The sequence below is a fragment of the Vulpes vulpes genome, chromosome 5, assembly GCF_048418805.1.
Source record: "Vulpes vulpes isolate BD-2025 chromosome 5, VulVul3, whole genome shotgun sequence".
Classification (NCBI taxonomy): domain Eukaryota; kingdom Metazoa; phylum Chordata; class Mammalia; order Carnivora; family Canidae; genus Vulpes; species Vulpes vulpes.
Window position 1 is genome coordinate 72,992,448 of NC_132784.1, and position 288,358 is coordinate 73,280,805.

Here is a 288,358-nt window from a genome sequence, read left to right on the forward strand (position 1 = left end):
CTTGGCCCTGGGATTCATTTCATTCTTAGATCTGCTTTGAAGCTCCTTCCCACCAAGACCTAGACCTGCCCGTCCCCCCTCCCTTCTCCTGGCTTCTCTCTAATGTGACTTTGGCTTGGCCTCAGGAGCTACAATAGCTTTGTTCTCCAGCAGAAAATTCTGGAGAATGAAGTTGTCTTACACACACACTCCTGACCTGAAGATGCTCCCAGTTGAGGCAAGCACACACTCTTAAGCAACAATTATTAACCTCTAGGCCAAGACCACTTTCCTGGAAGCAAAAGCCAGGCATCTGAGCAGAAGGTGGCTACTGTTTGGTCCTAGTGAAAGGAGGCTGAGCCAAGATAGCAAGAAAGGTAAAGTGGCCACTCCTCTGGGCCCACAGGCAGGGAGAAGAGCCTTTGGCAGTAGGTAATGGGATGTTCTTGGGGCTGGAGGTGGGGAGTTGTTTCCTGCAGGGCACGTGACTGCAGCTCCTTTCTGGGTGCTACATTGAAGGAAAAGGGAGTGGTGTGACCAGTAAGCAGTCCAGATTTGCAAATAGGATCCCACAAGCTGTGAAACAGTTTGCTTTGCCCCTTCTTCGGAAAGAAGTAAGGACAGGGCCTCCGCAGTTCTCAGGAGGCCAGAGAGGCCAGTGAGGTTTGGTCAGAGGCTCTTGACCCACCAAAGCTGGGGCCCTAGCCTTGCCAGCAGTTTGAGTGTCCAGCAGTCTGTGTTCTGTAAAAGAACTCACAAGCTTAGCCCTCTTAGGGGAGAGACCAGAAGGGAACCGTGGCCCCAAACTAGCAGGGGTAGAGGTGCTGAAAGGAACAGAAAAACCATAAGAAGAATCCCAAGAAGTCAACCGTGGCAGCAGGAGGAAAAGTGGCTCCTACTCTTAGAATGTGGGAAACCAGCTATGGGGTGTCTGTGGGTGCAAATGAGAAGTTCTCTGCAGGAAATGCAATTGAGGTGCTAAGTGAGAGATGAGAGAAATCTGGGAAAGTCCTGGTGTGGGGAGGAGAAACAGAGAAGCCTAGAGGAAAGGTTCAGTTCACCATTAATAACTGGGTCAATCTTTAGAGAGAAAATCTTCTAGGGAGAGTCCATGAGAGGGTCTCCTCAAGGGGACAGGACTGGGTGAGACCTGGGTTCTAGGCAGAGGTGGGGTATTCCCTACCGCCGGTGACAACATATCTATATTACTTTTCATCCTCACAACCACGAGAGGGACCATTACTGTCCTCATTTCACAGATGAGAAAACTTAGGATCCGTGAAGTCACTAATGCAAGGCCTCACCACCTATGCACTTGGGAAGCCAGGCTGTGACTTCACACCACCGGGCTCCAACCCCGGCTTGCCCTGGGAGCCCACGCCGACACCATGTCGCCTTCCTCCTCCTTCCTCCATGGCCCTCCGTCCCTGTCCGCCTTCTTTGTCTGCTGCTGGGGGCCACTAGGGCCCAGGGGACCGGGTCCCGCCATTAGCTCCCTCATGCCCGGGCGCCAGGCCCACCCGAGGGCGCAGAGCCCGCACCGCGCGAGGGCTTTGCGGGAGGGGGAGGAGGGCGGAGGGATCAGCACCTCGGAGAGCGCCGGGGCGGGGCGGGGCCGGGGCGGGGCCTGGGCGGGCAGGGGCGGGGCCGGGGCGGGCCGGGGCGGAGCGCACGAGACCCCGGCGAGGGCCCGGGGACGCGCGGCGGCGCTCGCGCCAGTCCCGGGAGCGGCGCGCGGTCCGGAGCCGCGCCCTGCCCTGCGCAGGTGCGCCCGCCGCGCCCGCCCCAGCCCGAGCCCCGCGGCGGCGGCCTCCCCGCGCGCCCGCTCTTCCCCTCCGCCGCCGCCTCTGCGCCGCGCTCCGCCCGGATGGCCAGGGCTGTGCCGGGGAATGGCGGAGCGAGAGAGCGGCGGCCTGGGCGGGGGGGCCGCGTCCCCGCCCGCCGCCTCCCCGTTCCTGGGGCTGCACATCGCGTCGCCGCCCAATTTCAGGTGAGCGTCCCCGGCCGCCGCGCCCCGCCCTTCGGCCCGGGTAACCTGCGCCGGCCCCCGCCGCCCCCAGCCCCCAACACGCACGCCCCGACCCCGCGGGACGCAGGGGCTGCGCGGGGAGGGGTCTCCTCCCTGGGCAGGGTCCCCAGAAACCCCCTCAGCCTCCCGTCCAGCCTGATAGCCGCTGCAGAGCCCACGGTGCGGCTCCCTCCGCCATTCCGCGCCCTAGGCTAGGAGGTTCTAGAGGGGATTGGAGGAGGGGGCGCAGAGGCCGCCTTCTCCCCCACTTGGGGACTGCGGCAGGGCCTGGGGTCCGGATTGAGACACCGGAGGAGGCAGGCAGGCAGGCTAATGCTTTGCTTCTGCCCAGTCCACAGGGTTCTGAATAGAGATGGGTGCGGGGATGGGGTGCCTCGTGGCTCCCAGTTTCTTGGGGCAACTGACAACCTTGGTGCTGGAAGGAGGAAGTCGTGGGCCCCTCCCCCAGCCCTGTCTGGTCAGAGGGCCTAACTCCCAGGACTGGCATGGTCAGGACCCTCTGTGGACTTGGGTGGGCAAGCACTGACCTGGTCAGGTGTGTGCAGGTGTGGAAGGCACCCATTCAGGAGACACTACGCCCAGCTTTGGTTGAGGGAGTCTGGTTTGGACAACCCAGGAGTAGCCAAGGACACTGGGTGGAAGGTTTCCCTGCTGGAGCAGGTACCCAGGACCGTGGTCTGAGCTCCCTTTCTCCCCCCTCTCTGCCGGTTATCTGCTATTAGGCAATTGGGAGGTGGATTTTAGGGAAGCGGCAGTGGGTGTTGCGGGCAAGGGATGGATATCCCTCCACCATAATCCTGGCCCCATTTGGAGAGGAGGAAGAAGACAGTGTAACTGCTCCAGAGCCTAGGAGGAGGCCTAGACATAACCCATTGTTTCTCCATCTAATGAGCCGGCGCCTTCCCCTCTCCTGGGCCCCCCACCCCAGCCGGGCCCCAGCTGGGCTCTGGCGCCAGCCCCTCTCTGACCAAGGGGTTGCTGGCTCCCTGGCCCTCAGGTGGGTAGGAACCCCTGAGGATCTCTAATGGCATCAGCAGCAGTAGAAACTTCCCTTGAGGCCCTGAGCTGAGAAGCTGGGAAGACCAGAGGGAGGGGACCAGATGGAGGAGGCCAAGTGTGAGGGCTCCGGGGCTGGGGCCTTTGTGATTGGTGCCTCTTGAATAATGAGGCTGAGGTCTGAGACCAGTTTCCCCTGGCATGACACGCTGCCAAGAGGGAAATAATTGCCTTCCTGCCGGGAGGCCCCTCTGCAGTGGAACAGCTGAGAGGGACCTGGGTTCAAATTCAAGCTCCACCACTTGCTAGCTGAGCGACCTGACAGTCCCATCTGACAGGTGAGCTAATATTGATTCCTTCGTGTGCATCAAGTCGGTGCTCAACAAGTGTCTGCCCTCCATGCTGGTGAGCATTTATATAGCTCATCACTGCTCAGAGCTTTCCCAGGGGCAGGCTCGTTTACCCTCATGGCCGTGGGGGTCGGTCTGCCCATTTTATAGATGACAAGATCGAGGTTCAGCAAGGCAGTGGTTTGCCTGAGGACCCCGTGGAAGTCAGAGCCTCGGGCTGTCTCTGGGTGTTCAGTCCACTCGGTCGCCAGGCCCTGTCTGTGGCCCGGAGGACAGCTTTGCCTCCCTCCACCTGCTCCCAGACCCCCAGGTGACAGTGCCCTCCCCTGGCAGGCAGGTTATCGTGGATGCTTTAGTGAGAGGGACTGATGAGGTGGACGCCAGCCAGTGAGTATGCACTCTGGGCCAGGTGGGCGAGAACAGCAGTGCGCCACGGCCAAGGCGTGGGCCAGCCCTCCAGGACACCATGGCCTGGCCATGGGGACAAGGGCAGCTTCTGGAAATAATAAGGGCAGTGTCTCTGGCCCCACGTGGCCTGCCCTGCCTGCTCCAGCAGCCCCCGCTGACCTTTCCCTTGTCCTGCCTCGCCTGGCCCCTCACCCAGCTCGGAATAACCCTGGGTGTTGCCGCTCTCTCACGGTCATGGATCCGACTGGCCTGGGTGTGCAGGCTGGCTCAGCCTCCTTAGCTGTGTGCCCCAAGACTGTTGGCTCCTGCTCAGGACAGTCCTGGGACTTGGATGGGACACGTGTTGAGTGTTTCAAGGGCTGCGGAGAGCTGCGTTCACGCAGGGCTGTGGTTGTTACTGTGTGTGTACCCCCAGCACTGCTGTCAGCTTCTAGAAGGCATAGGAGGCAGTCCCTAGACTTCGGCTTGCCCAGTGCCCGGCACAGAGTAGGTGCTCAGTAATGCCGTACTGGGTTATTATGAAGGATCAGTTGTGCGCTGTCCTCCTGGAGCTCAGAGCATAACAGTGCCTGTTGTCAGAGGATAAGGGGGTGGGGGGGACGCTGGCCCCGGGGAGGCGCTCACTTTGCCCAGCACCCTCCCAAGGGCTTTCTACGCAAGAGCATCCTCACCAGGGCTGTATAAACAGAGCGTTACTATTATCCCCACTTTGCAGATGAAGAAACGGAGGCAGGCAGAGGCTAGGGTGGCAGAGGTGGGGGCTGAATGCAGGCAGTCTGATTTCAGGGCCACCCTGAAAAGAGGGAGCTCTGGAATAGTGGGGGGTGTTGTGCAGGGAGTAAGCACAGGGTGGACGTGGAAGCCGGAGAGGGAGCATTTGTTTGCTGCTGGTTGGTTTAAATAGACAGGTGTTCCTTCTTAGCTCCCCCTTCTGATTGTAGAAATGCTCCATCCAGGTACCTGTAGTTACCTCCAGATGTGGTATCGGGGGAGGGATTTCACTTATTTTACGCACTTCTATGATCATTTGACATCTTATTTCTGCAAGGAGCATAGGTCACTTCTGTAACTTACAAAATTAGACAAGCGAATTTAAAACTCAAGTGATACCTGTTCATTTTAAGGAAAACTCCAGAAAAGAGACTTTAGAAACGTACCCAACGCATACACTGAGCTGGGTGGGTGGGATAAAGGGGAGGGACAGTGGGACGGTCCCTGTGGGGCGACGCCGGGTGCCCATGGGCAGTCCAGCGGGCAGCCCGCCCTGGACACGTGGGAGGAGAGCCGTGGATGAGGGGACCTCAGACACCTCCTCCTCCTCGCCACCCCTCCCCTTTAACTGAGGGGGGCGCAGGAGAGGGCGAGTGGGAGACCCTGGGCCTCCTGGCTGCCCGGATGGCGTAGCTTTTATGTCGCCCTGCTGCCTTGCGGATGAAGCTGTGGCCATCAAGAGGGGCGCAGAGAGCTCCTCATTATTCTCCCCCCAGGACGGTACACATGTGGCTGTTCCTTCGCTCACTCGACTTTGCACTTTGGTGGCCTCCCTGGTCAGCTGCTCCGCAGGCGCAGGCACGGCCTGACCATCATGCAGGTGGCCGTGTAGAGGGGACATGGACAGACAGACGAGGGCTGGCCAGAGCGGCCAGCGGGGGCGGTCAGAGGCCCAGCACCCCGCCCCGTCGGAGGCGGCAGGGCTTCAGCAGGAAGGGCAGCCCTGGATCGCTGTCTCAGGAGGGTCGCTGGGCCCTCCTGCCTGGGACCGGGGGGGGGGGGGGGGACAGGAGGGGACATGAGGAAGACTGGGGGGCTGGTTTCACCCACTTGTCCGGGTGTTGGTGTTGGGCCCCTTGGGGATGGGACACTCTGTGGGCCATGAGAGGCTTAGCGGGCATGGAGGCAAATTTAGGAGGAGACCTCCTGAGTTTGCAGAGGGTGACCCTCCCCTGGGGACCCACTGGAGCATTCAGGCAGGGCATTGGGGGGGGTGCCTGGGGCCCCTGGAGAGGGTGGGGCCAGACCACAGATGCGGGGTGGCCCAGCTTAGAGAGCCCCACCGGGGCCTCAGAACATTCCTACCCAGGGGCAGCAGAGAGCAGGGAGCCGGCCGCAGGTTCCAGCAGCCCCGTTTCTGCGGGGTGACCGCAAAGCTGTTGCTGCTGGAGCCGCCCTCCCCCACCCTAGGCCCTGGGCAGCCCCCCAACCCAGTGAACCCCCAGTGTGGGGACGCGGCGTTGACCTGCCTCACTTGCTGGGACAGGGCCACGGCAGGGTGCCCCACCACCACCACCACCACTTCTTTGATGTCCGAGCCTTGAAGTCGGTCTCAGGGTTCTTGGCTTGGGCTCCCCGCACCATGGATCCTACAAAATGGGGTCACCGCCACTAGCCCTGCTTAGGGGCTCTTACCCATTCTAGGTCATGATCTCTGTCCCCGGCCCCCCTCTTGTATTTTTATTGACAAAGTCTCCAGCAGCCCCGACTTGGGCCTGCCCACTGTGGCCCAGGGAGCTGCCAGCGTGGTACTTCACTCCTGCGCCTTCCGCCCTCCTTCCTGCCTCGGGTATCCCGGGGGGGGGGGGGGGTGGTGGTCCCCGGGCTCGGGCCCTGTGCATGATCGAACCAGGGTTGGGAGTCGTTGCCCAGGGGACAGCGAGGGCCCGGCCCTCAGGAGAGCCCACGCCAGGCCAGCAGCCCGGGCCCAGTGGCAGCCTGGCACCAGGCTGGTACGACCTGTCCTGCCAGGTTCTCGGGCAGCAGAGGAGACCGATCTCCCCAGAGCCCACGGCATCCTGCACGCTATTCCACCCGCAGGCCCACGATTGCTCCATCGGCAAGTTGCCCCCTTGCGTGTTCGCGCCCAGGCCGCATCCTGTCACCCGAGAGACCCTGTAACCTTCCGTCCCTGCACAGTCCGGCCGGCCAGCCCCACGCTGAGCTGTTTGGTTGTTCTGTGTTGTCAGTGGTTACATGGAAGACGTGTCCTTGTGCATAAAGGTTCCCCACGTGGGATTGTTTTCTCAGGGCAGCTTTTCAAAAACCAAAATCACTGGATCCCACAGCTCCGAGCACTTTCAACACACCAGACCCGTTATAACCCCAAGTAGGGATGGGCCCTCAGGACTTGTTTCCGGGCTTGGACTCCGTTTTTCACCGGCAAGGACTCCAGTGTGGACACGGCCAGGGAAGGAGAGGTAGAAACCGGAGGGATCGCCCTGGCCTGACCCAGCGTCCACTCAGAGCTGAGGGCGGGATGCAGAGAGAGGTCTGAGGGCTCCCCCGACCCTGGCGACCCCGGTCCCCAGCAGCACCAGCTTCCCAGTCACCTGTACGTTCTACCCCAGGTTCTGACACAGGTGGGGACAGAAAGTAGGGGTTGGAAGGGCAGCTGACCTAGAGAATTCCACGGGGAAAATCTAGAAAGACCAGTGGTTCATTCTGTCAGCATTTATGAAGTACCTACCAGGCACCACGTTGATCAAGACAGACATGGTCCCACGGCCTCTACTGGGAGCCCTCACTGGTCGCAGAACCCAGAGGTACAATCACAGTGATCCAGAAACACCAGCAGGTGGGCCGAAGAGAGCCCGTAGCAGGGCTGTCTGGCCTGGGCAGGGAAGTCATGGAAGGCTTTGGGAGAGCCGTGGGGCCGGAGCCGAGAGAGTTGGAGGGGGGTAGGCAGGGCAGGGGAGCGATGACACCCCAGGGTAGCAGAGGGCCTACTGAGCCTTCAGGCCACAGGGAATTTCCCTCAGGGCCAGGGGGAGCTACTAAGGGATTCTGAGCTGGGCAGGGGTGACCAGACCAGATTTGCGTGTTAGGTGTTGCTGTTGGCTGCCCAGGGGAGGATGTCCTGTAGGGGGGCCAGAGGGAAATGGGGAGCCTGCCTAGTGGAGAACCCACTGGGAGCCACCTCTTTGCTCAGCACTCACAGGGTGGCAGAGGGACAAGCTGGACACTTGAACCACAGATGCTCTCTGTCATGAGAGGGGCCCGTGGGGCACCACGGCCAGGACCCAAGGTCACTCAGCTGGCCTCCTTACCTCCCTTCCAGAGAGCCGGGAACGGGAAGGCCAGAGCGGCCTCTGGACAGCCAAATGCCTGGCTCAGGTTTGGCCTTGCTCAGCTAAAGCCTCAGCGCTTTGCCACTTAACCCTTACTTTGCACACACTCCTAACTCAGCCCGCTCTGGGGCTGAAACGGCAGATTGGAGAGGGCTGGGCTGCCGTCGGTGGCCCAGGGATAGCAGGGAGACGTGACAGCATGTGGAAGGGAAGAGGACACGTAATAAGCATGAGAGCATGAAGGCGTATTTATTTTGGAGAGCTTGTGGCAGGAAGAGGTGGGGAGCACGGGGCGGTGGGCGGGGGCAGCATGTTCAGAGCTCTGGGAGGAGCCAGCATGGCCAGAAGGAAGGACTGGGGCTCCTGAAGGTTCATGCAGGGAGAGGGGGTCTCAAATAGACCCCAAAGGTGAGGGAGGTCTCAGGAGAGTAGACTCACGACACAGAGCCACCAAATGTTAACACAGATGAGACCCGAGCGGGCAGGCAGGTCTGACGGACGGACGGGCTGCCTCTGAAAGCGAAGCCGCTGAGGCCTCCCGATCTGGAGGTCAGGGATGCCGACCTGCACAGGCGGTGTGACTCAGCTTGAGGTGGCCTCCCGGTGCTCAGGGCTCCAGTCTCGGGGCACAGGTGGGCCTGTGGGATCAGAAGAGGACCTCTCTCCCTCCTCCCCTCCAGCTTCTCCTTCCTCCTCCCTTCCTCCCTGCAGTTGCCTTCCTTGAGCCTAAGGGCCCCAGGGTCTATGAAACTTTCCCCCCAACAAGCCTCCCTCCCGCTCCCCCCCACCCCTCCTCCCACCAGACCCAGAACATCCAGTGCCTAGAGAAACAGGAGCTCAGGGCAGAGCCAGGGTGGGTTGGGGGGCGACTTGCAAAGGGGACCGCTTGACCAGTCCATCCCCTTGTTCTTTGGCTGTGACCCCCTCACAGCACTCTGCAGTTCACAACCAGCCCATCCTGTTAATCCCCGAGGCGCCCTCGAGGTGGGTGGGCAGGTGTAGGTCGCCTCATGTTATATATAGGGGAGCCACAGACCCATGGCAGCTGCCGTCTGAGCCTTAGGGTTCCTCATCTGGAAAATGGGCAAAACAAGACTGTCTCGCCAGGTTGTAGTGAGGATTGAAGGAGATGCAGAGCACGGAGAGGTTGGCGGCCGGGGCGAGGCAGCTGCTTAGGAGATGGAGAGGCTGCTCCTCCTCAGGGAAGGAGTCAGGATTTGAACCCGCAACTCGTGCCATCCTGCCTCACTTATGAGAAAAAAGTCAGTTAAAAGAAAGTGCGTTCACCCACCCCGCTGGATCTGGAAACCAGTGCAGGCTTTCCAGCCCAGCTCCGCGCTTTCCCCCCACTGCCCGGTTAACCTCGGTGCCCTTAGCTGTGAAGAGGCTACAGCTGTCCCCACCTGCCCCCCACCCCTGCCGTCCTGGGAGGTGGGATGCAGGGCACTGTGGAGTGCATAGAGATGAGCAGAGAAAGCTCCCCTGCATGCAGGCCTGCCCTGAACACCTCGGTTTGAGAGGAGCAGGTCGACACGCTAAGGATGTCCCCTGACAAACGTCTAGCAGGCGTGTACCGCGTGCCCCGTGTGTGCAAGACGACCTCACCAGCTCTAGCCTCCAGGAGCATACAGTCCACATGGAGCTGGGAGGGGGGGGACCTGCACGCATCACCCGCTGGGTACAAGGGCAGGTGACGGGAGCCCCATCCACCTTTGGAGTGGCTTGGTATCTTGGTGGGGTGTCTGATGGAGGCCCGGGCCTGTCTGTCCCACCACACTGCCTTGCATCCATGCAGATGGTGACACCCAAGGCCGGAATGATGGGGACCGGGCAGTGTTGCCAGGGCTATAAGGCACTGGCACAGGGAAGCAGGAGGGCTTTCTGGAGGAGTGGGCTTAACCAGGCCTTCTTCCAGCAAGCCTGGGTTGAGAAGCCTGCCAGGTGCCCCAACGGAACACTGGACAGCTGGGGAGGCGGGTGCAGGAGGGGCAGGCCGTCACACACAGAGCTGGAGGCCTTGAATGCCAAGCCAAGGAGTCTGCCACTAGCAGGGAACCTTAGGGAGTTTGGAGTGGGAGGCAAAAGGGTGGTGTTTCTGGCAGCTTTGCCTGATGGTGGATGGGTGGGGTGCTTCCGGCGTGGGGACACGGAGCTGAGCGGGCCATCGGGGAGGCCTGGGGCTGCAGAGGCAGGAGCTGGGCTGGACCGGCAGAGGAAGAGGAGGAAGAGGAGGTGCGCACGTGTGCAAGGACTAGTGGCAGAGCAGGGGGCACCAGAGGGCACCTCTGGGTGGGATGCCAGTGGCCCTGCGGCTCTCTGGTGCCGGCGGAGACCCTGTCCAGGCAGCCGGGGTGTAGTGACCACTTCCGTGGGGCCCGATTCTCCTCCCCGGGCCCGAGATGCTGTGCGGCACTGGTCAGGCAGCTGGGCCGCTCTGGCTTCTGGGCCGGCCCAGCGCCACCACCCGCCCCCCACCCCCCACCTGCCCCCGCTTCCACACTGCACCTTCCCCAGCCAGAGGCTGCCAGGCCCCGGCTCCAGGTCAGAAGCGGCCTCAAGGAGCACCTGGTCTGCGCAGCTCCCTGGTCCTGGTCGGATCCCGCTGGAGCTGAGCTTCTGTGGCTGGCACTTGGCAGGGACAAAAGCCTTGGCCTTCCAGCCCTGGCCCGAGGGGTCCGCACCTGGGCCACCCGCCCCTCGCCCTGGCTGTGCTGGCTCTGGGAGGGGAGGGTCCTGCATCCTGCTACCCCTGGCGGTGGTCACCCACCACTGCTCTTCGGCCGCTGCCTGGGCCCACAGAAGCCTCCCCAGGAGGTGTGAGGGCGAGCGCTCGGCTGTGTGGGTGGGGGCGTCCAGCCCTGGAGAATTTCCGAAGCCCCCCCCACCTTCCCACCAGGCACCCTGAATGTGGCGCTGGCCCTTTAAAGCAGATCAGGGCTGGCTTTTGGGGGGAGACATCCCAGATTTCTGCCATCTGCTTACAAGTCTGGGCCAGGGAGGGGGGCCACCGCAGCCCCCACAGGGGCATTGGAAGGGCAGGTGGAGCCAGTGGCATCGATTGCAGTAACCTGATCCCAAGGGGGAGGTGGCAACGACACGGTGGCTTCAGCGCCACAGCCACAGCCGCTGGGAGGGAAGCGGCCTGCAGCCGAGGGCTGGGCTGGGAAGTGCTGGGGCTGGGGCCCGGGTCGCGGCGGCCCTGCCTCTCCTCCCGGCCCATCTATTTTTAATGAGCTCCCCGGGCTTCTGCAGCGGGCAGGACGCGGAAAGGCAGGCCCAGGCGGTGGAGGCCCGAGGCCCCAGCCCTGCCCTGAGCCCTGGCCTCCCAACCCTTCTGGGCATGAGAGGGTGGCCCTGGGGCCCTGCAGCCCCCCAGCCGGGCAGGGCTCTCCATGAAGCTGTTGCTGAAGATGGATTCCAGCCCAGACAATGACAGCTGGTTGGAGGATCAGTGGGAGCGCTGGTAGGGGGCATAGGGGTCGGTGGGGGAGGGGGGTCATTTGGGGGGCAGCTCCATGGAGCTCTGGGGCTCTGTTTGGTCTGACTGAGGCAGGAGGCCATGAGTGTGGGCCTCCTAAGCTCCCCGGGGGTTGGGCCACCACCTATCCTGGGTGACCTTGGACTCCTGGGTCTCCGTTGCTCTGTGCCTCAGTCTCCTATTCCTATTTGGGAAAAGGCTCAGAATTTGCCCCAACTTCCCCAACAGAATTCTCCTAAATGTCCCACCCACACCAAACCAGGTGGAGTGCCCAGGGCTGGGGGTGAGCCAGGTATAGGGGACAAGCAGACAGTTGCTGCAGTAGGGTGGGGGCACAGGGCTGGCCCAGGGGATGGGGCAGAGAGGGTTCTAGCACAGCCAGTTAGAGTTGTATTGATGTGCTTTGGTCTGTCTCCTGAACTCATGACACCCCTAGCTCCAACCCCCGGTCTTCTTCAACCCCTTCGCAACCTTCTGTTCAGGGTCTGTGCGCTGGGCAAGTGATTTTGTGGTTGAAGAGATAAAACAGAGAACACAGAATGGAGGTGTAGTCTGGTGGAACAGGCTGAAACTCGCCACATTGACACCAGATTTCCCTTCACTTGCTCCCAGGGCTTATGAGGCATTGGCCTTCCTGGGCTGGGGGCATGGAGCACTCTCCTGAGGCTGGGGAGGGGCCTCTGCCAGCATCTCAGGGTTTTGTTGCTGCAGGGATTGCATGAGGGAACCCCCTGCTCCAGGCATCCCTTGGAGTCCCTTCTCAACTCTGCATTCTCCATGGGTGAACTGGCCTCGGCACCTGCCTTGACCCTGGGAGGCACTTCTCTGGCAAAGCTGAGGCTCTGACCAGCTGGGCCTTCTAGGCACTGCCTCCTGGTTGGCAACAGAATGGAGAGCTCCCAGCCGGGAGGAGCTGAAGTAACCTGGAACCTCCCCCTTTCCCTCCCTCTGGGGGCTGTGACCTGCCTTCAAGGGGCCCTCCCCTTGGAAGAAGTACTAGGAGACTTCAGTGGGCTAAGTAGTCCTCCTGGGTTGGTAACTTTGGCTTCTTGTCCTCACCAGGCTCACCCATGACATCAGCTTGGAGGAGTTTGAGGATGAAGACCTCTCAGAGATCACCGAGGAGTGTGGCATCAGTCTGCAGTGTAAAGATACTCTGTCCTTGCGGGTAAGAGCGGGCTCTCAGGAGCCCTGGGGGGTGCGGGGGGCAGGGTGGCTCAGGGCGCGAGCGAAGGCATCCCCAGATCTACAAAAGGGCTTTCAGGGTCTGTATGGCGTCCTCATTAAATGAAATGACATCCAGGAAACACATCCCAGTATAACGCTTGACACATCTTGGGTGCTCGACCAGGATGTTTTGGTAGTTTTTGCCAGGGGCTAAGGCAAGAGGCAGTTCCCTCAACTGCCCACAAGAAGGGAGAGGGCAGGAGGTCTTCAGATGTAGGGCGGTAGCCATTAGGGCCAGGGTTAAAGGATCCAGAACTACCCTCAACCCTTCCCAGAGCGGCCTTGGCAGAGGGCCTGAGGCAGAGCAGGGTGGAGGCAGGTGGAATCTGCAGTGCTTTGGGATGGCAATAAAGAGCCAAGGCACTCCCTCAGCTGCCATTGCACCAAACCACACCACGTCGCCCCGAAGACCGCCCCGCAGACCCTCCCTGGGCCGCTCTTCTAAAGGCTCCTCTGGAGGGTTAACGCGGCGTTGCCACTGCTTTTGGCCTCTGGCTTTGTCATAGGACAGATGGCTCTCTGTTCCCTAAGTTGTGAGTCCTGCCAGGAGGTCCTCAGCATCTAGGTAGCTTGGGTCGGATAGGGATCCCCCTGTGTCTTCTTGGAAGAAGGGGCCACTGACCAGGAAATGGGAGGCAAAGCACCAGGCCAGATTGCAGAGCCCGGAGCTCCTGGGAGCCCCCTGGAGGGTGTGTGGCCACCGTAGACATGGTATCAGACAGTCAGCAAAGGAGAGCTGCAGTGTGAGGTGGGGTGGGGTGCCTGTCTCTGGGTGACCCCCTGCTGCCTGTTACAGAGATCTTATAAGCCCTGCCTGGCAAGAGGAAACCAAGGGGTGGTGATAACGCTGCAATCCCCCCCACCCCCCCGCCCCCAATCCTCCCCGCTCAGGCCGGCCAGCAGGGGTGGGGAATGGTCCCAGGGCGCTGACTAGCTTCTGTAAGGCCGCACACCTGTTTGGGAATCCCACGCCACCCTTTCATCCCACCTGCACCAGCAGAGTTTTGGAAGGGCTGGTCCCTGCAGCCAGCGGGGTCTCGGCGGCAGTACTAGCCAGAGGGGTACCCTGTGGGCCTTAGACAAGCTCCGGGGGGCTTTCACACGCTCCTGCCGGTGAGCCCTCCCCGCCCCGGGAAGCTGGGAGGCAGGGAGCTGGGAGGGAATTGGAGGGCGGGGGATCTGTCCAGGGTGCCGGGGAGTCAGAGGCAGAGCGGAAGCTAGACGGGAATTACGGAGGTTTGGGACGGCCCGAGGGCGCGCCTCAGGTTGGAGGGCCCTCGGCCGGGGCGGGTGCCCCTCCCCCCAGCACCCCTCTCTGTTTCCCCAGTTTCCTTCGCTGCCCCCTTCACATACTAACCTCCCCCTCCATCCCTTGTGGGGCCCGAACTCCTAGGCGACCCTGCGTCCCCATGGCAACAGCGGTGACCTCACTCTGGGCTCGGCTTACAACCCCGGTGAGGTCACCGGCCGTTGCCAAGGGAACGGGAGGGTGCCGAGAGTCCGGAAGGGGGGCACCGCGGGGAGGGGGCGGTGTGGCCTACCGAAGGCGCCCGGCGGATTGGTCCCGCGCGTCCTCGCGCCCCCCCCCCGCCGGGCCCCCTGCTCCCTTCCGGCCCCCCCCGGCGGCGGCGGCGGAATGGACTCGCCCGCGCGGGGGGCGGTGCGCGACGGCCTCGGCCCCGCCCCCGCCCCCTCCCCGGCGCGGCCCCGCCCCCTGACGCCCCTCCGCCCGCGCCGCGCAGCCCCCGCGCGCCGGGCCCCCTGCGCCCTCCCGGCCCCCCCCCCTGGCGGCGGCGGCGGAATGGACTCGCCCGCGCGGGGGGCGGTGCGCGACGGCCTCGGCCCCGCCCCCGCCCCGGCGCGGCCCCGCCCCCTGACGCCCCTCCGCCCGCGCCGCGCAGCCCCCGCGCGCCGGGCTGCTGTCTGGGGGCGGCGGCGGCGCGGGGAGCCGGCTGCAGGCCGAGATGCTGCAGATGGACCTGATCGACGCGGCGGGCGACACTCCCGGCGCCGAGGACGACGACGACGAGGAGGAGCGCGCGGCGCGGCGGCCGGGAGCGGGGCCGCCCGAGGCCGAGCCCCGCCAGGAGCCGGCGCCCCGCGGCCAGGGCCAGGGCCAGGGCCAGGGCCAGGGCGGCGGGGACACGTACCGGCCCAAGCGGCCCACCACGCTCAACCTCTTCCCGCAGGTGCCGCGGTCTCAGGTGAGGCGAGCGGCGTGGGGCGGGGCTGGAGGGGCGGCGCCCCGGGGTGGCGCGGGGGGCGGGGAGCAAGTCGGGAGGCCCGGCCGCAGCCAGAGGGGCGCGAGGGGCCGTGGGAGGGGGCCTGCCGGCCGCGCGGGACCCCAGGCGGGCAGGTGGGATCTGCCCTGCGAGCGGCCGGGGCGGGCCGACGGGCTTTGGAGCCTCGGGGAGGCTGGAGGGGTGAAGGGACGGAGGCGGACAGTGGGAGGACCTGGGTCGTAGGCGAGCAGGGGGAGCTTGGGAGCACAGGACAGGCCTTGGAGGGCGAGTTGCAGGAGTTTGGAGCTCGGACCTCAGGCTGGGGCGCGGTTTCCCCTAGCGGTGTGGGGCCCCAAGAAGAGAGCACCTGAAGTGGTCATTGCGGGGCGGGGGCAGGTCATGGAGGGTTGGTAAGAGGAGGAGATGGGGACGTCGGAGGCCGCAGCCAGAGTGAGATGTGGGCAGCTGGGAATTCCCGGAGGCAGGGGAGAGACAAGGGAGGTGGAGCTGCCTGGCCGAGTTGGGGGCCCAGGGCCCCTGGGCTGGGTGGCTGGATGCCAAGGAGGGTTGAATAGGGTGGGGGAGAGCCGGCTGTGGCCCTTTGTCTTCCAGGCCCAGTCAAGAGAGGTACAGACGAGGGGCTCGGGACGTGGGGCTGTGGGTGAAGGGTGCAGGGGCTGCAGGGAGAGGATCGGCCCCTTTCCCACAAGTCTCTGGGCTGGATTCTGGCAGCCAAACTCCTGCATGCGAGAGCCTATGAGTGTTCCCAGGGGAGGGGGCCTAAATAGTGTGTGTGGGAGCCTTGCCTGGAGGCATGGTGGAGAGGGGACCCAGGACACCAACCGTGTGGGGTGGGCAGCCCGAGAGATCAGGAAGGCAGGCCGCTGACAACTACATCTGTCATTTCTCAGTCATGTGCTCCTGGAGGGGTGGGGGAACCATGTTATTGATTCATCATGTGGATGATTCATCCTGGTCCCCCAGGCCACCTGCTAGGAGACCCTTCCTTGCCCTTTTTTCAACTTTTCCTAGAATGTCCCTGCCCCTTCCCTAGATCATAGCTTCCTGAGTTCCAGGACTTGGCTGGAAGTGAGCATTTACCACGGAAAGCCTCCATGTCTGGGACTGGGGTCTGGCTTTGTCCCCAGATGGCTCTTGCTTCTCCCTCACTCCTCCCCCCTCCCCACCACACATATTGGCCATCAGCACCTTTGCTGAGGCTGATAAGAGCATCTCCCCAAGGGTTGGCCAGCTTCCCAGAGCCAGTAGGTCTGGCCAGGAGGGCCATGACTTGCCACCCCTCCTGCCTGTTTGAAGAGGGTTGGGGGTGAGGCCCTTGGCCAGTGTGTATGTGTGTGTTTGTGGCGGGGGGGTGCAGCAAACGCCCTAGGGATGGCCTGATGGGGGCAGGGCCAGGGCCTCCCTGTGCCGGGCACTGTTGACTGCTTCTGTCACAAGGGCCTTTTGTTTTCTGCACAGGACACACTGAATAATAATTCTCTGGGCAAGAAGCACAGTTGGCAGGATCGGGTGTCTCGGTCATCATCACCCCTGAAGACCGGTAAGTCTTCTTTCCCTTACCCGGACCTCCACCTGCCCTGACTCAGTTTCCCCTACAGAGAGCAAACCTGGGCAGTCTCTCCGTCTGGCCGAGTTGAGGTAAACTGCCCGTCCCATAGCCTGGAGCAGGCCCATCTGAAGTCAGCTGGGGTGGGAGTGAGAGCACTGGCCCCAGAGCCTTCCCCTGGTTTCTGTGTCCCACATGCTGAGTGGAGGGGACAGGTGGCCTGGGAGTCAGGGACGAGTCCACCTGCCTTTAGCACTGACCTGCCTGCCCTCCAGGGGAGCAGACACCTCCACATGAGCACATCTGCCTGAGTGATGAGCTGCCGCCCCCGAGCAGCCCCACCACCACCAAGGACCGAGGCACCTCCACCGACAGCCCTTGCCGCCGCAGCACCGCCACGCAGATGGCCCCTCCCAGCGGCCCCCCCACCGCCCCGCCGAGTAGCCGCGGCCACTCGCATCGAGATCGCATCCACTATCAGGCAGACGTGCGGCTAGAGGCCACTGAAGAGATCTACCTGACACCGGTGCAGAGGCCCCCGGACCCTGCAGAGCCCACCTCCGCCTTCCTGCCGCCGGCCGAGAGCCGGATGTCCGTCAGCTCCGATCCAGACCCTGCCACCTACCCCTCCACCGTGGGGCGGCCGCACCCCTCCATCAGCGAGGAGGACGAGGGCTTCGACTGCTTGTCGTCCCCGGAGCGGGCCGAGCCGCCAGGGGGAGGGTGGCGGGGAAGCCTGGGGGAGCCGCCGCCGCCTCCACGGGCCTCGCTGAGCTCGGACACCAGCGCCCTGTCCTACGACTCGGTCAAGTACACGCTGGTGGTGGATGAGCATGCACAGCTGGAGCTAGTGAGCCTGCGGCCATGCTTCGGGGACTACAGCGACGAGAGCGACTCGGCCACCGTCTATGACAACTGCGCCTCTGCCTCGTCACCCTATGAGTCGGCCATCGGGGAGGAATACGAGGAGGCCCCCCGGCCACGGCCCCCGGCCTGCCTCTCCGAGGACTCCACGCCCGATGAGCCCGACGTCCACTTCTCCAAGAAGTTCCTGAACGTCTTCATGAGTGGCCGCTCTCGCTCCTCCAGTGAGTCTGCAGCAGGCGTGGTAGGGGACCTGGGATAAGGGAGAGCCAGACCGAGGGTGTCCCTGGAAGGTGGCCTGGCCTGCCTGCCTCAGGGCATCGGGACTGAGCACTTGCTACTGCCCCCCACCGCAACCTCAGCCGGAAGTGGGACGGTTCTTCTCCAGCTCACCCCTCTCATACAGGTGCAGAGTCCTTCGGGCTCTTCTCCTGTGTCATCAACGGGGAGGAGCAGGAGCAGACACACCGGGCCATATTCAGGTAAGAGCAGCAGGGTTGGGGTGTCCAGGCAACACTGGGGCCACCTGCCCCCACCCCCGTGCCTCTGCCATCTCTGCGTGGCCTGGACGCAGCCCCCAGCACTGGCATTCCTCCCTCCACTTGGCTCCAGGGGGAGGGCATCCATCGTGGTGGAACTCAGAGCAGGGTGATGGGAGGGGATGGGTCAGTGCAGTGTGGCCTTTGCTGCGTTGCCAGGGTCCGGGATGGAGCACCTAGTATGGCTGGGGGCAGGAGCCCTAGAGGGCACCCAGCAGAGATGATGCCCGACCACACCAAGGCACACTCCTCACCTCCCTCCTGGGGAAGTGCTCCCTCCCAGTTACCTCTGTGTTCCCCTGAGTGGCTGTGAGCACTTCCTCCCTTAGCCCGCCAGCTCAGTGGCAGGTGCACGTCTGTGTGATCTTACTCTCGCCTAGGAACTAATGTTATCACAGGCTCAGGAGACTTCAAGGGGGTTTATTGAACTAGTGCTGTTGTTGTGGCCACCTGACCTCAGAGCAGCGTGGTGAGCAGATGGCTCGGGAGGCCCTGGTGCTGAATTCCTCACGTGCCCTTGGTGGGGGACAGGTTTGTGCCTCGACACGAAGACGAACTTGAGCTGGAGGTGGATGACCCCCTGCTGGTGGAGCTCCAGGCCGAGGACTACTGGTACGAAGCCTACAATATGCGCACGGGCGCCCGGGGCGTCTTTCCTGCCTACTATGCCATCGAGGTCACCAAGGAGCCTGAACATATGGCAGGTAGTGTCCTTCTCCTCCTCGCCATTGGGCCCCAGTCTGCCCTTCCCTGACTCGCTGCCAGGAGACTTCACACCGTCAGGAAGGGCCCTCGCAGAGATGACATTAGGCCCAGCCAAGTTGGGACATCTGGGGTTGGTGGCCCCTCCGCTGGCACTTCCTCTCCTCACTTCGCGCTTGCCTTCCAGCCCTGACCAAAAACAGTGACTGGGTGGACCAGTTCCGGGTGAAGTTCTTGGGCTCGGTCCAGGTCCCCTACCACAAGGGCAACGACGTGCTCTGTGCCGCTATGCAAAAGGTGCCTGTTCCCTGTCCCCCTTGGAGGGGCGCCCACCCCCAGCCCAGTCCCCCTCCTCTTCCAGGGAGAGGGTCGCCCAGCGCCTGATTCCTGTCCCTCACCCACAGATTGCCACCACCCGCCGGCTCACCGTGCACTTTAACCCGCCATCCAGCTGCGTCCTGGAGATCAGCGTGCGGGGCGTGAAGATCGGCGTCAAGGCTGATGATTCCCAGGAGGCCAAGGTGACCACCCTGGCCCCGGCCCCCAGCCCCGCCACCAGATCTCCCACCCGTGGCCCCTGCGGGCTGATGATGCCCTGCCTCTCTTCTCCCTCCCGTAGGGGAATAAATGTAGCCACTTTTTCCAGTTGAAAAACATCTCTTTCTGTGGATACCATCCAAAGAACAACAAGTAAGTGGGAGGGGACAGAGAGTGAGGCCTAGGGGGGCGGCCCGGAGCCATTACGGTAGGGTGAGGGTCTGCGGGTATGCCTGGGGGTGTCTGGGCCCTCGTCCCACCCTCACACAGACGGCTGCCCTCCCGCAGGTACTTTGGGTTCATCACCAAGCACCCCGCTGACCACCGGTTTGCCTGCCATGTCTTTGTGTCCGAGGAATCCACCAAAGCCCTCGCAGAATCCGTGGGGTATGTCCGTGTGTGTGTCCTGCCGAGCACCCAGCCCTGGAGTGCACCCTAGTCTTCCTCACAGCTCTCCACACCTCGTGGCCTGGTGTCAGGGCTGCGGGGTCTGGAGGAGCCCCCAAACATTTTGGTGGTTGGGCCCTTCCTTCAACTGAAGTCTTCCCCAGGAAGCACAGTGTGTAGAGAACAGAGCCAAGCAGCTCGGTTGGGGGAACCCTGAGCCCTACCCAGGGACTCCGAGGCTCCAGTTTAAAAGCCTTGGGTGGAGAGCCCGTTCTTCCCGTCACGTGTGTCTGCCTGCTTCCTAGGAGAGCTTTCCAGCAGTTCTACAAGCAGTTCGTGGAGTACACGTGCCCCACGGAAGACATCTACCTGGAGTAGCAGCGCTGCCCCGCCCTCTACATCCCCCGGGCCCTTGGGCCCGCGGCCAGGACAGCTGGCTGCTGACAGGACACAGCACCGCTTGAGGAGGGGCACCCGTCACCACCAGAGGATGGGGAAGTGGGAGCCTCTGGCCGAGGGTGGGGGAGGGCGGGGTTTATGGGGAGAGGCAAATGCAGTTTATTGTAATATATGGGACTAGATTCATCTATGGAAGACAGAGCAGGCTGCCTGGGGGTTGGGGGTTGCTGGGCTGAGGGGTGTCAGGCCTCTGGCCAGGAAGGATGTCCATTGCAGCAGCAGAGGGCCCTGTTGTCCCGTCCTGGGCCTCACTCCCCCTTCTGGGCCTCCGGCTTTCTGGCAAAGGCTCCTGCTTTGACGAAGCCCCTGCCACCCGCCAGTGCCCACCCCACCCCCAGCTCCCAACCCCAGCCGGAGGCCCTGAGCTCAGGCTGAGCCCAGCCACCTCCCCAGGACTTCGCAGCAGGTGGGGGTGCGGTCCCTGTTCCCAGCTCTGTCACTTGTGTGGCCTCCGGGTGGCCATCACGCTGGCCCCTGGCACGGGTGGGACCTCGCCAGGGAAGAAGAAAGCTGCGGCAGGGCCCCGTCCCGGCAGGAAAAGGAGGCTTCCCGACTGGCCCGGGCCAGCCAGGGCCTCTTGGCTGCTTTGGCCATAGCCCCAGCTTGGTCCTGCCACCCTGGCCACAACTATTAAAGTGCCATTTCCTGTCTGGACCGCAGTGGGTGTGTCTCCGTGCCCCCTGGCCCCCGCCCCCCGCTGGTGTCTGTGCCAGGAAAGCCCAAGCCTTTGCTGCACAGAATAGCTTTATAAGGGGCTCCCGTCACAGGTGTGCGTCGTAGTAATACTCAGCCATGTCCGGCCCGTCCCGCTTGCGCTGCTGGGCCCGGGAGAGGAGGGGGCGAGGGCCTCGTGGCCAGGGGTGCTTGGGTCGAACCCCATAGTCTAGGGAGAGAAGAGGGTGTGGGTGGCTGGGGGAATTGGCTGAGGTCACCCCAGAACGGTGCCGTTTGGGATGACAAGACCCCGGGGCTGGTCATGGGCGCCCTCTCCTAGGGCATGTGTCCCCCATCAGGGCCCCGGGCAGGGCTGAGATCCTACCATCCACCAGGCCGGAAAGTGGCTGTGAGAGTTCCAGAGGGGCTGAGAATTCTTCAGGAACAGATTGCTGAGGCCTGTGGGAGATGTTGGGGTGCTCAGCCGTGGCTCTGGAGGCCACTACCACCTCCCTGTGAAGGCTCAGGGTGGGGGACTGGTGAGCCTCGACACCCAGGATCGTGGCGCCAGCCAGCCCCCCTCCGCGGGGAGGGGAGCGGGAGGCAGCACAACAGAGCCCCCCACCCGCCAGGCCCCAGCCCCTGGGGGCCCCTGACCCTCAGCCCCCCTCCCTCCCGCCCTCCCGGGGTTACCTCAGTGGCTGGGGGCGGAGGAGTGCAGCTGCCAGGATGAGGTAGAGGAGGAAGAGGCTCAGCCCAGCCCTGGGGTACAGAGCCCCCAGCATGGCGAGGACCATCTTCTACCCGGGTCCCTGTCCCGGGCTTCTGCTGCCCCTCCCCCGCCAAGGATGGAACTGCTGCCAACCCCCAGGGCCACCTCACAAAGGCCGCTGGTTCCAGGGCTCGGTGGCAGCGCCAGCCCCACGGCTAAGCCCGAAACCTCCAGCCGGGGTTTGGTTTGGTTTGATTTTATTGACCCCGTCGGCCAACAGGTGCCAAACCACATCTGGCTCTAGTGTCCTTGCCCAAGGACTAAGGGCACAGACCTTTGGAGTCTGATCTCAGTTCTCATCCCAACCTTGCCTCTTGCGAGGTGGACGTGTCACAGTTGTGCGCCTCCGTTTTCTCGTCTATATGAGGTAAGGTACACACGTGCGGGCCCGAGGTGTGGCCCACAGGGGAGGTCACATGGAGAGCCCCAACCATTCCCACTCTGCCGCTCGCCCCTGCCCATCCTGCTGCCACCACCGTCTCTCCTGGGTGATGCCAGGGGCGTCCTGCCAGCCGAAGGGCCCAGAGCAGGCCATGGGCCCACTCAGAGATGCCGCTGTGGGGGGAGCCTGAGAGACTTCCCCACTGTTCCCCGACCTTCCAACAGCCTGGCCCCGGGGCTCCACAGGCCCTGCCACCACCCACGAGGCTGGACAGAGCAATCTGGAATTAGGTGGCAAAGCCTGCAACTTGCGGCCTGGAGTGGAAGCTTCCCGAGGTTGGGACTGGTTTTGTTCATCGCGGGAGCCCCAGCCGCTCCTGGTGGATGCTCAATATTTGTCGAATGAATAAACGCAACGTGATAGCATGGAGACAGTCTCGTCTCAGGCTGAGGCAAAGCTGTGGGGCCCTGCCTTTGATTCCTGCCCAGCCGGGTTAGGGCCACATGGGCCAGCTCACGTCAGGAGCCGGAGCCTTCAAACACCCCCGCCCCCCCAGGCCCCATCCACGCCTATGGAATCAGAGCCTGAGGGCTGAGCAGGGCTCTGCTTCGGAAACCCTGTGGCTTCGAAGACCGCAGACCTCCCAGGGGTCTGGCCCAGTCCTGTCACCGCCAAGGTGCCCGAGGCCCAGAGAAGGGCCTCCCTGGCTCCTGTCCTCAGGAACCCCGAGGCTCACGAGCGCTGGCATCTCCTTCACTGCAGACTGTGCCTTTGAGATGCCACCGTCTCTCTCTCTCCACGACCAGTCCCGAGGCCCGCCAGGGATCCACCTCCACCCTGTCACACTCCCCCTGCCATGGCCTTCAGCAGGCTCCATCCTCTGTTAGGGCTCCTGCTGCCCGTCACTGCTCAGCTTCTGGCAAGGTCCACCCCGGCACCAGGCCGCTGGGAGGAGGTTGAAAGGGTCCCGTCTCACTGCCCTCTGGAGGCAGGTCTCAGTTTCTCCCCAGGTCTGTGATGCCCCGTCGGATTTGGCCCAGATTTGGCCCATGGCCTCCCACCTCACCCCTCAGGAGGTGAGGCCCCCGCCGCGGCCCCCACTGCTGTGACATCACGTGCCCGCTGTGCTGCACACAACCTCCCCTCCCCGCCCAACGTGGATGCAGGGTGGACGCAGGGTTACCCGTTGGAAAGCCTGCTTGACCGGAGGCCTCCCTGCCGGCGGGCCCTCCGCGGGTGTCGGCTAGGCAGCCAGCACCCCCGCTGGCCCACCTCTGCCCTGACTCCCGCAGGTACACGCTTCAAGCTATTGCCCACACCCTGGTGTTTACGTGTCCCCTGATCTGGGCGAGAGCCCGACAGCAAGGAGGCCTGCTTCCTCCTCGCCGCATGCGCAGCACCAGGCCCAGCGCCCGCTACAGGGCAGGTGCCCAGCGAAGGTCACTGCACTCAATGGAAGGCTTGTCCCTTCACCTTCCGGCCCAGGAGCTGGGTGAGCCTTCCCCAGAGGTACCTGAGGGGAGCAGAGGGAGGTGGCACCCCCTCCCAGAGCTCCCCGCAGGGTGTCAGAGGACGTGAGGCAGGGCAGAGGCTGGTGCAGATGGAACCCTCAGAACTGAAGGGCCGTTCACCGGGCTAGAGACTCTAGCAGGAGAGTAGGGTCTGTCCAGAGGGTAAAGGGGACGGGGCGGAGGCTGAGGAAGGCAACAGTCCGGGCAGAAGGGCTAGGCTGCAGCTGCTCCATCTGGGCCCTTGCAACCCTCCCCAGCAGCATGTGTGGCTCCGGGAGACGTGGCCACCAGGAAGCTGGCCGAGACCCCAGCTCATAACCCCTGAACCTGCACCCGCTTCTCCCCAGAGCCTCTTGGGCTCCCGGGAGAAGCCCACCCCCAGCATTGGCCCCAGGGCTGGCTGGTGCCTGACCTCCTCTGCTCACGGGAGAAGACCTCTTGCTGTCAAGTGAGGGCTCAGGGCTTGCCGTGTCCCCGAGCCACACCGGGCCCACCTTTCACCAGGCTCCACCCAGAGAGGCTGGCCTGCAGCCACCACCTAGGGCGGCAGGATCCACAGGGCCCTGGAGGAAGGGGCAGAGGCTCTGGCCAGAGGACAACAGGCAGCTGTCGCCCACTGCCCATTCGGCCTTGTCTGTTGTCACCAGGGACCAGTGAGAGGAGCTGAGTTTACATCTGTAGCTTCCCACGTTCGATGAGGCTAAATCCCAGGTTTCTGTGGCCAGAGGAGCCCAGGTCCCAGTCTTGATGGAGGCTTCTCGGCCCAGGGACAAGTGCGAGCAGTAGCGGCTCCATCACCCAAGGGTGAAAAGTCGAGGTTGTCAGGGGGGTGCTCTGCTGGCCAGGCGGGGTGCTGGGAGCCCTGGGCGGCGGGCATGGAGAGGCCACATGCTCGGGCGCTGCCAGTCAGTTTTATTAGGGCAAAGAGGCCCCGGGGAACTGAACAGCCCACGCCGCCCCTGCCCACAGCAGCAGAACGTGCCACCCTGCCCCTCCCTGCACCCACTCCAGGGATGTGTCAGCCCCAACTGTAGAAATAAATCTTCTGCCAGGTGGGCAAGTAATCCATGAGTGGCCCTGCAATGAAAGAGAGTTCGGGGCTGAGGGCCAGACTCCAATCTGACTCTGCTCTACCTAAGGCCCTTCTGAGCCACAGCTGCCCAGTATAGCTGCTCACATCTGCCCAGCCAGAAGCCCAACTGACTGCCCCGCCTGGCCGCCCCTAGGGAGGCGCCATCGGTAGCAACCTCGGTCTCCCTTTGCAAAGATCTCCTCTGCTGAGATAAGAGCTCCAAACGCCTGGTGGGCTCCAGCTCCGCCAGAGAATCCCCAGAGAAGCCAGGGGTGTACAGCTCCAGGATCCCGGCGCAGGGCAAAGGCTAACAACCCGGGGTGGTCCAACACTCCTCCCAAGACAGGACACCCTCTTCCAGCCACCCCTGAGGCTCTATGGCTCAGGCCTGGGGCCTGCCCAGAAGCTGTCACCCACCCAACCTGACATCTGGGCTCCCTCTCCTGATAGTGTTAAGAATCAAGTTTCAAGGAGATAAAAGACCGGGGGCCACTCAAAAGATTCATGATATTCGGTAACCGTCACACCCTATCCCATACTCACTTGCGACCAGGCCAATGCCCGGGACGTGGTCTGTCAGCAGCTGGAGCAGGAAGAGGATCCTTGCCCTGCAGAGAGAAGATAAACAGGGAGCAGGCCTGGGTGCCTGCAGACCTCGGTACAAGAGGAGAGCTCTGGGCCACAGGCCCGGGTGCCTGCAGACCTTGGTACAAGAGGAGGAGAGCTCTGGGCCACAGGCCCGGGCCGCCCACAGCTCAGCTTTGGGCAGGTGGCTTACTCACGGCACCCCAGACCCTCCTCCCACTGCTCTCCCCCTCGTCTTGCCCTTCCAGCTCCTGAGTCAACATGCTCCACGTGCGGGACAATCCCAGCACAGGGTCGATGAGGGCCCCAAGGGAAGGAAGAAGAGCCGAGCCACCCTGAAAGCTCACAAGCCAATGTTGAGTGACCAGGTCACAGGGGAGCACGCAGTCTGAGGGGGGCACCCTCGGCAGAAGGGGCAGGCCCAAGGCCCTATTTGTTTCAGAGACAGGGCTTTCCCCCAGGAGAACGTGGGTGAGACAATGGCGTTCGGGATCGTAACGAGAGAAGCAATGGTTAGATTCAGCATTTGTTAAGTGTTTCTGCATTAAGTGCTACTGTAGGATGAGGTCAGTTAAGACCTCCAACAACCCAATGAGGTGGGCACTCTCATGTCCCCATTTTACAGATGAGGGACAGTATGGTTCAACCACTTGCCCAAGGTCACACGACAGGCAGGCAGCCTAGCTCCAGAGACATACTCGATTTCCGACAGTAAGGAAAGGGGGCTTCCTGTCCTCTGGGGGGACCAGGAATTTCTCTTGACAGGTTTCTAGAACTTTCTCAGTCTGGGTCACTGCTGTAAGGGTGCTAGGCTGCTCAGGTCGGCAGGTGCGCATGCCCCACTAGAGGCCTGCTGCCTGCAGAGCCACCTCTGTATGTACTGTCGCCTCAAAATGCCTCAGTTCCAAGATCCTGGGGCCACACTTCCTCTGCAAAGTGCAGGCTGTCTGTGGGGAGAGGTCATATGGTCCCTGTATGTCTCTGGAATATTCCTTTAGCGCTAGGAATAGGATTTGGCTTCAGTACCTTGTGAGCTTGCACTTATCTGAAAAATAAGAATTGCTGGGCCAGGCTTATTTTCACCAATGTGGTGCAAACTTATTTCCTACTGCCTCAAAAACAAAGCAAATCAAACCAAAGCAAAACAGAGGTCATGTGGTCTTAATATTAATTGTAATTCTAGGAACGCCTGGGTGGCTCAGTGGTTGAGGATCTGCCTTTGGCTCAGGTCGTGATCCTGCAGTCTCGGGATTGAGTCCCACATCGGGCTCCCCGCAGGGAGCCTGCTTCTCCCATTGCCTATGTCTCTGCCTCTCTCTCTGTGTCTCTCATGAATAAATCAATAAAATGTTTTTTTAAAAACCTTCAAAAATAAAGTATAAATAAATAAATAAATAACTGTATGTATGTAATTCCAGTTACTATTCTTCTAGCAGAGGACTAGTTAAGACAGAGATGGAGGGGGTTCCAGGAGTCCCCGGTCTATCTCATGGCCCCTGGCATTGTCCAGAGGGACCCCTCCTCAGATCTGTCTGCCCTCAGGCAGTCACCTGGCAGGCCTTGGGGAACTTGCCCTCAAGTCCCCCTTACTTGCCACCAGTAGGCCCTCTGTGTCTGGCTGAAGCTGGAAGCTCTGGACCCTCGAAAGTGACAGAGCAGGTGCGGGACATGGTAGGGACAGGCCAAGGGAGAGCACAGATGTGGTACCTGGCTCTGCCATTGGCTGGCTGGGTGGCTCTGTTTAAACTTCCCTGAACCTCGAGGGCCTCCTCTGCGAAGTGGGGATCTAGACTACCCCACAGGAAGAAAGTCCGCACCCGCCACCATCCTGGTAGCCCTGCCCTCCGTGAGCTGACGCTGCTTAACTCCTGCATGTATGTGCCCACGGCCTGCCAGCTCTGGGGCAGGGCTGGGCCGGGCCAGGGAAATGGCTACACCCAGGACAGCACACAGTGGGTGCTCAGTGCCCAAGGATTGAGGAAGTTGGGAGGAAGGGAAGGCATGCACAGGGGCTGGAGCCGAGAGTGGGCCTCGCCACTTGTAGGAGCCTGTCCTCACTCGGAGAATCGGTCGTAGAATGGGGAGCGCAGCAGGTAGTAGAGTAGCAGGATGGTCCGGCGCCGTAGCTCCAGCCGCTCCCTCCGGGTCAAGCCCTTCCTGTCGCTCAGAAGGCTCAGGCTGGAGGCAGGAAGGGGCACCAGTCAGGGCTAGCAATGGGGGCCCCAGTCTGCTCAGGTGAGGACAGGCCTGCAGCATGAAGCCCGGCAGAAGGAGTGCACTCCCCGGGCAGACCCAGGCTCACCTGGTCACGTCCACGACGCCAGACAGGAGCCAGGGTGTCCACGACCGCTGACCCCACAGGCCCAGGCTGAGCACTGACGGCCAAGGTGTCAAGGATGTCTCCAGCACGTGGTCCACCCGCCCGCCCCACTCCTGGCCCGCCCGTAGTGCCAGGCAGCCGCAGGCAGAGGATACGGTGCAGCAGGGGCCGGGCAATATACAAGGACTCGGCGATGGTCTCCTGCAGCCCCAGTGGGGTGGGGGGAACATTCAGCTCCTCGCGCTGTTGCTGCTGTCGTCCCTCCCGCTGCTGGGGGGCTCCCCAGTGCCTCGTGTGCAGGGAGGGAGCTAGAACACAAAGGCAGCTGATGAGCAATCAGGCCGCGGCTGACCTCAGCACTGAGGTGCCCAGGCCACTACATCCTACACTTACTATTCTGGAGGGTTCGTACCACTCGATTTGACCGCTTCCCCACGTATGACTGCTCCTGGCTGCCACTGCTCTGGTCGCCATCTAAGAGCAAGGACAGATTCTGTCAAAGGGACATGTTTCCAGCAGAACCTGCAGAGAACCTGCATGCAGAGAATGCTCACAGGCTAAGGGGAGAATGGATGGACATGGAAAAGCCTGCACTAAGGCGGCAGCTGAGGTGCTCTGGTCAGCACTCCCCCTGGCCTGGGCAAAGCCCAGCATCACCCAAGGCAGGGGAGCTGCCCCAAACCCAGGCTTCCCAGGGACTGGAGTGAGGCCAGGAAAGCCCAGCCCAACCATAACTGTGTGGACCACACCACCAGAAGGGCCAGGTCTTCTCGGTCCCTTGCTTGCAATATGACCAGGTAGAGAAACAAAGAACGGTCCCCAGTGAAGGCCAGAAGCGCCAGGCCTGGTGGCCAATTGGTGAGGAGTCCAAAGCCCTGAAGGGACAGATATGTCAAGTACCCTGCCTCATGCAACTCTTGAAATACAGAATGAGTCCCAAAGACATGGTTGGCAAGACCTCTGTGTCCTATTTATGCTTCGCCCCCTATTCCTGCCACCCACAAAAAGGAATGAGGACTCTGGTGCCAGTAGTTCTGAGTCCAAGTTCTGATTTTTCTTTTTCTCTGTACGTTACAGGGTGATGAGAGAAAACTGAGCTGATAGGGACAGATGTGCTCCATAAACAGACAACACGCTACTCCTGCTGGCCAGCTCTGAGCCCACAAATTAGTTCCATGTCCCAGGCCACTCCAGAGTATAGAAGCAGCTTACCTGGGGACTGTGCCTGGGTCTCCCTGTCCAGCGGAACGATGGGGGGTGAGGTCTGGAGGCCAGCCTTGAACCAGATCAGCAGGAACATCCGCAGGACAGCCCTGGGTGGGGAGTGCAGGGGAGGCAGCTAGCCCCAGGGGGTCAGGGGTGCTCTTGTGAACCCCATATGAACTGCTGGTCCCGAGACACCCCCACCCAGGGCCTGCCCTCCTCGGTCCCGACATACTTGGCCAGCTGGATGAGGGCGATGACGAGCCAGCGGCCCACTTCACCCCACACCTTGGCGGCCCCCATCTCCATGAACACCTCCACGCACTCCAGCACACTCAGCCATGTCAGCAGCTTCTGCTGGGACAGAGGCTGCAAGGACCCCAGGCCCAGAGGTCAGGATTTGGGGGTGGGGGGCTGCCCCAGGCCCTCCCCCCTAGGAAGCCTGACAGGAAGAGTGGATTTTCCCCTAGAACTATAAGTGCAGGCCTGAGTTCTCCAGGTGGGACCTGCTACTCCATGTCTCTGAAACTCAGTCTCTTCATCTGAGGGGCACTGACAACTCACTCCTTCACCTAACGAGATGGCTTGAAACTCAGACGGACGGAGGCACGTCTCACGCTCTGAGACCACAGCCCATGCTACATACGTGGGCTGCTGGTTACTCCTTCACTTTTAGTCCCTGTGCTTCCCGCCCGCAGCTCCCGATGGAATTCTCACCACAGGTAACTTTTTCCGAAGCTCTTTCCGCAGGATGCCATCGTTGAGCAGCACGAGCAGGTTAGAGGCAGAGTACACTGAGGGGGACGGTGTGGCCTTGAAGGGCTGGTTCTGCAGCCTCGACACCCTCCCCTTCTCCCCAGGGCCACAACGATCACCTGTCACTTGCTTTACTCCGCCCACCGCAGGCTGTGTGGAAACCAACCTGCCTCCCCACCCACCCCCTCCGAGCTCCACACTCCCCAGGAGGATCTCGTGTGGGTGGCTGGAACAAGAAAGGATGGTTTGATCTCGGTGACAAAGCAGCTGCCGCCCTGCTGTTGGGCACCGGTCACCTGGCGGCTCCATCTCTCCCTTCACTACCTCCAGTGCTCCCTGGGCAAACACTCCTGAGGAAGTTACAGTGTGGGGCTCCTTGAATGTGAGAAATCCGAGTTGGAATCCTGGCTCCGGGATCATCAGTAGCTGTCCCCTCACCTCACCGAACTTCTGTCCCCTCAACCGGACACTGAAGACAGTAACAGTACCTACCTCATAGGACTATAGGGAAGATTAACTGGGCAAAGGCAGGAGAGGTACTTGGCCAGCTGCCCGACCAGTCAAGGCCCCCAGATTGGTCTCCCGACTATGGGGACACGGAGGGCCCAAGACAGTGGCCGCTGGGCCTTGTCCGATTCAGTCACAGCACAGGACGATCGAACGGAACACCTAGGACTGCGAACCCGGCGGTCGCCCCCCGCCCAGCCCAGAGCCCCGCTCACCCAGCTCCGACAGCTCGTGCGAATCGGCGAAGCGACCTGGGGAGAAGGCACACGAGGGGGCGGTGAGTATTTGCCTCAGCCTGCGGCTTCGGGGCCCCGGACGGCCCCTCCCTATGCCCTACGGGAACCTGCAAGGTAGTTCTCAAGCACAGCCATCACTACCCCGACTCTGAAGGGAAGGGGCCGGCGGGGTCAGGGGTCAGAGCCCCGAAGGGGTGGGGCAAAGGTCAGGGTAGCACCTGCCAGCAGGTAACTGAGGCCCCGCACTGCCGTCTCCAGCTGGGCCGTGGCGGCCGGGTGACGAGTCACGTACTCCTGGTAGCGGAGGCTCAGAAGCCGCAGTTTCTCCATCCCGCCCTCGGGACCGACAGACTCACACGGACCGACTGTACGACGGGCTGCAGCACCCTGCTTCCTGCGCCCTCCTTCCTGCTTCCGGTCCTAGGCCCGCCTCACCGTTGCTCAACTTCCGAGGGCCAGAAGGGTGATGACGTGAGGGGCCATTGAACCACCCTTCACCCCATATCTTAGATCACCTCCCACTGGGGTAGCGCTTAGCAACTGCGGGCCTGATCCCGCCCTCCTTGCTCCTTCAGGTCATTGGCTGACACACTCTCCGCCCCCGACCCTCCCGGCGCTGCTGGAACCGGGTTTTTCCGCCTTCCGGGTGGGCTGCTCTTGCGCCTGCGCAGTTAGCAGTTCCAGGGCCGCTCCCGCAGTAGTCTGAGCAGTTCATGCCAGAGCAGGGACCAGGACCCTGGAGTCTCTCCAATGGAACGCCGAGAGGCTCGAACGGGAGGGCCGGATTTTAAAGGGCCGGGAGGTAGCCCGCTAAAGGAACCTCGATCAGACTTGGGGAGGCGCGAGGAGGGTCTTGGCAGGAGCCCGTTTGGCCAGTTGCCTCGTCTCCCGTCCCCCCACCAGAGGTAGTGCTGGGGAAACTGAGGCAAGGAAGAGTCCAGGCTTCCACGCAGTCTCGATCCCCTGGTCAGCACTGTTAGTGCAGGGCTTCGGCCACAGCTCCCGCATGGACTGTGCGGACGTGCACTCCCATCTTCCCGGAAAAAACTCCGTTTCGGGCTTCTGCTCTTAGCCGAGGGGTGACCTGGACGAGTGTTTCCCTTCTCTGGGTCTCGAGTTTTCCCATCTGTAAAATGGTTTGAGGGGAGGCTTGGTCCTCGAAGTCGGCCTCAATCTCAAAGCGCTTTTCGGCCCACGGGTGCACCTCCCGGTCCTCAGCTGCTCCCCAAGGGACGCGGGGAGACTCCTGGGAATCTTCCCAAAACCGGGCGGCTTCCCTAGAAGGGGCTGTGGCGGGAGACGAGCGGCGGGAGGTAGGGAGCTGACGCTCCGGTGAGGCCGCCACTGATTGGCTGTGGGCAAAGGGGCGGGGCCTGGGTGGGGTCGCGGGGCTGACCCGCGCGGACGTGGCCCTCGGGGTCTTGGTACCCTGAAAGTAGTAGTACATTATTTTGCCCAATTCCCTCTACGGGTTATCATCTGCAGGTGCAGGGGAAAGAGCGGCTTACGAACGAATCTCGGTCTAGTCTGACCACAGAATCTAGGCGGTTTTAAGCAACGCACCTTACTAGAAACCCACAGCCCCTCCTTGCACTCCCCCTCCCTCCCCCTCCTCTCCAGCTTAGTTTTCTTCTATATCGGGAGGGGAATCCTAGCTGCCCTCCTCACTCATGCCAAGCACTATGACCCAGGGGGTTGTGTCCCGGGGCCTCAGGAGAGGCTAAAGGTCTTGGAGAACAGAGGAGGTGGTGGCGGGCAACATCGTTTCTCACCACCTCGTGGGTGCCAGGCCCACTCCTACACCACTCCTGGCAACATTGCCAGCTAGGTATGCACTCTTTCTCACAGATGGGGAATAAGAGGCCCAAGTAGTTGAAAGGACATAGCATGGCACTGGCCAAGTGGACCACAATGTGTGTCTCCCACAGCAGTGCCCTCTCTCCTACTGCCCACAACCCTGCAAGGGCAGTGACACATTGAGGCTACTTGGTCCTGAGTCGAGTTAGCAGCTGGGGTTAAAGACCAGGACTCAGCACATTCCATGTGAGGCTTTCTCCTTTCCTCCTTATACCCCACCATCTTTTTTTTTTTTTTTTTAAAGATTTTATTTATTTATTCATGAGAAACACAAGGCGAGAGAGAGGCAGAGACACAGGCAGAGGGAGAAGCAGGCTCCATGCAGGGAGCCCGACGTGGGACTCAATTCCCGGTCTCCAGGATCAGGCCCTGGGCTGAAGGCGGCGCTAAACCCCGAGCCACCCGGGCTGCCCTGTACCCAATCTTAATGAATATGTTCCCGAACCTCACCAGGGGGCACTCCTCCAGTCCCTCCCTCTGCAGCCTCTGCAGCAATGGAGAGAGTGAGGACTGGGAGTATGAGGTTTCTTTGACATTCCCAGGGCTGATGGTCCCGTGGTTCTGGGGAGAAAAGGTGTGGAGGACAGAGCAGCAGCCCCCCGCCCCCCCACCACACACACACAGAATGAGGAGCACTAGCATCTGTTTCTCCTCTTCCCTTCAGGACTGGGAGGGGAGCACGAGCCCAGCCAGTTTGGCAGCAGCACAGCTGCCTGAATTTCCTCCCCAGATCTCAGGCCTGATTAGGTCCCAGAAACAAAGAGTGGCCGTGTGTGCAGGAGGCACCCAGGGCAGCCCCTCCCTGCCGGGTCCCTGCCTGGAATTGATCACCTGGCTGGGCTAGAACGGCCTCTGGGCAAGTTGGGCCAGAACTTCCCTCCTTCAGTCCGCCCTGAGCCACAGGAGAAGAGAGCTAGACCAGCCGGGATGAGGGAACTGAGACCCAGAGACCCAGAGAGGGGGCCTGACTGGGCTCAGGTCACACAGCAAAGTCCTGGACAAAGCTGGGTCAAACCACGTCTCCGTCCTAGAAGACCAGCACCCTTTCATGTGCCCACACCTGTCTCCCACTCCCCCAGCTCCAGAATAACCTCTGGAGGACCTATAGCAAGCATCTCAGCAGGGAACTGCCCCTGAGTGGTAAGGTTAAGCCAGGGGTGGGGCCGGCATTGTGAGTAGCTACAGCAAGTTCTGCAGCCCGAGCTCCTGTCTCTACCCTCTTCCTCACCTTTCTTACACCACCCCCGTCCCCGTCTCTGTTGAGAGTCTTGGGGAGGTAATCATTCCCACCCCTCACTCCAGCTCCAGGCTAGAGGTGAGGGTCAAGGGGGCTGGAAGCTCAAAGCTCCAGAGGCCAGGAGGGCCCCTGCATCCCCTCATCCCCTTTTAATTCCCAGATGTTCAGGGAGCCACCATTGGTCTCCATGGCAACCACTACCCCTGGCCTCCAAAACTGGACCTTCCTGGAAACCCCTGTCTCCCTGAGAAAGGCCTCCCAGCATCTTGGAGGAGGAGGCTTGAGGGGTCTCATGCTGGACTGCTTCCCACAGCTGCTTTGGGGGTTAGGATCTCTCAGACCCTCACTTTTTACAAAAAAAATTTGAAAGATTTTTTTTTATCTATTTGAGAGAGAGATTGAGAGCACAAGCAGGGGGAGCAGCAGAGGGAGAGGAAGAAGCAGAGTCCCTGCTGGGCAGGGAGCTGGACGAAGGGCTCCATCCCTCCATCCCGGGACCCTGAGATCCCCATCTGAGCTGCAAGCAGACACCAACCGAGCCACCCAGGCACCCCTGGCCCTCACTTTTTATAGGTGAAGTTGGGCTAAAGGGACCCGGGTCACCAAGAGACCTCTTGAGACTCGGCCACTTGCAGCACATACTTCCCGCTTGGTGCTGCTGGACCCTGGGGGGGCTCTGGGGCCCAGGGCAGCGCAAGATGGACAAGGCTCCAGTCCCATGAACAGCCTTCCCAAGAGGGAGACCTGCTACACACAAGTCCACAAGGTGGACTTCAGAGGACTGCTAGGAATAAAATAAACCAAGAGATATGGAAGGAGGAGCTGGCCTTGTGAGAATCTGGAAGAATCCAGGCAGAAGGAACATCCAGGGCAAGTCCAGGCCCAGGAAGGCCTTCCAGAAGAGCAACTGGACACTTTGCTTTCAGGGAAGGGGCCTGGGGGAAGGGGTGGGTGTTCTAACAGGTCCCTTCTCGGGAGGGGACTGAGACTTGAGGCTCCTCAAAGCTCAGCTCCGGGCCTGGCTCAGTGTGTGCTCGGTCAACCGTGACTGTGACTGTCGTTGTTCCGGGCCAGAGCGCCCACCTCTCCCTCCAGGGCCGAGGCCAGGCTGCGGCCTGCTGTGGGGTGCGAGGTGGGGCACAGTTAGAAATACAGCCCCGGCACCAGGCACGATGCGCAGGTCCAGGCAAGGGTGGGGGGTTCTGGTTCCCGCGTCGGTGAGGCCCCAGGCCAGCTCTGGGGCAGGAGACGACCTTCGCAAGGCGGCTTTGTCCCGGCCCCGCCGCCAGGCCCGCCGGCCAGAAACGCACGGGGCGGAGCGGCCGGGAGCTCCAGGTGCCCCGCCTCCAGGGCGCGGAGCAGGTGTCCCTGACCCGGAGGCCGCGCATTCCACTCCTTCCTCCCTAGCCCCGGCCGGCCCTTTGATCCCGGGCCGGGGTCACGGGCCCCTCCCCCGGTGGGAGGCTTAGGGGAGGAGATGGGGCCTCTGAGCTGGGAAGAGGGGGATGGGCTCGGGGCAGGTGGCGGGGACTGGGCCTTCCGGGGTGGCTGCCCCTGCTCCCTCCAGCCATCCGGGGGGGTTCTCCGGGTACCTCCCGGGATTGCGGGGAGTTCAGGGGGAGGACTGTCGGATGCCGGAGCAGGGGCTGGACCCCCGGGGGGGTCCCCGCCCCTTTGGGCTCAGCCGCGCGGAGATGAAACCTGAACCCAGGTTGGGGGCGGGGCTGGCTCCTGCTCGGACGGGGCCGGCCTGCGCCTCCACCCCGGGCCCTGCACCCCGGCCGGCTCTGGAAGCGGATCGTCGGCGTCCCCGAGCCGCCGGAGCAGGTGCGGTGGCGACTCAGGGCGAGAGGGAGGACGGGGCGGCCGTCGGGCCCGCCGCCCCAGGCTGAGCCTCCGCCCTCCGCCCGCGATCCACAGGGACAGCGATGGAGCCCCCGGCCCGGGGGCGCGCCCCGCCCTGAGCCCCCGCCCGCGGCCATGCTGCCCCGAGGGCGCGCCCGGGCGCTGGGGGCCGCCGCGCTGCTGCTGCTGCTGCTGCTGCTCCTGCTGCTCCTGGTCGGATTCTTCCAGTCTGGCAGAGGCGGGAAGTGCGAGTGCGGCGGCCCAGGCGGCGCGCGGAGGGACCCGGGCTCCGGCCGCTGCGCGCCGACGCCGTGTGTCTCCCCGGGCGGGCGGCCGCGGGGCGCCGCTGCCGTCGACGCGGACCCGCCTGCGCACCGCGGGGGGCACAGCCGCTCCGACTGCGTCCCGCCGCGGCCGCCGCTGCCCAAGTGCGAGGTGGGTGCGCGCGGCCCCTGGCGGCGGGAATCTCGGGGGCGCCTCCCCCGCCGGGCCCCCGGGCACCTGTGGGAATCCCTGCACCTGGCGACGCTCCGCCAGGTGGCTCCGGACTGGCCGGCTGGTGGGGGACGCCTCCCCCGCTCCCGGCCTCAGTTTCTCCATCTGTGAAATAGGGCTGGACCCCTGCTCCGCATGCCCCCGCCCCTTCCTTAGCTCTGTTGCGGGGCGGGGCTTCGCTGCCCGCGGCCCGGCCTGCCCAGTCCTAGGTCTTAGCGGCTGGCGGGGGGCGGGGGCGGGGCCGCTGCCCACCTGCACGTCCCCTCCCCAGCTCTTGCACGTGGCCGTCGTGTGTGCGGGACATAACTCCAGCCGAGACCTCGTCACCCTGGTGAAATCTGTGCTCTTCTACAGGTATAACCAGGTGTCAGGGCGAGGGCGGGGAGTCAGGAGTGGGGAAGGGAACAAAGCCTCGGGGAACATATGGGAGCTCCAGTTACCCCATCTGCCCCACAGGGACAGTGTCCCTTCCTCCCTTGAAGGTCCCGGTACAGAAAAGCTCTTTGCCGAAGTTGGTGCTTCGACTTGAGTCCCTCCAGAGGGTCTTGTCCCCTGTTTCTCCTTCTTGGGCCTAGTAGCTTTCCTCACCTGTCCTTCCCAAAGGAAAAATCCACTGCACTTCCATCTGGTGACTGATGCCACGGCCAGGAACATTCTGGAGATGCTCTTCCACACGTGGATGGTGCCCGCAGTCCGGGTCAGCTTCTATGACGCGGAGGAGCTCAAGGCAGGAGCCCTGGCCCTTTTGCACCTCTTTCTGGCGGTGCCCAGCTCTTTCCTTCCTCACAGGGCATGGGGGGGGGAGGGCGTGGCAGAGAGGCTAGAGCTGCCTGGGACCCCCAGTCTCATCACACCTACAGAAGCGCCAATCCCAGCCTCCTTGGGCCTATGCCTTCTTCCCCGTGTCACCCTGAGCAGGTTCTGGCACTCATGGGCCCTTCTCTGCCAGGTTCATGCCCTGTCCTCCCCACCCTACAGCCCCAGATCTCCTGGATTCCCAACAAGCACTACTCTGGCCTGTACGGGCTAATGAAGCTAGTGCTGCCTGGTGTCCTGCCCCCTGACCTGGCCCGTGTCATTGTCCTGGACACCGACGTCACCTTCGCCTCTGATATTGCAGAGCTCTGGGCACTCTTTGCTCACTTTTCTGGTGAGAGACCTGGGACCCAGCCCCAGCCAGTCCCCCTCCCTGGCCTGTCCAGGCCCCGCTGTGGCCTAGTGCTGAACCGAGGTCCAGTGGGGGGCTCAGGCAGCTCCCTCATGCCCTCCCTCCCCAGACGAGCAGGTGATCGGTCTTGTGGAGAACCAGAGCGACTGGTACCTGGGCAACCTCTGGAGGAACCACAGGCCCTGGCCTGCCTTGGGCCGGGGATTTAACACAGGTGGGCCAGTGGTTGGGGGAGGCAGGAGGGGTGGCCACTGGTCCTCAGGCCCCAGGGACTGGGCAGGGCACAGAATTCTAGGAGCCCACCCCCCACCCCCGGAAGAATAGTGCTGTCGAAAGAACACCAGGAGAATAGCCAGAAACAGTTCCAGCCTTGGCTGTTTGTGCTGAATGACTTTGGCCAAGCCACTTGGTCCCCCTGGGCCTCTGTTTTCTCATCCATTAAATGGGGATGACGTTGCCAGTCCCGGGGTCACTGAGTGTGAGAAGATGCCTGTGGAGGTGCTCTGTAAGCTGTGCAGTGTCCTCCTTCACCCCCAAGAGGAGTGATCATTGGCCAAACTGGTCCACGCTCCTGTCTGAACAGTCAGAAAATGCCACTAAGTCAAAGAGTAAACATTCAAAAGACGGCTTCATGGCCCCTGACCCCAGGAGCAGGGTTAGCCCAGGTGAGTATGACGCCCCTTCCCCTGGGCAGGTGTGATCCTCCTGTGGCTGGACCGGCTCCGGCAGGCTGGCTGGGAGCAGATGTGGAAGCTGACAGCCGGGCAGGAGCTCCTCACCCTGCCCTCCACCTCGCTGGCGGACCAGGTCAGGGGCAGCCTTTGCCCCGGGGTGGGGGGGTGGCGGGCAGGGAGCAGGCTCTGGGCCGAGGCACGACGGCTGTCTCTGCCCAGGATATCTTCAATGCCGTTATCAAGGAGCACCCGGGGTTGGTGCAGCCCCTGCCCTGCGTCTGGAACGTTCAGCTGTCAGACCACACGCTGGCTGAGCGCTGCTACTTGGAGGCAGCTGATCTCAAGGTGAGTGGGGTGGGGGCTGCTGAGTCAGGGGCTCCTGTTCCCTGCTCCCATCCCCTGAACAACACCCTCCTGGGGCCCAGGTGATCCACTGGAACTCACCAAAGAAGCTGCGCGTGAAGAACAAGCACGTGGCCTACTTCCGCAACCTCTACTTGACTTTCCTGGAGTATGATGGGAACCTGCTGCGGAGGGAGCTCTTCGGGTGCCCCAGCCCGCCGCCGTCTGGGGCCAAGCAGGTGGGAGGGAGCCGCCTACCCTTGGCTCCGGGGAGGCTCCCCCCCCTGCTTTGGTGGGCCCGGGCCTTGTCTGGGGACTCATGTCCCTGGGACACCCCCCTCCCCCCACCAGTTGCAGCAGGCCCTGGCACACCTGGACGAGGAAGATGCCTGCTTCGAGTTCCGGCAGCAGCAGCTCATGGTACACCGCGTGCACGTCACCTTCCTGCCCCACGTGCCGCCGCCCGCCCGGCCTCACGACGTCACCCTGGTGGCCCAGCTCTCTATGGACCGGTGAGAGGGCCGAGGACAGCGGCAGGGAGCGAGGCAGGGGCTGGGACCGGGAATCTCCAAGAGGACGGTTTCAGTGGGCGGAAGGAAGAGCTCTCGCGGCCTGATGCTTGAGGACTTCCAGAATGTGGAGACACTAGCTGCGGTTAAGGGTTTGGGTTTGGGGAATCTCGCAGGTGCCTGGAACTGCCCATCCATAGCCCTGGGACCACGGGCAAGTCTTGAAGTCTCTGGCCTTTGGTGTTCTTATTTGTTCCATGAGAAAGGGCCCACCTGGGGGGTACGTGGGAGGATTCAGTAAGACCCTATAAAAAGCCCGTGGCAGGTGCGCAGGAAGTCACCGGAAGGGTGTCTACGGCAGGACCCCGGGGAGGTATTCCAGCTGGCCGTGGGCTGACCACCCCCCTCGCCCCAGGCTGCAGATGCTAGAAGCCCTGTGCAGGCACTGGCCGGGCCCCATGAGCCTGGCCTTGTACCTCACAGACGCAGAGGCCCAGCAGTTCCTGCGGTTCGTCGAGGCCTCGGCAGTGCTCTCTGCCCGGCAGGACGTGGCCTACCACGTGGTGTACCGTGAGGGCCCCCTCTACCCCGTCAACCAGCTGCGAAACGTGGCCTTGGCCCAGGCCCTCACGCCTTACGTCTTCCTCAGCGACATCGACTTCCTGCCTGCCTTCTCCCTCTACGACTACCTCAGGTGGGCCTGAGGAGGGCGGGGGAGGGACGGCCTCTGGGTGCCTGAGGCCGGGGGGGTGGGCACCTGCAGGACCCTCGCAAGCGTGTGGCTGCGCCTTCCAGGGCCTCGGTTTCCTCTGTAAGATGGGTTTGCATTGGGGCGGGGGGCGCCCATGTCGGTTCTCTGGGCTGCCGCAGGGAGGCAGCCCTGCTCCCCGTAGACGCCCCATTGTGTCTGTGAGGGCCAGCTGGCCTGGGGAGTCGACTCCCCTCTTCTCCCCTGTTGATGGGTGCTCCCCACTCAGGGCCTCCATTGAGCAGCTGCAGCTGGGCAGCGAGCAGAAAGCGGCTCTGGTGGTGCCAGCGTTCGAGACCCTCCACTACCGCTTCAGCTTCCCCAGTTCCAAGGCCGAACTGCTGGCCCTGCTGGACTCCGGCGCTCTCTATACCTTCAGGTAGGGGAGGCCGCTGCTCCGCTCCCCACACGGCCCCCGCCCGCTCACTGAGCTCCCCGCCTTAGCTGGGCACCCTGCCCCATCCTGTACCACAGGTTCCACGAGTGGCCCCGGGGTCACGCGGCCACAGACTATGTCCGCTGGCGGGAGGCTCGGACCCCATACCGTGTGCAGTGGGCAGCTGACTACGAGCCCTACGTGGTGGTGCCTCGTGATTGTCCCCGCTATGACCCCCGATTCGTGGGCTTCGGCTGGAACAAGGTGGCCCACATCGTGGAGCTGGATGCACAGGTGAGGACATGCCTTGCTACCTCCAGTTTCCATTTGAATACCTCCAGGGCCAGAGAGCTCACTACACCTCAGCATGGCACACTGCACCGTCAGGCAGGACTGTTAGAAATTTCACCTCTGTGTAGAACTACAATCTGCCCTTGACCCTTACTTTGGCTATTAGGGGCTACCAAATAAACCTGCCCCCACCCCCCAGAGCTGCAATCCTCCCCCCAGCCCAGGCAATGAATGTCCCTCTGCCTCTACCCCTGCAGGAATACGAGCTCCTGGTGCTGCCAGACGCCTTCACCATCCACCTGCCACATGCCCCAAGCCTTGACATCTCTCGCTTCCGCTCCAGCCCCACCTACCGTGACTGCCTCCAGGCCCTCAAGGATGAGTTCCACCAGGACTTGTCCCGTCGCTACGGGGCTGCTGCCCTCAAATACCTCACTGCCCTGCAGCAGCCTCGAGGCGCCTGAACTCCGGAGGCTGGGCCTGCATGGCTCACCCCTGCCCTCCACCTTGGCTCTCACACACTCCTGAGGACACTGGAACAACCCTGCCACCCTAACCCCCCTCCCTGCTATCTAAATTATTTAAGGTCTCAGTGGAAAGGGCTTCAGCTGGAGGACCTGTGCGGTGGGGCCTGGGGGCCTCCCCTTGCTGCTATCTATGGCTGGGGTCTAGGCTCCCTCTGCTACCGTTTTGGAGCTGGTTCCCCCCATCTTCCTCTGTATATCTCTTTCATAATCAAAGTTCTTCAAGCTCCTTTTCGTGTTCCGTCTGGTTTGGGGCATGAGGGTGTGGGTCAGCGGAGAAGGTGCTCAGTCTCCCAGGAACTGCAGGAGGGCCCCGGACCCTCCCCTGGAGGCCCGAACTAGAGTGTATCTTGCCCACCTTCCCCTGCCCCAAACCCGACACCATGAGGCTGAGAGACTTTATTTGGCTTTATTTAGTAAAATGTTAAAATAAATAAATACAAATTGATCAGCTGCTCTGGATCCCCCCCCACCCCCTCAAAACAAAAATGAAACAAACAAAAACAAAAACTTTGAAGCACAAAACTCCAAATACAAGTTCTATCAAGACTGAAATCACAGAGGGCGTGGACAAGAGACAGGATTGGGGGCTGGCTGGCTCTTTTCTGCTCGGAGCGTGCTGACCTCTGGCTGCCCGTCTTGTCCTGCCTGACTGCGGCTCACCCTGGGCTGAGGACCCGACGACACAGAGGTGCAGAGGCCACAGGCCACTGTGGGGGACGGCGGAGTCCTCAGGGAGGAAGGGCCTTGTGGGAGGAGGGACAAAGTGGAATTGGGAGCCCTGCCCTTCCTCTCCCAGGACCATTTTTCAAGAGTTCCACCCTGGCTCTCTCTCTGGAGGGGCAACCCCTGTCTTCCTCCCCTTCACGATTGCCGATTGCCGCAGGGCCAGGGGACTCTTCCCAAGGGCCGCCCCCTCCCTTAGAGAGGAGCAGTCACTGAGGACGGCTATAAGTCAGGGTGAGAGTGGGTCTCCTGTTTCCTGTGGAGGGTGCCCAGCTGAGGGGTGGGGGTGAGGCCCACAGTCATCTACACAGAGCAAAGTTGCCCCTATCCAGCAGAAGCCATGGAATCTGGAGAACCCAGGGCTTGGAGAATACCTGAGCCACCATCCATCCTACTACCCAGAGGAGCCTTTTACCTCTGGGGTAAAAGTCTCCTAAATTAAGCCCTTTGGATAAGAAAGACCACACCCTAAAAGGGAGTGAAGGGAGAAAACCGCTTAGAGCGCATGATGTGTGACTTGGGAGTGAGAGCCCAGAGAGGCTCTGCTGGCCCCAAGAGGAAGTATCAGAGATGGCTGGAGGGGCAACTGTACATGCAGACTTCATGAGCTGGAAACAGTCCCCCTCACTCATGTGGAGAGACGTGAGGGCAGCACTTGTGCCCGTTCGCACTGCCTGTTGAGCCTGAGCCAGGAAGAAGGGACGGGCAGGCCCCGCAGGGAACCCGGGCACTCACATGATGCCAGCGGTGCAGCCCCACGCAAGAAAGGCCCCACCAGAGGCTGCCCAGAGCCCGGTTGCCCCAAGGGCCTGATAAGGAAGGGAGGAAGCAGAACTCTGGATGAGCTCAGCAGAGGGGAGACAAGACCCAGCAGGCTCCAGGGAAGAAAAAGGACCTGCAGGCGGCACTGGCAAGAACGTGAGGCAGGAAGATGACAGCAACGTGACCTCACCGGCTTCAGGGTGCAGTGCCTGCGCCGCTGGCGTCCTGTTCAAGGGCCCACTGGCAGCCACTCCCTGGCCTCTGAAGTGACTGCAAAGCCAGCTGGTCTGAGATGTGTCTGTGAGCAGCTAGGCCTGAGCATGGCGAAAGAGTAGCAGCGGGGGGAGGAGGAAGAGGTGAAGATGGCCCAGGTGAAGCAGTCACGGAAGTGTGTCTCAGGGGGTCACAAGCACCCACAGGTCTAGGGCACAGAGAGAGGGTCTTTTCTTGGCAGAACAGTAAAGGAAAAGGAGATGGGGTGACCAGGGCCTTTTCTTGGCAGTAAGTAGTTTTGGAATTTGAATCCAGAATGTGGGTTTGGGGCCAGAGTTACATTTTGTACCCCACACCAGCTGACTTACGAAATAGTTCATATCTGCACTTTAGGAAGATCATACCCCAACCCCAGGCAAGGCCAGAGCGTGCGTACTCACAGCAGCAGGCAAAATACTGGTGGATTCCTAGCTCTACCCGCCCCCCAAGCCTCCCCAGACACCCCAGGAATTCTCAGGCAGCTTTCTGAGCCTCTAGTGATGATCGTTTCCCTAACTTCTTTCAAGAAAAGATTTGTACTATGTGGCAACTCGCAGCCTCTGGGCCCAGACAAGTCAAATAGGAGAGCTCAAGACCGGGCATACAGCCTGATGCTGGGCTCTGAACCTTTGCCAACTATTCCTCCAACTAGTCTAGGCATCTCCACAGCTCCCTGACTAGACGTAGCACCTTGGTTTCTGCAGGAGAAAAGGGAGCTCCTCTGTCCCCCTGCCAGACAACCTCACACCGCCAGGGCCTGACTCTGAGGCCTGTTTAGCCACTCTTAATCCCCTAACATTCCTGGGAAGATGAAATGGCCAGTAGAGATGAGGCATATCTGACCTAAGAAGTTTTCCTTTCTCTTGCATTTGCTCTCAGGGTTTAATTGGGCAAGGGGGGAAACTAACGGGACCTTTTCTGCCACTCCTAGACTCTGGCCATTAGAGAGTATGGGGTGGGCTTGGGAGAGATGTCCCAGGAGTGCTGGGGCCCCCAGGGCCTGCCTCCCTTCTGGGGGCCAGGCACGCAATGGGCCATGGTCTCCAATGGGAGAACATGCCTGACAAAATTGACCTCCCACGAGGCAAGATGATAGAAATGGTCCGAGTCTTTCAGAACCCTGGTTTTCTCATGAAGGAGACAGGCCAGGCCAAGGCAAGCACAGCGATTCTAGCCAAAGGTCGCCCAGGAAGCCTGAGGATGGGCAAAGGGCAATAGACAGCCACGTCTGGTACCTGGAGCCAGCAGGCAGAGAAAGCAGCTGGAGAGTCAGACCTCTTCAAAGGCAAGACAGACACAAAGGACACCCTGGGGCTCTTTGTCTCAGAGACACCATGTACCCTCAAGACATCTCACTCCTGCATTCTTTCTCAGTGCCAAGGGCTGATGCAGCCAGCCTGCCCCCTGCACACCCCCCCCTCCCCCCGCCAAGGCCAGGGTGCACGGGCACCAATGAGTGTCACAGGCCATGTCCTTCAGAGTTGTCCCGCAGGCACTCACAATGCTGGTGGCTGAAAGACGGAGAGCAGCACCAAAGGAAGGGATCTTATTTAGGCACCAGCCTTTTGCTCTAGCAAAATCCGAGGAGACAAGGGTAGGGTAGGGTCCTGATACCATCCACACTCCACTCAGGCTTCAAGAACAGAAGCCCAGATCCCTGCGCCAAGAAGAGAGGACAGTCCTTTTTTCTGAGGAGGGGAGAGTGGTGGGAGGGCTTGGCTGCTGCCCGTCAGGGCTGCAGTCGTCCAGAGGACAGAAATCATGGAGACTAGCCCACCAGTCTTGAGACACAAACACAGCAAAATGTCATCATGATCAGCAGGTTCTGTGCTAAAAAATTATAACTACACAGCATTTTCTCCAGTTCTGACACCTTTTTAATAGAAATCACTGTTTTTAGGAAACAAATAGCACTTTTGTAATTTTTTTTACAATGTTTCTTACCTTGATCTTAATTTAAGTAACACTAGGAAGACCTCAATATCTTTTATTTTCCTTTTTAATTTAAAAAAAAGTTGTTGTTGTTGTTTTCCCCAGATACAAAGATTTTTGCCCTTGCATAAAAAACAGTGCCCCAAACGATGACACAAGGACTCACACAGACTCACTGGACCTCACTGACACTATGATTCCTAGTCTACCATGCACGGCCTCGACTACCCTTAATTGACTGTCAGCCTGAAAAACAGCTTTTCTATTCCTTATTTTAGTTTTTGTTACCAAAAAAGTAAAAGAAACAAGATAAAACTTTTTCTTAAAGAAAACAAAACAAAACAAAACAACAAAAATTAAAAAAAAAAAAGAGAAAAGAAACATCTCCATTCAATTCACACACACCTGGGTCGCGTGCTGCTTCGCTCAGAATCTTCTCTTCTTATAAATATAGAAAAGGGATGGAGCTTGTTTTCAAGTAAAAATCACTGATCCACCTTTTTTTCCTTCCTGGACACACACACACCCTTCTTCCCTGCTCTGGCAACGGCCAGCGGGGGTGGCCTCTGCCTGTTGCCTGAGAGGGAAGGTAACCGGATCATCCGCGGGGATGCGCGCCAATTTGCCAAAGCAGGGAAGGAACTTGGGGGAGTGGTGGGGGCGCCCGTGGCGGGAAGTGGAATGCGCAGAAGGACCTCGGGGCTGTCCTCCTCCGTGCACTGTGCCCCACCCCAGACAATAGGAAATACTGCTTATTTGATAGACTTTTCCCACCCCGGCTCCCTCCCCTTCCCTCCCATCCCTCCTCTGGGCACTGGGGTTGGTTAAATCTCGATTTCCTTTTTTTTGGTTTTATAGTAGTGAAAGTTTAGAAACAGGAAAGCCCACACACTCTTTGGACTTGTCTTCTCTACCTAAACAAACGGCTCGGCAAATAAGGATCTGAAACCTGCTCTCCTCCCTCCGCCCGTCCCTGCTCCCCACCCAACAAAACAAAAACAAACCCATGGTGGCTGTGGAGGCTGCTGCAGGCACACACTGGTGTATAATAGAGAGAGTAAATATATTATTTCACTTGGCATGGTGCTGGCAAAGAACCTCCAGCTGGCACTATTTCATGTAACATGGTCCAATCTTTGCATGTACACACAGAATAAGAAGGATCAATTGGCAAACTCTGGTGCCACCTGGCACAAGCATCTTCTCTCTCTCTGGAACCAAAGAACCAAAAGAATTCTGTACTTTCCAGAAGAAATCCGGCTTTGCTTTTCTAGAGTCTTCAGTGTTTTTGCTCTCCTTGCCGCCGGGATCCCGTGGCTTCTCCTCTCGGGGCTCTGTTATTTAGTCTCGTCCCCCTGGGTACAGTTCGCTGTGCAGCTCTGGGAGGAGGGGGAGTGGGCCGGCGTAGAGGTGGCGGCGTTGGCAGGGGGGGTGCAGTCCGGGCCGTTGGAGATGGCCCCCACAGTGGCCTCAGAGTCTACAGGTTTGGAGAGGTCGATGCCGTGGATGAGGCGGATCAGCTGTTTTACCTTCTCCAGGGAGCTGTGCATCTCCTTCTGCCGGGCCAAGATGGTATTCTTCATTTCCATGCATTTCTGCAGCAAATGAGAAGGGCAGTGGCACTGAGCCTCTGTGGCTTTTCTGACAGGCCTGGCAGCTCTCTCCAGGTAAAAGAACCCTGTTGGCTGGTGTGTGCCCCTAAACTTTGTTCAGCTCTGCACTGGAGGTGGCACCACTTCCCAACAGGAGGAGGTGGCCCAACAGGCAGGAGGGAGAGTGCAAGTGAGTGGTTTAAATGCCAACCCTGCTGGATACCAGGACTTAAAACCAAACGTGAATTACCATTCTAATGCTGCAAAATAAAGGTATCTTAAAAACATTCCCAGAGCTGCGCTGAAGCTGGTTTGGGCAGGTTTTGGCATGCTTCTGCCTTGCAAATGGGTGCTAATGTGCTCAGGACCGGACTGAGCTTTTGCGGGCAGAAAAGGAGCCACTGGTATCTGGATCCAATTTGAGGGCTACCGAGGATCAGTTGGTCGGCAAGAATTTAGAGGCAGGCTGGGGGTAGAAGCACTGTGATATGTGGGAGAATCAAACACTGCAGTTGACAGAAACCCTTCTGCTCGGTCATGCACTTGTCTTTTGCCCTTTTGCTCAAGGTCTCCCACAGCCGCTGACTTCTGGTCTAAGCAAAAAGAATGTGAAACCTGCATGCCATGGGTACTACGGTGATGAGGAGAAAGGTGCCGAGTGGGACAGCTCAACTGCCACCAAGTCCAGGGTACTGCCCGCTGCCCCTGAGGGCTGAGGCCACCTGGCTCCAAAAAGGGGAGGGGTGCCTACCCAGTGAGAAATAAAATTTGCTCTGGCAGGACCTCAGAATCTCTGCTGCAAATACAACCCTGGACAGGCCAGGCTGTTGGATTGTATACAACACCTGGACAGGCCAGGCTGGGCAGTATTTACTTCCAATACTTGTCTCCAGAAACCTCTCTTCCTTAAGCTGGTCAGGAAAACCTGGAGATGCAATCAGCAGGGTGTGGAAGAAAGGACGGCAGCAAAGTGCTGTGCAGACAGACCACTAACTGGGATGACTAGAAAGGCTTCTATACAGGGACCTGATCTGTGTCTACCGGGCATCGGGAGAGGCTCCAGTCTCCTCCTACACCCACTCAGGCACACACAGAGGTGGTGGCCATACTGCTGCAGCTGCTACTTCATCTCTTCAGCCTGGACACTGAAAATCCTCTCAGATGAAAGCCAACAGGAGGTTCCAGAGCTTGGGGAAGGTACCACGTACCGACTGGCCGCCTGTCCTGAGGGCCAAACTGTAACTTGGAGGCACACTGTGTCCGCCCAAATTAACTGTTAATAAGCTGAAGGACTGGCATGGGCCCTTGGGAGCCACATGTACTATTCTACGTGTGAGAGTGTCCCTATCCATATCTATCACTGAAGGCATAGGATTTACTTACACTTATAGAATTGCTGAGCTGTTTCACCTTCTGCTCTAGTTGTTCTCGTTCTTGTTTTAAATCTGAACTCCATTTAAGTAATTTCTGTTTCTCTTCTTCTTTTGCTGGGAAAAAAAAAGGAACTGTTTTTAACAATGAATTATTTGAAAATGCCACTGTGTTCAGAATGCAGGCCAAAGAAGATATTTTGCCCAAAGTTCCTCTGAGCTCCAGTGTGGGTGGAGAATGTGTCCACCCAGACCTTCCCTTATTACATGTATAGACACCTATGCTAAGAAAGCTGTCAGTGGTGTGGGCCTGACTCTAAGATACCACTTCTCATTTTTCCTCTCCAAGAAAATTCTACACAAACTTTTCATCTTGTTCAATAAAAGCTTTCATTTTTAACTTTAAATTTCCTTTTGAAAACAAAACAAGTGCTGCCATATAGCACTTTTCTTTTTAAGCAAGGGTAGGATCACACAAAAGGGGGTGTGGATGATTATTTACCTGCTTTGTAGGCGATATAGGAATGAACAATTGCTAAAGTTCCAGGCCATGGAATTGCTTCTTCCTTTTTCAGCATCTGAAATGAGGTTTAGAAGTTTTTCCTTGGTATAAACACACCTCCCCTGTGTAGTGACAAGCAACGTGTCTATAGCTATTGGCAGACAAAATCCAGGAAGATTTAAACCCTGGTCTACACTTTTCTAGACTATGAAGTTCCGAAACTTTTGACAGAATGAAGTTCGGTGACAAGGAAAGTCAAGCCACTCAAGCCCCAGCTTAGAAAGAGGCTAGGACTTGCCGGGGCATTCCTGGCTTCTCATACATGCCACATATGATGCCCAACTACTCTGACAGCCAGACCCACTGGCATACAAGCTACATGCCTGCACGATGGCAGCAGCTGCTGGCAGTTTCATCCCTGACCTGTCTATCTCAATTTTAGTTTTTCACATCCCTCAAAGATAGCCTAACCAAAGAAATTAAGTATCAGTTCCAAATATCAAAGTATAATTCAGAAAATTACCAGAGTTACAGAGCAGCATCAGGAGAGAACACAGAGAGAATGGTCTCCACTACTTTACGAAGATAGTAGGATAAAAACCAGGATTAAATTTTGGGGAAAACCAGAATTCTCTCAAACAGGATTCCAAAGAACTGAGCAGCATCCCAAAGCTTGCTGAGCTATTGGGCCTATTATTTATACTTTGCCTAGTTCCAAAAAAGACTGAAACGGCTTATCATGAAAACATAAAGGTACATAGGTAGTTGAGAAAAAGAGACCAGAAACTGCACAAGAAGGGAAGAGGCTAGGACAGTTAATGTTTGCTTTTCAAGTCCATGAAATAGTAAGACAGCTACTTTACAGTTAGTTCTCTGATCCCAGTGACAACACAGGTTAAAGGTGATACTGTTGTTATTTGAATTAAACAATCAATTGCACACTTTCCTTTAAGAGTTTTATTTCTAAAAGAAGAGTCTCAAAACCACATACTGGGTTTGGACCATTCTTAGAGAAAGAGGCAGAAAGTCTTATGGCTTTGAAAGGGCAAGGTCATGAGAAGATAAGTCATTTTAAATAAAGGGAAGCAGTTAGAGCCTTCCCACCTACACAGACTCCCCATATCAGTAAAAGGACAGAGAAGCTCGAGAGGATGGACGCTATGTGGGTCCATGAACAGATAGGAGAAGGAAGAGACTCCACCATTCCCCCAAGTCTAAGGGGAAAGGAGGTCCTCCTGACCACACTTTCTCCTCCTCAGCCCATCACTGTCTGACCCACTCCTTAGTACCTGGTCCTGACATCTGGGACAGATCCACATGCCCTTGGGAATAGTTTTCAGAGGAGGGTCTAAGCAGTCCAGATGATACACACGGGAACATGTGTCACACATAAGCAACTGGCCACTTTTCCTGCAAACGCTGCAAAAATCCTCATGGATATCACCCTAGGAAATTGAGAGGAAAGGTAAGAGAAAGGACAAAAAAGGTAAAATGTGAATGTTAACATGCACATTCTGGATATGTATGTTTCACGACAATCAGCTGTGCCCCCTCCAACATGTTACAGAAGTATTCAAGGAAAGTAGGAATTGCCAATGGCACAGCCCCCACTTGCTCCATACAGCTGAGGTTCCCTGGGCAGGGACAGTATCCTTAGAGTTTACAGAAAAGCCATGTAATCACCTAGGCCCAAATTAACTTTACAGGTGATAGCTCAGCACTTATGTTTTGGTAGAGTCCAACCCACAAATCATAAAGTTTGAAGATACTGAATTCCATTCATCAAAGTGTTCCACAATATGATACAAACAATTCTCATTACCCACTATTTTTTAGCAGAGTTTAGGATTGGGAAAAGAAGACAGACAAAATATGGAATTTTACTAAATTTTTTCTCAGGGAGAAAAAAATAGAGTGCACATTCAATGGGGAAAAGATTAAGTCAGGAACAAATGAAACTCCCATCAGCTTTCTAACATGAAGAATTTAAAAAGCCAAAGCAACAGCTGACAAGGTTCTCTTAAAACCACTATTTGGCATTTGCTGTTCAATGGACCATTCTATGCTGGGAGGTTTTATTCCTCCCCATAAAATATATCACCAGATGGAAAGAGATGAGCAACCCCAGTGTACTCTGTCCCCGCCCCCATCACTGAAAGTTCTGGTACTCAGGTAAGTCTGTGGGAGCCCTATGAACAGAAGGCAACAGCAGAAAAAAAAAAAAAAGCAGATCTACTTGATATGGAGAGGAGAACACTGAAGAGAAAAAAAAAAAAAAAAAAAAGGTATTTTTCAGCAGGTCAATCCCTGGCCTGTTCCAGAAATAGGATTGATAAAGACACATGGGAAAGAAGACCGAAGACACACCAGAGGTTAGCCAGCAAGGCAGCACTGCCACTTAGGCCCCCTCTTCACTTCCAGTGTGTTGTTTTAAATTTCCAGGCTATTTTGCCAGAAGGCCTAATACAGAAACTCTGCACAGGAAGCAATGACATAGACAGCAATGTTCAATTCTTTTCAGCCGCCACTGTGGAAGGAATGTATCTTCCCAGACCTGTAATTTCTCTCTAAAGAAAAGGAAAGTCTATAATTCACTAGGGTATCTAGAGCCTAGAAAACTGCTGCAAAAGGTTGTTAAGATAATCAGATAATTTCTTACATTTAGTAAGAAAATGTTATCTCTGGACAATAAAGAAGATACTCAGTATACGAGCAAAAATACTGCATAAGTGTGCCGCCTCAAAGTTCAGCTTCGAGGCACCTAAAGAGGTTAAGGTTTCATCCCTTGATTAATTATAACTTTCCTTTCATTCTTAAAATCAGGCTGAAGGGCACTCTTCTCTAGAGAAACAATCTTTCTTAAACCTGAGTCCTGTGTGAGTCTGCATCTTTAATAAGTTTATAAAAATTTAAAGGTTTCAGAGACTGGTTCACATGAATCCTAGATAAATTACTGGTGATGAAGTAAAAACAAAAAAAACTGGACATCTTATTCTGTTGGGTAAAGAGTTCTGCTCACTTTCCTTTGCTCCTGAGTAGGAGCACATCAAGAAGTGGGGGGCGGACAGTTCTTTCAAGTTTCTAAAGGAAAGATGATTTCCTATCCTATTTCCACGTTGGAGAGCAACAGTTCCCAGTCTGCTTGGTGTCAGGACCCCATATTACCAAGGACCTCAAAGAGTTTTCGTTTATGTAAATTACATTTATTGATATTTACTATATTAGAAATTTTAGAAGTTTTCAATTTTGAAATAATTACAGAATCATAGGAAGTTACTAAAACAGTGTACTGAAAACCTGTAAAATCCCAGCACACGTGCATATTCCATGTGTCATCAGAGTTATGACATCATTTTATGTCATGTAATATCTGGAAAAGTCACTGGTTACTCTTCAGAAGAAGAGAATGAAAATGGTAAAGAAGGGATGCCTGGGTGGCTCAGCAGTTGAGTGTTTGCCTTCGGCTCAGGGCATGATCCTGGAGTCCTGGGATGGAGTCTCACATCGGGTTCCCTGCATGGAGCCTGCTTCTCCCCCTGCCTGTCTCTGCCTGTCTCTCTCATGAATGAATAAATATCTTTTTAAAAAATGGCAAATAATATTCTAGTATTATCATGAAGATAGTTTTGATTTTATAGACCCCAAAAAGAGTCTCAAGGACCAAATTTGGAGAACAACTGCCCATAGAAATGAATAATAAAATGCCAAGGTATAGATTTTATCTACCCAGAATGGATTCTCTGATTAGCTTAAAGAGAGCAGAGAAAATCCCTTGGAGGTCCTGCTCCAGGTCAAAAGGCTCAGGCTTTGGTGACTGAATTGCTACCATAAGCCAAATGTTAAATTGAAAGATGGTGACCCATGATTCTTCGCTAGGAGCCGACCACATGTGTTTTTTGCAAACATCCTGGCTATATCAACTGCAACTTCATCATTTGCTAAAAGAATTTTATAAGTATGTCAACATATCTTCCCTTCTCATAAAATGATAGTGGCAACAAGGTATATCCTGAGGATTAGTGTCTGGCTGGGTTTTGTATTACCAAGTCCTTCTAGACGGTTACTGATCCCCAGGAAATGCTTGCCTTTCAGCTGTGATTGTTTAATTAATGTTGTTGGGGCTTGTCCTACCCAGCAGCAAACACAGAGAGTCCTGTGTGCTGATTTTAATCACTGCCACTGTTAGGATACTGTAAAAGTAGAAGTCAATTATCTTAAAAAAAAAAAATCTATTCCACTAGGTTTAAAACTTAAGAAGTTCTAACATATTTAGTGGTTTTAGAAGAGCCTTCTTTTACCTTTGGATTTCTGAGAAGAGCAGTGTTTACATTTTAAGATGAAACCTGGCAGGAGTTTTTACTTTGAGTAGATCCTTTGGGTTCAGTCTCTCAAAGAAACCCATAGACCCCTATTAGCCCAAAAGCACAAAAACCAAAAAAAATCTTTAGGAGAAAGAGACTCACACGCAGAAAAGTTGGGACCATCTCTGGTACCAGCAAACAAGGTTTCTGACAAGGACTCCTGGTACTCATTACTCAGAACAGGTTGAAAACCTTTATCAATTACTAATGCCGGAAGTCAGAAAGGCTGGATGAAATGCTGAATTCCAAGAGCAAGTCTGAGTCTTGCTGTAGTCACCAGTTATGTCCATGGAAGGAAAGGCTGCCAGAGAACAGAACTTCACTGTGACCTGTCCTCCAAAGAGAACACTTCCTTTGCTACTTCTAGAATTTTAACTTAGTGTGTGCATACGGTATTCTTTTGTTCTTTGGAAAAGGATAGACTATTAGTAAGCACTAAGAACCTTCCAGTTCAAGAGATATTTTACCTAAAGATGATCCTAAAGACAAGCTCTGTAATTGACACAAAAAAGGGACATGTACAAAATCAAACTCTTGGTTTCCCTCCTCAAACCTGTCCTTCTTGCCATCTTGAGTAAATGAATTTTATCCTGGTAACTGCTTAGGCTGAAAACTCTGGATTCATCCTTGACTATTATCTCTTTTTCTCATACTCCATATCTAATCCTGTTGGCTCTTAAAAATATATGCAGACTCGGTCACTTTCCTCCATCTCTATGTCTACCACCCTATCAGGCCAAGCTGTCCTCAGCTCTTGCCTCCTAACTGGTCTTCCTGCTCCCATCCTATCCTCTCCACAGTCTCTTATCCAGGTTTCCGATACAGTGATCCTTTTAAAATCCAAGTTGATTTTGGAAACACCTTAAAAATAGTAAACACAGGGAAGAACCATCAAAGGATGCTAAAACCACTGGGTAACAGTTTGTGGGGGAACTGGATATTTATACAGACTCAAAGCTCTCTTAAGAGATGAAAGCTAACATCACCAACAACAGGACAGACCAGCGGACGACATGTGATGCACAGAGAAGGACTCGCCATCACATATTTAGTGTTCCTACAAAAATGCATACCCTGAATCTCCTCCTGAGGAAACAATCAGGTTATCCAAATGGAGGGGTACTCTACGCAGCAACTGGCTTATGTTTTAAGAAATGTCCATGCCATGAAAGACAAAGGCTGAGAAACTGTTTCAGAGTAAGAAGGCAAAAGAGACAGTACCATGACAACGAATATCAAGAGTGATCTTAATCTGGATTCTGGAGCAGAAAAAACAAAGTGCTACTAAGGCAATTATTGAGACAACTGGAGAAACCTGAATATGGAATATACGCTACATAATAATATTTACTCAATATTACATATCCTCAATTTGATAACTACATTGTGTCTATATCAGAGTATCTGTTCTTAGAAAATAAATACTGAAAGGTTTTGGGTGAAGATTAATGATGTCTGCAACTTGTTAACTAGTTCAGCAAAATATGTTTATGTGTGTGTATGCGTGTGTGCACGCATGTGTATAGGGGGGAGCACATGTAGCAAAATGGTAACAATCAGTGAATCTAGGTGAAAGGTATATATTTGTTCTTTGTATTTTCTTGCAACTTCTCTGTTTGAAAATTATCTAAATAAAAAGTTGAAAAATTATGTCACTCCTCTCCTCAGAGCCCTCCAGTCGTCCCCTATCTCCTTCCAAGTAAAAGCCCCAAGGCCCTGCACCTTGGGCCCCGCTCTGGGGTGTCCTTTCCCACCATCTCACCACTCCCTATGCCCCCACTGTCCTGGCCTTCTTGCTTTTCCTCCACACCATGTATATGCCCATCTCAGGCCTTCTGCACTGCTCTGCCCTCTGCATGGAATGCTCTCCCCTGACACATTCTCACACATTCCACTTTCTACCACAGATGCTCTCTCTTCCCTCTCTTCACAAAATAAAAGATTTCTTATCCCTCTTATTCTGTCCCAATTTTCTTTACAGAACTTATTACTACCTTTTATATGTTCATTTGCTTATCACCTGCCTCTGGCCATGTAATAGGAGCTCCTTGAGGGCAAGGAGTTGCTTTTGTTCCCTGTTCTATCCCCAGCCTTAAGAATAGCACTTGTTCAGCAGAGTAGTGCTCAGTAAGTATTTGCTCATTTAAAAATCTTAGGGCACTAGAGAGAACACACTGATTGTGACCAGAGGGGAGGTGGGCTGGGAGAAACGGGTGACAAGCACGGAGTCACATATATGACTGCTGCATTACTGTAGTGTACACCTGAAACTCACATAGCACTGCATCCTAACTCTACTAGAATTAAAATGAAAAATGTAAAAATAAGTAAAGTAAAAACAAAAAATAAAAACCCATAATCTCAGGGTACTAGTTTATAATCCTGCAGTTTCTACATGCAGGGTTACTAAATATATGACACTTTTATAGGAACCTGTTTAATCAATTCTGCTAAATAAAGTTGCTTGAAAGAAACGTTTTCCACTTCCTGAATTCTACCTGAAGCAAGAAACAAGGACTGCCAGGGGAATGTGTGCCTTGTTCCTTTTTCCTAACCCCAAAACAAGGACAGAAACCTGAGCACCTTTCAATTACAGGAGCTGACTTCCTGTCTCTCCCTGTTCCTGAGAATGAACTCATTCACAGCAGATCAAATCCAGATTTTAAACACTCTGACTGAGCCTCCCGATGTGGTACATGATTCTCAAGGACATGGCAGGACCTGGGGCCCTGGCAGAAAGCTGCCTTACATGGTATACTGTGTCTTGTAGGGGTTACTGCTGTTCCAGGGTGAGTCAAGGAGATGCAGCTGGCAAGGAGACAACACATGATAACGGTTTCCCCAATGTAAGCTCTCAGAAAGAGAGCGCGCTTTTCCCAAGTTACTTACGTCTGTGGAGGTGGGGCTGGGCAGGGACACAGGCTGAACAGGTGCAGGGAAAGTGAATGTGGTCTCTGTCTTTTCATTTTCGGGGGAGTCAGGATGACTGGATGGGGGGGATGTTGGGGTAAGGGCTCCAAACCCCAGCACTGCATTGTATTTTGGAGGACGACCTATATACCAAGAGAAGGGAACAAAAAGGAAAAAAGGGGGAGGGAAAGAAAGGGGGAAAAATGATCTTACATACCTTTGGCCAGTGTTCCTCATTGGCTAGCATGGAAAAGGAAGTGAGGTAGCAGACAGAAGGTTAATACAACAGTCCCAAAGAGAGGAAGAAAAGCAAAGATTTAAATGTCATTAGAAACAACTACACGAGTCTCAAAAGAAAGGAGGATAAGACAGCCTTGGAGAATGACAGGAGGGCTACGTCATGTTAAAGGGCCTTGCCTTGGGTGGATTCTGGTGATGCTCCTGGACTATTACAATTTGAGACTTCTAGCATGAAATCAAGATGTCAAAGCTCAAGGGGGGCCACAGCTAGGAATAAGAGTTTAGTTTTCCACTTCTACATGTTGTTCTCTAAGGTTTCTCTGTAACCATCATCCTTACAATCAATAATTCCCAGTTCCCACAAATGGATTTATTTAGGATTTCTGTTTTTCCTTTTCTCTATCTATATATTGGTCATTTCACTGCTTGTGAGCATGGAGAAAGGCAAACCGAGGAGGCAAAATTCAAGTTAACTATTCTTATCCCTTGCTGATAGAGCTGGTGAGAAATATGTTCTGGGACTAGCTGGAACCTAAGAGCTAAAAAGATGTTCTGAGCTTAACAATGATTTTCAGTATGTCTAGTCAGAGACCCTCCCCGCTGATCAAGAACTGTCTCCCCAGGAAATGTGGGTGGCTCAGGGGTTGAGTGTCTGCCTTCGGCCCAGGGCGTGATCCCAGAGTCCCGAGATCAAGTCCCGCATTGGGCTCCCTGCATGGAGCCTGCTTCTCCCTCTGTCTGTGTCTCTGGCTCTTTCTCTCCGTGTCTCTCATGAATAAATAAAATCTTAAAAAAAAAAAAAAAAACTGTCTCCCCACTTCTGTCACACTCTGGTGAACTACATGTCTAAGGACTAGGGTCTGCTACAAAATCTCCAAAAAGGCCCTGCCATCAGCAACACTGCTGAAGGGCTGATTGGAGCAAGAGCCCTGGGAATCAAGCCTCATGGTACAGAGAATCTATAAATGGACCCTGATGGGCATGGCAAGATTGGTCAACCACTCCTGCCTTATGATACATCCAAGCCAGGGTCCTTGTTAGAAGAGCCAGGATTAAAGCTTCTAAGCTTTGAGTGATCAAAAGTATATATCCAGCACACCAAAGGGAAAAAAAAAAAAAAAGCCAGAGAGGCACACAACTGCCTACGAGCACTGGTAAATGGTACAGAGATCACAACTTTGCCAACAGTTATAATTTATATCAGGATTATGCACAGAGTCATGATTCTGTCAGACATTACACAAATATTACCTGTGTTAAACTGGCAATGTCTGCGGTACAAAGATCATACAGGTTTGTCTTTTCTGGGGAATTTAGTGCTGCCCAAAGGGGATGTGAAAGATGAATGCTCTTTGTTTACCTGCAGAAGGTACATCCTAGGCATTGTAGATACAGGCTTTCATCCTCTGACCTTGGCACTGATGCCAAGGTCTTTCTGGCTCATTCAACCCCTGTCCTCTTAGCAAATAATCCCCACCAGCAGACAAATTAACTGTGGCTTATGACTGGCGGCTCCTTTCTGAGAACTGGGTCAGAGGTTACTAAAAATTGCCAAAAATAAAACAAAAAATAACCCATGACACTGGTTACTGTGGCCCAGGAATCAATAGGAAGCAATGACTCAGGCTTTCCCAAGGAAATATTTTTGACTACTTAAAGGACAGGGCTAATGAAACATTAGATGGATCACTGAGGGTGGGTATGCTATCTCTTTCAGGTGAGGAGGTAGTAATGGTACAGGTGCAGCCCTGCCTAAAGTAGACAAAAGAAAAGGGTCAGGATGACCTCCTAGGCTTCCAATAGCTCTGAGACAGTGTGTGCTTATGCAAAAATTATTATGCTACTCCACTCACTCTGCAACGTTTCTAGCCTGGAACTATAATTCAGGGACACATTATCATGTGAAGAAAGGGACCCTGGGATGTATCACTGACATCAAAGAACAATTTCAGAACCTTGTTCATGAGCTCAAATTCAGAGCTATTAAGACCTACTCAGTCCTGTATGGAGGGCTGCTGCCTCTGCCCCGCCCACAAGTAAGGTGCACCACCCACCTGGGGAGGCCCAAAATACGGTGATGGTGCTCTTCAGAACTTCTATTTCAGGGAGCCTGTTTTGACAATGACCTTCTTCTCTTCCCTAGCTGGAGATACCTTCAACTCCATAGATTCTAAGTTCTCAGTGTGGCTACCTCTCTCATTCCTGGAAAGTCTGCAGCTCACAGAAACTCGAGTCGCGCTCTGGTTTCTCTGGCAGCAGGACGACTCAGACACTACTTAAGAACACCTTGGCAACAGCAGTGCTCTGTTCTGCTCAATGATGCTAAAATGCTTCCTTTCACACAATGTTCTGTTCACTGTGCTATTCACGGACAGCCTGGTGGGCCTGGGGCAGAACTGCTGTAGTAAGCCATTTTCTTGAGTCAGCTTTGCCAGAATCTGAGGCAAAGCAGCTTGTGATTCAGTATACAGGACTCTAATAAGAAATCTCACTCTCTTCTCCCTCTATTTTCACAAAACAGCAACAACGAAACTATTTTCAAGGGATTTAGGAGTTAGGCTCTAGGACAATGGGAGAAAGGAGGGGGAGAAACACGACATAGAAAAAGCAGAAGCAACAGCAAGGGAGAGCTACAAAAAAAAGTACTCACCTCTCTTCCGGGTCCCAGGATGCATGGTACTGTTCAGGTATGTGACTGCACTCTTCTTGCGCTTTGAGGATTGAAGAAGGAAAGGTAACTAGTTGAATAGCACGGTTACTACGAATATTGGCACAAGCTATAGACCAAGCACAGCATGCCTGTCAACATGCCAACGAGTGAGTGCCAGTCACCTCAAGGTCTCAGTGCTAATGGGATTTATTATATATACTTGGCTCTGAGAGAATATGATATTCCAGAGAGGTCTGCCTCTGCTTCAGATGACAGCTCTGTTGAAGCCAAGAGGACTTAAATTTTTAAGGTAGGTTTGTATTTGCTCAAACTTAGGGAAAAAACTAAGGGGAAAGCAGTGAATAATAAAAATGAAACAGTATGATTAGCCAGACAAAAAACCATGATTTCGCACAGCTGGCCAAAAATATAATTAAGGTACTGTTCCTCCATAGGTTTTCAAATGGAAAGAGATGAAAATCATAAATAAACCTAGAATAGTGAGGAATGGGCCAAGTTCTGACCAGGAATACCTCTGGCTCGAAGACTGCTCCACTGTATACTGGATTTGCTGTTGTTCTTCTTTTGCGCTCTTGCCTCTTGCTTTGGATTTCTTGGGAAAGTAAAAGGTTTGAATTAGAAGGAAGGAACAGAGAACCACAAAAATGGAACTTTATTGTTTATCTTTTGCTTTTCCCATGACAAAGTGGAAATGGGGGCATATCTCTTTTTTCCCCTGCAGCCTCAGCAGAGGCAAGCACACCGCTGGGAGCAAATACGACGGCCCATCTATTCTCACCTCTCAGAAAGCAAGATGATGCTTTTTTCACAGGGTGGCTCTCTGTGACCAAGAGCTAACAATACGTATAAAAGAGCTGTCCCCCTCTCTTTTCAGGTTACTAGAATATAGGTGTGGATGAACTTTATCCACAGACCTAGACTGAGTAACCATAGTTCACGATTCTGGAGTTAAATAACTAGGACAGGTATAGCTTTATAACTGTTCTTAAGATTCTGATAACCCAGAGTGATTGAGAAATACAGACACAGACTTGTCAGAGGGGCATTTGATACTTTGTGCTGTCAGGGGAAAAATAAAAAGAGTTCCTCTAAAGTGAATGGAAATCAGTTTAGTCCAGGCAACTGGGGAGTCTCCCCTGGACAGCAGTGTGGATGACAACAGGAAGGGGAGGAGATGAATGTTAAACAGAGGAAAGGCAAGTTTGAGTCCAAAGGAAAGAAAGTCCATACTAGCTGGCTTTCTGGTGTTCTATGGGCATTCCAGCGTTCTACAGTCTAGCAATAAGTTCAACACCATTTTCAAGAACAAAACTCTGGGCCAGAAGCAAGGTAGCACCATGAATATCTTCTCTTACCTTCTAGATGGTCATGTGTTACCAATCCTAGAGACACCATGAAGGCAAGTTTCTGTGCCAGAGAAACAAGAATGTACTTCAGTTTGTGTTCTCACAAAGCCAACGGGATGATCCTAGTTAGACTCCCTGGCAAAGCAAATCCAACAGGCTGGTCGCTTGAAGGTCAGCTTCAGCTGACCAAAGAAGAGACATCTTCCAGAGCCACTCTGGAGGCTTTCTGGACTTACAGAGATTAAAAGAGAAGGACTGGGGCCTGTATCTTCTACTTTCTCAGTGAAAGAAATCAGCATCTTTGAGTGGCCTAGGTTCCCCCCCCCCCCCCCAGAAAAATCCTCTTACAGGAAAAAGAATTTCACACTCAAAAAACATGCAGAGGGTTGCAAAGAGCCTCCCATACAACAAGCTTCAAATTCTAAGTTTTTCATTTGTCATAACGGGTCATGATTTCTTACATTTTTACTACCAATGACTGGACAATGCTAACTCAGAACTAAGTGAGTTTTAAGAATAACAGCAGGACCCTGGGATCATGACCTGGGCTGAAAATAGATGCCTTAACCATCTGAGCCATCCAGGCACCCCTTTTTAGAGGCAAGAACATAGAAGCAGAGAATGCATAAAATGTTTCAGAATACACTTAGTGGTCCTGAAATGCTATGATATATCTTTTATTATAAGTCTCACCTGAGTACCTGCAGTGTGCCAGACTATGTCTGGCACTGTGGTAGGGACTAGAAATAAAGTATCTTAATTTCAATGATTTCAGTAAGACATTGGACAGTCTCATGGTACCATGGACAAAATGTAGAAATGTGAATGGCATTCAAGAAGAATTTGACAAATTTGTAATAGATTAAATAATGATACCAAAAAAAAAAAAAAAAAAAAGAATAACAGCAGATAGTTCTGTTTAATTCTATGATTTTTAAATCAAACATGGGCCTAAAAATTATGGAGCAATCTCTCTTTGGAGACCACTCTCAGGGCTCCATCATAAGTTAAACTGATTAGAATATTGAACCCCAAAGTTCGAACATTAGATGCTTAAAGTTGGAGACAGGAACAAACTGATTCCTGTTTTGCTCTGTGGTTGCATGTGGTCTAGAAAGTATGTTCTCATTTGCATGTGGTTGCTAAATATGCCAAATAATGGATCATCAATTTCTCTGATAATAAGGAACGTCATCAATTATTAGCAGATGTATTCTTGCAGAATTGTTTATATCACCGTCTGGTCTTTAAAAATCCTGACAGGAAAAAAAAAAATCTTGACAGCTTACCCTCAACATTCAATACTATGATATATATATATATATTTTTTTTTTTACTATGATATATTTTTTTAAAGACTTATTTATTTCTCATGAGAGACACAGAGAGAGAGGGAGGCAGAGACACAGGCAGAGGGAGAAGCAGGCTCCATGCAGGAAGCCCGATGTGGGACTTGATCCCAGGACTCGGGGATCATGCCCTGAGCCAAAGGCAGATGCTCAACTGCTGACCCACCCAGGTGTCCCCAATACTATGATATTTTGGCCTGAAGTGATAGGGTCAAACTATTTAAGAAACTGAGTGTTTTGGAAAGAAACAGTCCCTGAACAAGCCACTTGAGAACACAGAAGTGTCCTTTTCTGGTATCCTCAAAGTTCTGAATAAATGTTTTTACTTTATTTCTTATTTCAAAAACTTAGGTAGGAGCCCATCCTCCTGACAGCCAGGGTACTTTAGTAAGAAAAGGCACTCTTACTCTTAGACTTGCTGCCATACTGCACATTGAAATGGCATATATTTTGTGACTGCCAATTAATTATATTCCTACTTTCACTATTCTTCACAACTTTTTTTTTAAAGATTTTATTTATTCATGATAGACAGAGAGAGAGAGAGAGAGAGAGAGAGGCAGAAACACAGGCAGAGGGAGAAACAGGCTCCATGCCAGGAGCCTGATGCAGGACTCGATCCCGGGACTCCAGGATCGTGCCCTGGGCCAAAGGCAGGCGCTAAACCGCTGAGCCACCCAGGGATCCCCTATTCTCCACAACTTAATCAAGATTAGAAGGCTGTCTACTAAATCTTTTCTGTTTATAAAGCAGTGTGTGGACTGACATTCAGATGCACTTTCTTTTAATCAAGTGACAGTACTCTTCTTGGCCAGTTACATCCAACACATCTTTGCCAGTCTAGACTGAGCTCACAAAACAATTATTAAATGAAAAAAAAAATTTCCTCTTCTCTGGAATAGACTTTTAGTGATAAGGAGAATAAAGAGTTGTCAAGAACTTTTGCCTCATCTATGCATCACATATGTACCAAAAACTAATTTATTTTCTTTATGGCAGTGATTTTGCCCAATTAGAAGGTGAAATATACACCACCATACAGGTAGCAGTACTTGCTTGTCCACACTGGGCCACCAATATAAGATATCCTTTGGTTTCCTCTGGTAATTTTGTGGATGACTTCATTAGTTCCTCAGCGATCTGCAATACTGGTACCTCTTTCTGGTTCAAGTTTTGGTCCCTTCTTTGAAGATAAATTAAAATGAATCCATTTCATATCAGAAAGAATTATAATTTGTATTTGTTTTGGAAAAACATGGGCTAGGGATACCTGGGTGGCTCAGTGGTTGAGCATCTGACTTTGGCTCAGGGAGTGATCCCAGAGTCCTGGGATCGAGTCCCACATCGGGCTCCCTACATGGACTACATGGAGCCTGCTTCTCCTTCTGCCTACTCTGCCTCTCTGTGTCTCTCATGAATAAATTTAAAAAAAAAGAAAAAAGAAAAAGAAAAACATGAGCTGGTTTAACTTAACAAGTCACTGCTTTAAAAAAAAAATGACATGAAGTTTTGATGGCTTCATGCCACTATTTGACATGGTTTCATTAAAAAGAATGCACTGAAGGCAGAAAGAAACAAATTGCTGGTCTAATAAAATCCAACTTTCAGATCTTCATCATCATATTACCTACCTGTCCACATTTTTCTTTTAGAGCTGCTTATGCGAAAGCCAAACTAAAAAATTCTCGTCTAAGGGGACACACAAATTCACATTCTGTATTTGTACCAGTCCTGTTTGCTTCATAAGTTTGTAATTCTATCCTAAGTTGTAGTATAGATGTTACTATTTTCATCCCTACTTTTATGCTTCAATGAACAACTTTTGGGCTAATGATTCATTTGGGAATCTGGTGCAATGCAATGGTAGTAACAAAAATGCACATATAATAACAATAATCTATAACATAAATAGCCCTTAGCTGAGTCAACAGGATGGACCTCTTAGAAATGTTGGCTGAAACAAACAAAACATAATTATCATGTGGAATGTAATGGGATATCTGGGAAAATGATCATTAATCTTACATTTCAAATTTGTAACATTTCATGAAATGCCTATATGCCAGCTCATGAATACTCCAAGTCACACTCTTAATCTGCCTTAGGCCAAACTGACTTGGCAATATATTATTGAATAGTGACGAAGCACAAGAAAAGGAAAATCAAGAAATTCAGAGTTAAGTATTCCCTCTCCCCCCGATTTATAAGAATAAGTCACATCTCGTAGGCTGAGCCATTCCTTTGGAGGTCTAAGCCTACCTGAGGGTTCTCCTCCCGTTTTGGTTTGGGTGCAGCAGGTGGAGTGATGGTACGGCTCTCTGTTTGTTTCTCATCTGTTTCTGTGTGGGATTTAATTGTCTAGGGAAGGAAAATTAAACGAAAATTCAGAATTCACTTTTTATTAAAAAAAATGAAAACACAGTTTAACTGTAGCCAACAAGGAAGAAAAAAAAACATACTCAAACTGGAAACATTAATAAAGGAGGTAATATGGATTACAATTTGGAAGGGGAAAAATAAAATGTAAGGCCCCAGTTGAAATAACTGTAAAACTAGAGTAGATGTGAATTTATAACTACAAGTCGAAATTATACAAAAAGAAAAGTCCACAGTTTAATTCCTATGTATAAAAATGACTATAGGTTGCTCTGATTTCACTGTATTTTAGGATATAGGGTCAGTTTTCCAGAAGCAAACTCACTCTTGTTACATTTGGGTTAAACTCCAGTCCACAGCAAGCATGCTTAAGATCTGAATAATGTAAACAAAAAACTGGACATACACTTTCTTCTATTTCTAATTCCATTCATAACCTAAGAGAAGATGCAGAACTACCCTCACCTGGGATATTTAACACCTGCCTGTATCATTCATTAGAGAGAGATGCATTTGTCCAGGAAAGGTCATCTTGCAAGAGGCTGACACTCTGATTACCCCCAACCTTGTCTTCCAGATGCATCCATTCAAACAAAAGAACACCCATAGCATTATCATCTCTAAGCACAAATGGCAGCTAGCAAATTGAGCTTGCATTACTATTCTTATTATGACCCAATGGGTAATTCATTTTATGAAGCCCTCTGTAAATACTGAAATGATATTAGAACAGTGGATATAAAATTGTGAACATGAACCTAATTTACTTTTTCAAATTAAAAAAAATGTGGATGCTAATTGTCTTTCTGTATGGCAGCAAGCAATTAAATAAAGGAGAATGAAACTGTCTGATTATTGATGAAGGAAGCTTCGGTTCTATAAGCAGGACATCACAAGTTCTCAAAAATTATCATGTTGTGAAATATGCTACCAGATCTGAAAAACAAATACAATCATAAAGATCTTTCACTTTCTTTCCTAGCCACTTCCATATTTTCCTCCTGCCTTATGTCAGCATCTGCCTTATCAGTACTATGGCAGCCACTGTTCTGGGACACAAATGCTGCCTGGTAATCTATTTTTCACCAATGCCTTGTCCTATTTCTTCCTCTATACGATAAGCTACTTGAGAGTACACATTGTTCTACACACATTTGCAGTCCTCTGTGCCTACTGCAATGCCTTCTAGAATAAGCATTCACTTCACCTCTCACACACATATGGTTTTTTAACCAAAAAGGACACACTTCTCCATAAAACAAACCACCAAACACACCTACAAGGGGACACAATGGGAAAGTAGTTTCTAGTGTCATCTTTAAGGCCCTGGATGTCCAGAAAGCTTATTTTCACGGCTTTCTGAGTGAGGAAGGGCAGGAGTCTGAGAGAGGGAGAGATAAGAGGTCAACTGGAAGGGTTGCTGCTCCACTCCTAGGCTATATGAAGTTCCTTGAGGTCTCTTGGTTCCATCTCTATGACTGAGTGACACATGTATGACGTCTCTGGGGAAAGGCAAACCAACTCCTCTCTACTAAGAAATTACTCGGTTCAAAATTTCTCTCTCACTCAAGAAGAGTACAATTGTCTCAGAGTTGGAAAAAGAGCACCAAAAGCAGCCCCCCCCCCCCAAATAAAACAATTAAAACACTGGAGAGAGGTCTTTCTCTCATGGAGCTGTTGCTCTGGGGAAACCAAGCCATTGTGTGATCAGTACTATGCAGAGGTCCATGTGGTGAGGAACTGAATCTCCTGTGCCAGCAGCCAGTGTGAAGTGAGGTCTTCCAACAACTATGTGACTTGAGTTTGGAAGTGAGTTAATCAGTCCCAGTTGAGCCTTGAGATGACTACAGCCCTGGCCAACTTGTTTGAATGCAAACTTGTGGGGGGACCCTGAGCCAGAAGCACCCAGTTAGGATGCAAGCTGATTCCTGACCCTAGCAAGCTATATAGGATAGTAATATTTGTTGTTTTAAGCTGCTTAAACTAAAAACATTAGGGTTGAGGAGTGAGAAATGGCAGAACAGGGAGCTCTAAGAATTAGTCCTTCCACTGAAGCAATCATTAAGCTGGCAAAAACAGAATCAATTTTTCAGAATTCTGGAATCTAATAAAAACCTTACAGCAACCAGGGGGATACTTACTGAAGAAAGAGGCTGCTAAATTTTCACTAAGAAAGCATTTTCCTTACCTACCTACAAACCTCTATTCCATAGCTTGGGCAGAGGCTTTGGGGATGGCAACTTGTGTTCCTAGTGTGGCTTGTTGGTGCCAAGGGAAGCAACGTGAACCTTGTTCTCAACAACTTGTGGTTGTGTATTTTGACCCATTTTGGTCAGAGGCTGACTTTTGTTTTGCCCACCTTAGAAAGTGGCTTTTGCGGTGGCCTCTGATAAAAGCATCTGAAGACATATGTTACCCATAGTCATCTAGTACATAGGATGGTAGATGGAGTATACAGGAGATAGATCCAAACCCCAGAAAGGAGGAGGTTGAGGAAGATTCTTTGGAGGGATGTCACATATACCAGGGAATCGAGAGCGTACTGCACGTTCCCAGGGCTAGATGTACGCTCAGGAGAGATGTGAGAGAACTCTAGGCTTACACTTCTGGCTGCTCTTTGAGATCTGTCCAAGAAACAGGTGAAGGCTAAGGCAGAGTTATAGATGGCCTGGCTTACCATTAAGAAGTACCCCTGCTCAGAGCCAATCTACAAAGATTGGGAAAGGTGTTTTTTCCTTTTCTTTCTTTCTTTTGTAATTTAGTTATTATTATTTGGTCTTTTTGGCTCTAGTTATTATTATTTGGTCTTTTTGGCTCCAGTTGTTTAAGGAAATCTGTTGGTTACTAGCTGATCTGAGACAACAGAACAGAGATTTCAGAGACTATACGTGACAAGAAATACACTTTTTGCAAAAACAGTTTGGAAAAGGCACTAAAGAGACCTCAACAATTAAAGAGACCTCAACAATCAATAACAGCAAACTCTGGGGTGGGAGGATAATTTAATTTCCAGAGTTATCACATTGTAATTTCAAAATGAACAGTTTAACAAAAAATTGGAAGGCATGCAAAGAAACTGGAAAGTATGGCCCATTTGTAGGAAAAAAGAAATCAAGAGAAACTGGCCTTCATGAAACCCAGATGTTGGACTCTCTAGAGAAAGACTAAATGTCTTAAATATGCTCAAAAAGCTAATGGACACCATGGACAAAGAAGTGAAGGAACCCAGGAGAACAATTTCTCACCAAAAAGAGACTATCAATACAGTAGTGAAAGGAACTAAATAGAAACTCTGGAGCTGATACATACAAAAGCTGAAATGAAAAATTCACTAGATGGGTTCAGACAAAAGAATTAGTGAACTTCAAGACATGACAATGGAAATTATCCAGTTTGAGGAACAGAAAGGAAAAACATGAAGAAAAATGAACAGAGCCTATGGGACCTGTGGGACGTTATCAACATATGTGTTATGGGCTCCCAGGGGGAGAGAAGAGACAGAGAAAGCAGCATAAATAATACTTGAAGGAATAACAGCTCAAAATGTCCCAATTTGATGAAAGATAAGAATCTACACATCCAAGAAACTCAGTGACATCCATACAGAATAACCTAAAAGAGATTTGCAGTCTGGGGAACGATGGTAGAGTAGAAGGACCCTGAGCTCTCTCTGTCCCTACATTTACAACTAGATACCAACCACATCCAAGTCAATAAACTGGAGAACAATCTGAAGACTGGAAGAACAGAGTCCACAACTAAATAAACAGAAGCAGCTGGATCTGAAAGGTTAGGAGGTTCAGAAGGGTGGAAGTAGGCTGCCTGCAGGAGGGAGGGAGATGGCATGTGGAGATGGCAGGGAAATGGGCCCTCGCATCAGGGAGCTCACATGTGGGAAGACTGATCCCCACAATGTTTGGATTCAAAAGCGGGACTGAATTCCCTAAGTTTTTTAAACCAGTGGGACTTGGGGTCTGGAGCTTTAGAAATTGGCTGGTTTAGCACTGAGAAAGCCAGAAGGGTGAGTGAAAGCTAAGTCAACACCCTTAAAGAGACAGAAGCCTGAGCCAAGAGGCAACATAAAAATAGCAATTTGCACAATACAGGGGACAAACGGGAGACAGATCTGTTCATACTGAATGTGGAAGATGTTAGCGGACTTCTCCAAAAACAAAGGAGTTGGCAGGTGTGCCCTTTCTACCTCTCCACCACCACCCCCCAAAGCTACAGGAGGCAGTGCTACACAGATGCTACCTGATCAGCTAGCAAGGCACAATACCCCAAAAGTTCTCCAGGTGACTGGCCCACTGCAAGCCTGCTAGCCTTGGCCCTAGGCTAGAGACAGATTTTGTTAGTGTACATGCCCCACCCAGCCACTGTGTGCAGCATGCTCTGCAGTCATGCACCAGGCCCACCCACACCCAGCCTCACTCCACTGGCCACCCCAGCATGCAGGCCCTGCAGCACTTTGGGAGATACATCACAGAACTAGTGGCCCAGTGAAAATTGCACTACCACCATCATCACCCTCACAAGTTCCCCAGTGGGCACAACCCCTCAGAACTAGCCTGCCTGGATCCCACTGACACCTTAGGGAGCAAGCACAGCCTAGAGAGACAGGGCAGATGACTGCACTGAAAAGAAAAGTGACTTCAGACTCAACAGCAGGGCATAAGCAACACATAGGATACTCTTCTGAAGTGCCAGGTTCTGGGAAACAGGTGATACTGCACTGCAGGGCATTCTAGAACCTCTTCTTCATAAAGTCATGACTTTCAAGAACAGAAGGCAGAACTGACTTTCTTAACACACAGGAACGGACAAAATGAGGAGACAGGCATTTACCCATCCCAAATGAAGGAATAAGACAAGGCCACAGCCAGAGATCTAAGCAAAACAGATGTAAGTAATATGCCTGAGAGAGAATTTAAAGCAACGATCACAAGGATACACACTGGACGGGAGAAAAGAATGGAAGATATGAATGAGACCCTTAACATAGAGATAAGGAACAACATAGCAGAGACAAACGGTTCACTAAATGAAATGAGAAACAGGTTTGATGTAATGAATAGCGGGATGGAAGAAGCAGGGGAACAAATCAGTGACCTATAACATAGAGTAATGGAAAGTAATCAAGCTCAACAAAAGAGAGAAAAAAGAATTATGCAAAATGAGAATACACCTAGGGAACTCAGTGACTCCATCAAATATAATACATTTGTATTATAGGGGTCCCAGAAAAAGAGAGAAAAGGAGGCAGAAAATTTATTTGAAGAAAAAATATTTGAAAACATCCCTAATCTGGGGATGGAATGTTTCCGAGGCACAGAGAACTCCCATCAAAATAACAAAAGCAGATTCACACTAAGACATATTTAAATTGGCAAGATACAGTGACAATGAAAAAAAATTAAAAGCAGCAAGACAAAAAGGAGTCAGTAACTTACACAGGAAAACCCATAAAGCTAGCCGGAGATTTTCAACAGAAACTTTGCAAGCCAGGGGAGAGTGGCATGATATATTCAAAGTGCTGAATGGGAAAAATCTGCAGCCAAGAATACTCTATCCTGCAAGATTACCATTCAGAGTAGAAGGAAGATAAAGAGTTTCCCAGACAAACAAAAACTAAAAGAAAGAGTTCACAATCACTAAACCAGCCCTGCAAGAAGTATTAAAGGGGACTCTGAGTGGAAAGGAGAGGTAAAAAGTGACAGTATAGAGGTAAGAAATGCAAAAACAGGAACAGTATTTCTGTAAAAGAAGTCAGTCAAGGAACTCATAAAAAAGGATATAAAATATAATAACATATAACTAAAACATGGGGAGAAAAGAAAAAAATGGGTTCAAACTTAAATGCCTGTCAACCTAATATATAGACTGCTATATGCAGAAGATGTCGTATGCAAACCTAATGGTAACCATGTATCAAAAACCACTAATATGCTAAGAATAAAGAGAAAGAAATCCAAATATATCACTAAAAGAAATCAGCAGAACATGAAAGAAAGACAAGAGGGCATCAGAGACAATTCTCAGAAACAACCACTAAACAAGGAATAAATGGACAATTAATGTAATCTATTAATAATTACTTTATAAATGGACAAAATCCTCCAATCAAAAGACACAGGGTGACAAAGTGGATAAAAAAAAAGGACCCATCTATATGCTGCCTACCAGAGACTCATTTCATTTTATTTTATTTTTTTTTAATTTTTTTTAGAGACTCATTTTATTTTATTTTTATTTTTTTTTTAATTTTTATTTATTTATGATAGTCACAGAGAGAGAGAGAGAGGCAGAGACATAGGCAGAGGGAGAAGCAGGCTCCATGCACCGGGAGCCTGATATGGGATTCGATCCCGGGTCTCCAGGATCGCGCCCTGGGCCAAAGGCAGGCGCCAAACCACTGCGCCACCCAGGGATCCCCTAGAGACTCATTTTAGAACTAAAGATACCACCAGATTGAAAATGAGGGGATGAGGAAACATCTATCATGCAAAAGAAATGGATGTCAAAGAAAGCCAGAGTAGCAATACTTACATCAGATGAAAGACTTTAAAGATTCTTTACTTATTTGAATGACAGAGAGAGAGACTGGGTGCATTGAGTGAGGGGAGGGGCAGAAGGAGTGGGAGAGCGAGAATCTTAAGCAGGCTCCACGCTCAGCACAGAACCCAATGTAGGGCTCAATCTCACAACCCTGAGATCATGACCTTACCCAAAACCAAGAATCAGATGTTTAACTGACCAAGCCACCCAGGAGTCAGATAAAAGACTTTAAAACAAAGCTGTAACAAGAGACAAAGAAGGACACTCTATAATAATGAAGGGGACAATCTAACAAGGACAGGACAACTGTAATTTTTTATGTACCCAACATAGGAGCACTCAAATACCACAGGTTTATAACAAACATAAAGGAACTAACTGATAAAATCCATACAATACAGTAGCAGTAGGGAACTTTAATACCCCACTTAACATTGATGGACAGATCATCCAAGCAGAAAATCAACAAGGAAACAGTGGATTTGAATAACACACTGGAACAGATGGATTTTAACAGACATATTCAGAACATTTCATCCTAAAACAGAAGAACACACATTTTTTTCAAGTGCACACAAAACATTCTCCAGAATAGATCATATATGAGCCCACAAAACAAGCCTCTACAAATTCAAGACTGTAGTTCTACCATGCATATTTTCTGACTACAACACTATGAAACTAGAAGTCAACCACAATCTGGAAAGACCACAGAATCCTGGGAGGTTAAATAACATGCAACTAAACAAAGAATGAGTCAACCAGGAAATAAAGGAAGAAATGAAAACGTACATAGAAACATATTAAAATGAAAATGTTAACAGTCCAAAACCTTTGGGATGCAGCAAAAGCAGTTCTAAGAGGGAAGTATATAGCAATACAGGTCTACCTCAAAGAGTAAGAAAAAACTCAAATAAAAAAACCTAAGCTTACACCTAAAGGAGCTAGAAAAAGAACAGTAAACAAAACCTAACACCAGCAGAAGGAAAGAAATAATAAAGATCATAGCAGATATAAATGATATAGAAACTAAAAAAAAACCAATTAGAATAGATCAATGATACCAGGAGCTGGTTCTTTGAAAAAAATCAGTAAAACTGATAAACCCTTAGCCAGACTTATCAAGAAAAAAACATAAAGGACCCAAGTAAATGAAATCACAAATGAAATAGGAGAAATAACCACCAAAACCACAGAAATACAAACAATTAAAGATAATATTATGAAAAACTATATGTGAAGTAAATAAATTCCTAGAAACTATATTAACTACCAAAATTGAAACAGGAAGAAACAGAAAGTTTGAACAGACCAATAATCAGCAAAGAAACCGAATCAGTAATGAAAAAACTCCCAATAAGCAAAAGTCTAGGACCAGATGACTTCACAGGCAAATTCTATCAAACATTTAAAGAAGATTTAATAACTCTTCTTCTCTATTCCAAAAAGTAGAAAAGGAAGGAAAACTTCCAGATTCATTCTATGACATCCACATTATCCCGATACCAAAACTGAATAAAGACATCACTTAAAAAGAACTACAGGCCACTATCCATGACGAACATGGATGTAAAAATCCTCCACAATATACTAGCAAACCAATTTCAACAATACATTAAAAAAATCATTCATGGGGTGCCTACGTGGCTCAGCTGGTTGAGCATCTGCCTTTGGCTGAATCTGTAATCCCAGCGTCCTGGGATCAAGACCCTCACTGGACTCTGCTCAGCACAGAGCCTGCTTCTCCCTCTCTCTCTGCCTTCCGCTCCACCTACTTGTGCTCCCTATCAAATAAAGAAATAAAATCTTTAAAAAAATAATTCCCCACCATGACCAAGTGGGACTTATTCCTGGGTTGCAAGGGTGGGTCAATATTCACAAATCAATCAACGTGATACATCGCATCAATAAAAGAAAGGATAAGAACCATATGATCATTTCAATATACGCAGAAAAAGCTTTTTTTTTTTTTTTAGAATATGCTCAGAAAAAGCATTTGACAAAGTACAACAACATCCATTCACGATAAAAACCCTCAACAAAGTAGGCTTAGAGGGAACATACCTCAACATAATAAAGGCTGTATATGAAAAACCCACAGCTAACATCACCCTCAATGGGGGAAAAAATGAGAGCTTTTTCAAGATAATCAGGAACAAGATAAAGATGTCTACTCTCACCACTTTTATTCAACATAGTATTGGAAGTCCTAGCCACAGCAATCAGACAAGAAAAAGAAATAAGTGTCATTCAAATTGGTAGGAAAAAGTAAAAATTTCACTATTTGCAAATGACATATCCGATAAAGGGTTAGTATCCAAAATATATAAAGAACTTATAAAACTCAACATCCAAAAAACAAATAATCCAATTTAAAAGTGGGCAGAAGGGATCCCTGGGTGGCGCAGCGGTTTGGCGCCTGCCTTTGGCCCAGGGCGCGATCCTGGAGACCCGGGATCGAATCCCACATCGGGCTCCTGGTGCATGGAGCCTGCTTCTCCCTCTGCCTGTGTCTCTGCCTCTCTCTCTCTCTCTCTCTCTCTGTGACTATCATAAATAAAAAAAAAATTAAAAAAAAATAAAAATAAAAAAATAAAAGTGGGCAGAAGATATGAACAGACATTTCACCAAAGAAGACATCTAGATGGCCAACAGACACATGAAAAGATGTTCATCATCACCTACAAATCAAAACTACAATAGGATACACCTTACACCTCTTAGAATGGCTAAAATAAAAAACACAAGAGACAACAACAGTTGACGAGGAAGTGGAGAAAAAGGAAACTTCTTGCGCTATTGGTGGGAATGCAAACTGGTATGGCCACTCTAGAAAATAGTATAGAAGTTTCTCAGAAAGTTAAAAACAGAACTACCCTATGATCCAGCAATCTCACTGCTGTGTGTTTATCTAAATAACACAAAGACATGAATTCAAAGGGTAACTAACATGCATCCCTATGTTGGATGAATGGATAAAGGAGTGTGGTATGTGTGTGTGTGTGTGTGTGTGTGTGTGTATACAATGGAATATTATTCAGCCATAAAAAGAATCTTGGCATTTTCAATGATATGGATGGAACTAGAGAATAAAATGCTACATGAAATAAGTCAGAGAAAGACAAATAACATAGGATTTCATTCATATGTGGAATTAAAAAAATAAAACAAATGAACAAAGGAGAGAGAGAGAGAAATGAAGAAATAAATTCTTAATTATAGAGAACAAATTTATGGTTACCAGAGGACAGAGGGTGGCAGATAAGTTAAATAAATGAAGGGGATTAAGGAGTGCACTTGTTGTGATGAGCACCAGATGATGTACGGAACTGTTGAATCATTATATTGTACTCCTAAAACTAATATAACGCTGTATGTTAACAAAATTAAAAATAATAAAATTTTAAAAATAAAATCTGTGTTGCCGTAAAAAAGAAATTAAAAACAAATAAATAAAAGATCCACAGTGAGACACTTTGTAGTCATACCGCTGAAAGCCAAAGGCAAAGAGAAAATCTTGAGAGCAGTAAGACATAAGTGATCATATATGAGCCCACATATATGTGGGCATCACATAGAAGAGGTCCTCAAAATCGTTAGCAGCGAACTTTTCCTCAAAATCAGAAACCAGAGACAGTGGGACTGCATATTTAAAGTGCTAAAAGAAAATCACTATCAACCAAGAATGCTATATCCTGCAAAAAGCTAAGAAAGTTAACTACTAGTAGATCTGACATAAAGGAAATCCTGAAGGGAGTTCTTTAGGCTGAAGTGAAAAGACACTAGACGGTAACTTAAAGCAAAGAAATAAGAATTACAGTAAAGGAAACTATACAGATAAAAATAGAACCCGGTATTATTTTATCTCTGATTTGGAACTTCTCTTTTTTTTCCTATGAGATTTAGAAGAGAAATGCATAGAATAATAATTATAAATCTATATTAGTGGGCATTACAATGTATAAAGATGTAATTTGTGACAATAACATAAAGGGGGGGCAGAGCTATATAGGAACAGAGTTTTTGTATACTATTAAAGTTGAGGTGGTATCAACTTAATTGTTAAAAATTTATGAATGTTAACTATAATCCCCATGGTAACCACTAAGAAAATAGCTAAAATATACACAGAAAAGGCAATGAGGGCATCAAAAGTGTGCACTAGAAAGAAAAACCAAACATAAGAGAAGGCAGAGGAACTGAAGAACAAAGAAGACATAAGACATAAGCCAGGTAGAAAACAAACAGCAAAATGGTGTCCTTTCTTATCAGCAATCACTTTATTTTATTCTTTTTAAAGACTTTATTTATTTATTCATGAGAAACACACAGAGAGAGGCAGAGACAGAGGCAGAAGAAGCAGGCTCCCTGTGGGAAGTCCGATGTGGGACTCAATCCTGGGACTCTGGGATCACGACCTGAGCCAAAGGCAGACACTCAACACTGAGCCCCCGAGGTGTCACATCAGCAATCACTTTAAATGTAACTGGGTTAAACCTACTAATTAATAGACAGAGAGTGGCAGAATGGATAAAAAAACAAAAACCAAATAACCATGATCCGATATACATGCCTTCTCGAATAGACTCATCTTAGAGCCAAATATACAAAAAGGCTGAAAGTCAAAGAATGAAAAAAGATATTCCATGCAAATAGTAACCAAAAGAGTACAGGGATGGCTATGCTAATATAAAACAAAATCCGCTTTAAGTCAAAAATTGTTACAGGAGACAAGGAAAGTCATTATACATTAATAAAAGGGTCAAGTCATGAAGCAGATATGACAATTTTAAATATATATGCACCAAAAAACAGTCTCAAATATATGAAGCAAATATTGACAGAACTGAATGAAGAAATAAAAGTTCTATAATAATAATTGGAGACTTTAATACTTTGCTTTTAAAGAATGGAAAGAACATGTATAAAAGATCAGTAAGGAGGGGTACATGGGTGTCTCAGTCGGTTATGCATCTGACTTCCACTCAGGTCATGATCTCAAAGTCCTGGGACTGAGCCCAGCATTGGGCTCTCCACTCAGTGGGGAGTCTGTTTCTCCCTCTTCCTTTGCCCCCTGCCCCCAACTGAGAGCTCCTACTTTTTTTCAATAAATTAAATAAAATCTTTTTAAAAATAAAGTCAGGGATCCCCGGGTGGCTTAGCAGTTTAGCGCCTGCCTTTGGCCCAGGGTGTGATCCTGGAGACCCGGGATCAAGTCCCATATCCGGCTCCCGGCATGGAGCCTGCTTCTCCCTCTGCGTGTGTCTCTGCCTCTCTGTGTCTTTCATGAATGAATAAATAAAATCTTTAAAAAAGAAAGTCAGTAAGGAAACAGAGGACTTAAAAAACACTATAAATCAACTAGATCTAACAGATGTACAAAGGCCAGTTAATTCAACAATGTAATGTGTAATACAGAGTACACATTCTCTTCAAGTACACATGAAACATTCTCCAGGACAGACAATGTTTTAGGCCACAAACAAATCTTAATAAAATTTAAAAGACAGAAAGTATCTTCTCGGGATCCCTGGGTGGCGCAGCGGTTTGGCGCCTGCCTTTGGCCCAGGGCGCGATCCTGGAGACCCGGGATCGAATCCCACGTCAGGCTCCCGGTGCATGGAGCCTGCTTCTCCCTCTGCCTGTGTCTCTGCCTCTCTCTCTCTCTCTCTGTATGACTATTATAAATAAATAATAAAATTAAAAAAAAAACAATTAAAAAAAAAAAAAAAAGAAAGTACCTTCTCTGACTACAACATCAACAAGCTAGAAATCAATGATAAAGGAAAATTATCAAACCTAAAAATATGTGGAAACTAAATAACACACTCCTAAAACAACCAATGGGTCAAAGAAGAAATAGCCAGAGAAATTGGAAAATACTTTGAGAAGAATGAAAATGAAAACTCAATATATCCAAACTGATGTGATGCAGTGAAAGTAGTGCTCAGGAGGAAACTTATAACTCTAACAGTTTATATTAAAAAATAAGAAAGCTCTCAGACCAATAACCTCATTTTAAACCTTAAACAATTAGAAAAACCTTAAGGAACTAGAAAAAGAACTAAGCCCAAAGCTAGAAGAAGAAAGAAAATAATAAAAGTTACAGTGTAAATGAAATGGAGAACACAAAAACAACAGAATTAATGAAACCAAAAGTTGATTCTTTGAAAAGATCAACAAAATTGAGAAACCTTTAGTTGGAAAGACTAAGAAAAAAAAAAAAAAGAGAAAGGAGACAAAAATCATAAAAATCATAAATAGAAGTGGGGACGTTACTACCAATCTTATAGAAATAAAAAGGATTAAAAGAGAGTACACTGAGGAATTACCAACAAATTAAATAATGTAGGTGTAATGGGCAAATTCCTATGAACACACAAATTACCAAAACTGATTCAAGAAGAAATGGAAAATCTCAACAGACCTGTAATATCTAAAGAAATTGAAACAGAAAAAAAAAAGAAAAAAAGAAAAAAAAAAAAAGAAATTGAAACAGTAATTAAAATCCCCCCAAAAAGTCCAGAACCAGACAGCTTCACTGGTGAATTCTACCAAACATTTAAAAGTAGTAACACTTCCTAACTTGTTCTATGAAGCCAGCATTACATTGATACCAAAACCAAACAAAGACATCACAAAAAAAGAAAATTACAGACCAATGTCTCTTATGAATATAGTGAAAAATTCTTTTTTTAAAAAAGATTTTATTTATTTATTCATGAGAGACTGAGAGAGAAGCAAAGACATAGGTAGAGGGAGAAGCAGGCTCCTTGCAGGGAGCCCAAAGTGGGATTCGATCCCAGGACCCTGGGATCACGCCCTGAGCTGAAAGCAGATGCTCAACTGCTGACCCACCCAGGCATCCCAGAGCCACCCAGGTGTCCCTATAGTGAAAAATTCTTAATAAAATACTAGCAAACTGAATCTAATAGCGTATTAAAAGGATGATACAAGGGCACCTGGGTGGCTCAGTCAGTTGAGTGTCCTACTCTTGGTTTGTCTTCAGTTGTGATCTCAGGATAGTGAGACAGGCTGTGTTCAGTGCGGATTCTACTTGGGATTTTTTCCCTCTTCCTCTCCCGCCCCCTTTGCCTCTCCCCCCACATCCCCGTGTGTGTATGCCCTCTCTACTAAGTAAATAAAATCTTAAGAAAATAAAAGGGTGATACACCATGATAAAGTAGAACTTATCCTAGGAATGAAAGGAATGGAACACACCACATTAATAAATGAGGGCAACCCCCAAACACACAATCATCTCAATTAATGAAGAAAAAGCAACTGAACACTCACTCATGATAAAATACTCAGAAATCTAGGAATAGAAGGAAACTTCCTCGACTTTATAAAGGGCATTAATGAGAAGCCACAGCTAATATCATACTCAGTGGCGAAAGACTGAAAGCTTGCCCTCTGAGATAGAGAACAAGAGAAGTATGCCCATTTTCATCAGTGCTACCTAACACTGTAGTGGAAGTTCTAGCCAGAGCAATGAAACAAGAAAAGACATAAGTGGCATCCAAATCAAAGGACAATCTTACATATATAGAAATCCCAAAGAATCCACAAACAACTACTAGAACTAGTAAGAAAACTTAGCAAAGTTGCAAGGTACAAGATGAACAAAAAATCAGCTGATTTCTATATAACAGTAATGAACAACTGTAATTGGAAATTAAGAAAACAATTATATTTATAATAGCATCCAAAAGAATAAAATACCTAGGAATAAATTTAAGGAGATAAAAGACTTGTGCACTGCAAACTCTAAAACAATGCTGAGGGTAGCCCGGGTGGCTCAGCGGTTTAGTGCTGCCTTCAGCCCAGGGCGTGATCCTGGAGACCTGGGATCGAGTCCCACGTCAGGTTCCCTGCATGGAGCCTGCTTCTCCCTCTGCCTGTGTCTCTGCCTCTCTCTCTCTCTCTCTCTCTCTCTCTCCTCTCTCTGTCTCTCATGAATAAATAAATAAAATCTTTAAAAAAAAATAAAACAATGCTGAAATAAATAAAGAAAAACTAAATAAATGGAAAGACATCCATGTTCAAGAACTGGAAGATTTAATACTGTGAAAGTAACAATACAATGCAAAGCAATCTACGGATTCAATATAATTCCTATTAAAATTCCAACAGCCTTTTCTTGGTAGAAGAATTGAGAAGGTCAATTCTCAAATTCATGTAAGAATTGCAAGGAACCCTGAATAGCCAAAGCAATAATGAATAATAAAAATGTTGGAGGACTCACCCTTCCCAATTTCAAAACTTACTACAAAATCACAGTAATGAAGAGAGTGTGGTTGGTACTGGCACAAAGATAGATCTACAGACCAACAGAACAGGATTGAGAGTCCAGAAATAAATCCGTACATCAATGGCCAACTGGTTTTCAACAATAGTGCCATGATCATTCAAATGGGCAAAGTCTCTTCAACAAATGGTGCCAGAAGAATCGGATATCCACATGCAAAAGAATGAAGTTGGGCCCTTACCCTTATCTCACACTCTAGACAAAAATTAAGTCAGAATGAACTACTAACCTAAATATAAGAGCCAAAACCATACGACTTCTTAGAAGAAAAATTAAGAGTAAATCTTCATTTTCTTAATGTGGCCATGGATTCCTAGATAGGATACAACAACAATACAACAAAGAAAAAAGAGATACTCTAGACTTCATCAAAATTAAAGAGTTTTGTTTATCAAAGGACACTACTCATAAAATTTGGAAAATACAGGCTTCCAGAAAATAAAAAGTGAAAAGACAACCTACAAAATGGGAGAAAATACTTACAAATCATATATCTGATAAGAGTCTAGTATTCAGATTATACAAAGAACTCTTACAACTCAACAACAAAAAGACAAACAATCCAATATAGGAAGTGGCAAAGAACTTGGATATTTCTCTAAAGAAAATATACAAATGGCCAAAGAAGCACAGGAAAGATGTCCAACAATTTTAATCATTAATGAAATGCAAATCAAAACCACAATACAAAACCACTTCATATTCACTGGGATGTCTGTAATTTTTAAATTTTTTTTTTTAAATTTTTATTTATTTATGATAGTCACAGAGAGAGAGAGAGGCAGAGACACAGGCAGAGGGAGAAGCAGGCTCCATGCACCGGGAGCCCGATGTGGGATTCGATCCCGGGTCTCCAGGATCGCGCCCTGGGCCAAAGGCAGGCGCCAAACCGCTGCGCCACCCAGGGATCCCCGTCTGTAATTTTTAAAAAGGGAAAATAATAATAAGTATGAAATAGTTATTATTATTAATAAATAATGATTATGGGAAAATAAGTAATAAGTATGGAATAAGAGTAAGATTCAGCTGCTTTGGAAACAGTTTGGCAGTTCCTCAAAAAGTTAAAAATGGAATTGCTACATGATCCAGCAAGTCCACTCTTAGGTATAAACTCCCAAAGAATGGAAAACAGACATTCGAACAAATATTTGTGCATGAATATTCATAGCAGCACAATTTCCAATAGTTAAAAGGTAGAAATAACCTAAATGTCCATCAGTGGATGAATGGATAAATAAGTTGTGATATATAAATACAGTGGACTATTATTATTAAAAGAAATGAAGTGCTGATACATGTTACAACGTGGATTAATCTGGAAAATATTATGTTAAGTAAAAGCAGCCAGACACAAAAGGTAACATATTATATGATTCCATCTATATGAAATACCCAGATTAGGTAAATCTATGGATACAGAAAGCAGATTGGTGGCTGCCAAAAGCAGGGAGAGGAGCAAATGGAATAATTATTTAAGAGATAATGGGTTTTATTTTGGGAGTAATGAAAATGTTTGGCAACTAGATAAGAAGGTGGCTGCAAAATATTGCGAATGTACTAAATGCCACCGAATTGTTCATTTCAACATGGTTAGTTTTATGTGGCATGAATTTCACCCAAGTGAAAAAAAATGGGAAACAAAAAAACCCACAGTAAGCTAAAAGTTTGGTCTTTGTTAGAGATTATAAACCATTATCTAGAGGTGAAACTGCCCTGCAGATGTTATTTTTTGCCTACATGGTGTGTTTAAACAGTTATCAGTATTTTTAAAACTAGGTGATTTCTGAAAATATCTGGGCTTCTGGCCTTTATCTTAAAGGAAAAGTTTCCATATGATAAAAAAATTGGCTACTGTCAAGAAGTAGTTGCTTCCTTGAGATGGCATATTTACTTTCTGGCTTATCATAGTCTCTTCTACCTTCTATGTTCTTCTTCTTTTTTTAAAAAAAAAAGATTTTATGTATTTAATCATGAGAGACAGAGAGAGAGAGAGAGAGGCAGAGGGAGAAGCAGGCTCCACGCAGGGAGCCTGACGTGGGACTCGATCCTGGGTCCACAGGATCACGCCCTGGGCTGAAGGTGGCGCTAAACAGCTGAGTCACCCGGGCTGCCCCTTCTATGTTCTTCTTGACACCAAAACCAAATTGTCAATTTTATGCTTGTGTATTTCAGAGAGAGATTAAGAATAAAAGTGGGATAGCTCTTGTACTCAAGCTTCCATTGAAAATTGAAAAATAAAAAGTGTTTACTTCCAGTCTGCTTTACTCATTTATATTTACTGCTTTGCACCCATGATTATTTGAATTTAGAAATCCTGTTCTTCTTGGTAGGATAAAGATAGAAATCAAACACTCTGAACAAGATTAGAAAAACTAAGTTAACCACGTATACCTTGAATTCCAAATTCACCTTCTGAAACTTGGCTGCATGAATAATCAAAGTTAGTCACCTGCAAATAAATACATGCCCAAATAGTTTCATCAATCAAGGTTAAATGAATTTGGATTGAAGGTAAAGCAAAATCTATCTCTGGTCACTTAGATCTATTTTCCCTGCTAGTGCACCAGTACTAAAATGAAAGGTGAAGAGTCACCAGCTCATGTTTACTAAGAGAGAAGACTGGGATTTGAAGATAATACTCTTATCTTGGAAGCACTCCTTTTTCAGGAGATGTAGTTTAAGTGCCTGTGCAAGATACATATATATATAGAAGTATGGGAATGGGTAGCAATCTGGCAGTTTTTCCCAAAGAACCCAGTATTTTTTTTTAGTAGCTTACCTTGGAGACATACATAGAAGTCTTTGTTGCAGGGGGAAGGTGGGGTGGGTAAGATATAAACATTAATTCCTGAGAACTAACTTCATCAGTCTGATAGACTTTAAATTTAAATACCTTAGCTCAGTGCATCATTAACAGGTGTTTGGCCCCATTTCATAGAGCTCTGGAAGACAGGGGCGTATAAGGCAATGGTATGGAGAATATAAGTTTGTCTGGTTCTACTTTTCTGCCCAAAACATGTTTCCAACCTCAAAGCTCTTTAAACTCTAGCACTCACTTTCTCAGAGCCACAAGCGAATGTGGCTTCTTATTAGGGTAAGAGAGGGGAGCTCTTATCTGGGATGGATAAGGAAGTTGGTAATGTCTGACAGGGGAAGAAGTGAGACACAGTTGTTAGAACTGACACTGCCTTCCGCCTTTTCTATGCCAAAGTGGGAGGCCTTTGAAAGCACACAACTTGTCATGCTTCCTCTTCTGGAGGCACAGCCTCCACACCTATTCTACACATTGAAGTCTGTGAGGGTTTAGGCTTTATCTACCCTTGTATTCAGGGATCACATTCGGCATAGCAGCTGGCACATAATCAACATATTTTTATTAAATAAATGTTATCACCCTAAAGGAAACAGAAGAAAACAGAAAGGAACACATCTAGCCTGGTCACACAGAGAATGTTGGACACAGGTTTTGATAACTATGAGCAGACTGTAAGTAGTACTTCTATGGTCACAATATTTATATTGCTTCACTCTTAGCCCAACTATGAGATCTCCTAATTGCTATTGGAAATAAAATACAGAAAATATGGATAGCAGAAAGATCTGAAGTCAGAGTATTCTGAGAATGGGGTCTGGTCTAAAGAGCACCCCTGCTGACTCAGCTTAGGAACCTGCAAAGCTGTTATGCCAGGTGGTCTGCTAAACTAAAATAGCAACAACTGGATTCCTCCATTAGATCAACAACAAGAAGCTTTGCACAGTGGCAGTATCGTAGCCAATGAGGTTTATCCGAGGCATGATTATTGCTAATTGATCAACGACAAGAGAGATTGTGGAGTTTACTGACAGAAAAGAATTTTTTTTAAAAAAAATTAAGAATTCCTGGGTACCTTTTTATGGTATTATAATTAAAATCAAAAGCTCCATGAACATGTAAGGCCAGAACATGAAAAGATATTCAAGATCTAATATGAAACAAAGCAAGTTACAAAATATATATTATTTGATTTTGGTTTTGGCTTAAAAATGTTAGTATGTGCATAGAAAGATACATGGAGGAATATAATCTAAACTGTTTATACTGTTTAAGTGTCAGGGGTTAGAATTATGGAGGAAGTTTATTCTTCCCATAGACTATGGGGTAGATGTACTTTTTACATTATAGATTTCTGTAATGTTTGAGTTTTCTTGCATAAGGAATATGTATTATCTTAGATGTAATCAGACAAAATAAGGAATATAAAAATAAAATGAAACTGAAAAAACTATGTCTCTTTATCCAAAAAAAAAGTCAGGGAAAAAAATATTTAGCAATCTAAGAGTGTTTTGAAATCACATTCTTTGGAACTCTTCACCAGTTCTCTGAGAGCCAGCACAGGGCATGAGGGCACCTGATCTCTAAACATGCCCCTACCCAAACTTCTCACTCAGCTTGAGCATTTTACTTTCATATTTTAATAATGAAGTTCTGCTAATACTAAGTTTGAAAACTTAGGACATAAAACATATGTAACTAATTTATTTCTGAATGTTCCTCAAAGCACTTTCTGGGGTTTGAGTGGGCTCCCCAGGAAAAGAGATCTGTTTTCCCTTGTGTTTTCTGAGCATGAGATATTAGTACTGAGCTTTTTAGTGCAAGGTCTGATGCATTTATGAGCTGTCTCGGTAGAAAGCCGGGTGCTCTATGCATAAGGATCCTCTGTTCAAGAAGGCCAAGGCAGCAGGAAGCCTCTCATTCCCTACCATCTGGCCAGCCTCTCTGAATCATGGTCAGCCATCCAGAAGCAGAAGATTCAGGATCACCAGAGAGAGACTATTTTCAGATGAATGAGAACTCAAGCCTGAGCAATTAGAAATAGGTCAATGACTTTTTAAAGCAACTTTCTTGAAAGAGGATGCTTTTCTTTGCAAAATTCTTTCTCATCACTGGTCTTTCTTTAAATAGAATATGGTAACTGCCTATAAATCCTTTTTCTTGTTTTTAAGTCTTCTATCACAGAACCCTGAAGTATTTTTTTCCTTTAAGTATTTTTGGAGGTACTTGTATTTCTCTAGCCTTGTATTTCTAAGAGAAAACCGGACTTTAGAAATATAAACGAGAGACTTCAGTATTTGAGCTAAAACTGCTCTATTCCCTAGAGTTTAAAAAAAAATGCTTTTTAGAAATTTTAATGTTTTAATTTGGTTCTTCATTCTTGACTTTCACAGCTATATCCTCATCTGGATTCTTATTGAGCCAAAACTAATATGCCATTTTCTGTGTATTTTATCTCCCTGCTTCCTGAGAGCAGCAGAACCCATCTGTGAATTTCTGCTCAGAACCAGCAGGGGGAGCTCACTTCCACAGGAATCTGAATCCATCCATAAGGGGATGGTGGGAAAAGCAACCCAACTTTTTTCAGTAGGAATTGCCCTTTTGCACTATGGATGAATGATCACATGATAAGCAACAGGTTACTGACAATGGTGCTGAGATAAAGCATTCCTGCGAGAATGTGGTTAGAGACAGCCAGCCTCAATGGCAAGGCTCCTACCCGAAGCAGATGTATACTCTCTGCCTGTACCTGTTTTTCAAGGCTTGGCTTGCTAAGCTGTACAGTCTGAGGTCCAGCGAGTCTGGTCCCTGGAGTAGCTATCACAATGCTGGTGAGCTGGGCCATGGGGAACGTTTTGGCTATGGTTGCGGTCTGTCCATTGACGACACGGACGGGGTGGATGGAATTCTGGGAGGTAGGGAGGGTTGTGGGGGTGAACTTGGTCAGCATGACGGGCCTCTGGATAAGTTGAGGAGCTGCAAGCATTGGAGGAGGTGCTGGGGCAATAGGAATGTTATTCTGGGCCACAGGCTTGGGTCGAACCTATGGGGAAAGAAAGGATAATTATCATATTACTTAAATGTCTCAAGTCTTATAAGTCTAAGACATTGCCAAATCTTTCATACTTTAGATGTGAAATGGTTTTTAGTACCAATACTTATTAATACTCACTTTGGAATCATTAACTCTACAGCTATGAGGATATATAACCTTATAAAAGATGCATCAGCTCTTGAGAGGGCCCAAATGTCACCTTACAATGTGGTTCTTCTGAATCCAAACCTTAGCCTCCCTCTTCCATACCAAGCAGCCTCTTCAGGGCTGAGGTCAAATGCCTAATCCAGAGACTGGTCCCACTCAGAATTTGTGCCCAGTATGGTAATAATGCTTCTGCTGGTCTTAACTCACATTCTAAATTTCTTGATGTCCAAGGCTTCAAATCAGCCCTGTTCCTTGTTCTCTAACTTCCTGTTCTTGGCCACCCCTTCTTTAAGTCACCTTTGTGGGCTTTCTTTTCCTCTGCTCAGTCCTAAACATAACTATTTCTTAGAGTTTTGTCCTGGAACCTCTTTTCTTCCCAACCTCCTCAATCTTCCTGGGAGTTCTCAGCCATCCCACGGCTTCAAATACCTGTGTACTAAAGATGTCCATACTTGTATCTCAGAACCACACATTTCCTGAACTTCAGAAGCATACACTCAACTGCCTGTCATGTATCTCTACTTGGATGGCTCACAAGAAATTAAAAATCAACATGTCTAGGAGCTCCTGGCTTAGTCAGTGAAGAGCGCGACTCCTGATCTCGGGGTTGTTAAGTTTGAGCCCCATGTTGGGTGTAAAGATTACTTAAAAATAAAATCTTAAAATAAATAAATAAATAAAATCTTTAAGAACAACGACAATAAAAAAATCAACATGTCTAAAATTCTTCTATTTCTTCCTCCAACCCTCCCCTTCTTCCTATTATCATCACCTCAGTAAATGGTCTTTTCTTACTACATAAACTTCAGAACCATTCTTGATGCTTCCTACCCCACCTCTGCTTCCCAAATCCTTCTCAAATATGGCTACTTTCTATCAGGGCCATCGTTCTACCTTACGTTTGGCTTACTGGAACAGTGACAAAAAATTATGATTAAAAACATGGGGTCAGCCCTGCCCGGGTTCAAATCCTGGTTCCTACCCCTTACTAGCCAGGTAACCTTAAGTAACATACCTGATTTAAGCCAGCATTTTTCGAACTTTCTGTACAGTGACCCTGTGGGCAAAATCTTTTCCCCTTATGCATGAAAGTTTGACCTGCAGGTAACTCCCCAGCTCTGTTCCCCTGGAAACCTGATTAAGGGTAAGAATGTCAACTATGTTACCAGGCAACATTGTTTATGGTAAAAAATGATCCCTTACTGCTAAACTGAATGGGGAGAATTATAAATACCTGATGGGACACCATGCTTTGGGCTTCCATGAAGTAAGGTGACTCTTTTAACTGAGCATGTCCACTGGGGGGACCTTGAAAGCCACAGCTATGGAATTGGTACAAGATACACTGGTTCCTGTGAGGCGTAAGACTGCCAGGATGGCTCTCCCATCGTCCTGATCAAGATCTCATTTCCCTACACCTAAGCTATCACTAGACAGTTGTAGAGACTGCTATACAGGCTGACGAAAAATGTCTGATGCTATCTTGCTGGTAAGCTCTGGTTTCTGTCTTGTGTTGTTCCAAGCGGACTGGTACCAAGTGTGGGCCCCGAGAGTCTTCCGAGTCTGAATATTGAACTGAATTTAAGATGACCCTGTGGTGGCTGCTACAGACACACAGTAGGGAATACATTTTTTACTGTAACCAGTACATGCATATAGACATAGATCACAAAAATTTCACAAAACATTACACATATGCTATGTATGCTAATGTTTCATATTCTGTTTTGTTCATTTTGTTTAAAAATTCTGGTTATCATCCATTAAATTGATTTCATACAGAGCACTGATATGTCATGACCCATTGTTTGGAAAACATGGACTAAGCCCTAGGTTCCCTATCTAAAAAAAAGTAATACCTACTTTCACAGGGCTGTTTTGAGGATTAAAATAGATACCCACAGAAAGTGCCTAGCGCTGTAAGTGGCACCTTGCAGGAGTCTTTAAACATTAGCTGCTATTGTTGATAATGTCCTAACTATTCTTCTTGCCTACAGTCTTGATCATATCCAATCTATTCTCTTTCCCTACACAATGACAAGAGGGAATGTTCTAAAACAAAAACCTCATCATTTCAAGTATTTGTTTAGAAATGTTTTCATGGATCCTGTCATTCCTAGGATAAGGGCTGAATTCCTACATAGTCTAGAAGGCTCCACAGGCTCTGGCACAATGGGCTTCTCCAGCCTCACCTCATTCCCTAGCTTGAGTCAGCCATATATGTCTTCTAAGGTCAGCTACACCAAATCGCCTTTGGTTCTTTAGGCTTACATGCATCTCTCCATACTGGATTGGCATATATGCTCTACCCTCTGCCTGGGACGTTTTTCTTCTTCCCCCTAAACTACCTAACTTTACTAGGATTTTAGGTCTCAGATAGAATGTCAACAATTCCAGGGAACTTTCCAGAATACTATTAAGAATGAGTGTGATCAGATGTGTGATCAGACTACCCTGTACTTCCCATAATGGACACTGTAATTGCCTGTACAAGGATCTGAAGCTCTCTGAGGGCAGAGAACTGTCTATCTTGAAAACTGGTCAATATACAATGCCTTTATTGATACCCAAGGTATTTATTAAGGATCTACTAGACAAATGACTGAAATCACCTTATCTCATGTTATCAGTGCCCAATCCTACTGCATAGGCAATTTGGAAATCACCTATGGCCAATGACCACAAAATTCCTTTCTCTTTTAACATAGGGCCTCAGATGGGAACTCCTAGCCTTTCTACTAGGCAAGTCAAGTCTCCTCTAAAGCCAGACTGAGGCAATCTTGACATCTTGCAGTAAGAATGGTGAGTTCACTGCAATTGCTAGAAGAATACTGCCAGGACAATACAGGCAAGCAGAGCTGATTGGGCCTAGGTAGAAAGTTTTATGTATAGACTGCTAGTCTAAGCTTTTACAGGCAAGGCTTTGCATTTAAGTATGATGCTTAATGCCATTACTTTCCAGAATAAAACTAAACTTCTCGGTTTCAACTGGTTAGTTTGGCTATTGTTTCCTTCTCTACTCTCTGGCACATAGAAAAAAGTAGTAATTGCATGCCTTCCCCACTGGCAAGCAGGTTTGGCTAAACTTCGAGTAAGTTAACATCCTAAGGTTTAAAATGGTGCTATCTTAAATTTTTTTTTCTTTTTTTTTTTTTTTTGTCACATCCCCTTGCTACGGCCTTTGGTCATTGCTAAGAAACCCTGGTGTTCAAATAAGCTTCTTCATGGTATAAGAATCAGCAACTACAACCTTTAGCTAACTAATAAGATCTGTAGAGAGCTGAGGTGATAAGCATACTTCAGGCTACTTAGAAAGGGCCCCTGAGCACTTCTGTCTCATCTGACCCATTATTGGGCTTGTCACTGGTTTACTCACCTGTGGAAGAAAGTTTGGACGTGGAGTGAGTCGAGGAGGGGGGATAAATTGTGGTACTTTGATGGGCTGAGGAGGTGTTGCTTGAACCTGCTAAAAAACAGGAAAAATAAATAAACCACAGAGGACAGTAACTGTTCGATACCAAACCTAGGCATTCTTAAAGTATTTTTAGCATCACTATTCTCTGGGTCAGACAATATTTTCTAAAAGTTTTCATGGTAGAATTAACCATCTGAATTAACACTTCCTGAAGAAAACTTTTTTACTCTCCCACCTGCATGTTTTGCCCTACAAAAGTGAACCAACTGCATTTCTGTGTCCTTACATGCCTAATGTAAAACACAGTAGGCTTGGCAATCTTAGACAATTTCCTTAGACATTTAAGAACTCTTGCATGTACATATTTTAAAAGTCAAGACTGGACCCAAAGTCAAATCAAACTTGCTGCCTGGCCAAATGGGCTTTTTCCTAATATAAGGGCTTTATCTAGCAGTGAATGGCTTTATTCTTGTAGAGAATTTTCTAACTCTCAGCATTTGGCTGAGATAGCTGGTTGCCTCTCTCAAGATTCCTAGTAAGTGCTGAAGCTTCACTTTACTGCTATCTAGTTTTATTTGTCACTGGTTGTCATTCAAAAGCCACCAAGAGCTCTTAGCTGAAATTTTAAGAACCGACTTTAAAACCACAATTTGGCTATATTTCCCCCAAGCTTCAGAGAGCATCAACATCTAACTGGTTTTGCCCTAGAATCTCACTAACAGTTTTTGTTCAAGTAATTCTTCAAGGGATCTATTTTTTTCTGATAGACCTTGGACACAGACACTGCTAATTTGTGAGTTTCTTAAATATTTTTTAAGTGCCTCAGCTTGTCCTAGTACTTTCTGGGTGCAGCCAATTTCAAGGGATAGTGAACTACAGGAGTTCAGTGGGAAGTTTTCCCTAAATAGGTAATACAGAACCAGAGAGTGTAAGCATTCAAGCTTCACAGGAAGGTCTGCAAATAGGATGGAGAGAGCTACATGAAACAGTGTGCATGCCACTATGAAGGACATTCCTCTCCAAGTCATACTTTGATTGCAGATAATGCACTGAATGGGTTTTGGTCCTTGGTGTCAAGGGACACCTCTATAATTATTTGAGCAGATAGCAGGAATGCCATATTCCCTTGTCAGCCCCGAAGGAAAACTTGGTACAGCTGAAGGATGGAGACTAAAAAATCCAGCAGGAGCATAAAATGGATATACTCTACAAATGCATATCCTGAACCCTCTCATGTGGGCACACATGAGTAGCAGCTGCTGGCTTACCAGAGTGACTGTGTTTTTTGCCACAATTTGGACAGCCTCTGCCCCAGGCCCAGTGACCTTACTAGACGTCTGCAGGTTGACTGGTGTGTTCTGCACATCAGTGCTGAGCACAGCCTTCTGACTGTTGATGGCGGTCACCATAGCAATGGTAGGTCTCTGGCCCACAACAGAGGCAGGCATGGTCGCAGTTGCTGCTTTCAAGACGAGAGGTAGTGTCTTTGTGGTAATCATAGAAGCTGTAGTTACAGTCTTCTAGGAGACATGGAGAACAGATATTAGGACACTGTAGTGTGATCCCACTAAACAATATGCTGCTAATCCCCAGAAGAAAACAAAGCAATGATTCTTATAATCAAGTTTCTCGATATAACAACATTTCTTTTGTGTACATACAGCACACTTCTTACTAAAGGGAAAGATTAGTTTGTGCCAGAGTTTTCAAATTTAGCTTCAAGTTTATAGTAATAACTGCAGACAAATATGGGCACAGGATTTTCAACAATAAATTGGGTGGATTTACAGATATAGAATATGAGTATACCTATTTATCTGTGTTTTTTCTTATTCTCTGCTTGCTCTCAATTAATTTAAACTCTGTAGAAGATGAAATCAATGGAGTATATACCATCTCTATCTTTAATTGCTACAACCTCATCAATATGAAGAAAGCCATCATATAATTCTGGTTATCTGCCTCCAGTGACACAAAAGCTATGATGAAAGGACAGTGTCTTTTCATTCTTTTGAGTGTCACCCTTGAGAGGAAGAAGGGAAACTCACATGAGGATTAGCACAATTGTTGCCTCAAGGCAGTAAATCCCAAACTCTAGATAATAAAACCCATTAACCAACTAGTATAGTAAATACTAGCTCTTGATATCAAAAGGCTGTGAGTCACTAACTAAAATCTTTTCTCTGGAGAATTGCCACAGAAACAATCAAAGATCCAGTGAAACATGACAAGGCGGAAACAAAAACCTGTGTTTCAAAAAGCTTTATAGATCAGAAGCACCTGGCAGCTCAGTTGGTTAAGTGTCCGACTCTTAGTTTTGGCTCAGGTCATGATCTAGGGGTTGTGACAGTCAGGCTCTGGGCTGGGTGTGGGGTCTGCTTGAGATTCTCTCTCTCCCTCCCTCTCCTCCTTACCACCCCCTTATAAAAGGCCTTATAGTTCAGAGGATGAACAGGGGTGATAGGATTTGACTGATCCTCCACAAGTGCTGCTGCTCTGTAGCTGCAGTTTCTAGATTTCTTACTAGAGTAGTTAAAGGGGCCAGTTACAAAACAAGAAAAATGCAAACAACCTTCTTACACGGCACACACACCTATCCTGTGCCACTACTCACTCAAGATCCAAACGTTTCAGGAACATAGAGATTTGCTCCAACATGCTGATTCTGATTTTCATACTATTCCATCTTTTTCTTCTTATTTTATACTGGCGCTGTCCAATTTGGTAGCTACCAGCCACACATGGCTATTTAAATTCAAATTAATTAAAACAAAAATATTAAAACATCAGTTCCTCAGTCACACAGTCTACATTTCAAGTGTTCAAAAGCCACCTGTGGCTAGTGGCTACCAAATTGGACAGCAAAGATTTCCAACGCAGAAAGTTCTGCTGGACAGCATTGCTCTAGACCAGTGACAAGGCCTCACTCTCCCTGAAACATATCTGGACAAATCCCCTTGTGTATTGCTATTTTAGTGACGGTGTCGGTACTTACGTACTAAGCTGTATTTTTGTAGGCAATTCTTTATTTCTATCTTCTGCCTTAAACACACACATACATCATCTAATCTTCTAACATCTTTATTTTCTTTCAATGAAAACAATTAGTGATCATAACCTAGGAGCAATCCTTATTAACACTTGTAATTAAAATCACCCAAATCTTCGTCTCCTCTTTTCTAATCAACAATGCAGGTGTGGTCTCATTCTCTTTGCCAGTGCCTTTTCAAATGTGAAATGGAAGTATAAAAGTGGAACACTGGTATTTATTCTGGGGGGTGGCAAGTCATCCACTATCTACCCATAATGAAAACTAAATAAAAGCTAAATGCTATTTATCATTAGAAATATTACAGTAGTGTAGCAGGAAGGACTGACTTTGCATTGCCAGCTATTTGTAATAAGTATTTTTAACCCAGTGTGATATTAGCCCTATCTTTCAGTTTAAGACATTAAAATACAAAGACCTTTTCAAGTGGTGAGCAAGTCACACCAGATGGCATTCAATCTTGGTGCCAACACAGGTCATGGAAATAAAAGTTCTAATCAGCAGAATTCACTGACACGGATTTTAAAAACTATAGTGCATGCTATTACTGCTTTGAAAGAGGTCATGTACTTTTGTTTGAAACATCCTTGGTTCAGGTAAATCACTATCAATATTTTGAATCACCCTAAAGTGATTATTCTAAAAAAGTCAGTGAAACCTCAAACTCACCTGAATATATACTTACCATTACCTGCAACACTTAAAAAAAAAACCTGAAACCTAACAAGTTTGTTGACATCTTAGGTTAGCATTTTATTCTACTTTATAAATATTTCTTTGTGGCTAATTTCACAAGATGTATTCTAGGATCTATATAATTCTCTGTATATACAGGCATAGACCTTAGAGTACTATATTCACTGATGAAAACTTTTTGAAAAATACATTGACTATTTGCAGCAGGTATCAATAGGCATTACTTAAATCTTTACCTCTGGTCTGGTGCTTATTCTATTCTAGGTACTTGAGAATATAAACCTAACTCTTGGGAGTGTTAGAGTTTAAATGACAAAGAGAATCTAGAATTTTGAAATCCAAACCTAATGAAAATCTCTGACCTGTTTGGCAGGAAGAAGAGAAGACATAGGAGAGGAAAGGTAACCAACAAAAAAGAAAATTATTTTTCTGGAAGCTATGATTAGTCCCTGGCTGGCTGATGCTGTTCAATTGTCCCTGGCTTCAAGATAAGAGAGCAGTTTCCCCACAATGTCATCAAGAGGTTTTTTAATTTTGACAAAACCTAAACTATACCAACTAGAAGTTAATGAAGAAATATATGGCATAGCAAAATTTTTACTTTTTTGCCAAATTATTATTGTTTACTTGCAGAGCATGAGGTGTTGATTTAAAACAGACTCCGACGAACAAATCAGAACTTAGAGAGATTATTACTTTGGGCTCTAGTGAACTTCCATTATCTATTTTAGGCTATTTTTGTTTAATTTTGAATGGCAGGAAACTGTTGCACATTCAGATGAATACAAATAGAAACACTCTACTCCTCTTTTTGTCCATAAGTTTTTTTTTTTTTAAGATTTTATTTATTTATTCATGAGAGACACAGAGAGAGAGAGAGAGTCAGAGATACAGGCAGAGGGAGAAGCAGGCTCCATGCAGGGAGCCCGATGTGGAACTCGATCCCAGGTCTCCAGGATCAGGCTCTGGGCTGAAGGTGGCGCTAAACCGCTGAGACACCCAGGCTGCCCCATAAGGATTTATTTTCTATTTGGTCTTATTAACTACATGCCTCTTTATATTTGTATTACATCATTAAAAAGGGCAAGATTGTGAATATAAGTTGAAAGGTATACTTGCATTTAACTCTTCTAGTCTTTCATTCTTTTCTGTAGATTGAAAAAATTTCCAAATCTACATATAAGGATGAGTTTTTGAGTTAACTAAGTAAAGGGGACTGGTCCCTCCATTCCCCGTGCCTTGGTCCCTACTAGCCATCCGACTTAGAATAAAAAATGTTCTCTTCCTACCACTTCCTCTTTGACCATGCTGATTGCTACTTAATAGTTATTCCTTTCTCAACTTTGATATTTAATAAATGCCATATACAACCTCCCATTTGTCCTTGACCTCATGAACCTTTAATGACTCCCCGTTGACTGTCCAAAACCCCAATGGTTCTGTCATGCATTGGGAGGGCTTCTACAAGCTAGCCTCTTTCTACCTCTCTGGCTTTCTCTCTCTCTCCATTATTTCCCAGAATCCACATTACAGCCACATCAGCCTCTTTGCTATCCTAGGGCACACATTTACTTCTGTGACTGCATACTTTTGTTCACATAGTTCTCTACATCTGTGATGCTCTCTCCTCCCTCGGCTCCATCACTGAAATTCCACTGATCTGTCCACATCCTGCTCAAGCATCACCTCATTCACAAAGCACTTCTGATCCCTCTAGTTAAAATTACTCTGTCCTCTGGTCTTTTCACAGCTCTTCACTGGTACTTTCCTTTTATTCTTTTTTGTTGGCTGTTTACATTTTCCTCTCCTCTTCTAAATTTTTAGAATTCTGTCTTATATGTGAATCTACCCCCCATGTTGTCTAGCACACAGAGTCTGCATATAATAGAGACCCAATACATATTTACAGAATGAATGAAAACAATGATAATATACCAGCTTCTAGGCAGGGATCACTACCTCTTTGTATACTAGAATCGAGCACACTGAGAACACCCAATCAATACGGACAGTTTATTGAAAGACAGAAACCAAAAACCTGGATGGTCTTTTAGCTTTTAACATTACACATCTGCATTTAACAAAACAAAATAGTATAAAACAAGCTTAGATACATCAATTAAATATATCAGGTGGGCCACAGGTGGAGAGATGCCATACAACACTGTTTTGGGGACAGCCCTTGGCCCCTTACTGTCATTCACCATCCCAAAGCAGCACAGAACTCAAGATTATTAGGGAAGGGAACAGCTATTATAAGAATTATATAAGCATTTCCTCTGATTTGTGGGACATGTAATGTTACTTCAACAGGAAGCTTCCATGGGTTAAGAGAAAGACTCCTAACAACCAGGAAAGAATGAATTCTTCCATGTAAATACTTTCTGATGAAAGTGTACTTTGCAATGAGAACAAACTAATCAACTCTAACAAAAGTAATCTGATAAGCAATCCTTCAGAAGAAAGCCCTAGTCAGGGGGTTTTAGAAGTCAGTTTGAATGCTTAATTTTCAAATAGCCTTGGAGATTATGGTAAAATTTATGCTCTAGCTATCTGATTTACAACAGGAATTCCTCTTTTTCCTACTTTGGCATTTGACATAATGTTGGCATTTTCTTTTTTGGTATTGTATGGCAGTACAAAAGAGCAGTGAATGGACAGACTTTTTCACCAGAACATCTGGGTTCAAATCTTGGCTCTACCACACATACTACCTATATGATTTTAGATAATTACTTAATCTCTCTGTACCTTAGTTTTCTTTTCTATAAAATAGAATAATAATAATAATACCTTCCTTATTAGGGTTGGGGTAAGGACTGTGTATGTTACATATGTAAAGCACTCAGGAGAGTGGCAGTATATAGTAACCTTTACTAAATGTCAACTACCTTTAGTAATCGTTAGCATTTTTTACAATTAATGTATTCTTAACTTGAACAGTTTTATATGTGAACCAGCCCATTGTCCATAAACAGTGAATAACAAGTAAACTATAATATTTCCTCTATGTTATAAAGATATACTGAAGACTTGATATTTGTGAGTGAAAGATGCCCATGCTTGAGTTTTAGAAGATCTCAACATCCTTGAAATCATACACAAAAATGAGTGTTACTAGGTGTGAATGTGTATTACTCTGGGGAGAGGATCCATAGCTCTTACCCAAGTCTTAAAAGGGTTGTGATCCCTAAGGATCAGGAAGCACTGCTCAGTCATCCCATTTAAAAAGGTATGCCCACATTACATGTAGGTGTCTGGAGACCAAGGCTGAACAGTATTCTTAACTGGATGTTATTCCCAAATATATCCTTATTGTACATCTTGATTGCCTTATGATCCTTAAATGCTAGTTTCAATGCCCCTTTGAGTAAAAACATCCACACAGCTACACCAAGTTAGGATGTTATTAAGTCTTCAGTTCTTAGTTCTAGTTTGGACCTGTAGGTTCCATTTCAGATTTCGTTCAGTATATTAGAACAAATTCAGCTCATGAATATGGACTTAGAAGCAAATATTCTGTTTCCCTGAGTAATGGAAATATATCGCCCTTCTTCTGAATGTCTTTCTACCTGGTTCCAAGGGTACTGCTCCTGGAATATCTCCATACCTAATTGCTAAGTTCCAGCAAAACAATTCCAGAGGAGGCAGAGTCACACAGACTTTTAGAACAAATGCAAATACTTCCAGAAATTCAAATTAAGACCTTAGTTCTGTTCTAACACAGAGTAGTGATTTTTCTTTGTCACTGACTACCTTTCCCCTCTTTGGACAGGTGGGAAATCATTTAACTTTTGCTCCTTAGTAATATCATTTCCTTTTGCCAATGAATTTCAAGTGATTTTTACCCCAGTGTATAGTATAAAAAAGTAACCAACATAACTTTTGTCTAGTGCTAGTTGAGCTCAGTATGGTCTGAAACAAGCCGTAGTTCTACATGACCAATAATAAGTCAACCTAGAGCAGGAAGCCTACAGGGCTCTCTCCATACTTTTACCTGTGAAGCAGTCAGGTTGGGAGAGGGTGCAGCCGACTGGGTGTGGTGGTGGTGGTACTGCTGTTGTTGCTGTAGCTGCTGCAGTGGTTGCTGCTGTGCTGTTTGTAGTTTGTTTTCAGATTGTGGTAATGGCTGTATTTGGAACTTGTCTGGTTGTTCTTGCTTTACTATCAGGTTCTTCCGGAGCTGTTCAACTACTCTTTTCTACCCCATGAAGACAAAAAGAAATGATATCTATTAGAACACTGTTTTATCCACTCTGTGAAATATGCAGCAGAGCTCTGTACCTCTGACATCTTTCTGTAAACAGCTTAATCTAAAACTTGTATCTAAAAGGTACAGACTACACCTCTAAGGAGAAAGCAATAGCGTTAGAAACATTTTATGTATCAAGGGAAACTGAGCCATACGGAGAAGAAAAGATCATGGAGCTCACACAGTCAAGCTCAGAGTTCTTGACTATTATTTATTAGCTTGGTGGTGGAAGGGCAAGAAGAGTATAGCCATGAGAATGACTCTGGAGACACAAATTTCAGTTTTGCTACTTACTAGCTCTCTGATATTTTTGTCAAGTTACTTAACCTATCTGTGTCTCTATTTCCTGTTCTGTAAAGTGAGGAGATTAACATATCCTTGGGGTTTTTATGAGTACAAAGCTGCTGGATGTTAAGTACTCACAACTGTTACTGGTACATTGTTGGTCATTTAACTTTTTGTATCTGATTACAGACACTGACCATACTAATTTTCATTATTTTTAAAATTTTTTTATTTATTTATGATAGTCACACAGAGAGAGAGAGAGAGAGAGAGGCAGAGACATAGGCAGAGGGAGAAGCAGGATCCATGCACCGGGAGCCCGATGTGGGACTCGATCCCGGGTCTCCAGGATCGCGCCTTGGGCCAAAGGCAGGCGCCAAACCGCTGTGCCACCCAGGGATCCCTAATTTTCATTATTTAAACAAACATCATATATCGGTTTCAAATGTTAAACAGACTTTTATATAGATCTGATCTCAGAAATATGCCAAACAATATTTATTCTAAACCACTCAAATATATAACTCAGGAGCAGGACCTCTTTGCTGGGATAGGGTCTGTGGGAATGCACACATTTGTTTAGGCAGAGTAGGGATTTAGTTACATAGGATAAAAATTTAAAAACCAAACTTTCTTGAATTTTCTAGATGTTATTCAAATCCAAGAAAAATGTGTATTTGGATACTTCCATTACTATAATATATTTCAACAGAATGTAAGCTCCATGAGGGCAAGGACCTATTTTATCCACAATTATACTCTGGGCTAGAAATATGCAGCTAAGTAAATGTCTCTTCACAGGACGTATAGAGAGACCGGGACCAGGGACCAGGAAATGACTCAGGGAATATGCTATATAAAATCATCTGAGGCTAGACTTGGGCTGCCTTTCTTGGCCTGATAGCTGGAAGCAAATATAAGCAACACTCATATACTTTCAAGTGAGTTCACCATCTGAGGTTTGTTATTTCTGATAAAATAGACGGCCATTTTCTAATATAGATCATGAATGAAGAAAAAGAAGTAAATGAAGATTATTAAAGAAAGAGTTAAGTGGAACCATATGGCCAGGTTGATTTTCAAATTCCCCCTTATGATTCTAACCAACTTCATTGCACATATCCTCTAAAGAATCCAAACATGTAAGGTTACTTGCTTAACATATCTGAATATTAAAACATTTATAAAATGGACTTGTCAGTACAAAATATATTATTAAGAGAATTTTTTATACCTTTATTGATTCTTTTTAGGCAATAAAAATTTCATATAAAGGCTAATTTGGGGCAGGGAGAGAAGTCTGCTAAACTTTATACTCTGCTAGCACTGCCTCTTTGAATAGTTAATATTGAATAGTTGAATAGTTAAATATTACAAAGAAAAGAAAAAAGGATGCAGAGTCCAAAGTCTTTGCAGAAACCATCTGCAGAATAATAAAAATGCAAATTAATAAAAATATCAAATTCTTATAAAAAATTAACTTTCAAGTCTTCAAAATCCTATTTCTCAAGGATAAAAGATAGAGTAATTGAACTGATACAGTTTAGGAGAAGGGCAAGTAGTGGCAGTGGTGCTACAGATAAAATTTTGAGTATCACAGGCAGGTTTTATTGCTTGGTGACTGCCAGAACATTATGACATTTAACAATTAAATCATTATTGAGAGTTGCTTTCAGTCCCCCTCCCTAACATGTAACTGCATTAAACAAACATAGTACCATCAGTAGCCCAAGAAAGGAACTCCTAGAGCCTCTACAAAAAACCCCAGCTCAAATCAGGGAGAGATAATTTGAAATCATGAGGAAATAATAGAATGCCAATGTGACACCTGCCAAAAAATAAACTTTGAACAAAAGCAGCATAGGAAACGAAATAATTACTCTACCAGGCACAAAAGGAAGAGATTTTTTTTTTTCCTTTACAGCTATCCCTGGGAAATACAGAGTGCTCTTCTACTTACTGTCTAACCAGGGTAAACTAGAAGCAAGAGACAAAGCCCGGAACCCACTCCCAGCGTTGCATACAACAGAAGGGAACAGTAGGGGAAAAAACGAGGAAGGGATGCAGGCTAGAGTACTCTGCAGCCATATGGCTAGAACAAGGTGACGACCAATCAGAACCAGAATCAGGAAAGTGGGAGTCAGTGAGTCACACTGCATTCACAACTGTTCCTCCCCCAGGGCCTGAAACAAAGCCTGTGGAACCTGTGGGGAGGCACAGGGATCAAAATACTTACAAACTTATATTAGCCATTGAGGGGGGGCGGGGGTAAGAGAAGAAAGCCGTGCATATAGGACACAGGTTAGATCATATGAGCTGGGTAAAATTTTCTTTGAAAGAAGGCTTTGGTGTATTTCTGAGCACCACCCAGAAATGCACTGCCCCTGCCCTCCTTGCTACATTCACATTAGAAGAATGCCAAGTGTGTAGCTGTGCATGTCTATGAAATTAAAAAAATCAAGGTCTGAGGGAAGCATTGATACCTTCTGTCACTTAAATATCTATCGCTGTGTTTTGAAAACCAACAATTTGAAGTTAGGTGAGCTCCACAGTGGAAGCCTGCCTTAGGTGTCCAGCAGCCCTCTTTTAAAAAGGGCTGGCTAATACAGGAGCTGCCGTGTGCTTTAGCTGGCTTTTCTAAGTCCCACCACCCAGTCTTGTTCTAGAGCTTTAGTCCTGCAGCTCTGGCAAACATACCAGTTACTTTAACTCCAGCAGGACCCTCATCGGATCAGTACCAGTTAAGTGGCTGTAAGAGAACATAGCTATCAAATTTCATAAATTTTAGCTACGTGCTATCAAGCAAAGTTCTTAAGTATTCTCTCATTTTCACAGGAAGTGAGCCTATATTTTTTATTAGTATGCGTTTTAAACAAAGAAATCATGACTTTGGCTGGTCATTAAAGAAGGTTATACAAAATAAACAATCTGGTATTTTCAATGTTATTCACATATAAAGGAGATCTTGAAATGGAGCTAATTACCTTGGAACATTAACCTTAGCTTTGAGAAAAGGCTAAATGTCACATACTGGCCATTTGTCACTGACTAATAAGTTAATGAAAGTAAAAAAGTAAAGGAAGCAGGGAGAAAGGAGATGAGAAACGAAAAGCTGTAGAGAATGAAGGCAGAAGGGAGGGAGAAAAGGTCAGTAACTTATCATCTTCTTTAATATATTTTCTGTAATAATAGGCCACTGGGCCTGGTGTCCCGAATGGCTAGTACCGCCCCCTCCGATCAATCCATCTGTCAAGAACTGTTCCATAAACCCAGCATGTAATTCCAAGCCTCAGATTCCCCTGACATTCACATCACTAGGTTTTATCAGGACTTGTTCAGGCAGAAGAGTTCACAGAGCCTGTAACACTTCAAGTCACAGTTTCTGAGACAGGTAGTCATGGTGATCAATATTGTGACATTCAGCGATACTATCAACATGTTCACACGACAGCAAGATAGATCCCAAGGAAAAATACAGAATTTTATAGGTCCAACTCAACGGAAAATTGGGTTCGTTTTTCAGCTATATAAGTCAATCATTCCAAGCTCCATGGCACTAGTCAATACAGAACGGAGATGGGGAGCTGGCGGGACAGCACCTCCCTTCCTCCAATCAAGCCACCACTTTATTTTCATCAAATTCTCACACAAATTTTAAAAAGCTTCTCTCAAAAGGAGCTCCAGATACAAGGCCTTGCCCTCTATAATTGCATGTCAGTGATTCAGTCAGTCACTCAACCTATTTGTGTTCCACTCTGCATTATCTGTTTTATATCAATTATGATAAGGCAACACCCACTCAAACATCTTCTTACATGGTACTGCCTTAAAAATTCATCCTTTATCCCCTCCATGAATCAATCATATAATCTGAAAACAGAATCTGCACCCTTCATACCAGAGACTGAAAACGACTGTAACTTTTCACAAATCCAGCAAGACAAGAACAAATCTTACCTGTCTTCCTCCCTAAAATGCAGTGAAAAAAATTTCCAGGTCTTCAGACTCACCAATTGCTCAAATGAAACAAGTGACACTAAATTTTGTTATGCAGAAAACTAACACAGAGAAATTTATATTTGTTGGGATGCCTGGGTGACTCAGTGGTTGAGCATCTGCCTTTGGCTCAGGGCATGACCCTGGAAACCAGGATCGAGTCCTACATCGGGCTTCCTACATGGAGCCTGCTTCTCCCTCTGCCTATATCTCTGCCTCTCTCTCGGTCTCTCATGAATAAATAAACAAAATCTCAAAAAAAAATGTATATTTGTTGAAGTCAAAATTTACTCACAGATTAAAAACAAACTTTACTGTCTGAGTGAAATTCTACCACTGCATTCATAAGTAAAACCAATATTCATCAACACTGAAGACACCAGAAGGAGATATGATATCAATGTGCAGAATGCTATTACAAAATTATCCTCTAAAGAACAGGGGATGTGTTACTGACATAAAATTAGTGACAAAATTAAATCTTGGGTAAAAGGTATGTATTATTAAAAGGAAATCGAAAATTGAGTGAAAATTCTACCATTTCATGAATAAGAACACAAGGAAAAGACAATAAATTCAAAATAAGTCCCTTTCTAATGCAGTAAGTAAAATTCAAGGAAAGAACATGCACTGCAGTTATTAGAGAATGAATGTTCTAGGAGAGACAAACAGGACAGAATTTTGACAGAGAAGAAGGAGGAGGAATATTGAGCAGCAGATACAAAAATATACTTAGCTAAAAATAACTGCATTTTATTTGTTTTATAAGGCACTAGGAAAGTTTTTCCCAGACTCTCTGATACTTAGTTTCAGGGTTAGTATTAGACAAATACTTTCTAACCTATAAAACCTTTAAAAAAGGGATATACCCTTTAAACATACCACCTATTTGATAGAAGCATTATCTACAACCACCTCATCTTATACAGTGGTGAACTGTTTATGCTGTCTACTAAGGAGGATTTGCTTGATCTTAGAGAGTTGGGACACTGGTACTTACTTTAGAGTTCTGCAAAGTGTCATGGAATTTCTACAGTACAATATAAATGAATTAAAGACAGCAGCAGTTGGAATTATCATAGTTTTTTTAAAATAAAGTTCAAAATTCTCTACATGGATGCTTAACAGATGGTGGAGAATACACATGTCATGTTACTGATTAGACTTTGGCTTACTTTTTTAATTAAAAAAATATTTGTTGGGGTTTACTCTTCCATCAACACACACACACACACACACACACACACACACACACACACACGATATTTAAATCAATAGGTTTCACATCCTGTCTCCACAGGAAATTAGATGTTTTATTCATAACAACGGGCTTTATATTCCATGTCCATAGAGGATTAAATCCTTTATTTGATAGCCTGATTGAAATGTGGTTCTTAGTTCATTCATGCTCTAAAAGATAAACTCCACCCCTATGAAAGACTGTTAAGACTGCCTCAATTAGACTCTGCCTAAACCTAGGGACCTTCTAAGAACCTGGGAACTGCCATTTTTTTGCATCCAACAAGAAAGGGTGTAGCTGTTGTACTCGGGAGAGATGTGGCCCCTGGAGCACTAAGATTCTCTGGCATGTAACATACCTGGATGTGAGGGCAAAATAGTATAAACACAAGTCTTAAAAAGAGCAATGTGTGCTGGGAATGATGGTTTTAAGATATTTCTGTACAATAAAAGATGAAGGAAATCAAAATCAGAACCTATTTGGCTTACAATTAAGTTCTCTGTGTTTCTTTGAAGCACTAAGCTACACTGTCCTGCCTGTTTCAGAAAAATATTGAGGATCACTGCACTAATGGAAGAGTTCTTTAGAAAACTGTTGAGGGCAATGTGAAAATAGGGGATGATAATGAATGAATAATACAATTTGTCTAATAGGAATTTTTAACTGAGAGCAACAGCTACTTAAATGTGACTTTTACTTCCAATGTTGGTTATATTTCAATCACTTGATTTTTTTAAAAAGATTTATTTATTTATTCATTCAGAGAGAGCAAGAGAGAGGCAGAGACACAGGCAGAGGGAGAAGCAGGCTCCATGCAGGAAGCCCGATGCGGGACTCGATCCCGGGTCTCCAGGATCACTCCCCAGGCTGCAGGCGGTGTTAAACCGCGGCGCCACCGGGGCTGCCCAATCACTTGATTTTTAACATCAAATAGTTTTGTGTTGGTTTTTCAAATGGGAATCACCAAAAATAGTACAGAATTAAGAAAGAGAATGCTACGTGTTGACTATCTCAAAAATCAAACACATTAGGAAATATTTCCCTGTACAGAAATCTAGGTATGGCCCAGATTTCTTATACTGCTATAGTGATTCAGGGCCATATTCTGAATGCATGAAATAGATGTCCAATTTAAATGTAACCTGACCCAGCAAACACAGTAATGAGAACAGCAGAAAAAAAACATAAGAATCATTTATAATCTGCACAATTTAGCTGCTTGCTAATATTAAAAAGTGCCTGAATCTTTGTGTTTGTACCACAATGAGATATGACACAGAGGCTATTAATTTGTAAATTAAGCTCCAGTTCATCAAAATGCATGCCCCTCTATAACTATCTGTTACAGACCTGCACACACCACCAGGCTGTCATTCATCATTCCATGGCTCTATTCCACAACTTAAAAGGCAGCATTGCCTTGTTAATGTCAGAGTTGTCCCATACACTATAGAAATTCTCTCTTTGCTCTGTCCTGAAGCTGCTGTGGTTGGTTTTCTTCACAAAAGAATTATGATTGGAGGTTGCTATGCAGTAGCTGTCCCTGACAAGTTGGATATGAAAATACAATTTGAGCACAGTAATGATCCTAAAACAGGAGGGAAAAGGTGGAACAAAACCAAAAACCTCTATCATTTTATGGGATACTGTTCAGATAAAAGATGGCTTTGCCTATTCCAAGCTCTAGGTACAATGAAAGAACATAGGATGCCCTCTTTTCACAAAAACACAAGGCAGAGTAAGATGCTGGAAGAGGTAAACATAATAGGTAACTATATTCCATGCAAAATACATGGACGTGAATCAATCATGTCTAAAGGTGAGGATCTTTTGACCATCCTTAATTCTGCAGTTTTACCTTAAAAGAGAGAAAAAGACAACACTATTAGAATAATATACTACGTCAGGCAGACTACATCAAGTAGAAAATATTCTATGATGAAATGTAGTATTTTCCTTGCATGTGAAAAAATAAGTCTTACAAATCACTAAACATTGACATGTTGAATTGGGAAGTATCTTAACAAAAGTACATTCTGAACAACACTCTTGATGTTTAAAAACATAATTGTAAAAACAAATAAAAATAAAAACATAATTGTTATCATCTCCCATAATATCATAAACACATAGATCTAAAAGAGATTCCAAGGCTACTAAATGAATGTCTCTTAATTTCACGAATATCTGCTATTTCAGCAGTTTAATTTATCACCAAATATTTGTTACAATCACTTAAAGAGAAAAATGAACAGTGTTACAAATTTGCTTTCTGACAAGACTCTACATAAAACAACCCAGAGGAAGCAATTCCATCACCTATGTACACTGCCAAGATGAGAGATGGTTAACTTCAAGGGACTGGATCTTCCAAGACACGTGACAAAGGATGATTTGCACTACTCTGTGTTTAGTCTGAGTTTTCTGCATCAGAGACAGAAGAAACTTGAACTCATCTTTCAGAATTTCAGAGCGGGTTTGCTTTTTTGTTTTAACTTGTCAGTACTAGAAATTTTAGTAAAGAGAGGTAGAGATTCAGCAACATAGAAGAAAAGCATGAATAATCTAATGAATAAAAAGCATTTGGTTAAAAATTTAAGTAATTTATTAAATCTTAAGTGTGAAGAAAAACATTTTTCACAGGCTATGAAAACCACTAAATCCAACCCATGAATCTCTATGTGAATATTTAGTTTTTACACACACACGCGCACACACACACACACACACCCTCCAAGGCTTAGAAAAGATGGTATGGCTGCGGCTGCAGTAAAAATGATTTGTTGCTTTTATCTCCTTTCAGCATACTTCTTAGAACTAAAGGTGGAGCTCATGCTTTTTACACCTCTATTCTTCAGTTTCCATATCCAACAAAATTACTGAGGTTCAGGGTCAGAAGAGAGTGCACATAAGATCAGTCCCTTGATTTTTAAAATTAGACTTTATTTTTTAGAGTAGCTTTAAATTCATAGTAAAGTTGAGTGGAGAGTACAGATAATTCCCATATATCCTCTGCACTCCCCTCCCTCCCTATCAACATCCCCATCAGAATAGTATATTTATTAAAACTGATAAACCTACACATTGACACCTCATTATCACATAAAATCCAGTTTGTTTATTTTTTTTTAAAGATTTATTTATTTATTCATGAGAGACACACAGAGAGAGAGGCAGAGACACAGGCAGAGGGAGAAGCAAGCTCCTCACAGGGAGACTGATGTGGAACTCGATCCCAGATCCCAGGATCACACCCTGAACTGAAGGCAGACGTTCAACCGCTGAGCCACCCAGGAGGCCCTAAAATCCAGTTTACACTAGGATTCACTCCCACTCATGCTGTATATTCTATGCATTTTGACCAATGTATAATGACGTGTATCCACTATTACAGTATATGGAATAGTTTTATTGCCCTAAAACCTGTCTGTGCCCTAAAACCGCCCTCCCACCAACCTCTGGGGCAACCAGTGACCATTTTATTATCTCCATAATTTTCCCTTTTCCAGAATGTCCTACAGTTGAAATCATGTAGCAGGTAGCCTTTTCAGACTGGTTTCTTTTAGTAATATGCATCTCAAGTTTTTCCATGTCTTTCATGGCTTGATAGCTCATTCTTTTAATCACTGGGCAATATTCCATTGTCTGGATGTACCACAGCAGTTTCTTGACTTTTAGACACAGTCTAATGTGGCAATGGTGAATTCTATAATGGTTACAATAGAAACACCAATTTTATCAGATAGATATTGCCTGCCAGGTAGGACACTGAGGCCCTGGAGTATCTGCATGACTTGACCTAAGTCTCAAACCGTGGGTAGAGTCAGACTGAATTAATACTTCTAGTTCCTCATATCTAATTCCAAATCCACCCCTTTGATCCCCATTAATTATTTTACTTGCTGGTAAGGACTATGAGCCCTCACATCTATATACTACATAATATAGCAAGTCACAAAAGCAACTCATAAAAAATATATATTTAAGATATATATGATATATATTTAAGATATATAAATTTAAGATATATATATATGATAAAATTGTTATTTCTATTGTAACCATTATATATATGTGTGTGTATATATGTGTATACACATATATATATATATCCTCCACCCTTAGGAAAAATACGTAGAGAGGCAGTATCATGCAGCAAAAATAATATAAAGGCTAAAAAAAAATACCTAGTCTTGTCTTTGTCACTAAGCTACATTTGTGACTTTGGGTAAATTATTTACCCATTCTTGGGCTCAGCTTCTCTCAGTCTCCAAAATTCTCTTCTGCTTAAAATTCTATGAATCTCTGAATGGCAAGAATACAATCTCTTGATCTATACTTTTTTATGAGTGTTATACACAGAAGACTGATGCTCATAATGATGATCTTGACACACTACAAAGAAGCTAAATCATTAAAAATGTTTCATTCTGGGACTGAAAACTCACAGGCAGGTAATGGACATGAATGAAACAGGCCAGCCATGAGATAATAAGGAGTGATAAGGACTAAGGTCAACTCAAGAGGGAGGGCCCTGTCTAAAGGCACTAATGTAAGAACTGCTTTTAACACTACAAGACAAACAAAGTATCTCTGCCAGTTAGATTAAGTCCAGGGGCTACCAGTCTTCAATCCCTAGGCAATAATTACATTCAGTGAAGTGTAGTTCCTGGGAGAGAAATCAGCCATTACTTAGAAATATTTTCAACAATAGGAGGTGAGTCAAAAAGGACTTCAGATAACCAGAAAAATAATATGGCTTTCTGGTTAATTAAAATTTACTATTGTAAAAGGGTGGGGATGTGACTTTTGTGGGAAGAAGTGCAGACATACAAAGCAAGTAATCAATGGGTACTGAGAAGAGTATGGTTAGGATAAAATATCCAAAGATAGGAGAGAGACAAACAGCTACATATAAAATATAAAAGAGTGAAAAAATTAATAATGTGTTCCAGAAATGTGCTGACTTTATCAAAATAGCTTAAAATACCTCACAGATAATTTAACCCCCTCCTTGTCACATCATACCAAAGAAGAATGAATTGGAATCAGTTTATCTAAGCACTGAACTGTGGCTGTCTCTAGGGCTGGAGAAAGCAGCTGCTTAAACAGCCGCATTGTAGAGGTCAGAAAAATGAAAACTGCCTTGTTGAAGCCGTCCAGGGAATTACAGTAAGCAAAATGTGATCATCAGACTTGGAACCCAACCAGGACATGAGCAACATCTCCTACATTTAACCGGTTCTCGTTTTTGAGTGCTGAAACTTTTCAAAATCATTTAACTTACATGATTAAGAAAAAAAGGAATTCATGTTACAAAAATATGGATTATTAAATAAATTTTCAAGAATTCTACTTTCTGAGTGAACCCTAGATTAAAAATGATGGTACCGCTTTCCACAATTTTCCTAATGGTGTGATATTTTTAGCTTAAGTAATCATTCATACATGTACGTAGCATTTTATACTTGTAAATTTTCATACCCTCTTAGAAAATAAGATTTTCACAACTGTATAGGGTGGATTAGAGCAAGTGTCATTGATTCAGACAGGGAAAGTGAGGCATATGGTGACCAATGGCCAACCAGAAGTTTCATAGTTACCTGACAGTAAAACAGGCACTAGAATATGGAATCCTTATCCTCTAGAAACTAGTCTGAATGAAGCTCTGTTCACTGAACAAAGAGCTGGAGCTCATTTGTCTGAGCCAACACTTCTGGGGCTGACAGGAGGTTGGGTGATATCCAAGTGGACTGACTGAATGTAGAATATACTGGAGTGGGGAGATGAGCCAAGGGGGAGAGATGTCCTTTGCTGGACATCAGTCTCTAGATACAGTAAACTGCCAGGAAACAATGACAGGCTGTTGAAAACCAAGGAAGTAAGCTGTGCAACAAACTGAAGGGACCAAGCAGGAAAGAAGCCAGAGGATGTGGTCAGGGTTGGAAATGTGACAGCCAGAGGTGAGGCATGAACAGCTCAAGAGATCAGTCTGGAGCAAATTGTACTGACTATGTCCACTCTGAGGCACGCTTCCTATAAACAGCTCTCAGCACTTAGAAGGACTGGGAAAGTTCTTAAAGGGATTGGACAGTGCTAGAGGACTTGGCCCAAAATGCCAGAGACTATATTTCTGTCACCAAAGATACCCTTTCTAGCAGCCAAACCAACAAGAACGATATGCATCTCCATCTATGGAGTGTGATGGACAACGTTAAGATTCTATTGCTAACCTTCTATCTCAAGCCAAAACTTCATTTCTGGAACAATGACTTCAATTTAATAAATGGAATGGATGTTGGCAACATTTAAACTGGTAAACTGTTGGATTCCAGTGGGTTTTTAAAGGTGTTTATCACAGCAAATTACGTATCAGCCACTAATACAAAGCTGGATTTAAAATTTTTATTCACTAACAGATTTCTCCTACTGCCATAAAAACCATACAGCTATTCTGCTTTTAAAATAGAGCACAAATGATCAAAAGTCATATGCAAAGGGGCCGGGGAAATAACATTATAAACTACAAAGAGAGGTTTTAAATCTGCCTCCCCACTTCCAGAGCTTCTACTAGAAATCCTGGCTGCTCCTCCCCGACCCGTCATGCAAGACCAGGGCTCAGTATCAATAAGACTGCTGTGCAAGTGACACAGCCATCATTTCTGTTTAGTCTCCACAGGCCTCATGGATGTGGTGCTGCATTTACTTATCTCAGTAGGCAGCATGGCCTCACCAAGAGTGGTTGTGTTTCAAACTTAGTAAGAACAAGGTGCCAGGAGTTTTGTTGTTGTTGCATGGTTCCACAACACCTTATTTCAACTCTCTGCTGAGCTGGCAAAAGCACTAAATCAACCCAGCTCTGCTTACCCTTCAGCTGTTCCAGTAGCAGGACGACTTTGCAACATTCACTGGCAATGTGACACACGAGTGACACAGATTTGTCTAGTCATCACACCCTTTGAACGTCTCCTTGGTCCTTCTCTGTCCTTGTCTCTCCCAGCTGCAATTTTCACAAATTTCCTTACTAAATATTTCCTGTGATATTTTCAACTGAAGGACGTAAGGACTGAACTTTATCTTGAGCCCGCAGAAATGTGTGTAATCTTTATGCTACATGTAGATCCTAAGAGAAAGACCTGTCAGGTGGTACTTGGGCCTCCTACAGTCGACTGTGTTCAAGTGCTGAGCATGAGGAGAGATGACTGTCTCCATTCCCTTTGAAAGAACCCAGTTGATTTAAGGATGGTTGGGATCTTCCTGGAGAAAGCAAGGATACCTGTCGTCTGATGGATACGTTGGAATAGACCTGCCCCTGTGCAGGCTGTCAGCCTTGCCACTAATTAGAGGGGAGAAAGTATATTTAGGAAGAGAAAATGGAACAAATTGACTAGAAAAGAAGAAGTGACGCAGAAGTACAATGTTCAACATGCAGCTTTTCTTGGTGGCTGAAGGTGCTCCTTTCCTATAACAGGAAGGAATCATTCCTACACAGGGGTGCATACCTATACTTCACAGGGTGTTTGTTTGTCTGACAGTTATACTGTCATAATTTTAGATAGTTAAACCTCTGCTCCAGGGTTTATAAAAGATCAGAGCACTTGTCACTCTTGGTGCAGGTAGAGTGAGATAGAGTGGCTGAGCAGTTCATTTTTCTTTATAATTACACTCCATTAACCTTCCACATGAGAGCTCCCCTGTGCTTTCATACCAGCAGCACCAACTGGCTGCATTTGATAAGGCTCTACAGAGGCTGCAAGACCAGCACGCGCAACAAAAGGAACACTTTAATACTGCAGACTTAAGCAGAAGCTCAACACAGCCCCACAGCCCCTTTACTTACTGGCACACGTCCTCAACTCAATTATACATGTATGGACAAAAACAAACAAAAATTTAAAGCCTGCAATGAGCAAAGAGATGATGGGAACTTACTTAACCCAGAAGTTGATCTGAAAATCTTCTCATAATCTTTACAGTACTAAGACCCCAAATTTATTATTATTTTTCTAACCTTTGATAATGTGGTATCCTGTAAGAAATGTACTCAGGATACTAAAACTTACAGGGTGACACAATACGGGGTGATCTATATTACAATTAGATCACACTGGTTTCTACAAGCTGCATGGTGTAAAAGTAATTTACATGCTAAAGTATTTCTCCTTACCCATCTCTCAGTAACTCATTTTAAAAAAATGGTTAAGAACTAGCACTGAGTCTATTTCTACCCTTCTTGACAGTGGCCACATAAATGACTTCCTTTATGAGAGAGAAAGAGACCTATTCCATTAATAATGCATTCTCCTGGAGTTTTTAATGTAGCACCCAGAACGCTTTCCATATGCCCAAGAGTAGATTAGTACTTTTTTCTGCCCTGAGCAAAGACTAGGTTTTACATGCTTGAGCAGATAAAACGAAAGCCAATTTGGGAAGTAGGTGCTGGCACAATTAATCTTGAATAGGCTCCCAATTATTTGGGAAACAAAAGGTAGCTATATTTATACTTCTGCCTTAACTAATGGCATTCACAATCTTCACACATCTCAGAATAAGTTTTTGGTCATGCTAATTTGTGCTTCTGGGTACATCTCCTAATGGTGACCTAAGGGAAGGTCAACAGGTATCCTAACAATGATACTCACTACCACCTCACTTTCTTTGTCAAATGTATATATACTAAAGATGTTTGTCTATGAAAAATGTAACCTGACAGAGAATTAAAGCATAGGAACTCAAGCAGCACAGTATTTCCTTTATCAAATGTTATATTTAAAACACTGTTCTAGAGCTATAAAACTACAGCAAAATCTTGTTTTTGAAAATTAATGAGATGCTTAGTACTTCTGAAAGCGTTTGGCAGAGAAACGACTGTTTACATTTTGAAGATGGATGATTAGATCTGGGAATTCTATATTCTTCCTTTTTTCTATGCCTTATGTATGAAACGGAAGGATTTTTTCCATTAATATTTTTCTTTAGCTTAATACCATTACAAACTTACATTACTGTGTGTTTTTATGATACTTACCACCCAGTATCCTTTTAAAAAATGCTTTTCTTAACCCAAGTATCAGATCTGGGCTTCCAACTAAAATTTTGTAATTCTTTAAAACCCAGTATCAAAACAAAAACAAAAACAAAAACAAAACAGTATCAACGATAAAATTTTAATATTTTTTGCTACATATTACATGCTAAAGTATTTAGCATGATGATGTTGAATGACTATATGCCAAAAGATAAAACCGACCTATGCCTAAGGAAGCAGCTCCTGAAAATGTTGGGCCTTTCAATGTCCAGATCTGTGTGACAATCAGATTTCTCCTCTGCCTAATCATGCATATTTTTCATTTCCCAATGAATAGAATTTCATTCACTAAGTACTTGTTTTTTAGTTTTAAGAGTGGCAGACAAATTAAAATTCTACTCTCTATAACCTGGTAAGAATCAGGCAAAAGCCAATCTACCTGTTCAGGATCTGTCGTTCTGACTCATTGTTGGGCCATCTGTTTATGTGTGCTGCTTGTCTCACAGTGCAAATCAACCTGCTGCTGCGCAGACCTGCCTCACGCTGCAAACTCATTCTGCAATTTCAACCTCCCTCACCAGCAATAGGTCCTCTTATCGGAATCTAAAACTACCACTTCAATCAACCAGAGTCAGACCTTATTCTACTGCTCTTGTACAAAAAAATGATACACCACAGGCCCACGTGCAAACAGGTCATCTCTGAATGCTGGGCTTGTGAGGAAGGTGGCGGCATATTTCTGCTCCTATCAAAACATTTTAGTACCATCAGTGGCAATCAGCCTGCTACTCAGGAATATACATGTACTACTGTGGTGAGAGGCTAAAAAGATTACTGAATCCCAGAAGACAAGGGCATGAACTACAAATACAAACCATTCTGGCCTTGTTTTAAAGACTGGCAACTTATTCATAGATGGGTTTCCATCTGTGTGATTAGCACAGAAATTTAAAGCAGGATTAGAAAAGGTTCTCGGGACATCCTTTGAAATTTGCTTGCTGTTTTGCATGTACTTTGCTAATCACTCTCTCACCTTAGATTTTAAAGGATACTAGGCCATGAATAGGATGGAGAGCAGAATAAGGTTTGAAGACAATACTTATTGAACATACCTAGAGAGTATATAGTGTTGTATTAACTGTTGGGGTTATAACATAAAAAGTTAATTTCTTTAAGAGGTGTATATAGCTATTTCAGGAAATAGAAGATGCATATGCAAAAGAACTGTAGTATCCTGTGGAGTATTAATAAACAAAATTATTGTAAGATTTTTAAAAAATATGTAAACAGACAGCAAGCAAGCAATAGAGAAAGTGGAGCCACATATAGAATATAAGATCAACCCTGGGAGAGTGCACATTTTGAGCAATGCTACATCCAAGGAAATTTTGGGGGGAGAAAACAATTAAAGATAAGCTATCAATAATCATTTTAAATGATTACTTTGGAGAAATGGAATAAGGCAAATTTAGATGTCAGTGACTGATTATAGGTCCCTTAATTCAAATAAATATGTACCCAATGAAAGACATATATATACTTCCAGTGGGGTTTATTTTTTACATTTAAGAAGACTGTTCTTTGAGAACCGAATGCAGAATTAACCTATCTTGCTTCTAACACATATACTTAAAAAAAATGCAGATCTATTTTTAGAAAGGAAATTTTAAAATCTGTAGAGGACGCAAAAAAATATATACTTTAAAAGGAGCTGAACAGCTTCTAGGTTGGTGTTTAGAGGAGGAAGAATTGTGCAGAAATATACCTAAAAACACAGGTCAGAGAAATGCAAATATTATGCTGTTATTAACAACCAACACAGAAGGATGAAAGAAAGACTGATAGCTATATGAGAACTTCTTTCTCTTAGTGGGTGAGAAATTGATCACACTGCATTTTGTTGTTCAAGGCCCTACTTTTTCCTCTGTACACAAACATCTTAACTTTTCTCCTGAGGATGAGTCATAGTCGTGGTGAATAGAAATGCTTGTCCTGTTCCTCTGTGCAAAGGCAGTCACAACCTTCTGCAAGGCTGGTGGCAATATGACATTTACTAAACCAGCAACATCCCTAGTCTTTTTTTTTTTAAGATTTTATTTATTTATTCATGAGAGACAGAGACATAGACACGGGAAGAGACAGAGACATAGACACGGGAAGAGACAGAGACAGAGAGACGTGGGATTCAATATCAGGACTCTGGGATCACGTCCTGAGCTAAAAGCAGGCGTTCAACCACTGAACCACCCAGGCATCCTGTCTTTTTTTTTTTTTTTTTTTTTTTTAACAGATACTGATAAATGGAAATAACGATCAAGGGAAGATTCTAATGTTTAAACTGACTGGAGGGTTGAGGCCAGCATGTTAACCCTTTCAACTGCTTGATACTTGCAAAAAAAAACCAAAACCAAAAAAACAAACAGCACCATCAAGTCATGAGCAAAGACAGCATACTTTAAAGAAGAAAGCAACATGTTTAGCGAGAAGAAACTGCTACCTCATTTTCCACACTTTGCTATGAAAACAAATTATTCACTTCTACACTACATGCCAAGGAATATAGTTTTACTTGAGAACTGCATTCTCTTACCTTATCAGATAGGACAGCAGTGAAACCCTACCCTTTGCTTTTACTCTACTAGGAGTTGCTGGGTCTCTCATCAATATATGAGAATACTCATAACAATTCTTTCTTTAAAAGATTTTATTTATTTTAGAGATAGTGGAGAGAGAGAGAGAGAGAGAGAGAGAGAGAGAGAATGAATAAAGAAGGGCAGACGAAAAGGGACAAGCAGACTCTGCGCTGAGCACCGAGCCTGACATGGGGTTTGGTCCCACAACCCTGAGATCATGACCTGAGGCTGAAATCAAGGGTCGGACGCTCAACCGAGTGAGCCCCCCTGGTGTCCCAAGAGCACTCATAACACTTCTTTTTTTTTAAGTTTTTATTTATTTATTCATGAGAGACACAGAGAGAGGCAGAGACATAGGCAGAGGGAGAAGCAGGCTCCATGCAGGGAGCCCGACATGGGACTTGACCCCGGGTCTCCAGGATCAGGCCCTGGGCTAAAGGCGGCACTAAACCGCTAAGCCACCAGGGCTGCCCCACTCATAACACTTCTGAGTTCACTGCTAAAAATGACCAAGTTGAGATGTGGGGCTAAAGTGATGAAAGTACATAATTACCAGAAACTAAGCAAACAGTCAAATTATAGATGTTAAAGATTTTAATATTTTCCTTTTGAAAACTAGTAGACTTAAAACTGACCAAAAACTTATCCAGTGCAACTATCTAATCATTTTAATCCAACCTTTCTGAAACAATCCTACTAGGATATACATTTGTATGTCAGTTTTTCATTATTTGTTTCACAAAGGTCACTATTTGTATCATTTCCTAAATTCAAAACCTATGTTAAAATAAGAATTTGACACTCTAAATTCTGAGTAATACCACACCAACAGTTCGACATATTTTTAGCCATCAAACCCAGATATTTTGCTAACACAACTGAAATCACATACCAGAACTTATTAATACAGCTGTTTAGGAGCAGAAACATCACAGAAGTCATGTACTGCTCTGATAGAAAACCTGAAGGGAATGTAGAGGTTGAAAACCCATCAAAGGCAAGGATTCTGGGACTACCCAGGTGGTAGAAATGGGCTCTATGATCAGGTCCAATGATAGGCCCTTAGATTTGCCATTTCATCAAATTTCTACTCTAATAAATTATTGCCATGTACTTTACCAATGTGCCTGTAAGTTCTAATGAGAGAAAACCACATTTGCCTGACCTGAGAAATAAATAACAAGACTAATAATGAAAGCCACAGTTGTGGTGACTAATCCATGCTTCTGCCACGTGTCCCACAGCTTCAACAGACCAGCTAATAACACAGGGAAGAAAACAAAAACACTGCTAGCCAACACCACATTTTTGTGTAAGAAAAGAGCAGGAAGAGGATTAACTGCATTCTTTCCCCCCCTGATGCTTACATTTTAAAAATTCCATTAGTATCTTGCCAGGTTTTCAAGAGAAAAGCTGCGCATCAGAGTTAACTGGTACGATAGGCCATGGGAGAATAAAACCAATAAGAAACCTTTCTGTTCTGCACTTCACAGGGCTGTCACTCGTACTAGAAAAACGTCACTTTGAAGCCCTGTTTGCATTCCATTTTTAACTAGAGGGAAGAGGATGGAGGTCTTTGGTTTCTATGACAACCCAGATGGGCCATAATACACGATACTTACAAATGTTCAATTGCAGGGATGCCAAATCAAATTAAGGCAGAGTTAGCACTACTTCATAAAAACTAGATGGGGGAGAAAACAAAATACTTATGGCAAAATTATGCCATTTCTAGAAGTGGTTCTGAAAGATTTCATGAGCAAATATAAAGAAAAGAGTGACTATTTTTAGTAAAAACAAATAAAACAGTAAAACTAATATATAAAAATAAAGCTCCAATTTACATGAGTAAATGTTTTCATTAAATTTGACTACTGGAAAATTACTACCTCACTTAATGTTAAAAAAAATCCTTCTCAAATAACATGAATTTCATTAGTGATTTAAATCATTACAATCTGGCACACTGGCTGGGTTTTAATGGTGAGTTGAGCTCCTTTGAGCGACTTTTTCCTTTGCTCCATCCTCAAGATTCATTTCTATATTTGGCTTTTATAACTAGAGTGCTTAGTCCTCAAAATAATTGTGAAATGGCTAATGTTTCAGAAAGGAACTAATTTGTAATTTGTACTTACTACAACTTGTGAAATTTATTAACTTTCCAATGGAATGCAAGAGTAAGCTACCATATCTCTTACCATTTATAAATTATGATTTATTTGAGAACAATCCCCAGCAAACACTCCTGGCTATTAAAGCACTATTTTGAAAAAATGTACTCTACATCTTAGAGGAAAAATAAAATGTTTCATTATTCAAACCTTACAAAAGAATTGATTTAGATCATGGATCTTACTACTGGGGAGAGGGGTATTTTAAGGTTATAATGAAGAACTATGGAGCCTACACCCCAAAATGCCATATGTGCATGAGCACATACATACGTTTTGCAAATACTTCAAGGAGTTTACAGCCCTCCCTTGAATGCCCTCAGCAGAGTTCCTATTTCACATCGTGTTCAGGTCTCTTCTTCCCCAGAAGTCAAATTTCCATACTTATAAACATGGAAGTCCCCCCAACAAAATTCCTTAATACTCTTGACATTAAGTAGATTGATAGTATCTTTTGATTTAAAACACAGGTCAAGGGGATCCCTGGGTGGCGCAGCGGTTTAGCGCCTGCCTTTGGCCCAGGGAGCGATCCTGGAGACCTGGGATCCCGGTGCATGGAGCCTGCTTCTCCCTCTGCCTGTGTCTCTGCCTCTCTCTCTGTGTGTGACTATCATAAAAAAATAAAAATAAAATAAAACACAGGTCAAGTTAAATTCATTAAAATGAATTAGTTTAATAAATATGTATCTGCTGCAGAAATGTTACTAAAACTTGGATACTATGAGTTTCAACTCTTGGATTTGCACAATCAGGTAAGTTTGTTCCTGTGACTTTTTCTTCTTCCCCCAAATGGCATAAACCCAATTAAAAGTTATTTTGAAAGATTCTGAGATAGGAGAAGGTTGTAAAAACGGCCAGAATAATTTCCTTGGTCGAATGTTTTTATAACTCAGATGTTTTTTTGTTTTGAAAAGAAAATCTGTATATAAAGAATTCCATTTAAACAAGAATAGCCCAGAACACACGGTACCTCCGCGGTACCTCCGCCGTCATACAATGAAAAAGCTTGCACTAAAAGCAAAAAAATTTACAATCCAGGATGCTGGTTTTCCTTTCACCCCATCTATGTGACTCCAGTCTTCTTCACTCAGCCTCTTTTCAGTATTAGTTTCCTCTGTTACAAAATGAGGATAATATACCTCTCTGCCCCTGACTGTGCTCAAAGAAAAAGGAGAAAATCTTTCATAAAATTAGAGTGATAAAATATTCAGTATTCCTAGTCCTGATAATGACACTAAATAATAAACTGAGGGTCTGAAGATGCTGACGAACTTGATTTTTAAAACACCATAAAGCTGCCCTGCTGCCCTTATTATAATGACATGTTCACGAAGGGCAGAGTGAGGAAAGGCTGCAATTCTCACTAGGATGATGACTAGTACTTATAGAAGATTAAAAATAAGAATGATATATTATGTAGAACAGAAGCAAAGATGGAAGCACAAGCATGGCTCAGCACACTACGGAGTACATGGTTTTCAATTTGAGAGGTACTGGTGAGGGCTGGCATGCAGGCCCACACAAGCCCCTTTAAAAGCTTCATTAGACTCTGGATATTTGCCCTTCATCAATTGCTTCCTATGCCAGGATTTCCTTTTTGAGTGTTGCAACCTAATATTCCTCACCCAGGCAACCACAAGCCTGTTTTGGAAAGGTTCCCTATTTCAGAAGCCTCAGTGCTATTTCCATTTGGAAATACATCTTTATGAAAATATGTATCATCCCCAGAACTAAAATGCTTAGATATATTAAGTTTCAGCTGTAAGTGGTATTTTTAGAAAAGTGGTAATTTCAGAATCTCTGCTTCAAAATTACAGAGTTGGTTTCTTTTTTTAATGGAGTCACAAAGTAGAAAATTAAAAAGACATACCAATGATTAAAGTTCTCCCCTCCCTTTTTCTTACCGTTTCACTTAAATTTTAAAAAATTTATCTTCCTTACATTCTTAATATCACCAAATGACTTATATGGTAAGAAATTTCATCAGATTTTATCTTCATAAAAATCAAATACCTCAATGCAAAAGAAATCTTAACAACAGTCAATGTTCTCAGTCTGACTTTGTAGATGGTGCTGCTGTACAACAGACTGATTCAAGCTGAGGTGTCTCGGACACAGCAAAAAAAACCTCTATTTTTGACTTAAGAAAAAAGGATTTCACTTTTAATAGGCAAGAAAAAAGAAATTAATTTAGTGCCATTTGTCAACTGTACCTCAATAAACAGAAAAAAGAAAAGAGATATTGGGGGTGAGGGACAGAGGAGAAAGAAATCCTTGTTACAAGATTATATTAAAAGCTACTTAAAACACGTAAGTGATGACATTTCATAAACTAAAATATTTGATCCATGGCTACAAGAGAAATCTTAGATCATTTTCTTCAACACAACAGTTTTATTTATTTATTTTTTTAAATTTTATTTATTTATTTATTTATGATAGTCACAGAGAGAGAGACAGAGAGAGAGAGGCAGAGACACAGGCAGAGGGAGAAGCAGGCTCCATGCACTGGGAGCCCGATGTGGGATTCGATCCCGGGTCTCCAGGATCGCGCCCTGGGCCAAAGGCAGGCGCCAAACCGCTGCGCCACCCAGGGATCCCAACACAACAGTTTTAAAGAATTGTGCTCATTTGACCTCTTATCCAACAGAAGCTCATTTTCCTTCATATTGGTTTGCAGGACACAGAAGTATTTATTTTGTTAGAGTACTTAAGTTCTACTGTGGATGAGTGCTATATCCTGCCAGGATTGGAGAGCATTCCATTAAACTCCTCAAGACTATGGGACTCCTCACTCAGAGATGTTTGTAAAACAGAATTAATGTCTCCTAAAAAAGACCTCTCCCTCTCTTTCACTATTCTCATACACCTGCATACACTCAAAATTTCTTCTTTTTACGTCTACTTCCAAAAAGAAACAGAGGCAAGTAGATGAACTAAAGTGCTATGCAACAATGCCTACTTTGCCCCTTTACAACAGGATATCTCTGTCATCAGAAACTTCTCTGAATATGGAAAATGAGATTATGCAGCTAAATTTTAATACATGTGTGTATGACCTGCCTAAGTACAAATATGTGCATAAGGTATGATTAGAAAGAAATGAGCTTATTTTCGTAAGTCGCAAAAAGTTATGTCTTGTTTATACTACATTCCTAAGATAACTTTAAGCTGTTGCTATTTTTTGGTTTAAGCTTTCTCAGATCCTAAAAAAAAAAGCAAAATCCTCACTTGAGATATGTATTTTTTAAATATTTATTTATTCATGAAAGACACACACAGAGAGAAAGAGAGAGGTGCAGAGACACAGGCAGAGAGAAAAGCAGGCTCCACGCGGGGAACCGGACGCAGGACTCGATCCCTGGTCTCCAGGATCATGCCCCAGACCAAAGGGGGCACTAAACCTGAACCACCCAGGCTGCCTTCATTTGAGATATTAATTTGATTAATGGGCACCAAATATTCAGACTTCCCCGTTCTGACTTATAAAACTGGTCATTCTGTCTGTACTGGCAAAAGACCTTGATTGTTCTTGGCTTTTTATTACTACTAGTGAATGAAACTATCGGCAATCTTTTTAACTAAGAAATGTGAACTGTCTCACACTGCAATAGTTAAATAAACATTAAGGGAACCATCAGCACCAACCACTTACTCCCCATGGGCAATGAATAAAATAATAATATTTGTAGCACAATTAAGCCTCTATGGCTCAAGATAGATCATCCCATCAATTTTCAAACAATTTTACTCTAGCTGTATGAATCTGATCATAAAGAAAAAAAATCACTTCTAATGAAATGTGGAACGACTTTTTTGCATGTGAAATATATTCATCATTTCTTTAAAAAATTTCACTTCAGAACTCTTAAGAAATAAAACATAAAACAGCTTAATAATTTAGAGCCTACAAATGACTGCAGTAGAGCACAATTTTTAAATGTTGAAAATGGACTAATATATAGCATAAAAAGGTCTTTATAGATAATAAATAATTCAAGTTCAGACAAGAAAGAATTAAAGAATTGGGATGTTCATTTTATTTTACATTTATGACTAAAAAACCAGAATGACCTACAATGGATCATTGTTGATCCTCTTCCTATAAATAAGAACCAAATGATTTTAAAATTAAATGTTTAAACTCTGAGCTTTAAGAAGCAGCTGCTTCCCATTTGCAGTTTTCCAACACTGATGCCCAAATAAGAAGTATGATAACAGGGTAATAAACTATGAGAGAATAGTAAGTTCATAATCTTTCAGCAGGATATATACAATTAGGGCAAAAGCTAAGTCAAAGCTAGAATTAACAAGCACCTAATAAAATACTGTAGATTACAGTTTTTTAGTTTGAATAAATCTGCCCTTAGCCTTCTGTTCTTCCTGATATATGCAAATTACCTCAACAAATCAATCTATATAAATAGCAAGGAGTCTAAGAACGTACCCCTAACACTAAACCTCTAAAGATACTCATGATCAGTTCAACCAGAGGCAACTGTCTGCCTGTTAAGAGGATGGAGTTATCACTTAATGAATTAACGCCATCTAGTGGGATCAGTGAGATTTCAACTGAATCTAGTTGACTACAGGTTACTATAATCTATTCAATTGCTCAAATACCTTGTTTTAAAATATACAGTTGTATTAATAAGTGTACTATCTTGAATGCCCATTATAAGAGGTTGTGGTAAACTTGTCTACAATAAAAATGACACAAAAATATTTTAAGATGAGCGATCCTCACTTAGAAGGGAATAATATTTCTATTCTTTCCTTCAAAGACATAAAATATTAATCAATGTGAACTAATAATTTATTTTCAGATCTCAGAAAAAAGCAAATTCAAAACAACATCCAGTCAATAACAATTTTTAAAAAATAATACCTGTTATTTATTTATTTAAAGTTATTTAAAGTTTTAATCTTTAAAGCTATCTTGCAATGATCTACAGATGATTTTCTGTTACAAAAACACTTACATATGGAGTAACTAATCAAGAGTGATTTCTCTCCTTATTACTATGTAATGTGAATGTCTTATCTATCAAGAACATGTCAAGTAACATGATGAGATTCTAAGAGATGAAGGGACCTGGGCTTTCAAGGAGCCCAGGCAGAGCTCTGAATTCAGGAATTGGTGGCACCTTGCAGAAGATACTTACAACTACTTTTTACCATAGCTTACTGTAAATTTTATTCACATTAAAAATAAACCACTAACATATTAAATCCATCATAATTTTGATTTAGTTACATAATTTAAACCAAAAATTGATGAGGAAAAAATGTGTACCCTTCCCGTAACCTAACAATGGAAATAATCTTTAATTTTCACAAATGTGACTTATTTTTATTATTTGCAAATCTCAGCATAATGGGTTTCTCCACTTTGTTCCTCAGTGGAACACCAGACTCTCTAATAAGGTACAGGTCCTAGCACAGTGATCAGTGTTACTATGTTATTTACCTGCCTAATAGCATATCTGCTTCTACTACTTCTTTTGCACTTAGAATTATCATCCTCTAGGTAAGAGCATACAGGAACTTCCAGTAAAATGTGTTCACTGTTCATCTACTCATTGGTAGGTAGGAATTAACACAAAGTGAAGTTCAGAAAGGTAGCCTGCAAAGTATTCCATCTTCAAAGTGAAAATGTTAATTTTTTTAAGATTTTGGCATCTTCCCTTGCATTGTGTATTTGTTTACACATCTCCTCCTTATACTCTACCATGCCAATATTAGACTAATAATACATAATAATGCTTAGATGATAATCCAATCAAATTTAGCAGGATTTGTGGGATCTTCAAGGACATGAAAATTCTCCTTTGTATGTATGTGTCTGTGCATGCATGTGTAGCCTTAGTAAAGAAAGTATACAGGAGAATTCCATATTGTAAAGTATGCCTGGGTCACTATGAATCTTATTTATATAGCCTGTGTTCTGAAAAGATTAGCTAAATTTAATCTAAACTCCTCTCTTTCCTGATGGAGTCAGGAATTGGGTGATATATCCTATCTTGACCAAGATTTGCTTCACTAGAAAAATGTCAATGGCCTAAAAGATACTCCATGGGTCAAAAGGTAGAAGATGGGGAAAGATCTTCCCTTGACTGGCTAGGTTGACTGTCAAATCTACCTGTGTATCTAGTAAAGGAAAAGAAACAGTAAGATATGATGAAATGGGGCTGGGTTTGGAGTATGAAAACCTTATGCTACTGGACAAGTTACACCTCTCTGAGTTCCAGGATACCTATTTGTAAAAGGAAACTATGAATAGTAACAATAATAACATAGTGTTTATTTCTCTTACATAAATATATAAACAGAGTGAATTTTAAGTGAATAAATGTGAATGCAAAGTGGAAAATGCTACTTTCAGCCTAATAATCTTATCTACCTTATCCACTCTCATTCCATCACTGATTTGACTAATATTTTCCCTCCATCTTAATTAGATCCTTCAATAAGATCCATCTCTTCCCAGCTCAATGAACTTAACAAACTGGCTCCCATTCTGAAGCTTTTGTTGATGATGGTTCCTGGGCCTGAAGTACCCTTCTCTTTCACTCCTCTGTCTCTGTTTATTCCGTTGAGGGTTCTAATTAGTCCCACCTCCTTCATAAAACTTTCCTTCACTTTACCTGCCTAGAATGATCTGTGGAACCAAATGTCTGAATATGAATCTGATAATTTAACATCTAAGCATTTAACAGTAAAAGGAGCTGAAACATTTATAGAGTGCTTACTAGCAGGCACAGTTCTATGCACATTAGCTATGTATTATATAATTTAATCTGCAAAGCTATTCTTGTAAGATAGTACTGTTAGTATATCATTTTACAGATGGAATAACTGAAGCACAGAAAAGTTAAGTAACTTTCCCAGGTTCCAAAGGTAGTAAGTGGCAGAGCCAGAAAGCAGTATTCTAACTCCATGCAGTCTGGTTCCAGAGCCCAGGCTTTTTTTTTAAAGAGATTTTTAAATTTTTATTTATTCATGAGAGACACACAGAGAGAGGCAGAGACATAGGCAGAGGGAGAAGCAGGATCCCTGCAGGGAACCTGATGCAGGACTCGATCCCAGGACCCCTGGATCACGACCTGAGTCAAAAGCAGATGCTCAACCACTGAGCCACCCAGGTGTCCCCAGAGGCCATGCTCTTATCCACCATACAGTAAGGATTCTCCTTATTAAATGTTTTAAATGCATGTGTTTGTCTTTTGACCCAGAATGTGTGACCCCTGATGATAAGCGTATTTCATATAGTGTAACTCCTCTACCACCTTGCATTTTTCTGGGCTATACAATTAGCTACTCAGGGTTTCTCTGAAAGTAGAGATGGACCATCAGTCACTATAATCTGGGGAAAGAAGCTCAATTTTACAATGAGTCATTTTAGACTTCAGCATTCTCACTAAATAAATATCCTAATTTGGTCAGCTTTCAATAAGAGATCATTCCTACTTCTAGTCCAGAAACAAAAAATCTGGAGATGTATGAGGAACATTCATTTAGTCACTTAACAATAAATTACTTACTAAAATGGAAAAAATTACATCTGATTTGAGAGTTAGTTCCAGGAATAAGAATAACCTTTTAAAACAAAAACTAATGCTTTCTTGAGATTTATACCCATATCCATAAAGCAGACTCTTGAGTATTTGTAAGGAAAATTAATAATGGAGATTTAATAATTCAGCGATTAAGTCATCTGGGAACAGGTATAGTACCAGTCCCAGATATACAGCTATTTAAAAAATGTCAGCATCCTGTAAATATAACTGACATTACAGTTTACAAAACCTTTTCTTTTAAATACATGTTATTTGTACCTCACAAAAATCCTGGGAAGCTACTTATTTTAAAGAATACTAAAGTGAAGCTCAAGGAGATTTAATGATTTGTCCAAAATTACACTGCTACATGACAGAAACAGGACTCAAATCTTTGTTTTCTGACTCTAATATCTACATTATTTTCTGCTTTACAACAGTGCTGGGAATAGTGGGGTAGATAACTCAAAATTAAATTATATTTGACTTTGGAGTATTTTTTTGGGGGGGTCTCATCTTTCGGTAATTTATAATACTGCAAGTCAGCAATAATCGTAAAACAAAAATAAAAATACTCTTGGCACTGGAAGAACAAATAGCAGATTTCTTAAGCCAGCGTGCAAAGCCTTGGCCCATGGAATTAGAGAACAAGAAATCAAAATAAATGTATGTTTGTATCTCTCTCTTCCCTTCATCTTGGAAGTTTACCATCTCCCTCCCTTAACTAGCTTCCCACCCTAACCCAGGGCAGGGTGGGGGGTGGTTTATAACGATTAGTTGATTTGTAAGGCTGACCTGCTAGCTGCTGGAGCAGTGAAAGTAACTAGACAGTGCACAGTATCTCTCTCTTCACTGGCTCCTTCCCCTCCAACTATAAATAAGCATGTTCAAGTCTTTTCTGTATAAAAAAACTCTCTCTCTCTGATGTTCATTCTCCTTCTCTTTTGTGAGAGGTGAAAATGAAGTGTGCAATAAGTAGAGCACCTAAAAAAATGGGTATCCACTAAATTATTGTTCTCTTTCCCCCTCATTGCTAAATTTTTGTTTTTTAAATATTAATTTCATTAGGAAAGCATGTGATAGCTGTATTAGATTATATAATCACTTAATTTGAAAACCATGTGGCCTGAAGAAATCAATTAAAATATGGATCTTTTCATTCATTTAACAAATATTTAAGCAACTTCACTAAATTTCTTAACGGAGTTACTGGGTGCTTTGAACTTCCCACTGGACTTGGAGCTCCTTGAGGACAAGAATGGACTGTTTTAACTGGTAACTTCACTTTTCAGCCTAGCTAGTGATAGGGTGTTCAAGACACATTCAATGAACCCATTGTTGAAATAAGAAGACTGGAGATTTCTAAGATATCTTCTGGCTCTTAAAGTCTAGTATTTCATGACATCTCTCACTTGGTACTAAACATTGCTTTTCATTTCTAAATTCATGAAAGAGTTTTGGCTGAGAGCCTCTTTCTTTTCTGACTTCTGCAGAATAAAGATGTTATTTCAGGCAATGTCTTTAGCTAACAAAATTTCCCCAAAGCAAAAAATGTGGATGTCCATGAGTTTGGCAGAGGGGAGTTTTAGAGCAGTTTTAGAGCAGTTTTATTTACTGACTTCAAAAATAAAGGAATTACTATTAATTCTTGCCTTCTTTTAATTTTAAAGCAACCCATCAAAACAGGAAGACCAAAAGCTTCTCTAGTATAACATTAATTTTTTAAAAGATTTATTTATTAATTTATTCATTTGAGAGAGAGAGAGAGCGCATGCGCACACACACACACACACACACACACACACACACACGTGCCCACGTGAGCATGTGCACACAAGCAGGGGGAAGGGCAGAGTGAGAAGGAGAATCCTAAACCAACTCCACGCCCAGCACAGAGCCCCAGGTGGGGCTTGATCCCAGCACCCTAAGATCATGACCTGAGCCTAAATCAAGAGTCAGACACTTAACCGACTGAGCCACCCAGGTGCCCCTAGTATAACATTAATTTTTAAACTTTATACACAAAAATTAGAAGAAAGGTGCACAGTCTAGGTCCTTCACTTTGTACAGCCTTCCAGACTATCAGCCAATCATGGCTTCAGCACTTCCTATGCATCTTGGGATCCATTGTAAACTAACTGTATTATGTTCCCTCCTTGCATTAGACCTCCTCTTCCCTTTAACCCTGACAATCCCTAATCCTGAGCTGCTCATTACACTGGAGCCTGAGTTTATGCTGTGTTTACCTCCACCTTCTATTTACCCTTATGTGATCATCTATCAATTTCCCTCAAATGCTACTACCTCTGTCTTTCTTGACCTCTGTGCAACTATACAATGAACCATGCTCTTCCTGGAACCCTCTGCTCATCTGTCATTATTGTCTTGATTCTCTTTCCCAAGGCACTTAAAGCTCTTTTAAATTTAGATCTTCTTATATTCAGATGCTTTTTAAGTTCCTAGCCCAGGTCCCCTTCTTTCCTTCTCTATACTTATTCACTGGGTAACTACAGTCCATCTCAATGCTGCAATTATCTCCATGAACAATGGAAGACCACATGGAAAGAATTCTGGCCTGTATGACTAGCTGGCTTCAGGCAAATTAATTAACTTCAGTCTCAGTTTACTCACCTCTTAAATGGGGCTAATAGTATGTGTTTCACAGGGCTGTTGTGATAATTAAATGATATAACACTATATAAAGTACCTACCACAGTGCCTGGGACATAGTAGGAGTCAAATTTATCTCTAGCTCTGGTCTCTCTTTGAACCCTCTTCTAATTGTATGACAGACATTTCTATCTTAATGTCTCACTGACGGCGCAAGATGAAACATATCATTGTTTTCCCCCTCTTGCAGTTTCTTATCTTAATATAAACCCCCTAAGAGCTCAAGCTGGGAGTCCTAGGCATGTTCACTCCATCCTCCCCCTCAATCTTTACATCTCATTAGTTCTTGCACAGTTTTGTACTTCTGTCCCACTACTGTAATTCAGGCCTCTTACCAGGACAATTTATAACATCTTCCTAATCGGTATCTGTCCCATCTAAAAGCAGATAGATCCCTTTGCTGATAGAACAGTCTTTCTCAAAAAGGAGATCTCACCATGTCATTTCTCTGCTTAAAATTTCCCATGTCTTCTCCCTAGTAACTATGAAATAAAGCCTAAACTCCTAGGTGAAGCATTAAAGGCCCCTAACAATTGTATTTCATCTCCCACTATATCCATTCCTTCAACTACTCTGAACTATTCATTATTTCTGGAACCTGAAATGCTTTTTCTTGCCTCTGCACTTTTGCTTAAATTATTCCCTCCCTTCCACCCAGCACCTTCTCTACCTGTCCAAACCTTATCCATTCTTGAAGACCCAGAACAAACACCATTTTTAACACAAGCCTTTTCCTAATCCCCTACTCAGGATTACTATCTCCTTTCTCTGTATGTGCAGAACACCCTGCTTATAACTCTACGATGATATGTACCATGATCTACTTTATCCTTCAGTTTGTAGTTTAAACATCTGTCTCCTCAATACTGTCTGTGCCTTGGGAACAAGGAAGTCTAGGTCTTACTTTTGCAGTCCATTGCTTGGAAGCTGGTAGCTCTCACAGATGTTTGTTAAACTGAACAGAGCAATTACATGATTCTATCACCTAGAACGCAGATCTAGAGCACTTAAATAACTAAACAGACACTATTCCAACCAATGATCACGAATGACTAACGGCAAATGGACATGATGTGCCCTGCTGTGATGAAGGCACAATGTATTCTAAGCAGTACTCCTACCAATAATAATAATAATAATAATAATAATAATAATAATAAGGATTTAATCATGAAGAAACAACCAGCATACCAACTCTTCATAAATGTCAACAAATGAAACATTCCCATCTATTGCCCCCACCTCCTGCCCCCCCCCAAAAAGGCCATGAAACTGTTGTAAGTTAAATATCTAAGAGAAACAGCCATCAAATGCAATGTGTGATTCTTGATTAGATCCTGGATTAAAAGTAAAAAGGCTTTTAGACTACATAATGGTTGCCTCCTAGGGAAATGTAAATACAGAGATTAGAGCTACCCAAAAGTACAGTCCATGACCCCTGCTCATCTGTAAACTGTTATTGATATGTGGTGAGGTAATTAAGAACAAAAACTGAGAGTAAACATTTATAAATGTCTATAAAAATGTGACAAAATAACCTTGTGTCTGTTAACTCTAATAAGATACTTTGTATTATATAAACTATTTTTAAAGTTTCTTTTCTCTAGTGGATTCATTTTATCAAATTTTACAAAAGTATAAACAATGGATTGGAAATTTCTTTTTTTAAGTAGGCTCCATGCCCAATATGGGGCTTGAACTCACAACTAAGCCACCCAGGAGCCCCTGTAGCAATGTTAAATGTCCTAAGTGCAATACTGTGGCTATGTTGGAGATAAGTCCTAAAGTATTTAGAGTTGAAATATCATGTTGCCTACAAAAGTCAGCAAAAATAAAATTAAATAAACATGTAGAGAAAAAGAAACTAAAATTTCAATTCATGAAAATGTATACCTGTTGATTTTTACAGGATACATCTGCTATCTTCTCATACCTCTAGTACAATGAAAAATGAGATTTTAGCAAAACTCAGAATGAGTCAAGATATAGGAGATATCAGAGTATATACTAAAGCTAACAAGAGTGCAGACCACTACTGCTGACAGTAGTTGGACATACTCTTTTCTTGCCTGTGCGTATGGACAGAGGATATTCTGTTTACCTGCAGTGGTGGGGGGGCCCCATGAAGCTATTTGGTAAGCTAAAATTGAAGAACTCTAAATTAATAAGAAACACTTCAGGATTTTCTCTAAAACAAAACAAAACAAAACAAAACAAAAAAACTGAGAAAGAGATTATCTTTATTCACTACAATGTTTCCTTTCTAATTTCTATATTAACAAAGATTACACAAATCAAAATGCCAATGGTTTTGTCCCTCAAAACTGTTAATTATAAATATGCAGACTGACAGGAAAAACTAATCTTTTCCTTAAAATAAGGCAGGATTCAATAGAAAAGACTATCAAATAGCAAAGTACAATGCAATCGGCTGCCCAAATTGCATGTTACTATACTTTTCGTTTTCAATTTTGTGATCTCAACTGGTACAAAAAGGAAAATTCACTACTCTGGTTAGTTAAATTCATAACTCTAAGTGTAGGGATTAAAAAAATGAATCCTATGCTTCAAAAGCTCCCTTATAAGAGAATAAAAATGTACTTTTCCAGAATGCCCTATGACCTGATGGTTGGTTGGGCATCCTCAAGGTCTGGCTTCAAGCACATCACCACCTTCAGAAGAACACATACTATTACCATTTAGCCTCTGATGTACTGGGACAGTTGGGCAACCTATAGCAGAAAAGAAAGGAACCTTCCTAAAATTGAAAGAAAATTGTTCGAGGACTTCATCTCTTGTCAATTCAGAGAAAACAGCTATCCTGAAATAGCTGTCTGTGCATAATTTAATTTATGTGTCCATTCAAATGCCTTTAAAATCTCACTAACCTATTTGACTCATTTTCTTATGGAAGGGATTCCGTACAATTATAAATATGTATCACATGACTTGGCAATAGACAATTTGGCAAATATGAGTAAAATCCTGAAATGGACACCAAATTATATTAGAAAAAGAAAACAGAAAACAATTGATGCTTGTAGGGAAAAAAATGATGATGCTGTACTGAGAATGACTGCAGGTAGGAGCAGATGGTAATAACCCGCTTAATGGCACTGCTTACTGCATACCATGACACGATCTCACAGATGCACATCACCAATTTCTAAAATAACATCTCAGAGCAACGCAACCCAGTGCAAGACTTTATGACAAAATCAATGTATCATCACTGTAAGCAGCAAGAACACACAAATCATGTAAGAAGCTAAAATGGTATTTAAAGACAAACTCAGTTGGTCAAAAATAAGGCAAGAAAAAGAAAGAATAAAATAAGCCCTTCTCATTCTGGAAATTTAATCTACTTGGGTATTTTGTTTTGTTTTTGTTTTTAATTTGGAGCCTTTGAAACTCGCATACTCTATTTTTGAACTTTTGTGGATGCTAACTTCTCAGTTATCGGTTTTTGCTTTATCTTCTTTGAAGAGGAAAAGAGAGCTCTGCTTTTTAATGCTTTCCAGGAGAGAGGAGAAAAGACTGTCAGCTTTTGAACTTGGCAGTAAAGGCACTTTTTGATGAGTTTGTGCTCGGAGTTTCAAATAAAGTCATACCAAAATTAAGCATCACATCAAATCAATCTTAATTTTTTTCATTTGAGATCTAAATTAGCCTAGAAGCTAACTTTTATTGGTAAATATGCATGCCATGCCAAAAAAGTAAGATGACCTTTATAAACTAAGTAGAATTAAACCAGGCCCACACAGCACCCATATATAGCCAATCCAGGCAAAGTCTGCCTAAAGTAGGGATCAGAGAAATTTAGTTAAAGACAGTCAGACTCCTGAATAAGTTCTGGAGTTGGTATTACAAAGTATCATGCTCTTACTGATGCTATAAATTGTACTCAATCCACTTGAAACAATTTTTTTTCAAGATCTAAATGCTTTGCTTTTGAATTAACTTCTTAGGCAGTTAGACTACATTCCAGTCTTAGCAATGAAATGGAGTCCCATAAGTCTGGATTTGACTGGCTCCTTTGTTTCTGTATTTCTACTTGAGAGTTAAACAGCAGCTATGCTCTAAAACAGATATACAACACTGAACTATAGAAGCAAGTAAACTGTGAGTTACACCTCCAAAGCAGAAAAGGACCCCGTAACCAGCAGCAGTGGGAAACCCAGCACACACTAGACTTTCGGAGTTCCTAATAATCTTAGCTCTTGTCACAGCCTCTTAAATCCTTGTCCTTCAAGGGAAGACCAGCATTCTCAATGTTTTAACTCCCTTTTTTTGGTCATCAGTTTGAAGACATGGCTTGACATGAATAATAGGAACCCAGGCCAACTCCAAAAAGCAAAGAGACTCTAGTGAAAGCAGGTTTTCCATGACTCCATTTTATTCATCCTGGCTATTTACTACCAGTAAATAGGCAACTCTGCCCTTCAAAAATACTCTAATTGCCAATAGGATTACTTTTTCTTGGATCTGATCCCTATTCTGTAGCATCAGAGGAGTCATTTCCTAATGTCTCCTTTTGTTCCCTGTTGACATTCCCAGACATGGCATTTCATTCACACATATTGCATCTGCAGAGTAAGATCCTGTGACATGTTTGGGGACAATACTAGAATTCCCTTAAGTGGCTGCTGATATCCTGCAGCAAACCAATTTTTCATTAGAACTGCCACCAAGGAGCAGGAGAGGTGGCTCTGACATTGTTCGATTGGTCTTCATGCAGCAGCAGGAAGGAAGCACCTTGTACATATGCAGCGGGTGAGAGTCTCACGGGGCATGTGTATTACCGCCATGTCTTTTAAAGCGGGCCCTCAACACAACTGGCTCCACTTTCACTTTTTCTGTTCCCTGTGTTTCTAACACCATTTGATGATCTAGAATATAAAATAATATTCTCTTTGGTCCTATTTATCTCCACAAGTTATGAAATTTCTAATGAACATGACTCCAAGTTCCCTGTATCTTAAGCTCTTAGGACTTGCATCAAGTGTACAGACTCCAAAACTAAAGGTAACCTGCTTTGAATGCCGATGTACCAAATCCATGATAATCATAATTTAAAAAGATGATCCCTAAACTAAGCATTTCAAATACATGGAAAGAACCATTATATTTTTGCAATACCTCCACTAAAATTTTAACTATTAGCAAGCATACACCACTACCTCCATCAGTGTCAGTTAATCTGTGAATGGTATCATGCTGGGCCACACATCACAGAAGGTGCTACAGAAAATAGTCAAGAGGCAGAGACCTCTATCTTCTTTGAGCTCACATTTCAAGAATTCTTCAGGAGAGGAAAAAAAAAAGAAAAAAAAAAAACAGCACAAGAATAGAAAATGCAGGCACCATGCTAAATGGGAATGGAAAAGACCCTCATGTGCATGTGAGGTGTGCTAGTGAAACAGACAATCAGAAGTCAATGTGCTCTTTAAAGAGACACAAATGCTGTAAAGAAGAGAAACAAATGAGAGAATGACATAAAAAGTAAAAGTTCATCATAAGCAGATGATTCTATAATGTTTCTATTGCACAACAAAACCACATTGTTAGTTTCTACTACAGTTCACACTAAAACCACATTGTTAGTTTCTACTACAGTTTACCTAGGCTGAGTGTAACAAAAATGAGAGAAAAGATGAGAAAATAAACAGAGGAGAAATTAAAAGAATTTGTAGTATTTGGTCTGGGAAAGAAAAAAGTGAGGTAGAAAGGCCCCAGTGTAAGCGTGAGCGTTGCCGGTTTCCTAGCCTTCATGGGGATGGGGGTGGGGGGCAACAGAGGGGCTGATACTCAGATCCTTCCCACTCTGAACAGCGTGTGAGTCTGTCCTGCACAAGGCTATTCTGCACAGAGCCAGAGGACCTAAGCAGAAGGGATTTGGGCAACATGTCAGAAACCAGACTAACATTTGGGAAGTGCCAAAATCCATTTCCAAAAACAGGTGAGGAAATTGAGGAAAACTGTTCTCGCTCTCGCTCTCGAGGGTTAGGTCAGCATTCCCAAATGGTGTAATCAGGAACAGTGGTATCCCTTGAGGTATGAGAAGGTGTGTTCCTAGAAAGGAGTTTGCTAAATATCAAGTTAAATGCAGTTAAACAATTTCTTATAGAATTCCAGAATCTTCAATGGATAATGTGCATTAAGAATATCTGAGAGGCAGAGAGTATATAACATTTCTTAAAATTTTCTAATTACAGAATGCCTTTTGCATGGAAAATCTGTTAAACACTGTTACAACACTAATGTTCCAAGGAACACAGTTTGGGAAATGCTGGTTCAGGCGCAACTGAATGTGAAAGCAAGGACAAGGTGGTGTCTGAGGATACCTTCCAATTTCATTACTATTATTATTATTTTAAAGCTGAGGTTGCCAGATGTTGACATAACCCCTCCTCCATTCTTCCTGCCCAACAGAAGAATGCCATCTCATCATGGTTGGTATGCTCAGTGAGAACTTTTTCCAGGCCCCTGCTGATAGAGCCATGTAGTAAATGGTTTTTTTGTTTGTTTGTTTGTTTGTTTTTTTATTCAGGAGAAACACACACAGAGAGAGAGGCAGAGACACAGGCAGAGGGAGAAGCAGGCTCCATGCAGGGAGCCCTACGTGCGACTCGATCCCGGGTCTCCAGGATCACGCCCTGGGCTGAAGGCAGCACTAAACCGCTGAGCCACCTGGGATACTGACTGCTTTTTTTCTCTTCCTTCCAATTTATGCCTTGATCCAGGCATAAACACTTTAAATCTACCTACCACTAAATTATCTTCTCTTGTTTTTCTAATTCTTTCACTTATTCATCTATACTATCAGAATCTTCCCTCCCTTCCTTCCTCTCTCCCTACATCCCTTTCTTCCTTTCTCCTTCTCCTTTTAATTAGTAGATCTCTTTCTCCCATTAAAGTGCTTTCCACTTATCAATAAGCAACATCACTTTTCTTCCATTAAAAAATGTTTGTCATTGTTTTTTTTTAAGAATTTATTTTTATTTATTCATGAGACACACACAGAGAGAGGCAGAGACAGGCAGAGGGAGAAGCAGGCTTCCTGCAGGGAGCTTAATGCGGGACTTGATCCCAGGACCCCAGGATCATGACCTGAGACAAAGGCAGATGCTCAACCACTGAGCCACCCAGGTGCCCTGTCATTGCTTTTCACTTAATATTAAATTTCTCTCTGATGTAACTCTCAGTTCTGATTTGCCTTTATTTTTTTACTCTCTGCTTTAATTTACGTGTATGAGACTTGGGAACTTCTCGGAGACTGAACCTGCTGCTCTGATGATTCTTTAATCTCCCTGTTCTCTACCACCATGACTCCCTATACTTTTAGGCTAGTTTATAAAGCCACCATCTCTTATTATTGAACATCCATCCTTTCCAATAAATAATCCCTCACAGGAAGCTGTTCAAGATGAGTATTAGGCTGTGCTGTTCCATTCTTGCTTTTTTATCCTGTCATTATTAGATAACACTCATCAACTATGTAGTGGTGTTATAGACGTTTTATGGATATAAGCATACCTTGCCTACCCAAAAGGAGTTTTCTCTGAAAGAGAGAACACTGATGTGGGTATGCTGAAGGGGAGGAATTTTCTCTCAGGCACACATATAAAGTTTTTTCTTTTTAATTTTTATTTATTTATGATAGTCACATAGAGAGAGAGAGAGAGAGAGAGGCAGAGACACAGACAGAGGGAGAAGCAGGCTCCATGCACCGGGAGCCCGACGTGGGACTTGATCCCGGGTCTCCGATCGCGCCCTGGGCCAAAGGCAGGTGCTAAACCGCTGCACCACCCAGGGATCCCATAAAGTTTATTTTTTAAAACTTTCTCCATCTCCCAACACATATAAAGTTTGTTTTTTAAAACTTTCTCCATCTCCCAATAGAGTACAATATTATACCATAGATTAAAAATGGGAGGAGTGGGCAGCCCAGGTAGCTCAGCAGTTTAGCGCTGCCTGTAACCCGGGGCATGATCCTGGAGACCCGGGATAGAGTCCCACGTCAGGCTCCCTGCATGGAGCCTGCTTCTCTCTCTGCCTGTGTCTCTGCCTCTCTCTCTCTCTCTCTGTCTCTCTCTCTCTCTCTCTCGCTGTGTCTCTCATGAATAAATAAATAAAATCTTAAAAAAAAAAAAGGGAGGAGTTTTTATGGCTTATCACCACTGAGTTTTTTTCTTTGCCCAAACTTACTGTGTCCTCCTCATTCAGACATGACCAACTGGCAGGTGAACATTACAGCTGGTTTTTAGGTAAAAGTCAAATTCTTACTATTGAAATAGATATCCCCTTTATTCCTATTTTAGCACTAACTCCACACCTTCCATAACAGGTTAAGTTAGTAGTGATATCATCCTCCTGGTAAGGCAACAATAAAACTCTAACCATTTATAGTTCTGAGCTATAAAAATCCTTTTATCTGAGGAGTAATCGATTCTCTGGTATCCGAGGACATTTTGATTCAATTAATTATGTTTTTCTTATATTCTCATTTTTCTCTAAAATTTTCATTTTGACATAATTTCTGGCTTATAAAAAAGTTTAATGGCACAGAGTACCTGTATACCTTTCACCCAGACTTCTCAAATATCAACTCTACCACATTTGTTTTATATTCTCTTCTCTCTCCCTAGACACACACACACACACACACACACACACACACACACTTTTTCCCTGAGCCATTTTCAAGTAAACTGCAGGTATGATATGTTTTTACTATTGTTTTGTTAATAAGTAAGATAGATTCAAAGATAGATGTGTGATGGAGCAAGTATAGGTAATGGGTATACGACTGTTCAGATGTTCATTATAAACTTCTTTCAACTTTATGTTTGAAATCTTTTCATAATAAAATGTTAAGAAAAAATCAGAAAATCAACATTGATACAATACTATTATCTACAGACCTTATTCAAAAGTAGATTTTGCCAAGGCACCAATAATGTTCTTTAAGCCAAAGAAAATCCCAGATGATGCCTTGTTACTTATTTAAATGTATCCTGTTTTCTCTATTTCTCTGATGGGGCATCAGAGGAAGTCAGCTTTGTGATTATTCATGATTATGTGAGCAAACTGGACTAAGGATAAATCAAAATATCAGAATATTCAAAATTCTTTTATATTTGGCTTTTAAATTGTCAGTGCTGTTGAGGTTCGATATATCTTTATAATTGTGTTTTGACGGAGTTTTAAAATTAAAATTCCATTAGAATGTTCTGAAACACCCAAGGCTCTGTGGCACGGTAAGTGTTTTTGTAGTAAAGTATGCCTCGGGGAAAACTGCCCTGGGTAGAAAATTCAGTTGCAGACAATCTATGATGTACATAGCACAAGGTGCCTGAAAGCTGACAATACGTGTACTTAAGAATGCCATCCCAACGCTTTACGATCCTTTGCAGAAACAATGTCAAGGTTATTTTTATTAATATACCTCATTTTGGCCTTTTAAAATAAAAACTGAGGAAGAGTACTGAGGTGGATTTTTCCCTGTTTCAGAATAAAAATAGGGAAAAGCTTTAGCTACCTCTTCTATACCTACTTGCCCCTCAAACAAGTTTGTGTGGTAAACTGTCTCCATACTGAATGGCTGACTGCCTTTTATAATCAGAATTAGAAAATGCAAAAAAAAAAAAAAAAAGAATCCTTTAAAGTCAAACAGTGGAATTAACATATGAGCAGAGCTCCTGTGGGCATTTAAATCCGTAATTAAAAAACCTGAGACGCGTTGGCTTGGCAATCGTTATTGTCTAACGTGCACAGATAGCCAAAAGGTAGTGAAATGCGACATTCTGTCCCACATGACTCACTCACTCAGCAGAGGCAGCCTCATGAAGAATGCTGAGAAGGCCTTACATCTTTAAATACCTAGCCCACCAAGGTCTTTCCCCTCAGTACTGATAAATGCCCAAGAGGTCTTGGGGAGAGACTGTTGAGTATTTGGAACTCAGAAAATCTGCTTTTCGTAGCATGCTCCATTTCTATGCAGGAAAAAGGAATCCTTTTCTGAAAAATTAAAAGTCTGAGAGTAGGAACACACGCACATATGCACGCAAATCATCATTCCTATCTGATGTGTGAGAGCACAGCACACAGCACAGCAATCTAGCTACGAGCCTCCCAGATTATAAATAGGCTGCCAATCCAAGCAGCAGCTGCCTCACATCGTTCTGCTTTTTCTCTCTGATTTTATTGTATTTCAAAGATGATGCATAGATTTCTACAAGTTTTCTCTATGTTAACAGGTACAACAGACACAGGCCAAGGAAATTTGTTTTTAAGATTACTCACATCAAATGATATTCCATGCTAATCTGCCATTGTTTACCTTATTTATACATGTATAAGAGGTTTAACAGGTTTGCACTCCTGCATTTTCTGTTATAAATTAGGCCCTCAGTATTACAATTCTGTACTCAATCGCAGTCAACCAAGAAATTGCCTTTATAAAGGCAACTGAGTACCCTGCCCTTTCTAGGCTTGGAAAACAGTACTACCTACACCTGAATGCAGACGCCTGCACAGGAAACACACAAAATACAATGCAATTTGATGAAGTCCTTAATGCATACAACTCTTTCAAGAATGAAGCAAACCAATCAAGTAAATGTACTGCTTAAGATCTTTAAAATACCCAAGTGCTAAAGACATTCCCAATTCATCTTGCATCACATAAGGACTAACAGCCAAAGGTATGAGGAGACATCCTTTGTTTCCAGATGGAAAAGCTACCTTCTCAGAAATCAGTATTCAAGGGACACTTTTTCAAAAATGATTCCTATCTTATCTCTATCCTGCTTTCAGCATATAATTCACATTGGGAAGATACTTAATAAGCAAAGTGGCCAATATATTACTTTCTTGCTTGTAGTAAGTACATTAAGAAATCTTATTTGGCTACCACAGAAACGTCAATCCCTATTCATGATAGACTCTATATTATGCCAGAGGAAAGGAGCCTACACTACCATTTTATTTGTCAATAAGGAATTCAGTTCACTTCAGCCTAATAACACAAACAGGATAACGTTTACTACAGCTGCAACTATTTAATAGGCTGGTAGTTAATTCTCTAAATACCTGAGTTGAGAATATCAGGGAACAAATTTTTTTAAGGTATACATGTATAAAGGGTAGGTTGTGGGGTTTAACAAAAAAGTATTTGAGGGCAGCCCCGGTGGCTCAGAGGTTTAGCGACTGCCTTCAGCCCAGGGCGTGATCCTGGAGACCCAGGATCGAGTCCCACGTCAGGCTCCCTGCATGGAGCCTGCTTCTCCCTCTGCCTGTGTCTCTGCCTCTCTCTGTGTGTGTGTCTGTCATGAATAAACAAATAAAATCTTAAAAAAAAAAAAAAAAGTATTTGAAAAAGTTCTATCTGAAAACTACACTTGTAATTATCAAGAAAACATAAACTTTCCAGTATTTGTTTGGCATCAGGATGCAAAATTATTTCTATTTTCAAGTACATGCACATACAATTGTCCCTGACCTTTTAACTGGAAAGTCTTGGTTCTTTTGGAACAATCTCACATTAATTTCTACAAAAATAGTAATACTGCACACAATGAAATATTAACAGCTGAGTGCTGAGCCTGTAGGCAATTTTTGATTTGCTAAATTACTTGAAGGTTTACAATAAAAATACATTGTTTTGGGGGCACCTGGGTGACTTAGGCATGAGACTCTGGATTTTGGCTCAGGTCATGGTCTTGCAGTTGTGGGATAGAGCCCTGTGTCAGGCTCCGTGCTGGGCTTGGGGCCTGTTTGAGATTCTATCTTTCCTTCTCTTCCTCTGCTCCTCCCCAACCCCCTATATATAATTTTCATAATTAGAATAGTAATTACATTATTTATTTTTGGTAAAAAAAATATTTTTCCCTCCTTACACTTTAAGGCTTCCTGTAATGCTAAAGTCTATATGCTAAAATACTTTATACTTTAAAAGCTTATCTTTTTAAAAGTGTTTTAAATTAGTCACTAGCTTTAAGTGTGTATTACGACACCCCTGAAGGACACACGAACATAGGATGACTGCAGACTGTTCAATGCACTTTCAATCCTAAGGGATATCCAAATTGAGCCAAAGTCCATTGTTGATGTGACCATGGTTTATTAATCTGAACCTTATCCTTTCAAAGCAAAATGTAGCTCCTAAAGGAGTGGTGTCTGCCATGACAGACTAAACTTTAGGGAAATTAAGGCATTAACTCAAGAAGTTAACCTCTGGTCCCATAATCTTCAGCAAATTTTTTTGCACTGAGATTCTCTTTCACTGATTAATTCTACTTGATACTGAGTTTCATAAAGTCTAACATTACTTGAGTTGAATTTTTCCTCACATAATAGGTTCCCAAAACAATATTCTATTCTGTTTAGACACCCAACTAAGTAACTTCTGAAAACAGACTGTTACCTTTGAGCTTAAGGTTCAAAAGGTTTTCACTGTCTTCACTGTTAAACTATATTTCCTTAAGTATAACCTAGAAATCTAGCAATAAATTCCATGTCTTTTCCAATAATGTACCTGAAATAAAAACAACAAATCACTACTGGAATGCTTTTTTTAGTTAAAAGTATTTCAACTTTACTCACTTTACCTATCTTGCAGTTACAGCAAAAATAACAACAAAGGCATATAAGAAAATAGGAATGTGAATCCCCAAATTGGGAGGGGGAGGCAGATAAAATACAAATTTATGAAAGTATAAAAGACTTATTCTTTGGATGGTGTTTTATAACTTGATTTGGTAATTATCCTTCTTGCTGAAATTTGTTCTCGAAACTGAAATTTTAATGCACTACCCCTTCTGCTACAAGAAGAAAGCTCTGACACATATAACTAATACAGTAGGCTGTTATTCATTACAGGCTTTAGAAAAAGAATCAACTACTAAACAATGGAGCAAAGTGCTGACTCTATCTGGAGAACATCTTGCTAATACATTAAAAGCTACTGCAGGTTAAAATCCCAGCCTCTGAAAAGAACTATCCAGAGAATATGACCAAGCTATATTTTGGTTTTCATTCTCTCTCTTTTTTTTTTATTCTCTGACTTGCGTGTCAAACAACCAAAAATTAGTCTTCTCTCTGTAAGCTCTCTTGCTTCAATCAAGAATGCTTCTTTCATTATAAGAGGACAATTGCACAGTCTTTTATTCTAATTATATGATTTGCCCAGATTTTAAACATTTGTTTAACATTACGCTCATGAGATGCTTCTTTGAACCAACCAGTGGGGACTAAACTCTGATTTCAATACTAGCACTTAAAAAAAAAAAAACTGCAAAAAACCAAACAATGGGAAGAGTACTCTTTTTTATTTCATCCCAAAATGTATCAAAAGGCTACTTTTCATTAGTCTACTCTCTGGGTGTCACTAAAATTTAAATTTTAAACGACACTGGACACAAAACCCAGAAAGATCTTTTAACCCTAAGATACATTCTTTTTAGATCTTTTAAAGAAACAATTGCATCATAAACATAATAAACCACTTTTTCAGCAAATCTCACATTTGCACTCAGGTAATATTTTATGCTCTCATTCAACTATTTTGCTTACATTTTTTATACCTGCAATTTTCAGACTTTTATTTTTTTGAATCACATTTTGTGCGTGTGTGTGTGTGTGTGTGTATGCATGTGTGTTTCTGTTAGCAATTTCTATTTTGAGGTGGAATGGGAGGACTGACCAGAAAAAGAACAGCAGCATGTATCCCTATTAGCTCACAAGTAAATAAATGTTTTAAATAGCAAATAATGCAGAACTATAGGGGCTAGAGACTGTACCAGTGAGTGAAGTTCTACAGGAAATTTATGTATAAGGGAGCACTTAAACCAAGTGCTCTTGTGCCATACATTTTTAGCTTCCCGAGCTCAAAGTCCCAGAATCATCTCAGTCTTTCTCCCTCTGCCTTGTGGCCCAGTTTCAATCAATTCCTAATCCTGTTGATTCTTGTTCTGTATCTGGAGTACTGTTCATTCCAATCTTTCCTCCTACCTTTTGCCCCTTACTTAACTGTGTCAGAAATAATTTTCTTACCCCCAAACTGTAATAACATGATTCTAACTATACTTTGGGACCCCATTTCTCCCTTTACATACATGGTTGCCAAATTAATTTCAAGAAAGCATAACTCAGATTGATTATATCACATCCTTGGCTAAAAAAAAAAGAAACAAGAATCATAGGCTGTTACAGTTGGAAAGGGCCCTAGTGGTCCTTGAAACCATCTGCTGAGAGAGAGGGGGAAGGGAAGGTAATGGAGCTGGAGCCTAGAAACAGGAACCCAGAGACAGTCCACAGAACCCAATGAAGATAGAGGCCTGGTTGGATTTAACCTAACTGTTCACACAGACTGCACAGATTCATCATCTTTCTTAAAAAGTTTATAAAAAAACATCCATAAACGACACTGGACACTTTAAATTGTTTAGTTAGCAGATTCTTTTCTCTTTAGATTAACAAGCCCTCTGAGGCAGGTCAAATCAAAAGGGTTTGGCTGTGATTCTTCCTCTGGTTTTGTCTATAAGGCTTAACCGGGATCCCTGGGTGGCGCAGCGGTTTAGCACCTGCCTTTGGCCCAGGGCGCGATCCTGGAGACCTGGGATCGAATCCCACATCGGGCTCCAGGTGCATGGAGCCTGCTTCTCCCTCTGCCTATGTCTCTGCCTCTCTCTCTCTGTGTGACTATCATAAATAAATAAAAATTAAAAAAAAATATATATATAAGGCTTAACGGTGTCTGCAAAAGAAAGCAATAATCTTATTTTTTTCCCAGAGACTTTATTAACACCATACTCAAAAGCTGAAATTATCCTTAAGTATTCAGGAGTGACACTTGCTCAGAGACTGTGGAAACGGGGTGAGACATAAATGCTTGATTAAAGTTAGCGATACCATTATAGGTCCAAGGTCCTAAATTGGACTGGGTCACAGAATTACCACAATTTCTCCCAATGCACATCTTTTTCTATCCTCTTCCACACCAAAACGAAAATCATAGTTCTACTGGCTGATAGTTTAAATCAAAGGCACAACCCAAATGTTAAATGCTGCTTTAAAAAGAAAACTGTCCTCCATCATAAAACTATTAGAACTAAGAAATGAATTCAGCAAAGGTATAGGATACAAAATTAATATACAGAAATCTATTGTATTTCTATTCATTAATAATCGCAAAGTAGCAGAAAATTAAGAAAACAATTCCATTTATAATTGTACTAAAATGAATAAAATAACCTAGGAATAAACTTAACCAACAAAATAAAAGACTTGGACTCTTAAAACTATAAAACACTGATGAAAGAAATTGAAGACAACACAAATGGAAATATATACCATGCTCATGGACTAGAATATTTATTGTTGTTAAAGTGCTCTTCTACCCAAAGCAAAATAAAGATTCAAAACAATCCCTATTCAAAATGCCAGTAGTATTTTTCACAGAACTAGAACAAAGAAGCCTAAAATTTATATAGAAAACCACACACAGGGAACCCTGGGTGGTGCAGTGGTTTAGCGCCTGCCTTTGGCCCAGGGCACAATCCTGGAGACCCGGGATCGAATCCCACATCGGGCTCCCGGTGCCTGGAGCCTGCTTCTCCCTCTCCCTCTCCCTATGTCTCTGCCTCTCTCTCTCTCTCTCTCTCTCTCTCTCTGTATGACTATCATAAATAAATAAAAATTAAAAAAAAAAAAGAAAACCACACACAAAAAAGAAAACCACAAAAGACCCCAAATAGCCAAACCAATCTTGAGAAAGAACAAAGTTGGAGATATGACAATCCCAGATGTCAAGATATACCATAAAAAGTTATAATAATCAAAACAGTGTGGTGCCGGCACAAAATAAAAACATAGATCAATGAACAGAATAGAGAGTGTAGAAATAAACCCACACTTATATGGTCAATTAATCTATAACAAAGGAGGCAAAAATATACAATGGGGAAAGGATAGTCTCTTCAATAAAAGGTCTAGAAAATTGGACAGCTACATGTAAGAGTAAAATTGAACCACTTTCTTACACCACACACAAAAATAAACTCAAAATGGATTAAAAACCTCAATGTGAGACCTGAAAAACCATAAAACTTCTGGAAGAAAACAGAGGCAGTAATGTCCTTGATATCAGCCTTAGCAACATTTTTCTATCTAAATCTCCTCAGAAGGGAAACAAAAGCAAAGACAAAGTTTTGGGACTACATCAAAAATAAAAGTTTTTGCACAGCGAAAGAAAATATATAAAGAACTTACATTACTCAATTTGAAAACAAATCTGATTTAAAAATGGGCAAAGGTGCCTAGGTAGCTCAGTCGGTTAAGCACAGGACTTTTCATTTGGACTCCGGTCACAATCTCAGTCTTGTGAAATGAAGCCCTGCATTGGGCTCCAAGCTGAGCATTGAGCCTGCTTAAGATTCTCTCTCCCCCTCCCCCTCTTCTCCTCCCCCACATCTCTCCTCCCTCCTAAAAAAATTTTTTTAAAAAGTAAATAAATAAAAAGAAGAAGAAATAGAGCTCTATCTCAATTTTAAAAAGGGGGAGGCAGAAGACCTGAATAGACGTTCTCCCAAAGGAGACATACAGTTACATATGAAAAGATGTTCAACATCACTAATCATCAAGGAAATGCAAATCAAAACCACAGTGAGATATGACCTTACACCTGTCATAATGGCTAAAAACAAAAGGACAAGAGGGACACCTGGTTGGCTCAGTCGTTCAATGTCTGACTCTTGGTTTCTGCTCAGGTCATGATCTCATGGGTCATGAGATCAAACCCCATGGGGGGCTCCATGCTCACGGGAGAGTCTGTTGGAAGATTCTCTCCCTCTGACCCTCCCCCACCCACATGCTCACATCCACACTCATTCTAAGTTTTTTTTTAAAGGACAAGAAACAATCAATAACCAGCATTGGTGAGAATGTGAGAAAAAGGAACCCTCATGTGCTGTTGGTGAGAATATAAATTGGTTCAGTCACTGTGGAAAGGGTATGGATTTTCTTCAAAAAGTTAAAAACAGAAATACCACACAATCCAATAATTTCAGTAGCGGGTATTTATCCAAAGAAAATGAAACACTGAGGTGCCTGGGTGGCTCAGTTGGTTAAAGCATTTGCCTTTGGCTCAGGTCATGATCCCAGGGCCTTGGACTGAACTCTGCATCAAGCTCCCTGCTTCTCCCTCTCCCTCTGCCCCTCCTCCTCTGCTCGTGTTCTGTCTCTCACTTTCTCTATCTCAAATAAATAAAATCTTTAAAAAAAATAAGGAAGAAAATGAAAACACTAATTCAGAAAGATATATGTACCCATATGTTTACTGCAGCGTTACTTAGAATAGGCAACATATGGATGTGGTATATATACACAATGGAATATTACTCAGTCACAAAAAAAAAACCCACATAAGTTCTTGCCATTTGTGAGAACATGGATGGACCTAGAGGATATAATGCTAACTGACGTCAGACAAACGAAGACAAGTACCATATGATTTCACTCATGTGGAATTTAAGAAACAAAACAAATGAACAAACAAAGAAAAAAGTGACAAAGAAACAGCTTTAAATACAGAGAACTGACGGTTACCAGAGGAGAAGAGGGTTGGCGGATATGCAATATGGGGAAAGGGAGTAGGAGGTACAGGCTTCTAGTTATGGAATGAGTAAGTCACAGGACTGAAAGGTATAGCATTATAGAATATACAGTCAATGGTATTATAATAGCCTTGTATGGTGATAGATGGTAACCACACTTGTGGTGAGCATGGTGTATCCTAAACCTATACAACCGTCCAATCTCTATGTTGTACACCTGATACTAATGTAACATCATATATCAACTATACTTCAATTAAAAAATAAAATTTTTTGAAAAGAAAGAAAATTGTCCTAATCTATAAATTTCTTGAAAGGCATCAACGTTTGACTTAAGTAAGTCTAGAACAATATCCAGTGTCCTTAGAATCCTACTACGCCAAATGATGCCAATTTCATAAGACAAGCGGGAAATATCCTTTGACTTCCTATTTGTAAATGTAATAAATTTCACTTGGACTTTTTAAAGAATTCAAAATATCGTGTAATTATTCAATGGCCTCAGAGATAAGCACCGAGGTTTTATTCTTTCTGATGTTTTTCTGATTTTATGTAACAATACTAGGTTTATATATTGAACATTGTTTTGCCCTTATTTTGTTTATTTAACAATGTGTCATGGACATGTTTCTACATCAGTACATGCATCATCCACTTCTTTTTCTTAACAACTACACTCATGAATACACCACTCTAACCAATCCTCTACAATGAATGTTTTCAATTTTCCAGTATTATTTTTTTAAAAGATCTTATTTATTTGAAAGAGAGAGAAAGAGCATGAGTGGGGAGGAAGGGGCAGAGAGAGAAGCAGAATCCCCACTGAGCAGGGAACCTGACATGGGGCTCAATCCCAGGACCCCAAGATCATGACCTGAGCCAAGGACAGACTCTTAACCAAATGAGCCATCCAGGTGCCCCTCCAATATTATTTTTAAAAACTTTAATGAATATTCTTATATCTTTATTCATTACTGAATCTCTATTAACAATAAATTTTTAGAAGTTGCTAGGTTAAAGGATAATCCAATTTAGAACTTGTATTCCTATTTCCAAACTGTTCTCCAGAGAAGCTATGTATTATCATCCACAGTGTGTGAACTGCCTACTAGTCTATCCCTCACAAATACATGGACTTGACAACTTTAGAAATTTTTACCAGTTTGATAAGCAAAAAATATTTCATTATTGCACTAACATAATTTTTTGATTAGTGAAAATATCACTTCATATTTACTAGCCAGTAATGGTTTTTAATATGGCCAATGATTTACATGGGTGTGATTTATACGGGTATTTATACATGTGTTTATGTATGAACATATATATGAATATATACATATGTGTATATACATACATGTATCTCTAAGAAACAGGCCATTATCCACATCTTTGCATTCCTGTGAGCCCTTCTCTCATTGCATCCCTTTCCTTCTGTGCAAAAGGTAGTTACTGTTCCGAACTATTTTTTGCCACTTTTTTCCCCCTTTATACCTTTACCATTTATGTAATTATCTATACACAATGTTTTATTAGTTTTTTTGTATCTTCCATGACTTGTATTTTTTTGCCCAATATTGTGAAATCCTCCACATTGAAACATTCTTCTGTACTTCATTCATTTTTTAAAAAGTAGCAGAGAGTAAAAAAAATAAATAAAAGAAATATAGTATTCCACTGTGGGAATTCACTATAATTCATCTATCTTGTCAAAGGACACTTAAATGGGTTCCTAAATTTATGTTATGATTAACAAGCCTGCTCTGAATATTCTAGTCTAAGAGTGTCTCTACAGATGCACTGTCCAATACAGTGCCTGCTAGCCACATTTGGCTATTGAGTACTTGAAATGTGGCTATTCCAAACTGAGATATGTTCTAAGTGTAAAAGATAAACACTAGATTTCAAAGGAATATAAAATATCTCTGGTAACTTTTAATATTGATTACATGTTGAAATGATAATATTTTAGATATATTTATACCTAAATAAAACATATAGTTAATAAAATATAATTAAAATTATTATGAAATAATTAAAATTAATTTCATCTGCTCACTTTTTTGTAATACAGCTACTAGAAATTTTTAAATTACATATACAGCTTCTGTTCTATTTCTATTGGACAGTGTTGCTCTAAAGTATACATTTTGGAGAACTTTTGGGTTATAATGTACATTTATCTTCCAATTTGGTAGAAATACAAAATTGTTTACCAAAGCAGTCAAACCATTTTACATTTCATCCAACAGTTTCTTGCTGCTCTATTCTTGCCAACAGTTGTTGTTGTTGTTGGATATTATGATTTTTGCCAATCTGGCAGAAGCTAAATGGTATCTCTCTAGTTTTTGAATCTCGTTTCCCTAAATACTAATAGGGTTGATGAAGTTTCATATATTTGTTCATTGATGTTTCCTTCTCTATGACATACACTAACATTTTTATTTTTGTGAACTGTTAATGTCCACTGCCTACTTTTCTCTTGGGATGCTTGTCCTTTTCTTGGAGATTCCTAAGAACTCTTCATATAAAGACTAAAAACCCTTTGTCAGACACGTGTTGAAAATATTTTTTCTTGGGTTTTTTACTGTTGTTCTTGCAATTTTGTCAATTTTGTTTTACTGCTTTTGCCTTAAGGAAGGTTTTTCTTCTTTTGTTCTTTTATGTTAAGTCTTTCCCCATGTAGTTTCTGGTCTTATCATGCTAAAGAAGGTTTTTTATAGTTTAAGATTTTTTTAAAAACAATATAACTTGGCTTTCTTCTAATATTTTTGTAATTTTATATTTTATCTCTAATCCACTTTATTTTTATTTAAATTCAATTAATTAACATAGTGTATTATTGATTTCTGGCAATCATAACATAGTGTATTACATAATACATACATAATACATAATACATAATAATACATAACATAGTGTATTATTGATTTTCTTGGCAGAGTTCAGGGATTAATCTACTTTAAATGTATTTTTTTGAGTATCATATGAAATATGAACAGGCAAAAATTACACTGACTAATCAATTTATCACAAGTCCCTCTGTGGCTAGGCTGTGTTACCCACCTCCTTTTCTTAAGGAAGCCTTCTCACCATTATCCTCCCCACAATGCACGTGTGCGCACACCCACACTTCATCCACAGAAACCAAGATGTAGTCAATGCAGAAGCTTATACTACCTTGTCTCCTTTGATGGTGGGCAAACATGAGACTCCAGCCACACCAATCAAAGTACTTCCTGAGGGATTTTCAACATGGAGGTAAAGGTGGAGAACACTTTTCTTCAAAAAGTGACAGTTCTGAGCCTGAAAACTGCTATAGGTTACATTCTCTGCCACACACAGTCTACAGTAGGAGAAAATGAAGCTGAGACATAAGATGTAATAAGAATAATATTTTAGCAGTCTTTGAGTCTGTGAGGACTGAAAAAGTTTGCTGCTTATTGCATTCCTGAAGCTTAGTTGCTCAGCCATTCCTCCCATTCACCGATACTTTAAAATTCTTACAATAAATCCTCTTTTTGGCTAAAGCTAGTTTGAGTTGAGTTTGTAATTTGCAATCAAAACAGTTCTAACCAGTCTAAGGATCTCACCTGATATTTTCCTTAAAGTAGAGGGTCAAGTGTTCTAATACCACTTATCAAATAATCCATCTTCCTCTATCTCATTAAATTCCAATTTATATGAAAGTTTCATTTTTGAGTTTGTTTTGTTCTGCTGATCTGTTTGTTCTTGCCAGCATCACACTGTTTCACCTATTATAACTTTCTAGTATGTTTTGACTCTGGCAACTAATTCATTCACTACACATATTTGCTGAATACATTACATTGTGCTAGACACAGAGAATATCCCCTTGAATAAACAGATGATGTCCTGACTCTCATGGAGTTTAAAACTAGAAGTAAGAAAGGATGAATAGTGACATTGAAATATAATGAATGTTAGGTTAAAAGGAATAGGATGCAGTAGGTGAACATCCAACAGTTGGACCTGACCTGATCTAGAGGTCAGGGAAGGCCTCCAGGATGATATGCTTTTTTCAAAGAGACATGAAAGATACATATGAATTCATCAAGCTGGGAAGAAAAAGTGCCTTAGTAAGTTCAAAGGCGTGGAGATGCCCCAAAATGGCTGCTGTTTGAAATGAGAGAGAGAGAGTGAATGAAGAGAGGTGGAAAAAGTGAGTATCATACAGGTTTTTAAGACATTCTGGGATTTTTGTACTTGGCCCTAAGAGCAAAGACATTGAGGCATCTTAAGCCATGATTCTGATTTGCATTTTTGAAGACCTACTCTAGCTACAGTAATTGGAAGGGATGAAGACTGGAAGCAAGGATAGCCACAGAGAGGCTCTCAATAAGCCAGCCAAGAGATGATGGGATGGACTAAAGCAGTGATTATGGAAAGAGGATACTTAGGATATTAGGTCCTGGCAGGACCTAATGACTAAATTTTGGGAATGAGTGAAAGAGAACAACTAAGGCTGCCTCTGAGAGTCAAAAATAACTTTCAGGTTTCAGGCTTGATTATTACAGCAGAGAGTAGTAACATTTACAATAAGGAACATCATGGAAAACAGGTGAAGAAAATGAGTTCAAGCTTGGGACACACACTGAATTTGACTAGCCTGTAGGACATTCCAGTGAAGTTGTTCAGTAGCAGCTGGATTACAGGTCTGGGCCAGAAATGTAGCATTCCCTATCTTTTCCAAAGTTTCCCTGGCTATATTTGGGTGAACTTTAGAATCAATCTGTCACATTCCCCAAAATATCCATTGGAATTTTGAATGGAAGAATACTAAATTCACAGATTTCAGGAGAATTAGCTTCTTTAAAAAAACTTCGAATCTTTCCATCCAGAAAGAAGGTGTAGATCTTCATTTATTCAAATTCTTTTATATCTCAAAGTAAAAATAAAGGTATGCGTATTATACATTTTCTTATTAAATTTATTTGTTTTGAAAGATTACTTGCTTTTGTGACTAATTTTTCCCATTATTCTTTTCTCAAAGGATACGACTGATATAAACGAAAGTTCTTGATTTTGACTTTACCTTGTATATGGCCACCCTCCTAACTGTTATTACATGTAACAACATTCACTGACTTTCCCTAGTTTCTCTAGGTAGACAATCAAATCCTCTGCAAATGACAATAAACCTCTATTGTTCCAATAGGGCTTTTCATTTTCTTTTCCTATGTTGTATTATCTAAAATATCCAGAATAATCTCTTTTTCCTTGGTCAGTATCACTATTAGATTGTTAATTCTGTCGATCTTTTTCAAAGAATCAACTTTTGTTTACTGATTCTTGAATTCTGATTAATTCGGTTGGAGTGCATCCAACCGAAATTTTTCATACATACAATTTCTCAGAAAGGGTACACTTTGTGAGACCAGAAGCGTCTTTTACCCTCTCACTCACATTATTCCTTTCCTAAATATAAAGTCCTAGTGTCACAATCCTGTTCCCTCAGAATGCTATTAAGTGCCACTATCTCCTAGCATTCAGAGCTGTTGATAAAAAAATGTCACCTTTATCTGACTCTCATTCCTTTATAAGTAACTTTTCTGGTTGTTGTTATTAAACACTGAGAAGTTTGGGTTATTTTTCTCCTTATTTAAGAACTTAAAATTTTTAGTGATAAGATGATCTTTTCTCCCCCCAAATAATCTTACCTGATGCTAAGAGCTTGATCCCAAGATCTAGGGCTTTATTTTGCAGCTCAGTAATTTTTTCTTCTGTAATTTAATCTTCGCTTTTCTTTTGAAACTCCTATTATTTATATATTAAATCTCTTCAACGTGATCTCCATGTTTATTTTTTTATATTTTCCATCTCTCTAGCTCTTCACTATGTTATACAATTTCTTCTTCCTCTTCCTCTTCTTCTTGTTTTTCTTTTAAAGATTTTCTTTATTTATTCATGAGAGACAGAGAAGCAGAGACACAGGCAGAGGGAGAAGCAGGCTCCAGGAAACCCGATGCAGAGCTCGATCCCAGGATCCCAGGATCATGCCCTGAGCCAAAGGCAGACGCTTAACCGCTGAGCCACTCAGGTGTCCCTTGCAGAAATCCATTTTGTTATTCATCTCTCTACTGAGTTTACTGTAGAATATTCCTATTTAATTCTTTCAAAAACTACTGAGTGCCTACCATGTGCAAGATACCATTCTAGGTTCTTGAAGGAGGTAAAGGAGTTAGCTTTGTGACTATATAAAGAATTTACCACAGGGAGAGAATGGCTATTATAAAGCCTGGAGGTTGGGAGCAGCCCTAACACATTCAAGGAACAGCAAGGTGGCTGGAGTAGATAGAGTAGAAAATGCTACTGAGGTTTTACTGGACCACTGCAGACACTTGACTTTTTATTCTGGGGGTAAGAAGGATAGCCTGTTTTTGTTTTACCAATGAAATACTATCTTCTCAAACCTCACTGAGAATTCTAATGAAAAATTTAAAAACTTATCTCCCATTTTCTTGCATTGGCTGTTTTAGTAGGGGTGGGGTGGGGAAATTTGTTTTGTTTTGATTGCTCAGCTTCATTCCCCATTTTCAAGCTGCTGATTTCATATAACTGGTCATTTCTTCTTATCTACTTATACTTCCAAATCAAGTTTTAGCTAAAGCCAACTAATTTTTGGCCATGAAAGTCCAAAGGGCTTTGTCCCAGGCAAAATGAAGGTGTGGGGAAGTCTGAGAACAGATAAGTTACAAGGCCCATCTTGAAGGAAGCAGTTCACTCTAATTTTTATTATGATATTAATTCTTAGGAAGCATGCACGGTTAGCATGGAGAGTTCTAACTTAAACCTAGAGACCTATATGCTAATCATCACACCCATCATCTGGGTCAGTATCTTAAAAATCAGGATAGGTACAGGCTCAACACAGATCTCAAAGACCGAATTCAGTTCTGTGTTTCATTCCTCAGTAGTAAAGACAAAAGGTCAATATTATAAAGAGCAAACTAAAATTACAGATCACTATCAAGATCTCAGTCAAAACTGCACAATCTGCAGCTTTCTAGAGTCCTTGACTAAAGTCAGAGAAAATAATTTTAAAATTTTCCTGTGATTAAAAATATCTGCATGAATGAAAAATACCGAGTGCTTATCAATCTGTTTCCTTTTCTGCCGCTTCGCAAGACTTTCAAGCAACACATCTATGGAAAAAAAAAAACCCTCAAATAAGTTTACTATTATTTGATATGAACAGCATTTTTTTTTTTTTTTTTTGGAAAAGAGATTAGGTCTTTTATAAGCCTAAAGCACATGTAACTGAAAATGTTCCAGTAGGAGAATTTAACCTTCCAAGTCTTTTTGTGCTGGCTTCTGAGTATGAACTCTGCCAGATATAACAGGGTTACTAGACGTGGTTTCTTCTGAACAACCTCTGGCAGTAATCCCAAGTGACTTTTCACTAGACTCTTGTATGTTAGTGGGTAGAACATAATACAAGTCACATAGGAAATGGAATTTCATTAAATACAGTGGTCCCACCTCAGTGGAAGAATGGAGGCAGGGTGAGGTGGTGGTGGAAGGAAAGATCTACACTACAGAGTGATAATACTACTTATAGTTACAAACAAAGAAAAATACTATGTTATGCAGACTATAAAATAAATGTTTTAGGGATTCTTTAATCCCCAAATAATTTAGCAGCCTATAAATAGAAGAGACGATGTCTGAATATTGATTTTTAAAAACTAGGGAGAAGTAAAGGTTTGGAGCTCTGTAGCCTTGTCCAATCTAAGAGGACTTTGAGAGTAAAATAGTTGGATTACTCATTGTTGTATAGAAAATTAGGGTTTAGCAACTAACACAATCTAGTATATGAAAAATAAGTATATATGCTGAAGGACTGCATTAAGAGGTCCTGCTGTAAACAAATACTTGCTTACAGTTCAGTCCTGAAGTATCTTATACAAAACTACATACCATGCTGGGGAGTGGAAGGTTCTGTGTATGTTCAAGTTTAAACACCACTGTGGTTTTTCTTTTAGCTGATTCTCTCTCATGAATTGATCATTTAAATAATAAAAACTCAGGAATATCTCCCCCTTTCCTCCTGAGTTAAATTTAATCTATTCACCCTTAGAAGTACACTGACAGAGCTTATAGGACACTACACATACACACACACACGCCCATTCAAAAGATTAAGGTTTTTGATCTAGCCAGAGTAAGAATTTCCTAGGTTGGTCGCATCTTTTGTCAGTGTACTAGATTTGAACATGACTATACACAGTAAATAGGTCATTCTTGCTGACTTCTCATGCTGAAGATGATACAGTGAGCACTAGACACATGAACTTATCTCTCTTTCTTTCTCCTTGAAACATGTACAAAGATCCAACCTCCTACTCTCCCTCTTTTCTCCATCATGTCTTTCTTCACCAACCACCCCGCAAAATAGTTTCAAACACAGAAGCAGAACTGGTCATATGCTTAAAAACTCAATTTTCTCAGGATGCCTGGGTGGCTCAGTGGTTGAACACCTTCTTTTGGCCCAGGGTGTATCCTGAAGTCCTGGGATTGAGACCCACATTGGGCTCCCTGCATGGAGCCTACTTCTCCCTCTGCCTGTGTCTCTGCCTCTCTCTCTATCTCTCATGAATAAATAAATAAAATCTTAAAAAAAAAAAAAAAACCTCAATTTTCTCAACACACACATATGGTTTTTAGAACACACAGTAAAAGTCACTAAAAAAGAAAAAGTCAGGAGGATGGAAAGAGAAGTCGGTAATAAATGAGATCTTAGAAACATCTGGCATGTACAGAGAAAGTACTGTTAACAATGATTTGAATGTTGTGGTTACTTCTTTTGAGCAATAACATTTTTGCTGCACACTACTAAACACATTATTTTTTAGTCATCTGGGTCAAATTTATCTTGGAAACATCAACCAAAGGGTTAATCTGAAAGTTACAAGTCTCTTTTCTTTGGTTCCAATTATAGGCAAGGCCAAGATCACCTGCTTCTTTCAGGGGAAGTGTGATCTACTTAGTGAAGCACGCATGTCAGGATTCCAAAAGTACAGATTCTGCTCAATTTGCTGCTTTATAAGCATATCTAATACATGAAGATCCAGATTTAAAATAAATTGGGAAGAATTTGTTTTTATTTTTATAACCTTTTATTTTGTAAAATTTCAAACATACATACATACTATTCAAATAGTACAATGATCCCTTCAAATACCTATATATCCTTCCACCTTCCTCCGAATCATCATGTATCTTTTTTCCTCATGAACAACCTGAAAGTAGACAAGAGGACTTTAATCCTTAACATACTTCAGTAGCAGGCATCTCTATTACAAAAAGGCTTCTGTGCCTAATAGTAAATACGCACCCTGGAATTCTTTAAATTTCTGTACTAAGAGATCTCTGATAACAGGATTCATCCAATTTATTTTTTAAATCCTGTAAGTCTATTTATTAAAAATAGCAATTTACCCTACTATATTTAATATGTTTTGAGATTTACAGAACAATCTTCCGGAACATAATTAGTGTCTATGGAGGGTAAACAATAATTCCTCAGAACTGCCAGTTCAATAATATTTTGGTATTTTTCAGGATGCCAGGCAACTAAATGTAGTCCATATCACTATGATAAAAGCAAATACATCTTGGGCCTGTGGGAGAGCCACACAACCAGCCATATCCCTCAACAGGGCATATTCCAGATTTTGAGAGATACCGAAAAAGCTTTCAGGTAATGACCTAAACAAGTCTTTGGACATTTTAAAGCAAGAGTCAGAATTTGACGATGATCAAGAAAGAAGATCCTAGAAGAAGCCACATTAGTCTGTGTGATCAGCACAATCTAAGAAAATCCATCACCACCTAGCTGGTCTAGGGTAAGGTACAGAACAGGCCATGGATACATTATAAGATTAGACTGAAACCATCGATTCAGTTTTGCAAATCCTGAGGAACTGAAGGAGGAAACTAGTGTAATGTATAACATTTCTCCTGACCAAGTAATTTGAACTCTTTCAATCTCACCTATGTCCTATAACTAAGACATGGTAATCAGGATCTCCAGAAATTTCCCCTTCTTCTAGTACCTCCTATTATTCTAATTCTCCCGTTCTCATCCTACCTCCTGCTCTTCCTCCTTTCCATAAAAGATATTTACATTCTTAATTTTGTGAGGAAAAACAGAACACTCAAGTTTAAAATGCTATTTGGGTCCCTTAGATGTAAGTTACCCAAATCAATATAAAGTACACTTTATATAATCATTAAGCTGAAATAAGAGTAAGAGTCAAAACCTACCAATGATCCCATTTTATCCAAAGACTTCTTTTGAAAGTTAGCATATTTAAATCAAGGGAAAAAAACAAATTTATGCAATTGTGGAATTTATTCTGAAATACTGTGCATCTGAAGACAGGCTACTACTGTTTACTTATATTATCACCTTTATCATTCATCTACACATAGAAGATTTTTCTCAAATTAATCCTTTCTGGTTAACATATTATATTCTACATCCATTAAAGCAAATGGAAAGGCAAATAAAGCCCGTATCATAGTCTATTAGCTATTAATATCTGCAATCTCTCTCCTTCCAATGGCCTAGTGAAGCCTTGGCCCCTGAAGTGATAAAGATGAGCTCTGCCAAACTATTCCCCAGCTCTAAAGCAGTATTAACACGTTACAAAGTGCCAAAAGGGCCATTTAAAAAAAAAAAAAAAGTGACCCACTTTTAGAAGTCAGCAGCTTTTTCCTTCTGGTGAAGTATGAATATTTAAATCAGGCAGACAAGTCAAGGAGCAAACATTCCATCCTGAATGCAACGCGTGCATCTCCAGTTCAGAGCTGAAAGAATCCCACTGTCATATACCAACATGGAAATGAATGCTCACTTAGGACTCCAGAAGGGCAGCTTTCTAATCATTTTACCTTTCAGACTTCAAATTCCAGCTTTGGATGTGAGGGCAGAAAACAGTAAAAGATGATCACAGCAACTCCTTTAAATTATATACTTAATGATTTATATCAGGCATAATATAATTTAATTTGTAGTAAATCAAGCAAACTGATGAAAGGTTAGGTTTGTGGTTATAACAGCTGTAAATCTGTTTTTACCTTCATGATATAGTAACAATACATAAGAGGAGTACTCCATTTGAGACAATGGTAAACCCATCATAATAAAATTGACTAGAATCAAGTTTCAACCTAAGTACTACTGTTTAAATGAGATAAATAATAGCAACTATCAATATAACACAAGATACAGAAAAATGAACTGGAAAATAAATCAAACTGCTATTCAAAAGCCTACCTACATTACAGCTATAGGTTCTCCTTGGTTTTACTGAGAAGACATTATTAAATGAAATATAATTTAAATAAGTGGAAAAATAACTATCAGAAATTCATATTAAGGTAAAAGATGTAACTGGAAATTTTAGGGTCATCTGTTCCTACTCAAATCTATAATTATAATTTACAACAGAAACTCCCAATCTTTACACTGCCATGGCCTCCTGGACTACTACCTCCCCAACCCCCACCACCCCCATTTGGATCTCATATTTATCTTTCAAACAGAATTTTTCTAAGTAACAGCCTGTGCAACTTATCCTAAGTAAATGTAGGATTTTTATTCCTTCAGGCAACCCCAGATGAAGAAGCAATGCTATAAATCAATTTTGCTTCTGCAACAGCTATCCAAACTCTTTTAAACATTAAACCTGCCCTTTTACTCATAAACATTTTCATTTGTAAACAAACAGGCCAAGATTTCACAATTAGGAACAAAATTCCTTTTAAGGAAGAAAACCCTGCTCTCTTAACTATAGACATTACTCCTTTCTATAAGATAGAGAATTGATTTAGCTCCCTATGTTGTTTTAGCAACACAAGCAAACAAAAAAAAAGCAAACAGGCCAATGAAATCTTATTTTCTCCAAATACAAACACATTCCACCCCTCAAATGCTCAAATGCTAAAGCATTTTATAGGTGCTAATCAAAGATCACAAAGGCAGGTACTGATCAAGTCTAGTTGCAGGCAAGGAACCTCTGAGTTCAAAGCCTCTGAGTACCAGGCTCTAGCATAACAATTGAATCTCAATCTGGTTGGTTTGTTTCCCAACACTTATGAAAAATTTTTAGCATACAGCAAAGTTCTTATGTTTGCTCTTATGTATCAATCATGTTCATTGCTCTATCTTTGCCCTGGTTCACAGGATTCCTCTGACTGAGAATACTTCCATTCTCTCTGCCTTTCTGGACCCAAGTCCCACCTGGGTTCCCAAGCCTTCCCCTGCCCTCTCTCTTCTCATTATCTATACCACATACTGACTTTTATTATATGGTGTCCTGTTCTGCCATGTGTTTATTCCTTTCTTCCTACTAAAGATCATAAGCATTAGCACACGTATTAGACATTAACACAAAGGAAAGGCTGAAAAAAACATTTTCTGGTTGATAGATTTTTTATATTAAATATACCCAGTTAAAATTTGTTGAGGGGGGATCCCTGGGTGGCGCAGCGGTTTGGCGCCTGCCTTTGACCCAGGGCGCGATCCTGGAGACCCGGGATCGAATCCCACGTCGGGCTCCCGGTGCATGGAGCCTGTTTCTCCCTCTGCCTGTGTCTCTGCCTCTCTCTCTCTCTCTCTGTGACTATCATAAATAAATAAAATTTAAAAAAAAAAAATAAAAAAAAAAAATAAAATTTGTTGAGGGGAGTCGGGACGAGTGGAGAAAAAAACAAGAGAGATTGCCTGGTACGTTTTTAAAAGTCCATTATTACCCTGGCTTGATTACTTGCTATATTGTACCCAACTAAGCAAGCCAAAAATTAGAAAAAATTTATTCAGAGCTTCTTAAATAACCATTTTAGGTCCTAGTAAACAGAATCACAAGAAAGAGCCAAAGCACTACAAAGCATTTTTAAAAAGAATAGTTGGAAATCAAGATTCTCTCTCTGCACGTTTAATGAAAAAGGGCACAGGCCCAACTTCAAAGGAAATCTCTATCTCTTATTCTCTAAAATGTACAGATTACTAGACTTTTAGAAAGCCCTACTCTCACCTTCTGTCCCTTGCTTGAACCCTTCATGCTGCAGAGGATAAGGCAGCCACATGTCTTGGGAAGAAGACTCTGGTCAAGGTTTACCTTCTTGGAATGTGGTCACCACAGAAATAAGGAGAAATTCCTCTTTGGACTGGACTCAATGATCCATGAGTGCACCACTGACTGTTCTCTTGCTCAGAAAGATAAAACACCATATTAAAACTCAATATATTTGGGGAAGAAAAGATAAAAACACAAAAAGGGTCTGCCTTATCTTCAGAAATGCAATTCTCAGCTTTGTGAGCTCTGGCATTCAGTTTAGCCAGATTACCAAGCTTATTTAAAGGCTGAAGGCTTTGCCCCAACTTCATCTTTTGCTATTTTCAGGGTTTGTTTCCACGAATGCGCCTGAGCTTGTGTACATTTGCTTCACCCAATTCACACACTTCAGTGAACAGCGGCAGCAGAAATTCAGGTCCACAGCAGGAGGTTTAATTAACTGTACACAGGGCAGTGCCCACAGTACTGGGGCCAACTCCCCTGGGGTAGCACACCAACAAGGCTAATATGCAAGGAAAATCCACTTCTGCTGGAGTGGGGGGAGTGTCCCCATCAAGGAGGATACCAATACAACAAAATATGAATAACAAAAAAAAAAAAAAAAACCCGCAACACACTCAAACCCAAAAACTTTGCCAGGACAGTCTCAATAGGAAAACCAGTTTCTTTGAACACAAAGAGAAAAGCCAGAATTCAGTGTTTTCCAGTGGATGGGTCAGGTTTACTCTGCTTTCTAATGGGTTATTAGAAACCACTCTAAGGCAGTCTCACACAGACCTTTCTAATCATCTTACACGTTCCCTTCATATAATATTTTTTGTCAGGAGGGTTGGTAATGGGATTAAGCCATAAGACCAAAACAATATTAAATGATGATGGCAGTGGTAAAGATCTAGGTTGTAATCCAGATGGTAAATGAGCTTTCTACATGTAGACACACTGTAAAACTCAACGACTTGGAAGGAAGTCTGCCTTCACTCTGTGAAGAGTGTCTGGACAAATGTGAGTAGTTTCCAAAGACTCATCAAGGATTTCTCCTATCTACACAGCAGGACACACAGTTGGCACTGCTCCCCATAATGAATACTGAAGTCAAAAGTGTATATTCAGGAATGTTGAACTGTTTTCTAGTCTAGATCAAGGATGACATAGATCAAAATAAACAACTTTATCCTCAATAAAGTTTAAGCTGATCTACAGTGATTCAGGAGGGCTATACAAGCATTTTTTTCATGTTTAACAAGTGACAAACCCATAGAGAATAAATGTAATTGGCCAAATAAATATCACTAGGGGCAAATAAATGAGCCATCAGTATAGCATAAACCCAGCCTAAGATGAAGGCTTCAGGCAAGTTACTCCACCTCTCTGTGTTCTAGCTCCTCTAATACCAGGTCCCTATGTAACTCATAGGGATGGCAGGAAGTTTAATTTGATAATGTCTATAAAGTGCTTTGAGCTCCTTAGAGAAAAGTGATACAAGTGGTTATTATTACATCCCACTCAGGTTGTGAGGTTGTACAACATTAAAAAAAGATAAAAACAACTCTTTGATAGTTTATTTTGATAGTTTATGAAGAATTTTTATAGCCTGACAAGACACTTTATAATCGTCTTTTATTAGTCTTTATTACATGCCCAGGAGATAGGAAACATTCCTAGTTCCCTCTTCTACATAAAGAAACCAAGACAATGACTTTTGAATTGGGAGGCGTTCTTATCTCCATTTTCCAGATATGGAAAGCAAGTCAGGAAGGTGAGTGGCTTTTCCAGTCACATTCAAAAGGTGAGAGAGTTAAGCATAATTAAGAATCTGGAAAACGGGAATCCCTGGGTGGCTCAGCGGTTTAGCACCTGCCTTTGGCCCAGGGCGCGATTCTGGAGTCCCGGGATCGAGTCCCGCGTCAGGCTCCCAGCATGCAGCCTGCTTCTCCATCCTCCTGTGTCTCTGCCTCTCTCTCTCTCTCTATGTCTGTCATAAATAAATAAATAAATAAATAAATAAATAAATCTTAAAAAAAAAGAATCTGGAAAACATCAAGGTCGCTAGTGCAGTGACTAGGAAAACTGTGCTCTACCATTTACTCGTATAATCTTAAGAGAAGTTACTTTTCCTTTATGTGTGTCACTTCTATTTGCAGAGTGGGGTTCAGTGGGGGTTAAATTACATAAAGTATGGGCAAGCAACGACACACAGTGCAAATAAGTTATTACCTTTATTACATCTCAATATTCTGGAGAATATGGGTTCTCCTAACCTCCACAACTTTAGGAAAGACAATTCAGTGCCCTCAGACTAAATGAAATATGTGATAATAATTTTTAAAATAGTTTTATTGAGATATAATTCACACACCATACAATTCACTCATTTAAAGTATACAGTTCAATGGCTTTCAGCATATTCATAGATTTGTGCAACCATCACCATAATCAATTTTAGAACATTTCGCCACCCCAAAAAGAAACTCCAAATACATGAGCAGCCACTACCCGTTCCCATTACCCCATCACCCTCTCTCACTCATATGCACATGCACATGCGCGCGCACACACACACACCTCTCCACCCTAGGCAGCCATTAATCTGCTTTCTATCTCTATAGATTTGTATATTCTAGACATTTAATCTAAGTGGAATCATAAAATACGTGGCCTTCTGTGACTAGCTTCTTTCACTTAGCAAAATGCTTTCGGGATTCATGCATGTGGTAGCATGTACCGGCACTTCATTCCTTTTACTGCCAAACAATCCATTGTATGTGTATATCACATATCATTTAACCATCTATCAGTCAATGGGTTCTTTCCACTTTTTGGCTATCATGAACAATGCTGCTATGAATATCTGTGTAAAAGTTTGGTTTGGACATATGTCTTTTTTTTTTAAAAGATTTATTTATTTTATTCAGAGAGAGAGAGAGAGAGAGACTGAGAGGCAGAGACACAGGCAGAGGGAGAAGCAGGCTCCATGCAGGGAGCCCGAGATGGGACTTGATCCCGGGTCTCCAGGATCACATCCCAGGCTGCAGGCGGCGCCAAACCGCTGCGCCACCGGGGCTGCCCTGAACATAGGTCTGCTGCTCTTGAATATATACCTAGGAGTGAAAACCCTGAGTCACGTGGTAACTCTATGTATATTTAAGATTCTGAAGGACTGCCAGGCTGTTTTTTGAAGTGGCTGCACCATCACACATCACCCCCCCCCCCAGAAGTGCTTGAGGAGAAAGAAACTGAAGGGGGACCACAGCAGGGAGACCATGAACTGGTGCCTGCTCAGGGAGCAGTTAAACTAGCCCTACATGGTGACAATTTGTATTCCTGACAACAGGAATGAAAATGCTTCATACCAAGTTTCAGAAGGAAGAAATTAGCTGTTGGGACATTGTCCTCCTTTTTTCCCCTCTTTGCCTAAGCCCAGGCTAAGGCCAAGAGTACATAAACAGCTTTTTACATGCAGACTAATGCTGCTCCTATCTCTACTAGAAAGTAATAGAAAGTAATACAGAACTTGCAGAACAAGGCTTAAAAAAAAAACCCTCTATTATCTCTCAGATCCAGATGGTAAGATAATGTTGCCCTTTTGAGTCTCTAGGATCGGTATGCAAAATTTATGAAATTTGGTATGCCAGGCCCTCACCATTCCCTTCAGTGCACCAGGCTAAGCCCAGCCCAAATACATACGTTCAACACAGGTCAAGCATACGCTAGCTCCAGCACAGTGTATTCCTGTACAGTGGCATCTGCAAGCCAAACAGAACTGGTAGAGGGAAACAGATGGCTTCTAAAAGGGGAAGAGAAGAAAAACAGAAGGTCAGGTAGGAAAGGGTGGGGGAAAGAAGGGACTGGAAAGAGGATAAGAGAAAGGAGAAGCATATTTTCTGGTTTTGCTCTTCCCACCTGTCACAGCACTCTCCTTGCTGGTTGCCAGCATGCTCCCTTGCAAACACAGCTGCAAGTGACAAAGAGCAGCCACTGTCCTACTCAGGGGGGTCTCTTCCATGTTCCATACTGTAAACTGTACTGAAATGCCAACAGCTTACAAGAAAGGGAATTACACACCCATTAAAGCCACGAGCAGCAAACTGCTGCCTATAGCCAAAAAATTACCATTGAGACCCACAGGTTCCCTACAAAATAACATAAGACTACCCAGAAAACATTAAAAAGCAACAGAATCAAAATATTAAGTGCTTAAAGATGCAGCTTATTTTAATTTTGTAGATTTGTCAGACCTTATGATTAACTCAATCAGCGTAAGATGGCATTGTGTCATATATTTCACATAGACACCACATGTTCAGTATGCTATGGGGCTCCGCTCTTTTACAATTAAAGGAAAATTAGCAAATCTTTCCCCAGCAGAGTTAGGGATTGCCACTAAAGATTGCCAGTGGAGGGAAATGCTTCACACCAAATTTTAGAAAGGAGAGATACTGGCTCTTGGGGGCATTTTTTTCTCTTTCTCCCCAACTTTCCAAGGCCTAAGCCAAAGCTGAGGCAAAGGGAATATAAGCAGCTTTTTACACACAGACTAATGTTGCCAGCAGAGTTCCAGTGGCCTTGCTCACTGCAGGAGAAGGCGTAGTGACTAATACCGCTGGGTCTTGTTGAAGAAAAGTAGCTGGCTTCTTTTGATCAACTGAGTGGTGTGCTGATCAGTGTGATTTCCCTGTTCTGCTGACTGTGAGCGTGTTGGGGAGAGCAGGAGATCTGGCTTCTGAGAGGCCCATGCAGGGAAGCAAATTCCATAGCTGCCGAATCACAGAAAGCAACAAGAAATAAAAGAGGGCTGAACTGGAAGCAGACACCTTAATTCTGCCAGCATGTTACTTACGGATATAAGGATCTCTAGGAGGGCAATGAAGTAGGTGCTTCTAAAACTCTAATTCTGACTCTAATTCATCAGTTGCAGTACTATACATAACTGTTCAACACCATATTCAAGACCAGATTCCAAGCTCCTGAAACTATCATTCTGAAACATTTTAATCATTTTGTCTTGATTGGGGGCAGGGGGAGGAAAAAAAGGGATTAAGTTTTTTTTAATTAAATTTGAAAAAAAAAAAAACCCACAAAACCAGGAACTCATCAGCATAGTTTTTGAGACAAAGGAAGTATGTCCAGTACCTGAGTGAGTGTGTGTGTGTGTGTGTGTGTGTGTGTGTGCCTGTGCAGGACTACAGCAGCATATCTCTTCTATCTGCCAAAGAAACAGCTGTTAGAGTAACAGAAATTAATCTGCTTATATGCTATTTAGATTTTTTTCCCTAGTAAACTGCAAAATTTACCTAAAAATAAATACAGCACTCTCCTAGTTCTCTGCTCCATTCACTTACTACTGAGAACCAGTTCTGTTATCTCAAGTTTCATTATCGGATTGTACTTCTCCCTAGGGAACAACAGCAAAACGTAGTTTTCTAAAAGCAAATGACTTCTTCAAAAAAAGGATAACTTTCCATCTTTAAAATTTTAATTCTTGATAAATGGAGTCTGTGATTTCTTACACTAGATTCTAATCGTTGCTGCTTTAAGAGTAAACAGTCAATTGCAAATTGAGCAAATTGCTTTGGCTATCCTAGCACCAGAAATGAAATGGATTAGGTCAGCAGGTGGCATGTCATTTCAGGGCTGCCTGGGGGCCCAAAATACAGTTAGGTCATTTTTATTCTGGTGACAGCAGGAATGAAAACCAGAGCATTTAACATTACCTCCCGCCTCTACTCTCATAGAAGAGTTGACAGAAGCCCCTAAGCCTACATATCCAGCATCTTGGCTGCTTCTAGGGCCTTCGAAGACACCCAGGTTGAAGCTGCCCAAGATAGCTGGGACAGGATACTGGGACTTTGGTCCTAAGAGACACAAAGCTTCTTTTCCACACAAAGTGAACTCTCTTTAATCATTTTTAAGCACATCAATGTGCATTCTATAGCACTTTCCCTCAAAGAAGAGAATAGCCATATGCCTCTACTCAAGGGGGTGAGGAAACCTTCCAGTCTTTGCTCTCGGAGTAGGGAGGATTGGAGGAAGGAGTGGACACAAGCCAAGAAACAAACACAAAAAAAGAATGATGGGAATGGAGAGGCAGGCAGAAGACAGGGTGAACTGGGAGAAAAATCCTTCTATCCAGAAACGTGGGCCTCTTGCAATGCTAGAACATTCAAACAATCCAACAGCTCTTCTATCCAGCCTCCTTTCCCCCTATATATTCATAGAAGTAGTAGAATTAAAGAACTGAGTTAGTCTCTGAAAGTTTCTTCCTATGATATAGTCAAAATGAGATCAGATTATTTAATAGTATCTGGACTCTAAGATGTTATAAGGTGATAATACTCAACTTGCCAGGAAGAAGGAAAATGGATTTTGATATTAAAAAATTTACAAATTTCAAGATTATATGTTCCACCTTTAGACAACTATATTTTTGTGACTGTACTTTTCTTACCATTTTTTAAAATGTTATTTATTTATTTATTCATGAGAGACACAGAGACAGAGAGAGAGAAAGAGAGAGGCAGAGACACAGGCAGAGATGGGGAGAAGCAGGCTCCATGCAGGGAGCCTGACGCGGGACTGGATCCCGGGTCTCCAGGATCATGCCCTGAAGGTGGCGCTAAACTGCTGAGCCACTGGGCCTGTCCTCTTACCATTTTTAATAGTAGAAAATAGAAAGTAACATCAGCTTTAGTTAGAATCAGAAGTCCAAACTCAATAACGTACCAGTTATTTTTTGTCTCCCTGTACCTTTTTAGAGAACTACGCTTTCCCTGCTCTCAGTAAATGTAGCTCGTAGAGGGATGATCTCAATCCTGCTTCAGAGGTGGCATGGTTGTTTGGTCAATGAGATTTGGTTTGGCCAATGAGACAACTCTGGCTCCCTGGTCACATGAAGGATGACTGGTTCATGGACTGAAAATCATACCCATATCTGTGCTGGTACTTCCAGAGAAAAAGAAAACTTTCCCTCTTCATTGGTGTTGACAAAATGGTAGGCTATAATTGAGAGCTGCCAGAGGGAACCACTGCTGGTACTAGACAGCCTATATGCAAATGAAGCCAAAAGAAGGAGAAACTAAAACATAGTTGAAGCCCCTAAATCCAGCCATGTCTGAAACCAGCTACATCCCTAAACTTACTAGTTATACAAGCCAATAAAGTATCTTTTTTGCATCAATAACTTTGAGTTTAATTTCCATCATTTGAAACTATGAGTCCTCACATTACTAAACCAGTCAAATAACCTTGGACAAATTGTTCAATCTCATTGTATATCAGTGTTCTGAACTCAAAAGAGGAGGCAAAAAACCATGTTTACCTTATAGAATTGAAAACTGCTAAGTACTACACAGGAGGCATTGATATTTTAACTAAAACAGAAGGGAGAGATAGAAGAAATAAGATATTCATGGGGCTAAATTGCTCCTAGCTGCTAGTGCTGATAAGATAACATTCTACTTCTATTAGTTTTCTCATCATTTGCCCTGGTGGGACCCCTGGAATCTTTATCAAACCTGTTAATCACCTAGTAAATCTTTAAGTATTTTCCCTTTGACTTTCAGTTGACAAGACTTTCCCACCTTCCTGGACCTCTCTGACCAAACTACCTAAATAGTTTACCATTACGGATAGGCAAAGGGATCATAGTAAAGGAAAATAACAGTATCATCCTTCAGGGGTGTGTGTGTGTGTGAGAGAGAGAGAGAGAGAGAGAGAGAGAGAGAGAAAGTGTGTGAGTGAGAGAGAGAGAGAGAGAGTAGTGTCAATGGGAGAAGAGGTAAAGGAATAATTCTCACATGAAGGTAATTAAGGATGAAAAGGAGCTACCCCTACACAAGATGAAAATCTAAGTGCCTCAACTAATATGTTAAATGATCCCCTTCCCCAAGGCATAGGTATTCTAAGAGCAGAACTGAACTATTTAAGATTACATTTTCAAGTCAAAATTCGTAATTAAATGTAATGTGTATTTGGAATTTGTTATAGTGTTCTGATAAACATTTGGTTTCACAGAAAACTAGATCACATCTCCCATGAATAACAGAATTAAAAAACTTTCTGTAAAAATGTACCTGTAACATCTATAGGAAAGAAGGATTATTAGTGAAACAAACACTTAAATGTAAAAGTACTAACATCTAGTCCTCTTTTGAGTGATGTAAGTGGGAAGATAAACCAAAAAAGCACAACTATATTTTTCAACTATACTTCCAAGAACTAGGAAGGAAAATAATGAAAGCACTACACTTTCAACTTTCAAAGTTTCTGGGCCTAAAGATTAGGCATGAATGAATTTATTCTTAAAAGGAGGTTTTATTTAAAGATATTTTCAGTACCTTTGACATCAATTAGCTTTTTCATTATACATGAAATTATAACTACATGCTATGCCTGGCAAAAAAAGAACCCCATGGCTCAGCATTTCCTAACCTTAATCAGTGTTTCATGTAAGCTAAACATTAATATTTTAAAGCAAATAAAAGATACGACGCTTTTCTTCAGGTTTCTAATTCACCAAAATGTTTCTGAAAGCTAAAATATATTGGTAAATGTTGTACACTTCCAACTATAGAGAAGAGTCAAAAGATAATTTCAGTCAACTCATCTTCCTTAAAAATTTTTTTCCAAAAGGAAAAGCTGAAAGCCCAGGTATTAATATAATAGTTATTCTTATGAACTAAGTTATATAAAGTTCCTTCTCTAGCAAGATTCAAACAAATCATTAACTCTGACAAACCAACACCATATACATTTGTTCCTAGATGATTCAGGAATAAAAATGCTATGTCAAATTGGCCTGAGGTTATCAGATTTAGTTAGGACAATATCAAACAGCTTTTAACTAAACTCGACTTGCTTTTTCCTATATGTCTTTGTACGTATGGGCTCCACTCACAGAGATTCTAATTTAATTGGTCTAAGATGGGGCCCCAGATGTAGCACTTTTCAAATTATCCTAGCATTTTTCAGGTTATCCTAGGGTACAAGCTAGGGTTGAGAATCACTAGTCAAAAGGTAGATGTGGGTCTGGCCTTCAATACAAAAACTAGATTTTATTTTAATATCTATTCTATAACTCCTGAGAAAATCATTACTATTTAAATCACTATACTTTCACTAATATGCCAGTAGAAGATAAGATCCTTAAAAAGAGAAATCCCTATCAGCCTTGTTCAGCACTGAAGCCAAGTGGAATGCCTGGCACATGAATAGTTACTCCATAAATATCTGTGAATGAATTAATTAAAAGCTAAAAAGTACACTTCAGTTTTAGTAGCTTGAAGAAATACAGTAGAGGCTCTCTTAAATCAATAATGATCAGGTCAGGATCAATAAAAAAAAAAGAGGGTCTCTAAATCAGTAAACTATAAAAATTTATAAACATATCTAAATATTTTAACTTAAATGAAATCTAAATATTTTAACTTAAATGAAAATGAATTTGCTAATGTTGTAAGATAAGACTAGGTCTTTGTTTGTATGGATCTACACCTTAAAGAATGTCAAAATGTCTTTCCTAAATTATAATCATAATGCACCCTCTATCATTTCCACTTGTGACTTTTTTTTTGTAGTTTCAAGTTTTTATTTAAATTCCAGTTAGTTAACATACAATGTATTATTAGTTTCAGGAGTAGAATTTAGTGATTCATCATTTATATACAACACCCAGTGCTCATAACAAGTGCCCTCCTTAATACCCATCACCTATTTTACCCATCCTTACCCACCCACCTCCCCTCCAGCAACCCTCAGTGTGTTCTCTACTGTTAAGAGTCTCTGTTATGGTTTGCCTTTCTTTTTTTACCCCCCTATGTTCATCTGTTTTGTTATTTCCACATGAGTGAAATCATAAGATATTTGTCTCTGATTTTTTTCAAATAGCATGATACTCCCTAGCTCCACCCACACATCACTGCGAATAGCAAGATTCATTCTTTTGATGGCTGAGTAATATTCCATTATGTATGTATGAATGTATGTGTGTATATGTATGTGTATGTGTGTATGTATATGTGTATGTATGTATATATGTATATACATGTGTGTGTATACATACACCCAAACTTCTTTATCCATTCATCAATTGATAGACATTTTGGGCTCTTTTCATAATTTGGCTATTGTTGATAATGCTTCTATAAACATTGGGGTATATGTACCCCTTCGAGTCAGTATTTTTGTATCCTTTAGGTAAATACTCAATAGTGCAATTGCTGGGTCGTAAGATAGCTCTATTTTTAATTTTTAGAGGAACCTCCAATACTGTTTTCCAGAGTGGCTGCACCAGCTTGCATTGCCACCAACTCCACTTGTGACTTTTTTTTTATTTTTATTTTTTGTGACTTTTAAATTATGGTGAGGATTTAAGATGCTTTTAAGTAATCTGAATGTAGAATCCTTCTAGAATTAATAATTTACCCCATTCTTTTACAGTTGTCTTACCCAAATATATCGGGCAGAAATTTTTTTACTAACTCTTTATCAGCTCTTTCCAAAGCATTTAACTTGGTTTTCATGGGAACAACTTGCTTTTTCGTAAGTCACTGGTTTATGTAACAGTTCAATTACATAATTACAGTAACAAGAACAAGTAGCATAAACAGGCTTGGGAACAAACACCACTCATTCTTGATAAGCATTCTACAACTGATGGGAGATGTATGTGAGCACCTCAGACAGCAATCTATTGGCCACAGGCATTCAGAGGGAGTGACAAGTGACAGTTAAGCCAATGAGTCAGTTAAGACCTTTCTCTGCAGAGAGCTTTTATTGTTATACAAATGCTAGCCACAAGTTTCTTCCCATTGACCTTTCCAATTCCCTAGAGCAGTGAGTTCATCCCTTCACTAGCAGATCATCTGAACTGAGATGCAATGAAAAAGTATCACCAGGTCTATATATTGCACCATCAGAGGATCCTCAAGTATAGAGGCAGCAGTAGTCATGGAATCTCTTAATACAAAACCCCTTAATGTATATCCAGACTCTCTAATTCAGATGTAAGGCATTTATAAGTTAACTATTAGGGGATCCATTTAAAATGTAATGGAAAATGAGCCTAAAATCAGAATTTTTAAAATGCTCAACACATTATTTTGCTTAGAGTCTTTGGAGTAAAAGCCTCAAAAGGATATAGACAAGTATAATAGGTCTGTTTTGCTAATTCAGAATCAGCTCCCATTCGGCAGGTGTCTCAAATGAGGACATTCTGGCAACAAAGAACTGCTGCCACCAGGAGGCTCTACAATGTACCTTTTATTGAAAGTCTTAAAATTTAAAATAGTCTTGCTTCTCTATAGCTAATGTGATACCTTTTCAAATACACAAGTTTTCCATGCAAAGTTGCTTTTAGTAGTTACAGCATTTCTGCTCCCTACTCCTAGGTGATAAAGCCTCAGATTTTGAATTTTATCTTATAAGAAGAAAACAGAACTATTAGAAATGTTTTTAGAGTAGGCAGCAATTTTGTTTTTATTTCAGCCTTTTCCAACAAAGCTGATAACTCTAACCTTATTCCATGGGACATCTGGCAGAAGACTCCAAAAGCAAAATAGACTGCATTTACACAGGCTGGGGCTGTGTGGGCCAGCATTCGCAAAAAAAATTAATTTAAATTATTTCTAGGTTAATATGGAAGTGATGACAATGGCAAAAGGAGGACTTGACTTTAAGGGTTTGTAAACCGGGGATCCCTGGGTGGCGCAGTGGTTTGGCGCCTGCCTTTGGCCCAGGGCGCGATCCTGGAGACCCGGGATCGAATCCCACATCAGGCTCCCGGTGCATGGAGCCTGCTTCTCCCTCCGCCTGTGTCTCTGCCTCTCTCTCTCTCTCTGTGACTATCATAAATAAATAAAAATTTAAAAAAATAAAAAATAAAAATAAAATAAAATAAAATAAAATAAAATAAGGGTTTGTAAACCTTGACTGTTTCCAAATTACTCTCGGCTAGTATCACAGTCAAAACTTAAAAAAAAAAAAAAAAAAAAAGACAAGAATTTAAAAAAAATAGGTCCCTGTTTACATACTTTTAAAAAAGATAATGGATAGGGGTGCCTGGGTGGCTCAGGGGTTGAGGATCTGCCTTCAGCTCAGGGCATAATCCTGGGGTCCAGGATCAAGTCCCACATCGGGCTCCCCACAGGAAGCCTGCTTCTCCCTCTGCCTATGTCTCTGCCTCTCTCTGTCTCTCTCATGATTAAATAAATAAAAATCTTAAAAAAAAAAAAAAAGATAATGGCTAAATGTCACAACTGTCAATTTCTAGGAATCTAAACTTGTTCAAGATGGACATGTCACTTCCATTGTCCATGAAACATTTTTTAGCGTGTGTGTTTATTTCGCCACAACAGCTCTCCCAATCAATGAATCAGGATCGGCTGTAAACATGTAGCATAGATTTCATAGATGCTCCTGTTTAAAAGACTTTTAGACACGGAAATTTTAAGATTAGCTATAGAATCTTTGTGCTTTGTGTTAGTAAACAAACCATGTGCTGTCCCTAACCCTCAGGGCTTAGTTCCATAAAGCAGTTACATTACTTACAAGCACAAATAGTTTAGTCTTTCTGCTAAGCTGATGGGCTTTTTACTTATCTATTTTTAAAAATCTAATCAAGTGCCACATCTTATAAAGAGAACTGATTTTATTTGCTTTAAACAGAGTAAAAAAAATCAAGATGGATAAAGTGTTGGGGAAAAAAAAACCCTCCAAGGTTAGCACCAAAAATAAATAAAAATATTATGGGTATTAATCTGGTTTTGGTTTACATAAAAAACATAACTAAGGATTTTTCCTGAGTTCATATTGTGCTTGTTTAAGGAACAGAATAGTTCTTTTCACTAGATCATGTCCAGAGGGCTATTAATGCTTCAGGCCTTTTTGTTTCCCTTCTTAGAACAATATAAGCAGTTACCGTATCACTGTACAATTCACACAGGTATAATCTTTTGAGGGTCTCCGAGTTTTACAGACCAGGGTTTCCTATCGTTTTTAGAATAGCCTTTCTCAACCAAGATTCCTCATTTGAACCATAGAACACAAAAACTTGTTTCAGTGACTATTTTCTCAATTACCACAAGTATAGTATGTAACTAGTATCATTCTAAACCCATTGAAATATAATTCAATACACATAACAGATGCCAACAGCATTAGGGCTTACTTCTCCCACCAAACCTAGTCTTATTTAGAAACTGTAGAAAAGAACGAAATTTCTCAAATTACACAGGAAAATTTAACACTTCTCTCCATATCTTGCTTTCTAAATAGAGAAAAAAAGAAAAATTGGTGTGTCCTTAAAAATGTCAAATATAATATGGCTCAAGGTGAAATAAGGAAAACCAACTAACACTAACTCCAACAGCAGCAAGGGGTCTCACAAGTGCCGTCAGTCAGTAGGCTGTTCTAGAACTTGCCCCAGCCAAAATGAAATCAGGTCTCAGAGAAGGCAGCACCCACTAACTCTGGTGAAACCCAACTCACAGCACAAAAAATATAAAAATATGATTCTTAAGGGGCTTTTCCTCTAAAACTCCAGACTTAAACTGCACATTTTCAAGTTTGTCACTGGATGACTTAACTGCTAACCTGACTGATAGGTACAAAGCACTATCTTTCAAAAAGTCTAATCTGTTTTTGATGGAAATTCCAAACATACCACTTTTCCTACTTTGCAGAGGTTTTATTCTGTCAGTTATTTTTCCAACACAAAGAACTCTAGTCCTCTAACAACTCACCTATAAGAAAGTCTAGTTAAACATAAAGATCTCACTAAAATCTGCAGAGAAAAGAAACTGAAGAGGCTGAAAACCACCCTCCATCCATCTCTATCCTCTCACAGGGGTAAGGAAAGGAGGAAGGTTAACTGTTAAAATTCTAAGATGTCAAGTAGTAGAACCTCACAACTTCCAATCACTTACTAAGAAAAAAAGTTAATGGATATATCCAAGAAATGAAACATCATGGGTGGTTCCTTTGTAAAGTATGCTTAATTATACTATACTCTTGGTAAAATGAAATCTGACTTAAAAGGCTATTTTGAAGGTCAGTTCAAAGCATGTCAAACTTGGGACACCTGAGTGGCTCAGTGGTTGAGCATCTGTCTTCCGCTCAGGTCGTGATCCTGGGGTCCTGGGATCGAGTCCTGCATTGGGCTCCCTGCAGGGAGCCTGCTTCTCCCTCTGCCTGTGTCTCTCATGAATAATAATAATAAAAATATATATATATATATATTTTTTTAAAGGGATATCAAACTTGTCATACATGACTAAAAGAAAGGCTTTGACTTGGTCTTGCTGGGCTGCTATATTCTCAGCATCTAAAAGGATACCTGGTATATAGAAACATAATAAATATTTGCCAAATCAATTAATTGTTAAAGCTTTTCATTACATTCAAGGTAGAAGTCCATCTGGCATGTGAAATAGCTTATCCTTTAAGAAAATGATCCTAAAAATGGGCACAATCTTTCCACAGAGCAAGGAGGCAATATACAAGGCTTCAGAAACTTGGGGATGTTGGCCTGATACAACTCCCTTTCTCTGAGAGGTGGCTCCCTCATCTAGCCACGTCTGTACTAGTGACAGGGTCCCCCTGGCCAAAGCTGACTGGACAAGGACTAGATATCTGGTCTAGTCTTTGTAAATATCTGGAATGAGAACATGCCAGCAAGCTTAGGATGGTCTCTTCAAGATATAAACTTAGGAGCTGTATGGTGCCCAGAAGACTTCTGTCTGCTAAGTGTACAGAGAAGCTGAGAAATCTGGTCTATGGAGGGGGGAAATGAAGCAGATGCACAGAAAGAGACAAGAGACAAAAACTCTCCAGTTCTAGTCCCAAAAGGTGCTCCTGGGTTCCTGAGTTATTCTAACATGGTTCCAACAAGTTTTCCTTTATGTGTAAGCTTTTGAGGTAGATTCCTTTACGCAGAACAAAGTCTTCACAAAAACATGTTAAAAACATTTATTTTCTCCCAATCCTGTCATTTTTTTACTTCCAAGAAATAATCAAATTATGTGCAAAAATTGATGTTCAAGGATAAATACTGTCAGAGCTAGATATGAAACAGTAAAGAACTGAAAACCCAAATGTCTAAAAATAGTGACTGAACTAAATTAACCCTATACAGGTATCTCCTACGCTCCGAAAGTCTTGAGTTATGCCACTTTGCTGTCACAAAAGACCTACATTATTATCTGTTTTCACTAACTGAAACAAATCCAAAGAAAAAAGCCATTACCATATTAATGTGGGTTTTTCATAAAAGCAAGATGGTAAAATGCAAACTTTCACGAAGCGGGGGATATGCTTCACTTTATGCCATCATTTTGGCTTATGAAAGGTTTCACAGTAATGCTTTATTTTCAATTAGCAGAGAAAACCTGTCCCATATGATAGGATACCATCAAGTCACTAAAAGTTAATATTCTAAAACGTAAGAATATTTTAAATGTAAAAGAATGTGCAAGACACATTACAAAACAGGTATTTCCAAAATAATAAGCATAATACCACTCTGAATTTTATTTTTGATACAAATATACAGCTAGAAAAAAAGAAGAAAAGGATCTAAAACATGCAAGTGAGATCACAGCAAAATTTGACTTTTTGCCCCTGAATTTTCCAAATGAACATTCATGACTTTTCTAAAAATGAAAAAAAAAAAAAATGTTTACAGAAATGCTAGACTGCAACCGCCCAGTGCCAATATTCTAGTCTCCTTTTAAAGCTAAGGTGTAGGAATATACACATACATACACAAAGTTATGCTGTAGTAACAAATTTTATTTAAAAATTAACTCATTGATATTAAACAAAAGAGACTATTTTTAAGTAGATGGATTTGAGGAGGAAGGTCCTCATTCCCCTGAAGTGAAAAGGAAAGATGACATCTCAGCTATTATTTATAATTTAGTAAAAATTCAGAGAGATAGAGCTTCAGATATGAAGCTGTCCTGAAACCAAAGCAGAAAGAGCAAACAAAAGTCAAAGAAATGGGTACACAAGGCCCCCCTGCGATTTAGCTTTGTCTTACTTATACACTTTCCAATGCTCTCCCTCTCTCTTGACAATCTAATAGTGTTCTCAACTAGTATGATCCATCTACCCCTTTAAATAAATGTAAATCTCGTGTTTTTCCTTGATGTTATTTGAAATTCAAAACTGTGAGCCACATGGCCTGGATTCATACAGAGCTCTACCACTTACTGGCTCTGTGACCTTGGGCAAGTGACGTAACCTCTCCTTCTTAAAATGAGGATAACAGTACTTATCTCCTAGGGTTACTGTGATGATTAAATAATTAAATTAGTATGCTTCAAGCACAGAGAGAAGGATCTGGCAAATAGGAAGTGCTATATAACAGTACTAATACTATATTATTGAGCATTAAAAGGAAAAATAATAGTCCAAACTGCTTTGTTTTCAAATCATACAAGCTGACCTTCTAATCTTCACCCGACAGAACCTCTGCTCTAGCAATCCTAACTACCTGTAGTCCCTGAATATCTTTGTTGTATCTTATTCCTATACCTTTGTACACACTGTTCTTTCTGCCTGGAAAGCCTCTGTCTACCTACCAAACTGTTATGCATCCTTCCATACTCAACTCCAGTATCAGCTCATTTGTGAAGGTTTCCATTAAGTTATTCTCACCGAAAGAATCTCCTCTCTGGGTACCATGTATATTGACTTCAAATTTTTTGTAATTGGTTTCATGTTCATATTCCCTATAAAAAAAAAAAGCCTAAGCTCAGCAACTGTCCAGATATACATTTGTTGGAACTTAAATAATTCAGGGAGTACTCATTTATTCAACAAACGTTTACAGACAGAAACAAGTAAAAAATTCCTGGCCTCATAGAGTGTGGAGTTTCTGAGCTGTGTGTGGTACCAGAAAAGTATCAGTTTAAGGGGAGAAGAGACATAATATCCCATGGGACTAAACTCATTAGTAATAGGCATTTATCATATTTTATATTATAATTATCAGGGCCTACATCTTTTTTCCACCCAGAAAAGAAGTGCATGTTCACCTCTCTGGTAGACTCCTAAAGAATGTCTTAACCAAACTGTAGAGAGCTGCATGTGGCTTGTACTAAGAAAAATGACAAGGGAGAATTAGAGAGGCCCAAAAAAGTTCCTAGCACAGTCTGGGGATGGCTGGAAGTCCAAAGACTTAGTCAGCCGGTGACATGTCTCAGGAGTCCAGGATACTACACAAAGACTAAAGATCCTATCTAATGCTAAGTCCAGACTTTCATTTTTCTAATTTTTAAGCTGAAGTAATATATACACATAGCTTTAAAAGATAGTAATACAAGGCTTACAATACAAATAGCAGTTCCTTGTACCAACTCTTTCCAAATCTCTAGTTCTGTTCCTCTCAGGAAACCACTTGCAAGTCTGTTAGAGATTTCTTCTCTGAGGAAGGTATTTATTTTAAAGGAGGTATCTTATTTTAAAATATATGCTCATTGTGATCTCCCAACTTTTCACCTTAATCATTACCTACTAAATTCTTACTAAAGATAACTTAAATTTAGTTCTTATACTACTTTCTCTCATCCCATCCCTACTACCATTACATCATCCACAATTTTTAGTTAAATCTGTATTTAAGGTTTGTATTATTAGAGCCATGTAAATAACATTAATTTTTTTTTGTTTTTTGTTTTTTAAATAAATTTATTTTTTATTGGTGTGCAATTTACCAACATACAGAGTAACACCCGTGCTCATCCCGTCAACTGCCCCCCTCAGTGCCTGTCACCCATTCACCACCACCCCTAGTCCGTTTCCCAGAGTTAGGAGTCTTTATGTTCTGTCTCCCTTTCTGATATTTCCCACACATTTCTTCTCCCTTCCCTTATGTTCCCTTTCACTATTATTTATATTCCCCAAATGAATGAGAACATATAATGTTTGTCCTTCTCCGATTGACTTACTTCACTCAGCTAAATAACATTAATTGATGAAACAATTAATATACAGCAATTATACTTCTCTTGTACATTTTGTTGTTCCTGGAACTAAAAATGCCTTGCTTTGTTATTTGCTTGGTTTTCTATATTCCCATCATTAATTCTTCCTCATACTTTCCAAAGAAGCTACACAATCCCTCTAAATGGCTCAAAACACATCACAGAATATATCAATTTGTTTCCCCTTGGCTACATCTTTCTTAGTGTCCTCCACACTCTTGTCCAAACTAAACTGGTTGGTCTCTAAATCTGTTGTACAGGGGCAGCCCCAGTGGCGCAGCGGTTTGGTGCCACCTGCAGCCTAAGGCGTGATCCTGGAGACCCTGGGTCGAGTCCCACGTCAGGCTCTCTGCATGGAGCCTGCTTCTCCCTCTGCCTGTGTCTCTGCCTCTCTCTCTCTGTGTGTCTCTATGAATAAATAAAATCTTTAAAAAAAATAAATCTGTTGTACAACAGTCATCTGGGTTTTTTCTTTATCAAATGGGATTTTCTTCATCTCTCTTTTGTTTTGGATTCCCTATCTTCTGGATTCATATCTTAATCTTTACTGGAACATCCTCCAGTAGCTTCCTCAAAAACGGTGTATGGGAGGTTAAGTCTTACAACTTTGCAGGTCTACAATGTCTCTGTTCTGTCCTCAGACTTGATCAAGAGTTGGATTGGGAACAGAATTCCACATTGCAAATTACTGTTTTCCAGAATTTCAAAGGCCTCATTCTCCATTCTAGCTTCCCGTGCTGCTGATGACAAGTTTGATGCCATCTGATTCCCAATCCTTGTTTGCAATTGCTTTTCCTCTGAGGAAGCTTTTAACATCTCTTATTCCTATTGTTCTGAAGTTTAGCAATAATGTGGCTCCCAGTATGGGGATGTTATGTCTTTTTTCATTTGCAGTGTTTGGTACTCAATAAATTCTATTAATCTGAAATGTATGGTCCCCAGTTCTGAGAAACGTCCTTATATTAGTTACTGGATGATTTTCTCCTCTCCATTTTTAGTTCTCTTGTCTCAGAATTTCTATTGTCAGGCAGTAGACCTTCTGGTGTGATCCCCTAAAATTTTTCTCTCTTCCACCGTTGATCCCTTCATGTCTTCCCTTTATTAAGAGATTATTCCAATTTTATCTTCAAAACCTTTTTATTATCAAGAATTCTTTTTTGTTTTCTAATTGTTCTCTTATTTCTAGCATCCTGTTCTTGTTCCACAGATGCAATGCCTTCTCTTACTGATCTGAGGACCTAAAGTTGTAGTTATTTTGAATTGTCCCTTCCAATTTTCTGGGTCTGTTTTGATTTTCATTTTAGTGCCTTCCGTTATACATCTGAGATTCTTGGCTGTTATGTTCATATTTAAGAACAAAGGACTAAGGATGTGGAACTAAAACTCTCAGACGCTGTTGGTGGGAATGTAAACGGTACACATTTTGGTAGTTCCATTAAAGTTAAAAATATACATATCATACCACCCACCCACATGTAGGTATTTACCTAAGAGAAATGAAACAGTATCTCCACACAAAGGCTTACATATGAATGTTCATATTAACTTTACTAAAATTTGGAAACTAGAAACAATCCAAAGAGTAGATCCTGTACAAGCCTGTTTTTTAAAAATTCTAAAATACATAAACTTAATCTATAGTGACAAAAAGCAGACCAATGTCTGCCTGGGGACAAGGCTAGGGGGTGGAGGAAGGAAGGAACACAAGGAAACTTTTAGAGTCGATGGATAGTTCATTATCTTGATTTGATGGTGTTGCCTCCAAAATAAAACCCTTTTAAAAATGAGTTTCATATTAATTATACCTCAAAAAATCTAGAAGAGAAGAACAGAAATGAGCAGAGAAAAAGTATCCAAAATAAAAGAGGCTTTTAGAAAATGAGGTACTGAAAATGAACTGAAAACCACAGGGCTGATGTGTATACAAGAAGGTCTTCTCATTATTCAGTATATACCCTATTTTCAGTGTGGTGCTTCCTTCTGCCCTAGACTGCTATACTGTGCCTAATATATCTGAGTCAAGTGTCTCCCTGGGTAAATTTCTCTAGAGTAATGGCTGGCAAATTTTTTCTATAAACAGCCAGGTCTTTGCCACAACTACTCAATTCTGCCATTGTAGCAGGAAAACGGCCATAGACAATATGTAAATGAAAGACGTGGTTGTGTTCCAATAACTTTATTTATATAAACAGGCAGCAGGCCAGATTTGGCCCAGGTGCAGGCCATAGTTTGCCAATCCCTGCTCTAGAGAATCATACTAGTCTTTCCATTTTGAGAGAACTAATCAATTTCTCTTCAAAAGTGATGGCTATAAAATGCTTTATACCTAAAGAAGATAAATAAGCAAATAAAAAGGGAAAGGGAAGTCATGAAAAAGGATACTGAAAATCTAAAAAGAGTTCTATATAATCTTATCAGCTATTAGCAGCAAGGGCAATACTTCGGATAGCTTGCAAAAACTGTTTCCATCTGACGAACTCATATGCAGGACAAACAGATATCATCAGAGCAGGAAAAGTATGTCTTCAGAACTTTCTGTGACAGGTGTTTATAAATGGCTTCCAACTGTTATTTTGCCTACCTTGACTTTAGTTGGAGGTTTTAAGATGTGAATAATACTCTGGGAGATTTTGCTTCAGATTTTTTTTTTCAATTGAAGTATAACTGACATACAATGTAACATTGAGTTCCAGGTATTCAAAACAGTGAGTTAATAAGTCTATATGTTATGCTATGCTCACTACCAGTGTAGCTACCATCTGTCACCATACAACACTACTACAATACTGTTGACTATATTCCCTATGTTCTATGTTTTATTACTGGGACTTTTTCTATATCTAGAAACCTATACCTCCTACTCCCCCCTTCACCAATTTTGACCAGCCTCCCACCTCTCTCCCCTCTAGCAACCATCAGCTTGTTCTCTGTATTTATGGCTCTGTTTCTGCTTGTTTGTTCATGTGGCATTTTAGATGTCACATATAAGTGAAATCACATGTATTTGTCTTTCAGTGTGGTGCTTCCTTCTGCCCTAGACTGCTATACTGTCTGATTTCTTTTCCAATTATGTTATGAAATGACAAAAGCACTAGATAAAATGAGATCAGCACTTAGCATTATACCCTCTAGGTCTAGCCACACTGTCACAAATGGCAAGATCTCACCCTTTTTATGGCCAAGTAATATTCCTGTGTGTGTGTGTGTTCCATTCCTCAGTCAATAGACACTTGGGGTGCTTCCATATTTTGCCTATTGTAAATAATGCTGCAATAATCAAAGAGGTGCACATATCTTTTTTGAATTAGTGTTTCTGTTTTATCTTTTTAAAATATTTTATCTATTTATTCATGGGAGACACACAGAAAGAGACAGAGACACAGGCAGAGGGAGAAGCATGCTCCTTGCCAGCGGCCTGATTCAGGACTCAATCCCAGGACCCCAGAATCATGATATGAGTCAAAGGCAGATGCTCAACCACTGAGCCACCTAAGCATCCTGTGTTTTTGTTTTCTTTGGGTAAATATCCAGTAGTGGAATTACTGGAGCATATTTTTGTTTTTTGAGGAACCTCCATACTATTTTCCACAGTGGCTGCACCAATTTACATTCCCACCAACAATACACAAAAGTTGTCACTCTACATCTTCTCTAAGACTTATTTCTTGTCTTTCTGATTCTAGCCATTTTGACAGATATCAGGTGGTATCTCATTGTGGTTCTGATTTGCATTTCCCTGATGGTTAGTGATATTGAACCTCCTTTCATTTGTCTGATGGCCATCTGCATATCTTTGGGAAAATGTCTATCCAGGTTCGTTGCCAATTTTTTAATAGGATTTTTGGTTTTGGTCTTTTTTTGTGTGGTTTTTTTTTGGTGATGAGTTGTATAAATTCTTTACATACTTTGGATATTAGCTCCTTATTAGATATATAATTTGCAAGTATCTTCTCCCATTCACTAGGTTGCCTTTTCGTTTTGTTGATGGTTTCTTTTGCTGATAAACATTCCATGAAAAAGGTGAACTGTAAAGTAATATACTTTTTTTAAAATAAAGGCTGCAATCTCCTTCACAATTAAAAGGTGAATTAACTTACACTTCTATTGTCTCACATTCACAATCTACAATGAGATACACACTCAAGAAAATAAAACTCAAGTTATATCAATGAACACATTCCCCCAATTTCACTAAATTCTTTTCCTTCAGGCATTGTAACTTTTCAGGATAAGTTTATCTGTGCCTCCTGACTCCACAGGAACAGGAGTCCTGATTTCTTTTCCAATTATGATATGAGATGACAGAAGCACTAGATAAAATGAGATCAGCAATAATCATTGACTGTTCATAAAAAGAACTAAGTTTGGAATTGATTACCTTTCGTTTTCTTCTTGGTCAAAATGATATAAATTTTTTTGACAAAAGGTAGAAAGGTTTTTTTAAAAGGTGATTGAGGTGGGAGTGGGAGAAAAGGTGACAAATTAAACATATTAGTTGAAGATTTCTAGGGCCTCATTTTTCAGAGCAAAGGAATGTCTGGTGTACCTGACAGAAACTAATAATCACTCTTGTCATTTTCAGACAGAGCTAGTCAGAGAGAGGTTCGCCAATCCCTGCTGATTCACACAAACGTTTGCTTCCTGAACTCAGAGTAAATCAATTTTGGGGAACATGTCTTCTGTGAAGATAATTTTATAGGGCAACCTCTCTAACCAGCTACCATGTGAAGACAGCGGCCCAACAGTCAACTTCTTTTTCCTGTCTGGTTCTCTCACCCTCATCTGTTGGGAGAAATGCAGGAATCTGTGATCTGGCCTGTCACAGTGTTCAACATTTAAAAAAATTGAAATCCTAAAAATTAAAAAAAAAATTGAAATCCTTAAATACCACTGGGTTTTGGTAAACTTGGTTTTCCTGAATGATGTAGGTATGAAAGTATTATAACAAAGGGACATCAAAGCTGCTATGCTTCAAAGGCATGGAATATTAATAACAATGGTGACAATATAGTTTATAAACAAAGATTTTAAATATCAATTTTAAAAACAATTTATAGCTCACATTTGAAACAAATTACATAATCTTCTATAATAGATTTATCTTCTTATAATAAATTGCTTTGGCAAATAGTAAAATTATTTTTGCATTCCTTGCCCTAAAGAAGGTTGCTAGCTGAGGTGGCAAAGGGAAACTTTTCTAAAACTAGTAATAAGCACTAATGGATATTTTAACTTTATAATATTTTAGGGGATCCCTGGGTGGCGCAGCGGTTTAGCGCCTGCCTTTGGCCCAGGGCGCGATCCTGGAGACCCGGGATCGAATCCCACGTCGGGCTCCCGGTGCATGGAGCCTGCTTCTCCCTCTGCCTGTGTCTCTGCCTCTCTCTCTCTCACTGTGTGCCTATCATAAATAAATAAAAAAAAAATAAAAAATTTATAATATTTTAGGATTCACACATCTTCAGATATACATTATAATTAACTTACATTAGTAGAAAAAACTTACAGTTATACATGGAGACAGACACTGTTGATTGCTTCTATAACATCCATTATTCTCTATCCCTTCTGCTTCCCATGCTAACAAAAACCAATTTTGTTTGGGTAACTAGCCTCCAAATGTTTGCGAGGCAAATCCTCAGCTCCTGAACCTAAATCAGTCTTGGATCCATTCTTCTTGCCGGTGACTACTTTAAGCATTGGCATGTGACAAAAATGGTCAGTCAATGAGATGCAAAGTCTGTTGAAAGGCCTCTAAGGTTTCCCCTGCTCTTAAAAAGAGACATTTAAGAATAACTGGTCCTTTTGTTTTTTTCTTTTGCCCCAGAATGTTCATAGGTGAGGATATGAAGCCTCGAGTTACAGCAATGACCATGAGCAACGTTTGCTGACACGCGGAGGGCGGCAGAGCAGGAAGATGACTAGAACATGGTTTCTGATGGTGTTGCTGAGCTGCTGAACTTGACGACTCTAGGAACTCATTAGGTGAATAAAGCTATTTATTGTTTTAGCTACTTTTAGTTAGCCTTTCAGTTACATACAGTCAAAAGCATCTGAACTGGCAATTGTAACGCCCATATTACAGATGAGGAAACCAGTTCAGAGAAATTCAACAGACACAAGGCCAGTCAGTAAATGGCAGTCACGATTAGAACTTCTTGCTTTTCTTTAACAAATCTCTAAATAACACTGTGCACGAAGCACTAGGTATACAATGGGTTTTAAGTGTGAAGGGAACACAGATCTTAGAGACTCACAATCTAGAAGGGGTATAAACATACAAAAAAGTAGTTAAAGAAATGTGATAAAGAGGGATCCCTGGGTGGTTCAGCGGTTTAGCGCCTGCCTTCGGCCCAGGGCGTGATCCTAGAGTCCCGGGATCGAGTTCCACATCAGGCTCCCTGCATGGAGCCTGCTTCTCCCTCTGCCTGTCTCTGCCTGTCTCTCTCTGTGTCTCTCATGAATAAATAAATAAAATCTTAAAAAAAAAAAAAAGAAAGAAATGTGATAAAGAGAAACAGAGCAAGAAGCTATCAATTCACAAGAGAAAACATTTAACTATCCCAAAAGATGTTAGGGATAAGTATATCTGAGAGAGAACAAATTCTTTTCTTTAGTGATTTAAAATTTCAAAAGACAACTTCCTATGACTGTTACATTTCAAAATAAATTTTTAAAAACTTCCAAAGAAACAGATGTAATCTTCTAAACATAATGTTGAATAAATTAAGACAAAAAAAATACATCCTATGTGAATTCATTTATAGGCAAAATTAATCTATGTTATTAGAAGTCACAATAGTGGTTTCTCTGGTAGAAGAGAATCAGAATGAAATGAAGAAAGCACAAAAAAGTTTCTGTAGTTTCTATAGTAAAATCTGATATCGACATGGGTGCTAGTTATACAGGTGTTTCAGCTTGCAAAAATGTATCTGAGCCATATATATACATACACATAAATATATACACGTGTATAATTTTCTGTATTTATACTACACTTCAGTAGTTTAAAAAAACTATGTTCTTATAAAAAATATAGATAGAAAGAGTACAAAAAAATTAAAAGTGCCAAATTCCTTGGTCATCTCTCAGGAATTCCACATTTCTGAGAGGAAATCACTATTAACAGTTCCATGTAAATAATTCTAAATAATCTACAACTTTCCCCACATATTTTCTCTCTCTCTCTCACTCTAAGATTCTATTCATTTATCTGAGAGACAGAGAGAGATAAAGAGAGAGAGACAGCATGGGGGGAGGAGAAGCAGAGGGAGGAAGCAGACGCCCCACTGAGCAGCGAGTCAGTCACTGGGCTCAACCCCAGGACCCTGAGATCATGACCTGAGCAGAAGGCTGCCACTTAACCAACTAAGCCACCCAGTAACCCCTCCGTGTATTTTCAAGTATAAATGGCCATGGATGCATATACACATTTTTTTAAACATTTTATTTTAAATAATAAATCATACTTTATATCTGTTTTACAATTTGATTTTTTACCTTCCATTCATCTTTCTACTCAGTTAACTACTTCATAATATGCACGTATTGTTAACTCTTATGTATTACTTGCTAATGCACGCTGATATATTTGTAGTTATTTTCAACTTTTCATGTGTGGCTATTTCAGTACTGTACTGTCCTGTAAATGAGCCTGTGGGTCAAAGGGCAGACGATTAAGTCAGGTTTGATACTAAAAAGAGAAGATAGGAAAGAATATTTCCGGTCGAAGAAATGATAGAGCATAACTAAGAAAACTTAAGTATGTGTCAAATCTGAAGGACAAGGTATGTATGAGTTCAACAGAGAGGCTCATGGTTAAAGATAATAAGGGGTTTTCTAAGCCACTGTAAGGAATTTGGATTTTTTCCTAGAATCCAAAGCAAAAGGAGCTACTGAAGAATCACAACCAGGAAAGCCAACATATAAGGAGTGTCTTTTATATCTTCCTGTTAATAGTGAAAGGCTGGATGATAAAGACAGAACTGCATCCAAGGGAGCAGGGGAGCATGAGCCATGTTAAGGAGCTTGAATAAACAGGACTGGATAAGAGACTCAAAGTGAGACTAAAGGTTCATGATGACTTCCATGTCTCACTTGGTCACTGGATAAATGGGAGTGTCATTAACCAAAAAGGGAAAGAAGAAGTAGGATTTGAAGGGGGGTGGGTTTGGTGTTCTATCTGGAGAATACGGAGCTCTGGAACATCCAACAGGCAAAAGCTAAAAATGCACATCTGTCTAGAGCTCAGGAGAGAGGGGAGGAGGAAATAAAGATTTGGAGGTCACTGACATGTAGGGATGATTTGAGGCTGTATGCCACTCCTGGGGGAAAAAACAAAGCAAGATGAGAAGGAAGACAAAGATAAAACACCACAGAATATTAATTTTTAAAGGGTAGGCTGAGGAAGAGAAGTGAGTAGGTGCATTCAAAGAGGTCAAAGAACAAAGAAAGGAAGGTTCTTGGTTCTCTGAAGAAGAAAACCTTAAGGAAATGGTCATTAATCTGAAATGCTAGAGTTAGTTCAAGTAAAATGAAGTTGAAAATTTACTTTAGATTTGGCAATAATGTTACTAAAACTTTCAGTGAGCTCACTAGAGTAGAATGTAGATGGAAAATGACTGCACTGGGTTGATAAAGGGATATAAGTAAGGAAAAATAACATCAAATAGAGACTAACCAAAGATTAAGCTTTTTAAGAAGTTTAATGATGAAGAGACAAAGAGGGCAATGTGGCAGAAATTAAGAAACAAAGAAATTCTTATTATTTAAAAGGATAAGGGGCACCTGGGTACCAGTTAAGTTCAGTGGCTGCCTTTAGCTCAGGTCATGATCCCCAAGCCCCAAATCGGGCTTTCCTGCTCAGCTAGGAGTCTGCTTCTCCCTCTCCCTCTGCCCCTTTCCAGCCCTGCTTGCGCGTGCACACAGTCTCTCTCTCTCAAATAAATACAATCTTTAAAAAAAATTTTTTTTAAGCATAAAAGAAATGTAAGCCTGTTTTATGAGGTCAGAATAAGTTTAAAGAGAACTCAAAGAAGATAAAACAGACAGAAATAAGTGATGTAGAAACATCACAAAGGAGATTGTTTCTAGATATACCAGGTTTCCAGACTGCTGGCTCAACTCATTTACTGGTTTATACTACTTCACTTCATAAAATTTTTCCTTTTCTGAAACTAAGATAAAGCTGCTCTGAACTGAAACAGTTAAAAATGTTATTGAACTTTCTTAAAATATTCAAGTAGGAAACAATATTGAGAATATTTTTTCCCTATTTGAATGGGAAATCTTTTAGTGGTAAAATGCCTTAGCATGGACATCATAGGCCACCTTACCAGACTACTAGCTCCTTGAAAGCATAATGAATTTACATATTCAAAAACACTTGCTACATAACTACTATACTAGGCTCGAGGGGTACAAATACAAGCAAGACACATTCTCTATCCTCAAGGAGCTTACAAATAATTACAACACAGTGCAATGAAAACAAATAAGAGAGGTGGGCACAAACACCATGAGTACACAGAAGAGGGCTATATAGCTTTGCCTAGAGAATGGAAAGAAGTCAAGGATCTCTGCTTACCCTGGGTCTTCAAAGAGTAAGTAGGAATTTACCAAGTAAAAGGGAAAGAAAACTCCTGCTGTAGAGAACAGCATATGTAAAGGCACAGAGAAATGAGAGAGCCTAGTATAAAGAAGCGACACCAGGGAACTTCTGGGGTATGTAAGGCAGGAAAGGACACAAGAGAGCAATCAAGAGTGAGCTGCTAAAACCATCAGTGCTAATGAGCTTGAACATCTTGAAGGTGATGACCAGTCACAGGGAAGTAACAGTGCAAGATTCTCTCTCTCTCTCTCTCTCTTTTTTAAGATTTTATTTATTTCAGAGAGAGAGAGAGCACGCGAGTACAGGAGTGGGAGGGAGGGGCAGAGGGAGAGGGAGAAGCAGACTCCCTGCTGAGTAGGGACCCCCCCTCACCCCCCCCCCCGCCACACACACACGGGGCTCAGCCCCAGGACCTTGGGATCATGACCTGAGCTAAAGGTAGACACTTAAACGACTGAGCCACTCAACCACCCTAAATATATGGATTGCTTCATGAATTTGCATGTCATCCTTGTGCATGACATGCCATGCTACTTTTTTTTTTTATTTTATTCCCAGTGTAGTTAACATTCAAGTGTTATATTAGTTTCAGATATACAATACAGTGATTCAATGCTTCCATATATTACCCCATGCTCATCAAGGTAAGTGTACTCTTAATCCCTTTCACCTATTTCACCAGTCACCCTACCCATGTCACCTCTGGTAACCATCTGTTCTCTATAGTTAAGAGTCTGTTTCTTGGTTTGTCTCTTTTTTTTTTCCCCTTTATTTGTTTCCTTTCTTAAATTCCACATATGAGGGAAATCACATGATATTTGTTTTTCTCTGACTGGCTTATTTCGCTTAGCGTAATGCTTTCTAGATCCATCCATGTTACTGCAAATGGCAAGATTTTGTTCTTTTTAATGGCTGAATAATATTCCATTGTATATGAATACCATACCTTTATCCATTCATCTACTGATGAACACTTGGGCTGCTTCTATAATTTGGGTAAATAACGCTGCAATAAACACAGGGGCACATATATCCCTTCAAATTACTGTTTTCATATTTTTTGGAAAATAGCCATTAGTGAGATTACTGGGTCACAGGGTAGTTCCATTTTTAATTTTTTGAGGAATCTCCATACTGTCTTCCACAGTGGCTGTGCCAGCCTGTATCCCCATCAACAGTGCATGAGGGTTCCTTTCTCTTCATATCGTCACCAACACTTGTTTCTTGAGTTTAATCAGTTTTAGACATTCTGACAGATGTGAAGTGCTATCTCATTATGATTTTGATTTGCATTTCCCTGATGATGAGTGATGTCAAGCATCTTTTCATGTGTCTGTTGGTATCTTAGAAAAAAAAAGTCTGTCCATGTTTTCTGCCCATTTCTTAATTGGATTATTTGGGTTTTGGTGTTGAGTCTTATAAGTTTTTTATACATTTTGGATACCAACCCTTTATCGGATACATCACTTGCAAGATTTTCATTCTTTGCACCCTCCATGGACCTAGTACCAGGCAGGCCTTTCACTATAGAAAACTCACAATAAATATATGTGGAATAAACAGAAGAGTCAGAATCTTAGAATGATAAAGACATTTGAAAAAACACAGATCCTAAGGAGAAGGGAATTGAAGGGAACTGAGTATTTAAAAGCACAAAGTAATTTACTAATGAAGTCACAGTTATACTGGCTAAGGCCCTGTTTAAAAAAGTGTTTGTTGAATGCATCATCTACCCGTCAAAAGTTAAGATTAACGTTCTCCAAAGTGTCAAAGTGAAGAGTCCCTACATGCTTGAAAAAAGTTCCAAAAACTTAGACTTTGACTAGATTTTCATTGCTTGAGGCAAATTCTCTTTGATAAGTAAGAGATGAGTATAGAAAGAAAAAATACAGTAGATTCTAATAGTTCAGTGTCAAGACATGTAACATCTGATAATGAGCATTAAGAAATTCAAAATGAATTTAAAGTCATTCCATGGGGTGCCTGGGTGGCTCAGTAAGTTAAGTGTCCAACTCTTGATTTCTGGCTGAGCTCATGATCTCAGGGTTGTGGGATCGAGTGGGCTGTGCTGGGCATGGAGCCTGCTTAAGATCCTCTCTGCAACCTTCCTGCTTCCCCTCCCCCACCATCTCTCTCTGCCTCTCAGAAAGAGTAAAAATAAAATAAAAAGTCATCCCATGTGCTAGCATCAAAAATAAATGATTAGAATGAACTAAGAAGATTGCCCAAACCTACTAAGAGAAGTAGATTGCTGCGTTTGGCAGAAATCACCAACTTATTTGATTTCCTCCACCACACTCGTTAAAACATCCTACAATAACAACATGGCACCCATTATTAAAATATGAGTTCCTTTATCAAGCTTTTTTTTTCTAAAGATTTATTTATTCATTCATGATAGACATAGAGAGAGAGAGGCAGAGATACAGGCAGAGGGAGAAGCAGGCCCCACCCTGGGAGCCCGACATGGGACTCGATCCCAAGATTCCAGGATCACACCCTGGGCCAAAGGCAGGTGCCAAACCGCTGAGCCACTCAGGGATCCCCCTTTATCAAGCTTCTTTATCAATCTTTGATTAGTTAGGTACAACTACTGGCAATAGTGACAACTGTACTCTGAGAATAAAGATTAAAAAAAAAGGGAGAAGAAACTGATGCCCTATGTACACAAGAGGTAGTAAACTCAAGAAACAACTAGACCAAAGGTTTCCCATAAATATTGTGCAGGAGGGATGAACCTGACTAAATCCTAGGGAACTACTAAACTCTGGACAAAGATGAGGTCAGATTCCCACCAAAATTTAAGAATCTCTACTCTAAGAAAATAACAATTCTAAATTCTAATGTGATGAGCCAATCACACTAGTTTGATTATGAATGCAAAAGGGTAACATTCTCTGGTCACTGGCATCAGAGACTGGAGATAGTTATGTATCAGGTTACCATTATTAGACTACAAGAACTAATTTACTTATTTGACTCCAAAGCAATGAAGCCTAAAGGCAATGTAATTATTGTGCCTAATGTCCTATTTCAAAAAATATTTGATAAAGGTCCACAAAATAGAATTTATTAAATAAAACTGAATGAAGAATACAGTGATCTGCACTCTAGTCTTAAATCAGATACTGATTCATTATATATATAATCATGGCTAAATCACAAACAGTCCACATTCCAATTTATGTATCACAATGATGTACTTACTCATGACTGTGTTAAATGTTCTAAGTCCTTCAAAAAAGTAGCACTTGACATGTAAGATGAAGGTGTTCCATATGAGATAATGTTAATCACTGTGACTAAAGTTAACCATTTCCACTTAAATAGAACTTACCTCCAAAATACTCAGTGCACTCAATAGATACATGTTCATTAACTCCTAAAAGGCATTGTCCAAACATTCCATAAATAAGGAAATAGACATATTAAATTAATTCAGAATCTATCAAAAATTCTGTTACAGAATCAGGAATAGACTCAAACTCCGAGTTTCCCCTCCCCCATCCACAGTCCATTGTTTAAGTCACCTTCCTAGCTAAAATTACGATGTTCTATGGATCAGAAACATAATTAGTTATGATAAGAACAGAAACTTCTCTTCCAAAGGCTTCAAATCCATTTTAGTAAAATACGTTCAAACTTAAAATGAGAATGGTTTTATAAATGGCAACTATTTATTAAATCCAGTAAAGTATTTCATCTTAATATTAGGTTAAGCAATCTGTAAAGAATAGAGACTGTAATTTTTAAACACAGAGTTGGAAAAGCAAACCAGTAGCAAAGACCAAAGACTATGAAGGTATCTATCTCTCTCAAAAAGAATAAGAAAAATAGGAGAAAGGGTAAAAGAAAATAAAACCTAAAACTGGTATGTTTCTAAGGAATTCTAAGGAATACTATGGATTATCTGTACCAAGGACAAATGGCTTGAAAAATATACCTCCAGAAAAGCATTAGATACCTATTAATCTATCTTCCACGTTAGTAAAATGCTTTCCCTGCCCCTCCCCCCCCGCCCCCCCCAGGGTATCTCCTGGGAAAAACTAAGTACTGTCATATATGCTGTTAATCTGATAACAGCATTTTCTGGACGCTTTTTGGAAATAAGTAGTAAAAGTTTAAAAAATATATATATATATACACATACTAAGTTCCTTTATATAACGTTAGCCAAGTAAGGTAGACAGATTATTGTTCTCAATTCTTTATATTCTGTTATAAAATTATACATCCACACTCTCTGTCATGTAACATTGCAGGGCTTGGCCACATGATTTGTTTTTGCCAATGAGATATTAAAAGACTTGATTGACGTCAGCAGAGGCTTAAAATGTATTTTGGTAGTTTCGCCTGTTTCTGGTATTCTGGTGATAAACCATGAAATGGGTATGCCCTAGGTAGCTGCTGCCCCTTCATGGTAGGCCTCAGGGTAAACAGGTTCAGAGCAGATCTAACGCAACATGTAGCCTGAAGGCAGGGCCAGTCACCACAGACTGAAGTAGATGTGTGTAGGCCTAAGTCATGAAAGTAGATGTGTCCAGCCTAGATTCAGGAAAACCCCAGGTGATGTACAGACCCAATATGAAAATAAACACCATAAGCCACTCAGTAAAACACTGGTTTGTTATGCAGAACTATTACAGCAATATCTGACCAGTACACCCAGGATTCTTACACCTAAAAATGTATCCTAAAGCAATCAGAGAGAAACAGATTCATATGTGCGTTTTATCATAGCAATATTTCTAACACCAAAAACTGGAAACATCCTATTGTCAAATATTAGAGGAATAATTAATTATAACCTAACTAGGCCACTAAATATTTGAACCTATGAACATATTTTTAAAAAACACTCAAAAGGGCAGCCTGGGTGGCTCAGCAGTTTAGCAGCGCCTTCAGCTCAGGGCCTGATCCTGGAGACCTGGAATCGAGTCCCACGTCAGGCTCCCTGAATGAAGCCTGCTTCTCCCTCTGCCTGTGTCTCTGCCTCTCTCTCTCTGTGTCTCTCATGAATAAATGAATAGAATCTTTAAAAAAAAAAAACACTCAAAAATGTAAGATGTTCATAGTACTCTCAGTTTAAAAAGCATCAAAAGAAAGATGACTAGACTATTTAAAAAAATTATTTACAAACAGAGAAAAATATCAGGTGAATAAAATAATTCCCTGAAGAAACACAAATGCTTTTCTGTACCAAATATTATTTTAAGCTAAATATTATACCAAATACTATACTCAAAATAAATAAGTAAATTAAGACAAGCATATTCCCTAAAACTTCCTGAAACTAACGATCTATTCAGGAAGATATATATTAAAAATCAGTTATCACATATGTGTAATTACAAATTGCAATAAGCTATTGAGGCAGAAATTGCTAATTATCCTCAGCATTTATTTCCCCCTTCTTACATGGAACCAGAGTCTCCGAATTTTATCTGCCCATGGCCACCTGAAATGGACTACATTTCCCAGCCTTCCTTGCTCCTAGGAGGGGCCACATAACTAAGTTCTGACCAATGGGATCTAATTAGAAGTGGTACATACAACTTCTAGTAAGCATCCTTAAAAATAAAGGACTTGTTTTTTGTTGCTTTTCCCCCTTCTTACCAGATGGAGCAGGTATTTTGGACTATAATGTGAAAGCTTCATGCTGAGAGTGGCAGAGCAACAGAACAGGAGGAGCCTGAGTTCCCTAACACTGTGGAACTACTATCTGTATACCTACAGGCCTTTCACATGAGAGAGAAACAAAATTCTACTTTATTTAAGCCATTTTCATTTTTAGTTTTCAGTCATTCACAGCTGAACCTAATCATAACTGGCACAGCTATAAAAGAAAAATGAAGGGTTCAATAAGAGATCATAACAGAAACTGTTCCATTTTGACAGGAGAAAGGTCCCCTGAAGAAGTAACATTTATGCTGTGACCTGACACACCTGGCCAGGAGAGTACCAGGTGAAGAAAGGTGAGGTGGCAAACTGTTCACGGAAGGGGAAATCGAAGAAGCAACTGCTGTAACTTAAGCGTAAATCATCACAGGAACAGGTAACAAATTTGGAGATGTTAAGACTGATTGTTTATACAGTGAATGAGAATAAAAGCAGAGCAGTAAAGCAAATAGGTGGGTTAGCTCCAATATCATAATATCTATTCCAACAAGCAAAAATTATGCCAAAATGAGGAAGGAGGGGTGCAGAACGAGAATGAATCCCGTTAAAGAAATTAATAGTTGCTTCCAAACTTCGGTAGTACTAGTGTTTAAAATAGATGGATTCTCTGATTAGAGTGGTTCATATACCATGAGAACATCACTGGATATTTAAATGCTAATTCTCCCTGGAACAGACAAAAGTTTGATGTTAAAAATTTTTGAAATAATGTTTCTTGTCTATTTCTTATTATAAAAGGGAAACAAATTTATTGTAGGGATTAAAGCAAATATGTACATAAGACCTTAAAAAATAAATCATATGTAAATTCATCCCCTTCCAACATTTCATAATGAAACTGTTTCTATACGTATTTACATGCCCACATACATAGATACATAAGACACACTCAAAAATGGGACTATAATACATAAAAGCTGCATGTGCTTTTTCAATTGCTTTATCATGAACACATTCCATATCATTAAAATATTTTTAAAACTATGATTTTTAATGGCTCCATAACATATAATTTGTTTAGCCAATCAAATCTGGGGATTCCTGAGTTAAAACTGTCAACCACAAATTAAAGCCCTTTGAGTCAGGAAGCTAACTTCAAAATCTGCAATGGAGAGTTTATTCAAAAATCTCAAGTTATAGTTTGAAAACATTGGAACCGGGCAGCCCCGGTGGCACAGCGGTTTGGCGCCGCCTGCAGCCTGGGGTGTGATCCTGGAGACCCGGGATCGAGTCCCACATAGGGCTCCCTGCATGGAGCCTGCTTCTCCCTCTGCCTGTGTCTCTGCCTCTGTCTCTCTGTGTCTATGAATAAATAAATAAAATCTTTAATAAAAAATAAAATTAAAAAAATAGAGAAAACATTGGAACCTTCTAACCAAGAATTCAATGAAATTCACTGAGTTTTAGCCATAAAAGATGCTCACTAAGATGCTTTGGGATGTATTTTCCCAAATGGAGCATAACATTTCATAGTCTTGAGGAAGAAACTGATTAAGTATCAAAGACTGAGGTAGTAATAAAAAATAAGAACTACTGAGTGCCCACTGTAAGAATTAATGACTATCTACAATGTTTTTTTTTTTTAATAAAGCAAAAAAAGAGAATGTACGTATTTATTACTGGTGTAAGTTTTCAAGTAGATATAGAAAAAAGTAACAACAGAAAAGTACACATAATATAAAAAGAATAGAAACAAATAACAAAGGATTAGAAGTTGTTAATTGTGGAATATGATATTCTTTGAACTTTGCTATATTTAGCATTTTTCTCACAACCAAAAAAATTAATGTTAAATTGTCATGTGAGTAAAGTAATTCAGATTTTAGCTATCAAAATAGAAGGAAATCAGTGTTTTGCCAGAGGCTAAGAAAATCTTTTGAGAAAGAAAAACAAAATTCTAGGCATTTAGCATTAGGCATTTGTTGTAAAATAAAACTATTTTAAACTGAATATCAATGTTTTATGTTGGAAATAAGCCTGAGGAAGGCCTAGCTTTTGAACTTTACCGCTGAGCTTTCTTCAAGTACTAGACTACTTAAAAATGATATATTTTCTGTTCTATCAAAAAGGTTGTTTTAAGCAGTTAGCAAGTATTTTAAAAATTGCAAGACTGCATTTCAGTTTCTGACTATTCTGTTAACTTTGTATACCTAAGGTTTTCCTGATGCCAAGCCCATTTTTTAATATTCTGGTTTCTTTTTTTTAAAAAAAAGATTTTATTTATTTACTCATGAGACACAGAGGGAGAAGCAGGCTCCATGCAGGGAGCTCGATGCAGGACTCGATCCTGGGACTCCAGGATCATGCCCTGAGCCAAAGGCAGACACTTAAGCGCTGAGCCACCCAGGCACCCCAATATTCTGGTTTCTAAAATCCAAACTTAGTTCAGATGACAGAGTTTAACCATTTGATGAAATGTCTTACTACTAAACATAAATGGATGCAATTTTCTATTAAGTGAGGTCCCTAGCAGAAAAAAGAAATTAAAGAATAAAAAATTATAGAAATAAATGAATCTTTACATCAGTTCTCACAAACAAAATTTTCAAATAAATGTAAATTTTTTCAATTGCCCCATTTTCCCCAAATGTAGCTTTAACGTAACTTTGCGACAGCATCCCCCACCCCCTAACTCCACTAATCAGTTCTCACCTTCTTTCCCTGCTGGAACACGTGAATTTTTCAGCAAAAGTGACTCATTCATTGGCATCTTGTCAAACTAACCCTGAAACTCTAAGGAAGCTTGGCGCTAACAGAATTCTAAAGCTAGAATACTTTCACTAACACACATCATTTTGACTTTAGAGAACTGAATCACTTTCAGATCCAAATACATACTAATGAACTCTGTTTATATTTTTCCTTACTAATTGTTCTCCACCATGCTACCTCCTCCCAATTTTAGTTTGGCAATTCCCTAATCTAAAATATCTCCTGTCTCTAGAGAAGACAAGATGGGGAACACAGAAGCAAAAGAACAGGAGCGGGGAGAAAAAAAAAAGCAGTTGTTCACTCAGCCTGGAAAAAGATCCTATTCTGAACAATTAGCAACTCGTATCCATTCCATACAGTTCTCAAAATTTATTTCTCCCCCTAGTTAAATGAAAACACAATAGAATACACAATACAAACACAATCAGAAATCTCCAGAAACAAATTACTCGTTATTATTATTTCACTAAATAAAAGTTTTTAAAAAGCACACAATAAAAAAAATTTTTTTAAACCACACGAAAATCAATTATTAAGAACTATTTAGTCAAAAATCTTCAATAAGACGTCACCAGCAGGAACTATCAATTGTAAATCACCTTATGCTTTTGGTTCAAACATTCATCTATGCCAAGATAGAAAGCTGCTCCTTTTAACCAGAGGGAGAGTGGTAGGGAAGGAACAAGAAAACAAATGCTTTGTCAGATAACCATAGACATTTACTTAGAGCTCTGTCAATTGTCACACTCCACCTGGTGGCAGGAGCTGCCTGAATTGGTGAAGTAGCGGTCATTATACAAGAAATTCCAAAGAATATTTTCCAGATCTCTTTGGGGGGAAAAGCAAGATGCTTTTCTCTTGCTCTATACAAATAAATCTAACAAGGTTTCACCAAAGTTTTTTCACATAATAGGTCACTATGTAATAAAGAATAACATACAGGTTTGACAGTAATCAGAAAGGGAGACCTACATTTACAGCAATTTATTTACAACCAATCTCCACGATAAGTTAAATGTCATCTCAAGTCTTTAAAACAGGTTAACAAGACACGTCCAGCAACTACAAGATTCTCTATCACATACTCCCACTAACTTTCTTTACCTCTTTCCCCTATGGGTAAACTACAGAGTTTAATTAACACAGTTAACAGCAGCCCGCCACATTGCTTTTAGGTATTTGCCAGTAACATATACCCATGGGATACTCTAGACACTGATTTCAACCAAAAATAAAAATAGATAAACAGAGCTCCAACAAAATTAAAACTGAGTCTGGCTGCCCACACTTATTTTCACACATAAGGAAAAATAGCAGTTCTCCTAGAAGCCTCAAGCAGACATATCTTTAGAACACAATGTTAAAAATATGCCCCCCCCCCCCTTTTGCCCCTACCTGTTTCTCACTCAAAGCTGTGATTTTGGCTTGGAGTTCATGAAGCTGTTTCTTTAAATCAGCATTCTGATTGGAAAGAAAAAATATCTGTGAGAAAGATATTTCATTTGTTAACAGAATAGTAGCAAGAAGACTTTATGCATACTGTATTACAAATGATGAAGCAATCTTAAGCATTTAGCCAATCAAATTTGTCATGCATTAAACTATAGGTATATTATCATCACTTAATACACAGGTCCTAAATGTAGCTCCTACCATTAGAATAGGGGCAGTTCGTTTGCAATGGTTTCAAATTACAAATTTTATATTTTAGCATCTTATACTGTAATAGTATTCCTTCCTATTGAAATATTGTTATCTTTACAGAAAGTATCAATTGACAGAAAACCTAAAGCTCCACTAATCAGACAAAAGCAAGAAAATGGAAGTTATAAGTATGCATACACTGCTTAATGGCATTATCAATAAAGATAAGAGTTTTTCTCCACTTGCCCTCTCCCTTATTTAGTAGAGTACATTTGTTATTTTAGCCTAGATTTGAAAAGCTGTCAGTGCTGCAACTGCCTTAACACTACATCATTCAAATTAACACACTGACTACCAGGGTATTTTCTCAGTTCTAAAATTCTAGGAATCAAAAAAGAATACTATTTTAGATGAGATACACTGAGCATGCTTGCTTTTTACTCAAGTGGGGAAAAAATCCAAAATTAAAATTTTCAAATGCTTAATGTAGCAGGACAGCCTACTAACAGACTGAGCACCATTCCAATAAAAGACTACTTTTTCTTCATTGTTTCACATGCATTTCTTTCGATTCACCCTGTTTGGTCTTCTGCCAGGATTGGGACACACATCCTCCCCTTCATGTTTACTTTACATTGTCTTTCTTATATTTGATATAAAGCTTCCGTAATGAGATCACTCACAAGATTGTCCAACAACCTACTGCCCCTTCAGATTCTTTTGAGTTAAGATGCTCTGTTAACATGACTACCAGCTCTATCAGAAATGCTAAAATTTTCTAATAATATTTCAGTTGCTGACAATGTAGTTTACCAAATTAAATATAAGAGTCTACTAATCTAAGGTCTACTGCCTCTTGGTTCCCTAAATATAATTTAAATTTTAATACACTTTAAAAAATAAATAAAAATAGAGAAGCTTCTCAAAGAAATAGGACTGTCAAACAGGAGTTCAATGTGGGCCATCAATGCCAACCCTCAGAATCAATGGACTGTGTTAAAACCCAACAGGTCACTGGGTACTAAGTTTTTGGAGAAATGAATATGCTTCCCACTTCCAAAAAATCAATCTGCTTCAGTACCATTCTTTAATCCAAGAATTAATTTTCTTAACTTTACAATGAGGTGTATATGGTATGTTTAACAAAGTTAAATATACATATATATATGTATTAAACATATATATATATTTCCACATATATAATAAGTCTAAGCGTTTTGTGAACAGATTTGTGGGCACACAGTTCCTGAAAGTCTGATAAACACTCTTCAAACTTAGGACCCACTGTCTAATGGCTACAAAAGAGACACCACCTGAATAATAAATGTAATCATCAAAGACAAGATAACTTTTTAGGAAGATTTCTCTTCAGGGATAGAGATGAACTCCTATGAGAATTTAAACAGAAGGTAGCATCTGTTGGATTATTATATATGGTAGTTTTAAACCCTCTTTAAGAGTTCTTTCAAAGATAATTTTTTAAAAGTTCTTTGAAAATTATTCTGAAATTATTTAATCATAGTGGGATTAAGTATTTAAGTGTTCTGTACTATATCTGTACTGTGTAAGCTAAGAGAAGAATCATTCGGGGCCATATACATTAATTTGGAGACTACAGGAAGCCTCAAAAACTCTGATTCTGGATAAGCAGGCTTACAGAAATGAAATTTAAGCTACATGAAGAGTAATAACTCAATTTGTTCCCCAAAATACTCAAAAAAATTAACATAAAATAACAGAAACAAAGATGAAATAGTAACGACACTATAACAGAATTACTGGATTTTTCTAAACCTTTATAACATGAAAATCAATATGCTAAAAATAATTGCTGTTAGAGATAACAGTTTTCAAAACTTAAGTTCCTGGTTTGTAGTTTAGTATCTAACAGGTATTTTATTTTAAATTATTTTAATTTAAAAATTAAATAAATAAAAGTAGTACTTTACCTGTGGATCCTGCTTCATTTGAGCAACCAGTTTCTGGTAATAAAGAGAGAAAAAGAGCCATCAGTCTTACATATTAATCCACTATGGCTAATCAGACTTGTCCCCCAAAATCTAAAGTTTTAAGTCCACCCTAAAAAAGGAACACCACACAATGAGAAGAGATCAAAAGCTTCTGTGATCCATATAATATATATGGATTACTTATTTGGTCCATATTATTTATTTATATATATATATATATATAAATCAAACTAGCACTTTGTGTTTGAAATTAAAAACTCCCGCTTTTTAACAAATCTGGAGATGGGATGGGGATGGGAGCTTTTAAAAAAGCAATTTAAACAAGCTGGATGCTCTAAAAGCCAAACATCCCTCTAAAATGTTATCATCGTTTATAGAGTCCCAAAAGGCCTGGAAAGAAGCTGCTCCCATAACAAAACAGGCCTGTTTGTATACAGCAAAGTACAGATTTGGCAAGTCTGTTGGTTTGGTTCTTACCACAAAAGGAAGCTAGTATCAGCTACTGACTCTGCCACTGCCTTCTCTGCAGGAGGGTGTACTCAGTGGGGCAGTGATGCTTAGTATTTGAAAGTAAGGAAATGAAGAAACAACACCACCAAACTCTACCTACCTGGGTTCCTCTGGGAAAGAGAGTGCTACCAGAATACTTAATAAGACCTTTACCAGGGAAAAGAGAAGTCCAAATAAATGAAAAAGAAAGAAAAATGGACATCTTCTAACCTAGCTCAACTTCTAAAAGCATCACTGCCCAAAGATGATAATAACTAGGACAGAAAAATTTGAAGGATAAAAAATATCAGAAGGCTGATTCCTAAAAGCATCTGGGAATAAGCTGTTCCCCAAAAGAATTTTTCATATAACTAAAAAATCTGTCCCTCTCTTTGAATGTTGAAGTACTTTAAAAATTTTTAGTCATAAAATACTTCTTATATACTTACCTGCCTTCTTAAACAAAAAAAAAAGTCAGCTTTGATTGATACTCAGAGGTATGATTACATCAATTAATATACTAATCTATAAACAGCACAATAGGTCCTTACAATAAAGGCCCCAAACTGCCATGATTTAAAGAGTTCTCATGTCTGCATTTTAGTTTTTCTTTTTTTTTTTTAAGACTTTATTTATTTTACACAGAAAGAGAGAGCACACACGCACAAGCAGGGGAAGCAGGAGACTCTCCTGAGCAGGGAGCCTGATGCAGGGCTCAGATCCCAGAACCCTGGGATCATGACCTGAGCTGAAGGCAGATGCTTAACCAACTGACCACCCAGGTCCCCTTGCATTTTAATTTTTCAATCTACTTCTTAATGCCAAGGAATCAGCTAGCAAATTTTGTTACTATTATGTCTCCTCCAAAAGCCCCTGAACCCCAACTCCAATTTGCAGCTTTTGATCTACTGTGTGATAGGCACAGTGAACTAATTCTAAGATGAACAAATAGGTTGTAATAGCTTAAGAAATGCCCCTTGAGTAAAATGTACACTCTTTGGTGAAAGATTTCTAATATTTATTGTAGTTGGTCAAGTCTTACTAGTCTTACTTCAGGTGTTTAGATACATTATGCATGGCTGAGGTTGCTAACCATGTAACTTCCATCTACACAAGGTATATATGAACTATATTCTACTTCATATGTGACAGTAGTAACTCTTCTGTATCCTGGCCTTAATCTACAAAACAGTAATAAGACATTCCAAGAGCTCAGTGAAACTGAAACGCGACTTTATACATAGACATTCTTATAAGTGCAGCCTAAAGGCTAGCCTCATTCTTCAATGAAAAAAGTCCTTCGTTTTCTTTTTTAATTTAGTTACTAGAGAGTTGGCTACAACACTAAAGTTGCCTTTAAATATTTATTTATTTATTTATTTATTTATTTATTTATTTATTTAGGGGCGGGGAGAGCGAGAGAGTGTGAGCACAAGCACAGGGAAAGGGCAAAGGGTAAGGGAGAAGCAGAGTCCCCACTGAGCAGGGAGCCTGACTCAGGGTTCAATTTAGAGACTGCCAAGATCATGACCTGAGCTGAAGACAGATGTTCAACAAATGGAGCCACCCAGGTGCCTTTTTAAAGCCAAAAAAAAGGTTTTCTTCCATGATACTGGAACTTAAAAACTGACTGATAACCACATTAAGCCTCCACTCCTGGAGGAAATAAACCACCTTTCCTATCTATAAGTAGTCAAGCTGCATTTTAGACAAGCAGAGGCAGAATATGAGAAGCTGGACAACCTAACTAGACCATCCATATCCCTAATGACTTTAAGCTAACACTGTGTTATCAAAATTAAACTACTTTCTTTTGCAAGAATGGAGCCATTTTTTATAAAGATATACTGTTAGCATAAACTATAGCCTATTGGCAAATCCAACCTACCACCTGTTTTTATAAAGTTTTATTGGGACACAGCCACACCCATTCATTTATATATTATCTCTGGCTGCTTTGTCTATATGGCAGCAACGTACTAGTGACAGAGACCATAAATGACTCACAAAGTGCAAAACATTTTACTATCTGGCTCTTTACAGAAAAAGTTTGCTAACCTCTGCTTTATACTATCCTCTGTTCCATGTAAATACTCCTACTAAAGTTTAAATATGGCTTCCATCAAATCTGTATAAAAATAATAAAAAAGGCAATTTCTCAAAAAGGGTGAGATACTCATCACAGGCCATTATTATTTAACATTTACTCAACATCAACCATGTGTACATGGTAATTTTCTTAGCCATCTCTATGTCCATAAAGAACAGAAATATACTTCCATCACAGCATACTTTCTTAACACACTTTTTTTTTTTAATTTTTTTTTCTCTTTTTTTTTTCTTAACACACTTCTATCCAGCAAGCTCAATTTTAGCCGTAATTCCATCCCTAACAAAATGCAAAAGGGAGGCTTTTGATCCAATATTTAGTCAAATGTACAGTCTGGCTTTGGCCTCAACCTAACAGCCAGTGCCTACTTTGATATCATTTCTGTCATTCCTGAACTTGTCACAATCAATGATCATGTAGATTACCACACATCCAACCAGAATAACATCAGATTTATAAACAAGGCTTATCATTTGTATTTACTTTAATATTTAACATTCTTCCCCAAATAGAAAAGTATTCTAAATGTAATTACAGTGAAAATTCTTACATGTGTTTTATAAGTTGAAATATTATAAATCAACATATAAATGATATTGCACAAATGAAATATGTAATAATCAAGGATGAATATAAAAGCTCTTTATCCTAAAAAAAAAATATTTAAATATATAGGGAAATAACGTAAATATTAAGAGACTGGGATAACTTTCAGAAGAACATTATATCCCTTTTGAGTCAAAAAATGTAATTTAAAAAATTAAATTAGATTTTAAAACAGAATAAACATTAAATTTTTTCATAATTATAATTTCCATAAAATTGGTATGCTTGAATTAAAAATATAAAGCAAATTAGTATTTAAGAATTCTCATTTTTAGGGGTGCCTAGACGGCTCAGTTGGTTAGGTGTCCAACTCTTGATTTTGGCTCAGGTCATGATCTCAGGGTTTTGAGATACAGCCCCATGCCGGGCTCCACACTAGATGTGAGTCTGCTTGTGATTCTCTTTATCTCCCTCTACTCTTCTACCCGAATCTACCTTTCTGGAAAAAAAAAAAAATTATCATTTTTAGTAATTTAGTTCAATTTAGGAGATGAGTCTTTCAATAAGTCTTATTTGGGACTTGTTCATATCTTGTGAGGATGAACTAAAAGCAGAATGTCAATGCTGCCATCTCCAAATTTCTTGAGAGAATGAATATCTCCTAAAATCACATACAACTTCATTAAATATCTTCGATCCATACAAATTTCAGATGGATTATTGTTTTCCAGAAATTCCTTTTATGATGATGTCAGCTTTGAACAAATTATTAATTTAATTGTTGTCATTTGCCATTCAGCCAAATTAAGTATTCAACACAACTCTGGGTTAACATACTTACATCTGGGAAAAAGACTGCTTGATTTTATAAACAGATTTTTACTCTCTTCAATTAGTAACAGAAGCAAGGCCAAATAAAATAAAATGTGCATAACTTATTATATACTAAATTTCTTAAAATTACCATAAAACAAAACACTTCACACATAGAGAAGTCCACCTGTACACAGCAAACTATAAGACTACTGCTGAGCAAGAGTTTAACAGATCCAAAGCAGAAGCAGGGATTTCTGAATACAGAGATTTGAAAAATTAAAACTATGTGTGTATGTCTTTGAAGCTTTCTTGTTAGCTGTCATCCACCCTAATTCTAAGCAACTTGCAAATTTAGTAGTTATCAAAAGCCCACAGGGTGCTTCCAACAATTTCAGAAATTAACCTTAAACTATTCAGATAAAACAAGAGAAACTTGTTCCCTTCTCCTTTCTACTTCCACACCCCAAACATTCAAAAGCAGTCAATTCATCATCATTTATCACTTTTGATTGTATGTATGTGTTTATCTTGAACCTGGGACCACATTTCGGCTAATGTCTAGGAAAGGGATAGAAACAGTGATACTCTGTTTATGAAATATATGTTAATGATCCAGTTATTTAAGAGTAGCTTTATTTCTGGGTTAATTATATTAAATAAGATTTATTATACATATAAAATGTATTACATATTTAATATTTTATCGATATTATTATAAATATAATTGTTAACATATTTTTATTTATATTTTTTAAGGTTTGTTAGCCTATACACCTGAGGTAAATATTAAAAATTGTGAAATTTGGGCAGCCCGGGTGGCTCAGCGGTTTAGAGCCACCTTCAGTCCAGGGTGTGATCCTGGAGACCTGGGATCGAGTTCCACGTCAGGCTCCCTGCATGGAGCCTGCTTCTCCCTCTGCCTGTATCTCTCTCTCTGTCTCTCATGAATAAATAAATAAAATCTTTAAAAAAAAATTGTGAAATTTTAAATGTAAACATCTGTGAAGGCAGTAACATTTTCTTTTCTTTTGTTTAGATTTACTTATTGGAGACAGAGAGAGAACAGGGGGAGGGGCAGAAGGAGAGGGAGAGAGAGAATCCCAAGCATGCTGCCTGCTGAGACTGAAGAGCCCAATTCGAGGCTACATCTCATGATCCTGAGACCATGAACTGAGAGGAGATCAAGAATCATAGGTTTAACTGACTGAGCCACCAGGCACTCTAGCAGTGATGTTTTCTTTACTAAAGATTAGAATCAAGGCATAAAGCTGAGTTACATGTAAAAACTTCAGTATAAATGGTAGTCAACTAAAACATGGCTCAACTTAAAATACACAAGTTAGGTCACATGAACAAAGTTTTTCAGATGAACCAAAAAAAGAAAAAAAGAGTGTGGGTTATTTTTTTTTAACACCTTTAGTATTTGAAAAAAATATTTTCCATTCTTTTCTCTGGAAAGAAAGTCAGGAATATTCTATTAAAGTTCTTAAAAGTAAAAAGACATGATTCTTGGACAACTGTCTGAAAGACAATTAAAAAGTATACTGAAATTCAGAGATAGGCGAGTTTACTAATTTTAGCCATTACTTAATAATACAACATAGGAGAAACCAATAATGGAACTTACCTGGTGAACCTGAATTTCCACTTTAAGAGCCTCCTGTAGAGTCTGCAACTCCATCCTCCACCTTCTCCACTTTCTGTCTGCTAATTCTACAGTTTCTTCAGCCTCTGTTTAAAATAACAAACTCCTCTTCTCACTGCAGCTGTGGAGATCATAAAATGTTTTGGATCATAAAGGAAATGTTCGTGTTAAATAAAAGAAATTACATTAGTTGAAAATTATTTGATGCTCCAACACAGAGCATGAAATGTCCCAAACAGATTTCTTTCCAAAATGAGTATTTTTCACTGAATTAGTACCAAAATTTTCTGGGTTTTATTCTCTGAACATTCATTCCTCCACAGAACACTTCAAAAAAGTAAGAAATGGGAGAAGGGAGGTGTTTAATCTGGTCATGAAAACATCTAAGCACACTTAGATGCTCAGCACTATAGTACATACTACATTCTGAGGATACAGAGCTGAACAAGACCACTTCCTTCCTAAATGAGCTGGGAATCTAGAGGCTGAGACTACAACCATCCAGGACACACTGTCCTTAGAGACACATAACAACAGAGTCATACATTTTTAAACATCACACAGAGTGAACTGGAAAGTTCAGGGTCTCTCAGAGGTTAAAGAAGGCCAGAGTACTTTCATTTGGATGGACTCTTACTCTGTTTTTAAAATAAACCTCAAAACAGGAAAATTCTGGTATTATTTAAAGGTTTACATTTAACAAATTAATACTTTATATAGATACAATGCAATGTAACTTTCATAAAGTTACGACAGGAATGTTAAATAATAATCCTATCCTGTATAATAGAGGTGGCAGTCTAGCAATGGAAATCTATCAATTTCCAGCTTGATAATGAACACCATCTTCTTCAAGCCTGCCAGCCCATCTCTTTTGGCTATATGTATAACTGAAAGTGGCAATAATGTCAAAAGTCTAGATTTGTGAGTGTGAGCCTTCCTATTCTGCTCTGCTTATCACTAATATTTAAATGAACTCAATGGCTAATTTCTCTTTTAATTTTTTTTTCTCGAGTGTGGCCTCAGACATGATTTGAGGTACCCTCCCAAAGCAAAAGTTTGCTTTTGCCAAAATAAATCTAAACTTTACTTCTGTTCTTTTTCCTCTTTGTACCTGTAAAACTTGTAGCTAGAGCAGCTTTTCAATATTCTTAACAACTGAGGAAGGGAGCAATCATGAATCTAAAAGAACCAGTACTCCTTAAACCAAATGAAATTCATAATCTTTACATTTCCAAAAATTATTTATCCATGGATCAAGTCCATAATCAACCTAAGTTTCTTAAAACGTCTTTAAAACCATACTTAACAGTTATAATGGAATCATTAACTATAGAATATATTCCTATGAATTTATTTTTCATTATATTTGCTTAATCTCGCTAGACTTAAAACATCACTGACAATCTCTCCCCTAGGATTTATATACTATGAAATATTATATAAAAATTCTCAAAAAACAACAAACTTCAAAAATGTAAAATTCATTCAAAGTTAACATTTATGGAGGTTAGGAAAGCATTACTATATAATGATACTACCAACAAAAAAGGCAGTATGTTTAGGGGAGACAATTTTGAAAAGGAACCATATTTTGAGGAACAAACTACAAAAGCAGTTTTTTAGCTACTTATTATCTCAGAAAATCTATGGACTGTAATAAATATCAGAATCATGAAATTAGCAAGACTTAAGGTTTTTGTTGTCACATAAGTTTACTCTATATACAAAGCAAATGTTAAAACTATAGCATTGCTTTCATTTTTATTTTATTTTTTTTTTAGATTTCACTTTTAAGTAATCCCTATATCCAATGGGCAGTTGGATCTTACAACCCTGAGATCAAGAGCTGCATGCTCCACCAACTGAGCCAGCCAGGCGCTCCTCCCTTAATTTTAAGAACTAAAATAATCCTACTCAAATTTGTAACTTACATATATTAGAGTTATTCCTGAAAACAGTACTTGACTCAGTTGAATTAGTTTTCATTTTTGAAAGATTCTATCAGAAAACATGTCCAAAAATGATTCCTTATCATTTTTGTCAAATTAAGAATCATCTTGAAGTTAAACGAGCATTTTTAACAGCAGAAAGGCCATATTTGATTTTACTGGTAGCAACATAGCACATCATAGTTCAACTCAACATATAAACTCTGGAAATAAAGAGCAAGTTAAAAACAGAGAACTTACAATATAGAACTTACAACATATACAACAAAGGGTTAACAATTTATACATTAGAGTGCTCACAAATTAATTTTAAAAATATAAAAAAGCAACTCACAGAAGAATAAGCATGACCAACAAACACGGAAAACATCCATCTTCAATAGTCATAGAACTGTAAATTTTAAGAAGGTAAGTTTGGTCTATCAATCTGACAAAGATTTGTAGAAATAAGAATACTCTGAGAGCTGTCAAAAGTTTGGGGCAGGTGGCACTTTCATAATTTGCTACTGGTTATCTCTGGGTGGTAGCAATAAGGATTATTTACTTTCAATTTTTCAGAGTATTGATGTTTTGACATTTTTCCACAGAAAATATGTACTTATTTTTAAATTTAAAAAAATTAACTGAGGATTGCTAAAGCCTCAGAAAATTCGATACTGATGAAACAAAATGTTCAGGAAAAGAAAAAGTAAAACCAGAACTTAACCTGGAGGCTCTAAATGTCAAAGAGTGCCTTGCACGATAAGAAGCTTGTAACTCAACTTAATGAGGAGCTGACAGCTTTTATTCCTTCATCAGATTGTTGTCTTATTAGAGACACAGAGAGACACAAAATTTTATTTGGCGATGACTAAATGCCAATTATTCATTTTATTTCAAAATAAAACTGAAGGGTTAAAAAAGTTAGTGACTTGTTATAAAAAAAACTTATGAAGGATTAGAGGATTCATTTTATATCCTACTTCTTCAAAAAGTTCTCTTTCTGGAGAGCAGTTTTAAGAGATTGATCTCTACCTAAAGGAACACATTATATACATATATTTATAGCTTATAAAAACAAGGCAAGCACATGTTGAATCCTTTTAAGAAATATTTTGGGGGTTTAGACAGCTTATGCAGCTATCATACGATGACTATTTGGGGGCAGTTTACAGCATCATAAAACAGGTTTTATTTGCTAAATTTGTAGAAGGATGATTTATCATATTTTGACCAATTCCAGTAAGTTATAATTAACAAATCAGTTGCTACAAGGTAAATATAAACAGACTCACGAAGCAATAATGGACACACTTTACTGAGGTACAATGCCTTTTACTACCCAACAGCTCTAAATGCTACCATCAGAGAGGACAATGGCCTAGTACAAAATACTAACATTTGTTATCTTCAGAACTGTACATGCCAAACTACTAGGACACCTAATGGCTTCTCACCTTCAAATAACATAAAACCAAAAACATGAACAAATAAAAATTCCACAAACCAACAAAACAAAAATAATAATCAAATCTCACTAAAAAAAACAGCTGTGATGTCTGGAAAGCACACTCACTATCCCCCTAAAACAAGAAAAAAACGGATTCCATTTACTTGCTATGCAACCACTCTTAGCCTCAGGGTTTTTAATTTGTTTGTTTGCTTATAAATCAGAAAAATGGGAACAGTATCATCTACTCATAAAACTGTTATGAGGTTTAAAAGAGATGAAGTTACACAAAAAGTTCTTTGTAAACTACAAAGTTCTATGCTATTATTAACATACTTAACTCTTTTATTCATACAAACAAATTTTTTAATAAACTTCTCACCACAGTATATTGCTGAGAAGACTCCTACTTTCAAATTCTCTAAACAAGGGGCTTTTAACTATTTTGGTGGGTAGGTTCTGCTTAGAGATATGTAACCTCCAGGTCTTTCATTATGATTCTAATAATGTAGTAATGCTGTACCTCTGAATTTACTGCTAAGAAACACTGCTCTGTTCCTGAATTGGCATAAACATTTTTTCCCATCAAAACTCAAGTTATCTACCAAGTTTCTTTAACTAACAGTAAGTCCATAAAACACTGTGCCCTCAGACTGAATTCTCTAAAAATGGACAGCTCAGTATTCTCTATACCAAATATTTATTTGGTGTAAGACTCCAGTTGTTGTTTTCTATTAATTAAGTAAACTCCACACCCAATGTGGGACTTGAACTCATGGCCCTGAGATCCAGTCTCATGCTCTACTGACTGAGCCAGCCAGTAGCTTCAAGACTCTACTTTTGACTTACATGTTATACAGAATACTGTTTAGAGTATGTTCAATAAAAAAAAAAAAAATAGAGGGGTGCTTGGCTGGCTCAGTCAATGGAATGTGCAATTCTTGGTCTTGGGATGTAAATTCAAGCCCCACAATGGTATAGAGATTACTTTAAAATTAAAAAAAAAAAAAAAGTAGAGAGACGCCTGGGTGGCTCAGCGATTGAGCATCTGCCTTCAGCTCAGGGCATGACCCCTGGGTCTGGGATCGAGTCCCTTATCAGGCTCCTATGGGGAGCCTGGTTCTCCCTCTACCTGTGTCTCTGCCTCTCTCTCTCTCTTGTGAATAAAAAAAATAAAATCCTTAAAAAAAAAAAGTAGAAAGTCTTGCTAGATCCATGTGTCCTTACTTGTCACATGTCAAGTACTAAAATATCAGGTTTCAATTTGTACAAAAATGCTCAGAGATATAACAATATCTTTAAATTTTAACTTAACTAGCTATTAAGTGCTAAAAAACAGTCACAGATGCTAAAAATAATAAAGCTCTTTAGTAGCATTTATTGAAAACTAATATTTACTAACATGAATAAAAATGACATTAAAAAATATATAATGTTTGTTTTCATGGTGGTATCTCTTTGGTGACACTCCACATGTCAACAGAAAATGCTACTGCACAAAGAACTTAGCAATCCTGATTTCAGAGGACTACCTTCTGACACTGGGAAGGCTACTATGCTCACATCTTGGTACTAACAGCTGTTGACAAATATCACCCGAGCTAGTGAGACTGATGTTTCTCAGCCATTAGATTAGATTTAAACACACACACACACACACACACACACACAATTAGATTTATGATAATGTCTGAATGTGTTTGAATATAAAATATATATCTCTCCTCTGTGTTTTGTTTTTGGAGGGAGGGGCCAGATCCTTATTTAGAAAAAGAAAAGGAATACCAATAGAAGTTATACCATTGCCACACAACGTCAAGTCAGGGTCTCCCTGACAGCACCCTCTTCCTTCATGGTCTGCTGCACTGTCTTGCATCTCACCCTACTACCAATGTTCATTCTGATAATGTAGTTTCTACCTCAGCTTCCCAGGACAGGCCTAGCTGACATACACATTTTTCTGTTTTCTACCTGTTTTTACAGAAATCAAGCACGTCTACTAAAATCAGCCTAACTATATCCAACAAGAACATTGAGAGTAAATTTAAAAACTTACAGAAATTCGGAATGGAGTCTGGAGAGAAGTGTATAAGAGCACAGTGACAATGAGATTTTAGAGTTGATTGCCACATTTCCTATAGAATACTATTTAATGATTTAAAAAAAAAACTGTCCAGATAAGCCTGGGCAGAATCATATAAATATTTACTACACAAAGGGTAACACAAGAAGGTGTGGTGGTCTTGGCATAACCAAAATAAGTACTTTAATAGAAGTGGAAGTTATGGGAAGATAGATTTCAGATCAATTTAAGGAAAAACTAAGGATTAGAGCTATACAAAAAAGGAATGGGTTACCTTATGAGGTAGTGGGCTCCCTGTCATTAGAAGTATTCAAGAATGCTGCATATCATATCCCCCTCTTGGAGATTCACAATGCACATTAGCATATTAAAGGTTCTGAGAAGTCCTGCAGTAAAGAAACCTGTTTAACGCAGCATTTCCCAAATTATTTGACCACAGAACATTTTTCCCACCCCCACCCCACCTCAATAATATTTACTCACTTCTGTGGAACTAGAATTCCTCAGAAAACATTACAGAAAATAATGAGCTACATTTTTTTTAATGTAGTATTCAATATGCACCTGAATAACAATCTGTCTGGGATATAGGAGAAGAAATTGCCATACCGGTAAAAGACTGGAAGAGAAAAAGCCCTTAAGGTTTCTTCTCTAAAATTCTGTGATTCTATCACATCTCAAAGAAAAGGGCTATAGGGTCTTGATTATTTATTTAAAAAGGTTCCATGAGAGACAGGGAAGTAGAATAAAAAGGTAGTAAAATGCAAGGTTAACTGGTTCAAATGCCTCCCTTTCATGTTCAAAGCCCAATCCCTAAAAGATAAGAGAGACACCTCAAGGACAGTAAATTATCAAAAAGAAGCCCTAACCAAATATCTACTCCAGCCACTAAATTAATTAAAATGTGAGAGAGAGAATTTAAAAAACAAAAACAAAAAGAAGTAGCCTTGTATTAGGGAATGATACTATTCCAGCTCTGGTTTCATTTTTTTTTTTTCATAATACATGCTCTCCAAATAAGGTTAATATTTGTTTGATCCTTAGTCACTAGACTGCCCTGTGCAATCTGTGATCTTGAATTAGAGATTCAAAAAAATGATTAAAGTGTGACAATTTATAAGCTGTTAGAGTAGATACTAAAGTAGATAATAGGAAAAAAATATATTTGCCTATATGCCCCCACACTGCTACATTTCACTGTCTCTCTTATTTTTTCCTCTTTTAGAATTATACAAACATATACTAAAAATGTAATATCAGAAATGAAACCAATCCAGCATTACATTTAAGGATATAAATGCTTAAGAGTCCCAAATTTCAAAGTCAAGGTTCCCATAGTTACATTAACCTAGCCATTTTGCACATATACTAAGGCCATCAAATTTAACAGCATATTAAGTAATACAAAACACAATAGGAACCTGAACTTTTGAAATTCCTGACTTTAGAATTTTCAGCTCTCACCACTGCATTAAGGACATTTTTGGCAAAGGGGACCTTTACATTTTAACAGATTATCAAATGTAGGAACATGCAAGCCTAGCAGTATTATTAGAAACACAAATGCATTTGAGATACGGTTACGTGAAATTAGACAAAAATTCACTTTCACTCAATGCAAACAGTAAAGCTTCATTTCTGGGAGAGAGTTTTTTTGAAAAAAAAAAATCACTGAACATTTGAATTATTACCCAACTAGCATCAGGAACACTACGCCTGCCTCATGAAAGTACTTACCAATTTTGGGGAAACAGGCTCTCCTTCAGCTCTCTTGCTCCCTACAGCAGAAGAAGGGGAAAATAGAATTAGACTACAAACAGATTTACGACATGTCATCAAAAGCTGAAGACTTAAAGATTTCTAACTTTATGAAAAAACAAAACGCAAAAATCTCCAAAGCTTTAACCGCCACCCCACCCTCTCAAAAAAGGAAAGAGAGGTAGTTTTCACAGCAAGGAAAAAATTCAAAGGCAGTTAAATCTCTAATTTTCCATTTTTCACTATTCCAGTTTTTCCAAGACAAGGAAAGTAAGTAGATGATGGTTTCCCTTTCCTAAGAGACACACAAAAATAAAATACACCTTATCTAAGTAACACACAAATACAGGCTCATCCCCAACAAATGGGCCTCATTGTTCATTGCTCTATAGTAACAAGGTAACGTCACTGACACTTAGTTCTGTCTATTTAAAGTGTCTTTTTTCAATTAATCTTGAAGTGGACTTCTACAAGGCTTTAAAATTCACAGCATTTTATATGTTTCACTGTAATTTCAATTAAACTTTTCATTCACATTCTTCAAGTCTCACCACTTCAGACTGTAATACATACACAAGGGTGCCTTTCTCTCTGCCACATATTTATTTAATCAGTGATAGAGCCAGAAAGAAAATTAAGATTTTGGGATCTCGATCTAATGCTCAATGATGCTTTTATCAATTGCATTTTTTAAGATTAACTAAACTCCATTAAGTTGACTTCAAAGTTAGAAAAGTCAAGTCAGGCTATACTGGTTTTGTTTTTTAATTTTATTTTTAAGTAATCTCTACACTCAAAGTGCGGCTTGAACTTATGACTCTGAGATCAAGAGTTACATGCTCTACTGATGAAGCCAGCCAGACATCCCAATATCGTTTAACTCTGCCTCACCCCAAACTTCTTTTTCAGTTAAAAAACATTAGGAAACAAGGCTTTTCTCCTAATATTTTAGTATTAAGTATTTAAACTCTACATTCAATGCTCTAAACTTATGTTTTAAACATAGTATATTTGTTGAGTGATGTTACTTCAGTAGTGTTCTCATTTCAAGGGATTATTTCAAAAAATCATGTCATCCAGATTATAAATTTTTATTTAATCAAGTACAGTCATAACAAACATGCAGTAAAATAATTTAAAAGGGCCTCAAAACATGCAGTTAACATTTCAAAAGAAATTAAAATTTGCTGTTTTATCCTGTCTTTTCTTTAGCAGCAGTACTTCTGAAAGTTCTCAAGTCCATATAAATGGCTATTTTAGTCACCAAGATTAGAATGACTTCCAACCAAAAGAAAAAAAATCATGCAAAGGTCTATAAAGTGATGTGATTATTTAAAAGTGGATCCTCACAAGGAAAAAATTTGTAACTGTGTGGTGATATATGCTTACTGAACCTATTGTGATAATCATTTTGCAATATATGCAGATATTGAATCATCATGCTGCACACCCAAAACTAATATAATGTCATAGGTCAGTAATATCTCAATTTTTAAAAAGTGAATTCTTAACATTATAGATAGCACCTACAGGATTCTGTACCACTCAGAACAGTATCAGGCACAGACTAAATGTTCAGTAAATATTTGTTAAATGAATGAATTGACTGAGTGGACCCTTAACTCTATTGATGACTTACTTTCCCTATGAGACATTTCTTGTTAGCTTTTTCATGCTGGTGATAATGACTTTTTTTTAAAAGATTTATTTATTTATGATAGACACAGAGAGAGAGAGAGGTAGAGACACACACAGGAGGAGGGAGAAGCAGGCTCCATGCCGGGAGCCCGACGCGGGACTCGATCCCGGGACTCCAGGATCTCGCCTTGGGCCAAAGGCAGGCGCTAAACCGCTGAGCCACCCAGGGATCCCTCGTGATAATGTCTTATGCATCAATCCCCCACAGCATTATTTGTTAAACGAATGACTTTGGATAAAAAAACAGTAGATCAGAAAGAAAGATACTGCCATTTTAAAATGTAATGAAAAGAAAAAGACTGATCTATTGTACTAAATTAAGAACCTCATTCACCTAAAAAACACCATTGAGAGAATGAAAAAACAAGCCACAGAATTGGAGATGACAATTCCAACACATACAACAATGGTTTATAACCATAACATATGAAATATGTTGAAACTCAAAGTGATCAGGACAGAATTGGGATTTTTACTTCCACATATATGGCATCTGACAAAGTGAAGTCACATTAACTCTTCTGAAAAGTCATATTCAGTAAGGAGATACAATGGATGTGTATCTAAACTCTAGGGCATTTTCTCCAAAACTCAATAGCAGAGTTAATCCCAAATTGATAAAGAATTTTACCATGAAATCATGATATTATAAAACTATTCATAAAACTGCTTGCAGGGACTGTAGATATCACATAGGAAATCAAAGCCTGAGAGGTTAAATTACTTCCCCAAAGGTCACACACCAATTGGTTGTAAAGCTGGAGAAAGCTTACAGACCGGACCCTAAGATTCCTTTGACCAAGCTGGCCTTTCCACTAATCTCACCTCCTCTCAACCAGGCACAGTAGTAACATTTCTAAAAAACAAACTACAATAAATACTGGCAAAGTATTTTTGGAAAAAGTTTTAAAGAAAAATCATTATAAGTAAGCTAGATAGGGCAAGTTTTAAAACTTGAGATCCTTTTATGCCTAAGGGAGCCTCATGAATGGACTTCAGAGGGATTTGCCAACCCTACAATACTACTGGCTAAATTTTATATGTGTAAGAATTCTGGGAAGAGGACCCATACCTTTAATAAGATTTGTAAAGAAGTTCAGACACCAAAAAAAGAGTCAATTATTTTTAGACTAATGATTTTTAAACACTGTGTGTCACAACTACCCAAGATTATTAATTAAATGATGACTGATTAATTGACTACCATTTGGAAACTGATAAAAAAATATTTTATTTATATAATTTAGTAAGAATTAGCAATAAAATGTATATATAAATGTGTATTTTAACACTATCTACATGTAAAATGTATTTAAGTCTGAAATGCAAGTTTGATTTCTTCATGTTAAGCTGATTAAAGTCCACTTGTTTCTCACATACTCTTCACACTCAGAGCTAAGGTGGTTAAAAATTTTAACCATATTTGCTTAAATGTTTCAAATACAGACGTATTTTTTTTTTTTTAAGATTTTATTTATCTATTCATGAGAGACACAGAGAGAAAGGTAGAGACACGGGCAGAGGGAGAAGTGGCTCCATACAGGGAGCCCAGGTCTCCAAGGATCACAACCTGGGCTGAAGGCGGCGTGCTAAACTGCTGAGCCACCAACGCTGCCCTCTACAGATTTATTCTTTAAAAATACACTCAAAACACATATGGTGAACTAAATAAAATTATTTTTGCTTTTAGAAATGAATATTATCTTGCTAACATAATTTCCCATGATTTTTTGCCAACCGAAGATGGTTCACCTCTCCAGAACTTCACAGGTAGTTGCTTTAATTAGAATTGGTAAAGAAATGAATCACTCAGATTTCTAATATGGTTGTAAAACTGAAAATACCATCAATAAATCAAAGGTGATTAATAACAACTTAAGTACCCTTTGTAAAATACCTAAAACCTTTGTATATGAAGAACATATATTAAATAATAAACAAATTTTGCAGAGAAAAGGTTTAACATTAGATCATGTTTTAAATTAAGCTAAAATTCATCCCACTACAAATTCGAACAATTAAGTTTATAGTCTGTGCTCAATCATAAATTTTGATAAGGGACTAGAATAGCACAGATAATTGTCATTCAAAGACACTTTAAAATGTCACCTTACACAGAAGATTCAATCTCTTCTCTTCTACTACACCAAGCTGATACACTAATTTGATACACAATAAGTTTTACTGTTTTTTATCTGCCCTTCCTAACTTCTAACAGAAAGCATAATAACTTTGAAATAAATTTAAATGCAAATAACTGTTCAGAAGAAAAAGCAGAATCCTGCTTAATGAGAGTTAGTCCTTTAGGCCCCAATATCATAATCATTCCTGTGTCCCCCATCTGTCTTCTTACCCTCTCATGGACATCCCTCTAGCATTTCTCCCCTCATGTTTCAAGAAGCATCAATTTTTCCCCTCATTACTGGATCATTTTGTTTGTTTCTTCCATCTTTTTTTTTAAGATTTTACCAAACCCAACATGAGGCTCGAACTCACAACCCTAAGATCAAGAGTTGTACATTCCACTGACTGGAGCCAGCCAAGCACCGCTATTTCTTCCACCTTAAAAAAAAAAAAAAAAAAAAAAAAAAAAGCCTCCCTTAACTCCATAACCTTCTCTAGTTACTACCCCATGTCTATGCTCCTGTTTATAGGAAAACTCCATTATCACTGTCCCTAGTTCCTTCTCATTCTCTACTGGATTCACTCCATTAGGGCTTTGGTCTCCTTCTATTCTTAAGATCACCAATGACCTCCCTGTTGCTAAAGCCAATAGAAAAGTCTCAGCCCTCACTTCCATCTTTGATCAGTAGTATTTGACCCAGTTGATCATTCCTTCCTTCTTGAAATCCTTTCTCCCTCAGGACACCACTCAATCTTGGTTTTCCTCCTAATCTCCCTGGCCACTGTTCTGGATTTCTTATGCTGGTTTCTTCTCATCTCTCAAGACCTCAAAATGCTGAACTGCCCCAGGGCTCAGTTCTTGGAACTCTTCCCATTAGGTAATCTCACCCACTCTCATGGCTATAAAAGGATCCGTACACTGGTGACTCCCAAACTTTTATCTCCAGCTCAGACCTTTCCCCTAAATTCCAAACTCATATAGCCAACTGCCCACTCACCACTTGTCAAATAGGTTTGATTACTCTTGATCACCTATCCCCCAACTTCCTCCTCAGAGTCATCCCTACCTCAGTAAGTGGCAACTTTATCCCTTTGGACCAAAACCTTAAAGTCATGGCTCTTTTCCTCTTTTTTCCACACCTTATATCCAATCTAATAGCCAACCACCTTGCCTCCACCATCAAAATACAGACTTGGACCACTTGCATCAACTCCACTACAACCTCCTTGGTCCAAGCCACCCTCATCTTTCACTTAGATTATTACAATAGCCTCCTATTGCCCTCCCTCCTTTCCATCTTTGTCTTGCTACAGTCTATTCTCTCAGCAGCCAGAGTGCCTTTTCAAATTCCAAGACAGATCCAGTTACTCCTCTATTCAAAATCCCCTCCAATGGTATCCCACCATACCCAGAAAAAAAGCCATCCTTTAAAACAGCCCAAGAGATTCTAAGTGATTTGGGCCTCTGTTAGTCTCAGATCTCCTCTCCTCCCCTCTCCCCACTGCTTAATCTGCTCCAGCCATACTCACCTCTTTTTTGTACTTCAAAAACTCAAAACAAGTTCCCTTCTCAGGGCTCTTCTATTTGCTTTTCCCTCTGACTGGAATAGTCTCTTCCATAAAATATCTTCACAGTTCACTCCCTCAAAATGTTTAGGAAATCTACATACAGCAGTTGCGAGAGGAGAATACTGAAATAAAGACTACAACTGTCCTCAGAATTGTTTCTCTTCCCAAACTTACTGTGAGGATCTTCTTTCTTATGCCAGGATCTTCTTTCTTATGCCAACAATACCCTTTTTACCTTCTCCCCACCTAGCCAAATCTCAGCCAGTCATTCAGGTCCAGATAAAGATTCAGTGATAAATGGAGACCTTCCCTAACCATTGCAACTCCCAGATCTTCCCTTCTTTGAATTCTCAGATAGTTTATCATCTCTCACATTCATCTTAAAATTTAACCACACTATCTCACATTGTAACTTATACGTCTTATCTCCCTGACTATGTGCGCACACGCGCGCAAACACACATGTAGAATAGAAATAATGCCTTGCACAAGTAGTTCTCAAACCTGTAAAACTCCAAAAAATACATAAATTCACAGCCTACCCTTAATGCTTCTGCACTCATGATGTTTGATTTAGAGCTCAGATATCTCTATTTTTTTTTAACTCCCCCCAGAAGATTCTGAAGGATAGGGACTGGGAATCATTGCCTTACAGTTCTCTACGTCCTTCAGTACCTATGAAAGTAAGCCTTCAAAGAGCTTACAGCTAGAATAGACACCCCAGAGAACCAAATCCATTCCTTCATTCCACAGGGGAACGGCAATCCAAGAAGTCTACATGACTAGCCAAAAGCTACAAAGGTTAGTAAGAGGTAAAGCCCAACCTAAAACCCAGATTTACTGCTCTCAATCTAGGAATTCTTCCATTAGGCTGTGCATAAATAAATGAAAGTAATAAAAATCCACAATTCACAGACAGGCACAGTAAACAGTGATTTTTTTTTTTTATACTTGACCAGTTATTACAATGTCCAAGTTCCTTTTTTTTTAATTTTTATTTATTTATGATAGTCACACAGAGAGAGAGAGAGAGAGAGAGAGAGAGAGAGGGAAGCAGAGACATAGGCAGAGGGAGAAGCAGGCTCCATGCACCGGGAGCCCGACGTGGGATTCGATCCCGGGTCTCCAGGATCGCGCCCTGGGCCAAAGGCAGGCGCCAAACGGCTGCGCCACCCAGGGATCCCCTACAATGTCCAAGTTCTAAGTGTGCATTATTAGCTTCTATATGTTTGAAAATGTGAGCAACATTAGCTGACAAAAGACTTAAAAGGCCAGAGAGTAATTGTGAGAAGGCTAACAATTAAAAAATAATTTTTACCAAGTTCTCTTGCAATATGTATAAAAACTTATAAAATCATTTATTTTATAAATGAGAAGTATTAGGAGAAATAGACAGAAAGAAGAAATCTTCCTTCATCATGCTATAAAGTACAAAAATCCTTTATTCAAAAGCTTCCACAGCTCACAAAGCTGTAAATGTTTTCTGAGTCTAATCATAACATAAACTTCTTAATTACAGATCAGAATTAGTAAATCACCCCATATCCCAAGATAACTCAAATTCTTATCTTAATAATCAGTTAACCCAGGTCCAAAACTCTTGCCATCAATAACAAAAAAACAACTCAGGTACCTATAAGGCATTACAAAAGAGTTTGGGTTTATCCTGGTGTATAGGGATTTAAGCTAGTGTCTCCTATTAACACTAATGGGAGTTCTGGGTGTAAACCATAAGCACCAAGGAGGAGGATCAATGCCCAGTACTGCATCTGTGAAAACCCTTCCTATTGCACTAACTGCAACTACTGGGACTTGTTCTCTCAGAAATGGGATAATAGACCCAAATTCCTATGTCTCTAAAGCACAAAGATAATTCAAGTAAAAGTCACTAAGGAAGGTCACTAGTAAACAGCTGATTTTAAAAATACACAAGAAAAAGCTAAACTAAAACATCTGACACACTGAGGAAATTTTATAAAATAGCACCAACCAACATGCACAGAAGAAACTAGTGAATTGCTGGAGATAAAAATTCACACAAAAATTCAACAAGACTAAGTTAATCAAATTTTTAAAAATTAGAGCACAGTAAACCCAAGTATAGCCAGAAGCTTGTCCAAAGAAACACACACAAACAAAACAAAACAAAACAAAAACTCCCCCCCTGATGGAGCCCTAAGTACACTACAAACCTTGCTTTTAAAACACAGAAGAAAGCTCCTGCTGCATTGATAGCCAGAATAATCACAGAGTACTTCCAGAAAAACGGATAACAATCACAAGCTGCTAAGGACGACCAAACTAACTAAATAAAAATTATAGCACCTTATTGTCTTCCCATACCGCCTCACTTCTCAATATAGCACTGCTGTACTCACCAGGCTAGAAAATGAGCAGGTGCCTTTCAGGCTATAGAGAAATTACTGAGACACACACACAGCCCAGTCACAAACACAAACACAAAGGGAATGATATTCTTTCACTTGAAGGGGCTTAAGAAATGCAAGGCTTTGCTGTAGGCCTAGAAAACTAAGAGTAGGCCTTACCGAAGAAATGAGGAAAGAGCCAAGATTTACTCCAAATCCACATTCAAAGACTAAAAGAATTAACATTTATCTCAATTAAAATGCTTTGACAACAATCCTTTTTTAAAAAAAAAGGAGAAATTAAGATTTTCCCCGTTCCTAACCCCAAGAGAAAATCAGAATCTTTTCTCTCTACACAGGTTTAGCTCCACAACACAAATAAAAGAGAATCCTGACTTAAGGCCTGAAAACTAAACATGGTTCCATAACACTCACATTAAAAACAAAACATAAAGCTATGTAGTTCAACATATTGATTCTTTATCATTGCTGCTATCATTAATGAACATTTAGCAGTTTATCTGTACTTTCAAATGTCAATGAGAAATTGAAAAAGCTACAATATGCTGGGGATTTTAACTTTTGAAACAAAAACCACAAAGAAACACGAGTCTGAAGCATAAAGCCTCAATCATGCTGATAAGTAAGTGGTCCTAAAAGTTGAAAGTGAAAGCAATATACACCAAAAAAAAAAAAAAAAAAAAAAAAGAAGAAGAAGAAGAAGTTTGCTTGATATTAATGCTAGCCTTTAAAACCAAAAATATGTTCTGTTACAGAAGACTGAAATCAGGGCTTCCATTAACCTTGTTAAAAAAAAAAAAATCCCATGAGCATGGATTTTTTTTCCTAAGTCTCTTCATCAGAGCAGCATGGGGTCCCATTAGGCACCCTATTTTACTTCCACCTTATAAATAACGTTAGCTATTCGCTATTTCCATGGAAACCAAGTACAGAGAAACCCACTTAAATGAATACCGGTTAAAGGAATAAGTTTTATTTTAGAAAGACTTTGCTGCTCTAGATGAACTCTACTGGGGAATACTACAAAGTTGTCTTAAGTATAATTTTTAAAAATATATCTTTGGTGTAGAGGAAGCTTATTAGCGGTCCTGTTAAGTAAGTACACTCCTTGCACTAAACTAAATATGCCAAACAGCATCATAACATTAAAGATACCTTTTCAATGCATTGCACAGGGGTTTAGATGCACAACACCCAATGACCATGCTTCCTCATGCATTGGGGTGGAATAATTACCCCTATGGGTCTAATTTAAACTAATAAAAGCAAGGAAATTCAGAAATAAGGTTACCATCACCTTGTAGTGATTAGTAATGAAAAGCCCCACAACTGTAGGCACATATACAACTTACTACTCCTCCAAAGAGAAGTGAACAATGGAGCAAATAACTTAAGTTCCTAATCACTATTACCAGGTCCAGGGATAGCAGATAGTCAAAATTCCCTCCTCGACAAACCATCTTACAAGTTATAACAAGTATTATTAGTGAATTGTTATATACACATATGTGACATAGACACAGAACATTCAAAGGAGAAAATGCAGAACAAGATTTAAGAAGTTGCCCTACATACTACTCTAGAAAAGACCATAAAAAAGTTGCCGATAGACAAGTGTACATAAAATAAGATGCAAGTAAGAAGGATAGTAAATTCAAAAAACTAATAATCGTGAGTTTCCAAAGACAGAAAGGGGTAAGAAAACTAAAAATTTCCAGCAGATGTGGTTCTCCATTAAGTTACTGGTGGCTCAGATATCTTCAATAAGTTAAAAGACAAATAAAAGCAGTATTCTCCTAAAGGGTGATTACCAGTATTAAATTTACAATGTATGAAAAGAGTTAACATTCTCACATACATTTTTTCCTTTGAGTATATTAACAGATCTCTTTGTACTGCATGTTTTAAAAACACAAAAGTACTTTCCTTGTATGTTTCACACACTGTAAACATTGGCAAAATGATAACGTGAAGTTGGGTTAAGAGGTATGTGGCTTTTGCTAATATTACTCACTCTGCTTTTGCATATGTTTTTAAATTTCTATAAAAAGTTTTTTAAAATCTTATAAAGTTAAAATTCTCATCTCAAATGTTTTTAGTATGTATAACTATATAATAGATGAAATGTATTACATATAGATCTTAGAAGCTACTGAATTTAAATCCAATATAGCCATTAACTTAACATTTAACCACAGCTAATTTCCAAGTTTCACTTTTCTTACCAAAACAATTCAGTTAACAGTTCAAAACCACTAGGAGAAATCTGGAAAGGAAAAGATCTGCTATTTTGCAACTACCAATTAATGAAATGCAATCAATGCCTAAAAACAAAGCATTATAGCCGTATTTTACATTTTACAAATAAAAGAAAGAAATTCTACTAGCCTTCTCTATTACCCAGTCAAAATACTTTTAGAATCAGCAACGCCAGAATTTCCAATTCCTTCTCCAGTTAGGTCCACAGGACTACAGAGAACAATCTAATTAATTAATGCTTCCTATTTCCCTTACCTTAGTTTAAGTAACAAAGCTCCCCCTTTCCCCACTATGCCCCCACCTCACCCCCTACCAGAAAATATAGCAACTTCTGAGGTAAACAGGTCTTTTTCTATTCCCTTCCTTAGTCCAGATAAAAAAATGTTTCACAAATACTCAGTTACTTCACAAGTGATTTTAAGCTATCTATTATCCAACTTCTGGCTGACAGCCCAAAATGAGGAGGTCCACAAACTGTTAAAGCCTTAAGGTCTTGATAACAGCTCTGTTTAAAAACTAATAATTACAATGGTGTTGTGTTTTGTTTTTAAGAGACAGAGAATAAGATGGTGGTAGCCTTGGAAGGAGTGATGCACAGCAGACAGGACAGCATACATAGAGAAGAGATGGCAAAGGGATAGTAAAGGAGAGGGGAAAGGAAAGGCCATGGAGGGAGTATGTGCAATCAATGTGCATCTCTCTACGAAGCAGCTAATGTACCACTGAACCAGACAGGTTCCCGCATAAGTATGATAGGAGTGCAGCCCTGACATGAATGGCCCAACTTTTACAAATTGGGCAGAGACAGACTTTCAAAATCGTACAATTCTTTAAATCAACCCCAAAGACCTCATAGGGTCTAACTCCTATATTTATTAAAATGAAGTATACTTTTAATGTTCTTTAATTCCATTCACCCAAAAGAAGCAATTTTTTGTAAGCCCTACATAAAGAAAACTTAATACTGTACATACACGGGCAGCCCTGGTGGCTCAGCGGTTTAGCGCCGCCTGCAGCCCAGGGTGTGATCCTGGAGACCCTGGATCGAGTCCCACGTCGGGCTCCCTGCATGAAGCCTGCTTCTCCCTCTGCCTGTGTCTCTGCCTCTCTCTCTCTCTCCTCTCTGTGCATTCTCATGAATAAATAAAATCTTTAAAAAAAATACTGTACATACACTATGTTAATTCTAAAACTACAAAGCTTCACTTACTGACCACTTTAGCAATTGTAAAGTAATCTTAAATTTTTTTTAACTGGAAGAAAACTATACAGGGGTGCCTGCATGGCTCAGTTAAGCATCCAACTCTTGGGTCACAGCTCAGGTCTTGATCTCAGGGTTTTGAGTTCAAGCCCCACTATATGGTCTACTATAAAACTCCTTAATTTTTTAAATATTTGTTGAGCTAAAGTACAGCAATTTATCAACACAAACTTCCTAGAATTTCTGCTCAGAAAGCAGGAAGGTTTTAGGAACACCGACAAAATAAAATCTAGCAAATGCTTCTATCTACCTTCTAGGCCTTTATGAACTGGTACAGTTGGGTAAGTAAGAACAAAAAGTTAATGGAAGCTATTATTCTACTTTAACTCAAATGCTCATCAGTGGTTACACATGCCTTATTCAGGGTGTTGTGGTAAGCTATTACAAATACATTTGATGAATCCTAGGGAAAAAAAAAACTATACAGATGAAAGATCAAAAAGTTTCAAATCCAAATTGGTAGTGAATGAATAAAATTAACTCTATTTCACACTTAATGATCATTCCCCCTCCCTCAATTACTGATTTCACTTACAGAAAGATACATACACACAAACACACACACTCATGCACACTAATGGACATATTAAAAACTCAGATATTTTACAAAAAAATCTTAAGTCTGAGGTCATTGTAAGGCAGAAACTTAAAGAGTGGCTTTTTGGGGCAGCCCAGGTGGCTCAGCGGTTTAGCGCCGCCTTCAGTCCAGGATGTGATCCTGGAGACTCAGGATTGAGTCCCACGTCAGGCTCCTTGCAGGGAGCCTGCTTCTCCCTCTCCCTGTGTCTGTGTGCCTCTCTCTCTCTCTCTCTCTCTATGTCTCTCATGAATAAGTAAATAAATAAAATCTTAAAAAAAAAAAAAGAGTGGCTTTTCTCATAACCAACTTGTTCTCAGGCCTTTCTAGGCTCAATATAGGTAACATACAACAGTTAAATATAGAAAGAAAATTAAAATTACCATAAGAAAAGACCAAGCACCAGATGAGAGAAAATTTCACAAAGGCAAAATGCCCAAAATCAGAAGGCAAATAAATAATGTCCATTGTTACTAGAAAGCATTTGTGTGCCTCTACAATTGTTTCCACTAGTTATTCTTTCTACTCAAGCATGTGTTCTCAGGGGTTAAGCACACACTTTGTCCTGAGCAGCTGACCCAAGTGACTGACCAGCTGATAAGGATTTTAGACTTTTGAGTTATAATGCCTGGTCTACTACTGACTCCATGCTAAGTGACCTGCTGTAAACCACATCACCATGTTGGTAATAAGAAGAGACTTTTATCACCAAGAGTTTTTTTTTAAAAGTGCCTTATAATATTTTAAAAAGTCTGTTAAAACTGGCATATTCCCACATATTTTCTATTTCTCCCAGAACTTTCACAAACAAGAACTCATTAGATACACTTTTCCCATCCATACCTTTTTTCACCATGACATTTCAGGAAAAAACCCTCCTTTCCAGCTAAGCTGTTCCATATTTACTCTTTTCCCATATTTACTCTTTTACCGTAACAATGGTAACAGTAGTTATTGCTTATCAAGTGTCTTAAGATTTCCTCATTTTATCTTCACATCAATCCCAGAAGGTTGGTGTTATCAGCCCTACATCACAGATGAAGAAATTGAAATCCAAATGAACAGCGCAGGGCTTGGTATACAGCACATATAAGAGACATCTTTGCTGAAGGGAACTTAAATAATTAGTCTAAGATCACACACTCAACTTTAAGTGGCTGTATAGAGATTTCAACCCAGGGGTCAGACCACAAAGCTCAGGCTCTTTTCCCACTATGCAACATTTGTCTCAAGCCTTAAAAGAAGAAAGGATTTGAGAATTAAGGTTAAGTAGTGATACCTAACAACAGTTTCCATTTATTTAGTGCATACTATGTGTCAAGAACTTACTGCAGTTTATACCTGAAATTATTAATTCCTCCTAACAATCTCAGGCTATGGGTACCATTATTTATTCATATTTCACATATGAAGAAACAGAGGCAAAAGCACAGAGGGGTGAAGTGATTTGACCATTATTACAGAGCTAATATGTGGCAAAGCAGGATTTGAGCCCATGCAAACTGGCACCAGCTCCAGTCCTGATACTCAACCATTGAGCTTTTATTTACTCCCTTGCTAAAAACTTCCCTTCATCTGAACTGCATGAAAACAAAACTTTTAACCTTTTCAACAAAATTACTAGATTGTAAGCCTTCGTGCTTTGACTAATTAAGAGAAAAACTAGTAGTACTCTTCTAAGCATGCATACCAGACTTCTTTGCAGGCACAAAGGGTATGCCCCTGGTGATTAGATCATTGCACTGTTCAGGAAGTGGCACACTGTAAATCTGGTTAAGAGCCCCCAGCCCATATCTCTCCACACTCAGAATCACACTAACCATGCACTGCAAGAAGCAGGCAATTCAGAGATGTCCCAGTGCAATCTTCTATAAAATGAACGTCAGTCTGGAAGTATCCAAGTGCGTATGGTAGTACCCTTCCAACACCCTTTCTTCTTCTTCCCAAACACCATAAAGAACACCGCAAAAGGAATGAATGAATCTAAGCTACTTAAAAACCATAACAAATGTCCAATGATAACTACAAATTTAAATGAGAAAAAAATGCAAAATTCTCATAGTTTTGTAACTTGTCCAAATTCTACATTCAAAAAAGGATGGGCCTCAAAAAAAAAAAAAAAAGGCACAGACCTCTTTGAAAGTCTCAAGTCTACTACCTTATTACTATAAATGTCCCTTGAAAGGTGAGAGAAAAATAAATTTTTACCTCAGATTCTGAATACTTTGATATACATATTTAAAACAAAAATCATTAGTTACAAGTCATTGGGCTTTCCACCCTAATATCTACTAGTATGACAATATATTTAATTACATAAATAAAAATAAAGAGCATGGATTTAATATTCCTATGTGAACATGTAATATACACAGAAAAATAAATACAGAAGAACAGAACTGGACCTGGAGGTACTAAGAACTTGACACAATGAGAAAAGGAACTATTGCAGCTCCCTCCATTGACATCGTAAAGTTGCCACATTTTCTGGGCTCTCTTTTGAATTAATGTGGCATCTGTTCCAAGTACAGCATGCTAACATTTTACTAAAAGATATTTTCATTCTACATTTGTATGTGGTTTGCTTTTTATTTGAACTCCTGTTTTATTTCAGTGGTCATTATTTCTTTATACCAAGTTGTCCATTTGGCATTCCTAATCTATCTCCCCTGTGCACAAAAAGGGTGGGGAACCATCAGTTTAAAACCTTCTAACAGCAATAATTACAATATGCTTTGCATATAGATTAAATAAAGAAAATAAGCAGCACAAAGACTTTTGTAGGCTTTTTAGTATCAGGTCCTGATAAGTTAACAGCATCTGTTCCTTTCAGAAAAAGAATTCGGCTCTCAAGTACTGGGGGGGGGGGGGGGGGGGGGGGGAGGAGAGGAAAGAAATAAACAAATACTAAATAGAGTAATTTCAGTTACAAAGTTTGGTTTTCATGAAATGATGATTTCAATTATTTGTACATATCCAACTCTATCGAATGAGAACTGCTTTTTAAGACATCCTCAAAAATGCTGCACCAACAAGCCAAATACAACCACTTGTACTTAACATGCATGCTGCATACTCCACACTGTTACGTCATATCAGGCACAGAGAAGACGCTTACCAAGCTATCCTGCGTTCTATAAACTGCCTAACAACAACAGAAAAAGGCACTGCCATCTCTATGGTGGGAGTAAGAGCTCTTGGGGTAGGCAGCCTTTTGCCTTTGGTCAACTCTGAAGAAAACAAATAAGGCTTATATTTCTGTCTTTTAAGCTCACCTCTCTCAAGGCCTTTACTCTCAATCTTTCAGCCTTTCACAGAAAGAAAGGCTGTTTCTTTAAAACTAAAAAGCTACAAAAGACCACTCCAACTTAAAAGGCCCACACCTAGTGCCAACTGTCCTCCAGGTGTCCTCATGACCCTCTTCCGCAGAAGAATGGCCTATCTAAAGTTGTCAGCTCCAAGTGGGTGCACCCACCCTGGAGAAGGAAGGGGGCCATGGAAGGAATTATTGCAATTTATATTTTTAAATATCACCCTTTTAAAAATTTCAGCTTCCCTGTATATTTTCTAACATGCATAAAACACTAATTCAGAAAATTACATATAAACATATTTATTGGTAGCAGTACTTTTTTAAAGTTTGGAGACAAGAAGCTAAGGCCAAAGTAGAATAGAGGAAAATTAGGCTCTACCATTCACTTTTTGAATTCTTGTTTCTGCCTCAGTTTGACCATCCATGACATGAACTGAGCCCTCTACACACTTTTAGGACTATTTCGAGAAATAAGAAAATACGTCCTAGGGCATGGTCTGAGCCACCAAGATGAAAAGCACGTATGAATGCTGCCAATGAGAAATCCTTTGAATTGGCTTGTTAAAACTGATTATACTGGGGGTGCCTAGGTGGCTCAATTGGTTAAGCATCCAATTCCTGATTTCATGATCTCGAGGTCCTGAAAAGGGGCTCCACTCGGAGTATGATGTCAGCCTGGGATTCTCTCTCCCTCTCCCTCTGCTATCCCTACCACTTACCCCCTACTCCCAACTCCTGTGTGCCCTCCCTCTCTCGCTCTCAAATAAATAAATAAACTGACTATACTGTAATTCAAATAAACTGCTATGCCCTGTCAGACCCAGTTCTTAGAATTTTAAGGCCAGGCTTCAGCACTTCACTAAATATGAGTCTAAAGAAACATTAAGGCACCTTAGACACAAGGAGTGCGTTCTAGGACCAGGAAGACTTTTTTAAAAAATAAATAAAACTTGTGTAATGAAAAATTTATTACCTATGAAATAAAATTTTTAAATTTAAAAATTACAAAGGTGAATTATGACCAACAACCTTAGCAACAAGATAACACTTTCAAAGTCAGAATCAAAAGATTATATTTAATGTAGATTATAAGGCCTTTAGGATGTCTTATTTTACACAATGCCAGAAAAACAAATGGCACTCAAATAATTTTCCTTTCTTTTTTCATTGCTTTAAAAAACAATGGGCTATCAGTATAGCATTTAGTACTGGTTGAGTGAGTAGGGATAGGGATGGGGGTGTGAGGTCAGCCAACACTACTGACATAAAGATGTGAGTACCAGGACTAATTCCTATGCAGGGTATCTATCTGTATGCTGATTAAGCAGTACTTGGTTTGCATTTCCATTAAAATATTACAATTATTTTCTCAGCTTTAAAATGTATTTTAATTTGTAAGTGTTGAATGAATGCCTCCTAACAAGAGAGCCCACCAGTTTAAAAAAAAAAGTTATGTGAAGCCATAATTGATCTCTTTATAAATAGTAGCTACCAGAATAAACTAGTAGAACTTAATTCTGAAATGATGCCTCCTAAATCACTTGCACAGGACAGAAAATGGTGTAGCCATTGTATACTGGTTAACATTTTTTAAAGTTTTAAAAATAACAATGATCATCTCTAAGCCATTAGGCACAAGTAAAAGAACTTAAAAATGCTTTTTGCCCCATAAGTAATAACCAGTCAAGAGTACATGTTTATAATCTTAATGTATAAAATCTTACCTCTCTCCTTCCAACCTCACTCCCACTTCTCACCTGAGCCTTATTTTCAAAAATAAGTTTTTTAAATAGCCACTTGAAAAAAAGTAAACTTCAAGACAGTATTATGGTATAATTCTATTTATTTTTGAAATGGATATAGTATATATTTAATGCACAGGAAAATTTAAAAGTAGAATGGAATGACTTTCATTTTCTACTTTATACATATCTATATGCCTAGAATTATTCAGATGAACTGCCTTTGTAATGTTTCTTTTTTTAAAAAAAGACATTTCTCATCAAACCCTCTAAAATGTTGATAGTTACATAATAATTAAAACAGCAAATGTAAAATATTTGCACTTACTAAGAAAATGTATAAAATAACCTACCATGCTAAAGTGCCCAAATTCCAACCTTAAGAAGTTATCAGTCCCCACTCCATGCTAGGCACTATGCTTCACAACTAACATACAATAATGAACAAGATAGGCACTATCCCAAATACCTTCGTTTACGTTCCATTTCAATGCTCACTATTTCCAAAATATTCAATCTAACCCAACCAAAACCAATATGAAACATTCTCAAAATTATACATTATAGCTGTGACCATTTTAGTAAATTGAAAATTTTTTTAGTAATTCATTTTCTAGGTTTCTAGAGGAATTACATAGTTTAGTACAATACTATGGACACTTGAGAGGCTCTGGAATCAAACGTGGGCTTAAATTCAGGTTGTAGCATTTGCCACACCTATGTGATCCCAGGGAGGCCTACATTTCCTCATCTATAAAATGGGGGTAGGATATTAAAAGTAAATCCTCAGAATATTGCTGGGAGGATTACATTTAAATGAGATCCTACATGTAAAAAAGCTTAGCACTATATATAGTAAGCACTCAGTAAATGTTACATTACTATTATCGTTATTGTTATTAAAATAACCCGAGTACAAGAACTGTTCATAATTTGCCAAACCTTTAGTCTTATATCAATGCCACTTCTCCAAGAACAAATACACATATTTGTGGAAGTCTGTATATTAACACATAAAAGTAGTTTTCAACATAAAAGCCCATAATTAAAAGTTTTTATTATCATAACACCCTAGTACATTTATGATATTTATATATATTACATATATATACACATAGACACAAATGCATCAGTGCATATTGTCACTAACTATGCTGTAAACATGTTAAGAACTTGTCTGTTATCCATGGGCAGGGGGTATTCAGATCACCAAGTATGATTCTAACTCATATTATTTAAATTTTTTAGATATTAACATTGTTAACACAATATAGACAAATATCATAAAGTTCAGGCATCTATTAGTGATTACAAACTCAATTTATATATACTACTTTAGTCTATGAAGTATATTCATCAGCATTATCTCTCCCAGTCCTTTTAAACAGCATTGTGAAGCAGGCTTTTACCATTATCCCCCCCCCCCTTTTTTTTTCCATTATCCCCATCTTAATGCTGCAAAAACTAAAGTCCAGCAAGGCTGAATTTCCCAAGAGAATACAGGTAGTGACAGGACTGGTCTTAGGGCCAAGTCCTCTGACACCATCACAATTGTTTCATTTCCATTGTCCTGGGACATTTCATTACAAAAAAAAAAAAAAAAAAAGATAGAAAACTGTGCTCGATACTTTAGGTATATTAGAGGATTCTATAGGGATTACCATGGCTGCCCAGTTTTACTCTCCTTATTTCCAACTTTAGTGTTTCAAGAGTTACACATGTGTAATTATATAATGCCTATAAGGAGAATTCCTCCAAATCTGATCTTTCCAGCATTGGCCAATTAACACTAGAGACCATTTTACCCCTTCTACTTAGCCCTCTGTATTTAACTTCTTTGTAACCACTGAATTTATTTTATTTTAATGTTAGGTCTTAAAAAGTCAAGTTAATATAAGATAAATAAAGCCACTCATAATGTGGCAGCATTATCAGATCAGATCTCACAAATTTCTGACACATCTAAAGAATCTATTTAATGCCTAATACACAAATATTAACAAATTTCAATTCATATATATAAGAGAAAAAAAGGTTAGTATTATTACAGTGGGTTGGTTTGTTGTGTGAACAAATACTTAAATAATCACTACTAAAGGCAGGATTCTCTTAAATAAACACAGCAGCCATCAGCAATATTATTCCAGGAACTCTACACAAGGAAAAAAGCTGGAATAAGATACAGGCAAGCAGGTAAGAAGGACACTGTCTTGATTCTGTATACCCTCAAACTAAGGCACATACATCACAACTTATGCTTACATTTTTCAATATTCCCAGATGTCCCTTTTCCTTCTCAAAAAGCTAAAAGAGACCAGCCATGAGATAAAAATATCCTATAAGTTCAAGAGCCTAAAAGAAGTTAAGAGTGTCCTAAAAGAGAAAAATAATGTAAAGACTTAAGATTTTTTTGAAGCTAACATTTTAAGTACAACCTATAGACCTGAAACTATTTTCTTTCTGGGGCTGCTCACTGACCTCCAATACATCAATTCTCTTAACACCGTGAACTGTAGTGATAGACTGGTTCATGCTTCTAAACAAAACAGAATCTTTCCAAGGTTACATACACTGTGACATGAGGAACATTTTTGCAGCATCTCATTTTCATTAATCAACTAGTTTGCGTACTTTACCAGTGCGAATATTATGAACAAACAAATTTTCAATATCTTTTGAACTTTCCAAAGTCAACCAAGGGCTGTGGTATAGCAACAGAGAGTACTGAATAGAGAGGGCTGAATTCTGGTCAAAATTCTGCTGTTGGTGGGTAGTATCTAACTTCAGGCATATATCATTCAGGGAGAAACTGAGGTGCAAAGACATCTTATATACAGCAAAAAATTCTAAGGAACTGCCACATCATGATCTTAAGCCAAAAATTTCAAGGTCTTGTCAGAACAGGCTGGGCTTCTGATCAAATAATAATGCAAAAGGAGAGGAAAAATGTGAAGCATGCTATTTATTTAATGACAGGAACCACCATTACTACTGCTGCTGCTAATTCTAAACATTTACTGAGGCTTTATTATGTGCCAGGCACCGTGCTAAGTACTTTCACAGATTTCGACATTTAATCCCTGCAACAACATTCTGACATTCATTAATAAAGTATCAGAACTTTAAAGAACAGAAACAGAAATTTAAATTTTACAAATGAAAATATAAACAATGGGATCCCTGGGTGGCGCAGCGGTTTGGCGCCTGCCTTTGGCCCAGGGCACGATCCTGGAGACCCGGGATCGAATCCCACATCGGGCTCCCGGTGCATGGAGCCTGCTTCTCCCTCTGCCTGTGTCTCTGCCTCTCTCTCTCTCTCTGATGACTATCATAAATAAATAAAAAAAGAAAAGAAAAGAAAATATAAACAAATTATTAAAGAAACCTTACCTCTCCCTCTACCTTTCTTTTTTTTTTTTCCCTCTACCTTTCAGATGACATCTTTGAGTATTAAATTTACACTGAAACTACATCTACTTTCAGGAATCTGTCTTCCATTTAAAAAATACTAAGATTCAAGATTTTGACAATTATTACAAAATAATTTTTTAAGAACCTTTAAACTTAAATATGGGTACTGAGTAACTGGCCCCATTCAAAGAAAAGAGAATAGCACATATATCAGGCCCTACAATGATAAGCTCCTAATGCCCATATTGGCAATCTATATGCTATAATTATAAAGTGATCTATAGCAGCACAGACAAAAAAAACTTACAATTGCTAAGTTTTAAATATATAAACACAAACATATATACACATGTATCAGTTACTTTACATGTAAATCTTATAGTAGCTGATAAAAAAAAAACTATTCCAAGGTAAACTAAAACACTAGGGTGTTTCTGAAGACTCACTTTAGAATACCAGCACCATGATAATCATAATATTATCAATCAAATTTTACTTAGCAGAAAGTTCTTAGAGGCTTGAGAAGCTGTTTGTATAAAATGGAGTAGACAAGAGGAAAGGGTTGTGTGTGCTGTTTAAATCAACTACAGGTCCCAGCATGCAACGCTCTAATCCGGAGTTAAGCAAAAGCCCGAAATGCATCCTGGGAATTGTAGTAAGTAAACCACTTCACCCTATCACAGCAAGTTTTAAGAAAGTCTGAACTATCTAAGCACAATTTGACTAGATCTTATTATCGGGGCCTAGTAAAATTCAGATCGAATCTATTTGCTCTCTGCTCTGGCAATTTCCTTAGCACATATTGGAAAAAGTATCAATGAATATTTACATCAACATTTTCACGTCAGAAAAACCTGACACAGGATAAGTATATAAAAGAAATGCTTAAAAAGCAAAAAGTTTTATAAAATTTTAAAATTACTTTTTAAAACATCATTTTTAGAGCCATTTATTTAAAGTTTGGTTGGATCAGTTTCAAAGCTCCCTATTCCCTTCCCCAAGAAAGTTTTAATTGTTTTACCAGATTTTCTCTTGACAGTCTTTCAAGTTATATTTTATAAATAATTTTTCTTCCTGGAAATTTTCATACAAAAACATTTCCCATACTCTAATAATGTCTACTAGGAAAAATATTCTTGTATTTTTACACACATAACACCATCACACACACAAAAACAGTAATACTTAAGTTTCTCTTTTGTCAAGTCCTTACTCAATATTTATGCCCTCTACTCCTAACCCCTCATTTCTCTCTCTCTCTCTCACACACACACACATACACGTTGCCAGAAAGAAGACGTAGAAAAAAATAGAAATGAGATCCATTTCTCTCATCCATTGACCTCCTCTAAAAACAAAGAGATTTTTTTAAACTATCAATAACATGTCCAAATAGATAACTTTGAGCTGTTATTTATGTATATACAGTTTCTACACACACCCCTACTTCTGCAAGACTAAGGAAGGCGGCTGGGAAAGAACTAAGTGCAATCTGCATCAGGAGGCCTAACACAGGTGGTGGGTTATTTTCAGGCAACAGCACCTTCACAAACATGCTGTGGAATACAGTCCAAGAAATTCCTAACAAGGAAAGATAAGCTGGCACACAAATTTAACACAATCCAGCTAAAAATCACCTGCAACACATGTTACTACATTTCACCATAAAAGTGACAGGCTACTACAGGATCTGAAGCTTCATCAATACAACATACTGTCCATAAGGCCAGATAGCAGTTGCCATGGTTACTATCACCCACTTTTATCAGGAAATTATTGTCATTACTCTGAAGTTTTTGGTACTTACTTAAAATCTGGGAAAAAAAACAATCTAGGGTCTGACTGTTAATTGAGTGAAAGAATCAACTACTATTTGATTTGTAAGCATGCTGCTTTAGAGATGCACATGGTTAACAATACTTGGATCTGCAGCAGAAAAAAATCAATTCCTTTCTGCTGCTCCTTCTCTTCAAGTACTGACAGTTTGTATTCTCAATGCAGCCAAAACAATAAAACAAAACCCATCTTTTTGGCTTCTGTGTTTAAGTTATTTTTTGTCCCCTAGGCCTACAAACAGAGTCAAAATAAAGCCTAGTTCACCAACCTGTTAGGCCCCATCCCCTTCCTATCTTCGTATGACTGGTTCACTTTTTTGTCTATTTAAAAAAGCAGAAAACATTTCTACACATGATTCCAAAATATAGATAGGAATAGTTTCCTTCAACAGAGACCTGCGCACTATTTTTTTTTTTTAAACGGGGGAGGCCTTGCAATGTATTGGAAGGAGAGAAGCGGAGGGGTATTCAAACTGCTGCCACACAAGTTTTTAGTGTGAGAAAGTTGCTATAGAAAACCCAAAGGTTGACTGAATCTCACATATTATCTCTAAATGTGGTGGAAGAGTTCACCACCACCCCAGTTTAACACTGAACTAATAGACAAGTAATATAAAAGTTATTCTTAAAAGTCTACGTCAACATTCTCACAAAAGATAACTCCAGAAATTCAATGCACAAAAATTTTACGAAAGCCTACAAAATAACACAGCCACATACACATACAAACAAGAAAACATATGCTATTTAAAAAGTAATTATATACAATAAACTTAAAGCAGTGTTAGCATATTACTGTCTTAAAAAAATCTTAAAGCAGCAAAAATACACACCTGGTAAAGTTAAACTGATCAAAATATATTGCTGTGCTCTTAAAAAATACTTAGGGCCTACAAAAAAGCCACGTACAAAAGTTCCTGAGAAGTCAACAAAAATTGTGAATATTTCCCAGCACAAAGTAACATGAAGATTCAAACATATTTCAAGAAATCAGGTCCAAATACAGAAATAAAGGAATTCTGTCAAAGGTTAGAGCCCTAAAACTTTAATCCCTTCCTTTTCTCCCTTGGAATAGCAATTAAATACAAAAGCTTTCAGCAATAAAATACCAAGAATACAAAACTTAAAGGCACATTACTATAACCTTAACTTCCGTATTTCCTCAAAAAATAAAACAATACAAAACAAAAAACCTTAGTATTCAATGTCTGAAGGATGAAAAAGTTAATACTACCCTAAGAGGTTTCATTTTTATTTAAACAGTTAAATGTTTTTCTCACTTCACACAGAAATAAGTTTCTATATTTAATTTCTAATTAAAGGGGCTATTTCATAAAGAGCATTAGCTTCTAAAATATTAAGATACTAAACCTTTTGATATGCTCATAAACACAGGGTCTCCCAATTAACTATATTTTATTTTGTTTTAGTCCAAATTTGTGAGCAGAGTCTATCAGAAAAGCCCCAAATCAAGGCTCTGAGTTTTAAACTTTTGCGTTATTTTCACACAAAAATGTTTCGGTGCACTCCTCTAGATTTGAGTAGTCATTTCCTCATGCATCCCTCTAAAAATAATAAAATGACATACACGTGTACCTAATACTAATACATACAGTTATACATCTTTTTCACTTTGAAACAAGCTTGCAAGCTTTAGTTAGTAAGAATTTTTCAGAAAGTTAACAGAATCACTCAAAACAATCAAAACCTTAACTGTGACATCTGTTACTCTGTGTGTTAATGAGAGTCTATAGAAGAATCCTGAAACTTAAATATTCACTAAAATCAGCTACTATCACATCAATGAAGAAATGAAAAAAAATTTTAATGGGGGATACACATTTCATAGGATCTACACACACACACACACACAAACACAAATTTTTTTTGAATTATGAGAAACTGCCTCCACAGCAGTTTTTAAACAAAGCTTCAACACTGTAACAAAGAGCTTTTTGGTAACCACAATAGCATCTTAAAAAAAATTCATCACTTGTTGGGGGTACACTTGTAAGGTGCTCATTTCCAAAATGATGTGGAGAAAATTAGTATTTTAAAGATAGAAATTTCTGTCCATGTATTTAGTTACCTATCTCAACATCTGCACAGCTTCTAACAATTTACAAAGAACCTTCACATGTATTATCTCAGTCTATCTTACTGAGAAAAAAGTATAGTATTATGCCTAGAAAACCGACAAAATTCAAAGCAGCTTCTTCAAATTTTCTACACATTCCTAAGTTTCTAAAACTTTGATATAAAACTTTACAAGCCACCACAGTAGCATGATATTCCCAGGGATAAATCAATTCACCTAACACTAATAGAGCTTCAAAGGGGCATGTGCTGTAAATGCTATGAAACTACTTTCATCTTTATGCAGTTATTGTTAAGTGTTACTAACAGACATATCAACAATGACCTGTACTCACAGGTACAACTTTACTTACAGTTCAAGAATCTCAGTCTTTGGAGACCAACTCAAATATATCAACCATACGTATTTATAAAGCTAAGTGCATAAGAATTTATCTATTAGGGTCACTGACCATAATTGTGAGGGAAAAAAACACAAGAAATTAAATTTTTTCCCATACAGTATCTTCCTTTCCAAAGTCTCGTATCTCCATATCCTATCTGTCTTATATAGGGATGACACAAAACCTAAAGCCCCAAGTCATACCAACTTCTTTTGTTTATAGCCATTATGCATAATCTGTTCAACACCCCACTCACCAATACAAGATAACTCTTCATCAAAATAAAATAATTCTAACAGCACTCTGTGCCTAAGCGTAGCATTCTTAAACTATCCACAATAACAAATCTACTTCAGGTAAATACGGTAAGCAGGTAAAAAGCAATCAAAGATTTCAGTTTCAAATAGCAAATGTAATTTATTAATGGACTTTTAAATGAACTTACTCAAAATCTTTCTGGAACTTTAAGGCATTAATCCTGTTGCTTAGTCGAAGCTAATAGAGCTGTAATAAGTAGCAAGACCCTCAAAATTCAGAGATTTGCTTTATCTTGGTGTAGCACCTCCTGCTGGATAGCATTTAGAGTTCTTCATGTAAGCAGAAGAAGAGTATTTCTGAGGCAGCTCCTTCTGGATGATTGAATGGGAAAAAGGATGGACCCTTCAAAGCTAAAAGGAATAGGGCCCCATCCATCACTTATACCTCTTAAAAATAAAATCTGGCATAGGTAGGAATCTCTTTAATCTATTACTATTCTGCTTCCATAAGACCTGCCTGAGTCCAAAGTACAACATGCTTAAATAAAGCTTGCAAAATTATCTAAAAACTACTTTAAAAAGCCTTCAAAAGCACTCAAGCAAAAGACTTTATTACGGCCAGCCAAGCAATGCCAGTCATATTGCAAATACCATTATGTTAACAAAAGCAAAAGTCTAACATAAAGAAAAGCACCTGGAATATTTTTAACATATTAGTCAGAAGTTTGTGTTAGAGAATTTTCTGCACTATTACTATGCTCCTTTTAAGGATAGTTGTCTATCTACAGAAGTTTTAAGTATAGAAATTTTTTGATAAACAAGAGCAAACTGCACACAAAAATTTCCTCTTTGCCATCAAATATGTCCTGATATATTAAAATGTATTCTTCAGACATTTTAAATAGCCCCTAATTAGCTAGTTTTAAGCCCACAATGTAGATTCCATATACAAGTGAAGATAGAAAAAAATAGAAAGGAACTTACCAAAATCAAAATGAAAAATAGTATTTCCAGTAAAAATGTAGTAACAGTTTCCTACAATGCTGTGAAACCAAGTAAATCAAGAAACTTAAAAAAAAAGGGGGGGGGGGCTACTCTTCAAAAACCAAAAGAAAAATTGACCTATTTATTTCTAGTGACCAAATGTGAGAAACACCAGATGTAAACAAACAACACAAACAGTGAAAAGTACACTTGGATGTCTTAGCCCCAATTTCAGGCCCTTTACCAGGCCTTCAATGAAGCCAGAGATGTTGATGAGTATCTTCTCTCAAAGGAGATATTCCAGCTCCCTGCCCTAAAGAACCCCTATAAAGTATGCCTATGTAAAGGCTTCCTTCCTAGAGTGCACAGCTGCTTTAAAAAAAAAAAAAAAAAAAACTTTCATCAACCCAAATTAATCTGATTCTAATATTCAGCTATCAATTATTAATACAGGAATGTTCTCTCTTTAACGTCCCAGCTTAAGCATCTACATTCCTGACACTTACTATTAACAAAAAATGCATAGCTCACACCCCAGCTATGGGGCAAATCTCTGAAATCCAAAAACACAGCCACAAAGTTCACTGTCAAGGCCAATGCTGAGGCCCACACACGCCCGGACCTTAACTCCCATTTGAAATTCTAGAAAGCCACACTTGCAGACATCACTTAAAAACAACACAATGTGGACGTGCAGAGTGAGATCCTCTACTTCAAGACCTAAACAAAGAATATTTCAACATATGCCCCGAATATGATGACACCAGATTCACCAATGAAAACAAAACCTGCCTGCCATTAGCAGTCATACCCTCATCTCAACAACTCAACTACTTAGAAATCACTCTCAGCACATCTGCACCCTACAACCGGCGTGTGGCCTTCTCCGGGGGTGCAAGCCACAGACAAAGTTGAAACGAGACATTCCTCCCCCCGGTGCCCAATCTCGGTATCAACCCCTCCCCTACCGGGGCCACCTTGCTGCTACCCACCATCGCGAACGTGGTCAGGGGAAAAAAAAGAAATCCTAACAGCACCGCTCAGCAGAATAAAGAGACCAAAGAGAGAGGATGACGAGAAGTGTTGGGAACTGCGTGCACGACGGGGCTGGACCAAACGGAAAGAGTCCCACTCCGCGCGCCCCTCCCCCCGGCGGGGGCGCGGGCGGGGGAGGGGCGGCCGCGGCCCCTCTCGGAGCGGCCTGCCGGCCTCGGCCCGCGCGGGGTCCCGGGGGCGCCCCGCGGCCGCGGGCGGCGGGGGCGAGTGCGGGAGGGCCGGCCCCGGGGTGAGGGGTGCAGGCAGACTCTCCGGAATAACAAGTTGCAGAAGAAGAAGAATAAGCGGAATTTCCCCAACGCTGCTCCGGCCACCCAAGACAAATGCACCAACACACACACACACACACACACACACACACACACTCGGGCCCGGCAGCGTCAGCAGCCGCAGCTTTTTTTTTTTTTAAACCAGATCCCTCAGTCACCAAACAAGATGGTTTTCCAAAAAAAAAAAAAAAAAAATTAAATAATCATAATAAAAACTTCCCCCCGACAGCATCTCGGGGGGGGGGGGTAGGGGGCAGGGTGGTGAGGGAGCCGAGGCGACCATCCCCGGGCTGAGGGACAGCCGAGGGGGCGGACGAGGCTCCGCGCCCCCCGCCCCCGCCGGCGGCCCCCCTTCCCCGGCCCCCCGCCGGGACAATGTGACGCCCCCTCCCCGCCACCCCCGGCGCGCCGCCTCTGTCACCCGCTCCGGCCCTGCACTCAGCGCCCAGGCTCCCGAGGCTGCTCATAAACTTACTTCCAATTTATCCTGGGGAGGGGTGGAGGGCAGAGGGAAGGAAGGGGGAGACAAGGTTTTTCCATTGTCTTTTTTTTAGGGGGGGAGGAATAGGAAGGGCACGCAGGGGGGCGCCCCGAAGGGGAAGTTATAGCTCAAATCTCAAGTTAACTGAGGGGTCCTGACGAGAACACCCCCCCTTTCCCTCCTCCCTCCCACACACCCCTCCCCTCCCCCTCCCTCCCCCCCCCCCACAACAAACTCCAAGCAGGCAGCCCCAGTTCCTCCCAGAGACAAACACCAGAGACAAGACAGGGAGACAGGGAGAGGGGGAGAGGGGGAAGGGGGGAGGGAGGGGAAATAGAGCTACTCAAGAAAAAAAGAGGAGAGTGAGGAGAAGAGAGAATGGAAAAGCTGGGATACTGCACCCTCCTGCTGCTGGCTGGTTGTCCCCCCTGGCAGCTGGAGGCAGGAACTCTGAGCAGGAGAAGCAGGAGGAGGAGGAGGAGGGAACTCTTCTTCATGGGGAGGGAGGGAAGAAGCTGGAGCTGCTGCTGCTGCTTCTGCTGCTGCTCTGGGCCTCTCGCACTTTTTAGATATTAGTGTGTTAAGATGGTAGGTTGTTCCCTTCTCCCTCCTCCTCCTCCTCCTCTCCTCTCTCTCTCACTCACTCACTCACTCTCCCTCTCTCTCTCTCTCTCTCTCTGGGCTGTTTCTTTCCTCCTCTTCCCCAGGCAAGGGGGGGTGGGGAGGAGGGGGTGGGGGGAGGAACTGGATCCTCCTCCTCCTCCAGGAGAGACACACACAGGCCCCGGGCCGGAATCGGGGTGGGGGGGAATCAGAGCAGCAGGAGAGAAACTGTGGGAGACAAACAAGCCCAACTCTTCATCCTCCTCCTCCTCCTCTCAGCAGCAGCAGCGAGCACCACCAGCCCATTCACCACCCGGCCCCGGGCCGCAGCACCTCCGCCGCCTCAGCCCGGGGATCCCTCCGCCCAGGCCCAGACACACTCGCCCGCGCGGGAGCCCGCCGCGCGGCCCCGCCGGCCCGCCGCCGCCGCCGCCGTGCGCGCCCCCGCCGCTCCCGAGAGCCGGGCGAGAGGGACTGGGGCTGGGAAAGCGGGGACGAGGGCGGGGGGGGGAGAGGAGGCGCCGGGGTAGAGGGGCACGGCGGGGAGGGAGGGGGCCGCCGGGCGGAGTTGTACGGCGGCCGGCCCGGGCCCCCTCGCCTCCGCCGGCGGCTCCCGGGCCGCGCGGGCCCCCCCCCGGGGGCGGCGGGGCGGCGGCGGGGGGGGCGGCGGGGGCCCGCGGCGGCGCTCGGGCGGGCGGACTACTTGACGTGTCGGTGCGGCGAATTTATTTCACTTTGCCTAAGGAACGGGGTGTGCTGCGGCCCCCATTGCCTAGGGAAAAAACCCGGATGTAAAGTGAGTGAAACTAAACTAGAGTGAAGTAGGGCAGCAGCAGCCAAACTCCAGTGCAGCGGCGGCGGCGGCGGCGGCGGTGATGGGGCTGAGCTCCGAGCGGCGGCGGCCAAACTCCGGGGCCGCCGCAATGATGGGCCCGAGCCGCGCCGCAGCTCGGCTCCCGTGTAGCTGCAGCCGAGGCGAGGCCGGAGCCCGCTGCGGCCCCCCCAACTCCGCGGCCCGAGCCCAACTCCCCCCTCCCGCCGGCAGGAGCTGCAAAGGGGCTCCGGAGCGGCCCCAACTCCCTCCAGTGCAACAGCAGTTTTAAGGGGGGAAAAAAAAAGAAAAAGCCGCGAGGGCAGGAGCGGAGAGAAGCAACGGGGAAGCACTGCAATGGGGGAGCGTGGTCCAGGCAACAGGAGAAAGATGCAACCTCAAGTCGAATGCAACATGCAATCCCCGGCCGCCGCTCGCCCGCTCCCTCCCCTCGCCACCCCGCCCCCTTTCCAAATAACTACCCTTGAACCACTTTATTAGCCACACTTAGTCCCACACTCGCGTCGGGGAGGGGCGGGGGACGGGGTCCTTCCCTCACCTTTATTTATTGCTGCTTTCTCCCCCCCTCTCCATGTTTTTTATTCCTAAGTTCTTTTGTTCTAAGGGGGATGATGGCATTTACTTTTCTGCTTTGTGTAGCAGGGCAATCACTGGGAATCGGCCACGTATAATCCGGCGGTTTGTCATATTTTATTAGTGAAAGTATTTTATGCCTATTCTACCTCCAAGGACTGTAACATGGAGAACTGCAGGGAGAGGGGGAAAAAAAAAAAAAAAACATCAGAGGAATTCTTGTTTTGAGAGATTTCTTGGCGGGGAGGGGAGGGCCCTTTTTTTTTTTTTTTTTTTTTTTTGGAGGAGGAGGTTTATTTAGATTTTCAAATCGATAGTTTTCAACTTAAAGCTTAATGTCTTTGTATGGACATACTACTAGATTCTAAAATAACCCCCAACCACAATAAAGAAAAAAAGTCCAAAATCCTAGATTAAAGAAAAAAACAATCCCTACTGGACAGTGATATTATCTGGTCTGTGCAGCACACTGGACTTAACATAGTGTTGGCCTTCGAATGTTAAATAACAATAAACCCCAACCTCAACTGAATACAAATGGGGGGTGGGGGTGGTTTTGTTTTTAAGGCTCAGCACTTTTGTAGCATCTGCCACTACGCATTTTCCAGGCATTGATTAGCCATGCAACTCCCATAGGCATGAAGTCCAGTTTTTGCAGATAAAGAGCAACAGTGGTGAGATGATTTGCCCAAAGTCAAAGTGAGTCATTGACAAAACCAGAAATAGTCTTAGAGTCGCATTTGTTACTAGTCACCTCCTTCCCATTAAACAGTATTTCCTCCAAGAAATAAACAATGTTTAAAAATAAATAGACGTTCTTTACCTTGTTATGCATTTCCACCAGAGGTGCTTTGAGATCCTTGGATATGAAGGTGTTTTATTACTTCTGTGACCTGCAAAATTAAGTTTAGTTTCTCAAGAAAAAGAAATTTTTAAAAATTCTGATTTCTTAAAGCTAAAAAAAAAAATTAAAAGTATGGACTTTATTTTACATGTATAGGCCATTTAGTACTCTGAATTTTATATTTAAAAAATTTCACAGCGGAGAAAGTAAGAGTTTGAGAGCAAAAATGAAAATCCCTATAAATGATTCAAGAAGCCTGGATGAACTCATAATGTTGTGAAACTGAACCCGTAACACAGTCAAGATGAGTAACGGAAGGACAGGTTGGGTAGTAAGACCCAGCTTTGCTACCTAGAGATAACACTAATGTATTTAAGAGATGAGTTAAGGCAGGGCCTCACAAACTGGACCACTAGGCACTGGAACGGCAACCTAATAGGGTCATTTCAGATCAGCCCGGACTGTCAAAATTTTTTTCAGAGCAAGACTGCTCTAGTGTACATTCTAGAAAACAAACAAACAAACAAACTTAAAAATGTTTCAGAATGTCATGGAAAAAAAAATCCAGAAACTTAAATTGTGCCTGAGTGTGTAAATGCTATAGAAGAGGAGTAAGTAAACTTTTTTCTATAGAAGCCCAGATAGTAAATATTTAGACTTTGTAGATCATAGAATCTCCACAGAAGTCACAACTTCTCAACTCTATGTAGTTGTAGCACAAAAGCAGCCATAGAAAATATGTAAACCTATGAGCCTGGCTGTGTTCTTTTTAATAAAGCTTTTATTTATGGGCCTTGACATTTGAATTTCGTCTACTTCTCTTGTATCACAAAATATTCTTTTAATTTTTTTCAACCACTACAGTAAAAAGTTGAAGCATTTTTAGCTTATGGGCTAAACCAGGGGAGTGAGCAGGACTGGGCCCAGGGGCTATGGCTTACCAACCCTGGCTTTAAGAAGACTCAAGCTGACAAACATTAAGATGTTTGGGTATCAATCAAACATCAATGTCAGGCAAAATTGCATTTTAGATATTTACATTTAATTAAAATATTTTGACTAATTTTCTTGACATTCCTATAACTACCTATGGAAAAGAATGGCTGTGATTCACTGATAGATGATGTTTCCATTTACATACTCTTTCCCACTCTAAGATGATAAGGAGGAGTGGACCCAAACTGACCCAGATTTCCGGCACCTGGGTAGTACCACTCCTTCTCAACTAAGACCCCTTGGGCAAGTTACTTAACCTCTCAATGCCTCAGTTTTCATATCCTGTAAAATGTAGCTATTAATATTTATTTGTAGGGCTATCAAGAAGATTGAATAGAATAATCCTTATCAAGTGCTAACTACAATGCCTGGTACATGGGACTGTATAATACACTTTTTTCCCTTTGCCCTCAAATTCATTTTCTGAGTTAACTCTGGAGAGGATGAACAAGTAGAGTCCCAATATCTTGTCTACACTACCACTGATGTGGCATATGAAGTCCAAGGATTCTTGTTTGAGTCAAGGTGGTGGGGTCGGTATTTTTATGTTTTGGTGGGTGTTTCTCAATTTCTAAGCATGCCGGTTATAGGCACTTGGTAGACCCACACTAGCTGTATGGCCTTAGGCAGACACTTAAGCCTTCTGAATCCTGTGTTTCTCATGCACAAATTAAAGATAATCTTTATTGGATTTTTTAAAGGGTTATATAGCATAAATACTAAAGAAAAAAGCTGGGACGCCTAGGTGGCTCAGCAGTTAAGCGTCTGCCTTCAGCCCAGGGTGTGATCCTGGAGTCCCAGGATCGAGTCCCACAGAGGGTTCCCTGCATGGAGCCTGCTGTGTCTCTCATGAATAAATAAGTAAAATCTAAAAGGAAAAAAGCTAAAAGTTTGTATAAGTTAGTGAAAATCACAGAAATAAGTTGAAACTGAAAGTTTACATCAGAAGCTCCTTTGAAATAAATCGTTCAACTTTTAGACATGAATGACATAACAATAAGAGCAGGTGCATAGTAACTTAGAATTTGCTCTCCCACAACCTGTTTACTCCTCCAAAGCTATTTAATAGCCATCAAAACACTGTTGAACAAAAGTAAACTCAAATTTTGAATATTATTATATACTGGAGTACAGTTTTTCATTTTTATAAAAGTAGTCAAATTTATCTGTGGTTTCCTATATATTCTTGCCTTCTGTCCATGCTTCAAGAGGTCATCCAAAGTTCAAGATTAGAAAAATATAATTTTTTTCTTGTATTTTTATAGTTTCTATTTTTTTACATTTACGTTGTTATTACATATAATTTTTGTGCTTGTCTGTGTGTGTGTGTGCGCGTAAGAAAGGAGGTAGGAGGGGCACCTGGGTGGCTAGTCAGTTAAATGTCCGACTCTTGGTTTCAGCTCAGGTGCTGATCTCAGGGTCTTAGGATCTAGCTCCTCATCAGGCTTTGCATTCGGTGGGGAGTCTGCTTAAGATTCTCTCCCTCTGCCCTTCCCTGCACTCTCACTCTCTCTTTCTCTCTCTCATAGTAAATAAAATCTTTTAAAAAAATAAAGGAGGTAGGAATCTAAATAACTTCTGTTTGACAGAAAATATTTGCTGTTGGGATTCTATTGGATAATATAAAATGTCTTTCAAAATGATAAAAACAGCTAGTCCCCCATAAGCATTATCAGTCTAATGTAGAGATACTGTAAATATAGCAAAAATATAACAGAAGCTTATATATTACAGTATTATATGGAGTATTATGTGTTATAATAGAAAACAGTCTCTTCTAAACTTTCTTATTTACAGTTTTGTAGTAGTTTGGTACACACTGCACCCATGGATAGTAAGATGTTTTGTACTTGTACCTAATAGTTTCTGATGTTCTGACAGTATTTGAGAGTATTTCAAACAAGGTAATAAACTCCCCACCACCACCACCACAAAGGACTATGTGAACAAGCATTCTCATCCAACTCCCCTTGCCTGTCCTTCGCTCGCTCAACTATCATCCTTTTTTTTCTTAGGCTGAAAAGTAACCCCATTGTCTCTTAAAAGGTCAGCCTAAAGGAAATTTGAACTGTCTGAAAACCTGAGGGTCCTCCTTCACTGAAGCAGGGAGGTAACTACTGAAGTTCGCCAGGTCTTTTCTAATTCCTCTTGGACTGGAATAAATGAAAACCTGGGTTGTACCAACAAGGTGCTTAAATAAGTAGAGGAAATCTATCAATGTGATTTTTAAATAATCATGACAGAAAATCCCCAGTGACTAGCAGGAGTTGAATGTATGTTCTTTTCTCCCCACTGTCTCAATGGTTTCTGATCTTTTAAAATCTCTTTAACTATCTTGTGTGTGCATTTACAGAAAGCCAAAATCATAATTATAAATGGATGAGGTATAACTTGTAAATAAATAAATATTGGTGGATAAGCAGTTGACTCTCTAGAGAATGCCTTCAATTTCATTACTTTGCCATAATCGCCAAGGTCAATTTAATCCTAAGCAATATCAGGTGTGTGTGCGCTTAATAGAATTAACTAGACCAGAGCTCCTGAACTTTGGCACTATTGACATTTGGGGGCCAGATAATTTTTTGTTATGGGTGGCATTGTAGGATGTTTAACAGCATCCCTGGCCTCTACCCACTAGATGCAGATAGCGTCTCCCTGACAGTGGTGACAACCAAATATATCTCCAGACATTTCCAGATGTCCCCTGCATGTGTGTATGGGGCAGGGGAAAGGAGGGTAAAATCACACCAGGAGTTGCAGAGGATATGGGGGGTGGGGGAAGGTAAAAACGACTAAACTAGACCAAACACCATGCACAAATTTAGGTGTGTATGTGTGTGCATGTGACTCTGACTTCCACACAGAAGCAGATCCCAATTCCTTTTCCAGAAGTAACTGATATAGATCAGGGGGCTTATGCTGGACCTGTTGTTAAAAACAAAAATGGTTGCAATTAGAACTGTAGAAATGTCTGCCTTAAAGCTGCTGAGCTGCTAAAAATATCACAGGGGAGATCTTCTAAGACTGGGGATGTTAAAAGAATTTTATCACCTTATTATTCCCACCTTTAGATTATCCATTATCAACATAAGTAAATTGTATTGTGGGCCTGAGCAGTGACATTATCTAGTAGAAGGTATCCCAGATTTGGAGTCAGAGAACCTGAGCTTGGGTCTGAGCTCTGCAAATGTCTAGTTAATCACTTTATTTCTCCGGGCCTATTTCCTTGTCCAAAATGGGGAAAACAATAATACTTAATCTACTGGATTGTTGTGAGGGTCCAAGCTGTTAGTGAGAAGTAGCAGGGCTTATTCTTGAGGAATTAGGAACACTAGAATCATAGAGTCCTGGGTTGACCTTGAGCAAATGATGCACTGTTGCAAGCAAAATGCAGAAATAATCATATGATTTCATAGGGTTGTTATGGAGTTTAAATGAGATAATGTGTCATATGTGCTGAATAAATATTATTACTGGCCTTGGTAAATTGCATCAAATTGTACAAATAAGGCAAATTGTACAAAAGTTACATATCATTTTATTGTAACTTCTTTTCTATGAGCATTGAAACCTTGAAATCTAAAGAACCAATTAATATTCCTATACGAGTGAGACCCTGTTAGAAGTAAGTAGCATCCCCAATTCCAACCAGGTGAAAGCAGCATTAAACTAGCATGCAACCTTCCATCTTTCATGTTAAATCAGTTAGGGCACGGGTTTGTTGCAATAACATAAGGTTCTCTTCCCCTTATTGAAATAATGTTCTAATAAGTTTTTTACAACCTATCACATAAAATACATGGGATCAGGCATAGCATATCCACCTTGCACAATGTATGTCCAGTGCTGAACATAAAATCTGACTGTTGCACCTTCCCCAAAAATGTTGACAAACTGCATTGCAGTTCCAAAATGGGGGGCAGGGGAGGTGTTTTCTAAGTTTAAATATAAATAAAGAGATTTGGGAATATCTTTTATGTACACTTTTTAAAAAAGACTTAATTAATTAATTTATTTGACAGAGAGAGAGAGAGCTTGCATGAGCAGGGGGAGGGGCATAGGCAAAGGGAGAAGCAGGCTCCCTCCCTCTCTGGGCTCCATCCCAGGACCTGCAATCATGACCTGAGCCAAAGGCAGACGCTTAACTGACTGAACCACCTAGGCACCCCTCCTTTATATAAACTTTTTAATTAAGGTATAACATTCATACAGAGAAGTGCACAAATCACAAGTTGTAAGTATCAGTAAATTTTTACAAGCAAACACACTTAGGTAATTGTTGGGTGTTTTTAAAGGTTAGAGAATCCTGTAATAAACATTAGTTTTATCATTAAGGGATTTTAAAAAAGGTTCCTATGAATTATTTTTTATAAATATTTATTTATTTATTAGAGAGAAAGAGGGAGAGAGGGGAAGGGCAGAGGGAGAGCATCTTCAAGCAGACTCCCCCTGAGCATGGAACCAGGATACAGGGGTGGATCTCATGACCCATGAGATCATGACCTGAGCTGAAAGCAAGATTCAGATGCTTAACTGAGCCACCCAGGTGCCCCCAAAAAGATCACTATGAATCTGAAAGAAAATACCTAAGATTTCCCAGACTAGACAGCAACTGTCTTTGCCTTGCAAATGTGATTCTGAATTGTCAAATGGCAATATTGCAAAATAACACATTGGAATCAGATTGCCAAAGTTCTTTGATATCATCTATCACTTGATATATGATTCTAGACAATTAACTTCAAGGGCATCAGTCTTTTTATGTGTGAAATGGGAATAGTAACAGAATTATTTTTAGGAATAGATGAAATAATGCTTGTAAAACTTTGGGGGAATGCTGGAACACATGCTCTTCCTACATGTAAATGATTCTCCATTCAGGATGATTTCCCAAGGGACAATATGAAGGAAGTTAAGGAGATTACAAGAATTCTTTTAGAAAAAGGGGTGATTTTGCTCAGAAGGGGAGCTGGATCAGAACAGCTAAGGGTTGCTATCACTGAACCCTGGCACCAGCAAATGCTAGAACACGAAACCTGAGAAGAGAGTAGCCAGAGGCAGCAGGCAGGGTGATGAACCAAGGGGCTGTAAAGATAGTGCAGTTATGAACAGAAAGCCACAGGGGTGTGCCTGGCATCCAAACAGGACATGACCTGATTTTTCAGAGACCAGAGTAAGGTCTAGGAGTGATTGTTTGTTTGATGTGGGTCTAGAGAGAGAAAGGAGAGAAGCAGCAGCCATAGGAAACCCTAATCCCAGCGGTCAGAGCCTTGAAAGGCCAGTGCACTGAAGGAAGGGACTCGTTTAGGGCTTTATTCAAGACTAAGGGACTGGAGCTACTTATAGCTTAGGAATGACCTCAAGTGGATACTGTCAGGCCTGGCATTCCTTCACACTGAAATAAGTTGTAATTGTGCACTTGAATCGACTTGGATCCTGAATGAGAGAAAGAGGCGCTACTAAAGTAGAATGGAGTCTCAGACGCTAGACAAGGCAGGAGAATCTCCCCTCTGGATGATGACAACAAGGAGTTGCCTCAAATCCAGCCAGAAACCTAACTGGTCACAGCCAGACCTTAGAGTGTCCTTATTTCTTCTTCCTTATCTCAATCTTGAAAATAGCTTATAAGGGTCTACAAGTCTTTAAGAGGAAACAATTTGCTTTCTTTTTCCGTGACTGGTTGCAGGGGATGCATCAATAAATAAAATTTAGCAGGACCATTCTGGTGAGCAAACGTGACCCAGTGTCCTCACGCTCATGAAACATCTGTCACAAATGACTAAAGGCTATGAAATGACCAAGCTCGGGATAACCAATGTGGCCTGTGGGTTTCCCAGAGGCTGATCTTGGCCTCAGAATCCTTCTCAACCCAGGGCATCAGGCAGGCATTACCAAATGTTTGGGGCTTGCTTAAGATAGAAATCTACTTTGTCATACCTGGACTTACCCCTCATTTCTTGTTATAAGTAATGCACCTATCCTATTCGCTTCTCCCAAATCCCAATTTAAAGGGTATTGGAAAAAAAATAATAAAGTGTATTGGATTTGAAATTTGCCTGGTTTCAACACTGCATATTTAAATTAAGCCCTGGATAGGTAGGTAACAATTGCCTCTCTATTTAGGGACCTGTTCTCATATTTCTGAGTTTATAACTGATTTATGACCTATAAATAGTCACATCAACCTCATTGCTGAATAATTTACATACTGAGGTCATGCTCTCTGGATGAACCTGACACCCATTAGTGTTAAACTCATCAACTGTGTGCATCCAAGCTAGAACACATGGAGAACCACACCCCAAAGTGGTGGGAATGGAAAGACAGAAGGCCTAAATAGTATTCCCTCCTTTTAAGTCCAGCCAATTTCCTTTCCTTTTAGCTTCGTCTCTAACATGAGATATTATTTTCCCATAGGTAGAAATGTTAAGGGATCTATTAAAATAAAAAAATGTTTTGAAGGCTCTCAGAATTCAAAAACTTTAGAGTTTTTTTTTAAGCATTATTTCTGTAGATGTAGCCCTCTCTGAGAGCTAAACAGAGGCTGATTATTTGTGTTTTACACTTTATTACATCAATAAGCCAGAACTCTTCTACACTATGAGATGGGAGAAAAGTTGCCTACAGCTTTTGGGTATAGTCTGTATTCCCATCTGTGAAATAGACACACCACATTGCTCATTTCCCTCTTTGCCTACAGAGAACCAATTAGAAGTTGCAAAAGAGGGGCTCCTCGGTAGCTCAGTCAGTTAAGCATCTGCCTACAGTTCAGGACATGATCTCAGGATCCTGGCATGGAGCCCCAAGTTGAGCCCAGAGTCGGGCTCCTTGCTCAGGGGGGAGTCTACTTCTCCCTCTCTCTCTGCCCCTCTCCCCTGCTGGTGCTCTTGCTCACACTCACTCTTTCACTCTCAAATGAATAAACTTAAAATTTTTTTTCTTTTAAAAAAAAGAAATTGCAAAAGATTTGAATTTGCTGAAAACTGGTACTGTAAGTGAAAGAAAGAGGAATTAATTAAATTTAAAAGAACTTCACTTCTACCATCCTAGAATCTGGGTTAAGGAAAACAAGTAGGGGAAGCAGTGGGTTAGGGGCTTTGGGCTACAAATTGCCTTGGTAAATATGGAGCTAACAGAGAAGTAGGGACCTAAAACATTACGTTCTCCTAATATGCTGAGAGTGAGAATTAAAAAAACAGGAAGCAGGATGCCTGGGTGGCTCAGTGGTTGAGCGTCTGCCTTTGGCTCAGGGCATGATCCTGGAGTTCTGGGATCGAGTCCCACTTTGGGCTCCCTGCATGGAGCCTTCCTCTCCTTCTGCCTATGTCTCTGCCTCTCTCTCTCTCTCTCTCTCTGTGTGTCTCTCATGAATAAATAAATAAAATTAAAAAAAAAAAAAACAAGAAGCATTTTCCAGTAGTCACTTGGGGACTTTTGGCTCCCCAAAAGTGCAGGGCATGAGTCTCAGAACCACAAACAATTTATTTTAATACTACTTCCTCAATTAGCATAAGCTCAAACTTATTATTTTTCCAAGTACATTGTGTTGTCACTGTTCATCTAATAGAAAAGAAAAACTCATTCCAATTCCAATCTGGATGAATATTACATTTCCTTTGATAAACGTCAGTGGGTTGATGGGAACAGACCCATTCCGAGCTGAAATGCTCCAACCTAAGCTTTGTGACTAACTGTGCCTAAAGACAGCTCATTTCATCCTAGAGTGTCCTCGCCTCAGCAGCCTAGACAAAACCAAGAAGATCACAGAGCAAAGCAACTGAGAGTATGACAACATTAACACGGAGCTCTTGTGTTCATCTGTTATCCAAACCTCGGTCAATTTACAAAAATGTTGTTTTAAAGAAAAAATGGTTTGGCCAGAGTAATTGTATGTAACCAGAAAAAAAAAAAAAAAAAGATGATAGTAGGTAAGACAAGTGGGCTCTCCTTCCCATCTAATTTTTGATCAAATTTTTAAAATTAATATTTAATTTTATCAAACTTCACAATTTCAGAGACATTTCATACTCACTGCTGATTGGACTTCAGTTGGAAATAGCTCCCAAAGCTCTGCCTTTTAAGGTGCATTTAGCTGTTTGATACATCGGGGTGTCTTAAATTTCTGTGAACTGGGAGCCCAGGTCCCAGTTCTGCTATTTGCTACCTGTACACTGGAAAAAGTTTCAGTTTTTTCATCTTCAACACAAAAATGTCTGTATCTTACCACACCAGGATAGTTGGGGGATTTAAAATAGGGATTCCTAAAATTTTCCTAATGAGCCTTCCCCCCCGCCCCCCACAAAGACTTGCTGTTGGTTATTAACAGTAAACTTAACAGCCGCCATTTATTAAGCATTCCGGGCCAGATGTTCTGTGCATACTTAAAATTTTATAGATAAGAAAACTGAGGTATAGAGGGGTTAGGTAAATTGCCTAAAGTCACATAAATAGTAAATGGCAAAACTGGGACTCCTGCCCATGGCTACTTAGATTCGGGTTCTGCTTTCTAATGGGAATTCCCATGAGCCACAAGGAAGGAGATATGGGCTAGTGCCAGGCTGAAAGATGAATCAGGCAAGGCTTGAAGAAGAATGAATGGATTCTGAGACAAGGGTCTCCAAAGAAGAGCAACTTATCTTCGCTTTGGCAAAAAGAGAAGTCTCTATTCCATGTAGAGAGGCATGTGGCATATTGGAAAATGTGGAGTTTGGAATCAGAATAGCCTGCATGAGACTCTTGGCTGAGCCACTACTTAACCCAGGGGCCTTGGACAGATTATTTATCCACTCTTATCCTCGTTGTTCTCATCTGTGAAATAGGGATAATAACATTTGCCAAGTTGTTTTGGTGGTTAGAAATAATTCATGTCAAGTGCTTTGCACCTGGTAGGCATACAATACACGGCAGGCAATATATCACATCCTTTCTTAAGTACCTTGGCAGCATTTTCCCAAAATGTGTCGTTAGTAGGCATTAGGTAATAAAAGGAAAGAGGAAAGAAATTTTAAGTGAGAGGACAGCTTGGCAGTCAAGTAAATCTGGGAGATGCTGTTAAAGCAAAATCAAAATGTTCCTTTACCACAGGACTTTTCAGAGCCTTTAAATGACAAACATGCAATAGGAATCTCCAAGAGGAAGCATTTTCCCAATCCTTGATCAGATAGCCCCATTTTAAAAAATATTTTATTTATTTGACAGAGAGAGAGAGAGAGAAAGCACAAGCACGGGGAGGGATATAGGAAGAGGGAGAAGTAGGCTCCCCGCTGAGCAAGGAGCCCAATGAGGGGCTCAAACCTAGGACCCTGGGATTATGACCTGAGCCAAAGGCAGATGCTTTAACCTACTAAGCCACCCAGGTGTCCCAGATAGCCGGATTTTTTATGGAGCTTCTTCTAGGACTGACATTCCTGGGGAACACATGTTAGGAAGCACCAGTCTGGTGAGTTTTGGAAGAAAAAGCTGGGTTCCTCAGTTTTAGTCATCATGATGTGCTTACTGTTTTGTAGTACCTCCAGAGCCGTCTTCCCTCTCCATTTATTTCTCCCCAAAATAGGACTTCTTTTTACAAATGTCACAGAATGAAGTTCTAAAGAGCGATTCCTAGCATCCATTCAAGTGAAAAGTTCAGCTCCCAACAGGACCAGGCAACATCCACAAAGCTGACCAAGGAAGACCCGCGGGGCCAAGGCATGACTGGGTCCCTCAGGATGGCAGGACACAGCTGCTTCTTCCCTCCTGCCAGGGAAGCTTTAAAAAGTGTGGTTACTCCCCACACCACCAGAAGGCATCAGCAAGGGGAAAAGAGATCTCTGTCACTTGTCACTCACCCAGGGAGCAAGAGGCTGGCCCATCCAGAGTGACCCTGCTTAGCTCCTGTCCATGCACTTGGCCACCTTGGCCCAAGGAGGGGGAAAGAATTAAGCAGAGGATCAGCTTTTTATTTTCATGTAAAAAGCACTTGCCCTGGGGTTATAAATGTTATTGCATTTGTGTAGCACTTTACTGCTGCCCTCAGCTTGCAAGCATCACGGGATCCCAGTGGCAGTACTTTTATAACCCTTGATCAATAGCTTATTTCTATCGCCTTCAGTCCCAGCTGCCAATCCGTTCTGTATAATGTGGGAGGCAGACTTCACTGCTCTCCAGCTGTACATGGCATGAATGTCAACTGTGTGGGGAACATATGTATGTGTGTGTATGCATTGAGTGGGGGACATGGGATTTTTGAACAAGGAATGACAAAAATGGGCCCCTTGTTCTGGGAGACTACCACAAAACTGAGAGTTTTCTCTCTAGTAACTAGAAGGAGAGACTTCTCTCCCTTTCTCTCTCTCTCTCTCTCTCTCTCTCTCTTTCTCTCTCTCTGTCTCTCTCTGAAAGGACATGGTTGGTATACTTTGGTGGGTCAAGAGAAATAAGACATGATTCGCTCTTGCTTGATTTTCTGTTATGTATATGCAGGAGTGGGAGGGGTGTTGGTAAAAAGGTGGAATGAAAAGATGTGTGTTCTAGGAGAGAAAGGGCCATGGCTCTCTTATCACCACCCTTGTGTTCCCGGCACCAAGACAGAGCCTAGCACGAAGTAGGTGCTCAGGAAATATTGCTTGGCTAAACTAATGAATTCCCATTTGTAGTAGGAGGGGAGGAGGAGAGTCCTAGAACATTCTCCCAGAACTGCCTGAGCTAAGAGCAAAGGACAAAGGCTTTACGTTGCCTGCAGCACTGGAGACCACAAACAGCTTCCGTGTGTCTGCTTTATTTAAGGCTCACAGTTAAGCAGTATAGGAACCATGGAGAAATAAGATGGGTAAGGGCAACCAGCTTCCACTGCCCTATCTTTCCATTGAGCAGAAGCAGCCAAGCAGCCCCTCAGAGGACAGATAGACCTCACCTGGCTGTCTTCTCCCGAAGAAGCCAGTTTTAGGACCAACCCCCACGAGGAGAGGCCTTGAAGCAGGACCCCAAGACTCCTCAACATTCTCCAGCACCAGGAAAACGACTCTGGCTCTCACTAAGGCAGCCAGGCCTGCCCTTGTCTGAACCTGTGTCCTTGAGACTCAGCCAAACCTCTCCCAGCTTGGCGGAGGGATGTTGAGGTGACATTCTTCTCTCCCTGCCACTCAGCATCTTTTAAACAATCCTCCTCCACCTTGGGAGAAGACGCATGAACTTGCTGCAGACCAGGGCCACGGAAGCTGAGAATTCCCTTTCTCCCTGGGAGGGGATTTTGGTGCAAGTGGAAAAACACACCTCCCATGAAAAATAAGAATCTGGGATCTCTGCAAGTTGTTTCCAGCAAAGTTTTTTTGGTTGCCAGTGGCAGAAATCCACGTCAAGCAGAGTTAGGTGAAGGAGGGACAGGGACCTCGTTGGAAGGATATGGAGGTGTCTCATGCGGCCAGGTCAGTGGGCCTCAGAAGGACCTGGAACTGAGCCCTGGAAGGGGTGGAGAAGCAGGAGTAGCAACTCCCCACGTCTCCCTGCTGCCAGCTGCACTTGAGTTTCCTCCTGCTTCCAGCTCATCCCAGAGTTCACAGACTCAGGGGCATGTGGCGGGAGGGGAGCAGGAGGTTGGCACAGGCTCTTTTGGCTCTGGACCACACCGCCTGTAGTGCATCATGAATTAATATTTTTAATAAATCCTGTAATTATCTTGTGAACAGAGCATTTTCGTGGCACTCTTTTTTTTGGGTGAAAAGCATTAATTTGTTCAATATAAACATTAAAAAAATATACCATCATTTTTTCTAACCTTGTTTCTTTATTTCTTGAGGCACCAGGAGCCTTACAAACCAGAAGCGAGCTCTAAGGCCCCAGCTAAGAGGTGCGCTGTGCTCTGTGTAGGCACCCCCACCCACCAACCACCCCGTGGCGAGCTCCCCAGGCCCCGTTGCAAATGTCTGGGAGAGAGATTCTGCTAGGCTCCACCTGTGCCAGAGGTTCACCCAAGCACTGTCAGTTGTAATACTGCAACTTCCTTTACCGACGCACAAGAAAAGGGGTTGCTATGGGTGGCACAGACAGATGACCCCACAGTGTCATCTACTGAACAGTCCCCTTGGTGGGCTTGCTCTGTGCAGATGCCCAGCTCTTGCAAGTCTCCATCGGGGCTAACGGAGGACCCCCCCACACCCAGGACTGTGGAACAAGGAGGGAGCTCACCTTTCATCACACCCAAAGTATGATGTCCCTCAATCTTGCTGTTCTAGTGTGCCTCTATTTGCCTAGAGCCTCATATCTCTTCCTTTGTAATTTTCTGACTTATCCTATCTTTTGAGTTCCCTTAAATTCTTTGTGGCACAAAAAAAAATTTTTTTTAATAAATGTCAGGGTTTATATTTAATGGTATCAAATCAACACACATCTTGTAGGCTTCTCAGGATGCTAGCTGTCCTCCAAGAGGGTTTGGCCCAAGTTAGCCCTGGCTTGTCCATCCCTCCTTCCCTCTCTCCTTCCTTTTTTTCTCTTGTTGTCCAAGAGTAATGTTTTTCTGTAAAAGCAATACAAACACCTCAAACTATTTTTTAAATGGGAAGTATGACCAAAAAGATAAAAATCATTCATATTTCCACAGCACATCCAAAAGATAATCATTGTGAACATTGTGGTGTATAACTTTCCAGATAATTGTCGATTAAATTAGCCCTACTCTTAAAATAACCCTGCTATAACATTAACATCTATCCTCCTTTTCCACCTAGCAATATATCATATGTGTCTTTGCACATTGCTGCATGTTATTCTGGAAACACTTTATTTCCTAAACTGGAATCCAATTTGTTTTTCTGATGTGTAAAATATTCAACCCATACAGAAAAATAAAGTTTCCCTCCTAATTCCACTTCCTAAAGATAACCGCTGTTACTAAAAAATAAATCCCTCAAGTTTTCATATATATAAACACACATCTACATAAACAGAATCATAACACACAGTGTTTTGTAACCTGCTTTTTACTGTATATCACTAGATTATGAGTATCTTTCATGTCAACACATATAACGCACCATCTTTCTTCATGTTTACGTAGAATTCCATTCTGTTGAATGAGTAAGTTATTTAATCACCTATTGTTAGAAACATGTGAGTTATTTCTAATGTTTTAAACTATTATCTTACTATTATTCACTGTTATTACTAAACATTATTGTGTACACATCTTTGTCACATGGCTGATTATTCCCTTTGAAAAAATTCCTAAAAGGAAAATTGCTGTGAAAAATAGGATATATCTTTCTAAATTTGATTCATATTAAAATGTCACTCTGTACAAAGTTGTACCAATTTATATTTTGCAAACATGTATGAGTTAAGATGATTCTTCATACTGTCTCCTGGATTGGCCATTCTCACTCCTTTTTATATTTGCCAGTATGATGGCCAAAAATGACATTTTATTGTGGTTTCCATCTGCAAGTCTTTAATTATTGGTGAGGTTTTTATATCTTTGTCATCGAATTTAATTTATGAATTATCTGTTTATGTTCTTTGCTCATTTTATTTTATTCTCTTTTTTTTCTTATTGGTTAGTGAAAATCCTTAACATATTAAGGCTATTAACCTGAACACCTATGTTGAAATTATTTTTCCTCATTTAGTTAATTGTGTCTTTTGCCATGGAGAGTTTTTTTATATATACATATTTGTACTAGCCCTAGGTAACAGAAAGTCAAGTAACAAGGGCTTAAACTAGAAAATATTAACTATTTAATTAACCTGAAATCCAGAGGTACATGGTCCCAGAATCCATGTGGTGGTTCAGAGGTATGATCTGTCTCTTTATGTACATCTCTCAGATTTGCCATCTCCAATGTGCTGACAAGGTCTCCCCTCATAATATGAGATGGCTGTGACACCTCCAAATCTTACATCCTCATAGTCCAATTAGGAAGGCAGAGGATGAGGACAAAACAGGTTTTTTTCATCTCACAGATCTGTTATCTCATTAGGAAGGAAAATCTTTCCCAGTAGTCCCCAGCAGATTTTTATTTACATCTCACTGGTAACCAGTAGTGTCTGCCAAAATAGTCAAACCTGTCAGTCATTTCCTCCATGACTTGTGGCTCACTACCATATTACCAAAGGCCCTTCCCACCCCCTAAATTATTTTAAAATGAACTCCAGTATTATCTTCTTGAACTTCTGAGGGTTTTTTTTTTTTTGTCAGTTTCGTTTTGCTAATTTCCAAATCTTTGAACTATCTGGAATTCATTTTTGGGTGTGGTTGAGATTATTAGTGATACCAATAACTTTTATTAAGTAATCAATACCTTCCCCCACCCTGCCGCACTGAAATACTGTCTTTATTATGTGCCAGACTTTCCTACATTCATGGATCTATCTCCATTACCTGTCTCTTCCTGCATTCTCTCACAATGTTTTATTCACTATTGTTTTATAGGTAATTTTTACATCAGGCAGAACAAGTTAACCTATTTTCATTATTTTTTGGTATTTTCCATTTGTTTATTCATCTAGATAAACTTCAGAATAAGTTTAACTAGTCATCTCCCCCCACCCCAACAAATGTTATCTCGGTATTTTGGTTGCAATTACATCAGAATTACAGATAAATAAATAAATAAAAATTACATATTAATTTTGGGAGACTTCAGATCTTTTTTTAAAAAAATACTTTATTTATTTGAGAGAGAGATAGAGCGAAAAAGAACACAAGCCAGGAGGAGAGGGAGAAGCAGGCTCCCCACTGAGCAGGGAGTCCAACACAGGGCTGGGTCCCAGAATCCTGGGATCATGGCCTAAGCCAAAAGCAGATGCTTAACCGACTGAGCCACCAGGTGCCCCTAAGTTTTATACTTTCTTCAGAAATATCCATTTTTGTTAAAGTTACTGGTAAGTATTTTATTTTTATTTTTTAAAAAGATTTTATTTGTTCACAAGAGACACAGGGAGAGAGAGAGAGAGAGAGGCAGAGACACAGGCAAAGGGAGAAGCAGGCTCCGTGCAGGGAGCCCGAAGTGGGACTCAATCCCCACTCTACAGGATCAGACCCTGGGCTGAAGGCGGCGCCAAACCACTGAACCACCCGAGCTGCCCAGTATTTTATTTTTTACACAAATTGTGAATGGATCTTTTGTGCTAAAAGAAAGGGAAAGGAGGGACCATTCTTGCCTTCCTTAAATATACCCTATTTGGTTATGATTTTTTAAAAATATTGCTTGACTCAATTTGCTAATATTTTATTTAGCATTTATTCCCAAGAGAGGTTGGGCTATTGTATTTTGTATCTTTGAAGGATTTTTATGATGAAATTTGCAAAGCTTATAAATGAATTAGAGAACTTGTGATCTCTAGCTTACTCTAAAGCCTGTTATCCAATACAGTAGCCACCAACTATGTGTGGCAACTGAGCATTAGAAACGTGGTTACTGAGGAACTACATTTCTAATTTAATTTTACTTAGATTAACTTACATTTATATTTTTTAAAAGATTTATTTAATTATTAGAGATGGGGGAGCACAGAGAGGGAGAGGGAGAAGCAGATTCCCCGCGGAGTAGGGAGCTCAATGTGGAGCTCAATCCCAAGACGCTGAGATCATGACCTGAGCCAAAGGCAGACACTTAATTTATTGAGCCACCCAGGAGCCCCATCTTACATTTATATTTTAAAACTGATCCTCGATTCAGTTATTGGAAAACTTTTGACTATGTTTGGAATAATGTGGGTATGTGACTCTACTCTCCAACTGTAAATTTTATGAAATCTAAAATCTTTAGAGATCGATATTTCTAATGAAAATTTAGTGTCTGAATTGAGATGTGCTTTGAACACTGGAGTTCAAAGAGTGTGAAAAAAATCATGTAAAATGTCCCATTAATAATTTTTGTATTAATTACATGCTAAAATGATAATATTTTCACGTATTGGATTAAATAAAATGTATTATTAAAATTAACTTCACCTGTTTCTTCTTACTTTTTTATGTGGTTACTAGAAAAATTTTAATTTTGTATGAGTCTCACATTGTATTTCTTTCTATTGGACTACACTGCTATAGATTTTAAATAACAGCAATTACCTGATACTTAACATTTGCTAGAACTACACTTGTTTTTTTTTAACAACTGCATATTGTCCCATCAAATGGATGAACTAAATGTGGTTAACCAACTGTTATTGTTGAATATTTTAGGTTATTTTTTCCTTTCTTTTTTCTACCTTTCTTCCTTTCAACAATCACAAACAATTTTGTGTTTAACACGTTTGTGGCCGTATCTTTGTATAAGAGAATGACATAATCAGATGTACCTTTCGGAAATCACTTTGGTCATATTGTAGAGCACAGGGTGGCCAAAGCCAAGCATGGATTCAGCCAGTTAGGAAGCCATCGCAAAACTTCTAGGGAGATGGAGCAGTGGAGATGGAAAGAAATGGACACTTTCCAGAGATATTTAGGACAATTGGATTTGGAACGGATTAGATACCAGAACCATGGCAAGGAAATCATCAAGGAGGACTCTTCCAGTTCTTATGGGGCAACCAGAAGTTGGTAGACAGTCATTAAGTTAGGAATCCTAAAGAAGGATGAGTTTGGGGGGATAAAATCTAGAGTTCAGTTTTGGAATAGTGATTTCACATGCTCTTGAGACATCCAAAAAGAGATGTGGAATAGACAAGTCAGAGCAAGAGGAGAGGAGAGGAGAGGATGGGGCAAAATTTAGGAGTCATTGGAGTATACGCAATATTTGAAGTCTGGGGGGGTGCCTGGGTGGCTCAGTTAGTTAAGCATCTGTCTCCAGCCTGGGTCATGATCCCAAGGTCCTGGGATAGAGCCCCATGTGGGGCTCCCTGCTCAGCTGGGAACCTGCTTCTCCCTCTGTCTCTGCCCCTCCTCCCTGCTCATGCTCTATCTCATAAATAAATAAATAAATAAATAAATACATACATACATACATACATACATACATACTAAAAATCTTTTAAAAACCTGAATAGGCCTGAATTATACCTTCTGGGGAAAGAATGTAGATTGAGAGATCTGTGTGCTGGGAGAGGGGGTGAGAGAGAAACTAAGCCTTAAGGAACACCAATATTGAAAGCCAGGTGGAGAAGGAGGAGTTAAGGATGGAGACTGAGAGTGACTAGAGGTATGAAGCAACGCCATGGTCTGTGGGCTGTCACAGAAGCCAAGGAAAGAGACAACTTTAGGGAGAGATTATCAACTATTACTGATAAAACTATCAACTAGTTTTATTGATATGAACCAAAAAAAAAAAAAAAACCCAGAATCTATTGCTCAATCTCACTAATAATCAGGAAATACAAATTAAAACAATAAGATACCACTGTTTACCCACCAGATGGCTAAGATCTTCAAGATTGATAATATTCAGGGTGGGCAAGGGGAAGGGTTAATCTCACATCCCATCCGTAGAAATGTAAAGGTACCAACTTTTGGGGTTGTCTTGGCAGCATCTATCAAAATACAAGCGATATACACTCTTTAACTCAGCTATTTCAATTCTAGGTATCTATCCCAGGGAGATACTCACTCATGTGCAAGAGGCTGTGATTACAATACTGTTCACTGCAGCACTGTGTGTAAAACTGAAAAACTGTTAATAACATAAATGTCCTTTGGTGGAAAGAAAACAGTGCCACGTACTATTGAATACCGGGTAGTGGTTTAAAAGAATAATGTAGGTTTATATACACTTAAATGGAAAGCTCTCTAAGACACTGTGAAATGAAAAAATAAGTCATAGAACAATATAGATAACAAAATACAATTAGTATACGTTTAAATACCTGTATATTGCGCATTTAGATTTACATGTGTATAAATGCATAGTAAAATCTCTAGGAGGATGTCTGGCAAACTGTTAACAATGATGAACCTAGAAAGTGTTTTAGGGTTAGTAAGGATGACTTAGTTTTACTTTGGAATGGTTTGCATTTTTTAAAAAAGATTTTATTTATTTATTCATGAGAGAGAGAGAGACAGAGACAGAGACAGAGACATAGGCAGAGGGAGAAGCAAGCTCCCTGCAGGAAGCCTGATGTGGGGCTTGATTCTGGATCCCAGGATCATGCCCTGAGCCGAAGGCAGACGCTCAACCATTGAGCCACCCAGGCATCCCATGAATGGTTTGCATTTTTAAAATGAAAATGTATTCATGAAGTGTTGAAATTTCTGTGCTCATGGCATTCAGAAACATGAGGATTATTGATGATGAGTTTTATCTAGGTTGTATCCATGGATGAGCTGATGGGGGTGAAGCCATATTGGGGAGGTTTTCCGTTTACATATGCACTGTTATTCCACCATGACCCCCATTAGATCTGTGACAGCTATGTTTGAGCCAGGCTCTTGGGGTAGGGTGGGAAGGGGTGGAAAGAATAAGAGCTTGAGATTGAGAAGATTCAGGTGGTGATCCCAGTACCACCATGTATCAGCTGAAGCCTTTTCTTGTCTGTTTAATGGGAGCATTCACTGAGTTTTGTAAGGATTCAATAGGATGATATTGGTTGGATTTTTTTCCCAAGATTTATTGATTTATTTGAGAGAGTGAGTGTGAGCAGGGAGAGGAGCAGAGGGAGAGAGAGAATCTCAAGCAGGCTCTCTGCTGAGCTCGGAGCCTGACAAGGGGGCTCAATCCCATAACCCCGAGGTCATGACCTGAGCCAAATTAAGAGTCCACCACTCAATGGACTAAACCACCCACGTGCCCTGAATGAGATGATATTGTATCACCAACACCATTCAGGTGGTCTCTAATGTTATCCTAACACTTGATCCTGGGGCCCAAAGCCTGTCCTGGGTCTTGAGATGACCTCTCCAAGTGCTCACCCCAAGCAGCCATGGCTTGCCCAGGACCTGGTTTCACGACAGGGAGGCTTCCCCTCAGCTGACTGGTAATGGCACCTTGAGTAGCTCTGTTAGAAAGGATGCTTAAGGCCAGCAGGCAAGTGCATCCCAATCCATTAGCAGTGTCTGAGGCAGATATAGGAGTGCGGCGCAACCACACGTGTGCCTCCTATATATACCAAACAGGACCAGAGGCTGCCTCTCTACCACCTTTTCTGGGAATTGGGTCACTTATTTCTCTTTCTCTTCACCTTTCCGCCTTTCTCTTGCTATCTACTGCTTCTATCTAGTCTGAAGCGTTCTCCCCCTATTACGTCTTGCAAGTGTATTTGTGTGTAGGGACAGCTTCTTGAAAAGAGAAAGGCCCTCAAAAATCCCGCAAAGATGAATTTTTAATGATGAAATAGAACACAGTGATAGTTGGTCATTGAAATAATTTGGGGGCCAGAGCTTCACCCTAGCTTTTTCTTTTAAAGATTTGTTTATTTATTCATGAGTGACACAGAGAGGCAGAGACATAGGCAGAGGGAGAAGCAGGCTCCTTGTGAGGAGCCCAATGCGGGACTCGATCCCAGGACCCTGGGATCACAGCCTGAGCTAAAGGCAGACGGTCAACCACTGAGCCACCCAGGTACCCCCATCCCTAACTTCCTTTTGGGCTCCTTCTACAGTCAAAGGGACACTCAAGCAGTTGATGACACCTATAATGGCATCCTTCAAGCCTGGATGGGCCCCACAGCCTGCTTATGACACAGGGCAATCCAGCTCTGAATGTGGGGAAACCCAGATGGATGTCGACCCTGGTGAGAGGAGCCTTCCAGGCCAACAGCTTCCCACTTCACTTTTCTCAAACTTCCATCTCTCCCCTACTTAACAAACTAGGCAGCGTCTGGGATGTAAAAGTGCTTGGGTGGAGGCGCCTGGGTGGCTCAGTCAGTTAAGCCTCACAATTCTTTTTTTTTTTTTTTTTTTTTTTTAATATTTTTTTCTTTATTTATTTATGATAGTCACAGAGAGAGAGAGAGAGAAGCAGAGACACAGCCAGAGGGAGAAGCAGGCTCCATGCACCGGGAGCCCGACATGGGATTCGATCCCAGGTCTCCAGGATCGCGCCCTGGGCCAAAGGCAGGCGCCAAACCACTGCGCCACCCAGGGATCCCAAGCCTCACAATTCTTGATCTCAGCTCAAGTCTTGATCTCAGGGTTGTGGCTTCAAGCCCAGCACCCACGAAGGAGTGGAGCCATTTCTCCCACCTCACATACATAAACTAATGCTCCTCGCACACTGTCCTTTTCTCAATGAAGTCTTAATCTTAAAACTGACTTTCCTGGGAAGATGACCTTCCATTTTGTCTGTGTTGTTAGTTTTTTTTTTTTTTTTAAAGTAATGATTATGTTTGTTTTTTTTTTAATAGAGGGTTTTGGGGTTTTTTTCATTTTATGGGAGGTGAGGAAAGGAGCAGACTTTCAAATAGCTTTCTCTACCTTCATCTTTTAGTGTGGAGTTACTTCCTGTTCACTTGAGTTTACCGGGTGCCAGCTAGATATGGTTTAAGAGTATTTGTCCTCTTATCCATTGATTTGATACAATTAATACATTGGCATAAAATACAAACAACTTTGCCTATATCATTTGAAAGACTCTGGAGTTAGTGGCCGTGAAAACTGAGTGACAAGAGCCCAATAATGGGTCAAAGAGCTGAATTAGAATGGCATTTTTTGTTTGTATGGAAACAAAACTCTCTCATTCTATTTGTCCTAAGTTGTCATTTCCTTCATGTTTTGCTGTTAGATAGCATCTCTATTGGCTTTCTATTGCTGCATGACAAATTATCACAAACAACACCCATTTATGATTCGAAGTTTCTGTGGGTTTGAAAGACTCTGGAGTTAGGGGCCATGAAAACTGAGTGGCAAGAGCCCAATAATGGGTCCAAAGAGCTGAATAAGAATGGCACTTTTTGTTTGTGTGGAAACAAAACTCTCTCATTCTATTTGTTCCTGACTTTTTTCCACTCCAACATGTTTTGAAAATATCTTTCTACATCCACACATAGATATCTATTGCATCTATGTTAAAGACTATATGTAGTATGCTCCAATTTATGAAGCTACTATAATTTATTTAAGCAGTCTGCTATTTTGGGCAGGGTAGGTTAAATAAACTTTATTTTTGAGAAGTTTTAGACTTATGAGACAACTGCGAATTTACAGAGTATACAGTTTATAGGACAGAGAGTTCCCATATTCCTCACACCCAACAAAATAACAGTTTCGCCTCTCATCAACATCTTACCTTAATATGGTACATTTTTTTTTACCATTAATGAATGTCTATTGATAACATCATTATTAACTGAAGCCCAAACTTTATTCAAATTTCCTTGGTTTTTACATAATATCCTTTTTCTATTCCAGGATCCTGTTCAGGACACTGTATTACATTTACTCATCATGTCTCCTTAGGTTCCTCTTGACTGTGAAGTTTCTCAGACTTTCCTTGCTTTGATGATCTTGACAGTTTTGAGGAGTACTAATCGGGTTCTTTGTAGAAAGCCTCTCAATTGGAATTTATTTTTTATAGTTTTTCTTACGATTCTACTGGGGTCATATTTTGAGGAAGAAGATCACAGAAGTAAACTCCCATTTTCATCCCATCCTACCAAGCGTATACACTATCCATATGACTCATCACTACTGATGTTGACCTTGATCAACTGGCTGGGGTGTGTTTGTCCTGTTTTTCCACTGTCAGATTACTCCATCTTTTCCCCCCTTTCCTTCACTATGTGAAGCCCACACTTCTGGAATGAGGAGTTTGCTCCCCCACCTTGAGGACAAACTACATGAATTATTTGAAATTCTTCTGCATGGCAGATATGGCTCTTCTCCTCCAGTTATTTATTCAATCATTAACATCAGAATGGACTCGTGGATGTTTATTTGGGTTATAATCCAATATTACTTTATTTTTCTTCTCACATTGTTCCACTTTTAGCCATCGACAGCTCTTTCATTTGGCTCCTGTGACTCTTTGATAGACTGCTACCATTGTGGATGGTAGTCTTCCTTACTTTTTGATCCTACAAGATGCTCCCAGCTTATCTTACAAATATATTTTTTTAAGATTTTATTTATTTACGAGAGAGAGAGAGACAGGGAGAGAGGCAGAGACAGAAGCAGGTTGCATACAGGGAGCCCAACGCAGGACTCAATCCCGGGCCGCCAGGATCACGCCCTGGGATGAAGGCGGTGCTAAACCGGGAGCCACCAGGGCTGCCCTCCCAGCTTATCTTAATGTGTTTCCTGCCCCTGTCCTAGAATCAGGGGTCTACTAGTTTGTCTTTTTAAAAAGATTTTATTTATTTATTAATGAGAGACAGAGAGAAAGGCAGGTACACAAGCAGAAGCAGGCTCTCTGTGGGGAGCCCAATGCAGGACTTGATGCTGGACCCCAGGATCATGACCTGAGCCAAAGGCAGATGCTCAACCACTGAGCCCACTGAGGCATCCCAAGGGGTATACTAGTCTTTGATACTTAAATCATTTCCATGATTTTTAAAAACAATTTCTAAACAAGACTGTAATGAACATTCTTGAAAATATATAAATGAGTATATATATCTGATGATTTAATTTGAATTCTAAAAATGCAGAACTGGAACTTATATAAAGCCAATGAAAGGATTTTGAGCAAACCTCTCTCTGTGTAGCCACTTTGGAAAATAGGCAGTTTCTATAAGGTTAAATGCACACTTTCTATATGACTGGCAATTCCATTTGCAGATATTTACCCAAGAGATATAAAAATATGTCCACTAAAAACACTAGTACCAAATATTCATAACAGCTTTATTTATATAAGCCAAAAACTGGGACAGTCACAATGTCCATCAACAGGTAAATGTAAAGACAAAGTGTGGTAAATCCAGATCATGAAATATCACTGAGCAATGGAAAGAAATGAACTATTGATGGGTGTGACAATATAAAAGCATCTCAAAAGTATGCTAAGTAAGGGGTACCTGGGTGGCTCAGTCAGTTAAGCACCTGCCTTAGGCTCAGGTACTGATCCCAGGATCCTGGGATTAAGTCCTGTGTCGGGCTCCCTGCTCAACAAGAAGCCCACTTCTCCCTCTGCTGCTCCCCCTGCTTGTTTTTTTTTTTCTCTCTCTCTCTCTAATAATAAAAAAATGAAAATCTTTAAAAAATAAAAAATATGCTAAGTAAAAGAAGCCAGACACAAAAGAGTATATCCAATATGGTTCCATTTATATGAAATTCTATAACAGGTATAACTTACAAATAGGGATAGAAAACGAACTCGTACCTGGGGTGGGGTGAGCTGGGTGGGGGAGATTGGCTGCAATCTATAGGGAATCTTTTAGGGCGATGGAAATGTTCTATATCCTGAATATAGTAGTGGTTTTGCAGGTTTACACATTTGTCAGAACTCTGAGTTGTGCACTTAAAATGGGTGCATTTTACTGTATGTAAATTATGCCTCAATAAAACTGACTTAAAGAAAACAACAGAAATGCCTGGGTGGCTCAGTGGGTTAAGTGTATGCCTCTGGTTCAGGTCATGATCCTGGAATCCAAGGATCAAGCCTTGGTCAGGCTCCCTGCTCAGTGGGGAGCTTCTCCCTCTCCCACTCCCCAAGCTCATGCTCTCTTTCTCTCTCTCTCTCAAATAAATGAAATATTTTAAAAAGAGAAAGAAAGTTTTCAACAAGAAAACTGAGTCCAGATTGCAGGAAAAAACCCTGTGTTGAAGGGAGTAGGCAAGGAGGGATGCACCTGCCCTGGATGGGTCTTCTCAGGGAAGGGGCTGGGGCCTCTGTAGCCTTCTCACCTCCTTTGCCATCTACAGACTCTAATCTGATTCTGCTGTGTGCCCTTCCTACTCCTCGGCTGACTGCTGGGGAACAGAAGGGATTCTCTCAGGGACTGAGTCCAGCTGCTGGGCCTGGGCTTGGAGAGACCGAAGCCACAGACACCAAGGTTACCCCCGTACCCAACAAGCCCCGAAGCTGGAGATGCCTTGTGACATGTCTGTGTGTTGGGGTGCAGAGAAAGGGCTGTCAGGCTTTGGGGTCCCAGGAAACTTTGCCGCAGAGTACTCCCCGACGGAACGTGGCCAAAGTGTGGGTGCCTCATTGTGGGTGCAAAAATGGGTGCAAAAAGTGGGTTCATACATGGCCACTTAGGATGGGCTGCTGATCAAGGACTGAGCCTCAAGTCCTAGCCCATCCAGCAGCAATGTGATACTTCAAAGAGGGGGCAGCATAGGGGGCCGGGGAGGGCAGCAGGCACAGGTCACTCAGCAGGAGCGGCTTCTGGAGGCTGTTGAAGAGACCAGGACTTGAGACTCTGGTCTGAGGGACATGACTGAGTGTCCCCCTCCACTTAAAGGCAGTGGCAGTCAGCGATGACCCGGACCAGCCTATAGAACCTTTGAGGGGAGCCTTAGTGGTGTGGGAGAGTGGGACATTTGTAAAATACCAGACCTGCTGCCAGTCAAGCAGAATTTTGAGATCTGAGGTATTTATGCAACGGAGCTCACTCACTCCTGCGTGAACCTTTGTCGAGGGCCTTTGATGAGTCAGATGCTGTATTAGTCATCAGGGATTAAGCAGGGGCAAAACAGAAGAATCCCTGCTATCGTGGGACTCCTGGTCTATGACAGCCCCACGCTGTCATTTCACCTGGAGGTGGGTGCTTTGGAGGAAGACAAGGAAGGGTGGGTGCAGGGAATAGGAGAGCTACTTCGGTGGGGCTGGTTCGGGCCTCGGGAAGATGATACTTGAGCACGGCAACTTTGTGCCCACGGGCTGGAGAAACCTGGAGAAGCCTGGAGCACACTGGTTACTGGACAAGTTCCTAGAAGGGCAATTTCAGGGTCAAAGAGAATAATCATTTTAAGGCTTTTGATAATACTGTTAACTCTCCAGAGAGTTCCCTAAATTGCCTTTTCAAAGAAACAGGAGACACACTATGCATTTAAGGAGTGCTCCAGAGACTTTAAAAAGTGTGTGTGCAAATGTGGTGGGGCAAGGTCTTCTTCCTCAAATGCCATCTCTGAAGGGACAGTTCAAGCCCACTTCCCACTCACGTCAGACCAAAGATTTTAGGAGCTAAACCTCCTAGGAGGTGAAACACCAGTCAGAAAGACCTGCATTTCTACCCCAGCCCTGCCACTCAAGAGCTCTGGTGCAACTTTGAACAACTTGGTCTATAGCTCTGTTAAGTCTCATTTTCTCATCTGTAAAATGGGACTTCCACAATGCTTTGCTCAGAGGGTTGTGTGACAGTTAAGTGAGATGATCCAAATGAGGTGCTTTGCAGAGCACCCAGCACAAGGTGAGTGGCCGTGATTTTCACTCTGCAAAGTCAGCAGTACTTGGTGGTCAAGAGCAGCCCCCTAGCACAGGGCAGCATGTTCCCTCGTGGACACAGAGATGGTGTGGGCTTGCCCTGCGCCTGCTTCTGGACGTCATCAGATCAATCACTGAAGTTCAAACGTTGCCTGCTAAGGTTTCTATCTGCCTAGGATTTCTTACCCAGGTTTGAGCTAGCCCAACTTTAAAAGACCCCCAAATGACGTGCATATCTGTATGTGTTTGTGTGTGGGTGTATCATTTTTTTCCTCCTAGAAAGAAACAGGATTTTTCCACTCTCCCTTAAGCAAAACCAGCTGAGCAGAGTTAACTCAAACTTCTCAAAAACAATTCACCTCTGCACTTAGACCAGATTTGGAATGTTTCAACCCTAATGTATACTTGTGTGTGGGGGGGTAGGGGGTGTCCGAAAATCCACAAGTGATTTGAAACAGGGTCTGAGTGAAATCATCATAAGCCTGAGCACATTTCAGCCACCAGATGTGGCAAGTTTTCATTGTTTACTTGCAACCGTTTGTATTTTTTTAAACCCCAAACTCAGATACAGCCATTATTTTACTTGGAACTCAGACACGAAATGTTCTGTCTCTGCTCCCCTTGCACACTTTGTATTATAACATCAACTTCTCACACCCGCTCGCTCAGCAATCACACCGTAGCAGTTCCTTAAACTTAACTCTGAAAAATATGCTGCACCCTCAGACTCCCTCCCCTGACCCCTCCCCACCTCAGGGTTAGGTGTCCACGGCAGGAAACCCCAATCTGGAAAACCTTTCTGAGCTGTCAAATGCATCAGCTTCCCAATGCCGGTCTGTGAACCAAGTGTTCACTCCTCCCTAGTGAGGGAAGATCAACAAGAACGATTCAGGGAGGTTTTTGTAACGCTAAATATGTGCCATGTCTAACCCTCACATAACATCCTTGTTACTTTTTGTTTTCAAATATGCTTTTATGAAATTGAGCGCAATAGATGGAGGTTAGTTATTTTTCTATACTGTTATGCTTGGCAAAATAAAAAGCTGGCCAACTGAGGCTCATCAAAATATATTTTGAGATTTTCCTAGCTAACGAGCTACAGAAGTCTGGGAATCACCTGGAAAAGGAGCCAGCCTAGGGCATGAATTGAAGGGCATGTGTGTGAACCAGACACCTACTCTGTGCTGGGCTCATACAAGCCATTTCATCCCACCCTCAAGACCACGCTGGGGTGAGGGTGACCGTATTTTCATGTAACGATTCAGCAAAGTGAGGTTTCCTGTCTGTTAAGTGACCTGCCCACGGCCACTCAGCTGGGAAGGGGGAGGAGGAAAGCCGGGATTTGAACCCAGGCTGCCTGAAAGCCCATCCAGCGTGGCCTTCTGCACCACCCCACATCTGTTCCTGCATTCCCTCACACAATGGTAGATTCAGAAAAGGATCTAAAATCCACTTGGAGTGGAGTCTTATTCAAGAGCCTCTGTAAATAAATGCATTCATAGATCAAAAACAAACCCATCCACAAACAGAAAGAGACAGAGACAGAGAGAGAGAGATGAACCATGGTATTTCGTGGTCGATGCACTTTCAATAAACACACGGGCTGAAATTAGGAAAGTGTTAAGTGCTGACAGTCAGGGAGAAGCTGATTCATAATGCAAGGGGGCAGGGGTGGGTCCTGAGCACATTAACTGCCCTCTTCGGACGCCCAGTCCTCAGAACAGGAAGTGGACACGGCAGTGGCTGCCTCATTACCAGACAAATGTAAAGAAAGTGACAGTCTAGGGAAAAACAAGAGTGATTAAGGGATGGAAGAAGCCATGAGTAAAGATGAAGAAATAATTATACAGCTTAGCTAACTCATAAATCAAGGACAATCATTCCGTCTATAAACACCAGCAAGGTGAAAAGAACCAAAGCGAAAGATGGGCTATTTAATGTACATTTAGAGATGAAACAATGGCTGGAATTAAGAGAGTGTTAAAAGCCCAAAGTCAGGGACAAGAGGACTCACTGTGAAAAATCACCTCCCAAGGGGAAAAAAATGGCCAGAACCTCAGGGGGCGGGGAGGTTGAGATATAAGAGACTGGACAAAAGTTCAGAAGAGGCAGGTGGGGAGCAGCCCCCACTCTGGGCCCTGCAGGACAATCATCTCTGACCCGAGTCTTTTCCCTGCTTCTTTCACACCTTCTCTCCCTCCTCCTTCACCTCAGGAAGATAGGATGACAATTCGAGGAGGAAAAGAGAGTCAACAAATATTGCAAGGTGTCATAACACAAGCCTGGCTGGGTTTGATTTGGGGCCGTGACAGAGGAGCACTAATGATCTCCGAGAAACCAGTCCCACTGCAGAATGATCCTGGGGACAGGGCAGACCCTCATAACCTTTCCCCTGGAGCCCTGTGGGGGATCCAGTGACCCAGGCTTGTTTATCCAAAACCAGCTGTCACAGGATTACCTGCCAGCTCAAGAGGGGCTCCCCATCGCTACCACTAGAGGAAGGTGAGAATCAGGCAGAGTTTTGGCCTCAGCCAGCCTCTGGAATCTTCTGCCAGTGGGTGGTTTTTTTTTAGAAACCCCGAAAAATGCCTTAGAAATGCCTGGGCCCTGATACCCAGAAGAGGATAGAAGACCAAGGTTTTTGTCTGCTTCCCACTGTGATCAAACCATTTGGGCCAACCTGTGAAGAATAAGTCCTTGTCCTGAAAAGCCTCACTGAGGAAAACGCTGGTCCAGGAGGTCAAAGGTTGAAATGTGGATTCAGAGGAGAGTGGAGAAGTTGGAGATGTGACGAGAGAAGGTGAGGGTAGCTCCTTCTTGTGAACACACGAAACCCAGGGCAGGAGGGGAGACAGACAAAAGGCAACAGAGGTGGAAAACCCTAGAAACCTGGCTTGTTTTACAAGCCTCCTGGGGCCTAATTTCAAGTTTCTTGCATTGTCATGCATATCATTGGCGGTCCACAAAGGTTTACCATCACAGCACAAAGAAATAAACTTAAAAACAATGGGTGATAGAAAGGCCCAGAGAATCATGGGAGGCCGAGGGCAGCAAGCTAGGAGTTAACTAAATAGGGCACATGGTAGAAATGATAAGCATACTGAGGGCAAGGAATCTGACTACATGTTCTAGAGAATTTTCTCCCAGTGCAGCAATAAGCCTTTAGTGGATAAATGAGGCCAGCTAAAAAGTCACTATTTTAAAATAGTGACAACCCTCATGAGGAGCGGTTCTTCTTTTCAATTTCTCTCCTTGGTCTCTTTGTGATTTTTTTTTCCCTCATAAAATGGGCAGTCCAAATTTTTAGTCTGACCTGCTTCTCAGAATGGCCCATCGGCTTTAAATGAGCAAAAGGAAAGAAACAGAATACCCTGGTTTGGAACATCACATCCAGCCATTGATTACATGGCCAGCCGGCCTAACAGGAGGGTGGCTGTGCCCTGGGCTCTTGGTCTCAGGGACAACCTTTATACTCTTGCATTCATTCACCAAACCAGGAGCCACCAAGCACAGATGGCAGGCAAGGCACAGAGCTGGTCTCTGCAGGAGAAACAAAAACACACCGGACCCAAGAAACAGAGGTCCTTGAGGACAGGAGGGGTGGTGTTTCTTTGAGGACTTTTTTCTATCCCTCAGTTTCTACCCCGTAGGAAGAGGGACACTGCAAGCCACCATGAATCATTTACTAGTTAGTATAAATAAAAACTCAGAAATGAGGTTAGTATAAGGGTTGAGAGAGAAAGAAGACATGGATCTGTAGGAGGGAGCAGCAACCAGGGTACAGAGGGGAGGGCCAACCTGTGAAGACCAGAGGAACCGAAGACAAGCCCATAATACTCTGTTAACTAATTAAATATGTACACACATGCGTGTGTGTACACGTGCACAGACACTACACACATACACAAACACACAGAAGATAAAACTTATAAGGCAGCTCATTGGAGCCAAGGATAAAAGATATAAGCCCGAACTCATAGGGTTACTGTATGCATGCAAGAGTGTAAGAAGCAGACAAATGTGAACAAGGATCTGTAAAACTATGTGACAATTGTTACCATAAAGTTATAGAGAAGGATAATGGATGAGATTTTTTAATGAACCGTGTATTAGATAATGTATTTGTACCCGAGTTAAAAATCCTGACTTTGACAATTATACTGCAGCCCTGTAAGAGAATGTCCTGATCTTAGGAAATACACACTGAAGTACTTCGGGGTTAGGTCAGTTTTTTTTTAATGGTGCATATACAACATCTGAAAAGCACAAAGGATGGAAGACTGATGGCAAAGGGGTGAGGAAGAGAAGGCGGAGAGCGGAATGAAGCTTCACTAAGGATTTGATGACTCAGTACGGCGTGAAAAACAGGGAAGGGGTTCATGAGAAGAGCGGTTGCAGAGAGGGCATGCCAGACAAGGGTCATGGCATGAGCAAAGGTATGGCTCAAGCATGGAGCATGGCCCACCTAGACAACTTAAAGAGTGAGGCCTACTTAGAGTTTCCAACATGTGAGGAGGAATGTAGATGGACAGACAGATGGGACAAGACTCTGAAGGGACTTGGCGCTAGTGCAGGGTAGGTAGGCTCTGAAATTGGAAGAAATTTCTTATAGACACAATTCTTATCTGCAAATCAACCACTATCTGTCCTGTGGACAGAGAATATGCATGTAATGTGTGCAATAACAGGCTCAAGACCATTTTGAAGAAACAGTTTTTAAAATCAGGTCAACTGAGCCAAGAAGCACTCAGAAATGAGTTGAGTCAACTCTGTTTCATAGATGTCTATGAGCAAAGACTCCATAGGCATGGTGCCGGACTCTGGGGACAGAGAGATGAAATGATGTGGTCCCCACCCTCAAGGTAGATCACAGGCTGGCAACAGGAAGAGCTTCTTAGACAAAGTGAGTTTTGAGTGAGAGAAAGGGAATGCAGATTGATAACCAGCCAGGCCTTTCTTCCAGCCTACCACTGACCTCCAGAGTGTTTGGCCTCTACTGTGGTTGGTACTTAGTGCACTGATGTTAGGGATGGAAAGGCCATTTGGTGGCCTTCTAAATTGGATGTAATTGACCTCTACTTAGCCACAGTGATAATCTGTTGGAGGAAGGAAAAAAAATTAAACTGGTCAAGAAAATTAGAGACTAATTTCATTCATTCACATAGATGCAAAAGTCCTAGAAATTGAATTCAGCAATGTATAAAAAATATAATATGTCATGATCAAGCTGGGTTGATCTTAAGAAAACAAAAGTGATTTAACATTGGAAAAGCTATTAATGTAATTCATCCCATCAATGGATAAAGAAGGAAAACTGTATGGTTATCTAAACAATTGTAGAAAAAAAAAATCATTTGCTAAAATCCAGCACCAATTCATAATGAAACTTCCTGCCTGATAGAATTTTGTTTTTGCTTTTGTTTTTTTTTACCAAATAATTAGAGTAAACATCATTCTTCAAACATCATTCTTCAAGGTGAAATGTTAGAAGCATCCCTTTAAAAATCAGGAACAAGACAAAAATGTCTGCATCAATTCTTCTTTCCAGCATTGTACTTGAGGTCCTATCCAGTACAATAAGAAAAGAAAAAAATTAAAATGTATAAGTTTTGGAAAAGAAAAAAACAAGACTGACATTATTATAGATAATATAGTTGTTTACTAGAAAACACAAAAGACTTTATAGATAAATTACTAGAGTTAATTTTTAAAAGCTTAACAAGGTGAGTGGATAATATAAATCAATTGCATTTCTAAACTCCAGCAATAAACAATTAGAAAACATAATTTCAAAAGATGCTAATTATAATAGCAACCAAAACTAAGGTACTTAGGAATAAACATGATGTAAGGTGTGGAAGACCTTTATAGAAGAAAATCAACTTTATTGAAAGACTTTAGATAAGATTTAAGTAAATGGAGAGATGAGCCATATTCATGGATAAAAAGTCATAACATGAAAATGATGCCAATTCTCTTTCAATTGATCTATTGAGTCCACTCAAGTCTTTATCCCAAGAGGGGTTTTCAAGTAACTTGACAAGCTATTTCTAAAACTTCTATGGAAGGACAGAGTCCTAATAGTAGTCAAGATATTCTTGAGTAAAGAATAAGGTGTAGAGACCTTTTCTACTATATATAAAAACATAATATAAAGCCATAGTAAGTAATATAGTGTGGTATAGGAACAGGGACAAATTTTCCAAAGAAATTGAACAAAGTACTCCAAAGAAGACCTACTTGAAATCTTGGAAGACCTTATGGAAACTTGATTTATGACAGAGACAGCACAGCAGATGACCAGAGAAAGAATAAATTATCCATTTAATGATGCCCATAATTTATTGTTCATGTGGGGAGAGGGGAAATAAGACGGATCCCTATTTCACACCACATCCAAAAATGAATATGTAAATTAAAAGCAAAACATACAAGACAACACTTAAATTTTTAGATGAAAATATAGAATTTCTTTATGAAGGATGCCTGGGTAACTCAGTGATTGAGTGTCTGCCTTCAGCTCAGGGCATGATGCCGATCCAGGGATCATGTCCTGCATTGGGCTCCCTGAGAGGAGGCTGGTTCTCCCTCTGTCTATGTCTCTGCCTCTCTCTGTGTCTCTCATGAATAAATAAATAAAATCTTTAGAAAAAAATAATTTCTTTATGAGATCAAGACAGAGAAGGATTTCTTTTTTTTTTTTTTAAGGATTTCTTATCTTTACAAGGTACAAAATGTGCTAACCATAAAACAAAAGACTGCTATATTAGACTATATTAAAAACTTCTTTCATCAAAATATATCTTAAATGAGGCACCTGGGTAGCTCAGTCAGTCAAGTGTCCAAGTCTTGATTTCAGCTCAGGTCATGATTTCAGGGTCATGAGATCAAGCCCCAGGTCGGGCTCTGAGTTGGGCATGGAGCCTGCTTAAGATTCTTTCTCTCCCTCTCCCTCTGCTCCTTCCCTCCTAAAAAAAGAAAAAATATATATTATATATATATAGATTAGACTTTAGATATAGATAGACTTTAGACTTATATATCTTTAAGAAAATGAGAAGCCAAGCCACAAAATGGGAGAGGATGTCTGTAATGCTTTAACTGACCAATGAATATATAAGAAACTTCTCCTATAGCTGTCTGCATGCTCATTTCCTTGTCTCTTTCAGAACCTTTACTCAAATGTCATGTTTTTAATAAAACCTTCCCTGACCACTGTTTAAAAAACTGCAAGTTCACCACCACTCCTGGCCCTGCCTATTGTCCTTTCCTGCTTTATTTTTAGCTGTAACACTTATCATTACCATACATACTATATATGTGACTAAATAATTTGATTGCCTGTCTCTCCTTCTCCCCAACAGACTGTAAACTCTGAAATGAGACCAGGAATTTTCATCTATTTTGTTCACTACTGTGTTCCCAGCATACAGAAGAGAGCACATAGCAGGTGCTCAATAAATATGTGTTGACTAAACAAACACTTACAAATCAATAATAAAAATAACAACAACCCAAAAGAAAAACCAGCAAAAGGCTTAAACAAGGCATTTCAGAAAAAAAAGGAAAAAAACACAACTTGTCAATAAACATATAAAAAGATGCTTGAATTTATGAATAATCAGGAAAATGCAAATGAAGACCAAAATGAGATACTCTTTTGCATTTACCAGATTGGCAAACATTAAGAATTCTGATAATACTAAGTATCAGCAAGGATGAGGAGCATAGGAAACTCTTAATACATCTACTGGTTGGAGCATAAATGATTTTCCTCTTTAGAAAATAATTTGGGATTATCTTGTAAAGGTGAACATGTGCTTAGTCTACATGTTGCTTTCTCTGTTCTTGGGTTTATACCCTGGACCAATGCCACTTGAGGTGCAGTCCACAGACTGGTGTCAGTATATAAATGATCTGTGATAAGCCATCATGAGACAAGTGCAAAAATTGAAAGTAAGCATTAAGAAATGTAATAGCAACCTGATGCTGCCAACTTATATTTATTTTTCAGATAAAGATTTTATTTATTTATTCATGAGAGACACACAGAGAGAGGCAGAGACACAGGCAGAGGGAGGAGGAAGCTCCTCGCAGGGAGCCTCATGTGGGACTCCATCCCTAGACCGGGATCACACCCTGAGCTGAAGACAGACACTCAACTGCTGAGCCACCCAGGTGTCCCCAGACATTTTTTTTATCATGGTGAAATATACCTAACATAAAAATTGACCATTTAGAGGTGCCTCGGTGGCTCAGTTGGTTAAGCGGCCAACTCTTGACTTCAGTTCAGGTCATGATCTCAAGGTCCTGGGATGGAGCCCCATGTCAGGCTCCACACTCAGCAGGGAGTCTGCTTGAGGATCCTCTCACTCCCTTTCCCTCCCCTTGCTTGTGCTTTTTCTCTCTCTCTTTCAAATAAATAAATATATATTTTTAAAAATTTGACCGTTTAAGTAAATCATTCTTAAGTGTATAGTTCAGTGGCATTAAGTACATTTACACTGTTGTGCAACCATCACCACCATCCATCTCCAGAACATTTTTGATTTTCCTCAACTAAAAGCCCATACCCAATAAACAATAACTCCTCATTCTCTCTGTCCCCTCAGCTCCTAACAGCCATTCTACTTTCTGCCTCCATGATGCACATGGAATCATAGAGTATTTGCCCTTTTGTGACTGGATTATTTCACTTAAGATAATGTCCTCAAGTTTTGTCCTTGACATAAGGACAGGATTTCCTTCCTTTTAAAGGCTGAATAATAGTCCATTGAATGTATACACATTTCATTTATATATCCATCTATCAATGAACACTTGGGTTGCTTCCACCTTTTGTCTATTGTGAATAACTGCCATGCCATATTTAGTGAAATATATGTCTGTTGCATATAATAACATTTCATTTTCCAAGTAATCATGTTTATGGTGTTTTACATAAATATCAGTCTGGAACAGATTGGAAAAAAATTTCAATTGACCCACAGATAGTTCAAGAAGCACCACCCTGGGGGTAGTGGAAGGGGAGGTGGGTGGGGAGATGGGGTGACTGGGTGATGGGCACTGAGGGGGCACTTGATGGGATGAGCACTAGGTGTTATACTATATGTTGGCAAATCAAACTCTGATAAAAAAAAAATTAAAAAAAAAAGCACCACCCTGGAGTAAAGGCTTCCAAGCTTTCCTAAAAACCATTGTAAGAAAACTCTTCACATAACAGCCTGGGACACATAAACCTAACTGAAGAGCAAGCTTCATGAAGCAATACTTCACATGAAATGCACTAACATGGGGATCCCTGGGTGGCGCAGTGGTTTGGCGCCTGCCTTTGGCCCAGGGCGCGATCCTGGAGACCCGGGATCGAATCCCACATCGGGCTCCCGGTGCGTGGAGCCTGCTTCTCCCTCTGCCTGTGTCTCTGCCTCTCTCTCTCTCTCTCTGTGTGACTATCATAAATAAATAAAAATTAAAAAAAAAAAAAAAGAAATGCACTAACATAGTTATAGCTGTCTTTCATTAAAAAAAAAAAAATCCTGGTTGAATCTATTAAATTGATTTCATAGCCCACTAAAGATCATGAATCTCAGTTAGAAAACCAGTGCTCTTGAGAAATCCTTGTACATGTATGTCAGGAGCCATGTGAAAGAATATACCCAGTAGCGTTCTTCATAGAAGCCAAAAAAAAAAAAAAAATACAACCCAAACATCCATCAATAGAAAGCTAAACAAATAAACTGTGATATATTCACCTAATAGAATATTACAGGGGTCCAATCAATGTTTATTGAATGAATTAATAAACAGCTGTGAAAATGAGCTATTTGGATGAATCTTAGAAGTACAATGCAGAATGGACAAAGCAAATCACAGCCAACTCTATACTGAATTAAACCATTTTTTAAAAGCTAAATAAATCAAGCAATACTAAACACTACATGGCTAAGAGGTGCATACATGTGATGAAACTCTCCTACAAAGCAAGGGAATGATAAACACAAAATTCTGGACAGTGGGTACCTCTGAGGGCAGGGGCAGAGGGTGGGACCGAGGAGGAGTTCACAGATTTGGAAATATGTTACAAATGTTCATTTTAGGGACACCTGGGGGGCTCAGTGGTTGAGCGTCTGCCTTCAGCTTGGGGTGTGATCCTGGGGTCCAGAGATCAAGTCCTGCGTCAGGCTCCTCGCGAGGAGTCTGGTTCTCTCTCTACCTGTGTTTCTGCCTCTCTCTATGTGTCTCTCATGAATAAATAAATAAAATAAAATCTTTTTAAAATGTTTGTTTTATTAATTATATTTTATATAATGATATAATATAGTATAATATATACTAATGTTATATAAAATATAATATAAATCTAATATAAATATTATCTATTTATACAAATGTTCATTTTATTGTTATGCTTTGTATCCAGATATATACTATACATATTCTTCTAGCAATCAGAACATCTTTTATAGAAATGAAATAGATGGAACTGGAGGACAGAGAATTCTCCCCACCTTAAGCAAGTCACCTCTTCCATTGGTACAGCAAAATATCAATAAAATGAGCCCCCTGAGCTTCTTCCAAGACTGTGGGAAAATCGCCGATAAGCATCTGAGGATCAAGTTGGAAAGAAGGGTATCAAGACAAGGCACTGGCACACATCATGTCCCCTGACAGAGGAACTGCTCCAAGTCTCTTATACTCATCCCGCAAACCTCCACCTCTCACCACTTCCAACAGCCACGGAATGTTGTTCTGCATCCCTAACTATTGGTTGCTCTTAGAGTTCTGCTTTGGGGAGCTCAGGGAGGTGATAGAAGACTACCTGGCTCCTAGGCTCCTAAGGGGTCAGGGGCCATACCTTATTCACATCTGTATTTCTAACTTTCAACCCAGTGCGTGTGCGGAATAGGTATTAGGTAGTTGTTTCCTGTATAAATGGATGAAGCACTTGGTGAAAGAAAAAATAACCATTGCAATTAAACTAAACTGCTTCTGTCATTGCCAGTGAGTGAGATCACAGCAGGTGGCCCTGACTCATTGGCTACCTATGACATAGTTATGGGCAAGGCTTCCCAAAACGTATTTATGAATTGAAGATCTACTAGAGAAGGTAAGATGAGCTCACAGGATAGAAGTGGGGAAGTAGTCAGCTCTAAAATAAGAATGAGAAACCTTGGGGATTTTAAGTCTCATCGCACATATCAGTAAATTGGGGATTATCTCTTTTATCCCCACGTTAATTGTTATCATGGTTCTTCACGAAGTGTCATGACCATAGAGAATCACAGTACGTGGCATGTGGAGGCACTGTCTGGGATTGAATCCCGGTTCCTCCATGTATTGGGCAAGCTTGGACAAATGACTTAACCTCTCTGTCCCTCAGTTTTCTCCTCTGTAAAATGGAAACAGTGGTAGCGCCTACCTCACGGAGCTGTAATGACCACAAGTGACCAAGTGAGCTGCTATCCATGAAGAGAACAGTGCCTGGCACATAGCGACCACCCTATTTATCGTTAAAAAAAAAAAAAAAAATCTTTACCTAGATTGACACTCTCCCATCTGCCCACATGCCTCCAGTCCCTGTTTCTGCCAGTTAATCTCTGGCCCCGGGAACACATCAAATCTTCCTCAAACAACCCTTTGCACAGCATTCTCACCCACCCACCTCTGCTCAAGCCCTCCCCTCCCTTGTCACTTTGCAAAGTAATGTTCAAATTCCTCAACTTGACCTATCAAGACCTCTGTGGTAGCCGTAAGCCCTTTATCTCTCTCTACTTGCCTGCACAATTTTTTTTTCTAATAACCAAACCGGTCTTCATTGTGTCCATACTGATCATACCGACGCCCACCAGGACAACACCATTTCTTCCACTCCCAAGCCTGGAATGCTCTTCCCATGACTTCAAGGTCTGGGAAAGACACTCTGAGAAGTGAGAGAAAGGCACCAAAATGGAGACTGGGGAATATCCAAAGCAGATTTTGCATTTCTAACTTGACTTGGCTATGATCCCAGGAATGGGGGAAGGATTTTTCTCCCTCTTCCTCCTCCTCCTTCTCCTAGAAGGGTATAAAACATAGTGGTTAAGACCATGGGCTCTGGCTCTATTAGTTCCCAGTTGGGCAAGTTACTTAATTGCTCTGTGCCTCGTTTCTACTCATCTGTATAAGGGAGGTGGCAACCCTTTCCCTTTTACCTAGTACCTTCTGGAATGGATGTGGTGGTGTGCCACAACGATCCCCCTTCAAGACTGAGACACTTATTCCCCAGCTGCAGGAGTGATGGCCACCGACTGCTCACACTGAGTCCCTCCCAGGAACTGACCTCAACCAAAGGAAGCTGTACTGCTCAAGATTACGTCCCCTCCCTGGGGAAGCCTGCTTCCAGTACTGAGGCAATAGAGGGTACAAAAGCCTGGCCCCCTGGCCTTTTTTAGACAACTCCAAAGGGGCACGGCAGCTTCTAATCTCCCCCATAAAAATCTCTTGAGGTCCCTGTTGTGACCACATCAGAGGCCAACTTCTCTCTCTGCCCACTGCAGCTCCCATTCCCTTCCCTCACAGGTGTTGTTCCCAAAACTATCCTCAATAAACCGCCTGCATGCAAATCTCTGCTTCAGAGTCTGTTTCCCAGGAAACCTGACCTACAACAGGTGGTTGGTCTAGGAAAGCAGTCTCAAAACTGGGATTTGGGAGCAGAACTGCTTGTTAGCTGACTGGCTCTGAAGACCCCATTACTGATGGAGGTGGATCACTGAGAGCTCTGACACGTGGCTAGAGTGCAATTACTAAAACTTTCACGGCTGGTGGCCTGGGATGGGACACAGGTGGACACTGTGCCCTGGGGTGCAGCATATCAAGCGTTACAGAGGTTCTGGTAAGTACTATTTATAAAGACTATAGAATGAGATGGCTGTTGCTGGGGGTGGCAGGGGATTGATTCACTGGAGAAAGACACTGAAAGGCCCAGAATGATTAATCACCAATATAAGGCGGAGTGTAAGAGCTTGAGGCCATCTTTGGCAGTATATAGAGAGACTCATCTCCTGCGCTAGAGGGCAGAGAAAATGAAGGATCAGGCCCAACACTTAATTATAGGAGGAACAGGACTCCAAAGAAGATTGAATTCTCAACTCCAACAGATCTGCTATTCCAAGGTCGGAGGCCTGATTAGAAAGAATGGGACCCTGAGATTCTTGTGAGGCTGCAAGCAAGACTGGTCAGGACTACAGTCATCTCAAGGTTTAACTAAAACTGGAGCATCTGTCCAAGCTTATTCTCATGGCTTTTGCAGGTATTAGAAGATCCTTTCCCAAGCTCATCCCTGCAATTGCTGGTAGGCCTTTGTACCTCTTCCTGAGTCCTGATTGTTCTCTCCACATAGCGGCTGGTGACAGGAGGGAGGGAGGCGAAGAGGGAGGTAGAGAGAGTGAGAGGGCACCAGGGAGTCTCCCAAGCCATAGCCTTTTTGTGTCCTAATGTGCCATCCCATCCCGTCTGCCATTTTCTATGCATTAGCACCAAACCACTGGGTCCAGTCCACACTCAGGGAGAGAATACATGAGGGAGGGAGTGCCAGGAGGCAGGGGCCATTAGGGACCACCTTAGAGGCTGCCTACCACAACCTGGCAGACCTTTTCAGGTTCTGGAGATAGCGCATCCCATACTTGAAGATACCGAGGCAACCCATTTACTTAGTGACAAAGAAGAATGTCAGCTTTCAGTGAAGCCCAGAGCAAGAAAGGACTCTTCAGCAGGTGCAGGCTGTGGTGCGAATGACCCATCATAGGGACTATGATGGGAAAGGCACTGTATGGAGTTTATGGCAAGCTCCAGGAAGAGTCACAAAGCAGATCCCTAATATTTTGGACCAAGGCCATGCCGTCTAGAACAGGGGACTGTATATCCCATTCAAAAAATAAACAGCAACCTGTGTTCTCCTGAGCCCCAGTAGACACAGAGGACTTGGTTATGGGACATTAAGTGACTGTGAAGCCAGAACTCTCCATCACAAGCTTCATCTGTCAGACTCACCAAGTCATAAAATCATTTGGGCTCAGAGCTCTCCATCATAAGATGGAGGCATATATCCAGGCTTGATCAAGCCTGCACAGAGCATGATGGCGTAAGTAAGCCACATGAGTAGGTGACTCAGACTCCCATGTACCTCTCTCTCAGTTCATACCAATGGCCACATGGGGGATCATTTATGGCCAGCAGATGAGAAAGGGAAAAGGCTGAGCATGGGTCACAGATGAGCCCCTCAGTATGTGGGTGCAAAATGAAAATGTACCATGGCTGCATACAGCCCTTCTCAGTAAGGGGTGGGGAAAGGTGGCGGTTCTGAAGGATAACAGTGGAGGAAATCCTTCAGTGCAAAGCTTTAGATGGTCATTCATTGCATACAAAGAAAAATGGCCTGAGATTAGACTATAAAGACTCAAAAGCAGGTGTGATTGGCCTGATTACTTGGTCAAGGGTCTGGAAGGAGAAAGGTGATCTGGGAAAGAGGTAGATAGATGAACCTATGGGATTGTGCATGAAGATCTTTTTTCTTTAAGATTTTATTTATTCATTAATGAGAGACACAGAGAGAGAGGCAGGCAGAGACACAGGCAGAGGGAGAAGCAGGGTCCCTGCGGGGAGCCCGATGTAGGACTCGATCTGGGGACCATGGGATCATGCCCTGAGCCAAAGGCAGATGCTCAACCACTGAGCCACCCAGGCATCCCAAGCGTGAAGATCTTACTGCATGTCAACAGCCATTAAAGGTCATCCACCACGTAAAGGACACCAAACCAAGTAGGCAGAATTTCACAGGTAGTTGATGTCTGCCAGCCTCTACCACCAGCCACCCCAATACTAGCATGAACAGAGCAGCCATAATGGCAGGAATGGAAGCTGAGCATGAGCCCAACAGTATAAGCTCCCACTCAGCAAGCCACTCTAGCTACTGTGGCTGCCAAATATCAATGTATCAGCAACAGCGACCAAGGCTGGGCACCTTCATGGCCCGATCCTTCCAGGAAAGCAACCAGAGCTTGATGGGAAACTGATTACATTGTAACCCTTCCACTCTGATTGGGGCAGCAGGCTAGAATGAACACATATCCCATGCATGAACTTGTCTGACTACAGACAGAATGTTTGACACACTGGAACAGAATCTCGCATAATGTTGTCTGAGACCAAAGAGCTCCTGAAGGAGGTATAGCTATGGATATATTATCACAGGATCCACTGGTTCATGGTGTACTGCACCACTCAGAAGCTCCTAGCCTCGCAGGGTGATGGAATGACCTTCTGAAAGTACAACTGAGCTACAACATGGAGATAATGCCCAGTGAAGATGGAACACCATCCTCCAGGACATAATTTAGAGCCTACATCAATGGCCATTATATGGTGCTGTGTCCCAGTCAGGTGGAATAGATGGGTCTGGGGATGGAGAGGTGGAAGTAGGAGTGGTTCTGCTTATCACTACTCCCAGAGACCTCAGCTCAAGGAGCCTAGAAGTCTTTGTTCCTAGAAGGTTCTAGGAAGATTCCCTTCTATCAGGGATGCAGTAATCCAATTAAACTTTAGGTTACGTGATCAATTCAAGTTTCTTGTGCCAAGAGACCAGTGGACAAGGAAAGGGTTCATCGTGCTAGCAGGGGAACTGATACTTACAATTAAGAGGAGGCGAGACTGCTGTTGTAGAATGAGAGCAAATGAGATCACTAGATGATCACCGGGACACACTCTACATCTCTTCAAACTCTGTGTCTACTATCAACCTTAAGTGACAAATGCAGCAACCACAGCCTGAGGCCAAGCAAGCTGCCTAAACCAGCAGATGTTAACTGGGAGTGAGGGGAATCTGGAATGCAGAGACAGGTGGTAGCAAGGAATATTTAGTAGCCTGAAGAGTCAGAACAGTTTTTATCCTACTACCTTCCTTGTCTATGTTTCCCAGAAAGAGACTTCTGGAGAAGCTTCTAAGGAGGCAAACAGTATATTAAGCAAGTGGATCTGAGTACAGGGGTGGACTGTAGTGGATCCTCTGGTGTTCTGCACATATAACCTTCCCTCGTTCAGGGCTGAGTATTGGTTGCTAACAACTCACAGTTCAGTTCCTCTCCAGGCATTGCCCTCTGTCAAAGGAAACTGCTCTGTTCAAATTGCCTCCTCTCCCTAGCAGCTTACATCCAGTGGTTTGCTAACAGGAGGTAAAATAATTCAGCTCCTTTGTTTTAATTGGGACAACTCTGCAGGCCCTCCCAGCCCCAGCACCTCCTAGAATCTGCTGAGACCTCTGTTGTAACAGTTCCACTCCCTCTGTTAAAGGGCATCCACCACCCTTCACAGGTGTTTCTGAGAGTATTCCCACTTCCTGCATGCAAATCTCGGCTTCACTATCTGTCTCCCATGGAACCTAATGCTTCTACCCTGAGTCATTATAAGAATTAAATGACTTAGTTTCTGGAAAGAGTTTGGAATAGTGCCTGACACAGAGTAAGCCGTGTATAAGTGCTTACTGTTACTACTCTCTCCAATATTATGTAGTGTCCTGCCCTCATTCCTTAAACCTGGGTTAGTTCTATTACTTCTCCCACTCAGAATCTTCCACTGTGGAAGATCCATGTGCTACCGGTGATATTTGAAGTGATTTTAGGTAGTATACTGACAAACATCTTTTAACTATTGTGAATTTTTATTTTACTTTTCATTTTGAAATAATTTTAGATTCACAGGAGGTTGCAAGGAAATGGACGGGAAAGTCCCAGGCACCCTACTCTCAGTCTTCACCAACATTAACATCTTACATCACCATAGTACCATGGCAAGACCAAGAAATTGGTTTTGATATAATCCATAGAGCTTATTCAGATTTTGTCAATGTCATATGCACTCGTGTGTATGTGTGTGTGTGCAGTTCTAAGCAATTTTATCTGTATGGAGTCTTGCATAACCACCACCATAAAGGAGATTCTCAACTGTACCATCACCTCATGAATCCTTTGTTACCCCTTTATAGCCACAAACCTGCTCTTTTCCCCATCCCTAAATCTCTGTTCTTCATTTCTATATTTTTGTCTTTTTAAAAAATGTTCTATCAATGGATTCATACATTGAATAGCTACATAATAGCTTTATTGGCTATTACCAATAAAGCTACTATGAATGTTCATGTACAAATTCCTGATGAAAATAAGTCTTCCTTTGTCCCAAAATACATGCCCAGAAATATAATGGCTGAGTTATACACTAAGTTTTCAGTTTTGAAAGGAACTGGCAAACTATCTTCCAGAATGGCTCTACCATTTTACGTTTGCACCAGCAATGTATGACTGATATAGTTTCTCTACACCCTCAAAGGCATTTGGTATTATCACTATTTTTCATTTTAGTTGAGTTTACTTGTATTTTTATTAACATTTATTTATATTATTCTTTTTAAAAGATTTTATTTATTCATGAAAGACACAGAGAGAGAGAGGCAGAGACACAGGCAGAGGGAGAAGCAGGCTCCCTGCAGGGAGCCCAATGCAGAACTTGATCCCAGGACCCCGGGATCACGACCTGAGCCAAAGGCAGATGCTCAACCACTGAGCCACTCTGGTGTCCTTATTTATATCATTCTTATATTTATGGCAAATAATACTGGTTTTGCTTTTATAGCAGTGATATAAATTTTTATTTAAAAATAAAATTAGGTCTTAAAAAGTAAGTTGTATCAAAGGAAAATATTAAGTAACACTTCCAGTGTACATGTTGATGGCAAAAATCATGAACTTGGTGCACAAATGTGTGAAGTTTAGAAAGCCCCACCACAATTTATCTGTATTATGAGTTAAATAGGTTTTTGTGGCCCAACCATTTTGTTTATGTAAAAAATATTCCAATTAATTGATCCACAGTAAAATTTTAGAACATACAACTCTATATTGAAATCCACTCCCACTAACTTGCTTCATTCCTTCAGACTATGTTCTATGTTATCTACCCAATAGGAAACTCCATAAAGATAAGGATTCTTACACTTCTTATGACTTAGCACTTAACACATCAATAAGTGCTTTGTGATTACTTAAATGCATAGTAAGAATTCCTGGGAATTTTGAAATTGCTTATTATGACAGACTGTTATACTGGCAGCCCCCAATGAACCATGCCTCCTGGCAGTTAAGTGCTTGAGTAATACCTTCACTGTAATACCAAACTGATTCTATACTTATGCAGAGCCTTGGACATTAGCAAATGTGACACAAGCGGAGGCTTGATAAGCACTTGCACGTCAGAGCTTGCTTGTCCTCTTGGAATGTTCCCTCCTGGAACGCAGTGCCACATGGGAAGAAAGTCCAGGCTTTCCTTCTGGAGAGAGACCACATGGAGATGCACAAGGCCACATATGGAGGACTGAAGTGCCCAGTCAAGTTCTCAACAAAACCAAGCACATGAGTGACCCTAGCTAACAATATATGGGACAGAGCTACCCAGCTGGGCCATGAATCATGAGAAATATATCACTTCTGTTTAAAGCCATTATGCTTTGGCATGGTTGGTTATATAGCAATAGACAACAGATACACTTAAGGCTGCCTAGGCTGGGGAAAAGAGATGCTTTAGCAATTGGATCAATGAACCCACAATGATGGGTTCTGGACAGCTGTAGAACCCTGAGAAGACACAAGCAGAGGGAAGACAGAAAGAGGACAGGAAAGAACCTAGGACAGGCTTATTTATTGATGAAGCTCAGGATGTTTAAAGAAAGGAATCATAACATTTAACAGCCTAAATTTCCTTGTGATCACTTAGGCCAGGAAGGGCTACCAAGCGACCTAAGTACCAAATCTCTCAACTGCCAGGCCCACCACCAAGGGATCACAGAATTCTTTCCTGATGAATTTAGCATACCTTCTGGATCTTTCTCAGCATACTCTCTGGACAGCCACTAACCAATTAACCAAGTTGGCACAGGGTATAAGATCAATATCCATCTCCAACCTCTACCATTATTTTTACTAATAAATGATTCTGGGACCTAAGGGATTTCTCTGCAGAGCTTGTCACAGATCTGAAAAGTAGCTACTTTAAGTAGGATTAAAACTCCATATTCTTGAAGAGTCTTGAAATTGGTCAAATCTGGGTTTAAGGTCAGGCTATGTCCCTTTTTAGTCATGAGATCTAGCTTGGACAAGTTATTTAATCTCTCATTGGCTCGATTTCCTCATCTATAAATAGGGATAATATTTTTTTAAATGTTGAGCACTGGAGAGCTCCTTATTTTTTAAAGTTTATTTATTTAAATAATCTCTATATCCAACGTGGGGCTTGAACTCACAAACCTGAGGTCAAAAGCTGCATGCTCTACCAACTGGACTGAGCCAGCCAGGGCCCCCAGCAGGGATAATGTTTTTACCTCAAAAAGTTGCTGCTAGAATTAAATACATTCATATATTTTATATAAAAAGACTGACCACCATGCCTGGCATGTAGTAGACTGTCTGATTACACTGACTTCCCAGCAAATAGCAAGGAATGCTTGAAATCTGACCCATGAAAATGAGCAAACGGAAATTTAACATACTTTGTCCACAGCAGAGATGTGTGGTGGGCATCAGAACCAGTGGGGAGGGCCATAAAAGGGAGAAGCAGCAAGTGGGAAGGAGGCATCTGAGAGAACTCTCTATCTATTCTCTGGGTGTTGGGGCTGTCAGCAATGAATCCTACTACCAGTGCCACTCTCCGTTCTGTGATAATTGTCTCATAATTTTGCCATTTACCTACAATATGCAAATTGGGACCTGCGGACATGACACTGAAACCCTGGCCATCACAAAAGTTTCTCAGCAAAGCAAAAGCCATTCTCCAAGCTTAGTCTCATTCCTCCTGTCTGGACAACTCCTGCAGCTCCAATAAAGACATCCTGAGCCTCCTGGCTCTCTCCCCGCAAGTCCTTGAGGAATGCCCCCAAAGTCCCATTCCACTCACACCCTTCCTAATCTGACCTTTCATTTGTTTAAGGGCCTTGCCAGGTCCACATCCTTGCCAGGCTGTGAGGTCCCAGGTAAGAAGGCACTTGCTTGGGGCACTTCGGTGGCTCGGTCATTTAGGCAGCCAATTCTTGATTTCAGCTCAGGTCATGATCTCAGGATCCTGGGATCAAGACCCATGTTAGGCTCCATGCTCTGCAGGAAATCTACTTGAGGATTCTCACCCTCTCTCTCTGTCCCTCCCCCACTTAAATAAATAAATAAACCTTAAAAAAAAAGGCAGCATTTACTAATCCATTGACCAAGAAGAGCATCACAGTGTTCTCACCCAATCATCCCAGCTCATCTTGACGAAGAGGATCCCATCTTGCTGGAGGAAGCCAGCCTTCCCATAATTCCTCCCTACTCCAGGTAGGATCCTTTGGTTGCAAGCAACAGAAACAAATTTGGCTAAGTCAAGCAAGGGGATATATTAGGAGGATGGGCCAGTTCACAGAATCAAGAGACAGCAGAGGATGAGGCTGGTGGAGTTAGGAACACTGACAGCCATGACATCCTGAAATAGGAGCCAATTAACCATCTTGTTAGAACTCTGCCTCTGACTCAATCTTATTTTATCTTTTTGCCATTCTGTTGAACATCCCAAGTCCTTGAATCTGAGTGGCTTGGCTTGAGCAAAATGCCCTTTTCTTTGCCACCTTGATTGACAGCCCAACTGAGACTATAACCAATGTGGCACGAGTAATTGTCCAAAACTGAAAATGGGTTTGTTACCAAAAGAAGGAAGCAGAATGGTGGACCAAAAATTGGATAATGAAGCCAAAACTTACATGTGTCCAAAACACCCCCATTCTCTCTCCACTTACACAATTCACCTAGCCACCAGGATTCCAGGTGCTGTATATGAACAAAAGTTGGCAGAACTGTAAACCAAATCTGGCGATAAACCAGCTGAAGAAAACTCAGAGGGGAAATTGGGGTGTTTTTTTGGGGGGGGGGGTCAGAAGACCCGAGTTCTAGGTCCAGCACTGCTACCAGTTGTGACCTCTGTTTCCTCATCTAAGTAATGAGATAAGCAAGTGATCTATCCAGCAGGTCATTATACATATCAAAATAGTAATACACTTGAAGGCATTTTGAAGGCTGTTGAACATGCAGACTTGAGGGGCTGTTATTGGTCTGCCTGGGTTTTTATAATTTATTTTACAGATTGCATCATATCAACTACTTAACCTGAGATTGTGTTCAGCCAGGAGCAATGCAGTTTTGCCCTTAGCTGGCAGACAGGCTGCAGTGAAGTGAGATGAAGGAGAGACAGCCCTACAGGTAATGCAGTGGGCAGTCTTATTTCAACCTATTTTGCAATGCAATGATCTTGAGGAAATATTAGGATGCAGTTCATAGAGAGTTCTTACTAACTCAGAAAAATCAACTCCAGTGAGAGCCAAGAAATAGAAAACCGCCAGTGTGTAGGAAATAGCCATTTGGAAGAACGCATCAGATATTCAATATTCAACACAGAATTGAGTGGCAATGTAGCATAGTCGTTCAGAACACGAGCTTTGAGTCATGAAGACCTGAGTTTGAACTCCAGCCACATCCCTTGCCTCATCTTTACAAGTATGACAATAATCCATTCAACAAATATTTAGTAAGGACTTATCAAATGCCAGGTATTATTTTAGGCACTGGTGATACAATAGTGAACCATATAGATTAAAAACCCCTGCCCTCATGGACTTTACATTCTATAAACAACAACAACAAAGTAAAATATACATTATATGAGATAGTGATAAATGCTATGAAGAAAATAAAGCTAGAAAGGAAGCCAGTGGGGTGATTGTGGAAGAGCCATTATAATCTATCAGGTGATCAGGAAAAGCCTCACTCTGATAATTACAGTTAAACCAAGAGATAAAGGAAGGGATAGACTGGACTATGCGGATGTCTGAGAGAAGACTATTCCAGGCAAAGGGGATAGCAAGTGTGAAGGCCTGGTCATAAGAACACACCTAGAAAGTCCAAGGAACCACAAGGTAGCCAGGAAAGCAGGAGGAGAGCTTATAGTTAGAGAGAAGTTGGACATCAGAACAGAGTATTGGAAATGGGGCCAACACATAGGGCCTCATACTTTGGCTTTTACTCTGAGTGAGATGGGAAGCCATTAGAAGGTTCAGAGCAGGAGAGTAACAATTTTTTTAAAAAAATGTTTACTTTTTTTTTTAAGATTTTATTTATTTATTCATGAGAGACACAGAGAGAAGGCAGAGACATAGGGAGAGGGAGAAACAGGCTCCTCACAGGAAGCCCAATGCGGGACTTGATCCCCGAACTCTGGGCTCACACCTGAGCCGAAGGCAGATGCTCAACCAGTGAGCCACACAGGTGTCTCTTTTTTACCTTTTTTAATTTAAATTTTGTTAGCTAACATACAGTGCAATGTTGGTTTCTGGAGTAGAACTCACTTACATACAACACCCAGTGCTCATCATAACCAGTGCCCTCCTTAATACCCATCATCACCCATCTAGTAGGCCATTCCCCACCCACATCCCTCTATCAACCCTCGATTTGTTCTCTATCATTAAAAGTTACTTATGGCTTGTTTTCCTCTCTCCTTTTTTTCTTTTCCCCTTCCCTTACGTTCATCTGTTTTCTTTCTCAAATTCCACATATGACTGTGATCATAGGTGTCTTTCTCTGACTTATTTCACTTAGCATAATATACTCTAGCTCTATCCATGTCATTGCAAATGGCAAGATTTCATTATTTTTGATGGCTGAATAATATTCCATTATGTATATATACACATCTTCTTTATCCATTCATCAGTCAATGGACATGTGCTCTCCCCATAGTCTAGCTACTTTAATAGTGCTGCTATAAATACTGGGGTGCATGTACCCCTTCAAATCTGTATTTTTGTATCCTTTGGGTAAATACCAAGTTGTGCAATTGCTAGATCATAGGCTAGTTCTATTTTTGGCTTTTTGAGGAACCTCTAAACTGTTCTACAGAGAGGGATAGATCACAACTGACACCACAGAAATATAAACATCTGTAAGATAATACTATGAAAAATTATGTGCCAACCAACTAGGCAACCTGGAAGAAATGGACAAATTCCTAAAAACCTACAAACTACCAAAACTGGAACAGGAAGGTAGAGGAAATTTGAACAGACCTAGAACCAGCAAAGAAATTGAATCAGTAATCAAAAGTCTCCCGAAAACAAAAGTCCAGGGCCAGACAGATTCCCAGGGCAAATCTACCAAACCTGTGAAGAAGAGTTAATACCTATTCTCCTCAAACTGTTCCAAAAAATAAAAAAAATGGAAGGAAAATCTCAAAGTCATTCTACGAGGCCATCATTACTTTGATTCCAAGACCAAAGACCCCACTAAAAAGGAGAATTATAGGCCATCATCCCTGATGAACATGGATACACAAATTCTCAATAAAATACTAGCCAATTGAATTCAACAGTACATTAAAAGAATTATTCACCATGATCAAATGGGATTTATTCCTGGGCTGCAAGGGTGGTTCAACATTTGCAAATTAATCAATGTGATACACTGCTTAATAAACGACAGGAAAAGAACTCTATGATCATTTCAATAGGTGCAGAAAAAGCATTTGACAAAATAAAGCATCCTTTCTTGGTAAAAATCCTCAATGAAGTAGGATTTTTAGATGGAACATACCTCGATATCATAAAGACCATATACAAAAGACCCATGACTAATGTCATCCTCAATGGGGAAAAACTGAGAGCCTTTCCCCTATGACTAGGAACAAGAAAGGATTTTTACTACTCTCACTATTACTATTTAACATGCATTGGAAGTCTTAGTCTCAGCAATCAAACAAAAAGAAATAAAAGGCATCCAAATTAGCAAGGAGGACTTCAAATTTTCACTATTTGCAGACGATATAATACTCTATCTAGAAAACCTGAAAGACCACCAAAAAATTGCCAGAAGTGATACATGAATTCAGCACAGTTGCAGGATATAAAATCAATGTGCAGAAATCTGTGCATTTCTATACACCAATAACGAAGTAGCAGAAAAAGAAATCAAGGGGCAGCCTGGGTGGCTCAGCGGTTTAGCGCCGCCTTCGGCCCAGGGCATGATCCTGGAGACCCACCATCGAGTCCCATGTCAGGCTCCCTGCATGGAACCTGCTTCTCCCTCTGCCTGTGTCTCTGCCTCTCTCTCTCTCTCTCTCTCTCTCTCTCTCTATGTCTCATGAATAAGTAAATAAAATCTTAAAAAAAAAAAAAGAAAAAGAAATCAAGGAATTGATCCCCTTTGCAACTGTACCAAAAACAGTAAGATAC

General features: G+C 42.1%; 5 protein-coding genes and 1 pseudogene across 56 annotated transcripts; 3 read left to right on the forward strand and 3 right to left on the reverse strand.

The window, feature by feature from the left end:
• Positions 1–1,723: 1,723 nt before the first annotated feature.
• MAPK8IP1 (mitogen-activated protein kinase 8 interacting protein 1) lies at positions 1,724–22,042 on the forward strand. Of its 2 annotated transcripts, none has more exons than XM_072758826.1 (12): positions 1,724–1,969; positions 12,364–12,469; positions 14,430–14,732; positions 16,230–16,311; positions 16,593–17,405; positions 17,588–17,663; positions 18,252–18,424; positions 18,610–18,719; positions 18,827–18,943; positions 19,042–19,112; positions 19,248–19,346; positions 19,652–22,042. In XM_072758826.1, the coding sequence occupies exons 1-12, from the start codon at positions 1,869–1,871 to the stop codon at positions 19,722–19,724; spliced, it is 2,124 nt and encodes a 707-aa protein (XP_072614927.1). In that variant the 5' UTR covers positions 1,724–1,868; the 3' UTR covers positions 19,725–22,042. The 2 variants fall into 2 exon arrangements, with proteins under 2 accessions (XP_072614927.1, XP_072614926.1); XM_072758825.1 differs by lacking the exon at positions 1,724–1,969 and adding an exon at positions 10,814–11,286.
• FREY1 (Frey regulator of sperm-oocyte fusion 1) lies at positions 20,567–21,256 on the reverse strand. The gene is made up of 3 exons (XM_026004126.2): positions 21,153–21,256; positions 20,845–20,918; positions 20,567–20,688 (listed from the first exon to the last, which is right to left on the reverse strand). The coding sequence occupies exons 1-3, from the start codon at positions 21,254–21,256 to the stop codon at positions 20,567–20,569; spliced, it is 300 nt and encodes a 99-aa protein (XP_025859911.1).
• Positions 22,043–24,016: 1,974 nt separating the features above from the next.
• PEX16 (peroxisomal biogenesis factor 16) lies at positions 24,017–31,118 on the reverse strand. Of its 2 annotated transcripts, XM_026004125.2 has the most exons (11): positions 30,022–31,118; positions 29,783–29,818; positions 29,022–29,098; positions 28,540–28,673; positions 28,314–28,414; positions 27,495–27,575; positions 27,257–27,409; positions 27,084–27,156; positions 26,840–26,959; positions 24,740–24,804; positions 24,017–24,201 (listed from the first exon to the last, which is right to left on the reverse strand). In XM_026004125.2, the coding sequence occupies exons 1-11, from the start codon at positions 30,131–30,133 to the stop codon at positions 24,143–24,145; spliced, it is 1,011 nt and encodes a 336-aa protein (XP_025859910.1). In that variant the 5' UTR covers positions 30,134–31,118; the 3' UTR covers positions 24,017–24,142. The 2 variants fall into 2 exon arrangements, with proteins under 2 accessions (XP_025859910.1, XP_072614928.1); XM_072758827.1 differs by lacking the exon at positions 30,022–31,118 and having other exon boundaries at positions 29,022–29,800.
• A 3,467-nt stretch (positions 31,119–34,585) lies between these two features.
• Positions 34,586–40,322, forward strand: LARGE2 (LARGE xylosyl- and glucuronyltransferase 2). Its single transcript, XM_026003912.2, has 14 exons — positions 34,586–34,724; positions 34,818–35,177; positions 35,509–35,591; positions 35,841–35,964; positions 36,216–36,387; positions 36,515–36,619; positions 37,100–37,212; positions 37,299–37,424; positions 37,505–37,660; positions 37,773–37,933; positions 38,346–38,624; positions 38,908–39,057; positions 39,153–39,348; positions 39,603–40,322. Exons 2-14 carry the CDS (start codon positions 34,878–34,880, stop codon positions 39,807–39,809), a joined length of 2,172 nt encoding a protein of 723 aa, XP_025859697.2. The 5' UTR covers positions 34,586–34,724; positions 34,818–34,877; the 3' UTR covers positions 39,810–40,322.
• Positions 40,265–235,959, reverse strand: PHF21A (PHD finger protein 21A). 50 transcript variants are annotated; one of them, XM_072758858.1, is made up of 20 exons: positions 235,382–235,614; positions 207,257–207,297; positions 205,794–205,905; positions 200,038–200,176; positions 194,429–194,461; positions 192,231–192,296; positions 171,507–171,580; positions 94,296–94,499; positions 87,822–88,070; positions 86,515–86,604; positions 82,686–82,979; positions 62,142–62,240; positions 58,543–58,594; positions 57,700–57,779; positions 57,167–57,227; positions 54,256–54,419; positions 48,295–48,450; positions 47,006–47,081; positions 46,517–46,620; positions 40,265–45,136 (listed from the first exon to the last, which is right to left on the reverse strand). In XM_072758858.1, the coding sequence occupies exons 7-20, from the start codon at positions 171,573–171,575 to the stop codon at positions 44,879–44,881; spliced, it is 1,956 nt and encodes a 651-aa protein (XP_072614959.1). In that variant the 5' UTR covers positions 171,576–171,580; positions 192,231–192,296; positions 194,429–194,461; positions 200,038–200,176; positions 205,794–205,905; positions 207,257–207,297; positions 235,382–235,614; the 3' UTR covers positions 40,265–44,878. The 50 variants fall into 50 exon arrangements, with proteins under 50 accessions (XP_072614959.1, XP_072614953.1, XP_072614957.1 ...); XM_072758852.1 differs by lacking the exons at positions 171,507–171,580; positions 235,382–235,614 and adding exons at positions 232,379–232,562; positions 233,175–233,263 and having other exon boundaries at positions 86,515–86,601; positions 87,822–88,073; XM_072758856.1 differs by lacking the exon at positions 171,507–171,580 and having other exon boundaries at positions 86,515–86,601; positions 235,382–235,911.
• Positions 80,871–81,002, forward strand: LOC112924401 (U4 spliceosomal RNA; annotated as a pseudogene).
• Positions 235,960–288,358: the final 52,399 nt, after the last annotated feature.

Excerpts from the sequence above, each read along its gene's own strand:
- MAPK8IP1 (XM_072758826.1), top strand. The coding sequence starts at position 1,869 with ATGGCGGAGCGAGAGAGCGGCGGCCTGGGCGGGGGGGCCGCGTCCCCG. Across the intron at positions 18,720-18,826 it reads TCTGTGCCGCTATGCAAAAG|ATTGCCACCACCCGCCGGCT; the intron begins GTGCCTGTTCCC and ends CCTCACCCACAG. Across the intron at positions 19,113-19,247 it reads TACCATCCAAAGAACAACAA|GTACTTTGGGTTCATCACCA; the intron begins GTAAGTGGGAGG and ends GCCCTCCCGCAG.
- FREY1 (XM_026004126.2), bottom strand. The coding sequence starts at position 21,256 with ATGGTCCTCGCCATGCTGGGGGCTCTGTACCCCAGGGCTGGGCTGAGC. Across the intron at positions 20,919-21,152 it reads CTCCGCCCCCAGCCACTGAG|GCCTCAGCAATCTGTTCCTG; the intron begins GTAACCCCGGGA and ends CATCTCCCACAG. Across the intron at positions 20,689-20,844 it reads ACTTTCCGGCCTGGTGGATG|ACTATGGGGTTCGACCCAAG; the intron begins GTAGGATCTCAG and ends TTCTCTCCCTAG.
- PEX16 (XM_072758827.1), bottom strand. The coding sequence starts at position 29,480 with ATGATCCCGGAGCCAGGATTCCAACTCGGATTTCTCACATTCAAGGAG. Across the intron at positions 27,410-27,494 it reads GGTACGAACCCTCCAGAATA|CTCCCTCCCTGCACACGAGG; the intron begins GTAAGTGTAGGA and ends TTTGTGTTCTAG. Across the intron at positions 26,960-27,083 it reads GGCGTCGTGGACGTGACCAG|CCTGAGCCTTCTGAGCGACA; the intron begins GTGAGCCTGGGT and ends TCCTGCCTCCAG.
- LARGE2 (XM_026003912.2), top strand. The coding sequence starts at position 34,878 with ATGCTGCCCCGAGGGCGCGCCCGGGCGCTGGGGGCCGCCGCGCTGCTG. Across the intron at positions 35,592-35,840 it reads AAATCTGTGCTCTTCTACAG|GAAAAATCCACTGCACTTCC; the intron begins GTATAACCAGGT and ends TCCTTCCCAAAG. Across the intron at positions 35,965-36,215 it reads ATGACGCGGAGGAGCTCAAG|CCCCAGATCTCCTGGATTCC; the intron begins GCAGGAGCCCTG and ends CCCACCCTACAG.
- PHF21A (XM_072758829.1), bottom strand. The coding sequence starts at position 200,091 with ATGGAGTTGCAGACTCTACAGGAGGCTCTTAAAGTGGAAATTCAGGTT. Across the intron at positions 57,780-58,542 it reads AACACATGACCATCTAGAAG|AAATCCAAAGCAAGAGGCAA; the intron begins GTAAGAGAAGAT and ends TACTTTCCCAAG. Across the intron at positions 46,621-47,005 it reads CTATATCGCCTACAAAGCAG|CAAAAGAAGAAGAGAAACAG; the intron begins GTAAATAATCAT and ends TTTTTTTCCCAG.